Source organism: Bombyx mori, chromosome 19, assembly GCF_030269925.1.
Source record: "Bombyx mori chromosome 19, ASM3026992v2".
NCBI classification, from domain to species: Eukaryota; Metazoa; Arthropoda; class Insecta; order Lepidoptera; family Bombycidae; genus Bombyx; species Bombyx mori.
In genome coordinates this window covers 6,816,559-7,104,916 of record NC_085125.1, presented here as the reverse complement: position 1 = coordinate 7,104,916, position 288,358 = coordinate 6,816,559, and the positions used below count along the sequence as shown (strand labels likewise).

General features: G+C 36.4%; 11 protein-coding genes and 1 long non-coding RNA gene across 21 annotated transcripts in view; 6 read left to right on the top strand and 6 right to left on the bottom strand.

Annotated features, from left to right (window-relative positions):
- The window catches only part of LOC101742424 (thrombospondin type-1 domain-containing protein 4), a 90,009-nt gene extending 77 nt beyond the window's left edge, over positions 1 to 89,932 (bottom strand). The window contains exons 1-17 of one of the 2 annotated variants that reach the window (XM_012696559.4): positions 89,751 to 89,932; positions 80,779 to 81,034; positions 70,712 to 70,784; positions 70,199 to 70,317; positions 58,613 to 58,733; positions 56,272 to 56,374; positions 55,531 to 55,661; positions 8,446 to 8,629; positions 7,569 to 7,729; positions 6,865 to 7,185; positions 6,195 to 6,419; positions 5,576 to 5,824; positions 4,614 to 4,764; positions 3,892 to 4,067; positions 1,900 to 2,077; positions 1,243 to 1,305; positions 1 to 505 (exon numbers count right to left, since the gene is read on the bottom strand). The exon at positions 1 to 505 is cut by the window's left edge and continues 77 nt beyond it. In XM_012696559.4, coding sequence (XP_012552013.1) covers positions 402 to 505; positions 1,243 to 1,305; positions 1,900 to 2,077; positions 3,892 to 4,067; positions 4,614 to 4,764; positions 5,576 to 5,824; positions 6,195 to 6,419; positions 6,865 to 7,185; positions 7,569 to 7,729; positions 8,446 to 8,629; positions 55,531 to 55,661; positions 56,272 to 56,374; positions 58,613 to 58,733; positions 70,199 to 70,317; positions 70,712 to 70,784; positions 80,779 to 80,813 — 2,394 coding nt within the window. In that variant the 5' untranslated portion in view covers positions 80,814 to 81,034; positions 89,751 to 89,932 and the 3' untranslated portion in view covers positions 1 to 401. Of the gene's footprint in view, positions 506 to 1,242; positions 1,306 to 1,899; positions 2,078 to 3,891; positions 4,068 to 4,613; positions 4,765 to 5,575; positions 5,825 to 6,194; positions 6,420 to 6,864; positions 7,186 to 7,568; positions 7,730 to 8,445; positions 8,630 to 55,530; positions 55,662 to 56,271; positions 56,375 to 58,612; positions 58,734 to 70,186; positions 70,318 to 70,711; positions 70,785 to 80,778; positions 81,035 to 89,750 lie in introns of both variants that reach the window. The other variant, XM_004933331.5, reaches the window with a different exon arrangement.
- A 39,160-nt stretch (positions 89,933 to 129,092) lies between these two features.
- On the top strand, positions 129,093 to 133,836 carry LOC101742664 (uncharacterized). Its single transcript, XM_004933333.5, has 3 exons — positions 129,093 to 129,573; positions 131,210 to 131,402; positions 132,601 to 133,836. The coding sequence occupies exons 1-3, from the start codon at positions 129,274 to 129,276 to the stop codon at positions 132,897 to 132,899; spliced, it is 792 nt and encodes a 263-aa protein (XP_004933390.1). The 5' UTR covers positions 129,093 to 129,273; the 3' UTR covers positions 132,900 to 133,836.
- A 2,704-nt stretch (positions 133,837 to 136,540) lies between these two features.
- Positions 136,541 to 139,792, top strand: LOC105842587 (proteasome subunit alpha type-4). The gene is made up of 6 exons (XM_038017622.2): positions 136,541 to 136,772; positions 136,881 to 136,923; positions 136,996 to 137,325; positions 137,757 to 137,887; positions 138,886 to 139,009; positions 139,605 to 139,792. The coding sequence occupies exons 1-6, from the start codon at positions 136,770 to 136,772 to the stop codon at positions 139,745 to 139,747; spliced, it is 774 nt and encodes a 257-aa protein (XP_037873550.1). The 5' UTR covers positions 136,541 to 136,769; the 3' UTR covers positions 139,748 to 139,792.
- A 759-nt stretch (positions 139,793 to 140,551) lies between these two features.
- LOC732892 (embryonic development factor) lies at positions 140,552 to 144,443 on the top strand (the record flags this gene model as incomplete). Its single annotated transcript, NM_001046893.1, is given in 6 exon segments — positions 140,552 to 140,881; positions 141,735 to 141,831; positions 142,078 to 142,201; positions 142,762 to 142,967; positions 143,700 to 143,841; positions 144,275 to 144,443. Coding segments are annotated over 6 exon segments (810 nt in total). The 3' UTR covers positions 144,325 to 144,443.
- LOC134200672 (uncharacterized) lies at positions 143,952 to 144,996 on the bottom strand. Its single transcript, XR_009975684.1, has 2 exons — positions 144,484 to 144,996; positions 143,952 to 144,041 (listed from the first exon to the last, which is right to left on the bottom strand). It is a non-coding gene; the product is annotated as an uncharacterized LOC134200672 (long non-coding RNA).
- An 840-nt stretch (positions 144,997 to 145,836) lies between these two features.
- On the bottom strand, positions 145,837 to 148,749 carry LOC101742958 (peptidyl-alpha-hydroxyglycine alpha-amidating lyase 2). Its single transcript, XM_004933335.5, has 5 exons — positions 148,496 to 148,749; positions 148,270 to 148,415; positions 147,982 to 148,180; positions 146,882 to 147,397; positions 145,837 to 146,727 (listed from the first exon to the last, which is right to left on the bottom strand). Exons 1-5 carry the CDS (start codon positions 148,625 to 148,627, stop codon positions 146,608 to 146,610), a joined length of 1,113 nt encoding a protein of 370 aa, XP_004933392.1. The 5' UTR covers positions 148,628 to 148,749; the 3' UTR covers positions 145,837 to 146,607.
- A 1,023-nt stretch (positions 148,750 to 149,772) lies between these two features.
- Positions 149,773 to 174,590, bottom strand: LOC101743244 (uncharacterized). 5 transcript variants are annotated; one of them, XM_038017621.2, is made up of 7 exons: positions 172,298 to 172,389; positions 167,049 to 167,187; positions 154,020 to 154,285; positions 153,294 to 153,507; positions 151,674 to 151,820; positions 150,816 to 150,953; positions 149,773 to 150,321 (listed from the first exon to the last, which is right to left on the bottom strand). In XM_038017621.2, exons 3-7 carry the CDS (start codon positions 154,276 to 154,278, stop codon positions 150,240 to 150,242), a joined length of 840 nt encoding a protein of 279 aa, XP_037873549.1. In that variant the 5' UTR covers positions 154,279 to 154,285; positions 167,049 to 167,187; positions 172,298 to 172,389; the 3' UTR covers positions 149,773 to 150,239. The 5 variants fall into 5 exon arrangements, with proteins under 5 accessions (XP_037873549.1, XP_062529987.1, XP_062529988.1 ...); XM_062674003.1 differs by lacking the exon at positions 172,298 to 172,389 and adding an exon at positions 170,372 to 170,592; XM_062674004.1 differs by lacking the exons at positions 167,049 to 167,187; positions 172,298 to 172,389 and adding an exon at positions 173,886 to 174,590.
- Positions 154,576 to 158,063, top strand: LOC110386456 (uncharacterized). Its single transcript, XM_062674001.1, has 2 exons — positions 154,576 to 155,587; positions 155,682 to 158,063. Exons 1-2 carry the CDS (start codon positions 154,682 to 154,684, stop codon positions 155,718 to 155,720), a joined length of 945 nt encoding a protein of 314 aa, XP_062529985.1. The 5' UTR covers positions 154,576 to 154,681; the 3' UTR covers positions 155,721 to 158,063.
- Positions 168,384 to 177,314, top strand: LOC101743568 (RING finger protein nhl-1). Its single transcript, XM_004933340.5, has 9 exons — positions 168,384 to 169,086; positions 170,633 to 170,757; positions 171,711 to 171,985; positions 172,071 to 172,190; positions 172,364 to 172,585; positions 172,993 to 173,207; positions 174,588 to 174,814; positions 174,897 to 175,063; positions 175,959 to 177,314. Exons 1-9 carry the CDS (start codon positions 168,884 to 168,886, stop codon positions 176,433 to 176,435), a joined length of 2,031 nt encoding a protein of 676 aa, XP_004933397.1. The 5' UTR covers positions 168,384 to 168,883; the 3' UTR covers positions 176,436 to 177,314.
- A 1,912-nt stretch (positions 177,315 to 179,226) lies between these two features.
- Positions 179,227 to 186,162, bottom strand: LOC101743709 (ras-related protein Rab-43). The gene is made up of 4 exons (XM_004933341.5): positions 184,484 to 186,162; positions 184,325 to 184,409; positions 183,974 to 184,230; positions 179,227 to 183,276 (listed from the first exon to the last, which is right to left on the bottom strand). The coding sequence occupies exons 1-4, from the start codon at positions 184,691 to 184,693 to the stop codon at positions 183,175 to 183,177; spliced, it is 654 nt and encodes a 217-aa protein (XP_004933398.1). The 5' UTR covers positions 184,694 to 186,162; the 3' UTR covers positions 179,227 to 183,174.
- Positions 186,163 to 186,362: 200 nt separating this feature from the next.
- LOC733045 (phosphatidylinositol glycan) lies at positions 186,363 to 190,020 on the top strand (the record flags this gene model as incomplete). The annotated part of the gene is given in 7 exon segments (NM_001047037.1): positions 186,363 to 186,495; positions 186,562 to 186,840; positions 187,742 to 187,950; positions 188,263 to 188,380; positions 188,978 to 189,088; positions 189,301 to 189,476; positions 189,905 to 190,020. Coding segments are annotated over 7 exon segments (1,038 nt in total). The 3' UTR covers positions 189,978 to 190,020.
- Positions 190,021 to 191,059: 1,039 nt separating this feature from the next.
- LOC101743861 (carbohydrate sulfotransferase 11) lies at positions 191,060 to 276,623 on the bottom strand. Of its 5 annotated transcripts, none has more exons than XM_062673997.1 (8): positions 276,237 to 276,623; positions 257,732 to 258,001; positions 255,916 to 255,993; positions 210,369 to 210,556; positions 209,877 to 210,174; positions 203,854 to 204,030; positions 196,493 to 196,650; positions 191,060 to 195,102 (listed from the first exon to the last, which is right to left on the bottom strand). In XM_062673997.1, the coding sequence occupies exons 2-8, from the start codon at positions 257,888 to 257,890 to the stop codon at positions 195,027 to 195,029; spliced, it is 1,134 nt and encodes a 377-aa protein (XP_062529981.1). In that variant the 5' UTR covers positions 257,891 to 258,001; positions 276,237 to 276,623; the 3' UTR covers positions 191,060 to 195,026. The 5 variants fall into 5 exon arrangements, with proteins under 5 accessions (XP_062529981.1, XP_021208472.1, XP_004933399.1 ...); XM_021352797.3 differs by having other exon boundaries at positions 276,252 to 276,623; XM_004933342.5 differs by having other exon boundaries at positions 276,259 to 276,623.
- Positions 276,624 to 288,358: the final 11,735 nt, after the last annotated feature.

Below are 288,358 nucleotides of genomic sequence, written 5' to 3'. Positions count from 1 at the left end.
AATTCTAGTTTTTTTTTTCTATAATTAAGAATACTGTAATATCTGAAAGTCATAATAAATCTGAATATAATCACATTTATATAAGATATCGGGATTTCGAAAATAATACACATACTAATACTAAATTTATTTTATTAAAATAACGGATAAAAATCACGGTCGAGTCAATTTATATTATCAAATTAAATTTTCTACACTACAAAATATTTATGAAACATAATATTCAATCGCGTTATATTCTAAAAATGATTATGAAACTACTGATGAACGACGAATACCTTATTATGACAGGTAATGCTATGAAGTGCAGGAACAGTACGACGCTGCCCGCTTTTATTCTGAAATTCATTCATAAAGTTGTGGTACCGTTCATTTACTTCATCGTAGAATGAAAGATACTTTCACAGTCCTTTGCAGGAATTACAGCAGTTCTGCACGTAGAAGTTATAATGACAAAGGCGAGCTTGAACCGCCAGGAAACAGTTGTTCAGTTTATCTTCGCATTCTAGAACAAAACAAAAAAAAACGGAATATCAACTGATCAACCGAAATAAAGTCCTTTAATCAAGCCTATGTGTTGCTATTTTAGAGATTTAGGGTAGGTTTTCGAAAGTCGTTTCATTAAACCGCTATTATAAGATATTATATAAATATTGGTTACACTAAAACTAGATAAGAAGTTGTCTGTGAGTATATAAATATCAGATGACAACCAAATTTTTACAAATAAATCCAATATACGATAGTCAATTTAATGGAAGATATTTAACCAACATTATAATGAGAAAATAAAATTAGTATCTGAATGTTCTCGGAGCCAATTATTTATGCATCATTAAAGATAACTCAAAAAACTATTGGTCTGAGAATGACACAAATGATATGGGACCACACGAGAATTATGAAAATCTGTTCACCTAGATTTTTTTAGGAACCACAGATAATAAGTACTATTGAATTTACAATCACCTCCTTTCCTTGAAGACTGTTTGTTAAAAATACATTTGAATATGATCTCAGGGGATATTATCTCACGTAAATATTGACAATCGTGATAATAAGCCACGATATAGTTCCATATCGTAGTATGTCTCGAGGGATTCATGTTGTGGTGTGGACCTGGATCTGCTTAAATATACGCTTAATATCTGGCGAGCCACCAAAGAAATAGAGGCGATATGCGAGATCACCAAAGAAATAGAGTTATAGAATTGTGAGTGATATAGTTCAAACAAAACCTACCTCTAGGTCCGGTTTCTCTAATAATGGGAGGCCGATTACTCGAAGTAACGACTTTTTGAGATTCTGAAAGATGTGTTATAACTATAAATATTTATGAATATATTAATGTAAAAGCTGCATATTTCACTGTCATTCTAGCAATCAGATTCTTATGACTATGACTCTTAAAATTAATACTCGGATAATAGATATAAGTCCGAATTTGAGTTTGTTTCTTCTTACTCTACCGATCGCACCGGTACTATAGTAGAGGTATACAGAATACGTACTTTAGGTACTTTTTATATATAAATATATAAAAGGTACCTTTGTATGCATCTTGATTTCCGAAGGTTTTTTGTGCACAGCTGCTTGGAAAAAGTAAGTAGCATATAAAATGAAAGTAGAATTATCATTTATTCTGAATTCATTACTCGACTTTAAAGGTATGTGTTTATTTTAAGATTTTTTTACCTAATTATTAGTTGTAAAGGTTATTCTGTAACACAACAATCTATGGGCTATTTTTAGAAAAATAAATAATCTTCAAAAAGAATCAGACTTTGATTCTTCCCAATGGACCATTTATTTTCTTGGGAATTATCTAGAAAACTGAAAAATTGCTAAATGCTATTATGAAAGAAAACAACATGATTACATGCTATGGTATGTACTAACCGATAGTCAAATCTGGCGGTAGAGTAGAAATGGTAGGACAGCGCATTTCGCAAGATTTCTGCTCATGAGGTCTCGCAGTCTTGCAATCAGCTTCACCGCCCGTGCCGTTGGTTTCAGGGTGAGCACAGATTACTGATCTCGTTTGTAAACCTACTTCAGATGTACAGTTCCCTGTGCACTGCAAAATTAATATGATTTCACCATCATCATCATTATTCATCATCATTATCCTGTCCTTCTCCCAGTCACCTGGGGTCGGCGCAACATGTTTTCTCCTTCCATACTTCTTCTATCATATACCATTTCTTCGCTCACTCCCCTCTTATCCATATCGTCTTTCACGCAATCCATCCATTTCTTCTTAATTTTACCTCTTCCTCTATATCCTTCCACATTCATAGTTAACATTCTCTTACCAATCTCATTTTCATTTCGTCTCATCACATGTCCATACCATTCCAAACGCGCACTTCTCAGCTTCTCTGTCACATCATGATTTCACCATCGTTTATTAAATATACCTTGACAGACGGAGCAGCTGACACAGTTACATTTTTATGAATGAATGAATTAAAAAAAATATTCTAACGATGTGAAAAATAAACAATGTTAACATTCTACCTCGTATCAAGCTGAATTTAATTGGATATTAAAAAAATCAATTTCTGCTCTGTACTTCTAATCAAATGAGCTATAAAAAAATTACGTCCCAAATACTCCTAAAGAACTTATGTGGATCTTGTCCAACATCCTTGAAGGAGTCCAAGCAGTAGACGGTTGGATGTAGGTATAAGCTAATTAGAATATTATTTCCATACCATTCCTACAATTGAATACCTTGTACCCGTTTAGTAGCATCAATTAGATCTGAAGTAATCAACTAAGATATTCAACACTGAGAGCTGGAAGAACGATTTTAGCCTTGCTATAGGTAGCCTTGTCAATGAAATCCGAGAACTTCATTGGTTTCAGTGTCACGTTATATCTAACAAGCTTTACAGAGTAATTATACACTCTATCACGAAACGTCGCGTTCAATTAGTTAATAGCGTTTATATAGCGCCATTAAACTAGCACAGGTGTCATTTTACATTTTATTTTATTGAGAACACGATGGCATGACCTATAATTTACGAGTTCATATTTTTTTATATACTGTCTTTGAACTAGACAAACCACTTTTCTCGGTAAGTCTCGCTCTAAGAAAGATTTGCAAGGAAGTCCACTTTAAAGAGTTTGATTTCAACTTCCAAAGACACTCAGATTTATTAATTACTGAAAGAAGATATTTTAACAATAACATTCACAGATGTTTAATAAATTGGGCTAGTTGACATTTAAGCTAAAACCGTTAACGACTTTCATGTTTCTACAAATTTATTTATTTCATTTTAAAATACATTTGAGTTATGGCCAGACAAGCTAATATGAGAAGTGAGACATAAAGTATGGGCTTCGATTTCCATTTGTGTATTATATTATGAAAGTATCAGCTACGTACGAGCTGGGGCAAAACCCGAATGTAGTCTAGAGTATTTTTTTGTATCCATTTCAATAGTACTCACACAAGATAACGATACCAAACATATTTGATATTCTTGGACAGCATGCAAACATTCATTTTTGTTGATATATACGGCCATGTAATATACCTAATATATATTAATATGGGGTACATATTTTATGTATAAAATTAGGTATATTTGTATTCATTAGGTTATTAATTTAATATAAGTTGACAAATTGAATCTTTTACATTTATTTTCATAATTTTACAATTCGTCAACTTGCGAAACAGAAAATTTATTGGTAGAGTAAGTATGTGTTAAATAAACTACACATTTCATTTTTTGATAATTTTTCGTAAATCATGTAAATAATAAACACTTTGATGACAAGTAAATCGTCGTATTCTGTAAACAATATCCGAGGTACTCAAAGCGTCGGAAATTGTAAAATGGGTAATAACTAACCCAAGTATTTCAGACTAACCTTGCCCCAATCGCTGAAGTACCAAGTGGGAGGGCAGTCGGCGCCGCATTCCCTTACGTGATCAGGCTTAGGGTCCTTGCATGCCGAATCACGAAGATGCCTACCGGTGCCACCGATGCACAGAACACCGCGAATCTGTCGTCCTTTGCACTTTGAAGTGCAACGCGACCAGTCACCTTGGAAAGACCGAAGGACATTTAAGAAATAAACAAGGTATCGCCGCTATTAAACCAATATCCGCTATGCGATAAAAGTATAACTATTTATTTCTTATTACACAAAAATTTGAGTAGTAAACTATAATAGTTACAATGTCAAACTAACAAGTCCACATGCATAGTTATACTCCTAAATCATATTTAGTTTTGAATTTGCTATTGAGACAAACAATTTACTGGTGGTAGTACTTCTTGTGAGTCCGCACGGATAGGTACCACCCCACCTATTTCTGCCGTGAAGCAGTAATGCGTTTCGGTTTGAAGGGTAGGGCAGCCGTTGTAACTATACTGAGACCTTAGAACTTATATCTCAAGATGGATGGCGCATTTACAGATGTTTATGGGCTCCAGTAACCATTTACTACCAGGTGGGCTGTGAGCTCGTCCACCCATCTAAGCAACAAAAAAAATAACAACATATTCAAAACATTATGTCTTAATAATTCTAAATTTAAAAAAACATTGCTATTAAAATAAAATAAAACACACAATATTACTTCTCACCAGTAAACCATTGCCCCTCCGAAGACTCGCATGACAGGGCAGGCGAGCAGCTTCTGCTTGTTTGAGGTTCCTTTCTTGGAGCACATCCTGAAGGATCAGTACAACGCACACCTCTTGTTTGCACGCCACCACCGACACACCACCCGATACACTACGAGAAAGAAAAATATTTTAATCCTATGAAAAAAATTTGATGCTATAAATGTGAAAATAACCTATAAATTAAATCGAAAATTACAAATTACAAAAATAAAACATTTCGATAATTTAAAATTTAATTATAAACATGAAGATAAAAATTAATAATTTGGCGAGTGTGTAGATACAATAGATCATTATGGTAATTGGGCGATAAGTTTTTTTTTTAGTGAAATAAACATAATAAAGAACTTGAGAATATAATTAAATATCAAGGAAACTTTGAATGGGTTAGTAATATATTTTTGGGATTAAAGATTAGATCGGGATGGAAATGGGAAAACCTATTTTATTCCTGCAAAGCGATTAGTATACGGCGAACTTGAAGCTAAACATTATAATTCAATGTAATGCTTCTCTCGAAGCTGAAATCAAAGCAGTTGGTTTCGGAACAGATTAATTTTATCTCTATCTCTTATTTAAAGTCAGCTTTTTAGGCAACACAAATACCGCCACCTGTCTTATGAGCCATACTCGTGGTACATAACGAAAGAAAGAAGCAAACAAACCCACAGATATTATTTATCCATTAGATTATTCACCTACATTAATCCAGTTTCAGTGTAATAAAACACACAAACAATAAAATCTCAAACATCACTGATAGCTACAATTTCGCAAGGAGACCTTAAAATAACAATATACTTATTTTCATTTTCGTCACTTTCAATAAATCATAGGTGGTTTTTGTGTAACAGTTTCGTCAATTATTACGAAACGCCATAAAGGTGATGTATACCGACAAAAGCATTAATGTGACCTACCTCCGACCATTCGGTGTAAAGCCAGCCAGCTGCCGCATTAAAACTATATTCTGGGCCGATTTCGGATTCAGTAGTATTGATGGATACGGTATAAACGGGGCCTTCGCGGAATGTGTCGGTGAGTTCCTTGTTTCGAGTTCTCTTTGATTCAATGCGTCTTACCGGGCCCAAACTTAGGTCATCGCAGTTCGGGATGTTACACATTTCTGTTGTGGGTGGCTTTGGAGGTGGACATTTGTGGTCACTTATCTATAAATAATAAATAAATATTTACTAACAATCACGCCATGTTAACTGGTCCCGTTGCTAGGTTCGTAAAGAACTTGTATGGCAAGTACCAGATAACGGAAATAAATGTAAGACTTTTATTATACACATAAATATATGTAATAAACATTCATTACCCTGGAAAATACATTTTATATTTATCATACAAATATCTTCGCTTGGCGGGATTCGAACCCGCGACCCCCTTGTGTAGTGACCATGTCACTTACCACTACACTAGATGGCCGTTCTGTGAGAATAAATCATTTATCACGGCCAGTTCTATATGAAAGAATATATTTCTGTTGATCTAAAAATGGTCTCTAATGAACATTTGACATAAGTTATTTACCTTGGTAATTCCTTTAGAGTGATCCTGTACACATCCTACTATCCTTGTCCGAGTAGCAGGTCCACATCGGGGACAAGGAGACCAGGAGGCTGCCCTCCATCTTGGTGGACAGGGCACATTACCACATCGTCGTCTCCGCCCGATCGGAGGTGAACCAGTACAATGGACCGATGATACCTCTCGATCTCCAGAGCTTGTTGATTCTACACACCTATACTTTCCTAACTAGAAAAATAAAGTAAATTATTAATCTAAACATATAAATAAAATTGAAGTGTCTGTTTGTAATATTGAAATAACCGCTTTTTACTACATGCATTTGAATATATATGCGGTACATACACTAAAATAACATTTTTTACAATTTTTGTCTCTGTCTGTCTGTCTGTTTGTTCCGGCTAATCTCAGGAACGGCTGGACCGATTTTGACGGGACTTTCACTGATAGGTAGCTGATGATATAAGGAGTAACTTAAGACTATTTTTTTTAGATTAACTTTGCCCTGCGGCGTCACCCGCGGTACGACAATAGCCGCGGGTAACATCGCGGGACTCAACTATTAATAATAAAATTTAATGTTTCCAAAGCGAAGCGAGGGCAGGCCGCTAGTTGTACAATATAGTTTGAATATGTATGCATTGAGTGTTTATTTACATTTGACATTTATTACCTGAATTCCGCCACCACAGCTTCTTGTGCATTGGGTGAATGACAAAATTCTCCACATGAATTTTCTGTTGCCAATTACATTTGCATCGATGCCAGTTTCAACACTCGTCTGTTCATTGGAAGTGCTCGGATGATCTAAATGTCTAGGTATATTCCCTGTTGCCCTGGGATAAGCATCAAAACTGTGATGTCTCCTTGTATGTTTAGTAATAATAGCTGGTACGACATCTGGTATTTCTGGCCTAGCTTCATCACCTTCATCAATCGGAGAGTCCGTAAAGTATTCATATTTAATGTTCGGTTTTGGTTGAGTATAAAGAATCTGAAAAAGAAATTGATATTTATAATGGTATACCAAAGATGACCACAATAACTTTATTACATTCGATACTTGAGTGATATCTTCTATGTTTCCTGACAGCTATGAATTATCTTTCTTTAATCATGCCTCCAGCATTACCATTTTTTTAATTGCTTAGATGGGTGGACGAGCTCACAGCCCACCCTTCAAACCGAAACGCATTACTGCTTCACGGCAGAAATAGGCACGGTGGTGGTACCCACCCGCGCGGACTCACAAAAGGTCCTACCACCAGTAATTATGCAAATAAATCTAATATCTATGAGCGACGGTAATTATTTATTAGTTAGATGATCCGTAAGCTGTTCTGTCTTCTAGAGCTAAATATACATAAATGTACTGACCATAATATCAATAGGATGATATATGGGTCCATTTGCATGCACATTGTCCAGTCCAGCGGTACGGGTATAAAGAAATCTGGCTCCAGCCGCCTCATACATTCCTGGAGCACTCACGGCAAACTCTCCATTTAATATATACGAGCTATTCGACAGCCTCAGGGCTGAAAATAAAAATTATTCATCAGACTAAACACTTTTAATATAAATGTATTCCATTTCATTTTTTTGTTTTCGTAACAAATGTATTTTGCTTATTTATTATGTAATTTGACGGCGTGTATACTCGTACACCTGTCAGTCCAAATTGATTCAGCCTAAAGCATAATAGTCAAGGTGAATACTGTATTCGTCATCGCCGAACAAAGTGGGCGTTTCTGTTGTGGTGAATCGCGAGTGATTTACAGTACTAGTAGTACACAGCTGATTGATAAGTGGCCAACCTCATATTTGTGGGCCATTTGCTTTCATCAATGGACTGTTAAACTCATTGTGTACCATTGAACTGATTACTGATAGGATGACAATATGATTATTAGTTATGGATTTGGATTTTATAGAGCGTCTTCTAAATTTTGATACTTGAACATTGAATGAAAATGCTTTTGAACTAAAGAAAAGAGTATTTATGATAAAATTTTTAGATAAGAATTTATTAGAGTATATTGTCTAACTAAAACACAGATGTAATTTTATACGGATGATTAAAGACCACTATATGACATTAGATGGTAAATGCTCCAAGACCAAGATCAAGATCAAGTTATGAGCACCTTTACTCCCTTTCTGTCTAAAACAACAAGTCCAGCAGTGTTTTTAGCACACCCTAAAACCATTAAAGTCAGTTCACATTTGAATAAATTTTTGTTACTAAGCTTACCGATATAATTTTCGCTTGAAGCTAATTCTGTCACATTAATCCGGCATGCTCCCCTTGGGACGGTCGCTACAAAAGTGTAGCCCAGTGGCAGTCGAGGTTTCGAGAACAATCCTGAAACGAGCCTTCTTCCACATCTCAGCTCCCGAGAATTGCTGCCTGCTAATACAGACTCCCGTCCGATTACCTGACAAAATAATTGATCGGATTACTATCCATGCATTTGGGTTTTCCTTATAGTTTTATGTATAAGTGCTTGACAAATGCCTTCACAGACAGTCAGTCCTAGATGGAAACTAGGCCGAAATTTCCGTTGAGAGAGCCACTTTTTTCCCCTACTTATTCGATGGTATGAGTCTATTCCATCTACGCTCTGATGGGTAGGTAAGCTCACGGGCTTGACCTGAGAGAATTTTCTAACACTAGCCTCAGCAAGAGCAGTGCTTCGCAGAATCTACCATCGGTTCGGAATCGCGACCCACTGGGAAGATCCAGCGAGGAAGAAACTAGTGGAAGAGCGCCACCATCATGGGTGAAATTGTGCTAAGAACCTGTCAGATAGTATTTTTATTAAGAAAATTGCGAAAGCTTAAACAGTTGAGAACATGAAATTTTCAATAGAATTAAATTTTAAAACAAGATTATTAATTAACTATAAACTTTTTAATATTATTATTTTACGTGAGTAACTTGATTAATTGTCAACGTAGATTAATAATGTATAAAATTTATAAAGCCTAATAACTGATAGTAGGGGCTTGTGAGTCCATACGAGTAGGTAACACCACCGTGCCTATTTCTGACGTGAAGCAGCAATACTTTCTGGTTTGAGTGGTGGACAACCATTGCACTTTACAATTGAGAATTCGACGAAATTGAGACGAGACTCATGTCTGGAGGTGGGCCGCGGTATTTACATAGTGAGGTCCATGGGCTCTTGTAGCCTTAGGATCGCGTTATTGATTAGCTCATTCATCCATCTAAGCGATAAAAAAACACTCTTCCGTTTAAGGTAAAACTGGCATTCCAAAAATAAATATCAAATAGATACAAGCCACTTTCTATGCTGCCGATGCAACAACAAAATGGCAGTAAATATTGGTAGCGTTGACCTTAAAGGTCATGTCAGCCGTCAATAACATCAATAAACTTTCAGATTATTCTCAAACAAAGATAAATGTCGGCGCGATTCACATCCCATTGCATTGACGAGCATTAATTGCGTTGCACCCAATGTCAAACAACAATGCTCTCTACGCACAATAGGTTGTTTCCACAGCACATTGTCCAAGATACCGCATTATCTCGGCCAGTCTAGGGTAACAAAGTGAAGGCGATTTACGACGCTGATTGAGTTGGAATGAGACAATTGGAATATCAAATTGAGAGAAAGGCGTGCTAGTCTCAATGCGTGTTTATCTTGTAAGTGATGTTCACTTATAAATAAAGAAGATAGGATGTTTGCTGCCAACAAAAACCGATAAAGATAAAAATAAAAAGGTACATTTATGTTTCTTAGGTGATAAAAGCATAAAGAGCTTAAAGACACGTCGATATAAATGCCGCCGATCTTGAGAGGTTGTGTAGAGTCCCCGTTCCCTGTGATGCTTCTCAAACGAAGTACACCACTCGCCAACTCCATCAACTAAAAAAACCTATATACATGGTAGCAGAAATATACTGCATCATAAATCCCCCTATACTCATAAACCTATATATACTATTAAAATCAATCACTTTGTTTTCCTATTCCAATCGGCAATCTACTGTGCACCAGTCGCTATTTGTGATTCACTTTGATAAACCAGCACGACATGATAATCCTCTCATCGTGGCCACCGGGAACTACACACTCGATCCTGCGGACCAAATGGGGTAAACAGTCGATGTCGCCCAAAACACGTTATTTCGGATCCTCCCGATCCACTAACGGTACTTTTAGGCACCCCAAGCACCGATCACCGTCCTTGTCGAACCCGTCGCTTGCGACGAAGGGCTCGGCGAGTAAATTAACTCACACACACAGACACAGCCCACTGAGATTTGCGCCAGATTTTCTGAGTGGGTCGCGTTTCCGTTCCAGTGGTAGATTCTGCGAAGCACGGCTCTTGCTAGGGTTCGTGTTAGCAACATCGTCAGGTTTGATCCCCATGAGCTCACCTACCAGTTAAGGTCTCTCTAGACCATCAGCTTAGGTATGAAAAAAAAGCTATTTGTGACAACACTATTTTTCCTAAGTCTCTTACGTTTTTCATTATCTGCCCTTATTAAAAATTATCGCTTTATAAAGTCTTGTTATGTTATATTTAATCAAGAATAGAATGCCGGCCTAACAACATGAGCTAAAATATTATACCCATAGACCATAGATTTAAAAAATAATCTAGTATTATTTACACTTAAGCTTACACTTGAAAGCGGGTTTTGTCGTTTTCATTACGACGCCTTGAGATATGTAGTCTCATTTATATACTAAAATAGTTCAAAGGTATGCATGATTAATTTGCGGCAAAAGTAGAAAGGTTGAAACTACCATTGTAGCCTCTAAATATCAGCTACCAGTAATTACGTTGTAATTTTTAGGTTAGGTTTTTAACGCGGTTAAGATAGTACGTTCGTGAATACGGGTTAACTACGTATTAACTAAAGAATATACATATATATAAAAGCATTTAAGTTCCGGGATGGTTGCATAACTCGATACGAGTACACCCATCGTCATATTCATTAGGCCACTCACATCACTACCAGTTTCATGCATCTTTATGACCGGATAAGCCGTCAACAGCTTGCACGAAAGAATCAAGATTTTTACCACCCAGTTGAATGAACTCTCAAAGATTCTCTTGTTTATTATTCGTTGTTATTATGTACTTTAAATTCGCTATAATAAAAAACTTTTAGATGTCTTTATTGACATGCATATAATTACAAATTACCGTTATACCATAGTCTTGAGTACTAAGGTATTCAATTTTAGATCTCTTATATTCTCAGTGCTGTTGAGTTTGTAATAAATAATTTATTAATACTTCACGCTTTATGACTTTTAGTTATTCTCAAAGAGAGTTGATCCAAGGCAGGCCGGCGGGTCGTAAAACTCATGCCAAATCCCTACGAAGGATAATAAGATAAAGGACGACACGCTGCGCCAATCCTACATTTTCTATTCTATCAGCCCATGGACGTCCACTGCTGGACATAGGCCTCCCCCAAGCCTCGCCACAAAGACCGGTCCTGCGCTGCCTGCATCCAGCGGATCCCCGCGAACCTCAATAGGTCGTCGGCCCACCTTGTGGGAGGCCTACCCATGCTACGTCTCCCAGTACGCGGTCGCCACTCAAGAACCTTCTGGCCCCAACGGCCATCTGTTCCGCGAGCAATGTGTCCTGCCCACTGCCACTTCAGTGTCGCAATCCTACATAACATGAGGTAATGGCAAAAAAAAGAAGATTTCATGGCTTCCGTTACTTAACGTTTTACACTAAGCAGTTGCAAATTAATTTGACTTCAACGAATTGAAACAAAATACACACACGCAATGAAAGTAGACGGCTTTAAGTATCCCACGACGCCAGCGTTATCTCAAATGCGAAAAAAAACCATTACATTTGCATTTTATCATATGAAGGTATAATTTAAGAAACATTGTCCTTGTTTGCTATTATTTAAATCGTGTGATATCAATATACATATATTCGGATTGAAAACTTCATTATGCTAATGTCTTTCTGCATTCCAAAGAGATGTTTAGTTCGAAGATTGGATGTGCTAAATAAAAGATAAAATTAACCACATTAGTCGATTTTCTGTTAGAATGCTTTCTGTTTTAGATAAAAGGACTTTTGAAATAAATTTGTCGATTAGATCTTATGCAGGATTTTTAATATGTCTTTAATCTGTCTTGAAGTCGTCGTGGCCTAAAGGATAAGATATGGTTTGAAGGGTGGGACAGCCGTTGTAACTATACTGACACCTTAGAACTTATATCTCAAGGTGTTTGGCGCATTTACGTTGTAGATGTCTATGGGCTCCAATAACCACTTAGCACCAGGTGGGATATGAGCTCGTCCTCACATCTAAGCAATAAAAAAATAAAATAAAAAAAATTAGGAAATTAATCACATTTTCGATGATTCTTCCTTAATTTAGTTAGTGAATTCTTCCACCTAAATACAATTTGTGTGTTATACAGTCAGATAATCATCATCATCATCATCATCATCATCAGCCTTTATCTGCCCACTGCTGGACATAGGCCTTCCCCAATGCCTTCAGATAATATCGCAGCCCAATTGTTAACGGATTGAAACCCATAAACACTACCTTGAGACTTTCTATTAAATAAAATTAGTCAAATGGTTATGCCTATCCGTGCAATAATGCACCCTAATACTATTAGTATTTCAGTTTTGCTTGGTTTGTAGAGAGTTGTCCATGCTTACACTTAAACAGTAGGTACCGACTTTCGTATATGCGTGCGTACATGCGTACTTCGTGTTAGATACGGCTATTTAATACGTAGATGCAAAATAAGAATTATCTACCGCGAAGTACTCGTCTGTATTTCCTGATGGCTCCTTAAAAATCTAGCTTGATACGGTTTGAAATGTATTATGCACATGCTGACCAATCTTAAAATAAAGTTGTAAATCGCATTTCATATGCTACTCCTGAGTTAATATCTCTTTAAGACATTTATTGAATTAATCGAAGTAAATATATCAAATAGCTGATGGTTGCTTTAAGTATAAGTAGTTTAACATAAGGGTACGAAAAAAAATTATTTTTCACTGAAAAGTCGGAACGCCGTATTTTATAAGAAGAGTTGATTGTTTTAAGGGATTTTATGACCTGGTAACTAAGTAAGACCTTTAGGTCAAGTCTTTAATTTATATTCTTATTTTTATGAAAAATGATAATATGAAGTGAAATGAAATAATATGAGATGATATGGTATGAAATATAATCTCAGTAAAAATTAAATTAAATACCTTATAAATAATATATATTTAATATATAATATAAATTAAATAAAATTATTTTGATTTAACTTTTTGTTAATAAACGATTTTTCATTAAAAAAAAGTACCATAATCATATTGTAAATAAAAAAAAAAACTCAGTAAAATGAGAGTGATAAGTTACACGACTACCCTCACTTGAGGTTGAAAGCTTACGTCAACTTACCGAAACATCTTCCTTGTATATTCCTTAACGATTTTACGTTCTCTAGTCTTAAAAGTCAATAAAAAATACCACACATAGCGTTAACCAAATAAATCGTTTATATTTAAAACGATCCAAACATAAATATTGAAATCATGTGTGATAATTTCAGTGCACTTTACATTAAAAGTGAAATAACAATGACTTTTATTGCTTGTAAGTCTTTGTCTCAGATAAGCTGACAATACGTGCATTTGTTGAGATCTCACTCAAGGATACCAGTTGAGAGCCTTGATCTTGTTTTTATTAACCATTAATGTCTTTACACGTATGTTAATGTACTAAGATTGAATTTACGACTTCGTTTCGCGAGAAAACGAGCTGTTTTATAAAGCATGGAGAATAAATTCAGACATTTGGATTTGTGAGGTTGAAATTGAATTTTGCAAAAAAAAATTTGATGTTTGTGCCGTTGAGCTTTGCTCGGTTTTTTTTTTTTATAACGCCCTCTTGTTGTGTCTTTAAAGCGGTTAGTTGCCCTCAATTAAGAAAAATAGTATTATTATTCGCCAATAGATGTCGGGAAGAGTTGATTATTGAAAACACGAATAACGTAGCTCAATTTATCGCCCCCGAAATCCCCTGTATACTAAATTTTATGAAAATCGTTGGAGCCGTTTCCGAGATTCAGATTATATATATATGTATATACAAGAATTGCTCGTTTAAAGGTATAAGATAACGGTAGTCTCAGTAAGATGATTTCAAAACTTGAAAAGCGTGCATTAATTAACTTGAAATTAGTTCTTAAGCTACATAATAATGAATTATTTATTTCAAAATATCTTAGGAAATTATTCTTTAAGAAGACAAATTGACACATCCAATAGGCCGTGCCCAAAAGTAACTTTAATATATATTAAAAATCGATTTCATGCAATTTATAAACAGATTACAATAAACATAAATCAATACACACTTAATGCCTGACGATAAATCAAACGATAATTGAATATGAAGACTAATATGCTATTAATTAGGATTAGTCGGTACTGAGAGCTATCTACCAGTTTCTATTGAACCGCATTTATTTAGAAATATATTCATGTAAATAACAATGGATAGAAGTGGGTACTGTGCAATTCGGTGCAAATTGTGCAAACTAGATTCTAATGTTTTTTTTTATTGCCTTTGTAGGCAGACAAGCATACGGCCCTCATGATGGTAAGTGGTCACCGTCGCTCACGGAAATCAGCAATGCCAGGGGCAGAGCCAAGCCGCTGCCTACCATAAAAAAATTATACTCGTATTTCGAATTTAAAATATTGTGTAAGTAGCCACAAGTAATATTTAATTTATGCAGTACCTAGATATCCGGGTTAGTAACACGTAAGCACATTTCGATGCCTCCAATGAACACTACTCTAACTCAAAATTTTGAAAGTTTCGTATTTCACGCAAATCGCTTCACTATGTTAAAAGTATGTATTACAATTAATCATTATTGATGGGGTTAGAAGCATGAGTAAATCAGCTAGTTACACAAAAAAAAACAAATATATCTGCAATACTAAAGATTTTATCAACTTTTTTTTCGTTTAAACGCTCCTCCTGTAAATCTACGAATTTGGAGTTAGCGTAGTGTTCATTGGAGGCATCGATTTTCACTAAATTTAATTTTAAATGTTTTGCATACGTATTTATTTTAAATTATTCATTGACGCTCTAAAAACTATAATGATCGACATTTCTAGACCATTATACAATTATCATCAAATTAACAATTGAGAACTTTTTTCTCAAAAGGTTTTGAATATGTTAAATCCGATTTTTTAAAGATTTTCAATTCATACTGGTTTCACTTTGTACACAGTTCTTAATGCAAAATATCAAATGTAGAACGTCATATAGGGTGAAGTGCAAGAGGAATTTGAAAATTGTAGAAAAATAATATGTGGCTTATATTAATAATTATATAATTTTAATATTAAGTGACTTATATTATTTTATTATAAGTCATTTGTTAATCGCCGAAGCTCTGCCTCTTCTTGTATTCTTATGCAAAAGAGACCTTCATTAACATCTGGTACAAGAAAATTTATTTACGTATATATTGACACCCTTTTAGTTTCTTGGCTATAAATAACTACGAATATTTTTCATGTCTATGAAAAGTATCAGAAGTGAAGTGGTTTAATTCTTTTTTGTGGACAATATTACATGTTTTGCCCCAAGAGAACTATTTTTTATCATCATCATCATCATCATCATCATCATCATCATCATCAGCCTTTATCTGCCCACTGCTGGACATAAGCCTTCCCCAATGCCTTCCACATAATGCGGTCCTCCGCCTTCCGCATCCAACAACTACCCGCCGTGCGCACTAAGTCGTCATTTTTTATAATGACATAAAAATCTAAACGCTTTCTTTCATTATGAAAACGCATGGTGATAAATTTGCTTGATACTATCACATAATGTTAACAAATATAGTAAAAAAAAGGTTAAGACATATCTAATCATAAAAACTAAGCCAGGAAGACAAACATAACTATTACGTGCTTTCTCCGTATTCCAAATTACCTTCCGCCAACACCATATTGCATTCTAGGGTGGACGCAATTTCGAAGCAACGGGTAACATAACCAATTAATATTTCTAAATTTATTCATGAACAAAAACATTTGGATTAAATTTACTACTTACTTAGTTGCGCGTGCGTTTCGTGCTAACGCTTTAAAATTATTCCGGAGTCATTCATAAAACGGTGTAAAAGGTTTTAAAATAATTCATTTGACACTTACGGTTAATTAATTACGCCTACTCGCATGTTCGAACACTATACATCACCCCAAAAACGCGTGGGTGTGTTTAAACAAATGACACACAACGTTGAAAACTTCACCTGGTTTTTTACTCGACAATTTAACGTTCAAACCGGTCCTTATTAAATTGCTATTTATTAACAAAACCTTAATTGGTATTAATGCTTTTGTATGTATCAATTAAAACTGATTTCTTTGGAAACTCTTTTGACAATTGCCAGTTTAATAGATACCTACTAGTGGTCCTGCAGTAGTCAAAATTCGACTTTAATAAATTGAATTTTTTTTTTTTACATTATTATGGTTCTACTGTCAAACACTAACTATAATACTTCTATAATATAATCACAGATTTCGCAAAAATACACTATATAGATAAATAATATTAAAGATAAACAATATTAACCTATTCTCAATTTGCATACAAACTTTAAACAATAACAAAAGTTTGACAATTGACAATAAACAAAGAGTAGGTATATTTATTTATATGTATGCGTTGTGACAAATACATGGTAGTGTGTGTAATGTTTTTTTTATTGATTTAATGTATATTTTATGCATAATTAAACAAAAATATTAGCATTCTGCGCTCCTTATCTATATTCTCTATAAGTGTGGGAAATTTCATACTCCTCCGTCCGCGCAATTTTCGTAAAAAGGGGTACAAAGTTTTTGCTTCACGAGTTAATATATAGATTAACTAAATGAAGTTTTATAAAAATTGTAACTTGCTTACAGAATTAATTTTACATACTAACTGAGGTCTAATTACAATTATTAAAAGTAATTAAAGTAAAAAATTATACTCACCTTATTTGATACCTAACCCACCCCATAGCTCAGATACGGTGATTTGTGAACTTGAGACGACGAACTACTAAATATTTCCTACGCATGTTTGCCGCCATAAAATAAATAGATTTTATTTAGATTTCAGTGTTATTTTTAATAGATTATTAGAATGTAGTGTTTCCTTATACTCCAACAAGAAAACTCCAATTTATATTTGTTCCAGTGGTATTTTTTTTAAATAATAAATAAATAAATAATAAATAAATATTTACTAACAATCACGCCACGTTAACTGGTCCCGTGCTAAGTTCGTAAAGAACTTGTGTTACAGGTACCAAATAACGGATATAAATGTAAGGTTTTTATTATACACATACATATATTTAATATTTAATATACATCCATAGCCCTGGAAAAGACAGTTATATTTATCATACAAATATCTTCCCTTGGCGGGATTCGAACCCGCGACCCCCTTGTGTAGTGACCATGTCACTTACCACTACACCAGACGGCCGTTAAAAGACACTATAATATAATATAATACTATAATATAATGGTACATTTTGATAATCTCCATCCACCCATCTAATCGCAAAATTCAATCTCAGAACGTAAACAAATTGCGTTACCATAAATTATGTTTGAAGTTATAGATAGGGATGTTTGTATTGTCATTTTAGTCGGTAAAACGTAATTAGGTTAAGTTTGTATACTTACGAAAAACAAGACGATATAAAGTAGAACGGATGCGGACGCCATCCTCAGAGCTGTCGTTTCGATTTTATAGATTAGCCTTTAGATTTCACTTCTGTAAACGTAGCGGTATGACTAGCCGAACAAAATTAATTAAAAAAAAAAAAAAAAAAAAAATTTTAAGTTATTCTATTTTTGACATATCGCGTCAATGAAATTTAATCGTGTATTTCGATTTGTTGTAAACTCGTATCGATCTTTTTGGCGCCTACTTATACGTTTTAGGGGTCATCAATAAACACGTCATTTGCAGATATATGTGATCTTTAATTATCGTACAGCATTCAAAACCTTGAAATCTTCACTGGAACCTGATATACAATAACGCTTGTGGAGCTAGTGACTTGAATTAAAAAAAATTACAAGTTTTTTGTTACGATAATTCTGTTTATTCATTTGGAAAACATTCACATAATATTTTAAACAAAAATACATTAAAAACCAAACTATTTGTTTAAGTAAAGAACGTATGTATATTGGCGGTAAGGCGTATGGTGAGTCCGCACGGGTAGGTACCGCAAAACAGTGAGTCTTACAGTTTTTTATTGCTTAGATGGAGAAAGAGCCTGGCCCTAAGTGCTTACAGGAGAGCCAATGGACATCAACAACGTAAATAACGCTACTGCCCTTAAGAAATGCGTTCTAAGTCTCAGTTTTTACATTAAAACGGCCGCCCCAATCTTCAAACCGAAAAACATTTCTGATTCACAGCAGAAATAGGATAAATCCATGCGTACTCCTAGCCGTATGAAATAATATCTACCATAATATATATTCTATACTAACATTATGTGAATCTTCCAAATCATAAGAACTTACAGTAAACAAGTATTGTACTTGATAAGTAACAAACACAGAAAATATGTTTTTGTTCTGTATTATTGTGTTACTTAATTGAACGTGTCACTGTTATTCAGAACGACGCAAGATAAAAGCTTTGGACCATTAATACAAACATTACGTATTACATTACATACGGGAGGGCTGCGAAGCGGCGTTAATTAAGTACAAATGTTCAAAGTAATACATTATCTTAATGATGCTGAACAATCAAGGTTCAACGAATATTCCACACTTAGTACTTAGACTTAGTAGTAATTGCGTCGAGAATGATTACTTTTGTGATTTTTTTAATTATTATTAAATAGCCGAAGAATTGTTCGCCCGATCGTAAATCGAGTATAATTACTGATATCTTATTTAGATTCATTTTATGTACAAATAAATATCTATTAGAACAAAATTGGCAATCAAATAAAAGGTAATTTTATGAATTTATATTACTGTATTTTGGATATTAGTACAGAAAGAACAGGTCATTAAAACTTTGGAAACAATTGAAGATTATTTTTCAATCTTCCCCTGCGTTCAAAACGTGTACAGTCTTTGTGTAACGTTATTTTCTGATTGGTGTAACAGTAAAAGTCGAAAACATTTCAATGGACACTCAAAGGTTGATGCAAGCCAACCTAATGTTTAACTACACCGACTACTCCATGCTCTCAGTAATGTTCATTTAATTGTCAATAAGGAATGGTTGCCAAGTGCAAGACTTTGATCTCAGAGAATTGAATTCGAAATTAATATTGGCCGAATAATTTTGGATGAAGTCGGCTCTGTTTTCTGTAAATGATCAGAAGTCATGTTTATGATATATTTACCGTGCTAGTTTACTTTACGGTTGACTCATATTTTTAATATCATATTTCTAATACTCATATTTTTAATTTCATATCATATTTTTAAATGTCTACTCAGACTATATCAGCGTCGCCCTAGCGTGTAGGTGAGCTCTCGGCGCTCAAACCGGAAGTTTTGCCAGCACTGGCCCTAGCAATAGCAATGCTTCGTATAATCCACCACCGGATCGGAATCGCGACCCACTGAGAAAATCCGGCGAGAAACTCAGTGAGCGAATGCTGGTGAGTTGTAGACCTACCGAACAATGACCATGAATTTTTAGGGGTAAGTTTTCGCTTGAGGCATTGCCTAGGCATCCATTCAGGGTCTAACCAACATGATGACCGTTTACGTATATCAAAAAGAACTAATTTTTCATCGTAAGTAACAATGCGGTTCCAAACTTTTTCGTTTCTGCGTCTGTTAATACTCACAGAGGACCGTTAAGAACGTAGCCAAGTTACAGGTCAAAGCTTATCATAATACCCAAAAAGGATTTATTTCAGACAAACATCCAATCATAAAATTGAAGCACATACAAAACTATTAAATTCATAGACCCTGAGGCCGGCATATTTTGCATTTCAAAGCTGCATTGTTTTGATGACGTACAGAATTTTCAAATAACTACAACTATCAATTAAAATTCGTAAATGAAATATTATTACAAAAAGTATCTTGGTTAAATACAAAATTCTATATAGTATTTCAATTAGACATATCTAAATGAATTTATTAGTAACTAGCTTTTGCTCGCGACTTCGTCCGCGTGGAATAGTTCACAAATAATGCTTTATTTCAGAACAAATTTGTTTAACATAAAAAACGTTATAGTGAGTCAAGCTTAATATTTAGACATATGCTGCTGTCGCGGAATTTTTTTTGGATCTTTTATAGGGGAATATTTTTTTTTTAAGACTCTGCCTACCGCCTAATACTCTCCACAAGCCTCGTTTGAATAAGGACATGACATAGCGCTCGGGAAACACCGTGGAGGGGAGCTCATTCCATAGCCGGATGGTACGTGGCAAAAAAGATCTCTGGAAACGCACTGTGGATGACCGCAGTGGCTCCAGGTAGTATGGATGAACTCTACTCCAGTGGCGGGCGGTGCGATGGTAAAAACGAGATGCCGGTATCATCTCGAATAATTCCTCAGAGCACTCCCCATGGAACATACGGTACAAAATACAGAGGGAACCGTCCTCCGCAGACCCAGAGGTTCCAAACGATCCGTGAGAATGGGATTATCGACAATCCGAACGGCCCTCCTCTGTAGGGAGTCAAATGGAAGGAGCTGGTAATTTTCTCATACATTACTTTAGCGAAACTTTAACCGATTCCGCAGCGCACGTAGTGCAAGCTCTCAAATGGGAAAACGTGATGTTATATAGCCTATAGCCTTTCTCGATAAATGGGCTATCTAACACTGAAATAATTTTTCAAATCGGACCAGTACGTCCTGAGATTAGCGGGTTCAAACAAACAAACTCTTCAGCTTTATAATATTAGTATAGATTGCATGAACGTATGCGTGTTCTAATCGAAAATCGATCTCTAATTTCCGATTTTCTAACAATGAACTAGGTCTCTATTGATGTTCATGTATTCTATAACGAAACTAGTTTACTTCAAAGCACTATGTGATGTATGGAAGTGAATTCATTAGTACTCATAAAACAGCTCGTGGCTAGGAGCCAAACCGCACGCGGACGACAAAGAGACGCTTGAAGCATTTATATATACAACTAAAGCAAGTTACACTCTTGGTAGACTTTATTCGTTTAGGTTCGAAAGAAATCAACAACCTTTCTTTGTTTTAAGTTGCGGCTTTTAACAGAATCACTTGCCGTTCATAAACAGAATCGTAATGAGAAGGAAGTTCGGAACTCTTTTTTTTTTAACCACCGGTTTGGTGGAAATGCTTCTTATTAAATGAATACGCAATAAATTCATAATTAACGATCGCATTTAAAAATATATGTAATTAATAATTCATATTAAAAAATGAAGTAATTTAAAAACAAAAAAAAATACATACATCCTTTAATAATAAATAAAACTCAAAACTATTATGATTATTGTTTTGTCATCGGTCCTTTATACGTGTGAAGTTTTCGAGTTAACTGGACGTCTGCAATTCGATAAACATTACAGAGAAAGATTTCATTATATATTTTATGAACAGGTGAATATAATGAAAGCGTATTTAAATTTCCTATTTTTAGTTTGTTTTGTTTGTTTATTTTGATTTGCTTCCGTAAGAAAATTACATTTAAAACAATAATAAACCTTTGATTAAATATTGCGTATATTGTGAGGTCCGCATGGCAAACTGCCTATCTATTTTTGCGTGAAAACAATCGGGAGTTCCGATAGGAAGAATGGAACAAACGACAATTGAAAATTCAACCTTAAATCCCATCCCTTAAGTCCATTTTAACGGGGCCTGGATTAGTAGGATGGTCGGCTCGTATTCTTATCAAGCCCAAACATACAAGAATCTGTTACGCATTAAATTATTTTGTCGAATATCTTCAAGTACAAATACTATGTTAACCATACATGTAAATGTTAACAAACTTACGACGTAAGCAGGCATGTATTTGCATAAAACAACTGCTCACTATGCGTAGAGTTAAGCCGTGAAGTTACGGGTGTAACTATCCAAATATTGCTATAAGTCACGTAATAATTGTGTCGAGTAGCACTTGAATTTAATTTACTTCATCTCATGAATTTATAAGATATAAATAAAGATTAATTCCCGGTCACGCTCAGATGTGATTATTGCTAAACATTAATTTTGAATAAAATACTGGCGCCGCCTTTACTAATACGCACCGTTCTGGTATTACATAATGTTAAAATTATAACTCCAGCATAATTAAGTAGTTAAGAACGAGGCTGTTCTTAAGCTTAAGTTCAATCAAGTGATGAAGAATTAGACTGTTAGGCAGAACAGTATAGCTCTTAATTCCTTCCTTATTCCTTATTTTTTAAGCACTTAACTCCTTTCAATAACAATTACGCGATGAAGAAACAACTTCATAATTATTACTTTTTATTGCTTATATGGATGGACGAGCTCACAGCCCACATGGTGTTAAGTGGTTACTGGAGCCCATAGACATCTACAACGTAAATGCGCCACCCACCTCGAGATATAAGTTCTAAGGTCTCAGTATAGTTACAACGGCTACCCCACCCTTCGAACCAAAACGCATTACTGCTTCACGGCGGAAATAGGCGGGGTGGCGGACTCCCGAGAGATCCAACCACCAGTGATTACGCAAATTATAATTTTTGCAGGTTTTGATTTTTATTACACGATGTTATTCCTTCACTGTGGAAGTCAATCGTGAACATTTGTTGAGTACGTATTTCATTAGAAAAATTGGTACCCGCCTGCGGGATTCGAACACCGGTGCATCGCTACGCACTTGACGTCTTACTTATCCTTTAGGCCACGACGATTTCTAAAATATCAACGCGTAAAATTTGTAAATTTGCATAATTACGATATGGTATCATAACGACTAGTGAAATAAATAAATTTCGTGAAGAGCTGGTTACTTTATGCAGAACTCTTTTACCATCTTCCAGAGTATCAGACCAAATCGATGTTTCCATATAATGGCATTATATTATGATTATAAATACAGATTCATTGGTAGGGCGAGCCAGCATGAGTAGATTCCACCACTCTGCCTATTTCTGCTGTGAAGCAGTAACGTGTTTCGATTTGAAGAGTGCGGCGGCCGTTGTTCCGTAGAACTGCGACTTAGAACTCATGTCTCAAGATGGTAGCATTTTCATCTATGGGCTTCGGTAACCACTTAATCCAGATAAATCGTGAGTTTCTCTACCCATCTAAACAATAACAATGCTAGATTCCGTGCTACTAAATCAACTTATTTATTTATTAGGCTCACAATACACATCACAAGCTAAAAAAACACAAGTAAAAAGAAACAAGATCTGGCTTGCAACATAAGCTATGTGCGCACGACAAAATAAGACATAGTTGCTGGATTTGTACAATAACGTTCCTTACAATTACGACAAAACAACACGATAACGAAAACTAATCTAACTTATAATGTAAGGAAAAACAATATATTCACAATACATTAAACAATTACGTTAACCTACCTATTACTAACGTGGAGGATGCCCTTGAACATAGTTGTTAACTAAAAGTTGAATGGAAATTCAATTGAAACACTTCATTACATTTATAAGATCCTTACAGAGTAAATTCTATAAAAGTCATCAAACAACAATAGTGTGTACTACAATAATTTAATACGACACGTGTTTCAAAACGATAACTTTGTGTTCACGTCTCAAATCCACATTGCCCGTGAAACGATCGATCACATAAATAAAATCAGTTCCCTTACAAAACATTTTAACCAAATACTAATTCTGTCCGTGAGTAAGAAACTGACCTCATCGATGCAGACGAAAATTCGTAAAAAGTTTACCGTAGTGAGTCACTTTCTATCTTGTTTGTGAGATTGTAGGTTCAGGAGTGAGTTATAATAACATCATCGTTGAAGATAAATGTAAACGGATGAGCTCACAACTAATCAAATTGTTAGTCTTATCAAAACCAGATACTCAAACCAGCGATCCTTTTCGAAGAAACACAAATCACGGTATCTCTGTCGACTTCAAATATATCCTACCACCTTTACGAAGTTATCCCTTAAGTTTGATCCTTAAATGAGATTTAGATTTTTGGTCTAACGAAAAAAAACCTGCGAACGAATTGTTCAATGTGCTCTGACATTTCCATAAATGTCAATCATTCAACACGGTTGTTAATATTTTTGTGTCTCAAGCTGACCTACATAGAGTAAAGCTCTGGAAAAAAAAATATTGGAAAAATTACCGTATATTTCTTTAATAAAAATGATCCGTATAAACAATGAATATCTTAAGAAGAACACATTTCTAACGCTTGTAAAAATAGATGGATTTTTTTGCACTAGATGATTAAACGTAGCCACGGCTTTCCTTGTGTTCAATGGTCAACCGACTCCGTGGACATCATAACGTGAATGGACACTCACCTTGGGATATGAAAAAGATATGACAATTTTATAATTTTACAGTGACGACTTTTTTTTTTGAACAGCAAAGAAAACAACACATTTTTAAAAGCCACAACTTTTACTATAAGTATTAGTCTACACGTAAAAATCTTCATCAATAATATTAAACTAGTAATTTTATCCCCGTCTTCACACATTCAATTTTATCGCATCAAGTTTACAAGAATAATAACGACGTGCATAGCCGTACTACGTTCCATCGTTTTGCGAATCAAAGATCTACGCAATTAGAAGATTACATTTAATGGTTCGTTCGTAATAGGCTACGTGAGCGTTTAGCAAAAGGGAAAAGAGGTTTGTAAAATAAAATTCGATTGCTTTATGCATAGAACAAAATGTTTATTTCGAATGCGAATGAAGATTGAATAAAAAACAAAACAATATCTATACTTCTATACTAATATTATAAAGAGGAAAGATTTGTTTGTTTGTTTGTATATAATAAGGCTCCGAAACTACTGAACCGATTTGAAAAATTCTTTCACTGTGGAGGCTACACTATTCCTGAGTGACATAGGTTATAATCTTTTTTAAAAAAAATTAGGGATCCTTACTAAAACTCCATGTAACCAAAGGTGTAAAAAAATTACCTAAAATATTCTTTACATCGCGTGCCCTGCGAAAACTATTGATGATAGAATAAAATAATGTACTACGACTTTGTAGAACACATTATTATTTACAAAAAGTGTCACGACAGCATATGTCTAACTATTATAGCTATGCCGCAACAAGTGTTCTTTTATTTAAAAAAATAAAACAACGTCAAATATCGTTGAAATTTTTTTGGAAGACCCAAGCGGAGCCGGAGCGGTCCGCTTGTTATAGAGTAAAATTCCTAAGTTTAAAAAAAAATATGTAAATTTGACATTACAAGTTGACTGTAAAAGAAAAATTTCCAATATCTACATTAATGAGTCACTTAAAGTCCTTAAAATAAACTAATTTGAATTTTTGATTGCCTTCGACATTTTAAAATCTGTCAAATCAAAACTTTTTAAATTCACATTTGACATGTTCCGTGACGTTTTGATTTCATAAAAATAGCATTTCATTTTTTGAAAAATGTTGGATTGTAATCGCTATTTTTAGGTAAACAATTTATAAGAAATTGTAATTCAAATAAACAAAGGCAGGCTTTATACAAACATTTTAGTATGTATCAAAACATTGGATACCTCACTTACTCTTTTGTCTATGATAAATTATGTAAATATTTTCGAGGTTCTATTTCCCGATATGTTTTGATAGGACTACACCTGTTGGTTGGTATCGAGTAATACTCCAGGCAAGTATCAAATTATTGGTGGTAGGACCTCTTGTGAGTCCGCACGGGTAGCTACCACCACCCTGCCTATTTCTGCAATGAAGCAGTAATGCGTTTCGGTTTGAAGGGTGGGGTAGCCGTTGTAACTATACTTAAGACCTTAGAAATTATATCTCGAGGTGGGTGGCGCATTTACGTTGTAGATGTTTATGGGCTCCAGTAACCATTTAACATCAGGTGAGCTGTAAGCTCGTCTTACACATCTGAGCAAAAAATATATTAAAAAAAAATATTTCGGCCCCAGGAAGGAAACGATAAAAACATAAAAGCGTGGAATAAAAATCAACCCGAAAAAATATCAATGTTCCTAATTACAGGCGGGCACTCCTCGTCTCTGACGTGAGGTGGTCATATGTTAATGCTTAATAGAAAAACTATCGTAACAATTATATTAATATTTCGACCTGAGATCTCAAGCTGTTAGTGTTTATAGGCTCAGGCATCCACATAACATTAATTGAACCATAATATCATCCATCCCCTTGAAAAATATAAATAGTTCAATAAAACATAACAAAAACTGAACCCTCACAGTCCGAACAAAAGTGAATAAGCTTGATATAATACCATCATAGATTCTTATAAATTGTAACCGACCACAATAACAAATGCTCTTTATACATTGACGTCAATACATTTTTATGGGAACCATAAATCTTATGAAAGCGTGTCCCTATTTAACCTTAATTCGTTCGCGTGTCACCACCGAATATTTCAATTATTCTTATTATGATATTTCACGGTCTGATTCCGAAGTCGATTAGACGATTTACGACCTAACTTTAATGACTTTTAAACGGATTTAAAGCGTTCGAAAAAAATTACATAAATAGGAGAAGATGGTTCCTTCGAGAACAATCTTATATCCATTACAAGTCGAGATCTCATCGAATAATATAGATAATTGTATTTATTAAAACAGTATTAAGCAACGGCTTTATTCGTAGCTTATTTAAAGCCTGTTTTTACTGGTGGTAGGACCTCTTGTGAGTCCGCGCGGGTAGGTACCAGCACCCCGCCTATTTCTGCCGTGAAGCAGTAATGCGTTTCGGTTAGAAGGGTGGGGCAGCCGTTGTAACTACATATACTGAGACCTTAGAACTTATATCTCAAGGTGTGTGGCGCATTTACGTTGTAGATGTCTATGGGTTCCAGTAACCACTTGACACCAGGTGGGCTGTGAGCTCGTCCACACATCTAGGCAATAAAAAATAAAAAAGCCTTTGGTTCTATTTTCGCTCAGAACAACTAGTTGAATCAGTTAAACATTTTTTCGTATTGATAGTCGTGCTCACGAGTGACTTGATAAAATAAGGTAATGTTGTGTAAATTATAATTGAAAGACGAAAACTAACCAACTTTCTATCTTATGAATGAAACACACTGTAGACGCAGGAACGGAGGATATCCAAAAGAGAATTCGTTTTACTGTATAATTTCGTATATTTTCGATTTTACAAAAAAGGTGTATAATTTCGTATACCCTCGATTTTACAAAAAAGGCTGTTAGTTCGTAACGTTCGAAAGTTATGAATAATATGAAGTGACACAAATGACATAGAATGACGTTTTTGCTGTCAATGTGGTTTGACGTATGACGTTTATTGAATTTGTAGATGGCGCTTTCGTCGATGGCAACCATCATTAGCCAAAGGTGTTTTATCCAGAACCACAATATGTATTGTTTCTGAATACACACGAAGCGAAGATAAAAATAATTATAAATTAATATGTAATGCTAGCACTAGATCAAAGTATCATTCCTAAATTTACATTTCCAAGTGGGTATATTTAAACAATGTCAGTTCATTCGGTATTATACTGTCACTCAAAGGAATACCTTTGTGTGCCGTAAAAGGATTTAAGTGCAAATATGATTTAACGAGCGGCTTTAATGGTAGAATCGATTACTAAAATCAATTGGCAGATAAACAAGATAAGATGTAATTCAAAATCGACTGTTTGATATGTGATTTAAAATTCATTGCGTTGACAGTGTAATAGCAGTACTAAATATAAATATTTACATCGATAGCCAATTAGAGTATAATGGGTAATGAAACTGTGTAACTTCAAATCAATACTTCAGTTGGAAACAGTAAAAATTCAATAAAGTTTCAGATGAAGTAATTGGAATTTAAACGACTCGTGGTTATAGTTTTACGCCTGTATTTTTCAATCAATATTATTTAATTCTAAAATGTCATAAAAGTGTTAACGTTAAACTATAAAGTAGCTTTAATTATATCTACGATTAGCGAAATCAACAGGATTCTTTTAATTCATATTCGACTGTGATGTCTACATCTTTCGTTAAAGGCCAAACATTAGATCGAAATGAGTTCGTTCACCTACGAGTAAAAAAGTACTCGAGAACTTAAGTAGGGTGATATCTGCAATATTATTTTAATATAATAATAAATCACTTAGCAACATATTATCAACTAGACTTCCAGTCTTGCATTAATATCGTATGTAATTAATCGTTAGAAAGACAGGTTGGGGAGCACTAGATATTATCTTGTTAAGCGTTCCATGTCTAGTTACGTGTCCAATGTCAAGGCGTTGTGTCTAAATACAAATGATATTTAATATTAATCGAGCAGTTATCTTTGAAGGTGACCGAGAGGAATTTTGCGGTCGCGACCAGAAGATCGCCAGCCGGTGCCAAATCTGACTTTATAAGATTATCACGTATTCTATCATTTCACTTTTTTGTTTGGATTTAGAGACGATCCTTGTTCGTATTTAGAGTTATCAAAGCCCCGAAATATCAGAAAGACAGTGGCCCAACGAACTCAACCTGAGAGAATTTGCTAACACTAGACCTAGCACGAGCAGTGCTTCGCAGAATTTTCCACCGAATCGGAATCGCGATCCACTGAGAAAAAACCGACGAGAAACTCAGTGAGCTGTGTCAATGGGTTAGTTCGCTCGTTGAACTCTTCGTCGTAATCGACGTGTTCGACGAGGAGGGTGACCGTTGCTTGAGGGTTCTAAAAGCACCGAGAGTGAATCCAGGGAGACATGTTTCGGGAGACGGTAGCTTTGCGTTTCCCCATCATGGTCGTAAGACACTCACTACAGGCGACTAGGAAACTCAGTTTTCCAACCACCCTCATCTCATTCCTAATCGCCTACGTTGACTATTTATATACTATATAAAAAAATCTTACGTTACGGACGTTTTTTCCCGGTTAGGGTACCTCTCCGCATCGTCCCATAAGGAAATTCGTTCCAAAAAAATTTAAATAAGTTCACAGAGAGAAAACAAACAATTAATGCTGTAAAAAGGTAATATCAAAATTTTATTGTTTTATTAACATGTGAAAACTAACGCTTCTCTATAACTATGTTTTCGTAGAAAATATACTCATATACCTGTCGTATGTTAATGATACCAAGCCAGATGTATCCATATGTGACAAATAACGGCTCCTTAGCAGTTCAAGCTTTTTTCAGCAATAGATTTATATACAACTAATGCACGCAGAAGCAAGGAAAGCCACATCTTTTCAAGTATAATACACTAAAGTATCAGATTAGTTAAACTCAATCTGCAGATCTGTGATTCCACTTTGATCTGATCGCTGCCAAACTACACAGGATCAATCTCTAAGCGAAACTGAAGATTTCTAAACGTTCACCGAAATCGGTAGAGCCGTTTCAGAGTCTATAGGAAGTTTATAGACACATAGGTCTATCGCTATCTCTCTATCTATTTAACTCTGCCAATGCCGGTCCCAAGCCCGACTGAGAAAAGAGAAGGGTTGAGTTGGAGCTCAAACTTTCCACCGTAAAACAGTAAACGCCGAATGTCTCGCGGCGGTTAATTATCTGGACCCAAATAAGGCTTCAGCGACCTCGAAGAACTAAATCTGCCAAAAGCACTGCCATGGAAGGACGTGGGAACGGACCATGTGTATTTTCCGAAGAAAACCTCATGAGGCCAGCCATAACCCTAAGCATTGAGAATTAACGACCCAAGGATCTCTCCTATCGACTTTTATATAAATAGATTACGTGTCAAAATCTCACACAAAACGAAACGCTTTTTATAGCTGTCATTTTTCATAGTTTTTAAACAAACACGAACGCGTAATGACAAATTGAACAATGACATAGTGTACATTCGGACAACATTACAAATTTCAGCGCATGACAATTATGATGAATGGTCATATCCCGACTAAGATGTCCGTGTAAGTAGAGCATTTACACAACGTTATAGTATAGTGATAATTACACGACTATCTAGGGTTGAGCAATAAATAATAGCAAATTATTAAAACTTAAATTAAATACAGAATTTCTGTAAATTAAACGGTTATCTGGAAGAGATCGCTTTTAGCGATAAGACCGCTAATTGTACAAATTGTACAAAATGCCTATTGCCTGTAAATGCCTATTGTACAAAACAAATCTTTTTTTTCTGCTTTTTGAATGTAAATTGGGTTTTGGTGTGCAATAAAGTGTATTCTCTATCTCTCTAAATTAAATTTTTTTTTACTAATCATAGAAAAATCTTCAATTAAGGCACGTGTCAAGAAACCAGTCTTGACACAAAATTCGTTATTAAAGTGTTGAGTGCTTTTTTATTGCTGTTGTAAGTGGACGAACGAGAATATAGCCCACCCAATGGTGAATGGCTACCGTCGCTAATCATAATAGTAATCAGCAATACCATAGGCACAGCCGAGCCGCTTCGCATTCACGCTTCTGAAGTAGGCCTGAGAAGCGTGAATTCACGGACCGTAAGTTGAATTAACAAGACATTCTAACATTACGAATGTACCAGCTTATTCTGTATTATGTTGCCGCTTGTGTGTTTACGTATTTTATTTAAAAACTAGCTGACCCGGCAGACTTCGTAGTGCCTCACTCGATAAATAAAAGACCTAAATTTTTGTATAAAATAAACTTAAATTTTGTTTTATGTAATTCCGAGTTTTTCTTATTTTTTAAACCTTCTATGGTCTTCCACGAATAATTCAAGACCAAAATTAGATAAATCGGTCCAGCCTTTCTCGTGTTTTAGCGAGACTAACGAACAGCAATTCATTTTTATATATATAGATGAATACACATATATAAAAAAATACATTAACATTTTTCTGCATCGCAATTACATCTGTAAGATGAGAAGACGTCGTAAAAGATAAAACTTTTGCTGTTTTCTCTGTATTATAATAATAAAGTACACAGATGTGTAGATACGGCCGTATAATGTAAGAAGATAAGTCGTAATGTAATGTGTTAACAGACACCTTGTAATCGGCAGTTATCGAAGGACACATTTATTAGTGGTCGGACCTTTGTAACCTTCGCATGGATAGCATCATCCATCATGCATTACAGGTTGAAAACTGGAACAGTTGTTACGTAGATTAGACTTTGATCTCATGTCCGAAATATATATTTTTTCTTTTTTATTGCCTAGATGGGTGGACGAGCTCACAGCCCACCTGGTGTTAAGTGGTTACTGGAGCCCATAGACATCCACAACGTAAATGCGCCACCCATCTTGAGATTTAAGTTCTAAGGTCTCAGTATAGTTACAACTGCTACCCCACCCTTCAAACCGAAACGCATTACTGCTTCACGGCAGAAATAAGCAGGGAGGTGGTACCCACCCGCGCGGACAAGAGGTCCTACCACCAGTAGTTAATATAATATATATATAAAATAGTTCAAATGCACACTGTATGTAACCATTTAATAAAAAATCGGTGGTAAAACAATTTACATATCTAATTGGGGAAAAATGCCAAAGCGAGACCTCTACTGAATGATAAAGTTCTAAGCTTATCACTAGAAAAAACAAAAAAAAAAAAAAACTTTGTAGTTAATAGGGTCTTATGCTAGGATTTATAACAGCGAGTAAACAAATTTAAAGGAATCATTGACCCGTTGTTCATCTGGTAGGACGTCCTGTGAGTCCGCATGGGTAGGTACCACCACCCTGCCTATTTCTGCCGTGAAGCAGCAATGCGTTTTGGTTTGAAGGGTGAGGCAGCCGTTGTAACTATACTGAGACCTTAGAACTCATATCTCAAGGTGGGTGGCGCATTTACGTTGTAGATGTCTATGGGCTCCAGTGACCACTTAACACCAGGTGGGTTGTGAGCTCGTCCACCCATTTAAGCAATAAAAAAAAACTAATTATGCCCGTTTATGACCTTATCTGTATTACCAAAACGAACAAGATTTGATACTTCATTTGCTAACAGATAATAAATGAGTTCAAATTATAAAATTTTAGAATCATACAAGGTTTTCATTTTTAGTATACCTACTTCCTCGAACACGTCTAAGAATTGATATATACAAATTAGATTTAATGGTACGATAAAAGATTTGGTATACGTACGGACAACAAAAACACACATTAAACAGACTAATAAAACATAATTAATACCCGAAGCAGCAGCCAAAGAATGCTTTGTTGAAATTACAAATTGCCCGCTACGCACATATCAAATTTTCCCTTTGTTGTCCTTACAAATTGTCTGTCCGCATTGATGTTCGTATCTCGACAGCCCTGATGTTAATCGACCTTTCGGTAACCCCAATTTCTTGATCGCTATTTGTGACGGTTTTATGGCGGTCTTTTAATAATCTCTTAACTAAAAACTAACACTCGGTGACGCCCGTGACGCAGCGGTTTCGTTAGGCGAGATCGATTGCGGAATTAAAACGTCTGGTTCACGCTGTATTTGGAGAGGTCTTTCTAAGAATCTTTCTAGAGTTTGGTAGATAGCTCCGTCACTGTCAATTATTGATTTTAATACATGTTTAATATTTTAAATTTTTTTATTTCCCTTGTAGGCAGACGAGCATACGGCCCATCTGATGGTAAGTGGTTACAGTCGCCCATGGACTTCAGCAATGCCAGGAGCTGAACCAGGCCGCTGCCTACCTATATATACTACATTCATTCTTTCATAATAATCTTTTAATAAAGTTTAAAGCATAATTAATTGTGTCACGCTCTTAGTTCTGCTAGTTAGAGCTTCGAAAGCTTTTCACTATTTGAATTATGTATGTATATATGTTAAGGTAATATTAAAAAATATACTAGACACATTGAATTTAAACGCTTTTGTCAAATTTTTTTAAGAAAAAAATCTGTATGCTTACTTTATATTTACAAGATATTATAAGAATTATCAGTAGATCATTTTCATCAGATATATATCATAATTATTCCGAAATACCTGAGGACATTACTGTGCTACTTAACAAGTTTTTGCAGTTAACTTTTTCAGTGATTTCCTAATGAAAATTTCAACACTGAAACCACCAAAATTAACATCAATTTTCGTTTGAAACGCTACACGTAAAACAGGAAGACTTGTGCAAATAGCAACCAAATGGAAAGATACAAGGCGTTAAGACAAGTCTCGAATTACAAACGGTCACCTACAAATGAGTCGACTATTATCAAAGCCGGCAATGTGACTTTTCGACAATTATTGGTAAATCAGAAAAACGAATTATTGACTTTGTATTCCATTGGCAGTCACAAAACTCTTCTGAACGACATCTTGCAGGTGTCAAACGCAGGTTTTGAACCGTATTCTTTGAAGGAGACAATTATATTCAAATCAATCTGTATTGACATATCAATAACATTTTTTTGTCCAAATGCACAGATTGCCACCTTTGATAATAGACGACTCAAATGTACATACGGCATGAACAACAAAAATTAACTCGCATACGTCAAGGACTAGTTGCGTAAACATAAAAAAAAACTTTTGTACGTGTTTTAATGTGAGAAAATTAATGTTACGTTAAACCAAAATGATGCTGTACGTAATTAAGAACACATGTGAAGTTGATAAGAAGACACCACTCGAACCGGGATTATGAGTGAAGAGCGATTAAATGGACATCGGATTGTCGTTCGCTTACGAACGTCGGTAATTGCGGACGATAAGAGACTTTTAACGTAAATTCAATTGATCGTACGAATGCACTTATGCGCGAGCTTCGATGACGTTTTCAATGGTTTGTGATTAATGATTCGAGTATCTCGGATATTATTTTTTAATAATACACTAGCGACCCGCCCTCGCTTCGCTTCGGAAACTGTAATTTATTATTGATTTCTTCACTATTTAATGGATGTTATTATACGTATAAACCTTCCTCTTCGATCACTCTATGTATTAAAAAAAACCGCATCAAAATCCGTTGGGCGGTTTTAAAGATTTAAGCATATATAGGGACAGACAGATATAGGGACAGAAAAAGCGACTTTGTTTTTATACTATGTAGTGATTACACACGTTATATTAAGCACTCTGTTATTTCGTTAGTTTTATAATTTCGATTTATTTAGACGCTGTTTTTTTTTAATTTCGATTTCATTTCAAATTTCGTTTTCGTATTTTCGATAAAGTTTTTTATTGGAAGTTTTCCCGAGTATGCGCTGCGTAGGTCGCGCGCCGCGGTGTTGTACTGCACTGGCTTGAGCCCGTCTCCCGCGCATTGATATGTTGGAAAATCGACAAACTAACTGGATGTTCTGATGGTGTACCGGGAGGACAATACGTGGGCTCGGAATTCAAGATTTACGGCCATTAAACTTTAAGTCAAGTGTGCAGTTAACCCTTTATTAAGTCATAAAATATTGTCAAGAGATTCCCGTTTAAATTGTATATATATTACTATCAGGGCCCAAATGAAATAAATTCTAATAACGTTATGGTCCCCAAATGGACTGTTTTATTTATTCGAATTTATTATTAATTTACTTTCCAATCTAAGTAATTGGATTCGACGTAATGCAATAAATATTACGATTTTATGTTTTCAATTTAAAAAAAAAAACATAAATTCTATCTCCGATTGTACCGCCATCCTAAATTTAATGCATTGAACGTCATAGTGAGTTTCAGTTAAAGCTCACCGTTATTTATGTCTAACGATGATCTTGCTTTTAATTATATTAACTAATCGCATCATCCTTCATATTAGAATGAGATCATAGAATCAAATCGTGAAATCATCAATTCAAATGGCATTAGGTTTCAATAGTACATTCAACTTTTCGGATCAAACGATTCACACAAAAGTCTTTTATGGATAACTAGACTCGTCCAGTGATTTCGACGATTGTAATTTTAAAATGAAACACGTGTCATTGAGGGATGAATGTATCACATGTCTTTTTTTTTATTTAGAGCAACGTTTGGGCTATACGATACAAAAGATTCAGCTGCTGCATAGGAAATTTTACTATTTGATCTAGGCCACTGAGGTCAAAGTCCACTGAACGCACGCGATATCTTCTGTCCTTCACCTTCGTGACACAAGTGACAGGATAGCAGTTACAACCCACTGACTCACAACACTCCCTATTGTCGACACTGAAATTATGAAAGGCTGAAGAAAGCTTGTTAACAAGCATGAAAAAAATAGAAACTATTCGTTTATTACTATGGACACAGATACGTTATAATTGAGATAATAATGTAAATTATTTAATATATCCTCATTTACGTCAGTGCTGTGACAATTTCATCTAGAGCCACAATTTTGAAGTATGGGAGTAGTGTTAAATTCTCAGCAATGATTTAAGCTCGGAAAAGACATTTGAGTCTCGCATTTCGAAACTAATTAAACTAGGAAGCCTTATTCTAGTTAACTAGACGGAAAACTCTATAGCTAAATCTAAATCTGTCATGGGCATATTTCACTTTAATCTCACGTCACAGTAAGTTATTTTACGCTCATAATGATATCGATTCGCTAACATATATAATGTGAATTCCTATTTATGTGTCTGTCTGTCGCCGCTATATTTCGTTCCAATTTAGTACCTTTCTGCTGTCACATAAAGTCCACATAAAGGTTTTACTTATTGAAATACCGTTTATTGCGAAACAAATATCATTTATAATTGGGCATTATAATTATGTAACTAAATAAAATTGAGAAAAATGCAAATAATTTTATTCGTTTTGAAAGAAGCCATAAAATCGCAAGATTGAAGATATTTGTGAAATATTGTTACAATCTATATATTAATACGTGAAGCAAAAACTTTGTATCCCTTTTTACGAAAATTGCGCCGACGCAGGAGTATGAAATTTTCCACACTTATAGAGAATATAGAGAAGAAGTGCACAATGCTAATATTTTTTTTAAATAATGCATAAAATATACATTAAATCAATAAAGAAAACATTACACACACTACATACCATGTATTTGACGCATACACGCATGCATACTATTTATTGTCAAACTGTTGTTCTTGACGTCTGTGGTCAAATTGAGAATAGATTAAATATTGTTGGTCTTTATTAATATTTTTTTATAGTGTAGCCTCGGCGAAATTTGTGATTATAGAAGTATAAAATACAATCATAATAGTGTACAAACTTACAATTCCAATAATTATAGTCGAATTTCGACTACTGCGGGACCTCTAGTTAATTTAAATAAATACGTACACATAAAAGCTCGAGTTTCTAAATGAGCATTTAAAACATAAATTCCGTCCGTATAAAACTAAACAATTTCAAGAGACCTTGCCCAATACGAACCTTCGATAGTGGCACTGTACTACTACGAACAGAATACTATATTTATTATTTATGGTCAGCCGTAAAATAGCTAATCTAGTCATTGACACACATTCGGCACAAACATCGGGTGAATACAAAATATTATTGTTGCACTGCGCTCACTGTAGGACCGTACTTTGTAAATGCATTAAGAGTAGTTAAATATTATACGGAGAAAGTTTTTTTACAAATGTCTTATAATAAATAAATAAATAATAAATAAATATTTACTAACAATTACACCACGTTAACTGGTCCCGTGATAAGTTCGTAAAGAACTTGTGTTACAGGTACCAGATAACGGAAATAAATGTAAGATTTTTATTATGCACATACATATATTTAATATACATCCATAACCCTGGAAAAGACATTTATATTTATCATACAAATATCTTCCCTTGCCGGCAAGCGAACCCGCGACCCTCTTGTGTAGTGACGATGTCACTTACCACTACACCAGAGGGGCGTTAATGAAAAAAGCCTGAGTGAGAAAAAAAAATTATTACTCCGAATCCAAAAAAATTTAAACTAATTGCACTAACAATAAATGGTTAATTTTCTGAGAGAGTTCTATTATCAATTTTTCTAATACGTAACTTTTTACTTAACAAAAAATGCATTCATATCAATACTTACTAACGTTTATGGTTTCTATAATTTATAATAATTAATGTTAAATGCTTTATAACGTGTCTAAAATGGTTTCCGCTTTCAACGTAATCTATAAGTACCATTAAAAACTTTAACTATCCCTTTTAATGTGAAGAGGAGACAATCATTTTCTTTATCATACTTTCAAACTAGAAACGTGACCTTGTATTTAATTAAATTTAGGAAACTATTTCCTTATAGCTTGAGGATTTTAATGTTATCGTTTCCATTCTCAGAAAGCTTATTAAATTTAGAAAATATAATTACAATGAATGTATTAAAAATCGTGTATCTTATGACCACCGTCGCCAAGCAGTGATGCGTTCTGATTTCAAGAGTGGGTTAACCATTGTACCATAGAACTGAGACTTACAACTCATGTCTTAAAGTGGGTAGCGGCATTTACTTTGTCGATGTCTATATGCTCAGATAGAAACTTAACATCAGGGGCAACACAGGTCTAAGGTCTAAGGAACAAAGAAGAACAAATAATTCGGTATGCATTCCATCGATGCATTACACTATCTTTATTAAATTTCATATTATTTTAACGATAGCTTCAGTGGCCTGTGCCAAGTATTCACTAGCCAAATATACAAGATAAATCACTCCGCTATTGGAATATTTTGTATTGAAAGAATCGAAATCGCAGAGATTAACACCAATACATACGTACTTTCTCTAAGAAACTGTTGCTACTTTACTGGTGGTAGGACCTCTTGTGAGTCCGCGCGGGTAGGTACCACAGCCTTACCTATTTCTGCCGTGAAGCAGTATTGCGTTTCGGTTTGAAGGGTAGGGCAGCCGTTGTAACTATACTGAGACCTTAGAACTTATATCTCAAGGTGAGTGGCGTATTTATGTTGTAGATGTCTATGGGCTCCAGTAACAACTTAACACCAGGTGGGCTGAGAGCTCGTCCACCCATCTAAGCAATAAAAAATAAATAAAAAACCGAACATACTGAGCATACCGAAACAAAAACTACCTAAGGAATAAATTAAGTCTATAATTTACTTGAGGTTATCTCGGGGCACCATGTCCAGGTGAGTGACAGCGAAACTAGCGCCAGCTCGTAATTAAATACATGTTCTTTAGAATTGCTAGTGTTTACCATTTAGTATGTGTCACAGAGATGCCTCTTTGAATTAATTACCTTGCACCGATGTGACTGCATACACTGAAGGGCGCTGTATCATCAGTTCACGGTTTTGATTCTATGTTTTTTTTTTAATATATTTAATCGATTTATTGTTTTAAATCGCTTTATGTTTAATATTTATAAGTCCCGTAAATGTTTGAAGCTCGATATTATTATTATTATTATTATGTATCTTCATTTCAGTAAATACACCATAACATTCTGTTAGTAAGTATTACTTATAATCTATGTTAGTAACTTAAAAACCTAGCACATAGCTATTTGACTACTAATTACATTTTTTTTTAAATGTTTTATTAAGTAAAGACAAAACTGTTGCTACATTCCTTTTTAAGCGATTTTATTTTATTTGGTCATTCCAAAATCTAAATTGTCAGTTTTTTTTAAATGTCAAAATAAAAGGGAAAATTAATACTTAAAAATACTGTAGTGTCAATGATTGCGGTCAAATCCACGAACTTACTTTTTTCATAGATTTTTTACTTCTACCATTTTCTCTGTTAACGGAAACGTTGATTCTAAAAAATTAAAAATTTTACAAGTAGCTAACTTACCAAAGTGGCATTAAAATGTAAAAATTATGACTTTTGCTGAAAAAACAACAGACAAATTATAAAAATAATACTTAAAGTCAACAACCCTAATCTAAGATGTTCGTCTGTGTTATCGGAGCCGGTCATACAAGCACAACAACAAACAACAATTATAACTATCCCAAATGCCAAGCATCCAATCATACGACTGTTTAGTGAAAAAGTTATATTTCAAAAAGCTGATTATTAATAATGTGAAAGCTTTTGAAGAAAACAAAACAAGAAGTCAACATCAGAGAGAAGTTAATATCAGAAGTCAGATAAAAAAAAACATAATGCTTGTGGAATACGAGCAATGAAAATTTAATCAAGACAAAATGTGATAGTTTTGACAAAAATGGTTAGTCATTAATTTTACTAACAATAAAATGTACGTTTTAACAATGTAAATCGTGAACTTACTCCTGAGTTTACTTCATGTTAAAACGGTCGTGAACTTCGTAGTGCTTATAAAATTGTTTGAGCACTATTCTAGTCTGTTTATGTTTCGGAAGCTTTATGAAATTCAAACCCTTAACAAACCTTTCTAGTCTTTTTATGGATTAGTGCACGTTCACAGTAACGTCTGTATAGGCATACCTTCTTCAGTGGTATACCGAGATGACGTAAAGAAGAAATGATACTTGACTATGTGCTATTTGTTCCTTTCGGGTGCGTCAATCAATTCGAAAAAACTTAGGGGTAGGTACACACGAAAATCTAGTAACTACCATTAAAAACAACAAGTCTTTTCTTTAGGTTTTTTTTTTTTTTTTGTCAGGAGGAAATCGCCGGACTTCCGCCCTTCACTGGGGATGGAGGGCGGGGCATGTCGGAGTCGAACCGACTAAAACCTCCTGTCTCTCAACAACCAACGTCCAAACCTCGCATGAGACAAAACTCATGAAAAGGCAAAGGGGGGAAAGTGAAGCGTTTAGTGCGGAGCACATCTCTCCCATCACCCTCCCCCTCGGGACGCCGAACTGGCGGTCGTCGGCGCCACGACCACCAGCCCTCTCGGTCGGCAGGCTATCCGAAGCCCGCCTAGATGGCGCCGTTTAGAATGGTCTATCCTACGGAATACCCCGCTGGGTCAGAACCAGCGTGGGTCGAGGATAGCCGGCCTTCCATCACCCGGATGCTCTTGCGTAAAACGCGTGCAGAGCAGCTTGCACGTCGTCTTCTTAGGCCCCCTTCGCCGGGCCCCAGACCGACATATGAGGGGGACCCGAAACACTTAGAGGGCCAGGGCTAGGGCGAGATCCGCCTCCCTGGCCCCCGCTCGACGGCGGCGGGCCTGTGCGTCTCTCACGCGCCCCGCCGCCTCCTTCTGCGAGATGGTGCACTCGCAGAAGTCGAGCATCGCCTTCCACGACTCGTCGTCACCGAGCATCGATGCCACAACACTCGGCAACGACAAGTCGTTTCCTATTTTTGCGACGAGGACACGGCGCCACCCCTCCCATGCGGGGCAGGCGACGAGCGTGTGCTCCGCCGTGTCCAAGTCGCAACCACAATGGTGGCACTCTGCCGTCGGCTCGGCTCCGATCCGGTGCAGGAACTCACCGAAGCAACCATGTGCAGTGAGCACCTGCGTGAGCCGGAAAGTGAGGCGTCCTCTGTCACGATTCACCCAGTTCACAAGAACCGGGCGAATCGCCTCGACGGTCCTACGACCAGCCGAAGGATCGGCCAACCGTCTAGACCATGACTCCAGCACGGACCGCCGAGATTGGGCCCTCCGCGCTCTGACCACACTGGGGCTGGGACGCGCCACGCCCCGGACACGAAGGTCAGCCCGCCACTGATAGTCAGCAGCGAGCGCCTCCGCCTCCAGGACCCAAGGCGGCGTCCCAGCCAGTACACATGCCGCCTCGAAAGAGATGGTGCGATAACCACGGATGACCCTGACCGCGATGGTGCGTTGCGGCCGTTGCAGCAGCTTCGCTACTCCCACGGCCAGGGACTGGCCCCACACGGGCGCCCCGTATAGGGCCATTGATCGCACCACCCCTGTATAGAGACGGCGCGTCACCTGGTCAGGCCCCCCAACATTGGGAAGGAGCCGGCTTAACGCGCCGGCCACCCCCAACAAACGAGGGACCAGATTCTGAAAGTGAGCACGGAAAGGTAGGAAATGAATTATGTTTGCAATATAATTTCTAATGAAAAATATCAGAAACGTTGAACGCTCAGCTATAGATAGATGATGAATTAATAGATGATGATAAATTATTTGTGGCAAAAAATTTACAGAACCCGTGCGGAAGCCGTACCACCACTAATTGTGAATCTTCAATTAAGGTGTTACTATTTTATTGTTTATATCACCTAACATCAATTACCTTAACACAATTCGTATCAACACTGTAAGTATTTTTAATATTAAACAGTCTTTTCGTGCACTGATGATAGGTTACCAAGTAATTGAAGTTTTAACAGAAATAGTATTATTCAGATCATGACAGATTCTCAGAAATCTTTAATAGGACCCCCGAAAAGAATGTTGGATTTCCCATGAATTTAAAGTGGAGTGCTGCCAGCTGATATATTCAATTTTGTTAAGTTTTCGGACTGTGTGGGCGTTTTAGTGTCTATTGAGTATCGTAAAATACCTAAATTGGTAAGTTTTTATTAATAGATACATAAAACTTTACGTAGAAACGTGATCTTTAATTGTGTATTTTGTTCGTAAGTTTAATTTTATAGCTGCTTTAATTTCGTTTGAATAGATAATAGAATGTTAAACAAGTTACGTAAACCGATTAATACGCATTTCATATTGTTCATCAGCTACTTTAAGCTAATTAATTAAATGAGGAGACTGTGTGAAAGTATCATTATATAACAGAACGTTTATCTTTTTGAGTTTTAAAACTAATCTCGTTTTTAAGATATTGCATAGCTTTTATCGTGGGCCTCGAGCGCGGCGACCGAGTCATGAAATTCCGTAACGAAAAAGACCTAACACCCCTCACTCCGCCAACCATGTAGCTCGCGTTCAACACATTCACACGTTGCGCTTGTGTAGTGTTTGTGAATAAGCGCGTGGCGTGACGTCACATTGCATGCGCATCATGAAAAGTCTGCCCATCTCTCTCTCGCGCGGTCTAGCTTATGAGTTTGAACGGGACAGTTAATGTCGTATTTCACTTCAAACATTTCAATTCGCATAAATGTTTATCGTAGACTGAAAAAAATCAAAACACTATTCGTAAAGGACAATTCCTTCACATCACTTACAATCAAACTACAAAATTGTAAGTTCCCAGACCATAAGTTCATATTTTGCGCAAAGAAAGTAAAGTTCTATTTTTTATTTATTAAACTACATATTTGGAACAGCACCAACAGCATTAACCAAGAATTAGATAGACAATTATAAAATTTATATTTAAAATAAATATATATTTTTTGCTAGCACAAGAGGGTGGTCGAGCTCACGGCCAACCTGCTGTTAAGTGGTTACCGAAGCCCACAGGCATCAATAAAGTAAATGTCGCCACCCACCTTGAGACATAAGTTCTAAGTCTCCGTTTTATAGTATTTTAAAGTTGTATAATATTTATATTAAAGTGTAAATTCTATAACTACCCTATTAAACGTCTTGCAAATAAATAATAAGTAGGAATTTTATCGAGTTCTATTAATTGTTTAATTAATTTTGTTGACTGTTTGTCTAACTAACTATAAAGACAAATTAAATAGTCAAACATTGAACAGTTTCATTCAGAATAACACCGTTCGTCTAAGTAGTTAGGTGGCGATAATCTTTGATCTTATACGCATACCTGATTTAACTGGCGCCACTAACTGTTAATCATTGTCGGTTCGATCAATTACTTACAGCAAAATGTTTTCTAATAAATTAAACATTAAATCTTATAATTTCGTTCTAATGGGAAAGGAACTCCATTATACTATATTAGGAATGTTTTCTATAAATTAAATTTGAGTTTTATATTTATTACGGCATTAAGGGGTCAATGATTTCAAGGCTCACTTGGTGTTAAGTGGATGACGAAGCTCATGAGGTCGAAGCATGAGGTCGAGGCGTCAATTGTGTAGTACTATTTATTTTTATTGCTTAGATGGGTGAACGAGCTCACAGCCCACCTGATGTTAAGTGGTTACTGGAGCCCATAGACATCTACATCGTAAATACGCCACGCATCTTGAGATATAAGTTCTAAGATCTCAGTATAGTTACAACGGCTGCCCCACCCTTCAAACCGAAACGCATTACTGCTTCACGGTAGAAATAAGCAGAGCAGTGGTACCTACCCGCGCGGACTCACAAGAGGTCCTACCACCTACTACTCTACTACTCTTCTTGGTCGTGTTCATCATGATTGTTGATCTTGGCTGGCGGTCATCAATTTAGCTCATTCGTACATTCTGTCCAGCGAGAGTTCCCATCCAATTCCTCACAATTACATAGATTTTTGGATGCTTTTTCGCTTTTATAAAACTACTGGATTTCCAACCACGACTGACCTCTCAAAGCTGTCGTCGCCCCTTCTCACAATATGGCTAAAATAACTCATAAGAGGCTCTACGTAGATTGTAGACAATCGTACGTTTGTAGAATGTTGTCAATTATGTCCTAAATATGAAAGTCACAACGACTTTGCGGCCCAAATTAGAAGTATGGTACGGTCTACCCGTACAGAGTCACAATTCGAACGGCGACTGTGAGCAATTAAGTTTTTCTTTCAATATACGAGTCTTCGCCAAGATGAAGTACGACAATTCTTAACTTTTTCTGCCTATCTAACTGCTAATAGCTTCGAGTGACTATTCTGGCTTCACTTTGATTGATGGACGGGATCACAGGGCTCAAACCTTAGAAAACAACAGTAAAGAACTTAATTATAAAGTCCTCTTAACCATATTTTTCCTAGGAAATATAGTTTTCCACACAAGTAAGAAAACTACTTATCTTTGCATTAGAAATAAATATTTATGTATTTATTGTTTCACAGAAAAAAGAGATAGCACGGAATGAAAATAAAACATTAAAAAAATTATCAGCCTTTAAACCTTTGTTTACTGGTATCTATTCATAAATGTGTTCATGAAATATACGGTGTAAGCCTTCGGGAGGAAGGCATGTATGTATATGTATTTTATGTATCTGACGATAATTTCGCTTCGGCTCCTATTAACGACTGTTGTAATAAAAGGGTTATTTAGCTCTATAATGTATTCGCATAACAAGATATTTCAGCAATCAATCGACGTTTAAAACAATTATTAATGCAGCGTATAAATTGGTCAAAACAAACATTATCCGGTAATCAAAATAATGACCAAAACAATTTGTGTAACTTGAAATTTAAAACCACGAAAACGGGGTAAATGCAAATTATTCTTCATAAATAATGTAAGAGTGATTATTATGGTGATAAATATCAAAGAGCACGAGTGATTTGTCCGTGCAATTTGATCCAAGTACTTCAACAGAATCTATAGTCATTACCACAAAAGAGGGAAGCGTTGATTTTTTTTGTACAAACAACTAAGAAACACAGTATACTCGTAATTGTCAACGTTATTCTCATAATATGATAGTAGAATGTTGTATTCACCGATTGGTGTTTACTCATCTGTAATGCGGAGTGTGGGTCTATGCAAATAAGTGCCACTATCTTTGGATGATATTGTGATATCTACAGACTATTAGCGAATAAAAACTTTTTTTTAATATCCATATTATCAGTTACATTTAACATAAAATTCTGACTATAGATCTATGAATCAAATTACTCAAAGTAAATTGTTCCAACCTTACAAGCCGTGAACGATAATTTCGAAAATGCTTGTACCGGACAAAAGCAATGACTCACATTATAATACTAATAATACGAATGTCTTTAATGTCCTTATCGATCGCCTTCCAGGCTTAGTCTTAACGTAATTCAAACATCACCAAATAAATTCGTAGTAGTTCTTCTTCTTCTTCTTCTTCTTTGTCGTTTCCTCATTACTGAGGGTCGTGACCACCTTGGTCCAGTTTTTGCACCAGCTTCCTCCAATGCTGCCTGGATTCGGCCTGCTTAATGGCGCCCGGGACGCTGGTGTTTGTGGCCTCCTTGATAATGTCCGTCCACCTGGTTGGCAATCTTCCTCGACTTCTCTTTCCTTCCACGTGACCTAGAACTATTAATTTTTCCAAGTTCTCTGGATTTTGTCGGGCCAAGTGTCCGAAGTACTTGAGGAGACGCTGCATACAGATTGTGGATAGACGGTTCTTGACGTTTAACTCCTCGAGAATTGACACATTTGTTCGGCGCTCCGTCCATGATACGCCCAACATTTTGCGTTATTATTCGTTGAAAAAATCGCCAAGAGAAACAAATATATCTGTCCTCGAGCAACTTCGTATAGGAACGAGACTGTCGATGATTTGCTACCAGAAGGTTCTTGGTTACTTTGGTCACATTGCTCGGCGGCCACCAGACAACCTTGAAAGATTGATTGTGGTGGGCAAGGTAGAAGGGAAAAGGCCCGCCGGCCGGCCACCAAACCGTCGGTCGGATCAGATAACTGCGGTCACTGGACTCTCTGTTGCGAACGCCCTGAGAGAAGCCGAAAACTAAAGCAAATGGAAGCTGATGGTACAGAGAGCCACGAAGGGCTTTCAGAAACACGACCTTCAGCAATGAAATATTCGACTAAGAAGAGAGAGACAAAACCGCTAAACATTATTTAATTATTAAAATTATTCTTAATCATAAATTCCTTTGATTGTTATCAAATGCAATTATGTGATACAGTACGTAACACATATCAATATTTTTATAATATACCAATAATATATTTTTAATCATAATATTTATGTGCGTGAAAACAAGCAATAAATCATAATTGTATTTATAACTAGTAGTAATATTTTTGAAAGACAAACACAAAATTCATTGAAATGCTTAATGCAGTATTAAACCTATTCAAATAGTCATAGTAAAATAGGGAGATAGGGTCCACTTAATTCCCACTAAAATTAATTTATATTAAAATTCAATTAAAATTAAAACTACCTCAAACTACAGTATTTTCAGTCATACTCCGCGATGCTGTATGTAAGGGCGATATAAAAGTTAGAGTTTTGACACAAATAAAATCCCTCAGCGGCTATGAAAAGAGTTACTCTTCGGTTTTTATAAAATGTAAAACTCGAACGTAAGACCGAAATGTAAAAATATTTTAATCATCTCTATAAATAGCGAAAATCTTGGAAAAAAAAAAAAAAAAATGCCTGCTTTATTTTTAAATATTCGCTCGCAGGTTAGCTAAGTTAAAAAGTTAATAATCTTAACACCTCATTAGTATAACAATCACGAAGAAAACGATACATTCATAAAAAAACGACGAGTAGGTATACATTAATTGAACTTAGAGTACGGCATTAAAAGGTGACGAAGCAATGTCAAATTTACTACTATACAAAGTTGGTATTGCCTAACTACCTAAACATACATATCTCATATACATATGATCACAATTGTTATTTTGAAAACAATTTAAGTTTTGAAAAAATTCTAAATAATTTTTATTGTTAACTACCTGACCCGGCAGACTTCGTAGTGCCTCAATCGATAAATAAAAGACCTAAACTTTTGTATAAAATAAACTTCAAACAAACAAAAGAAATACGTCCGACGGTGATCACATCAATTTTGTTTTTTATTGTTATTTTATTAAATTCCGAGCATTTTCATATTTATCTACCTTTTAAACCTTCTCTGGACTTCCACAAATAATTCAAGATCAAAATTATCCAAATCGGTCCAGCCGTTCTCGAGTTTTAGCGAAACCAACGAACAGCAATTCATTTTTATATATATAGACGAACAGCAATTCATATATATATATATAGATAGATTAACTCCTCAACAGTGTTCATTTTACTGGTTCCTATTTACATAGCTCCACCGTTACGAATTTTATTTTCATTGACGCTCTAAGGATAATCGTTTTCGGATACGATGGTACAGTAGTAAGTAGCGGCATTAATTACTGGTGGGTAGATCGCGATTTAAATCTAAAAGGGTAGAAGTTAATTCTACCGCGTAATGAATTCCAGTTTGAAGAGTGGGTGCCACACATGTCGTGATGCTTATGAGCTCAGATAATCACTCACAGCTATTTGAGCATTGAGCTTATCCAATAGTCCAACACGATAAAAACAGTAGGAAGGATTAAGTTACTGATAAGAATTGCTAGGACAAAACTTTTTTTTTTTTTTTATTGCTTAGATGAGTGGACGAGCAAACAGCCCACCTGGTGTTAAGTGGTTACTGGAGCCCATGGACATCTACAACGTAAATGCGCCACCCACCTTGAGATATAAGTTCTAAGGTCTCAGTATAGTTACAACGGCTGCCCCACCCTTCAATCCGAAACGCATTACTGCTTCACGGCTGAAATGCTTGTTTGTATCGTAAAGGGTTCGATTAATAGATTTATACATTTACAAACCATGAAAGCGTATATTTATAGACGATTAAAAACAATGTATGTCTACCCAAAAGTACTGCCGATGTTCAGAGACAAAGAAAACTGCCTTTTTCATTGGGTTGATGAGTGAACGAACTCACGGACCCCCTTGAGTTGAGGTTACCGGAGACGTCATCACAACGTGCATGCCGCCAACCTTGAGACATGAGGTAGAAGTCACGACTATTTTATGAAACGGCTTTCTGACCTTTCCATGTCTATCAATCAATAATGTGGCCAGAACCTGGTCTGCACTACAGGCTTCCGGTAAAAGTATATTTTATCTAGAAAATTTGAATGCCGCTGAATTCGAATGACCGAAACAGTATTCCGCGACCATGACGGGACTCATTGTTCATTCATTCATGCCTCGCAAAAGCTCAGAACATGCATGATAATATATACATGGTACTTATAGTATACACAGTACAACGTAACATGCATTTTTGTTTCACCAATCTCAGAGGTCGATGCTCTATACGTGAAGAGTGCGAAAATCACTCGCAATGTTAATTGAAAACTGCTAACTGTGTACGAAGTGCGAAAATGGAAGCAATTTTTAAATATGTACTATACGGTTATTTTTAAGCAAACATAGACAGCGCTACTCTTTTTATCTTGTTTGATTTTTTATGTAACCGCCCCAAAAGATGGATAAAGGTTTCTAGCGTAAAGTGTAAAGCCCATTCTTGAAACTGAAACAGGATTAAAGTATTAAGGTAAATATTTTGAAATTCTCAGGATCTAAGGTATAAGATGCGAAAAGTCCACGCCGATCTTTTTTTCTGGCCAGGGCTTAAGGGGGCGCGCGGGGCATGTGGGACTTGACGATCTGCTGATGTTGAGAGCAGACCGCGGTCCAAGGAGTTTTAGGGCCCTACCGCACTAAGCGACTCCGCTGCACTCTTACACCCGACGTCCGGTCTCCGTCCGGGATCATAACCCGGTCAAAGTAGAGGGGTTCCCGCGGTCAACACTACGGTCAGACTCGCGACGCCACCCCGAGGACGCCCAACCGACGGGTCGTCGAAGCGATAATCGACGACCAATGACGCCGGTCTCCGCGGTATGGCAGCCCTACTAGGCCGCCCGGGCGATGCCGCTGGTATTCCAGGATTCCCTGCTGGGTCTGAATTAGCCTGCCGGGTCGGAACGCGATACACCGCCGACCGGGTTACTCTTCCACAGAATGTTTTGCGACGACAACGACACGGACCGCATCGCAGACCGCAGGTCCCAGGCAGGTCCAGAACCCAGGGAGGCGACCCGGCGAGTACGCACGCCGCCTCGAACGAGACGGTGCGGTACCCGCGAACCGCCCTGACCGCAATCGCGCGCTGCGGATGTCGCAAAGCGGCGCCGCGACGTTGTCGCGGGTCAGGGCGTGGCACCATACGGGAGCCCCGTACAGTGCCATTGACCGCACCACCCCCGTGTAGAGGCGGCGCACCACCATGTCAGGTCCCCCGACGTTCAAGAACAGTTGACTCAGCGAGCCGGTTGAAGCCATCCATCGGGGATCCAATTTTCGAAGTGAGCACGGAAGCTCCAACGACCGTCCAATATGAGTGAGATACCGCAACCCAGTCGCATCGTTCTCGACGCGGACGCCTCCGATCACGAGGTGGGCCCCCTGAAGCGGCACTCTCCGGGGAGTACCATGAAACAATAGGGCCTGGCAATTATCGAGCGCCACCTCCATAGTCTTCGGATACTGCCGATGAAGAAGATATCTACGTCGTACCCTAAGTCCTGCAGATAAATGAGATACTTTTGATGTAAACACCTACTAAGTAACATTAAACATTATTTCTAGGGTCGGCAGACTAAAGCACATAAGTCAAAATTTTCAATTTATTTTTTATTACATCATCGGTTTACATTTTGCTCAACACACAATCTGACTAAAGCACATAAATGAAACTCAAGTATTTCATGGTGTATTCAAGCGGCGTTCTGTATCAACCTTATCAAATCCTAATATAATCAAACGAACTAAAAAACATAACTGGACTTATGTTCTAAGGAACCCCACAAGTACAAAGTTATTAACGTAAGAAGTCTGACTTATGTTATAAAGAACATCAAAATCTAACATTTCTTTAGAGAAAGTGGTTACTTAAAAATATTTATAACGTAAACAATACTTCGGTAAGTGGTTTTAATTTACTAATGTTGTCGATTGTGCACAGTTTGTTGGTTAGTTGTGTGTGAGTGCTTGAGTATTTTAATTATTTAAGATGAATATTCAAAGAGGCAAGAAATTAGTTGAAATGGCGTTATCCACTCATCTGGAAAGCAATGAAGGTATATTTTCACATATCTTCAAAATTATGATTTGCAAATTACGTAATCATATCAATATTATATCATTATAAATAGATAATTGTCTTGTCCTTTTTTAGAAAATGTAAATCAACAATCGATTTTTGAACACAGAGAACCTAGTAGTAGACGATCCTATACAGTCAACATCATCAGGTCAAGTCAGTAGTTTAACATACTATTCTGTACTTGACTTCTCTAGTGATGATTCTGTAAGAGATCCATGTTATGAATTACCGAGACTTCCAATCAAATCAAGTTCAAGTACTTGTGATGAAATTTCAATGAATCCTAATGTGTCTCCAAAAAAGAGTATACGTACTATAAAAAGAGAAAAAAAAAACGTAACTTAGGACAGGCATACAAAACTTTAAAAAGAAAATGTATATCAGATCGCACTATGAAAAAAAAAATTGTTGAGAAAAAACAAAAAAAAAAGCCCGCTGAGTTTGTTTCGCCGGTTCTTCTCAGGACTGTGGCTTTTTTTGGAACCGGTGGTAGAGATAACATTGTTATTTATATTTTGACATTCAACAAGTGTGTTATACTGACATCTAAGTTGAAATAAATGATTTTGAATTTGAAAGAGTTAGGGGAGGGCGGAAGTCCGGCGATTTCCTCCTGACCAAAAAAGAACGTATACCATTAACCATGCCATATTTACAGAATATTGGCAAATGGGATCATATGCAAAAATATCTGCATACTTGGCGTCTTTAATGGAAATTCAAGATAAATCTAAGCAAAGAATACGAGCTATTGAACCTGAAAAGCAAAAGCTTAGAATGAAGACATCAAAATACTTTTTTACTGTGCATGGTAAACGTGAACCTGTCTGCCGAGGATGTTTAATGAAACCGTTAGATGAAAGTGACAATTTTATAAAGACAGTTGCTATGATAATCCATAGGGGGTTCTCAAACTGATGATATAATATCTATACAGCCATTACCCATATCCATCGAGAAAAAAAATGATTTAATTTCGCTGCTCCCTTTATTACTAGATATTTTCCATGAATTTTACATAAGTCTTCCCACGTTGGAAACTTTACGAAATACTGATCCAGATATTTTAGAACTCGATGAAGAAGAAGAATTTTAATTAAACATTGAGTTGTTATTTATATTTATGACTTATATTATTATAATATATATTTTAATTGTTGAACTTTTTCACTTAACTCATACTATTATTGTGTTCCTTATAACTTAAGTCATCTAATTATTAAATAATCACATTTACTTTAAAATATTTAATTTTAATAATAAGTTAGTGTTATAGACTTATATAATTCAAATAAACATTATTTTGTTAATTTGTTAATAAGATTCTAAATAGTTTTTTTTAATTCCTGTAAAGTACAGTTTTTTGACTTATGTGCTTTAGTCTGCTGACCCTAGATTTATTTACTCAAAAATATAATAGTAAAAAAAAAAATTAATCACTACGATTTTTAAATTCCAGACGTTAGATGCAAGACGTTAATAAAATGACGAGATGAATAATTAAATGTTATCAAATCTAAATTACTATTACTATAAAGACAAGAAGGTTCTAGGTTCAGGACACATAATATTTAATAAAATTTCACTTGAATTTGTATTCCTCCGTGCGTCGTGTTCCTCAGTGCTGAGGATCGTGACCTTTACGGAATACATACGTAAAGGTTTTCTTGAAAAAATTGCTAGTGGTGGGCTCGTGCGTCCTTCCACAGCAGAATTTCAGAGGCGATTTAGTTCCTCTGGGCTACTAAAGAAATTGCATTACTAGTTGTAATAATACTAGGAGATGTCATGTTCTGAGCACGAACTATAGAAACCCACAATCCAATGCGTTCTTGTTCAATGGTGAGACGGTCGTTCCGCTAACTCATACATAGATGGGTAATCAGCTCATCTGCCCAAGCACGACTATAAAAATAGGCAACGTGTTAAAAATAAATAATAATTAGTGGCTAAAACTGTTACACTGTAACATAGGTAATGCTTGCCTTTTTTTTTTTTTTTTCGGGGGAAAATCCTCGTGGACTACCTCCGCCTGGGGAAAGGCGGAGGGGCGTGCCGGACTCCTACCGGCTAAAACCACCCCGGTGTCCACCCACACGTGCGCGCAGGGCCGCGGGAATCCAAATTCTTCCGCAGCAGGTAATGTTCGCCCTAAGTCAACTAATCAATCTTGTTGTAAACTCATTTAAAATAATCCAATAATATTGGCTCGATCAACGTTACGACAGTTGCTTCATCGAATAAACCATTCATTTAACTATTACAATTGAAATTTAAACTTTACAACGTTACGAAAGACGAAACAGAAACGTTTGAATTCACAGGGCAAAGTACAAACAATCAGGGAGTACCATTGGACACGTGATGTTTAATGAAAGTAGACAATTTACGATTACAACGAACGCGTCCTTGCTACAGCAAAGATTGAGTGCTTTATAGAGCAACGTCACAGGTCCAATAGGCAATTCAGCTTAATTTGCAGATGCAAATCGTGTCAAGAGTAAACTAGTAGAGCACAGCTTAGATTCAATTTAATATCGTTATGGTTGTTGTTTTTATGACGGTGTTGTCCTTCATGACATTTATGCCGATGCACAAATCACAGCCAATGTTTGTGATGTGATTTTTGTGATTTGTACGAATCTACGTGGCCAATACATCAAATTTGGTCTTAAAATTCAGCAAACCAGTTTTTTGTGTGACTAGAAATGTAGTTGTACTCTTTATTACATATAATTAAGCTTATAATTTTTAAAGCATCACATTTCGCTGAATTCATTGATAATTTATAATAGATATAATATTTTGAAAGCATGAAAAATTACCATTTAGCGTATTTTTTTATTTTATAAGTTCTGATTTTATAATACAATGTGGTGCAACTTTTATCAGTTATCACTTCATTCCCTTTTCGAATACTGTAGGTAGAGTATGGCAAAACAAAAAAAATCACTCGGTAGATCCCGCTATATTTCTCATAGTTGCTAAAAAGTAAATAATCTGTGCCCATAGGAGTTAACTCAAGATAGTCGTCATTTCAATATGTTGATGTCGACAATTTGTTTGTCGAAAGATTTTTTCAGTAACCTCTCAATTTTAAGTACGAATGTCTTGACTGGCTATTACAGTTCATACGTTAGGTATATAGAAACTTCTAAAAATGTCATCGATTTTTAAATTAGAACAGTGGTAAAGTGTTTTTTTTTTTTTAAATCAGAAACTATGTTATGGCATGCGGGAAATGCATTGAATCCCAACGGGTTACGGCCCAACCGATAATTTTCTAGTTACCATTCTATGTTGAGTAAATATGTGTAATGATGTTTGTACCCTTTGATGGTCGGATTGGCTTTTGAGAGCCTGAGTGGAAAACCAAACTATATAAATAATTTGCATAAGCATTAAAATCGAAAATTGTACAATCTAAGTTTATAATCGTCGAGGACTATATTTTTTTTTATTTATTTCCAATTCTCTAACGATTTCGCTTCTGATGAACTTCGTGAAGTCCTAAAGAATAAGACGGCCGGTGCATTCGTATCTACCGATGCAACGGTGTTCGAATCCAGCAGGCGGGTACCAATTTTTCTAATGAAATACTTACTTAACCAATGTTCACGATTGACTTCTACGGTGAAGGAATAACATCGTGTAATAAAAATCAAACCCGCAAAATTATAGTTTGCGTAACTATTGGTGATAGGACCTCTTGTGAGTCCGCACGGGTAGGTACCACCACCCTGCCTATTTCTGCCGTGAAGCAGTAATGCGTTTCGGTTTGAAGGGTGGGGCAGCCGTTGTAACTATACTGAGACCTTAGAACATATATCTCAAGGTGGGTGGCGCATTTACCTTGGAGATGTCTATAGGCTCCGGTAGCCACTTAACACCAGGTGGGCTGTGAGCTATTCCAACCATATAAGCGACAAAAATAAAATAAAAAAGAACTTCAGAAGTTCTAAAATAATAATAAACAAAACTGACATAATCGTTCACAAAGCTAAACGCCTCCTCTAGTCTAGAACAAATCGATGTGCAATGGACAATGCACAATTTCTGAGAAGGTAGTTGAGATTCAATTGAGGCGCGGATAATTTGCAGCGGTTGCCCATAAGGCTATTGTGATTGTAGAATAATTGGGCCAATTCGTTCACCGCAAACATTGATGTGCGTTGATGCCCAGATGTCAACAATCAGGACTCATCGACCTTGCAAGACCTATTCAATTGAACATATGTACAGTACAAATGGTTCGTTTCGTATTGAGAAGATGGAACCATCATTTTATAAAGAGAATTTGGATTATCATCATTGATTCCTGATATGCTTATCGAAATTGTCGATAGAAAATTTTCTAATTTGAGATGAATTAGTATAAATTTATCTCTTTAAACGTGGTTAACTACTGATCTGACTAAAGTTACCACTTCGCATACACCTTCAAAACTCTAGTCTAAGCATGATTTTATAATTCTTGTTTAAAATAGGCTTCGAACTAGTTTTAAAATTGCCTTGATTCTTACCAAAAGAAAACGGTGTGATAGTTCATTGTTCCATAACAGGATCTACGCTTACTATTCATCGCAAATTTAAAGCATGCTAATCATCTAACTTAAATCTAGTTACACCATATACATTAAGGTCAAAACGCCTTTTTCCCGGCATGAGTCATAACGTCATTGTATGGTGTTGATTACAAAATTTTGGGTGCCTTAGTAATTTTTGGTCATATCCGGTTAGTAACTTCTTAAATGTATCACAGCGTATCAACAAATTCTATGTATAAGGAATAACGATTATTATATTATATGAGTACCAGCAACTTACGATCGTCAACCGATATTTGCTAGTTGAAGAATAATAATTACAATACAAAATAATTAAAATACATATTATGTATTATTATTATTAGTTAGAACGGGTGTACCAACCAATCTGCTTATTTATACTAATGCGTTCTGGTTTGATGAGTGAGACAGACATCGTACTACATAATAAAGACCTCTTATCTCAAAGTGGGTGACGGCATTCACGTTGCGATCTCCAGTAATCAGCGGCAGTCTCCAGTAATCAATTAAATAACAAATGCTAGTCGGTTTGTCTAAAAATAAATACTTATTCGCGCTAGATATCATAGAGCATAAACTGAATGGTGTATATAAAATTTTGGAATGTTTTGCTTATCTATATATTAATACGTGAAGCAAAAACTTTGTATCCCTTTTTACGAAAATTGCGCGGACGGAGGAGTATGAAATTTTCCACACTTATAGAGAATATAGAGAAGAAGTGCACAATGCTAATATTTTTTAAAAATAATGCATAAAAGATACATTAAATCAATAAAGAAAACATTACACACACTACATACCATGTATTTGGCGCACACACGCATGCATACTATAGGTATTTATTGTCAAACTTTTGTTCTTGACGTCGTTGTCAAATTGAGAATAGATTAAATATTGTTTGTCTTTTTTAATATTTTTTATAGTGTAGTCTTGGCGAAATTTGTATAAAATACAATCATAATAGTGTACAAATTTACAATTCCAATTAATTATAGTCGAATTTCGACTACTACGGGACCCCTAGTATAATTAAACTCACCTTACAAGTACCCTGCACACAAATAGCAGGGAGTCCGTCTTGAGTACAAGGGGTGCCGTCGTCAACTATGGACAGAGTCGCGTAGAATTGTTGACCCATAGGCCTACAATTCAAAGCACATGGCGCATTACCTGAAATAAACCAAGAAAAATTAAGATGGGTCAATTTTTTTTTATTGCTTAGATGGCTAAACGAGCTCAAGGCCCAGCTGGTGTTAAATGGTTAACGGAGATATCTACAATCATAGATATCTACAATGTAAGTGGCGCCACCCATCTCAGGATGTGAGTTCTAAAGTCGATGTTCTTACAGTACTACACTCTTTACTATTATAGATGTGGGTGTTTTGAACTTATATTCGTACCAACTCACTAAATTCTGGTCCAAAGTAATTTTACATTTAATTTTAAAAACATACTTGATTTATGTCTGCATCAATAGGTATATATCATATAATACAAAAAAAAAAAAAAAAAACATGTCCGCTGAGTTTCTTGTCAATTCTTCTCAGGACGGAGGCTAGTTTCTATGAATTAGCGGTAGTTCTTTTGACGTTCAACAAGTATGTACTTTCATTTATGTTGAATAAAAAAAAATTGATTTGATTTTATTTGATTTGATTTGATACACCGTGATGTATATAGTCGTACCTAGCTTACCGTGAAATAATTTAGCAATGTTAGTAAAATCAAATAAACAAAAAACAACCAATCTCGCTTCCTTGTAACTCTTCAAACATACCGTCAACATATGGAATCCATGTGTAAAACCTTCCTCTAAATGGTCTTCTATCAAAGGAACTACATTGTTCTGCGCGCGTATTCAGAACGCCTCCTGCACAAGGCTGTAACAAAACATAAAAAAAATTTGAGAACTGTAGTACAATTTTTTTTTTTTATTGCTTAGATGTGTGGACGAGCTCACAGCCCACCTGGTGTTAAGTGGTTACTGGAGCCCATAGACATCTACAACGTAAATGCGCCACACACCTTGAGATATAGTTCTAAGGTCTCAGTATAGTCAGTATATGGTGGAGTAACGACCAGTTAAAGGTCGCAGGTTGGTTATTGGCAGTTCCGGTATGGTTATTATGGCGAACCTTACGAGATGATCAATGTCTAGTAGAGGACGTCAGTAGAATGATGATAGTTAAAGTTATTGGTCTATCAGTCCATACAAGAAGGATTAAACGAATACCGATATTTCCGTAAATCGGTTTCATTTAGCATAGGTCTCACAGATATTTTTTTTTAATGCCCTTGTAGGCAGACGAGCATACGACCCACCTGATGGTGAGTGGTTACAGTCACCCATGGACTTCAGCAATGCCAGAGGCAGAGCCAAGCCGTTGCCTACCGCTTAATATTCTCCACAAGCCTCTTTTAAAGAAGGACATGTCATAGCGCTCAGGAAACACCGTGAAGGGGATCTCATTCCATAGCCGGATGGTACGTGGCAATGATAGTTTAGATGTCAGAACTTAGAAAAAACTACATTAAAAGATTTCCTTATGATATATGTATTAAAGATATAGCAAAATGCGTGTCTATTTGTAAAATTGCAAAGGCAAAGTAAATAAACCTACTTTAGAATTTGTCGAATGCTATTTCACTTTCAAAGTGTTACTACAAAATACATAACAAAAGCGTGACATTATTAACTGGCAAACACATTTTCTGTGTCAGGAGTATTTAACACCATACAGTCGTTAAACAATGGAAATGCAAATTTTACTTCTGTTTATTATCATCACTAAATCAAAATCTACATAAATAAATGCGTACAAGAGATTTTAGTACAAAATATTCATTCCCTACTAACCCTAACCTACTAAAATATATATTATGTATACGTCTTTGCCATCTAAATATAAGATAGCAGGTACATATTAACAGAGCGAAACGAAATGAGTTATTAATTGAAAAAATGCACATTGTCTATAACTATAGCATGATATTGTTGCTATAACAAAATTATTTTCTTGTAGAAAATTATTTATTTATTTATTACACATGAATTTTCCAGCTCATATACGAACGTAAATCTTTCGTTTCTTAAAAATTTATCAAATTTCGTTTTTTTTTTAAGTAATTTGAATTAAATTAAGTAGATCAGAGGTAAAGGAAGATCATGGAAATCGTCTGAGTGACGCGGCTAAATTATTGACAACAGAATCATGCTTTGAACATCTCGCTCGTAAATAATCGTCCTACATAGAGCACAGAGGTTTTTTTCTAATCGGATATCCATAGAGCAACAACGGATATTAACGTGGATACAACGAACTGTCACTGTGGGATCTTTACTGCCTATTTCTACTGCAAAGCAATTATGTGTTCCATTTTGTATGGTAGGATAGCCAATAATCAAATTCATTATGACACATTGTTATTTCTAAGGGCTTCGGTATTTACTTAACACCAGGTAAATCGTAAAATCTTATTTCCTCAGCAAATAAAAGAAGTTATTCAAACCACACCAAAAACTTTAGTCGTTTGTTATTAGTCTTGTATATCTGATGTCTTGATTTATCTAAGGTTATTATTAAATACATTATCGTATACAATAAAGCTTCATAAAATTTACCTAAATTTAGGTATACAATATTTAATTTTTTTTAAACTATTGCATAACTTTTATAGCGGGCTTTGAGCGTGGCGACCGAATCAAGAAATTATGTAACGAAAATAAAACCTAGCACCCCCCACTCCGCCTACCATGTAGCTCGCGTTCAACACATTCACAAGTTGCGCTTGTGTAGTGTTTATGAATAAGCACGTGGCGTGACGTCGCACTGCATGCGCATCATGAAAAGTCTGCCCATCTCTCTCTCGCGCGGTCTAGGTTATGAGTGTGAAGGGGACAGTTAATGTTTTACTTTTGTTAATGTTTATAAATATAGCGTGGTCTTATTTTATTACTGATTTAATATTAAATGATTATTGTCTAATTATAATTGCATATTTTGATAAAAAATGCTATGCAATAGCTTTACCGCGGCAGTCTCAGAGTTTCACAGGTGTTTTTTTAAATAAGAACCTATTCTAAAGTAACAACCAAAGTTATCAAAGCATTGTTTCACCTGTGTGTTGCACTCGTGGTATCTTCTGTCGACCCCAAGGCATCCTTTGTTGATTTGTCTTGTAACTCGAACTGTTAGGACAGGTGTCGTTTCGTTACTGTTCACTTGAAGATTACGAGGTCTGTAACAAATAAGGAAACAAACATAAAATTTAATAATAACTTTCAAAAAGAATAGGATTTTTAGAATTAATTATTAAAGTCCTTAATTCAAGCCTTTTTTTTTAGGTCAGGAGGAAGTCGCCGGACTCCCACCCTCCACTAGGGATGGCGGGCGGGGTATGTCGGAGTCGAACCGACTTAAACCTCCTGTCGCTCAACAACCCACGTCCGAGCCTCGCATGAAGCAGAACTCATGAAAAGGCAAAGAGGGGAAAGTAAAACGTTTAGTGCGGAGCACATCTTTCCCATCACCCTCCCCCAATGCTTATGTTATGTTAAACGTAGGCAGATGGATTAATAAAACACATATTATACTTAAAATCAAACATTTTTCTTTTTGAAAACTTGTGTTTTTATTGGACAAAATGGTTGTATAAATATTGGTGTACTAAGATAATCATGTATTGCTAACTATTTATAAATTTACGCGTAGGCAGAACAACGAGATCTCTTTCAGCCCAGTGTTGGATCTAGCCTAGATTGCACAAGGATCGTCACAACGGGTATTGCGCTGCCTGCATCCAGTAGGTTCTCGAGATCTTAGGCTTACTTTGTGGGAGGTCTACCGACGCTACGTCTTCCTCTACACCGCTGTCATCCGAAAAAATTTTTCTCAGTGTACATTTATTCTACGAATAATGTACCCCGTCTAATGGCACTTCAATTTTAAATACTTCACATAAGCTTTTAAATAGTTCACTTAATACTTCACTTAAATTTGTTGTCAAATTATTATTGTCCACCTGATGGTTGTCTGGAAGATATCGCTCTTAGCGATAAGACTGCCAATTGTACTTTTTTTGTATTTAATGTTTTGCTTTTTTTTTTGGTATGCAATAAAGAATAACCTCTCTCTCTCAATCTCGCAATCCTTTGAGCTCTGACGGTCATCATGATTCTACTGCAAATCTCCTGATTCAACCTGTCCTGTCTCGTAGACAATTTCCAAGCACAGCCCCCTCTCTATCGCTCTTTGGGTAACCTTGAAACTTCTAAGCCTATGAATTCATTCTCAATCATCATTTTCTAGTAGTAAAGCCTGTTGTCAATTAGCAGGAATTTACACTATCCGTCCTGAAGCGAAGCTGTCTCTCATTTCGGTCTGGTGAACTATAGAACCGAAATCTCAATTACATTGAGATTCAAAAGTGCGTGACGGAATTTAAGGCGTTTTTTAATTTAATTTATTTGATTCTAAACTAACATTAATCAAATACACATTCAATCGTATCGCCAATAGTATACAAGGTATTGGCGACAACTAACTCAGAGTCTGATTACCCGCAAGCCATATAGAGGTGAACGCCCCTAATTGCGTTGAATAATGAAAGCTTTAGGAAACAGACATTTGAGTCCTCTATTATCAAAGGTGGCAATCTGTGCATTTGAACAAAAAAATGTTATTGATATGTCAATACAGATTGATTTGAATATAATCGTCTCCTTCAAAGAATACGGTTCAAAACCTGCATTAAATAAAGGTTAATACTTAACCTGTTATTTATCTAAGATGTCGTTCAGAAGAGTTTTGTGGCTGCCAATGGAATACAAAGTCAATAATTCGTTTTTCTGATTTACCAATAATTGTCCAAAAGTCACATTGCCGGCTTTGATACTAGTCTACTCATTTACTAGTTGCACAAATCAGACGTAAATTAACAACGAATAATAAATTTTCGAGCATCGCTCTTAAATACTATTGTTTCTTGCCGTAAACACGGATAGACTCTTACAATTCGAGAAGGCGGCACGACATGAAAACCCTCTTGTCGTGGCCGCTGGAAACTACATACCCGATCCTGTAGACCGAATGGTAAACAGTCGAAATCGCCCAAAGCACGTCATTACGGATCCTCCCGATCCATTAACGGTGCTTTTAGGCACAGGTCACCGTCCTCGTCGAACCCGTCGCTTGCGACGAAGGGCTCAACGAGCGAATTAACCCATAGACACAGCCCACTGAGTTTCTCGCCGGATCTTCTCAGTGGGTCGCGTTTCTGATCCGGTGGCAGATTCTGCGAAGCACTACTCTTGCTAGGGTCAGTGTTAGCAAATTTCCGATTTGAGCCCCGTGAGCTCACCTACACACGTTAGGGTGAAGCTGAAATAGCCTCTCAAGGCTATCAGCATAGGTAGGAATAAAAAAAATTGAAAAAGCAGTAGCATTAAAATATCTGAAACTCATTAAAATTAAATAAGTGATAAAAAACCCATTAAATAGTATTATTCATAATGCAGTGATAGCAAAAGTAAAAACGTTTCCTTTCTTTTTAGATAATATTTATATTGTTTTTACTTCGAATAAATTTACCCTGACTATGTCATCTATGTATTTATGGTCTTCGTCAAACATGTAATCCTTACCTTTGTTTGATAGATATTGATTTTTTACAATTATTATATTTTACTAAAACCCCTATGCTTATTTCTTAATTTATTTTTGCTGTATCGTATAATTATTAGCAATCCACAATAAAAATATGTCGTAAAATAAATTCATTCACAAGACTGGTGGTAGGACCTCTTGTGAGTCCGCGCGGGTAGGTACCACCGCCCTTCTTATTTCTGCCGTGACGCAGTATGCGTTTCGGTTTGAAGAGTGGGGCAGCCGTTGTAACTATACTTGAGACCTTAGAACTTGTATCTTGGGGTGGATGGCGCATTTACGTTGTAGATGTCTATAGGCTCCAGTAACCACTTAACACCAGATGGGCTGTGAGCTCGTCCAACCATCTAAGCAATAAACAAAAAAAACAAAAAAAAACTTTATTACATTGGTTCGTAATAAAAAGGATAAATTAATAACATTTGACGATGAGCTTATAATTGTGTATTCTTTTAATATTAATTATAGAGTACAATTTGATTTGCGTTTAACTGGATTTTATTTCAATTTGGCCGTTTTCACAAATCAAATTGATATCGCATCAATATACTGGTATATGTGTACTTTATAGCTATCTCCAAACAACTTTAAGAAACGTACTGTGCTTGTAAGAGGGTCACATGTTTTAATTTTATGTAAGCCGCTTTGAATATTCATGTCCGGAGAGTAAAGGATTAGTTCCATCTGAACCGTTTATCAAGTACAAGTTAAAAAGATAAGTATAACTGGATCTTTAAGTTTCTTGGCGCCATTCAGAGATTAAGACTAGGAGGCAAATTAAATTGTAAGTCCTAAGCAAAACTTTCATTTCCAGTAGCCGAGGTTTTATGCATTCAATTATGTTGGATTTAGTTAGGGTAGAAATAAAAGAACTTACGTCAAATCTTATTTACCAAAGCTTATAATTTTTTTAACACGTTGACTGCCATGTAGGTCGCCAGAACCCTGCGTGGCGCACTGAAGTCATTATGTCGATTTCTGTTACTAAGCGTCTGCATGGCCTAACTGTAACTTCTTTTGTTGGTTTTAATGTATGTTCTAGTATTTTAGGTTTCTTAGAAATAGATTCACTCTCGGCATCTTCAAATTTCTCTTTTCTAGAGCCTACTAGATATTCCGGCACCTTAGTAAGAAGATCGAAGAGAGAAATCGACATAATTACTTCAGTGCGCCACGTAGGGAACCGATGACCTACATGGCAGTCAACGTGTTAAATGGACAGACGAAACAAGGGCCTTTTGTCAATTGAATACTATAATATATGAAATGGTGGTGCGTGAACATACAACTACGCAATTTTTTTTAATTTAAAACGCACCATAGTCGCATCCTTTCATATATATTTTTATTGCCTATTTGGCTGGACGAGATCACAGTCCACTCGGATGATTGAGCCTATAGACATCATCAACGTAAATGTCGGCACCCATCCAAGAATTTACCAGCGGTCTTGGCGTTTAGAACATAATGAGTTGAATATTTAATTTGTGAGTATTTAAACGATTATAAATTTTCGAACTTGCAATAATAATTAATTTAATAAATAATATAATTTTCTCTAACATACATCTCTAACTTATCCGTATCTTTAAAAACCTATTAACTCAATTTCTCAATTTATCGTCTTCCTTGTTGATAAAGCATTATTTAGAAATAGAAGAACACGACAAGTCAAATTTACCAGCTGTATGCAAACGCCCCGGGATCAAAAATAAAAAGATCGAAGATCTAATACAAAATAAAATAATAAAGAATATACACGGTCAGTACACGGCAATATTTCATGACAACGTTATTGCCTTGGTAATGAAACATGCGTCCCGCGTGAAAGCCGCATGACAAATGACGTCCCTACCAATTTGTCGAGGATGTTATAGGTGCTATCAGCAGGATACTCTTACTACGCATGTTTAATAATAATTAAAGATGTTACATGTGAGCGTGGCCATGTGTCATTTATGCCTCATTTGATCGCTCTACAGATGAAGTTTAGCTCACAAAATGTTCACACAGTGTTTTTGTGAGTGCTAAAGGTAGTTTCTTTTTGGTGAGAATGGGTTATTTTCTGGTTCAATTACAGTGATCTCCTTTGTTTTCTCATAATCCGTATTCCCGACACAAAACAATAACTTTATGGATCGAAATTAAAATAAATTGTACTCTTCTTAGTGTAAAAGTAGTTAATATCCTGTCTATAGTCGTCGTCGCCAAAAAGAAAAGACGCGCGAGATGCCTGTATCGCGCGATGCGACTATGCCCATGTTCAATTGCGGAGGTTTTTTTATACCGGAGAAAATCACCGGTTCCCCACCCGCGCGGTGACTGGGGTTTGTGGGAGTTGAACCTCACTAATAACTCCTGAGGCTCACAGCCGGCGCCCGACCCCGGACTGGGCCGGAACCTTGTCGGGATAACTGAGACGGCGGGACAAGGTTGACGCAAAGCACACTCACGAGCATCCATCACGTCGTACCCCAGATGCCAGGCCGACAGCTGCCGGCGACACGATCACCAGCTCTCTCGGTGTACTCGATGGTGCCGCACTTCAACTTCCTCCAGAGCTTTCCGGGGAACGCGGTCTACCTTCACTCGGCTTTTCATTACGGTAGTTAGTTTTTGCTCCACGTGTTAATATACAGATAATTAACGTAATTACTGATGATAGAGATTCTTAAATAAGCACCTTCAATCACCTTCAGAATCTAAGCTCAGAAAATGGGATAGCCGTTATAATTTACAATTTTAATCTTCAATTTTTAACGACTTAGCACCATTTGGGCCGTGAACTCGTCTACCAACCTGGTGCAATCAAAAATATGTTCATTCTTTTTATTGAAAAAAGTAGTCAAGAGTTTCTACCATTCATTTCAGTGTATTAGTAACGATAACGAATGTATTGATTTTAGATAAGGGGCTTAAATTAATGTTACCGGTCAAGTTCCGAGCATACATGTTAAGAAACAGATCACGTATTTAAATTAACCTATATTTCTGACTGACCAAGAGACCCGTTAAGGAGAGCGCCGCCGGCACCCGAACTAATTAAGAGTGACGGTATTTTGATTAGCTATTTATCCATCTAACAGGACTCTGTAACTGACCGTATTAATCCTTCGTCCTAACGTCGTTTTAATTAACCCGACCCGTGTTATCTAGTTTTAATACACTCAGTTGCTTAATAATGTTTCTCATTGTTTGAATAATGGAATGAATATTTGTTTAGTTTTGTTTCTTTAGGCTGTAATGTTTATTCATAATCTATGATCGTCTGCCAAACATCCGAGATGTATTAAGCTCTCAACCTGTTTGAAGTGGCTTGGGTTGAAAGGATATGAAGCCTATACTATACTTTTCGCATCAGAGTCAGGCTCTCAACAATCTGTTACCAGAGGATCCTCAGCTACTTCGGTCATATTGCCCGCCGACAGTCAGATAACTTGGACAAAGTGATTGTCACGGGCAAAGTAGAAGGAAAGAGACCCCGCGGCCGATTACCTAGCCGTTGGTGTCATCAAGAAACCGCTCTAACTGGGTTGCCAGTCGCAACCGCCATTCGAGCAGCTGAGGACCGGACGAGATGGAAAGAGCTCACGAGACAGGCAACGGTCAAGTTTCAGGGACACGACCTTCAGCAATGAAGAAAGCGACGAAGAAGAAGAAGAAGAAGAACTATACTTTCATCGAGCGATGCAACTATGTCTAAGTTCAAAACTGGAGGAAATGATTTTTGTAAGGAAATTCACTTTACTTAAAACGTGTTGACAAATGACAAACGAGACGAGGCAATCGATCATACTCATAAAGCCTATTATGAATTTACATGATCACATAGCGTAGGTACGTTTCCGTCAGTGGGAAATAAAGTACCTGACTCAAGTCTCGATTACTTTATTTAGTCATAAAAAAGAAAGAAACTAAAGATACGTAAGTAGAGATGGTGTTTTTTTTTTTGATATTTTGTTGATAACCTACAATATTAATACCGTAGATACAATAATGCAAAACTTAAGTTAGTTAAACAAACAAATTTTTATTACCTTGGATGATGGTTATTTATTAAAACAAAATATATCTCTATCGCAAACTTTCCCTTTCTAAAAAAGGCTATCTCCTAAAATATACATAATAATAATAATAATAATAAAGCCTGTTTATTTCCAATCCATAATGATAATATATTACATGCGATTTAATATCTAAATATACTAGGGTAGAATTTCTTTAATTTTCTTTTATTCGCTAACGTTGCTTTCTCCTGTATCAATGATCGGAACCCCTTCTCGGGTAAAGGCCTCCTCCAGCTTCTTCCAAATTACTTTGTCCATGGCTTTCCTTATCGCTTCCTGCTATCGCTTTTATATCGTCTATCCATCTTTTTCTAGGGCGCCCTCTTCTTCTTTTTCCTCTTGGTCCTTTCCACATAGTTGTCTGTAATGTCCATCTTTTGTCTGTGCGTCTTGCTATATGTCCTGCCCACTGCCATTTCTGTTTTAAAGCATATTGTAAGGCATCTATAACTTTAGTTTTTTGTCTAATTTTTTCGCTTTTTACTTTTTGTATTTTTCTTATTTTTAGTACGCTTCTTTCCATTGCTTTTTGACATGTTATTAGTTTATTTTTTGTTTTGGTGCTGAATGTCCACGTTTGGCATCCGTATGTAAGAGTAGGTAGGACACAGGTATCCAACACAATTTTCTTTAGGTAAAGGGGGAATTCCCCTTTCAAGATTTCCTTCAGGGACCAAAACTTTTTCCAACTCATGTTGATACGCCGCTCCACCTCTAGTTCTTCATTATTGTCATCGAATGATAGTTGTTTTCCCAGGTATATGTAATTGCTCACATATTCAAGGGGCTTTCCGTTCAAGTATATGGCGTTAATGTAATCATTAGTAACTATTTTTGTTTTATTTTCGTTCATTTTGAGGCCCACCTTTTCGCTTTCTTCATTTAAACTTGTTATCATTCTTTCTAATCCTTTGCTTGTTTCAGAAAATAAGACAATATCGTCTGCGAATCTGAGGTGTGTAAGCCGATCTTTGTTAATTCTAATCCCTTCCGCCGGCCAGTTAAGATTATCATATCAAAATATACATAGATTAAGTAAAAATTCCAAATAATGTAGCAAAAAAGTTACTAATAACACGGCATGAATAACTTCCACCTACTTGGGAACGAAGTAGGGAAATAATTTCAAATATACCATTTTAATTAATCTAATATGCACATACTATCTTGTAGGTATCTATGCAAGATAGAACTTATATTATGAATCGCACGAACGTGTGCGAGTGCCTTTCGCACAGTAAATCACTGGTAAACTGGTGCTAGGACCTCTTGTGAGTCCGCACGGGTAGGTACTACCACCCTGCCTATTTCTGCCGTGAAGCAGTAATGCGTTTCGGTTCGAAGAGTGGGGCAGCAGTTGTAACTATACTGAGACCTTAGATGTCTATGGGCTCCAGTAATCACTTAACACCAGGTGGGCTGTGAGCTCGTCCACCCATGTAAGCAAAAAAAAAAGATTTACGTCTCATGTCTCATTGCAATAGAAACAAAAGGTGGTTGTGATGTCTGTGTAAGTAGCAACTTAACACTAAATGGGTCGTGTGATCATTCACCCATTTAGTCCAATACAAAATATACATAATTCATAACGTAAAATAAAAGATACATCTAACTGAAATCATCATTACCTATCTCTTTGTAATTTAAAGCAGATTTTGAAAACCATCACCATTAGGTTACTTACTGAGAAGACTCGACAAACCATATCTTTAAAACTAATTTTAAAATAAATAGCAATGTCTTTTAATTCGCCTCGAAGCTAATGGTGTCACTGAGTGACTTTGTTATATCAATTATTTTCCCTTCAGAACAGAATCACTCATGAGTAGCTGGCGAATGTCAATAAAAAACAACATATCTCCTCCTTATAAAATTGATAGTAATCGCGGGCTCATTACAAAACTTTACCGCTTGATTGACAAGCCTCAAGGATCGAATAAAGATGCATTCATGCGTAACATCACTTCGATACTACTGCCTGAAACAAATTATCTATATATTAATACGTGAAGCAAAAACTTTGTATCCGTTTTTACGAAAATTGCGCGGACGGAGGAGTATGAAATTTTCCGCACTTATAGAGAATATTGAGAAGAAGTGCACAATGCTAATTTTTTTTTTAAATATTGCTTAAAAGATACATTAAATCAATAAAGAAAACATTGTACACCTACCATGTATTTGACACACACACACACACATATACTCTTTGTTTATTGCACTGAAGTATTGTCAAACTTTTGTTATTGCTTAAAGTCTGTAGTCAAATTGAAAATAGGTTAGTATTGTTTATCTTTAATATTACGAGTATTTATCTATAGTGTAGTCTTGGCGAAAACTGTAACAATAGGACCATAATAATGTTGAAACTTATAATTTCATTTATTTATAGTCGAATTTCGACTACTGCGGGACCACTTGTTTAAGTAAAATGCCAATTGTTCTATATCGAGTAACGAAAATGAATACATACTACGTAATCGTATTTTTATTGCAACTAAAAAACCTCTTAAGTCACAAGCTACGTAGCTTTGATTAGGCCGAGAAAACTCATCACGGTGTCATAAAGCAAACTCCCATCAGAGGAAGTTAACGAGGTTCGATTTAATAAAACTATTTTATTAAATTACATGTCTGTAGCACCGTTCAGTGTGAAGCAAGCCGACAATCAATGGGCTACAACGAGAGCTTGTTACAGCCCGACGCTGCGGGGTTTCCATTAACTTAATTTCGAAGATAAAAACCTTGCACTTGCCAAGCCATGTTTAACCTTTGAACCGATTGTAATAATGGTTGGCGAATAACTTCAATTAACTGGTTTTTTTTATTCAATACAAACGGCCCGCTCCGGCTCCGCTCGAGCCTTTAACAAAAATTTCAACGATATTTAACGTTGTTTTATTTTTTTAAATAAAAGAACACTTATTGCGGCATAGTTAATATAATATAATAGTTAGACATATGCTGTCGCGATTCTTTTTGTAAATAATAATGTGTTCTACAAAGTCGTGGTACATTATTTTATTATATCATCAATAGTTTTCGTAGGGCACGCGATGTAAAGAATATTTTAAGTCATTTTTTTACACCTTGGGTTGCTTTATTGGAGTTTTAGTAAGAATCCCTATTTTTTTTTCAAACAAGATTATAGCCTATGTCACTCGGGAATAGTGTAGCTTCCAAACAGTGAAAGAATTTTTCAAATAGGTTCATTAGTTTCGGAGCCTATTCAATACAAACAAACAAGCAAATCTTTCCTCTTTATAATATTTTAGTATAGATAATTTAAAAGCCCTATCGCATTTTGTAGTGCGATTCACGTACGCCTCTAAATTACTAAGGTCAAACACGGATCGATCTCTCAATTACATGTGGCAACAACGAAACGAACTCAATAACATTAAATCAAACGTGACAATTGACAGCACTATCACATTCCTCTAGATTACGGGCACAAAACGATAGTTATCTATTGCTTGCTAGTCTTCAACATTTTTTTCGACATAACCGAAATACACATTGACACCATCGGCGCACCTACTTTGAGGTGCGTTGCGGTAGTGTGTTACGGACTTTAGAGTCAGCAACACAATTAAAATAGATTGTAATAGAGAGGTAAGTAGTCTAAGAAAAACACGTACTCTTATTTTGATATGCAAAACAGCATAGCTAGCATGCTAACGTTTTATCGCCGACATAAAGCTTTCAACCCTTTCCGGCATATATGCAAGTGCGAGCGATACGGCAACATATGAAGCGACGATAAAATTTAGCATGCTAGAAATGGGCAGATGGCACTGTACTACGCCATATGTCAAACGACGTATTGTCAAACGACAACTTTACAAAATCAGTGTAGCAACTTTTAAAAATCGTCATATCGTTTACTTGACAAATTTGAAGCACGAACTTGTCTTAGATTTCACACATCTAAATCACATCATCTTTGCACATAAAAATATACTTACTTTCTATTAAAGTATAAATTCTACAAATAATTACATAATACTCAACAATAATTAAAATAAAATTAACCAAGAGCGTTTCTCGATAAAACCTAATAACATTAAAATCTTCTGGGCAGCACCAAAACCGTCATGTTTAGCGGCCAGATGACATCACAATGGCACGCATTTTTTGTTGACGTTTCATTTCCACGGGTTTCATACTTCAGTGATTGACACTGAACATTTGTGAATTCTACAACGAAGACCACCCAAACCGCGAAACATTGTTATTGAGTTGAGTTGAAACGCTTTACGATCGACGAATCACAAGTGTCAATGGTTAGATAGAGGCAAACGGGTCGCTAATCAAATGTGACAGCTAACTGCCACCGACATGTCATTGACGCTGATACAACTTGATACGGTTTAATTAAGATCAGCGAACATCGTGAATTAATTGAACTGGTTTTGATTTCGTGTTATTCGATAATACGTGTATAGCTTCGGTATTGCAGATCCCAGTTTTTGATTTGTAAGAGTATTTGTAAACGAAACCCTATTGAAATCTAGCATAGGCCTTATTCTGCATATCCTATTTATTAAAATACTAGCGACCCGCCCTCGCTTCGCTTCGTACATATTAAATTTTATTATTGACTAGCTGACCCGGCAGACTTCGTAGTGCCTCAATCAATAAATAAAAGACCTAAACTTTTGTATAAAATAAACTTAAATCAAACAAAAGGAATCCGTCCGACGGAGGACACATCAAAGGTAAAACAAAATTGCTATTTTTATTAAATTCCGATCATTTTCATATTTATCTACCTTTTAAACTTTCCCTGGACTTCCACAAATAATTCAAGATCAAAATTAGCCAAACCGGTCCAGCCGTTCTCGAGTCTTAGCGAGACTAACGAACAGCAATTCATTTTTATATATATCGATAGATTATTATAATCATAAAATACATTAGGATTCAACGGCTGGAGATGTAGCATAAAAATACTAACGCTGTCAATAACCTTGGCAGGCACTGTCGCTCTTGTACTGACACACCACCGCCGCAGGTCCTAGAGCAAGGACTCCATCGACCCCAAACGCTCCACGCGTAACCTGAACTTGAAGGTTCCGCTGTTGTCATCTGTAATTTAACAATTAGATACATCAGCTTCTAAAATCGAACCCCCTATAAATTAGTTTTCAACTGAATACGGAAAATACTTTTTAACTTGTGCTAAGGAAAGATTCAGAAGTATTTTGATTTTGACTGTCAAATCATCAATATAACTACATATTTCAATACAACTTAAAAAATAAATAAAAAATATTTAAACTGAAAGCTGCAACCTCTATGAGCTTTCGTAGATAAGTTCTACAGCCTTATTTATATCTGCCGCAAAGCAATCATGTTCCGGTTTGAATGGGGAAGCTCATAATCTAATTAAATCAAGAATTCAACTTTATGCTCCAGTGACTGCACCCAATAACAAGCGTAAACTAATCAGCTACCCAAATAAAAACGAACATTTTCTTACCTGTGTCGGCGCCATAGTTGTTGTGTTATTTGTTGTTGAATCTGTCATAACGATTTGCAATAGAGCAGCTATCCTGAAAATTAAAAATGAAAGTGCATTAAAAAGCTGACTTGTGAATCTTAAAACTTAGGTGCCTCGTTGGCATAGTAGCTAAAGAGCCTCACTATTGTACCACAATTTCCGAGACTATCGGCGTTAGTGTCTTTACAAAAGGTTACATCCGAGGTCTGTGTGTACTGGTCCTAGATGTGTCTCACAGAATAAATACAACAGGACGTGACTGTCGAATTACAAATAGTCAGACACTTGTAGCCTAAGTAAAATGAAGACCAGACCTCACTCAATATCCGAAAAATTAATGTGACGACGATCTCCTCCAGTACTACGTCTACTTTCATCAGTTATTTTATTAAGTGAATAGATAGTATAATGTTAGTCAGGGTTCAAAATCAAGTTTTAAGACAGGTGCTACTACGTTTTAATTTGAAATTTTCTTGCGCAGATACGGTAGGCAGCAAGTTGGCTCTGCCCCTCTAATTACTGACGTCCATGGGCAACAGTAACCACTCAGCTGGGCCGTATGCTCATTTGCCTACAAGGGCAATAAAATAAAAAAGAGACGTAATTATGTACCGCATTTGCTTTCGTGAAAACTTAATCGTAGAGCCAATCTGATTTTTTTCATACGTTATTGAACAAAACAACGAAATCTCGGAAAAACCGGCATGCGTTAAAAGCCACCACTTCAAAACTTATTGACATGCTATTTGTCAATCATAAGCAAGGAAGAGCCGTGCTCTATGTAATACGTGAAGTAGTTCAGTAGATATGGCATAAAATTGCTATTTTGATTACGATTAGAGTTCAAAGCTTGAGAAGTGAATTTTTTTTTGCCCTGGCAAGCATACGATCATACGGCCCACCTGATGGTAAGTGGTTACTGTCGCACATGGACGTCAGCAATGGCAGAGTCAATCCACTGCTTACCGATTTCAACTCTAGACTAGTTGAAATGGTCTCCTCCACTTAGTAGTACTAAAACTAAAAAAAATCACCCTTAAAGACGGTTCACGAGACACACAATTATGTGTTTTTATTGTGTGAATTGCAGTAATATCGATGGGAACCGATCGATGTTGTTTGATTACTCATCTCTACTAACAACTCCATAAATGTGACATTTGAACTCAGTATAACTTGTTGTACCAACACATTATTATCTCCCTAACTCTGTTGTGACTGGCAACATTCTCAGAACATTATTGTCTGGAGATAAACAGACAAATGTTCAAGCTTAAACCTAACGGATAGACGCGTGGGTGATTCTGACACTGATTCACTTTGTTTTTCAAATTGCTTTCCCAATTTGGAGTATTCGTTTTTTAGGGCTGATAAGGTTAGCACTACTATTATATTTAGATATAATGAAAAGAAAATGTAATTGAAAAGATGTTTCAAAAATATTTCGGTAAATGTTCACCTAAAATTTACAATTGAAATCCTTATACAACGAAAAGTAGAATTCGTTGAACAAAAGTATTATAAAAATGAAGAATTATAATTATAAAAATGAAAAAGAATTATAAAAATGTCTCATCGATGGATAATGGTCGCATTAAATATAACGATAGACTTTGTGTTTGAGTCGAATACTCGCTGGCATGAAAAGTACTTAGTTATTTGGTTCGACCTAGAATATCTCGTCGGTCTGTAAGACCTGACTAAAGTTCAAGAGAAAATGGGTAGTAGTGTTCTTTACGTGCTTCGATCGAAAAAAGGCACTTACTGCTATTAGGGCATATTGAATGCCCGCACAGTTAAGTAGCGCCATATTGCCTATTTTTACCGCAAAGCCCATTTTAGTTTGAACGGAACAACTATAATTAAAACAGCTGATACTTTAAACTCATATCTTATTATAACACGCTGGCATTCATGGTTTGGCCTACGGTAACAATTTTACGCTAGAAACTCGTTAACCCATATCAATAGTGCATTAAATAATTTATAAAAAGCAGAAGTTAATAAGGTTGTTAGTAGCTACTAATAGAAGAATAATAATACGAAATAGCGAATATTTATAATTGGTCAAACATTTTAATTCTTGGACGATGTTTGTTAAATAAAAACTCGGAAATCTGGTTCGAAATGTAAATAAAAATGCGAGGCAATGTAAGATATTAAAGCACCTTAATAAACAAATCAAGCGAAAGACTCCACTCCACTCCAATAAAATAAATCATAAGTCAAACGACAGTGACATAAATATTTTCAGTAATAATATATCATAAGCATAAATTTTATCTCATATAATATCTAATTGTTATTTATTATTTTATGGTTGTAATTGTGTCTTGTCGCGCTTTAACGAAGCTATGCAATAAATCAATGATAACTGAGATAATTTCTGCTATATCACGTTAATTACCGCTCTATTTTAGGTTTAAATTTGTATTCAAAACGGTAAGCCAAGTTCAACTGAATTACTTTATTTTAGAAAAAGATTTTGATTCAGTTTTTAGGTGCGGATATTTGTACCTTCGACTTTCATGGTGAAACTTACTACAAAATGCAACGGTAATATTGCTGTTGTGTTAAATAAAACCTTTTTGTTTTTGTTTTTAACTAGCAACCCTGTAAAACTGCGCCCACGCAGTTCTCACCGCATTGCGCAATCTGACATCTCTATTAGACGTCCATAGGCCATATTCCATTGGAGAGCTACACTCCACATTAAAACGATCGAACGACTCTGTAAAATCCCTAATGAATGTCTTAAGTGGTTTATTAAGTGCTGATCGCCGTTATTTTTATGATAAAATCGTTCCGTCTCCGAATGTCGTGCTATGAGAATGGAACGAGCATCAGTAATACGAGGTTTTTGGCTGCCTTTGTTGCGACTTTTCCCACGCAGGAATCGATTAGTAAATTTAATCAATACTAATTCAATATTAACTTCGAATCGATAAATAATTTCGCTTCTCAATCAAGATCTATATATTGCGGATCTAAATAAATTTCCAATACTTTAGTGGAAAATTTTACTGGTGGTAGGGCCTCTTGAGTCCGCACGGGTAGGTACCACCGCTCTGCCTATTTCTGCCGTGAAGCATTAAAGCGTTCCGGTTTAAAGGGTAGGACCTTAGAACTTATATCTCAAGGTGGGTAGCACGTTTACGTTGTAGATGTCTATGGGCTCCAGTAACCACTTAACACCAGGTGGGCTGCAAGCTCGTCCACCCATCTAAGCAATAAAAAATAAATAAATAAATCACTAAAAGAAAAAGTTTTTTTTTTAAGTATACCGTATTAGTACTTATTAAAAGAGAAGTAAGTTCTTACAAATTTACAACAGTGGACAAAGCATCTACAAGGTATCTGCTTTACAAGGATGATTAAAACAAGCTTATCTTCCAATAAAACAAGCTTATCTTTTGGAATTTAATTTAAATGACACAAATAAGCAGTGCGATCAGAAACAAGGGAACTGTTACAGCTTACACTGACGTCATAATAATTTTGTTGTTAGCTTTTACAAGACATTGACAACAATACTGGCCAATCTTTTTCTTCTTTCTGCCCATAATCCACTTTAGGTGGGTTCAGTGCGGGTGGGTCATGTCCTCTTATCATGCTGCATAGGGATTTGTCATGAATTTGTTAGCATATTTTCGGCACGGTTTATTTTCATGACGTGACATTGGCCAATATAATACTAACATTTTCATGAAATAAGACTCACTGAAATAAAACTATAATTAGACATCGCAAGATTCATTCATTGTTATCTGCGCATTCTCTATCTCGTGCAATATAAATCAAAATAAACAAGGGTCATTAATCTACAGTAAAGTTAAGATAAACATGTCAATATTACTAATTGGATTTATAGAGACCGCGCCGCCGCCGCCACTACCACACAAATATAATTACTCCATGTCTCCTGTAACACAGTGACACATTAGCGATGCAATTTTAGAAATGTGAAAAATCTATTCTTTTTGTTGCTCTAAGTGTTTGCACAAGACTCTAATTTTCAAAATGCAAATGGCGTTATGGATCTTGAGACGTAAATCGGAACGCATGACTGCATTCCGGTAGAAATAGGTAAATAGTATTATTACCTACCGCTGAGTGCTAAATAACAAACACTCCTTATCCTCAGTAAATAGGTACAATTGTTATTTGTAATTCTGACAAGATAGTCGAATTTCCGGTACTTTGAGTAACTTACAAAAGTTATTAATAAGTACAAGACAAGATTTATTGTTGAATATATTATTCTCTAGCATATTTTGTGATTCCTTGACTCTTTCACTCTTTCTCTTTCTTTCTTTCTTTTCTTTTCTTTTCTTTGCCTCATGCAACTATACTCTATAACAATTACGAAGTCCCATGAGCTACTTCGATAAGGCTATGCGTCATGATAATCGCCTTATCGTTGCCGCCGCTGACTACTCCCCGAATCCTGATCATGCAGGAGCCAGTCACCGTCGACGCCCTAGACACGTCCTTACGGATCCATCAGATCCAATAACCTTTGCACTAGACGCCTTCAGCTCTAGGAGCAGGCTTAGGGACCTCGGTAACCGTACTCGTCGAACTCGACAAAGAGTTCGCCGTGCAACCTAACCCATGAATCAGCTCGCTGAGTTTCTCGCCGGATCTTCTCAGCGGGTCGCGATTCCGATCCGGTAGTAGATTCATTCGCGAAGCAGCTACTCTTGAGCTGTTAGGTCTCCTTCGGAGGCGCTCGGGTAGCTGTTAGCAAATCCCACCCCTCCTGGCTGAGCCTTTGCTCGCCCACCTGTCCTGGTGAAACTGGAAAGGCCTCCGGGCCACCAGTAATCCTCCAATCATAAAAAAAAAAGTCCCATGAGACAGATGTTATTATTATGTTATTGTGTGTGTCAATTAATTGTATAATGATTTAGATTGATTGTGTAGTTTTTAAATAATGTTGACGACCATGAACAAAAAAAGCGAAACGTGAAGAGTTAGGTTCTAAGAAGTGTCAAAAGGGACTTCGTATTTGGAATAGAGAATAGAGAGTTCTTACCCATTAAACACCTTAAAAAGGCCCTTTTGGTCTATGAAGCGATGTGGTGACAAATTATTCTATAATATACCGAATATACAGAACTACTTAATTTCAAAGAATAACACTTCTAATTCTAAAAACACTTTCTAATTAATTTAAATCGACTTTTAAAATAACAATTATATAATTAATTATTTATACATATGTTTACATCCTGCATAAGCATATTTCGATTAAAAATATCATTTACAAATAAAACATTAAAAATTAAAACGGTGATACGAACTCGCCTAATGAAAATTACGAGTTACAGACATTTATATTCGCAAGAGAACAATATTTAATGTACCTAAAATTTTAAACGGATAGATATTGAACGACATCTTAATACGCACAATGGTTATTTTGCAAAGCTAGTTTTGTCGATGCGTAAAATCGTTATCGTCTATCAGCTATCACTGAATAATAGCAACGATTCATGTTATGAATTGTAACGATTTAACACTGCTATATACAGTTACGACTTGTTATCGAGCCGGCTTCGAGCTGTCGCTTGTTAGCGCTTGACATGACAGCAGTGAAATTGCCCACTTTGCAAGAATTCTTACAATGTAAGCGTGTATTTAATAATGCAATCCCTTCCTCGTGAGACTTTATAACACAATGATAAACGAACCTTCTCTTTTATTGCTTTTATAGGCGGATGAGCACACGACCCGTCTAATCGTAGATAATCACTATCATCGATATCAGCTATGCTAGAAGCGCAGTCAAGATTCTGCCAATTGCAAATAAATTTTTATGTTGCATTTTTAAGCTATTGCATAGCTTTTATCGCGGGCCTTGTGCGCGGCGGAATCATGAAATTCCGTAACAAAAAAAACCTTACACCCCTCACTCCGCCTACCGTGTAGCTCGCGTTCAACACATTCACACGTTGCGCTTGTGTAGTGTTTGTGGATAAGCACGTGGCGTGACGTTACACTGCATGCGCATTATGAAAAGTCTGCCCATCTCTCTCTCGCGCGGTCTAGCTTATGAGTGTGAAGGGAACAGTTAAGGTTTTGCTTTTATTAATGTTTAATATAGCGTGGTCTTGTTTTATTATTAAATTATTATTGTCTTATTATAATTGCGTAAGTTGATAAAAAATGCTATGCAATAGCTTTACCGCAGTTCCCGAGTGCCACACGTTTTTTTTTTCTTTTTAAGTTTCGAATATTGCTTTTTATTCTTGTTGGCTCACTGAATATTGGACGCTTTGCTGTATCAATCGTGCTTTATACACAAGATTTATCAGTTATAGTGACAAGACCAGCTTAATGTATCAATGTCATTAAGAAATCAATTTATGTCCCAAAGCCACAGGATGGAGTACACCCTGCCTTTTTCTGTCGTGAAGCAGTCTATCGTTTTAAGGGTAGAACAGCCGTTAAACAATTGAGGCTTGACCATGAGGCTTAGATCATGTTTCAAGCATGATTGGCAGGATTCACGTTGATACCTATGAACCCTGGGAACCACTCAATAGCCCGTGAACCCGATTACCTATCTACGCAATAAACAAACAATTCATAATTAGACTTCCAGCAAAATAAGAAAATCATTAATTTTATTATCTAAGATATCAACTACAAGTATCGTCATACCACGTTTTATAATCCACTGACATTTAAATAACCGTAAAATTTACGAGCTCCCAAAGTTTCTTTATTTTTTATTTTTTTTTCATTTTTTCCATTGTGACTCAGCGCGTGCTCCCGTGAATACCATGTGATTTCCATTATTTACATTTCGAAGGACCATCGAATACCGTACAATAGGTTACCGTTCGACACAGTACAATAATATTTGTAAAGGACGAACAATGTCGGCGTAATTAGTATATTGTTCGGTTTTCTTGGAGAGAAATGGAAATTTTATATGCATTGAAAATATACTTACCTATCCCGTTACGTGGAAGAGTATTTAAATCTATGAAATATGTGTACGCGTATGTACCTAAATAATGTGTAAATCAATTTACTTATTTATATATAATTAAGGTATTCAGTAAACGACTGCAAAACTAAGATCTTCAAATCATCAACAAATGTTGTTCGGAATTTGAATGTTTTCATTTTTTTTAAATCATTAAATTATCATCGTTAGCGTGACTTATTCTTTTTGCACAGATATACATTATTAACGCTATCCAAGTACTAATGTCACTACGCTTTGAATTCATAAGTAATAACTTTTAGCATTGTATAATTTAGTAGTGACAAAAATACTTTTAAATGGCACTTTTATAATATACTTTTTTGCCGATGCTAAGGTCTTTTTCTGAACTTTCACAGGTTGGTACCACCGCCCTGCGTATTTCTACCGCGAAGCAGTAACATGTTCCGGTTTTAAGAGTGAGGCAGCCTTATTCCTATAAAACTGAGGCTATCTATAGCGACTATAACTCATATCTCAAGGCGGTCGGCATTAGCATTGTCGATGTCTATGGGCTTAGATAATAACTTGACTCCAGGTGGGTTGTGAGCTCGTTCACACGTCTGAGAAATAAAAAAATAATACGTACATAAGCTTAGAATGTATTGAAATAAAAAAAAAACTACACTCTCCTACTAGAATTACAAAATTTTAGTTATAATTTAAATAAAAGCAGGTGCTATCGTTAAAACAAAGCAGGCACAGCATTAACTCCAAATAGCCCATCGTATTAATCTCTAATATTGCATTCTTAAAACCATACAATTCGATTTTATTAATGAACGAACAGGCGCGTGCATAAATAGAAAATTTCACCGTTATACCCACTTCCACGGACTAGAATGTTATTTAATAAATTTTAACTAAAACCAGATCACCGAGCGTTAACCCTAACAATTCGATATCGTTGCGCACGTACGCATCCTCGTAAAATTTACCATTCACTCAAATTTATTGGGTATCGACTTTATTGTGCAGTTTTTAAACCAACGTAAACAAGCTAAAAGCGTTCAAAAAGTAAATTCCTTTTTAGTTTCCTTCGCACAGACCAACACACAGTTTAAAAAAACATCCTTAACCATCGATAATGCTATTAAAACGTCACATGCTCCGCTAATCAGCTGTCAACCTTGATATCTTATTTGGCTTTTTTTTCTTGCCACGCACTTGCAATCATTTTGGAAATAAGCTAGGATTATCGATGATGCTATTAAAAATGTTACTCCATTTCATTTTATTTTTCAAATTAGACTATGTTATGAACTGTCTATTATTTTTACCTGTGTCTATAGACGCTACAACAATAATGTGAATACCGTCAACTATCCTCAAACGCAATGTAGATTTATTTGTGTTTGTTTAGTGACAGAAACAGGCGGAATTGCGCTACCAGTCCATACGGGATAACGACCTGCGCTCTCTCGAGACGTGTCATATGATTTGTTACATTACAAATAAAGGCATAGATAAAAACAACCAACACGTCAATTGTATGGCACTATTATCTGTGGTCTTCGGGAATGGTTCCCACACACCCTGTATACATGTAATGTTGCTATATTTGTGATAAAATAAACATGTCGGTCCGTGATTTGTGCGGTGCGTTGAAGTGTATTAGTTTTGATTAATAACAAACAACGGTGCTTACAGCCGGATTCTCAGATAGCACACGAGCAATTTTTTTTTTTATTACTTAGATGGGTGGACGAGCTCACAACCCACCTGGTGTTAAGTGGTTACTGGAGCCCATAGGTATCTACAACGTAAATGCGCCACCCATCCTCAGATATAAGTTCTAAGGTCTCAGTATACTTACAACGGCTGGCCTGCCCTTCACGGCAGAAATAGGCAGGGTGATGGTACCTACCCGTGCGGACTCACAAGAGGTCTTTCTTACCACCAGTAAAGTTTTTGGGTATATAAGCTACATTAACTTAGCCCCTGCTTGTGACTGATATAGGTGGCCTGGCCCATGTCAGTGAAATTGATGGTATATGACGGTAGTGATCAGTACCATCAAATGGGCCATGCATGCGCGAATGGTTTCGATAACAACAACAAAATATTAGAATTTGAATGCAATCGTACAAAATTATAACGAAAAAGTAAACTAGCTTCATCGAAGTAAATTGAGAATATCAACAGTGTAATAGAAGAATTAAATATGCCTTGTTAAGGATAATTCAAATATTACTGGTCATAAATAATATTTAAATGGGAAGCTGCTAAATTTGTAATGAAAAAGAATCATCAAAATTGGTTAGCGTTGTAATTCCGTTTAACACATGAAAAAAGTACATTAAAATTGAGAACCTCCTCTTTTTTGAGGTCATTACTTCTACTTCTATATCGTTCCCTTACTACTGAGGATCGCGACCACATATGACGTTCTTCCACTGTGTTCGATCATGGGTGGCATGGACCGCATGGTACAGACTACCACCAAGTGCTTCTCTTACTAGATCTGACCATCTGGCTGGTGTTCTACCTACGGCGCGCTTGCCCTCTATGACGCCTTCAGCTCTAACACTAGGAGCAGGCATAGGGACTCTGGTAACCGTACTCGTCGAACTCGACAAAGAGTTCGACGTGCAACCTAACCCATGCATCAGCTCGCTGAATTTCTCGCCGGATCTTCTCAGCGGGTCGCGATTTCGATCCGATCTTGAGTTGTTAGGTCTCCGTCGGAGGCGCTCGGGCAGCTGTTGGCAAACCCGCCCCTCCTGGCTGAGCCTTTGCTCGCCCACCTGTCCTGGTCAAACTGGAAAGGCCTCAGGGACACCAGTAATCCTTCAATCATAATTTAAAAAAAAGGCTTGCCCTCTATGCGACCCGTAATTATGAGCTTCTCTAATTCATGTCTGGGAGACCGCATGATATGTCCAAAGAAGCTCATAACACGTTCCCGGCAGATGGAAGAGAGCCTTTTTCGGATGTTTAGCTGCCTTAGAATGGACTCGTTTGTTCTCATGGCCTCTGTCATGAGGTCATTAACAAATTACTAAAATCTGACGAACAGAATATAAATATCGCATAATTTACATACCAAAACAAATCCCACAGAAACTGCCCGTTCTCCATTTTAATACACTATAAACTTTTACTGACATTAAATTTGAACTTGTCTCTAATCATTTTAATATACGTTAAATAAAAATGTTTATAGTTTCTGAAACGTCGTGTTTTAAAAATATGCCACTTTTTATGTCCATAGTTTATGGCGTCACGTTACACCTTGGCTGATAATTTTCACCATATCGTTGAGAACGATAATTTTTCATGTTTCCTTAATTAACGTGTGCCTGAAACAATAAAAAAATATATATTTTTAGTCTATATTTACCATCCACCGTAACTAAACGTTAGCACACCATTTTTATAACAATTTAGAAGAATTACAAATAATCGAAAATTTAGGAATTTTATCAACAAAATAATTATTCCCTAGCTTTCACTACTGCAAATTATGCCGCGGTTGATTCAATGATTGTGGAGATTAGTGTGCATAAGCGCTCAAATAAATATATAAAGGTGTTTATATGTTTTTTGTACAATCATATTATATATTGATTTGACTGGAAAACTGCGATCAATATATCAATTCATTGATTTAAGACACAGACGTACTTATAGATAAGACAATGGCTATCTGTTTTGTCTTCCGGCTTGCGTTGCTGAGGATATATTAGTCACAAGACACACTTTATTTAAAAAAAAAGCCACCATTGTTATTTGCCTTTAAATCTCCAAAAATCGCTTGCTTGAGGCTTGCGAGGATGGTGCAAATCATATACCGCCATGACCGAAGATCTAAATTATTTTTTTTACTAGGCTTAATCATACATTCACAAATATAATATAGATGTTTAATTGTTACTATTTTTCCTTTTTTTTTCTTTCTTTTTTTCTACCTAAGCTGATGATAGCCTTGAGAGGCTATATCAGCTTCACCCTAACGTTTGTAGGTGAGCACACAGGGCTCAAACCGTAGATATGCTAACACTGACCCTAGCAAGAGCAGTGCTTCGCAGAATCTACCACCGGATCGGAAACGCGACCCACTGTGAAGATCCGGCGAGAAACTCAGTAGACTGTGTCTGAGGGTTAATTTACTCGTCGAGCCCTTTGTCGCAAGCGGCGGGTTCGACGAGAACGATGACCAGATATTTTTCCAGCACGCGTTGAATTATATTGTTTTTTTTTTATTTTTTTATTGCTTAGATGTGTGGACGAGCTCACAGCCCACCTGGTGTTAAGTGGTTACTGGAGCCCATAGACATCTACAACGTAAATGCGCCACACACCTTGAGATATAGTTCTAAGGTCTCAGTATTGTCACAACGGCTACCCCACCCTTCAAACCGAAACGCATTACTACTTCACGGCAGAAATAGACGGGGCGGTGGTACCTACCCGTTCGGACTCACAAGAGGTCCTACCACCAGTAATTACGCAAATTATAATTTTGCAGGTTAAATTTTTATTACACGATGTTATTCCTTCACCGTGGAAGTCAATCGTGAACATTTGTTAAGTACGTATTTCATTAGAAAAATTGGTACCCGCCTGCGGGATTCGAATACCGTTGCATCGCTCAATACGAATGCACCGGACGTCTTATCCTTTAGGCCACGACGACTTCAGACAAACATTCATGACTGTTATGACAAACATTCGATAAATTATTAATTACTATGTCATTCTTTACGAACAGCTCTAACATTTTCTTTGATTTTTCGAAAATCAGCCACAACGATTCTATATTTAACATTTTAATTTAATTACATTACATAGCATTGGATTCAAAAGAAAAATGAAATTTACATTAGTCGTATAATAAAATCAAACATGCAATTAAATCAGTTTTAGGGAATGTTGTGTCAGCTTCATCGTTTTTTTCTGTCGCGAATCAACCTTAGCTTGACCGTACGTTTTGGTAACTGTTTTCATGCTATTCAAATTTCTACCTTACGTCTCAAGGTTTTGGCGACATTCCTAGATATCAGCGAGCTCTTAGCAACTGAATACCCGAAAGACAGTGAACTAATGTGTCCACCTACCACATCAAACCACAAAAATCACATTAATGAAAATTCGAAATAAAAATAATCATTCGATATCGCGTTTTTATCTCGTCATAATACTATTTCAGAAGTTTTCGTGTCATTTCGCAATGACAGTGATCACGAGTACTGTAATGTATTGGAAACGTCGGAATTAATAATAATATAATGAAAACGTCTACGATTTGTAAAAAATCGATAAAAGAAAATAAATACAATCATTTCCTTATCCCGATGATTCTAGTCATGATAATAAACGGATGTTATAAAATTTTTGTCTTTCAAACTAATGATAGTATATATTAACTAAGAAACAACATTAAGCGTTATTTTTATACTGCTATACAATTAATTAGGCATGAGTATTTTAACAGCTACATACAAAATGTACTTAAGTACTTCGCAGTCTGTGGATACTTCCAATTATGTGTATAAATTAATGAGTTCCCATTCTTGTAGTGAACGGAAGTACTAAGATAGATGCAAACAACGGCGTTCGTAACACTGAGTCATTTCATGCTAAAGCTATCTATTCACTGAACCCTTTCTACCTTTTTGGTATTAAAGCCAATTTCGTCTTCTTCGGCCAATCTCAAAGATCTTATTATATGTTTATGGGAGACTTATTAAACTAGCTTTCTGTGTGTATCACCTTTAAATAATATCTATTATCGGATAATTTGGTACAAATCACGCAAAATAAACTCGATTACGTGAATGACTGCAACAATCTTCATAATAATGTACTTGTCGGTTATACGAAAATAATTACAAATTGCTTGTCACCCATATTTTGATATTTATAAAATTGATATGACATAAAATCCAGAAAAAAGCACCGATAGATGCTACCTTTTGAGTCACGTGAAGCTTATGATGTAACAACAATCCAATATAATAAATTAGAAAAGATATTTGCCTATAATTAATACACAACTCATAAGATTGTAACGTGCAAGCCTTAAGTTTTATGCGAGGCGTTTTTCTGTTTCCTGAGCCTATTTTTTAGTTAAATCAAATATCCTATTGAGACGAGAAGTCATTGTCGGATTACCGTTGGCTATCAATGGGATTAATCCAATCTCAATGTCTATCAACCCATCAATATCAAAAATGCTTTATTGATAGATGTGGCTTCATTTTTCTCGCAAGCTTATGGCTTATCAGATTTCAAACGTTTACTGTTGCTCATAGATAGTAAGTTTTAATACCGACAGCGAACACAAAACACAAGGAATCGCCTCCGCTAAAACACTAAGAGGTAGTTCACTAAATACTCAATAAAAATTTAAATAAAAACAAGCTGCGATTCCAAAAGAACCCGATAACCACTTTACACCCTGTAGGCCAAGAGCTCGTACGCCCGACTACCCAAAATCTTAAAGATAAACTATTGATGCATAATTTAAACACAAAATAAACACTTCACTTTCCAAGTTTAATTTTTTTTTGTGGTTCTGCAAAAATGATCGCAAAGCAGACGTCTCTACTATGAAAGCATATTAGCGAAGCACGCCTATAATGTCTCAGCCTATTAATTTATAATATAATTATGCTCTGCCTGTAAAATGTTCAGAGAAATTTATTAGTGATATTTCATTCGAGATACCCAAGAGGACGATGTTGTAAAATATTGAGTTCCTTAACCCGATTTCGTAGTTCTAAAACAAATTGTGTTTTACATGATAATAAAGGTATTCTTTATTCTCAAAAGAATTACATAAATTGACCTAAATGAGAACATTAAAATAGTTATAATTAATTCAGATCGTGCAGTACATATGACAATAATTTATAGTAACAACATGCTATGACAATTATTTACCAAAAACTATAAAGATTATTTTCTTAAAATGTATAAACATAATAACAATAATAACGATTTCATTTACGATATATAGCATTATAATATTAAAACTTCCATAACTCATTGGAGCGATCTTATCACATTCTTTTAACAATGACACCATACGCCACCAAAGCAATGTTCATATTAACTTGGAACGCTGAATACATATGACCATAACAGGTTTCCGGATTTCGATTTTACCACGTCTGCTCTAGTAGACAAAAGAAGAAGTTACACTTCAAAAGTAATCGAATTAATCTATAACATCTACTAATTTCATGGTAAGAACTTCATACATTTAATGCGTTTCTTCAAATCATACAGTTATTTTTTGTGTGTGTTTTTAAAAAAAGTTTTATCTTCATTAATACTTAACGAAATTTCGATGAATAAATAGACATGCTTTAACAAAAACCGACTTCAAATAGAAAAAAAAGATATTCCAAAACAAAGGAATATACACTAAAAACAATAATCATCGAAATCGGTTGGCGTGATATTGAGTTATTCATCATATTTAGATTTATATGGTTTTCTCACGGATACCACTATCAGAACTGGATTAAATTGTAAATAGGAACACACGGAAAGCGTCAGTTTTCTAATAAAAAAAGAATCATCAAAATCGATTCACCCAGTCAAAAGTTATGAGGTAACAAACATAAAAAAAACATACAGTCGGATTGAGAACCCCCTCTTTTTTTGAAGTCGGTTAAAAATCGATTAAAATTACTTTAATTGATTCCACTACTTTTTGAAGTCACAATCGTCATGTGTATATTAGCGGCTTCGCTTCGTAAGAACTGAAAATCACGTGAATACGTCAAAATTGTACTTTAATTAAAACTTGATAAACGAAAGAAAATGCGAATCGCTTCACATGGCCGCGACATTATCTCGCTCTGAGTCAATAAACGAGACAAATATTGTGCGACGAGTATTACCAAACTATTACGACATGTAACCTGCACTGTGTCAGTGTGCTAAAGCGGATAACCTGTTATCAATTTGTAAACATAACGTTACATTTCTCGCCCGCTTCGTTAGCTCGCAACTTCACATCCATTTTCCTGGATACGATAATTTTTATGAAAACCTCTAAGGTCATCGATTTTAATAAGCTTTAAAAAAAGTTTAAAAAAACTTATTTATTTTTCTACTTATTTATTTTACAATTTTTAGTTGAATTTTAATTTTTTCAATTTTTTTTTTTTTAATAGTGAATTGTCATCGGTCCTTATTAAGTATACCAAATTTCAAGTTAATCCGATGTTTTGAAGGCGGCAAAAATCATGTTCAAATATTCCGTTACAAACATACATACATACATACGTCTGAAGCTAATAAAAGCGTATTAAAAATCTAAATCACATAATTAATTCCTATTTTACGAGTTAAATCTCGCGTTTACTATTTCGGACGTTTCTAATACTGCTGTTTTCGTTGTGACGGACAATGACGTCATCTGTCGACATTTGAATATTGTGCTAAGCTAAAAACTATCTTTTTTTTATTTAATTATTTGCACTCAGAAAGGGCACTTACATACGCATCATCTTCACAGGATCTTCAATAGAAACGAATGAGATGAAAATAATTTACGAATCGCGAATATCGTACAAAATACTGCGCTGTATGTGTATATTGAAAAATATGTAAAATCAGCTTACGACTTGCATGATTTTTATGCGACTCGCCTAATTTTACCATACTATAAAAATATTTTCCAAAAGTTCCACATTTGGAACACGCTTATTCTCTAACAAACAAACAAATCGAATTATAGACGTTTTAAACTAGTAACTAAACGTATGGTAAATTCAGAAGTAAAAAACAGGCCATTTACCAAATCAAAATCTTAATTAACGTGATTCATGAACTAAGCTATTCGTTTGATAAATGAAGATGTTTCTAATATCATGAGTGACAAATACACGAGACGATGTAGCGTTGATGTCTTTAATATCATAACGACTCCAATTAAAGGTAGTGGAATTCTTCGGGGGCCTTTAAACGGTTTATGCGTTATTTATTTTAAGGTATGCGTAATGAAAGCATTTTGGACGGAGCGCCGAACAAATATGTCAATTCTCGAGGAGCTAAACGTCAAGACCCGTCTATCTACAATCTGCATGCAGCGTCTCCTCAAGTACTTCGGACACGTGGCCCGACAAAATCCCGAGAACTTGGAAAAATTAATAGTTGTAGGTCACGTGGAAGGAAAGAGAAGTCGAGGAAGATTGCCAACCAGGTGGACGGACATTATCAAGGAGGCCACAAACACCAGCGTCCCGGGCGCCATTAAGCAGGCCGAATGCAGGCAGCATTGGAGGAAGCTGGTGCAAAAACTGGACCAAGGTGGTCACGACCCTCAGCAATGAGGAAACGACAGAGAAGAAGAAGAATGAAAGCATTCAATTGACTATGTATTAGATCCATGTACTAGATAGAACCTGATATTAGATGAGACTAAACAAATTTTTAGGACTAATTTTAGTTTGGTTTTTTTTTTCAGAACTCACACCGATTTACTACAATTAATATTACGTGATTAATTTAGATTGTTAAGTATTTAGCAATCTTAAATTTAAATTCTTCAAATGAGATGAATTATCTTAATCATTCTTATTCAAAATTATTACTGGCTTATTCAATATATTTACAGAGGGAAGGAAACGCATAAAACTGAGATCTTAGAACTTATATCTCAAGGTGGGTGGCGCATTTACGTTGTAGATGTCTATGGGCTCCAGCAACCACTTAACACCAGGTGGGCTGTGAGCTCATCCAACCAACTAAGCAATAAAAAAAATAAAAAAAGTACTGCTGACTTCTACTTGCTTCTTCTATGCTACTTCGAGAAGAACAATTCGTTTAATTTCATTAGATAAGTGATCGAACTCACAGCGAACCTGATGCTAAGAGGTCATCGGAGCTTCCAGACAGGAATGCCGAGAGCTACTTTCAAAAATCAAACTTATAGCGAGACGCCCTGTTTTTTATTGTTATTACAAGCTCGCATGTACTTCTTTCAATTGATAAGTAATCACTGTTGCTCATGGACATAAGCAATGCATAGCCAAACCGGTGTCCACTGAACATGATCACCGGAACTGAAGATACAGATTTTACAAGATCAAATGCTCTGCGACCAATAATCGACTTTTTTTTTTCGGGGGAAATCCTCATAGACTACCTCCGCCTGAGGAAAGGTGGAGGGGAGTGCCGGACTCATACCGGCTAAAACTAACCCGGTTTCTTCTCATACGTGCGCGTGAGGCCGCGGGAATCGAAATTTTTCCGCAGCCCCACACTAGTGCTGGCCCGGTCTGTCCAGGCCTCGTCTCCTGCATGGGGTAGTGACACGTTCAGTTTTTTAATTTTTTTTTAATCTCCTCTAATGCGACCCAGGCCCTCTATGACTTACAATTTGGTTACCATGCAATTATGAGACTACAGGTTCACGTTTAGTGGGAAGTGGTATTGAAGTTTTGCTGTTCATAGACACAGCTCCATAAAGGCTAATGAACTTCCTTTTGGCTAGCAGCGATGACGATATTAACCTTAATTTATTTAAGATATTCCGAGAGCCGTAACTCGTAAACACGTCAATACGCGATATAGCATCAGCGGTTGCAATAAACGTTCAAACGAAGATAGAGTTTACGCACGACTAGTTTTTAAAAGCATTGCAATCCCTATCGTTAAACCTTGCGTTTCTCTTGCAGTCTCGCCGGCGTGACCTGAATAAAGGCTGCACTTATCATTGCCTACATTGCTAAGGTAAATAAAACAGAAAACAAATTGGGTCGTCGGATCATAGTAACCGCTTTCTTGGGCGCGTGTACGCATGGTGTGGTAATTAATCGAGAGAAGTTTCGTGAAATAATTAACGTTCGAAGCACGCTGGAGATTTTTGGAGATTTGTTTTCAATTATGCTAGTTGTAGTAATCATTACTTTGCGAGTGGAAGAGCTAAGCGTCCACCTAGCTCTAAGCAGTAGCCGGAGTCTTTAACACACTAATTAAAAGCTATCACGCAACTGAGGCTAATATGCAGTAAACATAATTATTTTGGTATTCTAGGCCCCTAGCAGTAGTAAGTACCACCATCTTGACTATTTCATGCGCAAAGTAGTCATGCGGCTTAGTCTGTCCGAAACTCTGAATACAATTGAACCTTCGACTTCACGTCTGATGGTGGGTAGTAGCATACACGCTGTGATATCTGGACCTCTTTAACCACTTTACGCCAGTGCCCACATATACGAAATATATATCATAAACAAAGAAGTTGGTCACTGAAATGTGAACAGAATTATAATTTCATAAGTGCTTTATGATAACCCTAGACAAACGCGCACTAGCCAGTAGCGATGAAGAAAGAAGCTCGAGTATCCGGAAAGTGACAAAGCAAACAACTTCATTTATTAAAAAATACATTTAATATTTAAAGATAAGGACTTCATAAAGCCCAAATAAATATTTTTTTTTTTTTTAAATACATTTTACATTAAATGATATTATTTTAAATTATATAATTGATATTAAACAAAACATAATGTATCGGAAGCTTCTGTTTATTAAATACGATACAACAAAATAATTAAACAACATAAAAAAAATTAAAAAAAAATCGATTTGATTCTTGGATAGAGATGAGGTGTATAAATGATAGCTACTTGTATATAATATAATAATATAACAAAATCGGATGCTATCTTTGGAATTTCGAAAACCGAAACATCATAGGTGATGTAATCACAAAATTATCAATTACAATAATCGAAAATCATACTCATTACCATAGAATATACCGGATGATAGATACGAGAAGGTTATTGTTGGACACTGCGCCTTCATAAACCAACGCGAAATCAATTACGACCCAGGAAATGAGTACACATGGAGTAATAAACATAAACAATCGTAACTATTGAATTTCAACAACTGCACAGCTTCCTGCAATAGTGAATACGAGCAGCAGCATTAAAATACAATAAAATGTTTAGTATCGTAACCATAATTCGGTATAGATGTGATTCCGTGAATTCAATTAAACGAAAAAAAAAACAATTCTGTTTGAATATCAATCGAAAAACTTACCTATTAACGAGAGGTGTTTTACGATATTTTGAATACACTCGATTTGCATATCATAAATTGTCTATGCTTTATTAAAATTACAGGTGAACGTCAAAATTTAAATACGCGCGCTTTAGCGTAAGGGCGGGAAACACGCCTGCGCGTAGACCGTACGTCCGTGCGTGTTGCTTTTAACCGACTGGACATTAAACGAAGCCATGACTTCCAAAGCCGAATGGATGCAGAGTACTTTACTGTAAATACCAGGAAATCAGTCCTGGCAAAGGGACACTTGGCAGTACATAAAATAGGAGAACAAATGGCCAGCAATAACCCACCACATTCCAAATTCAAACTTGTAGTCGCATTCAGTTAAACGTGAACTATTTTTTTTTACATAGGAGGCATTATAAGGAATTTTAATATGTAAATTATTCATGGCGTACGGCGTAGATAAAATATGTTTGATTGGTAATAAAAAAAATTGTAACAACGAATCGTGAGGTCAATTATTGAGTGGTCGGTTGTGTTGCAAAATGTCGTCTATCATTCAATTGTGCAGGGGATATTAACGTCGATATCAATCACATATCGTTGTATCGTTAAATCTACCTTGGCAGAGACATGTGTTTTTGATTATTGGCACATGATCGAGATAGAATAATATCAGTAACATTAACATTACTATTATAAGTAACATTTATCTAAAGAACTCTGTGGGAATTAGAAAATTTGATTACAAAACACTTTTTTGTTTGTTCTTATTTTATATATTTATGGTAAACAAAAATAGTCATAGTTAAAAACAAATTACGTAAGAGTTAATTATGGGCAAACCTAACATGCGTTTTTAATTTCAGATTGATTCTTTTGTTAATTTGTGTATAGATTTCTCTTTCATACAAACTACATATATCGTTGTAACGAGGCTTGGAGAAGCCTATGTCCAGCAGTGGACTTTTGTGGTCTAAAAAATAGAAGATAGATAGATAGATATATCAACGTCTCCAAATAATAATATCAAAGTACAAAATTAACTATATCACGCATTCAAATCATTGCACAGAAATAAAATCGAATTATAGCTTCGTAACTATCTCTGTCGTATTATAATATTTTACAACTCATACGTTTGTTTCATTACAAACATCAAATTCAGTTCACGTTTACGAAACTGTTCAGATTTATGGATTAATAAACAAACGGTGTATGGTTTTTGTATTATTCGTGCTAATAAAAGGACGGAAATATTTCTGGAAACGTCAAATTATCTATCTATATATTAATACGTGAAGCAAAAACTTTGTATCCCTTTTTACGAAAATTGCGTGCACGGAGGAGTATTAAATTTTCCACACTTATAGAGAATATAGAGAAGAAGTGCACAATGCTAATATTTTTTTAATATAATGCATAAAAGATACATTAAATCTATTAAGAAAACATTACACACACTACATACCGTGTATTTGACGCACACATGCATGCATACTATTTATTGTCAAACTTTTGTTCTTGAGGTTGTGGTCAAATTGAGAATAGATTAAATATTGTTTGTCTTTATTAATATTTTTTATAGTGTAGCCTTGGCGAATTTTGTGATTTTAGAAGTATAAAATACAATCATAATAGTGTACAAACTTACAATTCCAATTAATTACAATCGAATTTCGACTACTGCGGGACCTCTAGTATCTATTAAATAGCAACAAAATAGTAGATTTATATTAGAGACTAGCTTTTGCCCGCGACTCCGTACGCGTGGAATAGTTATTTTGGCATAACGCTAAATTTTACCCCGACTTCATTTACGTAGAAAGTGAAAATATTTTTGAATTATAGAATGTTAAGGAGCTACTTAAACCCCTATTGAAACACTATTTATTGGTGCTCCACTTATATTGGCCTTACCGTGATGTTATATATATAGTCTTATAGCCTTCCTCAATAAATGGGTTATATAACACTAAATGAATTTTTCAAATCGGACCTGTAGTTCCTGAGATTAGTGCGTTCAAACAAACAAACTCTTCAGCTTTATTATATTAGTGTAGATATTACAAAACAATACGAAACGCTATTTAGGGTTTTAATAAATTTAAGTTTTATTAATTTTTTTATTTTAAGTACATTCACACTCACATTTAAATGCATTTATGTTTTAATACAACCTGTTTCTGGCTTTAAACAATCTCGAGGTCCAAATTGAAAATCTCATCAAATCGATCCAGTGGTTTTAACACCTGATCTTAAAATCTCAAAGTATTGGAGTAACGTATGTCCTATCATATAAACCGAAACGCATCTTTGCTTTATATCTCGTCCCGTTACCAGAATAGTAAACTAGTAAAATCTGGTATCAGCTCGTATATTCAGTCTCTAAAAGGGGTCCTCTGAGTTTGAGCACTCCACGGTGGTCTGCGACAGCGATTCTCAAACTTTAACATACTCATGCTAACCGTAATAAATTGACGTTTGATCGTGATTTTATTTCCTAGATCACTACATAAACAATCCAAGTAAGCACATTATTCAAATGTTAACGAATAATACCTAAGACGTTTTCGTGAACACGAACAATGTATTCCAATGTATTCGAAATAAAAAACGCGAAATAAAACCGTAAAAGTAGTTCTAATTATATGACACGCGAAAACTGAAGAAAATACAAACTGAATTTAATATTTAAATTGTTTTTTTTTTAAACCTTTTATTCACCATTAGCTCATGGCATACCTGATCTGAAGATTCATACCGGAGCGCTCATGAATATATATATATGCAAGATGGTGGTTTTTACCTGTACCAGTTGATAATATGAACTACCTACCGTTAATAAGAAATAAGATCAGTTCTCTACATAAATTTGCAGGAAAAAACAAGTCCCCTTGTATTTAATTCATAGGTACACCGAGAAATATCCTCCCTTAATTAATGGATTTTTGAAGTAGATTTTCATCGTCAAATCAGACGTCGAAGATGTTAAATTAGTACGTGAGACCGAAGTTTGAGAAGCCCTGGTCTACTGCGAACAGACAATTCAAGGTTCATTGATAAATTTTATTGTCAAACTCGCATTATATCGAAGCTTATACCACTTTGACCCCACTTATGTAAATACTTTAATTTGACAGCGGTTTTTAATGCTCATAGTATTATCGAGGACTTTCACTAAAATTGCCTTTCCACGTAGTAGTTAGTACTCACCAATTAAATCAAGAGAAAATTTGCGTGAGCTTGGCATTCAATACCTAAATAGTTTATCAATGTATTATTAAGCCTTTTGTATTTTTATAACATTTGACATTGTGTATCTTTAGGTTAGTGCTCTTTCCAATTGTTTGCCACAAGAAAATACATGTTAGTAGTTAAATTATAAATTATTGTCATTAAGTAAAGCAAAATTACCTCACGAATGAACTATATCATAGGCACAGTACAAACAGTTTCCTTCGGCAGATTCAGTTTTAACATTATAACGTAAGAACAATTAAAAATTTTATTGGTAAATAATTAAAGTAAACCTTATTACCGAAACATTAAAATGTATATCAAAATAATTGAACATACATTTCAAAGAGAAAGCTGTCCTTGGATCTGATTAGAAACGTCAAGCCCTTATAAGGTGTTTGTTGTCATAATTAAAGTAAGTGTATACTTAAAGTTAAGTATGACAGTTAAATAGCACTTGTGTGCATTAAGTACATGTGAGTTCAGTCCTTTAGAGGCACCAAGGGTATGACGATCAAGTTATTCCTTCGAGAAGACATTAAGCACATTTAAATTGCTATGCACAGTAAATAATTGATTTCTATTTAATTCTGCCATCTCTGTCGAGTCCTAATCCACAAAAATTGTAGTGGTTTGAATTTCTGTAACCAAAAACATGCGATATACAAAATAGACAATACAACCATTAAAATTAACAATTAAAACTAAAGTACTTACTACTAAGCTAACCTAAAATAAGTATTAAAGTCAATGAACTCACGTAAAATAAACGTTTTCCTTCGAAATAATTTTAATATTATATAACTGGTATAAATTCAAAACGTATTGTTTCCCTTAGAGAAGCTGTGTCATCTTGATCAAACTACACGATAACGATCTAGTCGACCGCAAACTCAGCCCTAGAAATTGTCTGTTTGTCCAAGACGGGTCAACGCACGCAAACTTCCTACACATTAGCTATTAAGCACAAAATTACTGCACATATTTTTTTAAAGATGCAGTAGCTACTTTCCTTCACCGTGCACTATTCAAACGAAAGAACTTTTGAGCACTAATTACCGACGCCACCCTACCTGATACGTATTATGATCATTCGGGCGTACAAACATATCAATATGAATGCCGATATAAGCCGATACAGCTATACTGGGTTTCAATGCAGCAGATATAGGCAGAAAGTGACGCCTATCCGTACGGGGACAGAAACTCTCTATGGTTTTATTTAGTATTCAATGTTAATAAACCTTCACCGTCAATCTTCAAGTCATTCTCGTGAACGCGAACACGACCATACATATCTTAGATATGTGTAAGTTAAATAATGAATTAATTACTTAAGTATCTAATTACTGGATTTGAAGGCCGGTATAGTGAGGTAATTCATTATAACGCCTGGTATACACGCATCTTGTTGATTAAGGCACAATGATTTAATTTAATCTAGTTAGATCAAGTCGCGGCTTACGGTTTTATTCAAGTCTCGGAGTTATACAATTACTAAACAAAAGCCACGCTCGTTCTCTAGATCTTAAATAAATGGTTTATTTTACATACAAAACGTTATTTCATGACGAAGTAACGTCAAACAACAAACAAGCATCGGCGGAGAGTACCGCTCGCACTCCTATTAAAACAGCATATCGCATACAAGTTGATAAACCTAATGCCACACGTTCGCATTTCAAGCGTCTTCAGCCGAAACTGCAAGCTTCATTATTTTTTTTCCTGCCTATTCTAGTAACCTCGGAGGGTTATTCTAGATTCACCGAACTAGTAGGTGAACTCACCGGGCTCAAACCAGGAGTATTGCTAACACTGGCCCTAGCAAGAGCAGTGCTTCGCAGAATCTACCACCGGATCGGAAACGCGACCCACTGAGAAGATCCAGCGAGAAACTCAGTGGGCTGATTTTATATCCAAATCAAAGGTTCTTACAGCAATTCTGATCAAAATGAATACTGCTTTTAATAAAAACTAAGTTAAAATTTTATCAGGCTTAATTATTGCCAATTAATGATGAAATGAAGTTTTAAATCAGTCAATAAAAATAAAAATACACATGTAAAGAACATAAGAAATCAATAAATTTGTATTTCTAGTAGGTCATGACACGAAACCAAAGCGATCCTTCGAAAGTAGAATCACTATTACTGTTATCTTTTATTTTATGACTAAACAATTTTACGACAATTTTAATGATCATAATGTTTTCTTTATAAATCAAAGGATACCCAAGAAATAATGAACTGACTTTTATTAGGATGTTTATTTGTTTTTAATGTTAACTTTAAGTTTTATTGTCAATGCTTGGCTTGTAAAGGTCAATGGATACAAAATGATAAACAAATTTTAATTTAACTACATAAAGAATATCCGATATAACAATGTGAGTACTTAATTGTACAATTAAGTACATATAATAAATCCTCAAAAAGAGAGCTTTAAGTTACTTAGAGAGCTATATTACTTTGCGAAGAGTGAATTTAAAGAAAGCTTAGAAATACAAATTTATGGAAATTTTCTGTACTAGAATGTGTTCTATGCTTTAAGTCTGCAGTCCTGCTTCACGGACGCCATTTACAATCTGAAGCTATAATCGAGAATGTTATTAGCATAAGGTATTTGGATTATCTGTAGCTAAGACTGCAAATAAAAGCTTTAGCTTTAGTTGTCTATTTGAAAAATTTTATGAGGCGAAACACGCAGACCCCATGCCTCAACATAAGTGACGACAACTTTGAATTTCTATGGGTTCGGATAACCAATTTTTTGAAGTTATACTTCTTTAGGCGCGTTATAAAAAATTTATGAGAGTGATATTTTACGATGCGCGCGCACCGTGACACAAAATTAACAGAAATGAAGTTGCCCACTAAATCGCTCATTACAGTGCGACCGACGTAACTTGGCGAGTCTGAATATAGCCGCAGGTAAACTTTCGCGCTTGTACACTCGTAAAAAAAGTGTTATTAGCATTCATTTTTTAGGAATATAAATGATAAAATTATTATTTAATATAATTCATACTGAATATTATTAAATTATTAACGTTAAATATTTATTTTTATTTATTTAATATAAAAAAAAGAAATAAATTTAATAAAAATAAATTATAACTTCTTACGCGCGTACATAAGTAAACGCACTCTTTTTTTATTATTGTTTCGATGGGTGGACTAGCTCACAGCCCACCTAGTGTTAAGTGGTTACTGGAACCCATAGACATCTACAACGTAAATGTGCCACCCACCAGATATAAGTTCTAAGGTCTCAAGTATAGTTACAACGGCTGCCCTACCCTTCAAACCGAAACGCATTACTGCTTCACGGTAGAAATAGGCAGGGTGGTGGTACCCACCCGCGCGGACTCACAAGCGGTCCTACCCCCAGTAAAAAAACCAATTGATTCCTCAACAGAAACTAAACCATAAATAAATACAGCAACACCCATCGACCCATAACATTAAAGTCTAAAAAGGCTTAGTACAATCGCTATTCTGTCAGCCACTAACTCCCGAGATTTTAATTGCATAGCCATGATCCACACAAAAGAATTGAACGATTAGGTTCAGGTTAACCGAAAGCTAGCTATAATGTCCGAGTAAACCACAACGAACTGCATCGGATGACAGTAGAAGAGGAAGGATATTATGTTTCAAGTTTCTTCACTGCAAAATCATAGGCATAAAGAGTTGGAAAGTCGCTTACATGAATCAGACAGGGACAGTCGACCAAATACACCAAACAGACCACGGACCATGAATATAGAGTGATATTAACTTGGTGAGACGTAATATTAACAACTACTTCTCTTTCGAACGGGAATATTTTTACAGTAATAAAGATATGCTAGTATAGATGAAAAAGGAGGAGGGTTAAGTTGGAGTTCGGCCTTTCCACCGTAAAACAGTCAACCCCTTTTTTTTATTACTTAGATGGGTGGACGATCTCACAGCCCACCTGATTTTAAGTGGTTACTGGAGCCCATAGACATCTACAACTTAAATACGCCACCCACCTTGAGATATAAGTTCTAAGGTCTCAGTATAGTTAGGACGGCTGCCCCGCCCTATGTCGCCCAAATGTCGGGCGGCGGTAAATTAGTCGGACCCAAATAAGGTTTCAGCGGCCTCGAAGAACTAAATCTCATCCAAAAGTACTGCCGTGGAACGTGGACGCGGGGCTTTACCATGTGTATTTTCTCAAGAAAGCCTCATGAGGCCACGACCCTCAGCATTGAGGATTATCGAAGCAAGGAAGCATGCCTCATAACAGGCACTCGAAATGGGAATTAGCGACTTAAATAGAAAATACAATAAAAAGTCATGAAAATACTACTACTTCGAACAGATTTTAGGGAAGAAGAGCTTCGTAGTAGCAGCTTAAAGAAACTAGTATTGCGTACCCTAGTCTACTGATTTACACCCCAGTATTATTACACAGTATTATCGTTAAACATTCTTATTACAAATTTATAAAGTCGTCATTCGAATTCCGGGACTCATCTGTGTAGTTCCATATTCGAACTTTTATGTCTACAAGACAGTACTCACACCATGTATGAACCAACATTTCCTTAATTTGAAAGGACGAAAACATAACTTCATAATTCTTCAAAAACAAGTGACAACAATCAATATTAACCGTTTTTTACGACAACTGAATTATTCAAGGACAAAAAACATTAGAATAATTGAAGTGCTCCATAATAAATAGATATGAAGAAGCTACTTGTCCGAATCGTGGGGTCAACTAGGAACAACGAACTGTATACAATAAACTTTTGGTATCTATATACAAAAACGTAATTGACGTCTTAGTTTCAAGCTTTGACAGTAATAATATATAGAAGATCAATGAATAACCTCAGGAATTATAATATTATTAGATACTTATTACCCAAATAATTTGTTGCAATTGAGGTAATACCCATTTTGCGCAATTTTGGCTTGTTCAAATAATGATGATGGATATCATGTTGATTTCCTCAAACGGCGACTTGTTTCTTCTGATGGCTAATTGATTACTGATATTTTCTCACTGAGCTGATATACCCGATTTTAGCTATACTTATATATCGATACTAATATATAAATCTACAGTGGTTTTTACGGATGTTCCGGTATAACTACTGAACCGTGCATCCGATTGACTTGAAACTTGGTATCCATGTAGAAAATATATGTAATTAATGGATAGGCTAATATTTATACGAGTGTTGGACTCCCTTATAATAATGACAATAAATAATAATGTTAATTTTAAATGCCCAGCGAAGTGGGCGAGTACGGCTAGTATTTTATAAAACTACGGATACTTCGTATAGGTTGAAAGCATAGTGTTTCAACGCACAACGCGTAAAGTGCAAAGAGCTTGGACAAATTTTGCGATAGATTATGGCTAAGTTTAATAAATTTCATCATAAATATAAGCGATGTCGAAGGCAACACTTAAGAGCGTAACAAAAAGCTAGGACACCCGTGATTTCAGCGGGTCAATGACTCCCACACAGAGACGCACTAATTTTAACAGATAGTCTAGATGTAATAGAATGACTGGAACACAATGGTGAATGACACTTGTAATGGCATTGTATTTTGTTTCATGATTGATTTGAATCTAGCTTGTTTTATAGTCAATTTTTTTGTTATTGTATCCATAGATCCCGTTTCAACAAAGTACGTATATCGTTTTAGCTCACCACCATTGATACTATAATCGCTTTTAATAAATCTGGACAATACTTACAGCGTGTTCGTGCCGTTATTATTTATACCAAAGACATAATGCGGTACAACATGGGTGGGTACAACAGAGCTGAAACGAACCACAATTTATGAGACTTTTATGTAAACCTTGAAAAACTTCTACTTTAACATTAATATTTATTTCATTATTAAATTAATAAAAATGAACATATTTAAATTAAAAATTATTCTAGTATTCTTATCTGAGCTCGAAATTTATAATTTTTGCTTGGATTTTGCAAGACATCGATAACACAAATCCATTAGTAGTTCCGACAGGCCTTCTGTTCGAATTGTATTGATTAATCAAGACGATTAAATCTATTAATTTATTCACAATCATGTATAAAATTTATAAAATTAATTTTAAATGTAATATGAATAATTTAATAATTTATATTTAATTTTTATTTTAATTAATTTCTAAATATGTCCTATTTATTTTATTTTTTAGGAAGACAAACAGTAAACTTAAACTATATAAACTCTAACTTTACAACTAAACACCATTTAAATGTCTCCGCATTTATGGAAGTTTTGTCCCCACACAAAAAAGTAAATTCAATAGTGAGTAGTAAATGTAGTGTATATAATTTATTTATTTAAAGTAAATATTAATGTGTGTAAATTTATCCAGTTATGTGTGAACCTAATAAAAAATATACCGAGTTCTATTTAATTTTACCAAAAATAAAATTATACTGAATTATTTTGCGACTTTGTGGATGTCCCGCTTACACTAACTTAACTAACTTATTATAACTACCCTTTAACGCAAGTCAAAATCATATATAACTTTTACATAAACAATTACATCGTAAACGAGTCCAATTATTAACAAAAGCCACACCAACACATCTTATTCTTTCTTAAATAATATGTAGAAATTAAACTTAGAACATTCTGTATTAATGAAAACAAATCACGTAAAACAAATCAAGCTAATTCATTTCACGTGTCAAATTATTTTAAAACGACATCCACTTCAGTTTACTCGATAATTTTGTTCAAAAGTTACGTAATAACATTAACAGCGTGTAACACGTGTGCCGCTAAATATTTAACTAACTTTTAAGTTTTGTTTACTTTCACCTGAATCTTGATGTTCGAAGGGTCGTAAAATAAAATTTTCACTGATATTATTTTCGTTTGGTGGGAAGCTCGTAGCAAAACCTTTTTTTAGGAGGGACAGTGGCAGTCTCGCGTGAATGGACACCATAAACGACTTTTTTATCTTTCTTATACTTTTAAACGAGCAATTCTTGTATATATATATAATCTGTATCTCGGAAACGGCTCCAACGATTTTCGTAAAATTTAGTATACAGGGGATTTCGGGGGCGATAAATCGATCTAGCTACGATTTATTTTCAGAAAATGTTGTTTTATTCGTGTTTTCAATAATCAACTCTTCCCGACATCTATTGGCGAAAAATAATACTATTTTTCTTAATTGAGGGCAACTAACCGCTTTAAAGACTCAACAAGATGGCGTTATCAAAAAAAAAAACGAGCAAAGCTCAGTCATCATCTTTAACACGACATCTTTAAACTGATGAAACAGCTTACGGCTGTAAGTCAGTGGCCACGGACATCTGAATAGGATTTCCTCCTTCCACTTGAAGGCGTGAAGTATATATCTGAAACGTATGGAAGAATGGTTTTCGCAACCCTTCAAACTGAAACGGATGCTAACTTCGCGCAATCGGCAAAGAAGTAATACTTACTCGTGCAACTCACTATAAGCCCACGGCACAAGTAATCCCATCACAGAACTCATTTGATGATGCAGCACATACTTATTTACAAAAAAAGGTACCAGCCTGCCAGGTATGAGCACCTTTATAATCGTATCGCTCGATACGAGTATCAAGGGTCCACAATCACCAGATTATTCGTGCATAATTATTATATCTATCCATATATCTTTCGGCCCACAGATGCCCACTGCTGGACATAGGGCTACTCCGACCCTCGCCACAAAGACGGGTCTTACGCTATCTGTACCCAGCGGATTCCCGTAATCAGGTCGTCCATCGGCCCACCTTGTGGGAATCCTACCCACGCTACGCTACAATTATCATACACGAGACTAAAATTAATTAGGTGATTTATCCTGACCGCCCTTTCAAAATGCAAATCTATTTCAGGGTTCGTTGAACACCCAAATTAAAAACTTCGGAAATTCTGAATTGATCACGTATGACAATGTAAATTACATCCGGCTAGTTTATTACTACTAGTGATTTTTATTTGTGTAGATGTTTTTATTCGTACTAGTGTCCCCGCAGTAGTCGAGATTCGACTATAATTCATTGAAATTATAAGTTTAAACATTATTATGGTTCTATTGTCAAACACTATTATATTTCGATAATATAATTACAGTATTCGCCAAAACTGCACTATAGATCATTAATATTAAAGACAAACAATATTAATCTATTTTAAATTCGACCACAGACTTTAAACAATAACAAAAGTTTCCCAATTGACAGTAAACAAAGAGTATATTTTTATGTATGTGTTGTGTCAAATACATTGTAGTGTGTGTAATGTTTTTTTTATTGATTTAAAGTAACTTTTATGCATTATTTAAAAAAAATATTAGCATTGTGCACTCCTTCTCTATATTCTCTATAAGTGTGAGAAATTTCAGACTCCTCCGTCCGCGCAATTTTCGTAAAAAGATATACAAAGTTTTTGCTTCACGTATTAGTATGTATATAGATTAGCCGTACCCGCAATTTCGTTCGTGTCGACATGTTTCTATGCGACACTACACGAAGCTTCAATACGCAGTACCTAACTTTAACACAATATACTGTAGTTGTACAGCGCCAATTAGTATCAACTATAATTAAAAATAACAGAATTAAAGTTATATTATAACAGCAATAATACGTTAACCAGAGAAAGTCATGGGTAAATTATTTTATGGAAATCGTTAAAGTATAACTTTTAGAATGTATCTAAAAGGTGTTATTAATACTAAAGTCACAAATGGCTTTATAATATAATAATGGCCATAGACCTGATGATTGCTTTCTAAAGCCAGCCTTTTCTTTACTTCCGAATATAATAACTATAATAACAGATTAATAACAATTTGAAACATTTATATGTATATCAAATAAAACCTTTCAAATGAATTCCTAAATTGGTTGTCTGCTGTGTACCTTCACACTAAAGTAATAAAAGTATTGAATGCAACTTATTAACTCGATCCTTCAAAAAAAAAACTATGACAAAAATTCGTAACGCCATTCAGAAATTGGACGTGAAACCACGTGATGCTTGTACTGCTAAAACTGAGACCTTGAACTCTTGTTTCAGAGTGGGTGGCGGCATTTGCGTTGTAGATGTCTATGGGCTCCGGTAACCGTTTGACACCAGGTCGCTCGGTAAGCTCGTTCACCCATCTTAGTAAAAAAAAAGCTACATAAAGCATTGAAGCCCTTAGTAATTCCGACATCCAATTGCAGCATCAATTTTAAATCAGATAAAAATTAAGTGAAGTGATTTAAAAAAAAAAGTCCAAAATTAAAATATCAAAATACCCAACGCAAATAAAACTATAGCACAAAAAACGCTATCCACTCGTATAACTAGAGACTAAATCAATACATTCGAATTTCACAGGGCTTCATATTATCTACATACCTACGTCATTGTAAAAGCGGCTCTCATTGTAAAATATATTAGCCTCCAGATTACGCAGCTGATGTTATCAACCCTCAAGTGACACCTGCGGTACAGGAGGCCTCAGCCATTTGTTTATCTTACCCTGCTTATTTTTTTTTTCTCGATCCTATCTCACCGACAAAGCCGGCTAGTTATTCTATAACTTATAATTGTAAGTTCATCTTTATGATTAATATTGGAATCATCTATATATTAATACGTGAAGCAAAAACTTTGTATCCCTTTTTACGAAAATTGCGCGGACGGAGGAGTATGAAATTTCCCACACTAATAGAGAATATAGAGAAGAAGTGCACAATGCTAATATTTTTTTAATATAATGCATAAAAAATTCATTAAATCAATAAAGAAAACATTACACACACTACATACCATGTATTTTACGCACACACGCATGCATACTATTTATTGTCAAACTTTTGTTCTTGACGTCTGTTGTCAAATTGAGATTAAATATTGCTTGTCTTTGTTAATATTTTTTATAGTGTAGTCTTGGCGAAATTTGTGATTATAGAAGTATAAAAAACAATCATAATAGTGTACAAACTTACAATTCCAATTAATTATAGTCGAATTTCGACTACTGTGGGACCTCTAGTCAATCCAAAATCACAAATATAATGTTGTAATGCTTATCAATCTGAATCAAATATAAGTATTTACCGAAATTCGTTTTCATTAAATAAGGCTAACAAATTTAATGACCTATAAGTTTCTCTGTTGTAACTCATTCATAAATTTACCGTTGACCGAAAAAATATAAAAGGCAACAAAAACCATGTTTACAAATGTTAAGAGCTTAAACCCAAAGTACCTTGAAAGCGCGGAGTCAAACGGGCCGCTTTCTTGTTTACAAAGCTTAAATACTGTTCATTCATCGTTGTAGATGCTTTCAAATCGTAAAAAGTTTATGTAACCCAAAATTACACTTGTCAAGTCATTTCCTTTTTATATTATTTAAATGAAAGAAACTTAATCGGTTTTTTTATCATTTTAAATAATTAAATTATCAACTGACATCGAAACTGAATGTATCTAGTACATCCGTAACAAGTGAAGTTGGATGTTAGCCGACGACGACTCAGGATCACTCAGCTATCGTATCAATATGTAAATAAATTTATTTAACAGCTCGTCCGCCTTAATCTATTGATATTACCGGTAAACTTCGCTCAGATAGTCGTAAAGCTTTCTTGTTCCCTGTACGAGTCATGAGTAGTCGATTTGTTTATTAGTGACGTGCTTTTACGTTGACCTCAAAATAATTCGTTGATCTATTAAGGTTAATCTATCATTTTCGTTCGTTTTTAAAATGCATAAAAACGTCGTATTGTGTTTAAATATTCGATGCTGTTTGTTAGAAAATTATTAAAGGTACCTGAACTGGAAAGGAGAAAACTTTAATAATACATAGAAGTTAAAATCAGGTTTATACCTGATATGTATGTATGCGGGTTATTGGCGACATCGGCACAGATGATTGCACAGCCACTATGCGGTAGAGAATTACGAATTGGCTTTAAACATTTTTATTAGGGTAAAAAAATAAACTTGTTCTTTTTTTTTTATGGCCCTTGTTCCACTGATACATGGTTTTTAAGGTCTTTAAAATATTTTTCGTAATGTTCTTTAGAACTATAAATTTTGTATAGTATTTAACGGACATCTCCAAGCTGTTTTTTTTTGTAATTGTCTTAATGTTATTCGTGAAAAAACTAAGAAAAAAAAAACATTTCAAAAAATATATCGAGATTAAGTACATAATATCTTGATGATTAAAGAACATAGTAAATGAAAAAATATAGGAACTAATGTTTCTCTAGTTCTTCACAGAGCCCTTGACAATGAGTAGTTAACTACGAGTATCTACTATTGTTATTAATTTTAAAATCCAATATAATGTGATATAATCTCCAGTGTGTAATCCAATGGCAACTTAATATTTAATTTTATAAACTTAATCAATATACCATTATTTTATGATAAGTAAAAATTTCATAATATAAATGAATCTACAATTAGAATAATTCAAGTCTTTTAACTGGCAGTCAGTAGTCTCAAATTCTTAATTTTGGTATAGAATGTAGAAAGCACACACTTTTTTTCCCTACCTATTCTAGTAACCTCGAAGGGTTATTCTAGATTCGCCGAGCCAGTAGGTGAGCTCACGGGGTTCAAATCTGATAACGTTGCTAACACGAACCTTAGCAAGAGCCGTGCTTTGCAGAATCTACCACCGGATCGGAAACGCGACCCACTGAGAAGATCCGCCGGGGAACTCAGTGGGCTGTGTCTGTGGGTTAATTTACTCGCCGAGTCCTTCGTCGCAAGCGACGGGTTCGACGAGAACGATGACCGGTGCTTGAGGTACCAAAAAGCACCGTTAGTGGATCGGGAGGATCCGAAGTGACGTGAAAAAGCGCGCACGAGAGCGTATCTAACACATGCCCGCCTATTTCTGCTGAGATCTTATGTTTCAGCCTAAAAATTAGAACAACTGTTGTACCAAAACAAGCTCAGCAGTGGTATTCGTTCTAGTAGGCATATACGCGGATCTAGAAACCTCAAACGACCATCAAAATGGACAAGGTATTTATTAATAACAGCCATTTCTGATCTACTTTTAAACATGGCAACCATATATAAATATGATCTTGAACATTTTTTTTCGAGTTATTTTATAGCTCCGTTTCTGAAACTCATCGGTCGCGTCGCCATGACGCGGTTCACATTACGTCAATGCTTACAAGAAAAACATGTTTCACGCAATATCAGCAATGAAACCGTACAGGGTTAAGGTTGTTAAAATACATTAGGAACAGTCTCAAGATTCTGACTGTGGCTTGACTATAATAATATAAAATCAAAAAATAAACATCTATGCTTATATTTATTTATTCATAATCAAAGAGGATATTCGGAATGGCAGCATGTCATACTTCAACCAGAATACGTTCAAAAAACACAATTTACTCATATCAGAGACGGTTTCAAGTTGGTTTCAACTAATACAGGTTTTTAGACAATATTTTGCGGTAGTCAACTTTAACAGTGCTTCACTAATACTAGGGAATGTGGATCTCCATGATGATCTAGAGCTTGACTCAGTCAATATTTACAGTCGGCATCATTGCGCCACTTTGAGAAGGCGCCACGACATGAAAACCCTCTTGTCGTGGCCGCTGGAAATTACATACCCGATCCGGTGGACCGAATGGTAAACAGTCGACGTCGCCCTAAACAATAACATAAAAAACTGCCCTGCGAATTTATTCTTATTCTAACCATCCGGCTTTGGCGTTAACTCCCCTACAGTGTTTCCTTAGCACTATCATAATGGTATTCTCCAGACGAAGATTAATAAAATTCTTAGCGGCAGATAACAGTTTGCCTGTGGCAGCGAACGCGTCTACTGATAAAGGCATTGGGGTTAATAAAAAAAAATTAATCCAAATTATTCTAATTGTAAATTATAATCAAAACTTGTCACAGACAAGTATCTTGATTTTTGTTAATTGATGTGTAATATTCAGATCAAATGACTGTTACATTAATAAGAATATAATTAGTAACACCGATACCGTATAGCGTATAACTAAAAGCGTATTATTTATATAGTATGTATTATAAATAGTAGATATGGCGTGTGCATAGTGGAAAATTGTAAATATAATTGCCTTTTTTACTTTGTAAGCATATGAGCATACGGCCCATCTAATGGTGAGTATCCACCGCCGCTCATGGCCATCAATAATACTAGGGTTACAGCCAAGCCACTGTCTAGTTTTATGATCATAAGGAATACGTAAATGAATATCCGACTGGCCGAAGTATAATAAGATAACAATAAAATCGGTGAGATTAAGCCTTTAAAATAATTTTAATTATTTGCATTTTTATTAGACCAAAATAATTATTTCGTCTATAAATTCGGCTATTACTGCCGTTATAAAAAAAATAGAAAATGCTAGACGCAAATGAAATACTTATTACTTAAATGATAAATAATTGAACTTACATTCAAAGAATGAAAAGGTGGAACAATGTACCCACAGCCCTGTAAGACTATGATTTTTTTGGCAACTACCGTGTTTATTCAAAGTTTTCAGCTTACATTTAAAATTATATCGACGCAATCGGAAAATGTTTTAAAATTAAACTATCTATTAATACTACCAGTTTCTATAACAGATTGGATTAATGCCTATATTTAAACTATTCCTTTAAATATGAATGTTTATATGTCGTTACACGTCGAATCACGCAAAAATTCCAGAACAGATTTGAATATCAGTTCTCATAAATCTCTTTTATCATAAAACATATAATATTATAAATAACATAAGTCGATTCTCAACGGTTATATTTTCTGTGGTTCCAGCATTGTGTTCACTGGTTCATGACTTTGCGTTACAAAGGATCTAATTCTAATCAACCGGTGGTAAGGTTACCAGAGAGTGACATATTATGAAATTATTTTTCCAGAAAAATTGACGTTTTTGCTTCACTTGACCAAAGCGGAATATAACAATTTGATTGGCTACTAATAAGTACTTATCGTGTTGAGTTACGGATTTATGAACCCGCAATGAAGAACGTATGCAACTGGCCGCCACCACGATTGACAACGCAGTGGTTGACATTACAACTTTGAGTACCGGTATCAGGAGATTTTTGATTGTGACCGTATTCAGTACAAGCATTTTTTTTTTATTCTTACATGTTGTCGTATCACCGGCACTGTATGTTGTTCTCTGTCGAATAATCTATGCATATAAATAAAATTGGAGTGTCTGTTGGTAATATTGAAACAACCGCTTTTTACTACATGCATATCAATTATACAGCAAATGCTACATACACCAAAACAATTTTTTTTACAATTTTTGACTGTCTGTCTGTCTGTTTGTTCCGACTTATCTCTGGAACGCCTGGACCAATTTTGATGGGACTTTCACTGATAGGTAGCTGATGATATAAGGAGTAACTTTTTTTTTGACTAACTTCGCACTGTGGCGTCACCCGATGGTGCCGATGTTACCCGCGGTACGACAATAACCGCGGGTAACATCGCGGGACTCAGCTATCAATAATAAAATTTTGTGTGGCGGTTCGCTAGTATTTGACATATTAATAACCTAACTATCGATTTTTCTTTCCAATAAACTATTATAAACATTTACGTCACTTTAAACGCATCTCAACGCAATAACGTGATTGGATAGTTTCTTTTTTAGCGTCCGTAACACTAAAAATAAAAGAAATCATTGCCGTTGTAACCTGATGACTAAAATTAGCGGACGTCATATCCGTAAGAAGTTACGAGCGTGCTATTAGAGCGGTATCGAGTTCGCTTCCTGGACAAGGAACATGCATTAGAGTATCACAATATAACTGAATACAAAATCAGAAGTCGAGTAGAGATGAACGTAAACAAAATAATTTTAATTTTTCGAACAACAACTTATTATTGGGTAGTTTGAATTCTGTAGTTTTTTTTCTATCTCTAACGTCATTGGGTCGTTGACCTTATTGATATAAAATTCACAGCGTGTAAAAGCTAGACGCAAGCCACGCGTTATTGTCATAATAAAAATAAAAATAATTTCTATACAATTTGACAACAAAAAACGCAGGATTAACCCGTAAAAAGTTTTAATCACCTCTGTAACTCGTGAAAACCTCGAGTAACTATTATAACGATGAAACTGTCACATGTGTATCATAACTTAAAATTTACTAAATACGGAACGAGTATGTTATTATCGATGTTGAAGATCAACCACCTCGTAGTGTGTTGAAGTTTTTATTATTCCGTATTCGTGTTAAATGGTTTCCGGAGTCCATACACACTAACAGCCTAAATGCCGCCCTTATCCTTGAGACATGAGTTCCAAGTCTCAGTTTTATAGTACAACGGCTGCCCTACCCTTGAAACTGAAACGCATCACTGCTTCACGGCAGAAACAGGTAGGGTGGACCTATCCACAACAAGAATAACGACAGCAACAAAAATCCCAAATGTACTAACAAAGAATGATGTAAGGATCATCTTTGTCAATTATTAATTATTTTTAAATCAATTATTATTATATTAGCTATGTCAATGTTGTCCTAATTTACTGGAAGCCACACACAACGCTGATGTAACTACTAATATGTATAAGGCGTCAAGTAATCAGCAACATCTAATTTTACAATTTACTTTAAATTAATTAAGAGAGACGCTATGCCCTGTCGGCGAGATTATCTTGTGTCACTTGCAGGTGCGTACAGACATCTGAATCAAGAGGGTGCGGTCTTAGTGTGAATTAATAAATACTAGAAGTCCCGCAGTAGTCGAAATTCGACTATAATTAATTGGAATTGTAAGTTTGTACACTATTATGATTGTATTTTATACTTCTATAATCACAAATTTCGCCAAGACTACACTATAAAAAATATTAATAAAGACAAACAATATTTAATCTACTCTCAATTTGACAACAGACGTCAAGAACAAAAGTTTGACAATAAATAGTATGCATGCGTGTGTGCGTCAAATACATGGTATGTAGTGTGTGTAATGTTTTCTTTATTGATTTAATGTATCTTTTATGCATTATTTTAAAAAAAATATTAGCATTGTGCACTTCTTCTCTATATTCTCTATAAGTGTGGAAAATTTCATACTCCTCCGTCCGCGCAATTTTCGTAAAAAGGGATACAAAGTTTTGCTTCACGTATTAATATATAGATAAATATTATAGTCAGATAAATTGCCATTTTAGCTTAAGTATTTTATAAAATTGTTTCTCTGTTACATAATAATACGTAATCATACAAATAGGCAAATTTAATAATAACAAATAATTTAATGCACTATCTTCTGTTTATCTTTCAGCTCCCACATCCACTGCTGGACATGGCCTCCACCAAGCCTCGCTACAACGACCGATCTTACGCTGCCTGCATGCAGCGGATTCCCGCGAACTTCAATAGGTCATCGGTCAACCTTGTGGGTAGCCAAGCTACGTCTTCCGGTACGCGGCCGCCACTCGATAGCTTTTTAGCCCCAGCAGCCATTTGTCCTACAATCAATGAGCTCTACCCACTGCCACTGAAAGTCATAATCCTTTAGGCTATGTCGGTAGCTCCAAGCATAGCTGTCTCCATTGATTGCTCTTTGGTTAACCTCAAGCCGTCTGATAAAGCCCATTGTGAGCTTCCACATCTAATCGCCATAAATCTTCACTGGTAACACACGCTGGTCAAAGGCTTTCATCTTGAGACACTGTTATTACCATTCATTAAAGTATTATATTGCCTCCTATTGTCTTACTCATATTATACTATGTGTCTTTAGGTATGTATTGTATATTGTACTAGTAGTGGTATGTTGTGAAAATATTTTAAATCGATTTTACTGAATTCGCTCCGACCATCACTATAAACGAAGTGCTAGGCCGAATAACCTGTTATCGTGCACGTGGCGCATCGGAGTGCAAACAAGCGCCTCGGGCCGAACTATATGCTTGGCACTGCAAATATCTCAACGGGACTATTTACATAAAACGGAGAGAATAGTGGTATGACAATTTATAATCAACATTAAGATAGTAATTTATAATAAGTGGTTTTATCGGGCTTAGCTTAGAGACAATGTTATACTACTATAATAAAAATCAAAATTAATTAAGTAGCTTTACAAATTGATATTTTTCATTTTTTTTAATCGTATGAAAACAATGTACTTGTGGGAAAAATACATTCTACGTACTTTATAATTTTGCGAAGATGATCGCATGGCTAATGTGATTGTTAAGCCGATTATTAGAGCTTATAGACATTTCACTTTAAACGGAGCAATTCCAAATTGCTATAAATATCCTAAAGCTTTCAAACTGCATCGATTAAAACTTCATTGCACGTTATGGTATATCAGAATTCATGCGTGGATTTTTCAATGAAACTTCGAGACTTCATAGCCTTTGGAAAATTACTGAGGACATTACCACTACCGAACGTTGATGGGGCAACAGTAATAATAATTCGAACTAAAGATAGTGTTTCCAGACGAATTTTTTTGGTTACAAAACACTTATTCGTGTATTAAAATTAAAATTATCCCGATCAATTTGCGTGACTCAATAGAATAATAATAATTATGAAATATTTGCAAATTTCGACTCTTTTTCATTTCGACTTTATATAGGTACACTTTAATTCTAAAGTTCCCGTTCCATGTTTTTTTTTTTAATTAATTTATTTTGTATCAACAATGACAGCAATGGAACATCAAAACATGCCACCATTACTCAGTATCAATCACATTTAAATTCTGAAGTGTCGTTTAAAAAAAAAGATAAATTGCTCTCATATCCACACCGTTTTATATAAAAAACATTTTTTGTGTAAATCTAAACCTTACCTTAATTAAAAACATTAAAACAGCACTTCGAAATTTAAAAAAGGTTTATAAGTAAATGAATTAATATACTGTTTTTTTTTCACTAAAACTCGGAATGCACGAACACGTGACAACGCTTACTCATAAAGACTGCTTGAAAAAGGGACAAGAACTACGTGTGGAAAGTAAATGTTACGAGTAAAAGCACAAGCAAGCAATTATGTGATTACGCTAAACGGTTTGATAGGTTAACGGCGCGGCGGCTTGAGTTGATTTTGGTTACGAAAATGAAAAAGTGGCCTAACTTGACAATAAATTTACATGCACTTAGAAAAATACGGGAAAGTGTTATTTAATAACAAATTTTGTAAGGCCTTTTTAATGACTTCGGTAAACTTAGGTTAGTATTATTATTGTTTATTGCTTAGAAGGGTGGATGAGCTCACAGCCCACCTGGTGTTAAGTGGTTACTGGAGCCCATAGACATCTAAGATGTAAATGGGCCGCCCACCTTAAGATAGAAGTTCTAAGGTCTTAAGTATAGTTAGAGTTACAACGACTACCCCACTCTTCAAGCCGAAACGCAATTACTGCTTCACGGCAGAAGTACGCAGCGTGGTGGTACCTAACCGCGCGGACTCACAAGAAGTCCTACCACCAGTAATTACGCAAATTATAATTTTGCGGGTTTGCTTTTTATTACAAGATGACACCATGGTATTCCTTCACCGTGGAAGTCAATCTTGAAAAATTGTTGACTACGTATTTCATTAAAAAAATTGGTACCCGCCTGGGATTCGAACACCTGTCCATCGCTCAACACGAATGCACCGGGCTTATTCTTTAGGCCACGACGACTTTTGGTGTGAACTTGTATAAATGGATACGACAATGTCTGTTTTTGCCTCCAAATAAATCTCAGACCACGATTATGAGGTAACCAAATCGGCTCATAGACTTCACTTGAAACATTTATATATCTATATAGGATTGGTAAGAACGGAACGTATGAAAAGAGTGTGGAACGGAGCGTTAAGATGTGAGTGAGAGAAAACGGAAAGAAAGAGAGAAGAGAATGACAGATAGAATGAGAGAGAATTGGAAGATGGCGAAGACGGTTGAAAAATGAGTAAGACATAATAAAATTAGTGTTAATTATTAATTACTATTATAATAGAAGATTTTGGAATAGTGTAACTTTTATTTTATGCGCTGCGATCCCTATTCTACATCTATGTAGAATTAGGATTGTGGCACATATTAATAAAACAAAATTATTCTACTGTTGCACTTTTACTCTTCTTTTCCAAAATCTTCAATAATGTAATAATGAAAAATTAATTGACACCTTTTTTACACCTTGCTCATTTTTAACCGTCTTCGCCATCTTGATTTTCTCTGTCATTCACTTTTCCCTTTCTCTCACTCACATCTTAACGGTCCGTTCTACACTCTTTTCATACATTCCGTTCTTACCAACCCAACATATTATTATATAACTGATCCATTAATTTTTTTACCATATCAACTTTTGTAGACGTAAAATACAACAGCTTTCTTCTGCTTTGTTCATTTTTATTTTTATTACTGAATTGGATGGACGAACGCACGAACCACCTGATCTTAAAGTGGTAACAGGAGCCTATAGACATTAATCACGTTAATACAGCCACCCACCTCAAGACATGAGTTCTAAATCTTAGTTTTTACAGTATAACGGCTGTCCTGTCAAACCGGAACATTTTACTGCTTCACAGCAGAAATAAGAGGGCGGTGGTACCTACCAGTGCGGCCTCACAAAAAGCCCTACCAGCAATTTCATTCATCGGATTCTGATTTATATCAAAATAATGTTTCATTTTTATGAAGAGGCCATTTTTAAATCAGCTACAAGATTTGAGGCGGACAAATATTTGTTTAAAACAAACTAATTTAAACCTTAAAATAGTATGACAGTAAAAATATAAATTAAAAATTTCTCAACCAAACCTGACAGATTAAGGCACGAGCATAGTAAATAATGTCAAGGGTGAATTAACCTTTCTCCCATTTCACGTAATCACGGTGCATACTTACTTACCTATTTGTAGTACTCTGTAATTGATGCAATCATATTTGATTTATTACAGGTGAAACACGAGGAATAGTAATTCCCAACAAGCATTATTTTCTATCCTTATTGATTCCTCGATAGCGTTCACTCTTTCATCACGAAAAAGTCCTTAGGGAAATACTAGAAGATTTATTATGTTCCTTGGCATGTTCTTCTTTTTTGAATGTAAATACCAAAAGTTTCAATTAAAATCCTCTTATTATGATAATAATAAAATCATTTATTGCTTTTCATACCGATTTAGATCGTTAGAGGTAAATAAATAAATTAAAAAAAAGTAAATAGGGGTCAACCCCGTTCCCCTTTGGTTTGTTACGGGATTTAAGGCTAGGTACGTGTGTACAGACTTCGAATGTGGACAAAAATTAAATTATGAGTCTCGTATGTTCTTGAGCTACTGCATCATTTGCTCTGTTATCGTCTGCCTACAAGGGCGATAAAAAAATTATAAAAAAAACTATACATAACCGAAACCATAATACATAGTGCCAAATCTTTCACCTAACTCTCTATTTCGAAACTCTCTTAATTCTAAGCGATGGTGACAGGGCAGTTAATAGTCTCACTGGTGTTGTGATTAGTGAAACTGACTGCACCACAGGGTCTAGGATGATTGTGGAACTGGCTCGAAATCTTTTTTTTTTTACGTATCACCTAGATGAACTATCTTGTGAACTTTCTGGTGTTAAGTTTTTTTTTAAATTTATTGCTTAGATGGGTTGAACGAGCTCACAGCCCACCTGGTGTTAAGTGGTTACTGGAACCCATAGACATCTACGACGTAAATGCGCCACCCACCTTGAGATATAATCAAGTATAGTTACAACGGCTGCCCCACCCTTCAAACCGAAACGCATTACTGCTTCACGACAGAAATAGGCAGGGTGGTGGCACCTACACACGCGGACTTACAAGAGGTCCTACCACCAGTAAATCCATAGGATGTGTGGTCAAAATCGGAATAATATCGTACAGCCGCCTTCTCACGCTTCAAATCAATACATTAGTGTTTCGCGGCAGAAATAGTCAGAATGACGATTCGTACCCGTGCGGTCTTATAATGAATCTTATCACCAGTAATTACGTTTTATAAATAATATCTTCTAAGGCTTAAATAATATTATGTTATAGGAAATCTGAAAGTGGCACCTGTGACAGAGAAGCTGAGAAGTGCGCGTTTGGGATGGTATGGACATGTGATGAGACGAAATGGAAATGAGGTTGGTAAGAGAATGTTAACTATGAATGTGGAACGATATGGAGGAAGAGGTAGACCTAAGAAGAAATGGACGGATTGCGTGAAAGACGATATGGGTAAGAGGGGAGTGAGCGAAGAAATGGTATATGATAGAAGAGTATGGAAGGAGAAAACATGTTGCGCCGACCCCAGGTGACTGGGAGACGGGCAGGATAGTGATGATGAAAGCTTAAAATCAAAAACACATTTACAAAGTGATAAGAGACAGAGAACAAAGCATTTTATAATGGTTTCTATACCGTTCAGAAAAGAGGCTCTTAATAGAAAAACTCACCATGTACATAATTCAGAACAAGCTCTTTACTATACATACGATACATAATTTATAATATTATTATAATATTGTAACTGAAACCCATTGAATGATTGCCTCGCTCGAACTGCTCTCTCTAACGTCTATCTATAATAACATAAATGACCTGCGAAACGGTCTGAGCAATATTATTGTATACAAAGCACATAATTCCGATCCGCGTACAATATTTTATCTTTAGCTTTAATCCCCTTACCGCGGACAGGACCACACAGCTACTGACGGCGCTCAATGGATAACGACTAGTTCCTATTGCATTATTATTAAGAGATTAACTTCAGATTGCGAATGTATTGCACGGTTTTCTTTAGAACTAAAACAGGATCGAAGCTGTTTTTTTTTCATGCTGTACGTCGACAGATGTTCTATCATCTATTTAGTGAAAGGATATATTATATTTATTGTTTTTATACTGTGGTGGGTAGCCATGAGACAATACAAGAAATTTGAGAGATGCCTGAATATATACAAGCTCCGTGTAGTAGATTCATTAGCGAAGCAACTACTCTTGAGTTGTTAGGTCTCCTTCGGAGACGCTCGGGCAGCTGTTAGCAAATCCCATCCCTCCTGGCTGAGCCTTTGGTCACCTACCTGTCCTGGTAAAACTGGAAACGCCTCAGGGCCACCAGTAATCCTACAATCATAAAAAAAAAATTAGCTCCAACAACAACATTCGGACCGTCGGTCTACCGAGCAAGATCACTCGCACGGTGGAAGATCTTCCTTTCGTCGTATCCCCACAATTCTTTCACTTGCATGGATGAACGCAAGTCCGCCCCTCTATTGTTAAGTAGTTACCGGAGCATATATAGTTATAACTATTTTTTTATTTATTTCTTAGATGGGTGGTCGAGCTCACAGCCCACCTGGTGGTGGTTACTGGAGCCCATAGACATCTACAACGTAAATGTGCCACCCACCTTGAGATATAAGTTCGAATGTCTCAAGTACAGTTTACAGCAAAACGGGTTCCCTGTCTTCGAACTGAAACGCATTACTGCTTCACGGCAGAAATAGGCAGAATACTACTACTGCTCATACCTACCCGTGCAAGCTCACAAGATGCCTTACTACCAGTAAATTAATTAAGTTCTTATAATATAATTATAAATATCTAATCGACCTACGGGCGCTACAATGTTCCTGTCCTTGAGTCATGAGGTCGGGACTATCTATCAGCAACTGGCAGCTAGTAAATAATCATCACTTTATTGTTTGAACGAATACAGCCGAACGTTTTGTGATAACTGATATCAATAATTTTCAAGTGTTATTGCACTTAAAGTATGAATGCACCTTTGATGTCGTAATACTCGAATATGGTGAACCAAATCACGAAGCCTTTATATTTTATAAAGAACTATGTATTAAAAACAAAATAACATATTTTTTTTTTTAAATCATTTCACTAAATTTGATATTTCGAGCACATTGTCAAATACAAAGTTAAAAGCCACTGATATGATTAGTTCAGATATTGATTGAATACGACCGAAAGGAACCACAGTACCAACTTTGTTTAGAGATAACATTATAAATTATACACCAATAAACAAAATATTTGTGTATTATATATCATGTGTATATATTATAAATATGTGTAAATTATATTTATTTTGTATGTCAATGAAATTTCAAGTACCTGCTCAACAAAAATCAATTTAACTTTTAGATTAAACATGGCACAATAACTATCATCATTCGTGGCCAATGCTATAAATGTCTAATGCACTCTTCTAATAAAGCGAATATCGTCTCTCGGTGATTCACGCACTCGGAGTCCGCATCTGAGACTTTGAACCACAGTATAATCGACTTTTAGTAGATCGATTTCATTCGATATTAAAATTTTATAGGATAGCCGGCTTTTAGTAGATCGATAGACAAATTTATACAATAGTACTAGTATTAAATATGAATATAATTAAAACTTGAAAATACAATACTATGTATTTAAAAATGATTAGATTATTATTTTTCTTAAAGTATCATCTACTAAAGTCAGGGAACATTACAGCGACTGCAAACTTATTTAGAACAACTACTTTAAATAAAACCTATTTTCGTTAAGCCTAAGTTTTTCAGTCACATTTTCCTTCTTTCTACACTCCCTTTTCCTCGTAGCTTGCCTTGGATTATGGTAACTTGAGCAGGTCGCATTTAAGCAAATAACAATATTGTTGCGGCTTATTTTTTGAAGTCGTCGTGGCATAAAGGACCTAATACACTGGCAACGCCCGCTATATTCGCATCGAGCCATCCGACTGGGCCGGTATTCGAATCCCGTAGGCAGGCACCCATTTTTTTAATAAACTACGTACTTAACAGATGTTCACGAATGACTTCCAAGGTGAAGGAATAGCATCGCATAATAAAAATCAAACACGCAAGAATGATCATTTGCGTAGTTATTGGTAGTAGGGCGTGCTGTGAGCTCGCACGGGTAGGTACCACCACCCTGCTCATTTTCTGCCGTGAAGCAGTAATGCGTTTCTGTTCGAAGAGCAGCCCTTGTACTGTAAAAACCGTGACCTTGAATTCATGTCTCAAGATGGGTAGAGACATTTACGTTGTTGATGATAAAACCTTAACAATAAAAAAGGTCAACTTTGGACTATTTACGGTACCGCGACGAGGATGACACAGCGGAACACATACTGGCGCGTTACATTAATAACACGGGTCAACATCAAATTTGACTTTGATTGCAAAGCATAAAATGTCGATATTTTAGATTGTAATTAGACGGAAAAAAAAATACATGGCATGAAACAGTTTGCTTTTGAACTTTAATAAATTGACCACATATGAAACAAAATGCATCAGCATCGTATTTACACTTTCGTGACATTTTATGTTTTTCTGGGCTTGTACAAAACATTTGATCGTTGTTTATGACTCGGGTGCCATCTAGTGGCATTGTGTAAACGTAAACACCCCACTCTCATAGCGCGGTTTTTTTTAAAGTGTTAACATTAATTAAAATTTATAATAAAATTGAAAAATTAGTATTATTACTATAACTATCACAAAAGCAAACTTTATACCAATAAAAGGTATTTTATTTTCGTTTTTGTGAATAATTAACCGGAAAAACCTAGTATAAGCGTTTGGACAAAGAACAAATTTTTTTTTGTAGAGTTGTGTAACCGATTGCTTCTTTTGTTTGTTTTGTTCGTTTGTTTTGATTTCGAAACTATCACAAAATTCATTGAAACCACAATGTTAGATTTTTTTTAGCAAGACGGCAGTAGTGTTAGTAATACAATATTATTAAATCACTAAGCTCTATAATTGTGCTTCTTAAACATCAGAACACCGACTTTTTCCTTATAAATTGATAATATACTAAACACGCTCACTAATTGTCGCTATTGAAAGTTATTTTTGCTATGAATGCACCGCCGGCCGTCGGTCGTTCATAACGATAAATCTAACGATAATAATCGAATGCAGCCGCGGCCGGCATCGATTTATAATAATTAACAGCCATGGGAATGACGCGGTACCTAACGTGATTTACCATCAGCCACGATGATGCTTTACACGAAAACCGTAAATCACGAGCACTATTACGCGTGATAAGGCAGGTCGACTTCTAAATACATGATTGGTCTGGGTGGTCGAATAACTGTACGACTTTAATTTAGACTGATGATTTAGTAATTTTCGGACGCTAAAGCTAACTGACTGGGTCTCGAATTTTCAACTTATATTCGACTCGAATGTGCTTTGAATATCTCATCTCAGCCTGTCCATTGTCCACTGCTGAACATAGGCCTCTCCAAGTGATCTCCAGTGCGGCCGGTCCGTTGCCACCTGCATCCAACGTGACCCAGCGGTTCTTACCAGGTCGTCGGTCCATCTCGTAGGTGGCCGTCCCACACTGCGCTTGCCAGTACGTGGTCTCCACTCGAGGATCTTTCCGCCCCATCGGCCGTCCGATCTTCGCGCTATGTGGCCTGCCCACTGCCACTTCAGCGTGCTAATCCTACGGGCTATGTCAGTAACTTTGGTTCTTCTACGGATCTCCTCATTTCTGATTCGGTCCCGTAGAGAAATACCAAGCATAGCCCTCTCCATAGCTCGCTGCGCGACACTGAGCTTCCTAAAAAGATCCCTTGTGAAGCACCACGTCTCGGAACCGTAAGTCATCACTGGTAGCACACATTGGTTGTATACCTTTGTCTTAAGGCACTGAGGGATTTTGGACGAGAACACATTTTTTAATTTACCGAACGCTGCCCAGCCGAGTTGGATCCGCCTACTGACCTCTCTCTCGAAGTTGGACTTACCTAATCGGACTGCCTGTCCCAGGTATATATATTCGTCTACAACTTCAAGAGTAGAGTTCCCAACAGTTACTGGGGTGGGCTTAACATGGACATTGAACATGATTTTTGTTTTATCCATATTCATTTTAAGGCCCACTTGTTGGGAAACTCTATTGAGGTCACCGAGCATCTGCCCCAAATCTTCCAGCGACTCAGCCATGACTACTATATCGTCAGCAAATCGAAGGTGTGTGATGTATTCGCCGTTTATATTGATGCCAAGTCCTTTCCATTCCAGGAGCTTGAAGGAATCCTCTAAGGCAGCGGTAAACAGTTTCGGAGATATAACATCTCCCTGTCTTACTCCTCTCTTTAACGTGATTTCCTTCGTGCAATGCTCCTGTACTCGGACTGACATGGTGGCGTTGTTAAACAAGTACTTCAACACCTCGACATACCGATAGTCAATACGGCACCGCTGGAGAGATCTAAGGACCGCCCAAGTTTCGATGGAATCAAAGGCCTTTTCATAGTCCACAAACGCCAGGCATAGTGGCCGATTATACTCTTCGGTCTTTTGTATAATCTGCCGCAGCGTATGTATGTGGTCTATGGTGCTAAAGCCTTTTCGGAAACCGGCTTGTTCGGTAGGCTGAAAGTCATCAAGCCTGCGTTCGAGACGGTTCGTGATGACCCTCGAGAACAGCTTATAGACATGGCTCAGCAGTGTTATGGGCCTGTAGTTCTTCAATAAGGTTTTGTCGCCTTTTTTGAAAAACAAAACCACAACACCCCTGTTCCATGCCTCTGGCGTTTTTCCTTTGAGCAAGGAGGAATTAAATAGCTTCTGAAGGACTTTCAGTACCGGCGTCCCGCCCGCTTTCAGAAGCTCTGTGGTGATTCCATCCTCGCCCGGTGCCTTGTTGTTCTTGAGCTGTTTGAGGGCCATCCTAATCTCGTACAGGCTGATGTCGGGGATATCTTCGGTATAATGTCGGGTTAGCTTGGCTCTAGGGTCTGCCACCAAGCTTGCAGGCTCATTGGACATCGAGGTATACAACTGTTCATAGAACCTCTCTATCTCCCGTAGCACCTCTGCCTTATTCGACGTTACACGTCCATCTTCAGTTTTCAACTTTGTCAAGTGGCTCTGCCCAATAGACGCGTCTCTTGCAAACACTTTGGAGCCTTGGTTCCGCTCAATAGTCTCCTTAATACGTTGTGTATTAAAGGAGCGTATGTCGTGTCGCATGGACTTCATGATTTGTCTATTTAGCTGCCTATATGACTCAGCGTCCTCAGAAGTTTGGAGTGTCATAGAACGTCGGCTAGCCATGAGGTTCCGGGTGTGGTCTGATAGTTTTTGAGGTCTATTTTTGTGGTGAGTTTTAAAATACTTAGACCCTACCGTGTGGACAGTTTCCACCAGCCTGCTGTTGATATAATCCACAGACGCTTTGCTGTCTAGCCCTTCAAAGCGATTTGACAATTCGAGTTGAAAGCCCTCGCGGTTATGAATATGTGCATTCGGCGGCCGGAGCGTGGATTTCATCAGACGCGATCTTTCCAATTTGACATTGATACTCAATATGCCCCTGACAATTCGGTGATCACTTCCGGTTTTAACCCTATGAATCACAGAGACATCATTGAATATCTGTCTACTGGTGCTCATGATGAAATCGATCTCATTTTTTGTTACACCATCGGGACTCATCCAGGTCCATTTCCTGTGGGGCGGCTTCTGGAAGAAAGAATTCATCATATAAAGTCCTTCTTTCTCCAGAAAGTCGACTAGCCTCTGTCCCCTGGAGTTCCGCTGCCCATATCCAAATTGCCCTACTTTCAACTCATCATTGCTTCTACAGCCCAGCTTCGCATTGAAGTCTCCCATAACAACAGTGAAGTGTGTTTTGGAGCTATGTATGGCCCTACTAACGTCCTCATACAAAGCCTCCACCTCATCGTCTGGGTGTGTTTGAGTGGGAGCGTAAACCTGTATGACCTTCAGCGAATATCGTTTAGATATTCTGAGTATAAGGCACGCTACCCTATTCGACACACTCCCGACGGACACAATGTTGTTCACGAGAGACTTGTGGATGATAAACCCAACACCACCTTGGGACTTCTGCTCTCCCTCTCGGTAGAAGAACAAGTGGCCGGACTGCAAAGTTATCGTATCCTCTCCCTGTCTTCGGATTTCTGATAAACCAATAACGTCCCAGCGCAGCTTGTCCATCTCTTCTTCCAGCTCGAATAGCTTCTCGTCTAGCCTCAGAGTGCGCACGTTGTGTGTTACCAGGGCCAGTGGTCGTCGTTTTGGGGGGTGGTAGCCGTGTCTCTGCCGGGGATTCTTAGCACCCCCTGCCCCACCGTTACCGTGACCGCTACCGTAGCCAGGAATAGCGGGGCCGCCGGGGACTAGGGGCCTGGTCTCTCTGTTACTTTCCATGGAGGTATTTAGCCTACTGTACCACGCTGGCTAGACGGGTTGGTACAGGGTTTAATTTCGAGTTTTCCTTCTCTTACACTGATGTCTTGTGCATATTCCCTTAGTCGGTTCTTACGACTCCCTGGGATTGTATAGGGGTGGCGACACATTGTATTCTTACTCCGTCACCACACGGACATGAATATCTATGAAGCCATATTTACTAAAAGATTCGTTTAGATATAACCGAATAAAAAATAGAGAGGGGTTACTCAGATAGAAAACAAACAAAACACGTATACGTATTCTGAGAGGTACTCTGAGAGAGCCGATTCTCTAATGAATAGCTTAGTCGCATTTTACAAAGTCTTGGAATAATATATAATAGTGTGATCCTATCCTAGACACCACCCAGCCTAAATTGTATAATGATACAATATGATATAAAAAAATAATAGGTGAACATTTCACATCCAAAAGGAATGTTTTAGATAGGTTAGTTACATTCAGTAGTGGAAAAAAATGTTCATTCCATTTCCACACAAAAAACATGACGATTCGATCATCGTCAAATTGAGTTAAAGCTATAAATATTTTTAATGTCTTACTGTCACGTTCTCACACTGTTTCCTTAATTTTAATACAGTCCGCGTGGCAGTTGCATTTTGAAACCGATTTTATAACCTCGTTTTATATTTAAGTATGTTTGTTTGTCCCCATTCTCGACTCGAATACGCGTTACGGCTATATTAAGGAAGACATCTCATTCAGAGTGCAAACGCTAATTTAATATTTTAACATTGCCTATTGTACAAAAATTTTCTTACCTATGTATTATTTATTCGTTTTACGGATATTTCAACTTAACGGTGGTAGAGCCGATTATGGGACACGCAGGTACCACCGTTTTCTCTATTTCTGATGGCTTAGAATATCTGTTTTACAATATAATGATGACTTCGAGATCTGATGCGAGCTCAATGCGAGCAGTGCCATCCACGTTGAAATATCTGTGGATACCGGTAACCACTAAGCACTGAGCTCACCCATTAATCCAATATAATAAGAACTATAAAATCATTTTTTATTTTATTTTATTGCTTAGGTGGGTGGACGAGCTCACAGCTTACCTAGTTTTAAGTAGTTACAGGAGCCCATAGACATCTACAACGTAAATGCGCCACCCACCTTGAGATATAAGTTCTAAGGTCTCAGTATAGTTACAATGGTTGCCCCGCCCTTCAAACTGAAACGCATTACTGCTTCACGGCAAAATAGGCAGGGTGGTGGTACCTACCCGTGCGTCAGGACCTCAGGCAGGACGTGCGTGGTGGGACCTCTTGTGAGTCATCACAAGAGGTCCTACCACCAGTAATTACGCAAATTATAATTTTGCGAGTTTAATTTTTATTACACGATATTATTGCTTCATCGTGGAACTCAACCGTGAACATTTTTTAAGTACACATTTCATTAGAAAAATAGGTACCCGCCTGCGAGATTTGAACACCGTTGCATCGCTAGATACGAATGCACCGGACGTCTTAGCCTTTAGGTCACGACGACTTCTAAATACTTCTAATACTTCGACGAAGACTTCTAATACTAGAAAAATACAATCATAGCTTTCTTAGACATACTTAATTAAAACTACTTGTATGATTTAACATCTTGTTTTTATATTGCCCTCGTGTTATTTCCAATGCTTCGTACACTTTAAAGTTTCGCTTAGTAGTGTCGTAGTTTCGTCCGTTTAGAAACAATGCGTAAATATCATAAGGTAGCGTCAGAACGCTTCTTCGAGAAAGCGGCGCACCACGATCATCGTCTTATCTTGACCGCCGCTAGTTATTTATCTAACCCAGGCGACGAAACAAAGCAAAGCCGCCGTCGCCCGAAACATGTTTTGTCCGGATGCACTTTCAGTACTTTAGGCCCCTAAAGCACCGGTCACCATCCTCGTCGAGCTCGTCGATTACGACGAAGAACTTCGACGTGCGAACTAACCCCACACAGCCCACTAAGTTTCTCGCTGGATCTTCTCAATGGGTCGCTATTCCGGTCCGGTAGAAGATTGTGCGAAAGACCGCTCTTGCTAGGGCCAGTTTTATCAAATTCTTTCAACTTGAGCCCGTGTGCTCATAGATAGATAAAAAGAAGGTCGTCAGTACTTTAAAAAATATTCATAACGTCGAAAACAATTCAATCTGAATGAAAAAACTCAAGATTAAGCCGTAACTAACTAGATTTAAATATATTATATTATGATGTTTTTCAGTAATTTTATTGATGTTTAAGAAATTGATAAGTACGTACTTCCATAATGAACATGTAAGATTCAATAAACGATAAATGCTGTGCTCCAGAGAATCGATATTTAATCGCTGCATCTCGGAAAGTATAATATTATCTGGATTAGACGAGTACTGAAACGCCCTAAGGTAATATGCGTGCAGCTATTTTAAAGTAAAGACTTAATTGTGGAGAAAATTTTCTTGATACACTGATGTTATTTTAAGTACTTTTAAAATTTTAAGAAAAATGATGAATATAACTGAATATGCAATTTCGAAAAGGGCACATCTCCGAAAATGTAAAATGTTCAGGAAATGAAAAAAAAAAGATTATTTTCTAAAGCAGTGTAATATTTAAAATATTAACTTTTGAGATATACTTTAGTGTTAATTAGCAATTGAAAATTACTGGAATTATTATAAAATGGGTGTAGGTAAGCCTTAAAACTACATGTATATGAAAAAACGTATTTGACAAAATATGCGACATGTGCCCTTTTCGGAATTGCATATTCAATTGTTCAGTTGACTATTTATCTTTGAAAATAATAAACCCTTATAATAAATCCTTAATAAAGCAAATAAGCTCTTGGACGTTCATAATCGAAACGCGGGTCAACGAACAAAAGGTAAATGTTAAATTTATGTTTAGATAGAAAGCAAAAAAAGACTGAAGTCTGGTGTACTAGTATCGAGTGCCAGTGTCCGAACTATACCGGTACAGGCAATCACTACTTATTTTTATGAAAAAATTATTGAACACATGTTGACGAATACTTTCGTGATCAAGAAATAGCATCGTTTAATAAAATGAAAGCCCGCAAAAGTCATAATTCAGCTGGTTGGTAGTCCTGTAAAGCCACGCGGGTAGAGTACCACTACTCCACCTATTTCTGCCGCAATTCCTTCCGGTGTAAGATATGCGGCAGCCGCTATACAACTGAGATTGTAATGTACAACTGAGATAACTACATGTCTCGTGATTACGCCTATTTTTTATTTTTTTTAGAATGGAATAATTACTAGATAGGAGTACTAGATAGGAGCCTTGCGAGACTCCGGTGGTGAGGGGTCGCGGGAGTTTCGTCTATGGGTTCGGTAAATACTTTACACCGGGTGGGCCGTGAGCTCGTCTACCAAAGGCCAAGCGATTACCGAAACCTATCGAAACTTATTGGAAAAAAGAACAGCTCAACTCACATTTGCACCAAAACCTTTTTTCTGAACAACGTTTCACTTTCAATCTATGGCACACGATGGCTTATTTGCTTTCAACTTATTGAGAAAATGATTATGTTTTAGAAATCATATTTTTCTTAGGACGATTCTGCTATTCCATATTAAAATTCAACAACAACAACTATTAAAATTCAACAAAACTATGATCAAGTGCTTGATAAAGATAAAAAAAAAAAAGAAATAAGAATTATTGTATCTATACCCCTTGCGTTTGAACTCTCATTATCTCGTGTTATGTTGACAAATGGGTCACGCCTGCACGTGTCCTACCATCGGACCCTCAGGTACGGAATTCATTAGAGCCTTTATTAATTGGGAGGCGTATACAAGTTTCCTCTCTAATTGTAAGCGGCTAGCTACAAAAGATTTGTCTCTGATCTTATTAATAGGTTAGTGCGGCAGCCCCGGGACAATCCGTTTCGGTTTTTTCCTCGAAATAGTTACATTTCGAGTCAGTAATGACTTATATACACATAATGTAATTTGTTAGCAATGTGTTGTAACAATACTCTAAATAACAGCTCCTGGTATTGAGTGTTTCACAAATGAGATAATGTTGATTTGAAATATACCTAATAGTATTGCCCGGTGGTTAGCCCCGCGCCCGGCCGCAGCGCACAGAGCGCAGTGCGGGGCGGCCGCGCAGGACGCCGCTTTATGGCCCGGCTGGCCGCAGCGGAAACACAGACCGCTGCGGTCAACCGAGCTAGTGCACCTGGCGAGACCGTGTCCGGTGCTAAAGCACCGGAGGCATCGCCAGGCGCGTGGTTCAAGCAGGCGCACGTGGGCCGCTATCCAGCCCACGCGCAGCCTGCCTGGATTCCCCGACGATCCCCCGGGCGGAGGAGCAGCCAGGGAGGCAGCCGTCTCCAACGGGCAACGCACCCACACTGAGCTGGCCCCGTTATAACCACGGCGCAGCTCACCCACGGTTACATTCTCCGGTGCACAGTTGCCCTGGGTAGCGACGGCCGCTCTCACCTCATCCCTGGTGGTGCAGTCGTCCAGGCCGGTCACTCTTAATTCCGCCATTTTTACCGGCCTGTGCACCCGCACCTCCTCCTCAGGCAAGACCATACGGAGCTTCGCCGCCAGACGCTCCGCGATGCCGGGACTATCGGCACCGGGACACTCTAACAGCTTGGCCCCATTGGCCGTCTGCCTGCTGCGGAGGCCCTCCTCCGCCCCAATCTCGTCCAGGTTGACTGCTTCACGCGCCCGGGCCATCACATCATTATATGTGATGCCCTTGGCCTCAGCGGCAGGCAGTAAAGTTAGAACCACTGCCGCTGATCGCGGCGCCCGCGACGACTTCTTCCCTTTTTTTGTTTTTTTGTTTTTCTTGGCGGCTACAGGTGCTCGACCCTGTTGGGGTGCAGCCTGAACCGCCATGGCCACTGGCGCTCTACCCATTTGGGGAGCTGCCAGTGAGGCCTTTTTGGCACCCCGCCGGGCCACCACGTTCCACCCCTCGTCCATGTCTGACGGGGGCGGAGGCAGCGGACGGGACTGGGGTGCTTGTGATGGAGGCTTCGCGTTAGCGCCGCCCCCTCGCTTAGTTCGATCCCGTCCCGGGCCCGACCTGGTGGCCAGAGCCCGTACGGGAGCGGAACGGGTGGCCAAAGCACCCGTCACCGCCGGTTGCCTAACGTCGGCCGAAACAGTCACTCTCGCCTCGAGAGCCGCTAGCCTCCCGCCCAGCTTTTCTACTACAGCCTGGACGGTGCGGTTGATGACCTCGTCCAGGCTGAAGGTCTTCGGTTCTGGCGGAGCCAGCATCCGTGGCCCCGCGAGTGCTTGCTGCCGCGCGGCGGCGGTCGTCTCTCTAGAGCGCGGTGACGGGAGACGCGGACGCTCCTGTGCCGCACGCGGTGGTGGCAGCACAGGCCACTGATCACCAGTCAGCGCCGGGAGACGGGAGCTCCGAGGGGCTCCAGCGACCCAGGACGTCGCTGCTCCATCATCGGGCCGTTGCCGAGCTTGGAGCTGTGCTCGAAGTCTCAAATTCTCCGCCATCAGCTGTACCACCTGGTCATTGGCAGAAGCAACTGATGGCAGAACTTTCGAGACCTGCGAGACCACTTCTCGCAGTTTACGACCAGCGGCTTTGGTCTTGGTGCCATTGGCCGCGTATGATTTCACGGTCTTCATGGCCCTGTCTATGACCATGGCAGGATCCTGAAGGCCGCTCTCTTCTTCTTCTATCGTCTGCCCATCCAACGAGGCGACAGACATTGACAATGATGATGGCGCCGGTGACGGCGCGCCTCTTTTCCGGGCGGGCCTCCCTCTAGGGGGCGGCATCTCCTCCGCAGCAGAGGCCGCATCGGAGACTACCAACACCTTTTCCGGCGGGGCATCTGCGCCAGAGGATGACGCTGGCTCCCCTACCCCCTCACGAGAGGAAGCTCGCCAAGACTTCCTCTTCCGCCTAATCTTCTTGGCGGTTGTCCCTTTCGGACCAGCCGCCTCGCCTTCGCTGACGAGCGCAGAGCGCGTCGAGCCAGCGCTGTCACACCTCGGTTCGACGGGTTTTCCGCTGCCCGTCGCACAGCCCCCTTCATCGTGGCATGCTTTGCCCCCCCCAGAATACGCGGGGCAGCATGCTCCCACCGAGGTGGAAGCACGGAGGGATTCTCCACCTAGGGTGGTACCCTCCTGGGGTAATTTTATTTTTAAGTTTGCCATCATTTTTTGGTCCTTTGTTATTTAACCAGGGGTCGGTCCCCTGGGACGGCCCTTACGACTGGACTCCCTCCAGCCACTCATCTCATCACCGGGCACGTCACAAGCTTAAGATTAGGGCATTTTTTATAGGGGTACACATCCTCGCGGCCCCTGCTAGGCAGCGGCCCCCGTCCCCTACTCGGTAGGGATTACGGTATGCTTCTACGAAGCCACGCCGGTAAACCGGTACCCCCCTCTGGAGGGCCTTCCCCTGTAGCCGCCAAGAGGCAGCCGATGACATGGCAACCAGCGACCGGAAGGGAGTGCCCTCCGGTTCACTTCTCATCCACGTGGGGTCTACCATTACTGACAGACCCACACGTCTGACCACGACGTGGCCACGCCGGCGTACCGGTACCCTCCTCTGGAGGGCCTTCCCCTTTAGCAGTCAAAGAGCTGCCGGGGACATGGCCTAGCCTCCAAAAGGTCTCCAGAAGGGAGCCTTCTCCCGCTTCACGCACCCTTTGTCCAGCAAAGGTGGGAAAAGGGAACACCGTGTGCAGTCTTCTTAGTTCGCGGCACCCCTCTGCAGACAATGCTGCTCCACGGTATCGGGGTGCACACTTAAGCCCCACCGCCGCGACAAGGCGAGACCACGTTGTGTGGGGACTTTAGCACTATATGTTCTTTTTTATGTTTGGGTTTGCTAACAGCTACCCGAGCGCCTCCAGAACGATATGTATGAAATACTAACGATTTATATTATAATTTAAGTAACTAAATAAACTCTACGAATTATTTTTTATCTGTGGTTTTGGTATTTTTGATCCGTTGGCACACGCAACGTATAGTCCAGGGCTGAACGTAGATATGAACAAAAAAAACCGTGATATGAGTTTTGACCCTAAATGAAATAACACGCGTGAAATTGCTTTCATTTATGAAGATATCTAGTTGAACAATCGAATATTTTTCTTTTACAGTCTTATCCTTAAAAAATCTAAGGGTAGAACAGATTTTACGACGTACGAATAGCTATGCATGTCAAAATTAAAAATATCCGACTATTTTATTATAATAGTTTAAAGTTTTGGTGGAGAACAACGAATGCGATAATGACCTCAAAGTACGCCCAGTTCTTTCTGTATGCAAAGAATAGTAAGCTCTGATATATTTTTTTAAATATGATGTATACAGTTATTATTATTATTTTTTAAATTAATGTGATTTCTCCAAATTTACGTAACGTCGAAGTTGTCTGATGAAAATATTAAGCCTGAGATCAAATCGGGGTTAACGAAAATTTATGGGATGCCGCTTTTAACTATTAAGTTACAATAATCCTAAAACAGTGTGTAATTCTCAATCGTTTTATTCAATTTTAAGCGGCCAAGTAATCACAGAGCATTACTGGCATTAAGTGGTTGATGAAGAAATCCATGGCCACCATTTTTCCGACTCAGATATGAATTATCAATATCTGAGAATTTATAGATATTTCGACAAATATAAAATGCATTCCGATCTTATGACAAACACGCTGCTGTACTTTCAGTGGTCGTAAAATATTTCGAAATACCGCAAAAGAGCTCTGGTTAAGATAACATTTATAAACCGAACACTACACCATCCCGCGTTATCAAACTTACGCAAGATTCATCCTAATCTAAAAACTGTCAATTCGATGACGATAGGTGAACAAACGATCGAATTCTCTCATCTTATCTTAAACAAGAGTACCTACCGCTATCTCGGCCAAATACTACAATTTTTTAGTGCTGAAATCGACATTAATCCATGTGATCGCGTATTGACTTCCCTCTGAGAAAGTCGGTGTGTTTTTCGTAACGGTTTGTGCAGGCCTATTGAGTTCTAAAATGGATAGACCAAGCACAAGCCAACAGTCAGTGGAGAAGGTGGAAATGTTCGAGGTTAGGGAACATGTTCCGTATCAAGCGGAGATAACCAGGGCCCCGGCAGCATACGACGAGGAGAGCGGAGATTTGTATAACTCCTCCTGGGATTCAGCTTGGAGATCTATTTGTCAGCTCTTCAATTTGCTCCAACACATGCAAGTGGCCATTGTTGTGTTCTCCCTGTGGCATTTCGCGCTAACTTCAGCACCAAGCGGGGCGATCAGTAATTTACAACTTCATATTATATTCGCGGGAACTGGTGTACGTATATAAAAAAAATAATGTTTTTGCAAATCAGATCCGAATTTATAAAATAAATTCAGAAAGCTACACTCAGTTTCTTCGTTCTTACAATTAATTTAAAACTTTAGCAGTATAAAGATTAAGGTGTTTTCGTGAAAACCGTAATTACTACCGATGCACCGGTGTTCGAATCCCGCAGGCGGGTACCAATGTTTCTAATGAAATACGTACTTAACAAATGTTCACGACTGACTTCCACGGTGAAGGAATAACATCGTATAATAAAAATCAAACCCGCAAAATTATAATTTGCATAATTACTGGTGGTAGGACCTCTTTGTGAGTCCGCACGGGTAGGTACCACCACCCTGCCTATTTCTGCTGTGAAGCAGTAATGCGTTTCGGTTTGAAGGCCGGGGCAGCCGTTGTAACTATACTGAGACCTTAGAACTTATATCTCAAGGCGGGTGTCGCATTTACGTTGTAGATGTCTATGGGCTCCAGTAACCACTTAACACCAGGTGGGCTGTGAGCTCGTCCACCCATCTAAGCAATAAAATAAAATAAAAAACTCAACACCGGTATTCTGGTTTATCCAAATAAAATAAAAATATCAAAGAATATTTCGAAAATTAAGCTGTAGCAGCTGGACCTTACTCTGGCTATTCAACATCTTGCGAACAATTACCTAGAGATGGCACTACCTCAAGTAATCATTTTAAATTATTTTTAAACTGCTTAAAATATTAGAAACTCAACGCTCGCTAAAATCGCAAGACTGGACTAGCTTTTACTTATTTTATTAGTATTCCAGACGAACAAGATTTAAAAGTATCTGACAAAGGGATTATTATCTGCTAATTTTTGTTTAATTTAACATATTTACACATATTTTTATCCCTTCGAATTAAAATGCTTTTAGTGCAAAAATACGAATAACAGTATTTGAAAGAGACTTTTCCACGTCTTATCTTTCGATGTTGCTACCTGTTTTACTATCGCCACTCTCTCTCAAACAGCCTGGCATCAATAGTCGAAGCGAGTCTTGGTTCGGGAAATAGGGGAGGAATCGTAAAGAGTTTTTTTGTGGGTGAGAAGGAAATCGCGGAACTTCTATCTAGACGTTGAGCCTGATAGTCGAGATAAAATATAGATATAGAAATATATATTATAATATGTAATATAGAACACCGTAAAACTATCATTACGGAGTAGTAAAATGTACTAGAACTTAAATGTAACAGGACGTACTATGTATAAGCCTACATGAATAGGTACCAACATCCTCCTTATATCTGCGAAGAAATGGAAACGTTCCTCTTCAAAAATAGGACAGAAGCATCAAAACATGACAATTGAAAGTTCGTACCCATGTCTAAAGGCACACAGCATTAACGTTATCGAAGTCCATCTAGGTACATCACTTCGATAACTACACGGCTCCAGATGGACATTAAGTTTGAAGAATTGCCCATTTACAATTAATTTAAATTAATTTAAAATTTAATCTTGATCATATCATCCGATTAACAAATCACGATTTTACCGATTCCAGAATGTTCAACTACTAATTGCACATGAGTACCTACATCAAATACGTACGTACAAACTTCATTAGCTAATTCAGGCCATCATTAATTTTCCTTCATTACAGTACCAACTGTTCCTGGTAGAAGCTATAATGACGTTGCACCGACACAACTCATGGTCCTCGCAGCTATCAAAAGACAGTAAACGAATCATACACGGCTGTCTGCAGCTAATAGGAGCTCTGTTTGTCCTAGCCGGAACTTTTCTGGCCCTGGCAGAAGTGAACATGCAAATCAATACTGCCCACGGAATCTGCGGTAAGTTTTACCTAAGGCGTTTTTTTTCTTATTTCAAAAGCTCGTTTATAGGAATTTTTTTTCTTGCTTATATTGGTGGACGAGCTCACACCCCACCTTGTGTTAAGTGGTTACTGGAGCCCATAGACATCTACATCGTAAATGCGCCACCCATCTTGAGATATAAGTTCTAAGGTCTCAAGTATAGTTACAACGGCTGCCCCACCCATCAAACCGAAACGCACTACTGCTTCACGGCAAAAATAGGCAGGGTGGTGATACCTACCCATGTGGACTCACAAGAGGTCCTGCCACCAGTAAAAAAGTGTTCACACTAAAAAGCGTAAACTCAATAGTGTAGCCATTTTTTATATTCAAGTTAAGCGTTAATGTGTGTAGATTTTATCCTTGTGTAAACCGAACAAATAAAAATACAATGGCAACGTCCTAAGTAATTGATGATTAAAAATGTATATTTGTGGTGCGTCTATAACCTCTTTAACCAAAGCCTCCTTGACAAGGATTTAGAAATGTATGAATTTTATTATCAATTGCGTTATGGCTTCGGTAAGCATTTATTCAAATTTGAAATTGAATTTTAGTTTTCATTTGAACTCGTTATCAAGTTCCGTTAAAAGTTTTAATATATCTATAAAACTATTCGAACTATTAAACTTATTTTTAATAGAATATTTCTATTTGGCCTGTTTACAGAAACGATAAAATAAGATAAGCGTGACAGTATCATTTCATAACCGCTTGACAGATATAGAAAAACCTTGTTAGATCTTACTAAAGCAAACGAAAATCTTTACTATAGTTTCATCTGTTTGTTTGCGTTGTTCATTCAATTGCAATGCCCAAACCCAGCCCACTCTGTCAGCCGATCTTTGATGTGACTTTGATACGATCGCTACTAAGCAGTATCACCCGTTACGTCAATTATAACTTTTCTTCAATAATTCATCGAAATCGGTCCAACAATTTCGGGAGTATCATTTTTTCTCATTTTTTTCAAACCAACAGCTCTTTTTGTAGCCTAAAAGGCTATTCCAAATACGCGTGGTCTGATAGGTTAGCTCATGAGGCTCAACATCAACTTTTACTATAAATTAATTGTGTAAAAACGTCAAGAAAAATAGTTATTGCGAATTTCATCAAGTAAACGCAGCTGTCAAATTTATAAAATAATAACAATATGTTTTTTTTTCAATTACAGGTGTTATAGCATTAGCATTTACTCTAGTCAGTTTCATCAGCGGCATAATAGCGTTATTTTCTTCTAAAGTAAGGTTAATGGTTAAAAGCGGACCTGTGAAAATTTTACATCTTGCGGTAGGTATGTTTGCAGTTTCAATGGGCCTTATAACCATCACGATAGGGTTGAACATGGACTTCTTCACCGCTTCGCAAGGAGGACTGTCAACAGCGCTAATAGCTTTTGTAGTGTTAACGTTGTTTTATGTTATAATACAGCCTATAGTAGACTTAGTGTCTACAACTCGAAATGTTATGTGACTAGTCGAAGTCCCGGGTTCTACAGATGGTGACAGTGTCGCGTAGGTTGAATTTAAAATAGTAAGTCGTAATAAAATAATAAACGATCGTGTAGGAACTATAGACGAAAAATTAACCGAATGTAATGTCCGTTCGATTTATAATTTAAACCTTTTTCATAGCTTTATTTTTAAGGTTAAGTACCTACTTTCAAGTATTGCATCTTTTAATTATATATTGTTTATAAATGAAATTAAATCCTTAATGTAATAATAATTTCTTAGAGTGTTGTTGATTAGAAAATTTTTATACGTGTAATTCAGTTTTACGCGTATAAATAACAGTTGACTGGAATTTAGGCTCACTTTTTCTAACTAACCTGACAACGTTTACTACATTATGCTTATAAACAGTTTTGCGGTTTGGTCTCTTTGTTAGTTAAATTATTTCGTGGTCTCAGAAGATTAGTACTTTTTTTTTAAAATGCACAAAATTCATAAGGGAAAACTGTTTTTTGTTTTTCACTATTTCTGAATGTAAGTAACTCAAGCCTTAAGTTGACAAGGAAAAACTATTTTTAACGCGTTTTTATTTGCTTGGTCGTAGCTTTCAACGTATTTTTTACCATCTCTAAACCAAAGTTCTGTAACAGGAAGATACTACGATTTGCTCATGTTGCTCTTTTTGTCATAAAAAAAAAACGAGCAATTTTAATGGTGTTTCACAAATTATTCTGTTTAATTAACTGTATATCAAATTTAGAACACTTTTAATTTAAAAAAACAAAATATTTAATTTAATTTTAAGGATTTCCAAAAAAACGCTGTTTTTTTGTCTGTTTATTAGCCTTTCTTATATTACTGTAATAGTTACTTGTATTGTTATTAGTTAATAATAATATTAAGTTCGTACAAGTGACCTAAATGTTTGAGTGTCGAATAAATGTTAATTTATACAAGCTGATGCTTTATTTTCTTTTACTTTCCAAATTCGATCGCATTTGAAATGAAGACATTTTTTTTATATTAACTGTTATTACTACCACTACGGTAATGATTAGTGGATAATCTTTTCCAAATCGAGCTTATTAAGTAGATGCAATCGAGTGGCCCAAAATTGGGTCGCGTGGCGTGCCTTGGGAGAGGACTCTAGCCAACAGTGGACTAAAATAGGCTGTTAATAATATTTTTTCGAAACAAAGGTCTAAGCTATATTTATATATTATGTCTGTTGGGTTTAATAAAATTATGCAATTAAGTTGTTGCCTTTACATAAATAGTATGAAGCTTTAAATGACAAATGCGGTATTGTTTTTTAAATTAGGAACTACTAAAAATTTAGAAACACATTCAAAATATACCTAAAAAGATAAAGCCAAAGTTTTTATTATTATTATTAATTTCATTTACATGAAAATAGGAAGGTTTTATTATTGTTACTACGGAAGCATTGTAGCTAATTAATATAAAAACCATCTACCGAGTTGTAGGGAAAGCCATCTGTCGTCGAATAGATGTACTTATAGTGATTAGCGCAGATGTCATCTAGTCAGAATCGAATATTATGAGTAGCGATATAAAGAACATTCAGGAAGAACCCCGCGCTCGTTAACATCGAAACATCAGTATGCCGAATCTCACTGACGGGACACGCGCCGATCGTTATAGTATCCGTTTATCTTCCACCTGATAAGATCATTTTAAGCAGTGATATCGAGGCGCTGCTCGACGTGGTAGGCTCTGTCATTCTGGCGGGCGATCTAAATTGTAAGCACATCAGGGCGAACTCTCATACCACAACCCCCAATGGCAGACATATCGACGCGTTAGTCGATGATCTCGCTTTCGATATCGTCGCTCCGCTAACCCCGACGCACTATCCGTTAAATATTGCGCATCGCCCGGATATACTCGACATAGCATTACTAAAAAATGTAGCTGCGCTTACGTTCGATCGAAGTAGTTTCAGAGTTAGACTCAGACCATAATCTCGTCGTTATAAAGCTCGGTTACGCTCCCAATTCGGTTCCCGTCACGAAAACTGTAGTGGATTGGGACACGCTGAGCATCAGCCTAGCTGAATCTGATCCACCATCGCTACCGTTCAGCCCGGACTCTACCCCGTCCCCTCAGGATACCGCTGAAGCCATAGACATCGTAACGTCACATATTCCCTCGACATTAGATAGGTCATCCAAGCAAGTTGTAGCGGTCAAAGTCTGGCACAACGGTTTAATTTACAAACTATTCAACATAGGCGTGCCGGACAGTCTCGTGCTCATCAGACGGGACTGCTTGTCAAACCGCTCTTTTCGATATCAAATAGAGGGAACCCACTCCTCCCCACGACCACTCACGGCTGGAGTCCCGCAAGACTCGTTTCTCTCTCCGCTCCTATTTGGTTTATATATTAACGACATTCCCGGTCGTCGCCGATACAGTTAGCCTTATTCGCTGACGACACAGCCGCTTATTACTCGGTTAGAAACAAGTCCCTTAAAGTGAGTAAGCTCCAGAGCGCAGCTGTGACCCTCGGGCAGTGGTTCCGAAAATGGCGCATAGACATCAAACCAGTGAAAAGTACAGCGTTGCTATTTTAAAGGAGAAAGTCTACCTACACGAATTTCCTCCCGCACTAGGAGAAGAAATCTCACACCCCCAATCACCCTCTTTGGCCAACCTATTCCCTGGGCCAGGAAGGTCAAATACCCGGGAGTCACCCTGAATGCATCTATGTCATTCCGCCCGCATATTAAAACAGTCTGCGATCGTGCCGCGTTTATTCTCGGCCGACTTTACCCCAAGGTGACACTTTACAAAACTTGCATAAGGCCCGTCATGACTTACACGAGTGTGGTGTTTGCTCACGCGGCCCGCACACACATAGACACCCTCCAATCTCTATAATCCCGCTTTTGCAGGCTAACCGTCGAGGCTCCGTGGTTCGTGAGGAACATCGACCTACACGACGACCTGGACCGCGAATCGATCCGCAAACACATGAAGTCGGTGTCGGAACATTACTTCGATAAGGCTATGCGTCATGATAATCGCCTTATCGTTACCGCCGTTGATTACTCTCCGAATCCTGATCACGCAGGAGCAAGTCACCGTCGTCGCCCTAGACACGTCCTTACGGGTCCATCAGATCCAATAACTCTTGCATTAGATACCATCAGCTCTAACACTAGGAACAGGCTTAGGGATCCCGATAACCGTACTCGTCGAACTCGGCAAAGAGTTCGACGTGCAACCTAACCCATGTATCAACCCGCTGAGTTTCTCGCCGGATCTTCTCAGCGGGTCGCAATTCCGATCCGGTAATAGATTCATTCGCGAAGCAGCTACTCTTGAGTTGTTAGTTCTTCTTCGGAGGCGCTCTAAGCATACACTACGAAAAAATAGAAGTTAGTACTTAGATACTGCGCTCTAATATTTCAGTATGAGTGTGTTTGGTGATTTCTAATTTTTCACTGTAAGAACTGTAAAAAATGTGTCTTGTGAATAAAACCAGGCGCATTTTCTGGAAAACCAACTTTCAAAAAGCAACAATAAAAGAATGGCAGTACACATTACAGCCTAATTTTTCATAATTATGAAATATTCCTACACAAAATTCACACCGCATATGATAAATAGGGCATGCATGGCAAGTAAATTTGAGCAGCTAGGTAGGCAAAAAAGCAATGTAGCACTTCTAAAAATAAACTTGTATTTATGGGCGAATTTCCTTTGCCAGCAAAAGAAAGAAAAATAAAAAACATATCAAATGTCAAATTGTTCCGGTAAGCGACATTTCAAGTGATTAGACATTATTTTGGAATATAATTTCAACAAAAGTTACTATTAATTTGGTCATATCAATCACAAATAATATATATTTGTAGAGAAAATGGTAAGATACTTTAAGCTTCGGTGAACTACCTTTATCAGTTAAACATTCGTAGGTTAGAACTTTATTGCTTGGTCATTCAATATAAAAACAACATTTATAATTTTTCAGGCACGACGTTATGATACCCGTACAACCATATTCTCGCCGGAAGGTACAGTAACAGTAAAAAAAATGACATTTAATAAAATAAACTACATTTATTAAAAAAAATGTTTTCTTGTAGGTCGTCTGTATCAAGTCGAATATGCTATGGAAGCTATAAGTCATGCGGGAACATCGCTGGGTATTTTAGCAACGGATGGTATTCTTTTGGCTGCAGAACGCAGGAACACCAATAAACTTCTAGATGAAGTTTTCTTTTCTGAAAAAATCTACAAGCTCAATGATGACATGGTCTGTTCAGTCGCTGGTATAACATCGGATGCTAACGTTTTGACAAACGAATTAAGACTGATCGCTCAAAGATACCTGCTGCAATATGGCGAATCTATCCCTTGTGAGCAATTAGTCTCCTGGCTTTGTGATGTGAAACAAGCTTACACACAATATGGAGGTAATATTTAATATTGTATTCTTCTCACTTAAACAATTTGAAAAATTAGACGAAAAAAAAGGAGTTTGTTGTAAAGTATAAATAAGTAGTTAAATTGAAAGAAAAATATGCATACAATTATGATCAGTCATCAAATGGTAGTAATATTTTGCAGCACACAAAAGATCACAAAGTTTTTTGCTCATTATGACTCAATAGCCAAGAAACTGACTTCAGAGGCAGCTGTTTCTGCCCCTCTACATTACAATGGTTTATTCGCTTAATGCCCATAGATGCCTTAACAAAAAACAGTTGATTGACCAAATTATCTGAAATTAGGAAATCTGAAAGCTCATTGTATCTTTGACATATTTTCCTCAGGGCTCTGCATATTTATTATTGTAGTTTTGTAATTATTATCTCCAAATCTTATAGTAAAATTCAAATTACAGGTAAAAGGCCCTTTGGAGTCTCAATTCTGTATATGGGCTGGGATAAGCACTATGGTTATCAGCTCTACCAGTCTGATCCCAGTGGAAACTATGGGGGGTGGAAAGCAACATGCATCGGTAACAATAGTGCTGTAAGTAATTCATAGATGAAATAACTATTGTACCAATATCCTCTTGCTTGTTCTGGTTTAACACTTGTTTGTCCCCTTATTATCTTTATATTCCACAAGAATATGAAGAAATTTATATAGAGCTAGTGCTTCCTGAGCTCTGACATGTTTTCCTTCAAATGAGGCTTGTCGAGAGTACTTAACAATAGACTGCAGCTTAACTCTGTCTCTGGTATTGCTGACGTCCATGGGTGATGGTAACCCCTCATCAGCAGGTGGGCCGCATGCTGCCTACAAGACCCATTAAAAAAAAGGCACAACAAAATATTAAATCTCAATTTATGAAAGAAAGCTGGCTAGCTAAAAATTAATCAATAGGTATTGGTGAATAGGCACTTGCAATAGACAAGCTGATTAATAGGCTAGCAGTCCATAAAGTGTTAAATATATAATATCAACACAATATTGATTCATGTGGAAATCTGTCAAGAATGCACGATGCAATAAATAGGCCATTCTTGGCAAATATTATATCTGAATTCTACATATTTAAATGATGTACAATAGTATGACAAACGTAATGCTTGGTCAATTAAGATAGTTTAGACCTATATCTAGTTGGTCTGTACGTCCATATGTACACAAGGAAGTTATATAATATCTTTAGGTTTTGAAGGTTTCTAGATTTCATAAATTACAATTATTTTGTTTAATAAATAAGTGAATATAATGTAAATTATTGTGTATGTAGATTATTATTTATTTATGTTAACTCAAATCTGCTAAGCATATTCAGCCATTCTTTTGATTGATAATACATAAATAATTCAGAACAAACCACACCTGATCATGACAATATGTATTTTCCTAATCTAAGAATCAAAGCTGCAACCCTTGATCCAATAGTCAGAGGTGCTAGTGACTGTGCCACTGAGTCAGTCATTAATGCAGTGAACAAAATATATCAGTCAAAACCCAAATTTCATTATTTTTTTACGATTTTATTATTTACAATACAGGCAGCAGTTTCAAGTTTAAAACAGGAGTACAAGGAAAATGAGACAACTCTGGCAGAAGCACAGGCCCTGGCAATCAAAGTACTTAGCAAGACTCTGGATATGACTAAACTGACTCCAGAAAAAGGTGAATATTTAATCCAGATTTTTATTTCTTTAATTTGAAATTATATAGTTTACATCTCAACATTATTAAAATTTGTTGGTTTTTGTATTGGCTGCGTGTTAATTTTTTTTAAGGGATTTTATGACCTGGTAACTAAGACCTATAGGTCATTTCTTATTTTATTTTATAGTCTTAATTCTATGAAAAACGATAAAATGGAGTGAAATTAAATGAAATGAAATGAAGATGATTAATTTGAGATATTAATCAACTGGGATGAAATGAAATGAAATGAGATGAGATGATAGGGGATGAAATACAATCTCAGTAAAATGGTGGTCATTTTTTGAGAGGACTTTTTGGAGGATTCCGAGAAACTACGTTCAGCGGCTTTGTTTCATTTTCCCACATTTGTGCACTATCACAGATACGAAACAGTTAATAAACCACCGTGTTTACACAATTAAACCTGCAGAAACACTAAATAGACAAAATAAAACAAATCACACAACTTCACTCCTCGCTTTCCCGCCAAAAGTCCGCTACATGTTAAATTTTAATGTTGCAACAGAGTACCTATATGGAAACAACAAATAATCTTATATGTTCCTTACAGTCGAAATGGCAACATTAACTCGTAAGGACAACAAGACTATCATCAGGATTCTAACGAATACAGAAGTTGAGAAACTCATTGCCGAATTCGAAAAGACCGAAGCTGAAGCTGAAGCTGCCAAGAAACAGCCTGCTAAATCTTAATAATATTTAATTAAGTATTCTATAAACAAAATAAAGTCTTTTACAATGTTTTTTTATTTTATTTATTGGGTTTTACAACATTGTCGGTCATCAGAGTCGAGATCGTCTTTTCTTTATTCCCCAGTCTGTATCCGTGGGTAAACTGAAAAATTCAGTCTAGTTTGTGAACAAAAAAATCACCCCGTCAGCATTCACTACAATATCAAGACTGCCACTTTTCATGTGGTTCAATAACATGGTCGTCTTTCATACTGGCGATTCAAGCCTATATAAGGATAATATTCGATTGATACTATCGTTATTATCCAACATTAGTTTGAGACTAATATTAAATGTATTATTGCAGGAACGCGAGGAGCTAAATTATGTGAATTGTTTCATTTTGTTGATTGAGCTTTTCTTCAGATATAAATGTGTGTAAATAATAGTGGATCATTGATATTGGTATAACATCTGTGACAGTGCACAAATATGGGAAAATGCACAAAGCCGCTGGACTTTATTTTATTCCATCCCATCTCATTTCATTAATTAATTTCATCCCGATTTATCAGTCTTAAATTAACGAAATTTATCATATTCCCTTCATATCACTTTTTACATCGCCACAGAATAGAAAAGAGATTTAGCTCAAAGGTCTCGTTATCAAGCGGTAAAATCTTAAAAAATATATTGTCTATGAACACTAGTTGTTATTGATGTTTTAATTTTTTTTTAATTTATTGAAAGCATTGGCAACACGGCCATCAGCAATAAACTAATTTTACAAATTGTCAATGTTGTCAATTGTTGTCATTGTCACATATTCAAAATTCCTGCTGATCTACTAGAAAATCAATAAAATTTTGTTTTATTTGTAAACGTACCTCAAAAACTAAAGTTGGAATTGCATAATTAATTGAAGAAGACTGCTACAACTTGTAAATTTCTTATTTCAAGCAATATGGCAATAGAGAAACCCAAATTGTCCACAGTTCCTGTACCAAAGAAATCTCGCTTAGAAATGAATGTCAGACAGCTCCTAAGTAAATGTGAACTTATAGCCAAAGAGGAATCAATAGACGGGAACTGGCGTCTAAAAAAATATGTGGAATCTTTAAGCAGTATGATTACGGAACTAAAAACTGGACCTGAGTAAGAATCTCATAGTAAATACAAATAGTTTAGACATGATCAACCAGGGCTTTATTGTGACAGTTCTGCGTAAACATTTTGAGTTGGCTTTAGTTTAATCAAACGGATGGTTGTTAATCAAATTTCAAAATTCATAGACTAAATTCAACCTATGGTGCCATCTTCAATCTGTTTACAGTTACTCTTTATTTAGGGCGGCGAATTCTAATTAGAAATGCCTAAAGGATAAGGTACTTGGTGTACTCATATCAAGTGATGCAATTCATCTAATCCAACAATCAGAGACCTGTTTTATAAGGACATATGTACTGATCCAGTTCGTAAATAGATACAGCAATAAAGAGATAACATGTAACAAAAATGAAACTCTCAATATTTATAAAAATGCCCTAAATACTATTCGTAGGCCATATAGAGTAGGTCTGCATGAGTAGGTACTGTCATTTTCACATTTTTTCATTAGGATGGTTCAAACAACAATCGAACAATAAAATAGAATTGAAACTTCAATCTTAGATGTCAAGCTTTGGCACCATTCAGATAATTGTTAATGTCTTAAACATCAGATGACTTAAGTTTTGACTACTCATTTGAGTGTGATTACCTGTTTAAGAAATAAAAAGTAACTATGAAATTGAAGCCTAATTAAAAAAGTACATAATATTATAACATTAACAATATCCTACTTTAGACATTGTATAGACAGTAGTATCTTGTATCTCGAATGTCAAGGGGAATGCAAAAAACTTCAACTTATTCAAGTCAAGTTCAAGTCTTCATGTTAGCAAAAAGTTCCAGATATGAATATATACCCAATAATAACAGATCTTATATATCAATCTTATGTTTTCAGTAAACCATCAAAAGATATACTGTCTGAGTATTCAAAAAGAGCGGCTTTCTTAAAAGGTGTTGTTCAAACTGCTACACTGAGCACTCCTATTGAGAAGGTAAAATTTATTTGTTTTAATTTAAAAAGGCCACCAGAAATATCAATACTTTTCTATCTCCCAATCTTTAGCTTTTGCTTTCTGTTTGTAATGTAAAAAATCTATTGTTTTGATTAGTACCTTTCCATTCCTTGTTTGTTGGATCTCATTTTGTGATTTTATTTCGAAAGACACATTAATCAAAAATATTGGAAACCAAAAAGAAAAACATTTTTTTTCATTAATTTGTGAATAATTTCTACACAGCTTGAAGCAGTTCAACAACTATCGCACGGTGCAGCTACAATGTCAGTTGATGCAACACAAGAAATACATCAAAAGACTGTTGCTAAGTATGGAGTAGAATTAAGATCTGAACTGTTTGGGTTGGGTTAGTATATATATCTATAACACACTCGTATATTTTGGATTGCCTAAAATAGTTTAATGTATCATATGATAAATAGAAATTTAAACATAAAATAGAATTGAAAACAATGATCAACTGCAAAAAAGTAATATACCAATATTTTTTTTAATAATGTTTTTTTTCTTAGATGGTTGGACGAGCTCACAGCCCACCTGGTGTTAAGTGGTTACTGGATCCTATAGACATCCACAACGTAAATGCGCCACCCACCTTGAGATATAAGTTCTAAGGTCTCAAGTAACTTACAATGGCTGCCCCACCCTTCAAACCGAAACGCATTACTGCTTCACGGCAGAAATAGGCAGGGTGGTGGTACCCACCCGCGCGGTCTCACAAGAGGTCCTACCACCAGTAATTATATATTATCTAATTTTCTAGTTAACTGAATATGATTATTCTGTACACAGCTTACTTTTGGTTAAGTGGGTTTCTATTTATTTTAAGTCAGAACTCTCAACATCCCAGTTTCTTGTTAATTTAGTACAAACTAATATAGCCCCAAATAAAGGTTTTTGCTGCAGATGATAATGATGACTCTCTCCGTAAAAGGAACATTATTAAAACACCAAATTTCACAAGCAACACTACCAGTCAGGAAGACATTGATTCAATTCTGAAATACCATCAGAACATGCAGGAGAAAGTCGCTGAGAACATGGTGATGCTTACAAAGAACTTGAAGGAGCAGTCACAGATTGCTAGTACAATTATTAAGGCAGATACAGAGGTGGGAAATTACTTAGTTAAAATAAAGCAGATGTTTTTTTCCTCATGGTCGTCTTTTTAATTAATATTAGCTATATATTACGTGGAATTTATGAACTTCAGTGCCAAAATTTATCCAAGAGACTTTAGACACTCGAGATAAGAATAGAAAAATTTGAAGTACTTGCCCATGCTTGGTATGATTAGATACAGGATAGAGGTAGGGCTAATAGTAAAACTTTTAACTTTCTGAAAGTTATATGTATGTAAATAATATGTACGTAACTGCACATATAAGTATGTAATAAATACGTTTACATAGATATGGATATTAGTAACTACTAGTGATCCCCCAGTAATCGAAATTCGACTATAATTATTTGAAATTATAAGTTTGTACATTATTATGATTCTATTGTCAAAGGCTATTTATTATAATTCTATAATCACATATTTCACCAAGACTACATTTTAGACAACATTTTAAATACAAAGTTTTTGCTTCATGTATTAATATATAGATTCACTTGTTTGAGTATAGCAGAAGCAGAGTAGTCTGCAGATACTTCACTTGGTTTTTAGCAGGTAAAAATGCGTTTTGAGTGACTACATCAGAATAGCACCACCACCCTGCTTATTTTGTAAAAAAAGCAGCTCTGCAGATATCAGAGGCCAGATTATCGCTTTCAAAAATAATTACTCGGAATGCCCAATAATAATAGTCTTTGATTTTGAACCTGTCTCATACTTTCAGGCATTAAAAAAATCATCAGACTTGACCGACCGTAACTTGTCATCACTGAAAGTGGAATCGGAGAGATTGCAGGAACACAGTCGAAGTGCCTGGAAATGTTGGCTCTGGATCATGTTAGCTGTGGTCATGGTTATATTTATTAGTAAGTGTAGTGCTTACTTGGATTTTTTTGCCATACACAACATGGCCTGATAATACCAAAATCGTAATAGTTACGCCTCGTAGTTACATACGTTAGTAAAAAAGTAGTGATTGTTGTACTTTGTGTTATATAATTTACAAGCAATGATGGATAGAGGCGAGGCTTGGGGGATGCCTATGTTCAGCAGTAGATTTCTGTGGCTGAAAAGAAGATGTATAGAGGCATCGACAACTGTTTTTATATTAACTGGAGTTCATAGACACTACAATCTAAATGTCAATCTTGAAACTTAATTTTAAGTTTCATTTATATCGCTGTAATAATGTAAAGCTCGGCCTTACAGTATTATCCACCGATTTCTTAATTCAATCAAAATCACACGTGGACAAGAGAAAAAAAACCTTGTTATTAAAATTGTCAAATTAATTTTCAGATATGGTCCTGTTTATGAAGGTTATGAAGAAAAGAAAATACGAACTTTAAATGCTTAGGTACGTGAATATATTGTTAAACTATATTATGAAAGTCTAATGACAATTACTTTATCCAATGACAATGTGGATATAATTTATGATGAATAATAAATATATATAGCAGTAATACGAAATTGTTTTTATGAATTAATATATTATTATTTATTACCTTTAGTAGTAGTAAGTTGGATAATACTGTCAGTTTTCCTTGTATCATTCAATAAATGATACATTTTAAATGGGTTTCATAGGCTGGCTATATAAAATTAAGCTTGATTTTTGTCCATATATAATATAAAGATATGTTCAAGTATTTGCTTAATACCTACGATCACCACAGATAATCATTTGCTAACTAACCTCAAATCCTCCATTAGAAAAATATAAAAAAAAGACTAAGATAAAAGTGACCTGTTTTTTCTCGTCTGATTGTCAACCGTTTTCCTTTTAACAATTGGGCTTTTGAATGTTGAAAAACCATTTTTGATCTCCCATCATTACAGAAAAAAATGTAAATAACGACACCTGGTAGGACCTCTTGTGAGTCCGCATGGGTAGGTACCACCACCCTACCTGTTTCTGCCGTGAAGCAGTAATGCGTTTCGGTTTGAAGGGTGGGGTAGCCGTTGTAACTATACTGAGACCTTACAACTTATATCTCAAGGTGGGTGGCGCATTTACGTTGTAGATGTCTATGGGCTCCAGTAGCCACTTAACATCAGGTGGGCTGTGAGCTCGTCCATCCATCGAAGCAATAAAAAAAAAAAAAAAAAATACACCGATGGAATGCACGTCACGCTAATTTTTTGCTTAAATGACATTTGACATTCAATGAGGCGCGTAATGTGTAAAGTCCGCTGAGGAACACTTGGGGTGGTAATGAGATTTGCCATGAAACTGGGGAATAGATAAATGGGTGGATGAAGTCGCGGCCCGCCTGGCGTTAATTTGTTATCGGGACCCAACGACATCAACGTAAATACCGCACTCACCTTAAAACATGAGCTAGAAATCTCAATTGTATAGTTATTCGAACGGCTGTCTCACTCCCCAAACTGGAATGCATTTTTTTTTTTTATTGCTTAGATGTGTGGACGAGCTCACACCCCACCTGGTGTTAAGTGGTTACTGGAGCCCATAGACACCTACAACGTAAATATCTGCTTCACGCAGAAAGCGATAGGTTACTGATCCGATTGATCAATGTTTATTAAAATAATACATTGGCATGTACTAACCTGTACAATACCAAACTAATTACGAAACTGTTTATACAAAATTAAAATTTTAAAAAAATGTATGTAAACTTGCCACTAAAAAAAAGAAAGTATCCCGCAAAATTACAAATTAATAATTTAATTTAATAATTTCAAATTAAATAAAAAACACTGTTGATCAAATAGCATTAGGTAATATTTTAACAGAAAAACTTCACGCATGCTTTAAACTTCAATATTACTGGTAGAAATAAATTGAATAAGCAATACTTATTAATAAAGGACTGAAAAGAAAAGACAGTTGATATCTAGATATATTTTTAATAGATTAATAATTAAATTCAAAGGTGATTATTATATTTTGACATACAATAATTCATCAAACACCATTCGATTAATCTTCGATTGTTTTGTGCGTGATTGCACTGGACCTTTGGTATCGATATCAATGCGTAAATACTTTTCAAGCGATATAACCTACTTCAACAGCAGTTACTATAATACTTTTTTAATATATTTATTTAATACCTAACTCTCAATTCTAAACGAAAGCAAAATCGTAACATGTGATACATAGTTCTAGAGTGAGTTTGATAACGAGAACTCGTAGTGTCACCTAATATACTAGGTATTCTATTAGCTTTGCAATGTGCTTCATGAATTTCAAATGTTGGCTCAGGCTTTTTAGTAGGCGTATGTTACGGACAATACAATCACAATAAAAATACTAATTTCGGTTACAATACCGTTGAATCTGACATTTTGTTATTCACGAACTTCAGGTCATAGTTTAGTTTGTGACATATCGATATATTACCACGATGGTAATATATCGATGTTGTGACACGTTAATCTGTTTCAAAAAACGTCTAGTAATTCATATATAAAACATTTTAATGAACCTTAAGTTAAATTTGAGATACACACTAGTTGAAATCCATATAAAATTGGTTCATGGACATCAACGGATTAGACGAATAATTTCGTCGAATAAACGCAGCGATGTGCGAATTATATTCGCTTCCTACAGCCAATATCTCGAGTGATAGCTCTACATTTGACTACCAAAAAACCGTCTATTTCTTATCGTATACGTCGGTCAATTCAAACTTCCAGATTTTGTTCGGTCCAATTTCAGAAACGTAGAGATGTGATCCGTTCCTTGTAACCGCCAGCGAGTGTGGGTTCGTGAATCCCTATAAAGTGAAATAAAATTTGAGAACTCTCCAAACTTGAATTTTTTCAATCGTATTCGATTCTTTTGTTAAATTTCATTCAAATTAAATCTAGAAATATAAAAAATATGAATATTTTGCTATAATAAGTTTTGGTTTGTGAAAATAAACTTACAGTGGTCGGTTCCCAAGTATCCAAAATGTTTCCGTAAACAGCGTTAACAGTAAAGCCTCGGACAGCAATATTCTGTGACGTGGGACCGTTCACAGCGTAAATAGTATCACCATGAGAAGTCACTGCAAACACCCTGCCCAAAGTGGGATCTTCAATTATCGTAGGTGGCTCTAACGGATCCGCGTAACTTTTCAATCCAGCCTTCGGGCACACGATCCTCATATTTTCTCTATCGGCCACGCAAACCAGATCCAAATGTTCAAGCAAAGTGACACTGTGAGGCAAATTCAATGACCAGGTGTCGGAATAAGCTGGAATCGTCAGCAATAGAGTCCCAGCGGCATTGAATTTTACTATTTGATTATTACAGTATCCGTCAGCTACGAAAATTTCTCCGGTGCTAGCAATTGCTACTGATGTAGGCATGCAAAATAAAACACGATGCCTGAATGGGAGACCAGCTGTGAAGGGTTCGCCAATAGTCAGGGTCGGATATCTGTGGTTACTTGGCGTATACTGTAAATATAAATAGAGAAATATTTAAATGAGTACCTAAATCTAATACCGAAACAGGCCAGATAATATAGGTAATATGTATAAACTGTCGTAAAAATAATTAGATTTTTTTTTTATTGCTTAGATAGGTGGATGAGCTCACAGCCCACCTGGCGTTAAGTGGTAACTGGAGCCCATAGACATCTACAACGTAAATGCGCCACCCACATTGAGATATAAGTTCTAAGCCCTAAGGTCTCAGTATAGTTACAACGGCTGCCCCGCCCTTCAAACCGAAACGCATTACTGCTTCACGGCCGATATAGGCATGGTGGTGGTGGTACCTACCCGTGCGGACTCACAAGAGGTCCTACCACCAGTAATTACGCAAATTATAATTTAGCGGGTTTGATTTTTATTACACTATGTTATTCCTTCACCGTGGAAGTCAATCGTGAACATTTGTTAATTACATATTTCATTAGAAAAATTGGTATCCGCCTGCGGGATTCGAACACCGTTGCATCACTAGATACGATTGCACCGAACGTCTTACCCTTTAGGCCACGAAGACTTCAAGTTATTCAAGCAATTGCCATAGTTACCTTATATACTTGATGTTTTGCGACGTCAGTTACCCACACGTTATCATGATGATCGAGGGTAAGGCCATGAGGCATATAAAAAATATAAGCTCCCCAGCTATGTAGGACGGAGCCGCTACCAGGGTCAAGAACAAGAATTGTATCTTCAACTATAGGTCCCTTGTCGAAGTTTTGATAAGCATTGGATTCGTTGAAAGTACTAAAACACATTTGGAATACGTATTAAAATTGTGTACATAATAAATATGCGTCACATCATAATGTAACTGTTTTACAACCGGTACTCACTTTTCGTCCCATACTCGATCTGCCCTGTGAAATATCACGGGCTGTCCCAAAGAATTAATGGATACTGCTGTTATTTGTCCGACATTCAAAGATTGCTGTGGCCAGTCTTTGACCTCTTGAGGTCTCAAGACCACTTCATCTTTCGACTGAAAATTCCCGTTCAATTCGATTACAAATAAGGCTGCCATGTACTTACTACGTATTTGGGGATTTTATGTCGACTTACCAATTGAGATTCTAAGTTTTTCAAAACATCATCGTTCGCGCCATAGTTGAAGTAGTCAAAGTTATCCCTAACCGCTTCCGGCTCGCAATTGATGCCATTAAGAATTACGGCGTACAGTAAAACGAACAACATTTTCGAACTGTTTGTTGTGGTCTATTGTTGGAACAGGACTGTCGAGTGCTTAAGACGTTATTGATTTCTGGTCTTTCAGTACTTATTATACGCATGCGCGAAATATACAATCACACCATAGCCATACCTTCAAGGTCACGTTTAGATATAGATGGAAAATAAAAGCCAAATTTATCGAGTACATATAAATCTATTATTCATTGGATAGCACATTTTACACGCGTAATGGTTGGAAGAAGAACTTACCTTTTATAACTCAGAATTATGCTAAAACAAGACAAGGAAATAAGGTACACGATAATAAAATATCCTTATTTTTTATAAATAATCAGTCTTAAATTAGAATTTAATCGGACAAAGTATAAAGGGGATGTGTGCCGATTGGTGCATTATTTGTTTTATAATATCTCATTGCCCTCTCCATTCAGAATTTGGTTGATCCCATATATAACCAGTCTCTGTCATAGAACACACAGCATTGTAGTATTTCCCAGGGCTTCTACAGTACGACCATGCTGGGCATTTACAACGGAATAGTATCTGAAATTCTTCTTTACAAACTTCATTCCACCAACAAGTTCTCTAAAATGTAAAAACGATGGAGATATATTAGTCTGAAATCTAACAAAAAATAATAATAACATAAACGATTTTTATTGTACCTCCGTGACATAACCTTTCACTGATTGATCCGAATAGCTCCGTTTTGAAACCGCCGTGCTTTCCAATAGCATACACACGACAAGTATTAACACGTACATTTCATTCTGCGCTTGTAATGCAGCACAGCAATCACACATAAATATTGAACGCACACACAAGTAAGTTTTGATTCAACCTTACCTTAGGCAGAGCGAATCATTAAAATGAACTCGGGTGAATATTGTGTAGCGCGTCTTTGGTTTCACGCCCCCTGTCGGAGCTTTTGAACATTCACTGGTTGATAAAGTGAAGTTCAGACACACCATATTGACAATTCCATTATTGATTCACGGAGGTCAACTAAGTTCGGAATAAAAATGCAAAGGTATATTGCGACATTGACACAGTTAAATGGTGTGATGTGCACGCAACACTAGTTGGATTGGGTTAATTATTTTTCTACGAACATAAGTTACCTAATTGTAAATTTTAATTAAACTGCATTTCACTTAGCCAGTATTTATTACCACTTTAAAATAATTAAATTTGTATTCACTATGTTATTTATTTAGGACGATCGCTTTGAAAATATACAAAATTTAACGATTAAAAATATAAATATAGGAAAAGCAACATTAAGTAAGCTATAATAAGACACAATTAAAATATAAGACTTCACAACTTTGTATATACTTGCAATATTACATATACATAGATAAAGTATTTCTTTTATAGAATGGCACTTAGTTATAAATAAACTCTTAATCATAAAACATTTTCAAATGCATGTAATTACGTTAAAATAAATTTATTTTGGGAAAATTCCACTAGTATAATAAATAAATGAAAATAAAGATCAAACACTAATTTATATAGAGCTTTGGTCGAAAACTACCACTATCTTTTGGATCATTTTAGCTTTGTAGAACTTTTCTGTCGGCGTATTTCGTTTGTGAATCTGTATCATATGTTACATTGCTTGAATTTCTTCTATTTTATTTTCTTCAATATTGTCGTGTTCTTGTCGTTTGTGAATGTTTTCAGCTTCTTGCCTATAAATATGCGTAAGTTAGTTAGTGCAAAGGAATATAATAAATACAATATAATTTGCTTCTAAGGACTCGCTCTACAATAAGCTATGACACTCATTAAAAATAATTAGCTAATTTAATGCAAAAGACTTATTTTCATAGATATGTTCACCTGGGATCATAAAATCTGGTGATATCAAAAAAAAAGTTCATCTCGCTGAGTTTTGTTTCACTGCTTCTTCTCAGAACTGTGGCTTTTTTGGAACCGATGGTAGAGATAACATGTATTTTTTTTATTATAAATTGAATTTAAAAAATTAATGCTGTAGATGTACGACAAGGACACTCACTTGAAAATCAAATAATCTGTAGTGTGTACAAAAGAAAGTGGTAAACTGGTAATTACTAAATGTTTAAAATTTTGGTTATGCATCAGCACTTTGAAATTAAATTCTTGGGTAAGTGTCCATTTAACCAGTCATTGCTGATCTTTGCTAGTACAATAATAAACTTACGTGTACTTATTCGTCGAAGATTGGAAAATACTCTTGGGACACAGCCTGTAGTAGGGCCAACATTCGCCGCCGGATTCTCCGGCCTTTTGCGCTTCTAAATATTCGGGCAGGAGATCAGAGTATGGAGATTTGCTGGGCCTATAAAATTTAGAAAAACGTTTATTCTTCACTTAAACAATTTCATGAAATCGTCATGTCAACTGGACCAAGGGGCTTTAATCACAGTATTATATTAATATAATTTTTTATCTATCATTTTAACTTTCATACAATTTAATAGATAACTGATTTAATTACATGACAGTAAATCCACTTCTAACTTTATACATATAACGCTTTAATTTTTTTTATTTTTTTATTGCCCTTGTAGGCAGACGAGCATACGGCCCACCTGATGTTGAGTGGTTACCGTCGCCCATGGACTTCAGCAATGCCAGGGGCAGAGCCAAGCCGCTGCCTACCGCTTAATACTCTCCACAAGCCTCGTTTGAAGAAGGACATGTCATAGCGCTCGGGAAACACCGTGGAGGGGAGCTCATTCCATAGCCGGATGGTACGTGGCAAAAAAGATCTCTGGAAACGCACTGTGGATGACCGCAGTGGCTCCAGGTAGTATGGATGAACTCTACTCCGGTGGCGGGCGGTGCGATGGTAAAAACGAGATGCCGGTATCATCTCGAACAATTCCTCAGAGCACTCCCCATGGAACATACGGTACAGAATACAGAGGGAACCAAAGTCCCTCCGCAGACCCAGAGGCTCCAAAAAAACGCTTAATTGTTGATGTCGTTATTATATAATCTATTACTGTAATAATAATGTTCTAAGTCATATTATTTGGTAAATAAGGATACTCACGTGAAGAACAGCTTCATTATTTCCCCAAGGAAACCGAAATTTGTAAGGGGATGTGATTGTATCTCACAAATGGCACGAAGCAAGCATTCCTTCCCCGAGAGTCCGAAATTGGATAACATGTCTTCTGCTATACCGTACATTATGGCTCTAGAATATATACAATTATATGAGCTGATTTAGAATCTAAAGTGCTTTTGAGTTTCACGTCCATATTTACATAAAAGACCCAACAGTGTGCTTAGTGCGAGTTTTTTAACGTTCTCGATAGCGTAAAAGTTAGCCCAATTTTGTATGCAGTTGGAACAGCGCCCCTAGCGGCAAACGTAGGCAAACGATCCCTTTGCCTTCGTTTGCCGCTAGGGGCGCTGGGGACGAACGAAAAAACTCGCACTAAGCTCACTGAGCAATACTAATATTAAGTAACGTAAATGATTCTGTTGAATAAAAATTGCACGAAAGTGAACGTATATTACTGGTGGTAGGACCTCTTGTGAGTCTGCACGGGTAGGTACCACCACCCCGCCTATTTCCGCCGTGAAGCAGTAATGCGTTTCGGTTTGAAGGGTGGGGCAGCCGTTGTAACTATACTGAGACCTTAGAACTTATATCTCAAGGTGGGTGGCGGCATTTACGTTGTAGATGTCTATGGGCTCCGGTAACCACTTAACACCAGGTAGGCTGTGAGATTGTCCACCTATCTAAGCAATAAAAACAGAAAAATATATATATAGAATTTTTGAACAAATTATCTCGTTGTACGTAAATTAGATAATGAATAAAGTACTAGACATAGATTATACACTTAATAGTACTAGATGAACAGAAGACGTTGCGTAACTTCGTTTTTGTTTTGCGTCGATTTTCGAATCACATATAGCATTCGAAGCGGCCGCTCGTTAAACTTCCTGCCAAGAAGTTCCGTGAAGAGAATTCCCGATGTGCTTTATCGGAATGAAGGTGAAAGTAACCGCCAATAAGTCAACGCACACCAGGTCTGTCCGGTGACTGAAATACGTGACAATAGCTACTGTGTGTGGTCCCCAGAGCTAAGATTGTTTGACCTCGTTAAAGAAGCCTCGTATTGGCTAGAATTGTTTGCGGGTAAATTATTTACGTAAAAATTATTAAACCCTCAAAGACTAAACGGCTTCGTGTAAGCTTGTTTTTGTTTTTATCCTAACGACTAATATTGGGATGTATTATTAAAATAAATCTTAAACTATATACTTGAAAATTATCTCGTAATATTGTTTCACAATTACATTTTAAAAGGGTCAGTTAAAAGCGTACATAAGTGAAAAATAATTACATAGATAATACACTTAATATTTCTAATTATTAATCTTATTTTAAATGATAATCCGTCACTTGTGTCACTAACGATTAAATTCTAAAAAGAGGGTTTTTTTTGGGTTTTTTTATTGCCTTTGTAGGCAGACGGGCATACGGCCCACCTGATGGTGAGTGATTACCGTCGCCCATGGACTTCAGCAATTCCAGGGGCAGAGCCAAGCCGCTGCCTACCGCTTCATACTCTCCACAAGCCTCGTTTGAAGAAGGACATGTCATATGTATTTCACAATATGTATTTCACAACTGAAAAAGAAGAACTCCATTTACCTTTCACCGCCATGCAGTCGATCCAAAACTGCTCTTTCGATCTCAGGCGTAACAGAATCATGAACCGATCGTTTTCCCCTCCTTCTTTCTAAGTATCGAGTAACATAATCTGTCACCATGTTTAAAGCGGCCCCACTCATAGAGCGGGCCAATATTGGAGGAAAATCGCCGTAAGGATTCTCATTGTCGGTCAATCCTAGCTTGTCGAAGTCGACTGAAAGGACAGAAACTCATTAAATTTTGTTGTAAATTAATAAAATTCGTATAACATTAATTCGGATACCAAAGTTTATACTTATAAAGCTTTTTTACACAAAATAAAACCAAATGTATTGTCGGAACACGGGTTCAGTTTTCAATATTAGGAAAAGAAACGAAAGTTAAATAGAATACAGATTTTATATGAGTTTAGAAACCCTTCCAAAGTTCACGTAAAATAATCGATAATCTGTTATTTAGTACTACGAAGAAAATACGTCTGACAATAATTATATCAGAACAGACTATGATAAAATTACAACGAGATGTTGCTAACAATTCAATCTAGCTACATTAACTACCGACTACTACTATGAGCTCTCTAAATACAAACTTTGTAAATCCAGTTGACATATCAGGATACCTGTAAATTATTTGATTTTTACTAAATTCTCAGACCCTACATGAAAGTATATGCTAGTAATGTTCACAAATCTTACAAATTCAATAAAATATTATGTATCTTACTTGAGAATGGGAAGCTGATGGTCATATTTGAAAGGAATCCTTTTGGTGGGTGTCGGACAAATGGCATCGAGAGTGATGGTGTGATCGCCATTGTTGTTCCTGGTGGTAAAGCCAGACGTCCATCATTCGTTATCCAAAGTATCCTTTTTTGTCTTGAATGTGGTATGTTCTCTTTTGCCAATTCGTCTTTTGGTGATGCAATTGGCAACAGAGCTGCTAATGCTATGCCTAATATCACGCGAGGTATTGATGTATCCATCTTAAACCTGTTGAGATATAATACACAGTAAGAATACTGTAATCTAATAGCGTGTATTACATTAGATTACATTTTGATTAATGATAAATGTCCACCAATATGCCGATATGCTAAATTTATGAAATACACTTTGGTACTTTTTTAAATTGTAAGAAACAATTCAAGTTTCAATCGCCGGAGACTTTTCCTGAAGTACTAACAGAAACTATGAAAGTTTCAACTCAATCGGATAAAAGGACCTACGATACATTTCATGAACTTTTTTGTTAAGCAGGCTAAAATTGCTATAATGTTTTGACAAAACTGTCATATTTGAATGAACCTGTCTTGAATTTGTATACACGTGCTTTTATAATAATGTTTAACTAATTAATATTTATTTTAATAATAATAAGGATTATAAATGGACAGGTATAATTGCTGGCATCTAAGAATCCGAGGAAATAAAGACTATGATGAAAATTTAAAAAAATACGTAGAGAACATTGAAAATCTATACAAAAAACAAATAAGAGCACTACCTCAATGGAATCAGTTGAAGCAGAAAATAGATTGTAGAACTTCTACTTGCAAAAACAAGGTTTTCGAAGCTAAGAAAAGAAAAGCTTACATAATAAATAAAATATACGTACAATGGACCAGACCTACTCCATTTGAATTAACAGATTGTCTATTCAGAACATCAGACAAATGGCAAGCCCATGTATATAAGAAACCTAAATATCCTTCAATAGAAAACATAGAAAAAGAATCCAGCATTGTTGAAACAGAACAAAATACATCTGAGCTTAGTGACGTAGCACACCCGAATACTGAAACAGTAGCTTCCCTTGATATAATAGAACCTAAATTTAGAAACGTTAACACTGACGAACCTGTTTCAGAATTGACTTCTCCTGTACATCGACCCATATATATAGAAACAAATCAGCACAAGTTAATATCCCCATTGACTTCAAAAGACAATTTTGTTTGTATCGAGAGTAAATTTAATCGGGAAAAAAAATTGCCGGACAAACCTGAGTGCCCTGAATTGAAACTTACAACTTTAATAAAATGCTCACCTAGAAAAATATGCATACGCTGCAGAACTTTGGAGGAACAGACGGCATCGTTTTCATTAATAAATTGTGGTTCAGAAACCACCATGATCAGGTTTCACTCTATTACTAATCGATGTTGGTTTAAGAAGATCATAATAGAACCTCAGATTCCAATGCGACTCTATCCTGGAATAGCTGTTAAATATAAATTGATGTTTAAACTGTTGCAAATAGACCAAGATTTCGACACGAATTTGAATTTTCGGGTGAATAATAATGATTATGTGAAGCCACAAATTGAAGCACTTAATATCCGAATTGTAAGCGCTTTCAAACAAAAATCTCGCATTTCTGTTACAGAAATCGTTCAAATACAACCTGTTTATTTGTGGCAAATAAAGTTTGGTTATCCAAAATCATTTCTCCATGTTAGAATTGAAGATTGCAATAAATACATTCTTCGTATTACTAAACGCACAGTGAATTTTGTCAAAGATCTTAATGGACTGTCGACATCTTTGGAAGGTATCCCTCCTAATACAGAAAGTTTGAATAATATTGAAGATCTTCAAGAATTTTCTAAAAACGAATGCTTAGAAGACCCACTTGAGGAGACAAATCGAGATATTGTAGATGACATCTTAAATCTAGTCATTGATCAAGCTTTAGACATTTTTGTTTTCGATAGAACTTTTATAACTCTCGATCCAAAATCTAACCAAACTATTCCTATTTATTTTACTAAAGCAGAACATATTGGAAAACATCAATGCTATTACGATTTACATTTCTATGATCAACAGGAAGAAGTCATATTCCTAACCAAAACTATCAAAATTTTTGGTGAAGTTTTGCGGCATCCTCTACACATATATCCGACATTGTTAGATATGACTCAATCCCACCAGATGCATGGATTTTACGAGGATAAAATTGTAGTAGCAAATACCCACACAGTTTACCCGGTTCTGGTAAAAATCAAGTTAACAGATATCATGAAAAATATGATTCAAATAAGACCTATGTCGACTCTAATACCGACCACCTCCAATGTTACCTTACGCGTGAGACTATGCTCAAAAGATCTGTGTACTTCAGAAGGATATGATGATTTTGTTCATTTTACGATCAAGATAATTATAACCGGCGACAAGTCAATCTATGACAAAGTACCACCGATATTTTACGAAATAATTGCGCCATGTGCTTCTTATTTCGAAAAGATTAACAATCGGAAATATTTAAACGAGGAGCAATTTAAGTCAACAGTGGAAGGCTAAAAACAAAACTCATGCTAATGATTAAAGCGACAGCATTTCTCATTTTATTTAGCCTTTAAACTTATCATTCACAAGAAAAGTAAACACGATAAAAAGTCAAGTTTTCCAAAGAATGTAGTCCGGACAAGAGACGGAAAGGATCAAACCTGTTGAAATGACCGACTTTCCATATGTATTACGGGTCAAGTGACTTGATTGCCTGAACCCGCATAATATTCCAGACCAGATGTACAGGTCGTATCGGAACCGGTTCGATAGGACAATCGTCAATAAATCAGTGATAACTTTGATAGGCTCTTGTGGTATTCGTTGTGATTTAACGATCGTTATTGTAGATTGGCAAGATATTGATGTCGTAAAATTTACCGTACCATGATTTGTCGTTTTATATTCATGATTTCATAAAATACTCATTCGAAATATTTTATGGAACGAGTGATAGTCCTCTGAATATTGTTCAATTTTGGTTAAATGTTGTATGAGTAATTTTTTGGGACGCCAACAAAAGGTTTTGAAATATAATCATTATTGAACTAGAACTATATAAAAGTATGTAAAGAAATTTAAGTACAAATTTTCTAGCCATACCCTTCCTTGTCCCCAAGTCCTTAACATGCACGGATCGTATTAATTTGTATGTTTCCTAGTATCGCATCGCAACGGTACAAGTCATTCTAAATAAGCTCCGAAACAAAATCGATTATGTATCGATTATATTCGAATAAATTTAAAATTCCTATCGTGTTCGACTTTCACAAAGTTCATGACGATTTCATCATAATCCAAATTAAAATAAGGAATAGGAGTCATCACGGATAAGTTCCTAACCTACTTTGCGACTATAGTTCCTCCTTCAGTAATATATCCTGATTTTTCTTCGCAAGAAAACAAAATGTTGTCTTTTTTATTTGCCTGTTTCGACAGAGGAACTTACGGCTCACCTGATGGTGAATGGTTAACGTCGCTCATGGACAACAGCAATCCAAAGCCAAGCTAAGTCTTAAACCATAGAAAAAATTCAGTGTAAGAAGAAAGATGAGATGTCTTAAATACTTACATATAGTCCAATTCTGACCTTAATATTTAGGATAGAAAAATGTACATTTTATTCACGTGTGTCTCGAGAAACACGTGATTATACCGCCAGTGTTCAAGGAAGTAAGAAAATAAAATGTGAACACGAAGACTTCGGCGGAGTGATAGTAAATCCAAGAAGTTAGTCGCATTCATTTGACTGACTTACATAGATAATGAATGTTATTTCTTTATTAATGTTTTTGGATGTTATGTATTGTATGTTATTATTTGTATGTTTCCTTTGAGATTGGGTTTTTTTTTCGACTTAACAAATTCAATGTAACTTAAATAAAATGTATTTCTACTTAATACATACATTGTGACAAACGTAATCTAAAATATATATTTGCCACGTAATATGAGCATATATTAAATTTTCATTAAACTGCTGCTTTTGATTTCAAAGTGAATTCGATTTTATATCCTTAAATACATATTTAATGATTCGTTTAACCTTACTTAATGTAAGTATACAAATAATATACTTACATTACGAGCATGTCGCTTACGCTTGCACAGTTAGCGTGATTATCTAAGTACTCATTTATAATGACATTGATATCATCAACATATTAATTTACTGTTAGATTGTTTACGGTACGTGCGAGTAATGCTTTAACGTAAATAGCATTATTTCTGTAACAGAATATACAGTCTTTACAGATCGATTTAGAGAATGCAGTAGAAAAAAATAATAGTAATACAGTAAGTAATCTCCCCTATAACTCGGCACTCTTATAACGCGTTTTCATATTACGCGATTTCAATCCCCCGTATAACACGGGCATTCCCAATATAACGCGGAGATTTCCCACATTTTTTATTATTGATTAGATGAGATGACGAGCTCACAGCCCACCGTTAAGTGGTGTTAAGTGGTTACTGGAGCCCATAGACATCTACAACGTATATGCGCCACCCACCTTGAGATAAAAGTTCTAAGGTCTCAGTATGGCTGCCCCACCCTTCAAACTGAAACGCATTACTGCTTCACGGCAGAAATATCCAGGGTGGTGGTACCTACCCGTACGGACTCACAAGAGGTCCTACCACTAGTCGAAACATACACCATATACAGTAATATACAGAAATACACATACAGTAATCCCCCCCTATAACGCAGTAGATTGGTTTCGCGTATTCTTCTTTCTGTAACGTTATGTTGGATATTATACCTATAAATAAAAACCTTATTAAGTGATTCAAAATAAGCAATAGTATCCATTGGAATATTTTTAGGTCATTAAATAATTTGTGTCAAAAAGTCTGTAATAACAAAAAAGTGGATAATTTTCGAAATTTCCTTTTAGAATGACATATGTAAATTAATGATTTTTACGAATGAAATTTCATATTATGGTGTTCAGATAACATCACCAGTGTTTGGAATATGTCATGTCCCAGTTTGTTTTTGTTCATTCTTTTTTTTATGAATAAAGAATTACTGGTGGCTCGAAGGCCTTTGCCAGTTTCACCAGGATAGATGGGCGAGCAAAGGCTCAGCCAGGAAGCGTGGGATTCGCTAACAGTTGCCCGAGCGTCTCCGAAAGAGTCCTAACAGCTCAAGGACAGCTGCTTCGCGAATGCATCTGCTACCGGGTCGGAAGTGCGACCCCCTGAGAAGATCCGGCGAGAAACTCAGCGGCCTGATGTATGGATTAGGTTGCACGTCAAATTCTTTGCCGAGTTCGACAAATACGGTTACCAGAGTCCCTAAGCCTGCTCCTAGTGTTAGAGCTGAAGGCGTCTTGTTCATTCTAGCATCACTTTGAAATTACTGAAAACATGTACCTACGTGAAACTTATAGGTTTACCATTAAACTTACAACCGGATATATAATAATATGCTTAATATAATTATTATTCGGTCAACATCTATATCGGCCACGAACTATTCTATCTGATTTGAAAGGATAGTTAGTATTTGTTACAACACAACTTGTACTTAGGCGGGCGGGTTGTCATTTCTATTGGCTCCCATAATCTTAAATAATACACATAAATTAATTAGAGATAAGCACTCAACAAAAATGTTTACGGGCGTTGGCCACTAGATGGCCTCGCTTCGATTAGTTTCTCATTGCTCCTATCCTATACAATTTTACTTTTAATGAAGAATTTTGTAAATTTTCAAAAACCACAAATTGACAAAATTCAATCAATTTGTCTATAACAAATGAAGACTTGTTGATGTTTTTTCTGTGTTTAGTTGTACAATAATTAAATGCCTTAACTTTAACAGCTTAAATGTTTAGGGGCATCTGAAACTAGATGTCGCTAGTTTCCATACAGAAAAAAATTGTCTTAAAGCATTGCAGTTTCAGGGTCCTGGCCATAATCACTTTGGTAACACGGACGGGCGGTGGGCTAGTCTGACCGTCTATGGTATTATAATCAAAAATGATAATGTATGTGTAGTAAAACAAATACTACCACCATAAGTACAAGAGTCAGGAACAATGGAAATCGCATTTCAGAAAGATAAAACAAATTGGACATCCAACTTGTTATTCCAAATCACAATATCGCTTCAAACACTCGCATTGTTTTACGTAGCTTTATAACCTCAAGATTATTCTTAATAGTATTGTGTTGACCTTATTACTATTGTGGTTTCATGTAAATAAACTTTGTAATTCGTTCCACGTCTGACACAGAATCAATGGGATTTTCATGCACGAACTTCGATTTACCTCAAAGACATTTCATGTAACAATCGTGTGTAAGTACAGTTGTAAACCGACTATAGTGTGATCTTTATTTAGGCGTCGCAATGACACAGAGGCGAAAAAAAACACAAAATGCACCTTTATCGGCAAATTATGTCTACAGTTTACGACGTTTTAAAACCGATGACTCATCGAACCAATGTTTTGAGAATTCCACTAAAATCGTTCAATTTGAATATTATTCAATCTGTTCGAAATTGGGCTTTGAAGAATTACAAATTGTTTGTTTAGAATTTAAATACTTTCAAACTTTACGATGTTCAAAAATATCACATGCTACTTTGAATGATATTAGTTCTTGTAATATAAATTACCTAATTAATATAAAGTACCTACAATGATGGGTCGCTTGTCTTGTGCATTGTCTTAGTAAACATAGTTTGTGGTTTTTTTTTTTTTTCAAGATTTTATTTAATTACATCTTTACATATTTATTTTTAAGCACACTTCGGTATATGACCTTTTTGTGCACCTAATATTTATATCAACCAGAACCACAATTAGGTACTTACAATAAGTTATGTTTTGCATCGACAATATTTAATTTTTTACGTGAATTATGCTTCAACGTCGAAAGTCAGGGAACTTATATGAAGTTAAAACATAATTTTGGTGGTAATTAAACCTTAGCCAAATAAGTAATTTGCTTTAAATAAGAAAATGTAATTAAAATGAATTGGCTTACCTCAATGTTTATCACAACTTCTAGGAATTATCATTCGAACACACAAAGCAGTGTCCTTATTAATATACCGAACACTATCACGTATGTCCTTTGCGAGCGATCGTCTGAAGATGCACAGATCGGTACCTGCTGATAGCGGGTGGACAACACGACACTTGTTTTTTTTTTTTGTTCAGTTGCCAAAATTTCGCGAAATTCCGATAAACGTGGTGCATAACAAACTGTATTCCACTAAACGCGTCCTCGTATCATCCGCGTTAAAATTTCTTTTCGAGGATCGACACTGAAGAGTTACGTACGTACGAGGCGACGTCACGTTTGTCCTCGGCTCATTCGACGTCTATGATTTCTTCGACCGGAACAATATACGATGACTTTGTATTCACGTGTCGCCGAAACTCTCTTCGCTGATTAGGATGCGCGTCGTGTCCTGCGCTTTCCGCATTGTAAAATAATGAAGCGCGGCACTACGGGGCGATGGGCGGCGGGACCTCATCGCTCACGCGTCATGAGGTCGGTCGTTAATGGCCGTACGCAGTAATGAGAGTCAGTTAACTATCTGTTTGCGAGTGGTGGCGCGCCGATACCGGTACGGAATGGAGGTTGAGTCGGGTGTAATCGTTCGAAGTCGTCTCGGCAGTTGGCCACTGGGTTAGCGGTGTTCCTTTTCCTGTTTTCCGTCTTTAATGGGTGACGTAAATAAATTAATACAGCCTACATGTGGCAATATAAGGATGCATATGTTTTATTATACAGAAACTGCATTTAAATTTAAATTGTCTTTTGAGGAATTAAATTTGTTAATGTGAAAAAACAAAAATGATATTCTGAATAAACACGAATGCACTTTATTAAGTTAACTATCGCACGATATAGAAATTTGGGTATCTTGACCACTAAGTTACTCAATCGACGTAACAATAACTGCAATTATAGATAAATAATCGATATTACTGTTTAATTATAACACTGTAAGGGATTTACATATAATAGTAAACTTTATATTATGTGGTATGGATCGAACATATCTGTTAATATTAAATCCGATAAATTAAACTTTATGGCGTCGTAGGAAGCATCTCAATTGAAATTGTTCACGGAAATCTCAACCAAAGATATTATAAGATTTATATTTTTTTATGATATCATTTATATCATAAGCCGTTAACAATATGCAAACATATGTTGCAGGATCTATTGTCATTCTAACTATAACAACACTAGTTCATCACGTTGTAGCTATGTTGATTATCATTAATTATTTCTTTCTAAAGTAATAAATATAAAAAACTTGGTTTTTAATTAAAATATATTGGCATTTCTCATCGAACTGTGATTATTTTGTATGGAGCAATGATTTAATGAAAATCAATATCATTTGATTGTGTATCTTAAATATAGTGATAAATAGTTTTAGATATGATAAATGCTTAAATTCATTAATTTCTAGTTCACATTTAAATTTTTTACAGTTTGAAATACTAATACATACAGTAAATACTGGTACAGTAAAAATATACTATAAATTGCTTAAATTTATTTTGAGTACCTACAATTATTTTTTTATATTTTGAAGTGCTTCCTGGATGTTCAACAAAAAATACATTGTAATTTACGTACTCGAGTCGCATAGTGAAACGTCTTTAATTCACCCTATCGAATAAATAATACATTTAGAAGGCACATTGTTATGGTAATTAATTTGGCACACACGCGCGTCCCAGGGTGAAAACGCACGACGCCAGATTTGCATGCGTGGTAACCAAAGCTTCTAATTGTATATGACATAGTTTTGCTCAGACATCCTTTCCTTCCGTCGTACAATGACAAGAGAGACATCGTCACTGACTTACTGTGTATTGTTTCACGAAACTCATTAATGAATATACACAAAGATTTATTGTATATGCAAAAATGCTCAGAGTGAAAATTTTGTGGTTACTGAATTGAACATTTTGTACTGAAACGACGATAACAGTTATTATATTCAATTGTGAGAGGCATTTGACAAGGCTGCGAAATGATAAGCAATATTCGTCGAATAGAAACAGGCTGCGATTCATGGAACTTGCACCTATAGAAACATACTTACTGGCTAAAAAAAAGGGTGCGTGTAGTTATGTACGCGCGTAAGAAGTTAGGTATACTTTATTTTTATTAAATTCATTTCTTTTTTTCATTTAAATTTTAATCAATTTGAAAAAAAATCGATTAAACAACATCCTCAAACACGCTTATTGGACATCCCTTTTCTTGACATCATATAAATTCGGTAATAATTCTCGGTAAGGTTCGGAAAGTTCACCTGCGGCTATATTCAGACTCGCCAAGTTACGTCGGTCGTATTGTAATGAGCGATTTAGTGGGCAACTTCATTTCTGTTAATTTTGTGTCACGGTGCGCGCGCATCGTAAAATTTCACTCTCATAAATTTTTCATAACGCGCCTAAAGAAGTATAACTTCAAAAATTAAATTGCCTTCTGGCTGACATTGTCTCAATCTGTTTATTCGGATAACCGATATACGACGAATATCCAGGCTACATTGTAAAATCGAATGAACAACAGCATTGGAATTTTATCTGGAACTTGCAACTATAGAAATATACTTACTAGCTAAAAAAATAAATTGGCTTCTCACTGACAGGGTAGTCCCGGTCTCGATCTGTTTATTCTGATAACCAAATACGAAGATTCTACAGGCTACATTGTAAAATCGAATGTACAACAGCATTGGAATTTTGTATATTAAAAAAACTACTAGGTATATTTAATTCTAGTAGATTTATCACTGCTGTTTTATAATTAACACCGAAAAAATCTCGTATTAGATTAAAAAAGAAAGAATAGTATTAAAATTGCTATTTGTATTCAATGTTACATATCGGAGATACAATTCCTCCTGATTGGTAAAGAATTTACAGCTTAATACAACGTTATCTCAGTGGGCTTCTTTGAAAATACTTTGGAGTGGGTCCGAGATTCCTTGGTTGTGTACACAATAAGATTGGGTGCTTACAGAGTTTATAGCTTGAGTGATAATAGAGGTTGAGACGAGAGTTATTTAGAATCTTAACTGAAAACTTCTTTGAATAATAATAATAAAAAAAAGACAGCAAAACTAAACAGCATTTATATTATTTATATATTACCATTTGTGTTATTTCGTGAACAAATAAGCTTTATTTTCGTAATACGTTTTGTTTTTCGCGTAATGTTCAGTCGTCTCACGTTTTATTCGCAAACATAATGGAGATGAAACTTGTAGATTTGCTTAACCGCCAATTTGATGCGTACAAGCGTTGTTTATGTATCGCCGGGATAAACTGAATACATAGTACACGCTTATTGTACTGTTTGCTTTTCCTTAAAATATTTTATACTAACTGACCCGGCAGACTTCGTAGTGCCTCAATGATAAACGAAAGACCTAAACTTTTATATAGAATAATCTTAAAACAAACAAAAGGAATCCGTCCGACGGGGGACACATCAAAGGAGAAACAAAATTGTTATTTTTATTTAATTCCGAGCATTTTCATATTTATATATAGGTATTCAATAATACAAATAATTCAAGACCAAAATTAACCAAATCGGTCCAGCCGTTCTCGAGTTTTAGAGAGACTAACGAACAGCAATTCATTTTTATATACCTATATAGATAGATAGGTTGGTTATGAGCAACTAATATTTCCCAAAATGAAGTCATATCTCTTGTTCCGAACGAATGCTTCACTTTAAGCCTGCATACGTAACCGCTTCTTAGGAGGAACTTGATATAATATTACCTTTTAGTACAGGGTCACACTTGCTCTATGACTTGCAAAATTGTAGCTTAAACTGTTTCATATTGAAAGGCATTCATAAACGTAAATACCTATTTGGTATTTAAATTATTAGGAACTATAATTGCCACCCCTGTGCCTAGGTACCTTCATCAAAATAAGCGTTTATTTTGTACTATCTGCCCAAAGTAACGAACCTATGTTAATGTAAACCACCCTAAAAATCCAAATTGAATAAAATACTTGCTACAAGCAATATTTGTCAATTAAAGAATTATTACCAAAAGAAATAAATGAATTTCTTACTCAATATAAAAAAAAAACTTACTGAAGTCACTCAGGACAACGATAATCAAATGAAAGCTCTTTAGTCCGCACGAATGAACACATAAAAATATTCTAGATCGTTTAAAGGAATTTTGGTTAATTGCTATCGGCTGAGATCAAACTTTTTTTTTTCGTAATTTTATGTAGCTTTACTGTGTCCAGCAGTGGACGTCCATGGGCTGATAGAATAGAAAAAAAATTACTTAATCTTAAATATTTTCCGAATTTTTTTAATGTGGTAATTTTTCGAATGTGAAATTAATATAACCGACCGATGCCGATGCGATGCTTCGTGGCTTCGCGATTTCATGCAAGAGCTCGTTGATTGAAACCATGAAACCATAACAAAGTATCTGCAAGTCGTACGCGACCATTCATTTACATTATTAATAAGATGGATAACAATATAGCTAAATTGTTACTTATCACACAGCGGCTATTTAATTTAAAATGCCTTTAGACACTCAATACCTGTTGAGTTAGTATTGGTGGTAGTAGGACCTCTTGTGAGTCCGCGCGGGTAGGTACCACCACCTTGCCTATTTCTACCGTGAAGCAGTAATGCGCTTCGGTTTGAAGGGTGGGGCAGCCGTTTTAACTATACTTGAGACCTTAGAACTTATATCTCAAGGTGGGTTAGGCGCATTTACGACATAGATGTCTATGGGCTCCGGTAACCATTTAACACCATGTGGGCTGTAAGTTCGTTCACCCACCTAAGGGAATCGATTCAGAAAAAAAAAATCCAAACACAGACTTATTCCGGAGGTAAGATAGGTAGGTACATAAATTCATGTGTGTAATGAGGTAATAGTAATATTGTGTGACAAGCCATTTAAAATTATTCATTGTTGACCCACAGTCATCTACAGTCTATGTACATCCTAGATACTATCTCATTAATATTCAGGTACCTAACAAATAAACAACTATTTCTTATTTAAAAACTAACGGCTTTTGAGCGCCATGTCCGCGTCAATTTGTTTAAAACTATTGAGCATTTACATATTTGTTATGATTCGTCCTTTAGTCTCGATGTTGCCTACATCCCGCTGATAAACCATATTATACACTTTCTAAATACAAATCCTTATATGTAGGTAAGTAATAACTAGCTCGAGACACTCTAGAGCCAGTTTTATAAAAGGCCACATTGACTTCGATTAAAGACCCAGTAAATACAAAGTATTTAAAAGAAGCTCATTAAATTATTTAATAAAATCCCGTCGTTCAGATAACGCAAATTCCATTCTGTTTAAACGAAAATTGAATCCGAAAAAATATTTACACAACTTTTAATGAATTGCTAAGTATCTCTCAACAAAACCATTCGTTTCATCCACTTTTTTTCATCTGATAGCAATCAACTATTCAAATTATATTTTATTGCCCTTGTAGGCATCGCCCATAGACTTCAGCAATGCCAGGGGCAGAGCAAAGCCGCTGCTAACCGAAAGACCGCTTTGAGTATTTATTATTATTAAATAAAAATATGTAATTTGATTTAGAGAGAGATAGAGAGAGAGAGGGAGAGAGAGAGAGAGAGAGAAAGGGAGAAAGAGAGTATACTTTATTGCGCACCAAAACAACAAAAAAAACCAGTCAATCTTATCGCTAAAAACGATCTCTTCCAGAGAACCGATTTATTTACCCAAATTCTGAAAAGATAAGATCATACCTACATACAATAAATAGATATATACCGTTTAAATATAAATATTTTTTTATTGCTTAGATCTAATTTAGTACTTCTTCTAAAAGTTTCCTTAAACTAAAACGAAAATCTTTCTAGAAAGTGCATCATAGTTGTGAGAACGAGAAATGCAATGAACTTGACGTACAATTTAATTGGCAGCGCGAAGTCGCTCACCCTGCTCTGCCGGATAGACTTTTGCGTAACACGGTCAGCACTTCGAATACGTATGTTTAAAAGATTACTTTTCTCATTGAATTCCAGACAAACTAAAAAAATGCACGTATCTGAAACAAATTTATAACTATGAAGTTTATAAACGAGAAACTAGTAGTTCTTTCTTCAAAAAGTTCAATTTAAATAGCATAAACACATATATATTAATGTAATTGTTGTATTCATTAGAGACCTTAAAACTCAACATTGATTTTATTTTAAATTTTAATTCGCCGACAGCAATGATTTCTTAGAAAATTTTACTCAATAAACACGTAATTTAATATGTTTAAAAATACTTATGCTCTAATGACCAATAATTTAGTATGTATGTATGTTTATTTTCATTTATTTTACATTTTTTTCACTTTTATATTGTACTAGCTGACCCGGCAGACTTCGTAGTGCCTCAATCGACAAATAAAAGACCTAAACTTTTGTATAAAATAAACTCAAAACAAATAAAAGGAATCCGTCCGACGGGGGACACAGCAAAGGAAAAATAAAATTGTTGTTTTTTTATAATTCCGAGCATTTTTATATTTATCTACCTTTTAAACCTTCTCTGGACTTCTATAAATAATTCAAGACCAAAATTAGCCAAATCGGTCCAGCCGTTCTCGAGTTTTAGCGAGACTAACGAACAGCAATTCATTTTTATATATAGAGATAGATAGATGTATAAATAGAAAGAGGCAAAAATTCTTTTTAAGCTGTAAAGCTTTGTCTTAAAATACTTTATTTTCTTTAGATTTTCGGATTCACGAAATCGTTTCTTATTATCATTCTCGTTTGTTTGCCTCATCTTTTTATCAGAAGTATTCGTTTTTCTTGTTTCTCGATTACGCAAATGTGTAAAGTATTTTTTTATTAAATAAGGCTTACTATAGTATCTCAGAATATTTAGACGATAACTTTAGATAATTTAGATAATAAAGTAGAATAGAGTTAAATAATTATAATTTAAGTTTTTTTTTATGTACATTATACTTACACCTAATATTTGTACGTTTTACTAGCAGGACATAGTGATACATTTATTAATATTAACTTATTAATCTTTGTTAACCTATGACCACAAATAATAATAAAAAAAATAAGACACAAACCGCACCAGCTTTTCATTCATTTAAATTAGTTGTATGTATGTATCGATTAAGACCATTTGATCTGGTCATACCATATGCGTAGTCGTAATCTTAGCGCTTGAGTTAAACGTATTAACTGACTCGTTTATATAAGGTATGCGGTCCATTAGCCGTAAGCAGCAGTTCAACCGGTTGTCGATACTGAGAAATAGTAACGCGAAACATTAACAGTACAATAAAATAGTAAACAATTTCGTACGCCGATAAGGAGATCAGGTTTGCTTTTAATGTGCCGAATTCGACAGAAGAGCCTTGGACACAGGCGAAAGCGTTTTTTTTTTAGCTTCACTCGTTTTTACCGTTACACTGCATCGACCCCTAAATTATAGCAGCCTCGAAGCCTACAAAATTTTGATAACTTTCTCAAAAACGTGTAAGACTTAAATAAATGTCCTCGGAGGGGATCAGTAAAATTTATGTTACGCTTATTGCGCATACAGAAATGATATTTTACCACGACGATGACGCCAAGCTGTTTGGCCAACGCTTCGTAATTTTAGCGATTCATAATTAATTTTTTTTATCAATATGAAAACGTTATCGGATAAACGCGATTTATCTATTATTGAGCAATTGATAATTTACACTTAGTTTTTCGTGAAATGTTGAGGTGTTAAGAATGGCAGATAAAGTGAAAAAGAAACCGTTTTTTACGCTTAAGCGTTGGAATAGTCAAAAGCAAAGCGACTACGTTTTGGGAACGATCAGTCCAATAACACCGTCGCCGCGGGGACAGTCTCAGGATAACACAGAGTTGTGCAGGTCACACAACTCACTAGCGACTCGGACGATGAATTCCGTTTCAGATTCTAAGCCTAGAAAGTGAGTACTAAATATCCAGCTATGATGAGGCTACGTCATTCGCTAAACAACCGATTTAGTTAATTAAAGTTTACTACTGTAGATCGTTACGATTTGAAGTTTGCCGATACAAAACATTACGAAACAAATCGATTACTTGATATAGTGTTGTGGTATAATAGAATACTCGCCTTGGTAGCCTTCTGATTCTACCAAGATTCAAAACTAGAATCGGTACAATTAAAAAAAAAACTTGGTATTTGATAATAAACTACTGCCGCGATTGAGGAATTAAATCCTGAAAAATGAACCTTGCAAAATTTGCACATATTATATTATATAGTTACCAACTACTCTTTGTGTGTATTTTATGAGATCGAATACAGCATGTATTCTCGTTTGAAGGGCGCGATGTCTATTATTTTTATACTATTAAGGCTAACACCTAATGATATAATATTGGCGAGAGTCCTATCCTAAAACGACCTATAAAAAGAAGCCTTTTAATTCACAACTACATTTCTGAAAGACGACCTTTAGAAATTATAAATTAATTCGTCGTTCGTTCGTTTTCTCCATGACCAAATCGGTACGTGATTCTTGGAAGGATGCGAATAACAAGCATATGCAATCGATTTACGTATTACGACTTTGTGGATGTAGGAAATAACTAGAATAACTATAAAGTATAAGGTAAATTTCAATGGCACTCATCGGAGTATATACAATTACTAGTTCATTTATAACGCAAGGAAACTTTTAATGACACACAATAAAACTATGAATTTGCAAACAAAAAATACTAAAAAGTTTTTGCCTCGCACGCTTTCTATAAATCAAATTACCAGCTGAACAATGATTCGCGTTCACTGACTACCTTGCCATTAGACAGCGGTTCGCGAAATATTAACTTACAATGATATGTACTAAACTTAGCAAATGTACATGTTTCTGCTTTGGTGTAGTTTGGGACGTAATTGCGTTAGTATCAATAATTCGATTCAATTAATTAAATACACGAATTCGAATTACCAACTTAAAAAATGGTACTATAATAGATTAGCTGTAGTACCGTTTGATGATGATTTGTCTTCGATTTGTATCTATACTAATATTATAAAGAGGAAAGATTTTGTTTGTTTGTTTGTATTGAATAGACTCCGAAACTCCTGAACCGATTTGAAAAATTATTTCACTGTTTGGAAGCTATATTATTCCCGAGTGACATAGGCTATAAGCTTTTTTGAAAAAATTAAGTATCCTTACTAAAAATCCAATAATGTAAGCCAAGGTGTAAAAAAATTACCTAAAATATTCTTTACATCGCGTGCCCTGTGAAAACTATTGATGATAGAATGTACTACGACTTTGTAGAACACATTATTATTATCACTTATTGCGACACTTTTTGTAAGTGTTATTTTATTTTTAAAAATAAAACAATGTCAAATATCGTTGAAATTTTTTTTTAAGTCCCGAGTGGAGCCGGAGCGGGCCGTTAGTATTAGATATATCTAAATACCCGCCAAATGAGCTATGATTTCATTAACGTGTTATTTTTATTAAGGTTATCTGCGGGCGGTATCAAGGAATTGGTTCAGTGTCCGCTATGTCTTGACGTACTTCACAATCCGAAGATGCTACCATGTCAGCACACATTCTGCATGACCTGTCTCAATTCTTATATTGGCGGTTCGTATATTTTTGTGTCAAAACTTTTCCTTGCCACTCGAAAGCAGTAGGTGTTCCATTGTTTTCTTGTTACATCCATATTTGAGTAGAAACTTTTTTAATTGCAATTCGAAAGTGAACATGATCATCTTCTTGGGTACTTTTTCTTATTTAAATTACGGTTTATGTTGTCGTGTTCATGACTTATTACATACATACTCCTACCGTTCATTTTCATGTTTTAAAATTATTGCTTGAGTCAACAACTAAAATATTCGACAGCGTTCGAAACTGGTATTTTCATGTCCAAGAATCGCAAAAAAAAAGAACAGTAGGTATCTTAGATAAATACTTTTATCAAATATGTTTTAATGATGAGATTGCTCGATTTATAAAGACTAAGAGTAACAATTTAAATTATGAATATAAAATTGGTTCAATTGAGTCTATTTATTAAACGGGTAGATGACCTCACGATCCACCGGCAACCAACATATAACTTCGACGAAAATACTGCAGTTCAATTTGAGATATAAGGGCAAAATATCCTTTGTTAGATTAATATAGCATTTTTCCTCCCCATATAATCGAAAAGAATGCTGTGCGATAGTAATGAGTAGCATTGTAGTATAGGTACCACCACATTTTTCCTCTTCCTTTCCTTAGCACGGGTAGGTACCACCACCCTGTCTATTTCTGCCGTGAAGCAGTAATACGTTTCGATTGGAAGGGTGGGGCAGCCGTTTTAACTATACTGAGACCATAGAACTTATACCTCAAGGTGTGTGGCGAATTTACGTTGTAGATGTCTATGGGCTCCAGTAACCACTTAACACCAGCTCGTCCACAGATCTAAGCAATAAAAAAAAAACTTTCCTTTTTCCATTCATGTTTGATTCCTTACATGCTTTCAACAACGTCATTATTAAATTAGTTTTGGTAATAAATAAAAAGTTAATCATCTTCTCTTTTAGATAAACCTATATTTGAATGTCCAATATGCAAAACGAAAATACAAGTACAAGGACCGAATTTCATAAGAGATTTGCCTTCGAATCTATACATAGATTCGTTATTGAATATAGTGGGTATTCATAATAAGCCCCAGAAGAATCCAGAAACACCTCCAGCGACTCCAACTACACCTGGCACTCAAAGCGTGGATCTCTTCGCTGTTGGGCTCCGATGTTCGAATTGCAAAAGCCATTGTGACAATACAAATATTACTTCATGCGAACATTGTAGATTGGTAAATTATTATTTGATTTTAAAACTAATAAACTATTTATTAGTGACAATGATATATGTATATAGATATTTTATAATTTATTTAGAAATTCTGCGGTGTCTGCTGGTCCCAACATTTAGACGATATGAGAACTCAAATAGGATCAATATTGAAACAGCTCGATTCTGCTACCAATCGACTCAATCACAAAATAGAACATTTTAAGGTTAGTGATTTATTATTTGAAGGAAACATTTCATATTCAAATTGAAAACATGTAAAATTTTAGCACAAAATTCGAAAATTCTGAATAGTAACATAAATAATAAATACCTTTAATATTGAAATGCAAAATAAAAAAACACAATTATATCGATAAAATAAATCCGATTTTCACAGGATCGTTGCGAACGTATTACTGAACAGATAAACAAAACGGCTGAAGATAAGATCAACGCTATAATCGATTCCAAAAACAATATGCTGATTGAAGCGGTGAGCTTGCAGAAATCTGGCGATATGTCTGCTTTGGCGCTAAAGACTTCGTTGGAGGAAGCCAAAACAGTCGCTTCGAAGGCTATGACAGTATCGGATGGCGTTAACATAGATGGCGAGCAACAAGTTGGTATCTTAAGTAGTTTGTCGTGTTAGACTTCTAACACGGTGAACGATATGTATTTATCAATAAGCGTAATTCTGTGCTTCCACGAATATTATACGTCATAATATAATGTTTACTTAAAATATTTCTTATCAAACTAAGCCTAAGTTGCCAGTTTTATCATAGTAATTAAATCTCGACAAAACTTCGAAGTACTGATTGGTAAAATACGTATTCAATCATAAATAAAGAGATAAAATACAAAGGGAACATCGAATTTATTTACAATCTATGTAATTGTGGAATTATGAGTAGTACACTTGAACACAGAACACTGAAATGATTGTTTTTAAATGCGTGTAAAGCTTCAGACTTGACTCAAAAACGATTAACCAATAATAGTAATATTAATAATAAATACTTGAAGGTAACAACATTCATGAATCTTCATCAAAATGCAATACAATTACTAACGGACGTAATAAAATGGGACACGGAAGGATTCGTTTTCGATAAAGAGAACTTCACGTTGGAAGTTGATTCAACTACACCAGTTGACGCTGAATCGGAAGACCCAGTGTCTGAAGGATCTAAACATAACGATCCGTTGGAAAGCGAGGAGAGTCTAGTCACTTATTACAGGTAAGGTACAGTCATGATGTTTAGATAACGATTGATTTTGGTATCGATCGAAATGAATACCTACGTAATAGTACCACGTACAGCATGGTTTTCAAACCATCATACAAATACATTCTCGTGGAAATTTATATGTATACTAGCTGCACCCGTCCGCTTCACTGGGCATTTAAAATTGACATTATTATTTCTCACCCCCACAAAAACTCTCATCATTAACGCCCCCGCAACTGGTGTAGAGAGTCCAACACTCATATAAATATTAGCCTATCCATTAAGTACATGTATTTTCTATATGGATACCAAGTTTCAAGTCAATCGGATGCATGGTTCAGTAGTTATTACGGAACATCCGTAAAAACCACTTTAGATTTATATATTAGTATAGACGGATGCATGGTTCAGTAGTTATAACGGAACATCCGTAAAAACCACTGTAGGTTTATATATTAGTATAGATTTTTGTCAGAGAAACTGTCATACGGCTGTGCCAAAAAATGTTCATTAAAAAAGAACTAAATTGAACATTGCTAGCATTACTATTAGCCGTTGTTAATAACAAGATTTATTCTTATAATTTAGTTGCCTTGCTGATTCGTCTTGTTGCGTGCTATCAAATATAAACGTACCAATCAATAGTTCGACATTACATTTCATAAAAAGAAAATTTTAATTACTTACTTGAGTTCCAAAAACCTTCAGCCACCTTACGTTTAGTTTAGTTGTAGACTATTATACTAATACCTATAGTGAAACACGTAAAATGATCAAGAATATTAACAACTATTTGCTTCTGTATAAAACTCGCGTGTTACTCGGTACGCGCGCACGTTTCAAACAATTTTTCTCAATTAATAAGCAGATGAAAAGTGAAATACTTATTATTCATTACTAAATTGGATATGTTTGTACCAATTAGGCGCTAATTTTACACGTGCTTTCTGTTCTGTGTGCTGGTCTGCCTATAAACTTGACATAAACAACTCCACTGATCCACAGTCGACTCGATGTCGAGTTTATTTCGATCGGGTGGTAGACTCTGCGAAGTACTGCTCTTGCTAGGGCTGGCCTTAGCAAAGTCTCTCAAATTGAACCCGTGAACATAAGATACCAGCGAAAAATTTGTGAAAAAATGTGCTGAGCATTCACGCGAGTCCACAGATATCATTAAGTAAGGAGAGGTATCGCTTATTTTGAGTTATGAGAACGAAATCTCAAATTTATTGCATTAGCCGCAGTCCTATATTGCTAGTTACCAACAAGGCCTACCGCAATCGTAGATCGCAAAAGTTGTTTTATTTTATATAATTATGTTTAAATGAACATAGTTAAACACCACGAGAATAAAACCTACCTATCTATATACCACATAAATATTTTTAGATCCCGTAATTTCATACCACACTATGTGTGGCGTAAAACCTCGCGACCGAGCGGTGTCGGTCTGAGTCCGTGGGACAGTCATCTTTACGTCTGCGGAATGGACAGTCATAGCGTGATGGTGGTAGAACGTGCGCAGGCGAAGATCGTGACGCGTCTGACGTGCGATGAGATGTTATGTCCTGTCCAGATCGCGTTTATGAAGAGTCAGGGCGAAATTTATGTCACCGGTAAGTCGGAGATTACTTTCAGTGACCTGAAGCCACGTCAGGATTATGTGAAATTCAGTTTGGCGATTTTTTTCATTTCTAGACAAATGGAAACACTGCATCCATGTTTTCTCCAAAGACGGTCTGTACTTAAGGTCCATCGGTCATAAAGGCAGCAGAGTCGGCATGTTTCGCTCTCCCGAGGGTATTGCCACAGACAACGCTAATAATCTTATTTATGTTGCTGATACTGGAAACGATAGGGTACAGGTAAGATCATCGTTCTAATAATAATCAACATGTTCTTGTACGTACAGGGTGTAATTTTTCTGAAAATCGAATATTGCAATTTTGGGGATAATAACAAAGGCAATATCTTCCGAGTGGGTGAAATTGCTCGGTACACTTATGGTCCAAATCAGATGTTGTATATAATTTACAAACTCATCTTGAAAATTTGGCTAGTGTCTTTCAGACATCTGTCATATATCTTGTGTTCTATGACGGCTACCACCACACAATTTTACTTGTCAACATTGGTTCAGGATTTTCGTAACTTTTTATAGTTTTTGTTTTAGTGCTGTAAGCCCCTTTGAAATATTCACAACGATATTTATAAATGTATACTAACAAATATTGTATACGTATGTAAAAACCTATCACCTATCCAACAGTAAAATTGATACTATGATTAAAAAAATATATATTAATTGCATTTCTGATACAAATTCATCCTCTTCCCCCTGTGTTGAATCCTCTAACTGGAGACAATCATCTATCATTATTATATACCTACAATATATTTCGTATATTATATTAGATAGGTAATATCGTATATTAAGTGGCTAAATTGGCTTATAGTTTTACGACCTGAGAAAATGGTAAACCTTGGTTTGGCAAACCAGAAAATTGATTTTAATTGTGAGAGTTAAAAAATGACGCGTCGAGAAAGTTGTAGTTGCAACTCAATGTGATCAGGCGGATTTTCTGATAATAGTTGGACAAGCTTTGTCTTATAAACCTTATATTATTCATAACACAAACTTTAAATTAGGATATTTGTTAACTAACTTTTAAAGTTTATAAAATAGTTAATGTAGTATATGTAATATAATTTTTATTATAGATTATATTAAAGCCTAAAAGCGGTATTATACTTCTACAGATTATACAACCTGATGGAAAATTCGTTGACCAAATAGGAGTTTATAACAAACTGAAACCAACGGGTAATACCACATTGTGGGAAACCAAAGAAGTAATCTGCACGGAACTAAACACACCCACTGCGGTCGCCCTGACCGCCGATCGAATAATCATACTGGACAGCGGAAACCGACGCGTCAAAGTGTACAATAAAAATGATAAAGGAAAAATTCTCGAATTCGGCTCTACGGGTCAGAGAAAAGGCCAGTTCAGACAACCAGAAGTTTTGGCTGTAGATCCTATGGGCTACATATTAGTTGGAGACTCTGGGAATTGCAGAGTCCAGGTGTTCAAGCCGACAGGACAGCTGGTCAGAGTATTCGGAGGCTTCGGCACTCAACCCGGCAAATTCGGGTGGATATCCGGAATACACGTCACAAAGCATTTAGATATTATAATTTGCGATACCAAAAACCACACCGTGAATTTTCTGTAAATCTCCATGAAAAACAATTCTATGCTATTAATATGTTTTTGTGATACGTCTGTTGGGTACATAGTAATATATTTAAAATTCTATTGTATGTGCGTATGTCACTGAACTCCCCCTAAACGGCTGGACCGATTTGAATGAATTTTTTTGTATGCGTTTTAGTGTCGCCCTGGATAGTTTAGATTCATAAATCAGCCCGGCAGATGGCATTGCAGTCTTTATCTAGGTTATTTATCTATATTGCAATTAAACGGCTGGATCGACTTGAATGAATTTTTGTGTATGCATTCACAGGACAACGTCTGTCGGGTCCGCTAGTAAGTAATATAAAGTTAGTTGTTTCACCAAATGAGTTAATACAGATTACGATTTTGAAAATAGACCGGTATAATATGAATATTTTTTTTATTTTTTTTAAGTGATTTTATGACCTGGTATCTAAGACCTTTAAGTCATGTCTTATTTTAATTTATATTCTTATATTTATGAAAAATGATAATATGGAGTGAAATGAAATGAAAATGATTAATTTGAGACATTAATCAACTGGGATGAAATTCAATGAAATGAGATTATATGGGATGAAATATAATCTTAGTAAAATGGTAGTCATTTACTAAGATTTTTCAGTGGACTTTTTGGAGGATCCCGAGAAGTTGCGTCCAGCGACTTTGTTTCATTTTCCCACATTTGTGCACTTTCACAGATATTAAACATTTAATAAACCACGATTATTACACATTTAAATCCGAAGAAACACTAAATAGACAAAACAAAACAAATCACACCACTTCACTCCTCGCGTTCCCGCCAAAAAGTCGTATGAATATTTAAATTCGTTCACAACATAGATTACTTGAAATATATACGATAAACGACGTATTTATTGTTGCTTTATTTTCATCACCTAAATCCTATAGTATTAATTCTTAAATAATAATTGCTTAGTTTTATAATGAGTCCAAACGGAATGGGGACACCGTGTCTATCTCTATCGAGAAGTCATTAAAAAATAACGATCCTGTTTGAAGGGCGCAGAGCCGTTATTCTATTAACCGCGACTGCGACATTCAGCCTTGAGGTAGGCCGGTATCACATTATGGTATTTATCGTAATATCCATTAAACTCGCACAATATTAATTTTAATACGCATTAACCACTGGTTATTTATTTTATTACACCATAAAATAAGTATTTCACATACTAGTATAGTATATCGTATACTAGGTAAATAGGTATACTAGGTATATACATATTAAATTTTTCATGTAAACTTTTTAGATTTCCACATTTTGACTTTTATGGTTAGTTAGTTAGCCACATTTTCATATAAAAAGAAAAAAAAAACTAGTTACATTTTTTGCATGTAGAAGATATCGGTTTGACAGAGACGTTAAATAAAATTATAGTCCATCAATAAAAATATGTAATAATCTTATCTCAAATACGGAAGTCATAAAATCTTTAGTTTTAAGCTAGACAGAACGGTTAAAAAGAAAGTAAAGAGTTTTTATTTTATTGTTTAAAAGGTTGAACGCTTCGAGGCTCATCTGGTTCTGAATAATTACCGAAGCGTATAGACTCGCATAGACTTACTGGTGGTAGGACCTATTGTGAGTCCGCGCGGGTATGTACCACCGCCCTGCCTATTTCTGCCGTAAAGCAGTAATACGTTTTGGTTTGAAGGGTGGGGCAGCCGTTGTAACTATACTTGAGACCTTAGAACTTTTATCTCAAGGTGGGTGGCGCGTTTACGTCGTAGATGTCTATGGGCTCCAGTAACCACTTAACACCAGGTGGGCTGTGAGCTCGTCCACTCATCTAGCAATAAAAAAAAAACGTGAATGCGGCAAGCAGCCTTGAGACATCAGATAGAAGTCTCAATTATATAGGTACTATATAATGTATAATTGTATAAACACCACAACCTAGCGAAGTGATACTTCAAACCTGGACAAGATTTTTCCTTTACAAATAGCAAGTCTGGCCTCGCGTGGAGTACTACTCTCATCCCTGGGCCAGGGCTCCTATATACCAGCGGATTCGGAACCTCTGGTTCTATGTTGAGATTTCGGTCCTCTGTGTTTTGTACTGTAGGTATGTTCCATTGGGAGTGCTCTGAGGAATTGCTGGAAATGATTTCTCCACCTCCTTTTTACCATCGCAACGCTCACCGCTGGGGTAGAGCTAATCCGTACTTCCTAAAACCTGTGCGTTTCCAGAGATCTTTTCTGGCACGTACCATTCAGCTTTGGAATAAACTCCCCTACACGGTGTTTTATAGGTTAAGCTCTATGACATGTCATTCTACAAACGAAGTTTGCGGAGCACTCTGCGGCTTGGCTGTGACGCTGGCATTACTTTCGTCGGTGTGGGACGGAATCCACTCAGCATCAGGGCCATGTGTCCGTTCGCCTGCCTGCTAAGACAACAAAAAAATTATAACGTAACTACCCTCTAAACCGAAACGCAAGATTAGTTCCGGGGCAGAAATAGATAGTATTATGATACTTATCCGTGCAAGTTTAAAATACGATTTTTATTACATCCTGCACTAACACCTATTTTGCCATAAAGGGAAAAGTAACCCCCTCTGAAAACCCAACTATATCATTAAAGGCTTTATCTGCCGATTAAAAGTATTTCTTCTAACCACATATTTTATTAGCTAATAACTTTAATACTAATTCTTAATCGATACGAAAACTACCATAAATTATATGAGACTACCGATAAATAAATAGCAATGATCGCAACGAAGTGACTTTAGTGTCTAAATATAAAAATGGCGCATTTTATTTCAAAACAATATTTATTTTTTGAAATGAATGAATTATTATACAAATAAAAATTTTACATGTCTTACGATTATAAAAATTAACAATATATTGCATACCACTCTAGTAAGCTTATATTAAGTAGTCATAGTTATAGATCTCATTCTATTTTAACAACTCTCAAAATGAGATTCTAGGTTTTTTTTAAAATGGCAACAAGGTTCAACATCTCAATAAGAGAGATATAACGTTATATTTGTTCAGATTTTGAAATTGAGATTTTTCAAATTGTAATGAGTTCTTACCTAATAAAGAGTTCTGTGTGACTGTTTTAAAGCAAAAAATCTTTAAAGTTTTAAACAAGATCGAGATGGTAAGATAAAGGTTACAAACGAAAGACATTTTTGCAAGAAAATAGATGTAACGTTGGAGTTTTGGCGTCGGTCAAAATGCTATCAATTCTTTTTAAAACGCTTTTTTTCATCGGAGGTCATCACAGTAAACGCATTCTTCAATGTACTTTAATATTTAGAGCCGCTAAAATTGTTACAAAGTTGTCTCACAAGATGCCGGCATATTAGTCTCGATTTTAGCCAGTGTTTGGATCCTTGTCGCTCTATTTTACAATGACGGATCACGTTAGCCTCTAAAATCGGTGAATATAAATAATCTATTTTTTTATTCAACATATACGTTTCCATTTAACTAGGTATTACATTAGGTACTCTTTATATAAACATGTCTAGTAAACAATACAATTATTATGAAGGTGTTAAAGCTCATATGAACCAACTGCATATTATTTGATCGGGCAACACTTAAATCTACATTATATGAAGTTATTTTTTAATCACTACACTATGATAATGATAAGTCGCAAATTGCCTACAGAACGGAACATTTAAAGTGCTTCTCAAATCATTGCAATTTAAGTTAAAATTATTTGTTACTACTCTCGAATGACGATTAGCGGACGTGCTATTTGATCGTGAGTGGTCACTGCAGCTTGGCAACACCTAGGGGCACGACAAGCATTATTTACGTTAAGCTACTCATCTAAAAACTCGTTTGAAAAATTAAACGGATTCTATGATCTTTATTCTATTACGGGCAGAATTTCGTTTCAAGGCTTTGTACGCGGAACAAATTATCTCTGAAAACTTAATGTTAGCAAAATATGATTCCCGCTTTCAAATTACATAAAGGGCTTACCAATAAAAGTTTGGAGACTAGCACTGATAATTATAACTTACTGTTTGACAACTGATAATATTTAGATTTTTAATTCAAAATTCAGCCATTGTTAAATTAAGAATCTAATTAAAAGGTCATTGAATTCGCTTCAGTCCACTTTTAAAGAATTTTAATTTAAATTTATTTTAGATTACATTACCTATAACATTTTCCCCGTGTTGTACATAATGTCAATTCAAAATCAGTGAAAAGATTAATTCCCCTAATTGCAATTGTTTTGAACGAGAGGAACGCGTAGGGCCGCAAATCACAAAATACCCGCAAATATATTGAAATAATTAAATTAACTTCTTGTGTCTGTTAATTTTGTCCATAAGCTTGCAGATTCAGATATTTCATAGAATGCTTTAAGGGTGCAAAAACTAAGCTATACATACACATTTTATACATCTTGTTTTTAAGTAGGTATTAATTTCTATACCATAATCATTGAGTTCTAATATACATTTAAATATTTTAACGTAGTTACAAGTTATCATTTTATGTATATTTTTATCTTAAATTTACCTAATGCAGGCATTGCAATATTAATAAGAATGCTGAGCTTTCCTGTAATGTAGGGATTACACACACTAAGAACAATTTATTATTCATTTAATAACATTTTTATAATGATGTATTTCAAACTTTATAACTTACTATTATCTTTATTATACTTAGAAATAAATGAATAGAGTTAACCCATTTAAATATTTTTTTCTTGAAATATTTATGATCCTTACTTTTTTCTCATAAATTAGTGCATGAAAAGTCATAACTTTCCTAACCGCAATCAGTTCTTGTTGAAAATAAAAACCATATTGAACAAATCTAAAAGATCAATCTTTCCACCATAACTAAAATTGTATAATCTATTAAAGTATTCACCTACATAGTTTTATTTGCTTAAACACTATGCACCAAAATTTCTATAGGACAGTATAACTTTTAAATAAATATAAATCCTACACCAAAAGTACATACTAAAGTATGGCTTAAATCAGTCCCGATTAGGTGGTCATATAGATTTACATCTACAATTTATTTACATACATTCTCGAAACTTATTAAAAAATCAATTGAAAAATAAAATAAAATATTATTCATCATTTCCTTAAAATTAAGACTTAAAGCCACAGTATATAAATCACTAAAATATTTAAGAGAACATTCGTTTATTTAAATTATGCAGGATATAAATTTAATTTGCTCTTTAAGTTATAATATCAGATAATCATATTAATATATATTCGACATAACCATAACATAGCCAACTATTTATTCATTTTCATAATGATGATAACGGTAATGATGAATAAAACAATGAAAATTACTTAATCCGATTTGTACAAATTAAGCTGGATGAAAATGAAGGCAAATGACATTCGGTATGAGGGATTGCTTTAAGTTCTTAATAACAATTGTTTACAGAAATTTAAGCATTTTATATCAAAGAAAATTTTAATTCACAGAATAAATTTAAGATATTGTATTAAAACAAAACATTCTGACATTAGGTATTCACTAGCCTTCATTTTGCTCTCTACAATTAAAGATTTCAGTAGGTACAAATTCAACAAAATGGGCAACCGGACAACAATGAAACACATTAAGAAAATCATAATGAATCTTAATTAAATTAAGATCAATATTAAATTACTATTTTAGTGTAATATTAATGAAACATGTTATGATATATTAAAGAAAATCACACAAGGCACATATGGTTAAACGACTTTTAGACCCAATGATATGATCTCACACTTAATGATGAACGGAGTGTTCCGCAAAGCTTTTAAAAGTTTGCGTGACAATTGTGAAAAGTATGAGTTGTCCGTTTCCCTATTATATAAATATCATAGTAGTACAATTAACAATAATTAATAGAGATTCATTAAGTAAAGCTGGATCATATTATAGATGCATATATCAGCTGTTATTTGTGTTAATTACACGATTAGATGAAAAGACAACAAAAACATAGATTTAGAAATATGCATAACACCGTTTGCGTGTGTCCTAAATATGCAAATATAATATTTAGTTGTGACTTTGTATGAAATACTTAATACACATTACATATTGTATCATATTCTTTGTGACCATTACACAACATGCACGATTAAACATTAAGTTATTAAGGTTATAATAGCAATGTGTGAATTTCATAAGCATTTATACATACTAATATTTTGTCTAATATATTGGTTGCATATGCATAATTATCATTTATCACACCATTTGATAAATAGATAAATAAATTAAGTATTGTGAGATTATTGTCAGTTATTAAAATTGAATGACTTTAGCTTGATGGGAATGCTAATGATAAAAAATCAATGGATGGAATAGTGAATTCAGTGCACTCTGTAGGTAGCAGACATGCTATGCTCCTGGTATTACTGAGCTATACGAGCGACAGTGACTGCTCACCATCTCGAGGGCTATACTATGCTCGTCTTGTTCATCTACTTACCAAGGTAAAAAATAAAAATACTTCATGAATCTCAATAATGAGTTAAATTTCTGAACTTTCAACTATTGAAAGTATACATTTCAAAATTATAGATAACTGTGGGACTTTTAAATATTTGTGAACTTAATTTTCTAATTTTTTTTTTTGTAATAATCATATTATGATAGTAATTGTCAAAGGTAGATAAACACAAAATGCACATGAACCTATACAAGATAGGTCTTGTTAGTCAAATAATTAACTATGAGCAGAAATTTAGGAGGAGCGGCAAGGTTGACATCTGGAAATTGAATGGCTTTCTCCAAGTACTACTGAGTCCGATTCGGCTGGTGGGCCTTCACTGTTGTCATGTTGTCTCTGAAAATTTTCATAAATTCACAAGAGACTAAAAATAAACATGTAATTAATACAATTTATTACCATCATAATTTTAATGGTTTTAACAAAAAGTGTAATTATGTTTGTTTTGAGAAAATAAAAAAATTGTAATCTAAGTGTTTTTATTTGATTTAGATATTTACTAGTTAGAGTAATAAAAAAAGATGTATCTCGAAATTTTCTAGACCACTGTGTAAGTACAAAATAAAGCACAACGGTTAATTAAAATTTAGAAATTTATGATTTCTGTAGTTAACCGTTTTCACTATACAATTCTACAAGGTGTTTCACAACATTGTCATTGTGCATTGGAGTATTAAGGATGCTTGCTGTAGCAACATCAAATTTCAATTTAATTTGGCAACCACTGTGTGACTAATAGTTGCTAAACATATTATGAAGATAATTTTGTAGAGCTTAAGGGAGCTATTTCTAAAGACAGAACAGCAATTTGTTGCATAACTAAGCATAAACTCTCATTTATTTGGTATCTTTACAGTTTGTCAACATGCAGTAAGAGAGAGTGTAGATTTTTAATTTATCAATACAGCATAAAACTCTGTTTCCTTATTTGTTCGATGATATTTATTCTCCACATTTTTCATTTTGTTATTTTAATAAAGTTATTCAATTCAATGAAACTATAAAAACATTTAAAGATAATTTTAAACTCTACCTTCAGCTCTGTAGCCAGACTTCGGAATGTATCTTCAACATTGGTATTGTCTTTGGCTGATGTTTCCATTACAAACATTATCTCCGGGACATATCGACAAAAAGATTTTGGTTCATCTGATTCAACTTCCCTTTGCTCTGTTAGATCACATTTGTTTCCAATTAGAGATACTATAACATTGGAGGACGTATACCTACGCACTTCCTCAATCCATTTTTGCAGGGACAAAAATGTTGAACGTTTTGTGATATCATAAACTGAAAAGCAGGATTCAATTACAATATTTATTATAATTGTTAATATTCATGATTCATTATAAAATACTTTGTCCAGTGGGAGGTTCTGACGTACCGATAATGACTCCATTTGCAGACCGATAGTAGCTCTGAGTGATAGTCCTGAAACGTTCTTGGCCTGCTGTATCCCAAATTTGCAGCTAATAAAAAAGCATGTGCCATTAGACGTAATAGAATCAACGCAGTATTAACCTATTTATATAATGCAACTAACCTTGACTTTCTTTCCGTCGACTAATAATGTTTTCATAGAAAAGTCTACGCCTATAGTATTTCCGTGTCTTTCGATGAAATTTCCTGATTTAAGACGCTGCACTATACATGTTTTACCGGTACCGCAGTCTCCTATGAGAACTATTTTGAATAAATAATCAAACTGGTCATCAGGCACGCTCATTAGCGTGTTGGGGTTACGGCTGCTCATAGTTAATTTTAAAACAATTTTACAAACTACGATCTATGTTTACGTTATTTTTTGACATTTAAGGTTAGGCTGACATTCTCTACTTTTTTTATTTGTCATTCGACAGGCTTAAGAACATAGAACATACAATTCTTTGACAATAAATTTCAAAGTAACCGTTTAAAAATTTAAACGATTTAAATGGAATTAAGTGAGCTAAAATTAAGCATGACCGTAATAGTCCAAGATCCCAGGGCCCCCAGACGTCACGTATTTTCTGACGAACGAAATGTGGCCGATTGCGTAGTGTTAGTATGTACTAAGAACGTATATTTTAGGCAATATCCTTAAAAATAAGTCGCCAATACTCCCAGACACTTTCCGTCGGCCGAATTGTTTTGCAGACGCTTTAAAGCGCCCAAAATAATGACCTAGCTTAACGTAAATTCTGAAAGCTGATTTTTATATATGTCCACCAGACAGCTATTTTAAAACCTCTTACAAAAAGACAGACCAATCCAAGGGGCCAATCATCCCCTAAATTCAATTTAATACCTCTGCGGGTAAGAGCGCGAGGGCATTATCCACGCACATGAGACTGAGTGAGACATGTATTAGAATATTTTGACTTCTCTGTCTCTCTGTCTCTCTATCTCTCTCTTGCGGTTAACTCATATCAATTAATTATTAATATTAAAAGAAAATCAGTTAAAAATTAAATAATCAAGATCTTATTCTATAAGTGTTAGATGAAATAAAATGAAATAGCCCGTTAGTGAAATTTGGTGAATTTACAAACAGTTCAAAGTACTTTTATAGAGCCCGGGAAGTCGTGTTCAGTCAGTTAAGTTTCATTTCCATCACTTGTGCACTTTGACACATATCTATGAATCACACAGTTATGGATGAATAAACATTAATTTCATAAAAAGGAACAAATCATCCAAATTCATACACCACATGCTCACAAAAAAATATACAAATTTATCTTCATATTGATCGTAATTTTTTTTTTTTGCGCTTGTAGGTAGACAAGCATAAGACCCACCCGATGTTTACCGTCGGCTATGGCTTTCAGCAATGCCAGTTTTTTTTTATGAGATTTTATGACCTGGTAACTGAGACCTTTAAGTCATATCTTATTATAATGTATATTCTTAATTTTATGAAAAATGATATCATGGAGTGAAATTAAATGAAAATGATTAATTTGAGACATTAATCAACTGGGATGAAATTAAATGAGATGATAAGAGATGAAATCTAATCTCAGTAAAATGGTGGACATTTGCTAAGATTTTTTCAATGGACTTTTTGGAGGATCCCGAGAAGTTACGTCCAGCGGCTTTGTTTCATTTTCCCACATTTGTGCACTTTCACAGATATTAAACGGTTAATAAACCACCATTATTACACATTTAAACCCGAAGAAACACTAAATAGACAAAATAAAACAAATCACACAACTTCACTCCTCGCGTTTCCGCCAAAAAGTCAGCAATGCCAGAGGCAGAGCCAAAACCATAGATTATACACTTAATATTAGCCAAAACCGCTAAATACTCAAACATTCGCATAGTAATAATAGGTTTGTTCTCAAAAATTAGTACGTATGGGCTAGGTATCCTATGCTTATCCAATGATAAAGCATAACATAAAAAAAAACAAAGCAAAAGAATTTGAAACATCTGAAAATGTTTCACTGATAACTTGGATATTTTTAATAAAATAAAAAAGGAAAGAAGAGGAGAATGGCTTTTACAAATCTTATGCTAGTATTCATATTTAATTTATTATATTTATCATTATCATCAGGAATCGAGGTATGATGAAGAATGAAGTATGAAATTTTATTGCAATATTCGATACTGAAAAATTGAATCTTTCAGATACCAGAAGAATTTCAGAAGTCGAATCACACGAATAACTGGGCTGTGCTAGTGGACACTTCACGATTTTGGTTTAACTATCGTCACGTTGCGAATGTTTTATCGATTTATCGGAGTGTGAAACGATTAGGAATACCTGACAGTCAGATTATTCTAATGATTTCTGACGATATGGCATGTAACCCAAGGAATCCCCGACCAGCAACTATTTTTAATAGTGCCCATGAGCAGATCAACGTGTATGGAGATGATGTCGAAGTAGATTATAGAGGTTATGAGGTATTAAATATTTTCAGTCAGAATATTTCAGTCATAAGATGATAAAGGAATGATACTTTCTCTGTATTTTGTACCATGGGGGCTCTGAGGAATTGTTTGACATGCTATCATCGTTTTTACCATTGCACTGCCTGCTACCAGGGAGAGTTAATCCATACTGCCTAGAACCGCTTTGTTCATATACAGTGCGTTTCCAGAGATCTTTTTTGCCATGTACCATCCATCCATATTTCCCGAGCGCTACGACGTGTGCTTCTGTAGGCAAATTAAAAAAACCTTACCAACCACTTTAATTTTAAGCAGATGATAGGTCCTGTAGTAGGTTGGTGCTATTATCAATTAAGCATTACTTTTTGTATTTTGCTTTTCTTTTTATTGCTTAGATGGGTGGACATGCTCACAGCCCACTGATGTTAGGTGGTTACTGGAACCCATAGACATCTACTACATAATGCGCTACCCACTTTGAGATATAAGTTCTAAGGTCTCAGTATGGTTATAACGGCTGCCCCACCCTCCAAACCGAACTGCAGTACTGCTTCCTGGCAGAAATAGGCATGGTAGTGGTACCTACCCGTGCGGACTCACAAGAGGTCCCACCACCAGTAAAAGTTGTTCAGTACTAATTCTATATTTATAAACACCAACAATTCACCAATATTATCCTTCTCTTATAAAGCCCAACTATGCCCATAATAATATGTATAGTGAGTTTTACTGTGAGCTGGTTTAGATGGTTTGTTTGTTCTTGTAAATATTGGACCAAGATTTTTGGTTTTATTTAAATGTAAATGAACAATTGAGTCATAGATTAAATGACTGAATTCAATTTATCTATTTCAGTTAAAATAATAAATAAAAATGTATAATTTCATAAATTAGCCATTGTTCTGCTACACAGGTGTCAGTTGAAAATTTTATCCGTCTGCTAACTGGCAGAGTACCACCTGACACACCTCGCTCCAAGCAATTACTGACTGATGAAGGTAGTAACATACTAATCTACCTAACAGGCCATGGTGGTGACGGCTTCCTCAAGTTTCAGGACTCAGAAGAAGTGACCAGCCAAGAGCTTGCTGATGCTTTGGAACAAATGTGGCAGAAAAAAAGGTAACAAAATTAATTAATGCCTCTCGTAAGACTGTGGGAGAAATTTTTCTTTCTTTTGAACATTTGCCCTTGTCATGTATTTTCACAATAACTGGCGAAGTGATTCTATAACCTTTTTAAAACAGGTATTAATTGATACAGATTGCTTGTACAAAAAAATTTGCCACCTGTGAAATACTTCTTAAAGCTATTTATCTATAATTTATTCATTACTTCATTAGGCAAGTGGCTATTTACTAAATACTATACCACAGGTCTGGGTTAAACTCTACACTAATCAGGAAATAATTATATTATTAAAACAATTTTCAGATATAATGAAATTTTTTTCATAATAGACACATGTCAAGCTTCATCAATGTATGAGAAGTTTTATTCACCAAATATATTAGCAACCGCAAGTAGTTTAGTCGGTGAAGATTCACTTTCTGTGAGTAATTTTTTGCATTTTTATTTTAACATATTTAGGAAATGTGATGAGTAGATATGATGCTTATCTACAAGCAACTTGAAGAATGCCACAGTACTTTTAGTTTTAACAGGATTTTATGTGCTTAAATGCACAGACTGAAAATTTTCAATTACTATTTTGTTTACTAAGAACTTTGATTATGAAACAATTACAACCAAATAAAAATATATTTTTTTAAAAGAAAAGTAATAGAAATCAAACTTGCAAAAAACTAGCCTAATTACCAGTGTTACGTATTGGAAGCTTTCGCCAGTAGCCCGCTATACTCTTTATCTCTGTTGCCAAGCATTAATATGTTCTGCTTCAATCACCCAGCTGAGAATAGAATTAAATTATAGACCTTATGCCTTGAAAGTGCTTGATGCCATTCACATTATAAAATTTTGAGAACCACTTTGCATCAAATGAGTGCTGCTCATATAATAATAATAATAATAATAATAATAATATATATATTAATAATTAATAAAAAAATAAAACCTCACTGTAGTGCTTTAAAACTCATAAATATTCTAATTGACATAAAATGATGTAAGTTTTCTTTGTTTATTTCAGCATCATGTTGATTCAGCTATTGGTGTATACATCATTGATAGATACACATACTATGTGCTGGAGTTTTTGGAAAATGTTCACCCTAACAGCAAAAGGACTATGTCGGAATTTGTATGTATTTGATTAGTTCTAAACTGTCTGCGTCCTTAATTAATTCCAAATTATCTGATTCAAGTATTATATTTTAGGCAGTATTTGATGATGAAAATACCTAATAATCTCAAAGGAAAGTAAAATAAAATAATTAAAACTTAACATTTTACATCTTTATTTTTGCGTGATCAAAATATTGGCTGTCATTTAAAAAAAAAATTAAATTTCAGTTGGCTGTATGTCCGAAAAGTGCTTGCTTATCGACAGTGGGAGTACGAAAAGATTTATTCAATAGAGATCCTAGTAAAGTGCCTATCACCGACTTCTTTGGTTCAGTTAGACCAGTGATCCTGACAACAGATCCTATAAATATTGTAGAGACACCAAAAAGAAAGAAAAAGACTGAGTAAGTATTAATACATTCTAAACTAACGCTAAAAGAAAAAAAAAATTTAAAAAAAAACAGACTTTTTTTTTCTTTTTTTTATTGTACCAGATGGACAACGAACTAACGAACGCATCTGGTATTGAGTAGTTACGTATTTGACGAATAATGATCCCTGACTCTAGCTAAGTCACATCCATTAATACTAGTAAAGAGTTCACCTTTCCTCCTGGACCCCTATCACTTTAAAGTCCAATATTTAAATAAAATAACCGAAAAAATGATAGTATGTTTAAAATAGGGAATATATTTTTGAAACTAAGATAAAATGAAATTATTGACTATTAAATATATCATATTTGAACGATCATTACGACTAGTACAGTTTTCGTAGTCCTTTTCACACTTTTACTTTCTTTCTGACATTAACTAATTTTGTTTATTCACAGGAATAAAACCAAGATACAAGTGAAACGGGACTATGTGCCACAGTTTCCGATGCATCTAGTCCAAGTTACATAAGGAAAAAGTATTGTTTTTTTACATATGATAAATTAAAATATTTAAAAAAATTCTATAACTTTAATTCTATATAATTCTAATAGATTTTCCTGGTGTGAACTGATGATTCTTAGGAATTTTGTTTAGTTTCTGCCTCATTTAGAATTTATTTAGAAGGCAATAATATTAATCATCAATCGGATAATAAGAAATCGAATTTAACCAATTTGAACACTACTATTTTAAATGCAAATGAGATAGGTAGGTTAATTTTATCCCCCCCGGTAAAGGTCAAGGGGCGACCTGAGGCGGTAGAGGCCCTGTGGCGCGCTACCAGCACTCTAGGGCCCTGCCAAAGAGAGCAACCGGTTGGCGGTGTATCGCGTCCCGACCCGGCAGGCTCGTTCTGGTCCAGCGGGGCAGACACCAGCAGCAGCACCGTCTGGGCGGCCTGACAGGCTGCCGTACCGAGACGGCCGACGTTTCAGAGCCTTCGACTAGCCTCGAAAGCTCCGTCGGCCGGGTGTCCTTGGGGTGAGCTGCGCCGTCTGGTTGTAGTGCTCACCGCGGTAAACCCCTTACCTCATCCGGATTCTGACCTCGGAGGAGATCGGACGCTTGGGCGAAGAGTGCAGAGGAGTCGTTTAGTGGGTAGGGCCCTGAAAACATCCTTGGGACCGCGGTCTCACAGTCGCGGACCAGTCCCACATATCCCGCGCGCCTCTTAGGTGCGGCGACCTCGTAGGAGGTTCGGCCCCCGGCCAGAAAAAAAAGGTTGATTTTATCGATTAGTAAGATGTTGAATTTTTAATACAGGCACTATAATAACAATAAATCTGTGAACCTACTACAACAGTACCTACTACTACACTGCTCTTTGTTGTCTAGCTAACTAGTAGAGACTGTATTAGTCTATATATTATCTATGGGCTGATACCATAACGTTCACTATACTCTTGTGCATAAAGTTAAATAAATAAATAATGAAATTATCACAGTAGGCAGTTTTAAAAAAATGGTCTAACAAAGGTAAAATAATAATGTTAGTAGGTGTCAATATTGTAACAATAAAGCAGACGAGGTGCAATTAATAAAACAATACATTTATGAAATAATTAATTTATTCATCTATAAGTACTAATTAAAATTTGTTTTACATTATCAACAGACAACCGCCTATTGGTGGTATAACTCAATACATATTAAGCAACAATTCATTCACCTCATACTGATGTGAGATCAATTACTATAGGACTATAGCACCATTACAATTACAATCATAGGCCATGTCTTTTTTGGTCTAAAATCATTCCGTATTCTAAATTATGTGGTTTGTCATTGAGGTTTGACATATTAGCGTTTTATTCTTTTAAATTCAAGGCCTTGGGTAACCGTGGACCACAAAATTTACGATGGGTTGTTATAAGTTGAAAAGCTTAAGTTAATTCAGCTCATATTTAATTTACTACAGAAATTACAGGTCTAAATTTTTATACTTATTCAAAATATTAAACATTAGAAAAAGTGTTTCTATTTGAATGGCTTGCAAGTACTGAGAATAATAGGTGTATTTATTATCTATGGTACTGAGTGCGATATTTCTATTTAATCCTTCAAGAGACCCCTACTGTTAAAATTATATTTTTCGGTGCATTACAAACCTCAATGTGCAGTATGCGTAATTTATATTTAATCTATGCACATAGAGCGATAGGTATGGCACAAGGATTTTAATGATTTTCATGGAAATTTATTTGAATTTGATCTAATAGTACTCCACGTCGTTTATTTATACTCATCGCATTTTCCAAGAACAATAATTACTTAAAATTTTCGGCAAATATGGATGTGAGGACCTCGATCATACTTGCTGGTTATCACAATGAAGCAATTTCGAAAATCTCCCTTTTTTTTAATTGACCGGTAGTAGAATGTTTCGGAGGACACTTATTAGAAAAAAAAAATTTCAGAACTAGGTATGTGGATTCCTAGATCTTTTTTTCTTTTAATGTGGGAACTATATGTGATATTCAATACAACGGTACTGTCAGTATGTATGGGATGAATGCGTGAGCTTTTATTCTGGTCGGTTAAAACTGTTGGTGCCTTCTGGCACCTTGATTAATATGCTAACACCAACATGATCGCTCCATGTGCATCGAGCTTAACAACTACTGACATCCTATAAAATTTATAATTTCTAACAATATGTAATGTGCTCTTTTTGTACTTACATGATAAATGCAAAGAATATTTTGCTAAGATCACTTTACAGTATGTACTCACTAAGACTAGTCGAAAATATTCTTATTTTACTCAAACTCAATTGATCCATATACGTGCAAAACATTTTCTATATTTTTACGTGTTTTTTTTTGCTTCAACTTCATCAGATCTCTTAATTATTGAAAGTGAATAACAAATTGACTGCAAAAGAAAATCAATTGTGAATAAACAGAACATGACAATTTGCTTAGATTATCTCCGGTTTTTAGCGATAAGTGTGCGAAACCTGGCTTCCTCTAGCTACTTCATAATCATTCGTCCGTAACTAATTTTCTCAAGTTATTTTCTTTCCTAAATTCCCCTACTTCTAGTTCACACACAGTTCTCACCACATTCCCATCTCTACTGTTCGTGGAGGAGCATTGCGTACTTGCATTGATTGGGACGAGTGTACTGCCTCTTTATACGGTTTGAAAGGTGGTATCGCCGTCATTCCAAAGCGAGTTATATAGTTTATGGGCTCTGTGTGCTTAGTACGAGTTTGTTAAAGTTCGCGATAGCGTAAAAATTAACTCAAATTTGTATGGAGTTGGAACGCCTACGTTTGCCGCTAGGGGCGCTGTTTTTACGCTATCGCGAACTTTAACAAACTTGCATTAAGCACACAGATAACCTCTTAAATACCAGCTAGGCAGTGGACAGGTAACAATCAAACTAATAATTAACTTCTAAAATTGTTTTCTAAAATGTTACATATCGATAAAGTATATTCTAGTAGGTTGGTCGATGGTTTCAATTAATTCTGTATAAACAAACTGCATCCATACAAACATATTTAAAACATTGAAATTAGCCTAAGCACTTAATCTCGAATACACCATAAATTAGAACGTTCTTAATTCTGGAATTATAAAATACAATAAAACATCTCTTTGCAATAACGATTACAAAATAATTGAAATTTTGTAAAATAAAATAGGTATGGGTAAATACCAATTTATGGAATTATTTATTATAACAACTTATTTCTATTCAAAGAGGAGCGCTAGAAACAGTAAAGCACTCTTAATTCGCCTATTTAAAAACAAAATACTACAGATATTTCAGATTACGTACGTATAACTTTAAAGTATGACGGAATATGACAATAACGTAATGTCGTTTCGTTGTACACAGAAAAGTAAGGTACACATACTTTAAATTTTTTACTTATCCAATACTTAGTACATTACGTTCATATTTGTTTTTATTTTATTTATGTGATTTAGGCTGAATTTGAGGCACGATTGTCAACGTTTTTTTTTACAATTACTCTAATAATTTCCTTATAAAATTATCTTCATTATGGAAGCACTCTAAAATTTGTTTCTTTGCTTTTATAACGAACTATAATTTAAAAATATTTACAAATTTGATTCGTTCCTGAAAAGATATAAACGATGTCCCTATATTGTGTCTTTGGTCTTACCAAGATATTCAAAATTCATTGGATAAATCACGTTGTTATTGTGATTTTAATTATTACATTATTGTTATTATCAATGGCAAAGGCAGCAAATTAATTTTGTTGCCAGGCAACAATATAACGGATATTCAAAGTTTTTTGTTTATTTAATACGTATTCGATAAAACTGCTGGTTGATAACATAGTATTGCATATTGAACTTGAATAAACTTGATCTGAACATCTGCATATTTTTATTATAATGACACCGTTTGACAAGTACTGATCTAAGTTTTCATTATTACCTACTTTACAACTATGTATACTTACTATATTTTATATTAAATCTCAACAGCATCTATACTTAGGTCGTTTATTTTCTCAACAATCCTAATTTATTAATTTTGATTCTATTCCATATCGCAATAAACTTTATCGAGTTCGTTGCCTTTACGTCTATGTACTACTTTTTAAACGTTTTTCACATTTAATCTGATTCCTAATGATTTTGGACGATTGTTTTAAAATACCTTTGATTCTCTGAGCTTAAAAAAATTGTATTCCAGGCTTCATTCGATTGCTGTAAGATTGGTCTTTTATTCGTAAATAACCACTACCCAGTGTCATGTTAATTGTCATATAAAGACACAAAATTCACCTCAATTAATATTCGTTTTAGTGAATACACACGCCTATACTGATTGAATTATTGAAAGCCTGACAGAAAATATGGCCATCCATTTTTTCTTTCTTGAAAATGTAGTATGGCTTTCTATTAAAATTTAACGGCATAATACAACTACTTACATATATAGATGTGTCTGTATTTTAGTTTCTCACTTTTAGTTAAAATTCGATTAAAATGTCTATGAGAACCTACAATGAAACATGGATGGAATCTATTATCAAAAAACGATACATTAAACAAACTAAAGTTTCAAAACATCAGTTACATGAACATTAAGAACAACAACAGTACAATGAATTAATCACTTTTAAAGATGCTAGAAATAACTATATTACTTAATTCTAAGCTATTTTTAACGTTAAATGATACTGTCAAATATCAATTCTTACTCGTAAGCATTAAAATATGTATTGAAAAACAACTATATCACCAACAAACCAGTCATAGACATTAAAAATACGACACTAGACCTAGAATCTTAAACTAGAAAAATGTAATCTAAACTAAAATTGTTCTAAAAAGGTCAGGCGACAAAACACAGAAATCCCCGGAAAAAAAAAACCAGTAACGATATTTTATGAATTAAACGTAACGCTTAGCTAGTTACAATGATCAATAAAAAGTCAATCAATCGGCTATGGCGTCCGATGAATTACTTCGTCAGGCTTTCGTCTGAACCTCGAATGAATTCGCAGTACCATCCTGAGCCCATTCATCCGTGCTTCGTGTCACCTTGAACTATCTCGTAATAACTATCTATAGTATAGTTGAAGAGCTGGAAATCGTATCTGGAAAGGATGGATCGCATCTTAAATAACATGTCACTTTAATTTTAGTTTTCCTCACGGCCTCCTGGTTTTGTGGGCTTGCCAAAGCTCATAGGTATTGTGACGTTTATACCGTGTGCCACGTTTAGATGGTAGATCGAGATCTCAGGATTCTATTTATTTATTTTGCTTAGATGAGTGAACGAGCTCACAGTCCACCGGATGCTAAGTAGTTACCAGACATTACAAAGTAAATGCCGCCACCCACCATGAGACATTAGTTGTAAGGTCTCACTTTTAATAAATCGGCTGCCCGCCCTTCAAACCGAAACGCATTACTTGCTTCACGGCAGAAATAGGCAAGGTGGTGGTACCTACCCGTGTGGACTCACAAGACCTGCTACCACCAGTAATTACGCAAATTATAATTTTGCGGGTTTGGTTTTTATTACACGATGTTATTCCTTCATCGTGGAAGTAAATCGTGAATATTTGTTAAGTACGTATTTCATTTGAAAAATTGGTAACTGCCGGCGGGATTCGAACACCGACACATCGCTACATACGAATGCACCGGACGTCTTATCCTTTAGGCCACGGCGGCTTCAATCAATGTGTCATTTGTGCATTTTATTGTTTCAAACAGAACCCGTGATTGCTTTTCGAAAGGAATAGCACAGTGATTGATACCTCCTTACTATTAAGTAGTTACTATTATCACCAGACAATGAAACAAAATTTTAATAAAAAATTCAATCAGAATTTCAACGATATAAAATTACTGTATCATTAATGTAGTAAAAATCAATTAAGTGTACATTATTGAGGATAATTGAAAAACTCCAGGTCAGTTCTTGATAAAATTAAACTCATTTTAATAACCAAATAAGTGGCATCAGTTTTCGAATAAAAAAAGAATCATCAAAATCGGTTTAAAATCGGTAGAAAAACAGTTCTAAGAAATAAATAATAAAAAAAAACATTCGAATTGAGAACTTCCTCCTTTTGAACTTATATTCATTTAATAAATTAGGGATAAGTTTACACAGTAGCTCTACCTGTTTGGGATTGTATATTTTGTAACTTACTGAATAATAGCTTACAATTATGGCACTGTCAATTAGCTTAGACAGGCAGGTAAGCTCATGATTCCATAGGCTAATTAGTCAAAAATCGACCTTAAGACACGAGGACGAAGTCTCAGGGTGCATTAAAATGATAATTATTGACTATAATAAAATTTTAAATCGGAACACAGGATTGCTTCATGGCAGAAATAGGCAGTTCAGTATTACGAACCCATTGGACTGCGAGTTCGTTTTTACCATTTCGCATCGTCGTGGGCAAACGTATAGCTTTTTTTTATATCACAACTAATAGTTTTTAGTAGAATTTTATAATACAGACTTACTTATATAACTTATAAAGTCCATCAAGTTGAGACCTTTTGAGTCTGGAATAAAGGTGGTTGATGTTATGTAAAGTATTCGTCCCTTTCCCGCTGTTACGCCACTCTGGCTTCACTACGTCTTGGAGACGGGCCAGCTGGATCAAGTACCTTTGATCTTCCTGAAAGAGTTAAATAAAAATTAATATATAACACAATACTGTAAAATCGTACTCGCCATGATGGTAAAACTTGCACGGGTACCACCATTCATCTATTACTAGTTTGAAGAGTAGGACAGACATTTTACATTATTAGGACTTCGACCTCATCTCTTGAAGTTAGTGGCTGAATGTTGTGAATTCCTTGGGCAGTATTCATGTAATGATAAGTAAGCTCTGAGCTCTACTGTAATAAAAAACACAAAAATGTAGTCTATTCTTGAACTATACAAGTGTCACCGACCGAGCACATCCGTTTTTGGTTAGCTTACAACATACAGGGTGTAAATGAGCATGTCCAAATTCGAAAAAGGAATAAAATACAACTCTAGAACAACCAAAAATATTGTTTTATTTTTTATGATTAAATACTTTTTTGGTAAGTATATTTTTAATGAGCCACAGGAAGGCAGTTTGCAATAAAGACTTAATAAATATTTTTGCAAAGAAAAATATTAAATTATTATTAACATGATAGTAATCACCAGTACTTTAACTGGGATTTTTTGTGGGGTGTGGAGAATATCTCTAACCTGTAACACCCTGTATAATAATAATAATAATAATAAATAAAAGGAAAAATCACGTACGGTCACCCCAAATTAGGATACCCTGTATTATAAATATCAGAGACTGACATACATACTTAAATGTATACATATATATTATTATAGATAATAAACACCCAGACAACGAGCAAACAAACCTGTTCATCACACGAATGTATGTCTAACACGGAAATCGAACCCACGACCCTCGGCGCAATAGACGGGAGCGCTAACTACTACACCATCGAGTCAGTCATTTATTTTCGGAATGGGAACAACACATTTAACGGCTCTAACACACCCTGTATATATTTTCTGAATAGGAACACCAATTTGTCTTCGGGACGACCGTAACGCTCCACCGGAATGGTTTTACAATAAAAACAAACGTCCCTGCTTCGGTTCAGTGTTTAACAATATCGCTCTTGTCCACGAATTGCGGTCAAATCGCTGTGGTTGAACGCTTCCGATAATTCCGCTTTTTGATTAGTCGATATGTTGTTGTTGGCAATAAGTGATAGTTATTGCCAACAATAGTAATAGTTGTCGGTGTGTCATCGAAATTTATTGATTTTACTAAACGGGACACAGCGATTGTCTCAAATTGTACCAAAAAAATTATTTATCACTAAAGTCAGAGTTGATTTTAATATTGGTTATTAAATAAAGCTGTAAATAATGGAACGCATTTAAAAATATATTCTTATAGGTTATGTTGAAATAATAATATATCGAGGGGTATGAAAAGCTATTTGGCTTACGACAACATTTCGCGACATTTATCTTTGGAATTAATTAAAACTTTTTGGCGGGAACGCGAGGAGTGATGTTGTGTGATTTATTTTATTTTGTCTATTTATTTATTTATTTTATTTATTTATTCAACTTAATGCACATAAGTACAATGGCGGACTTAATGCCTGAGGCATTCTCTACCAGTCAACCAAGGGTGGTGTAGAGAATCCTGTGGTAGGTGCATAACTTAATGTGAAACAACCAAACTACATTATACAATATACAAACACATACAGGATATATATATATATATATAATCACACAAACAACGTACACAATTTTATATCATGATAATAATATAAAATTTACACATATATCTATATATAATCTCTATCATATACTCACATACATATTCATATACACACTTAAACAAAAATATAACAAAGAAATAGAACCACACATACATACATATATCGTACAAGAAAATAGTATATTGCACAGAACACAAATTGCAGGTCAAATTGTTAAGTTTTTAAGTTTTTAAGTTTCTCCAGAAAAAGTTGGCGTACCTTTATTTTGAAAGTTAGGCGATCAGTGATCATCCTAACATTAAGAGGAAGTGAATTCCAAAGTTGAACAGATTGAACTACGAAAGACGAACGGACCAAACTAGAGTGGTGCGTGGGACAGTGAAGGAGTAAATTATTAGAGGAACGCAAGTCCTTATCGTGCGAAGAATGTAAATATTTAAAGTACTGAGTCAGATAGGAGGGAGGAGTTGGGCATGTTAGTATAGAATGAAGCGCAGTAAGAGCATGTAGATTGCGGCGCTCGCGTATAGGAAGTAAATTTATTTCGGAGCGGTAAGTAGACACGTGGTCATACTTGCGAAGATTAAAAATGAAACGAATGCAGTTGTTGAGAAGGCGGTCGAGTTTGTTCAAAAGGTCTGCATTCAGGTCAAGATAGCATACATCGCCATAGTCCATTATGGGCAGGATTAAAGCTTGAACAAGCATCAACTTTATCTTGAAAGGGAGAAAGTTCTTGAAGCGATAAAGGGCACGCAGAGATCCAGTAACCTTTCGACTAACATTCAACACCTGTACCGCCCAGTCAAGTCTAGAATCCATATACAGTCCAAGGTTTTTGACTGATGGGCTCAGAGGTATAATTGCTCCATTATAAGTTACGGGTGGGAGTGAGCTAAAATCTAATCGTCCCAACAAACGGGGACTACCAATAATAATCGCCTGACATTTGGTTGGATTGACCGTCAAACCAAACCTACCAGACCAATCGCATATAGCCTCTAGATCCCCATTCACTCTGCGAACCGCTTCAGACACACAGTCCACAGTAGCCTGCGAGTACAGCTGTAGGTCGTCAGCGTACAGGTGATACGAACACTGAAGGGACTGAGTTATGAGATTGATAAAGAGAGAGAAAAGCAAAGGGGAAAGAATTCCGCCTTGAGGGACACCAGTATCTAGATCACGCCATGAAGACGAAGACTCATCAATGCGGACCGATTGCTGGCGCCCTCGAAGATATGATGTAAACCATTTCAGCACCTCAGGCGAAATCATAAGATAGGACAGGATAGATAAAAGGATTTCGTGACTGACGGTATTAAAGGCATTAGAGAAGTCGACCAAAGCCAACAATGTGACTTTAGTATCCTCCATTCCAGCCCTAATATCGCCTGTCACTTTGAGGAGAGCGGAGACGGTGCTGTGGCCCGGTCTGAAGCCAGACTGTAGGGAGTTTATTAAACCATTCTTATGAACAAACTGGGACAGTTGGTTATGTACACAGGCCTCCAACACCTTGGACAGAAAAGGGAGAATCGATATGGGACGGAAATGAGTAGGAAGAGTCGGATTAGAGACTTTGGGTAAGGGAATCACAAATGCTTTGCGCCACTGTACGGGAAAAGTACCAGAGGACAAAGATGAATTGATTAAATGTTGTAACGATGGAAGAAGACAATCGAGAATCAGAACTATCATCTGGCGGCTCACTCCGTCGTGACCCACAGCATTGGATCTTATAGAGAGGATTATCTTTTTGATCTCACCCATAGATACCGTGGAAAATTTAAAGGGGTCGATATTTGGAGGGGATAGTCCTTCCAGAAACTCCACAGTACGGCGCGTTGACTGGTAATCCAACGGGATACTTGTAGTAAAGTGCGCATTGATATCATCCAGTCCAATTGCCGACTGAAAGCTGTATTGACGTTGTTTGCCAATACCTAGAGTTCCGAGGAACTTCCAGATATTAGCAACTGAAGAAGACGATATATTATGTAGAAAGTAGCGGCGTTTAGCATTTCGTATCACCTGGTTACACCGGTTTCTCGCAATTTTATAAGAAGCCCAATTGTCATCGCATCGGTCCCTCCGGAATTTACGAAAAGCTCTATCTCTACGCCGCATATACATACGCACACCTCTCGTTATCCATGGAGCTGGAGGACGCTTCATCTTCACCTTCCTAACAGGCGCATGGATATCATACAAGTTAAGGATAGTTTCATTAAAAATACGCACTTTATCATCTATAGAAGGTGTAGCCATGAAATCATCCCATTTTAATTCTGACGCATCCTTTTGCAACTGATCTAAATTTAAGCGTTTGAAACTACGTATGCTCATAAGCCTAGGTTGGGACTTCGGAGGACTTAAGGAGTAAGAGAGGAAAATGAGGTCATGATGAGAGAAGCCAGGTGCGGGATATTGACCATGAGATGATACAAGGGTGGGAGAGGAAGTAAGAATTAGATCAAGCCAGGTATCTTTCCCATCACTGTTCGAATGAGTGGCTTGTAGAGGCAGGACTTGAAGATTAGCAGATTCGACGATAGCCAAGAGTTTACAGGATCGAGGTGAATGAACTGCAAGGTCGGTGTTGAAATCTCCCATAATTTATTTATTTATTTATTTATTTATTTTATACTCAACCGTGACGTGATGTGAATATTTTGAGCCTAAGGATTCCAGAATTGGTTCGAGACTGGAGAAGTAATCTACAGTGGGAGGACAATAAACAACACCCAGCACTAATTTAACTCCCTTAACGGAAACTTCCAAAAAAAGAAACTCAGCAGAGGTTGAACAGTTTGGTGGAGAACATTCGAGGATTTTATAAGAAAAAACACTGCGAAGGTAGATAGCAACGCCGCCGCCTCTCCTATCAACACGATCATTCCGAATCAAATCGAAACCAGGAAGAGGATAACTAGTGGAAAGAAGATGAGGCTTTAGCCAGCTCTCGGATATCAGCACAGCATGAACGTCAGTATTATCAAAACTTTCCAGAATTTCACTATAATGACTGGGCACACTTTGCGCATTAATGTGACATAAATTTAGTAGGCCCGAATTTTTGCTAAAACATCGTCGTACACAGTCACCAAGAGTACCAGTTACTGAACAAAAACTATCCTCATTTAACGAAGAAACAGGAGAAAGAGATTCATTGGCAGAAAGATAAAGGTCGTCACATGAATTACTCATAAATTAATCAATGCAATACAAATACAATGCACAATTTAAATATATATACTATTATCCTATATAGAAAACAAATTTTATAAAAGTTATTGATAACTTAAAGTAAATGCAATGAGTTCAAAAACAAAAAAACAAAAAGCTGATTTCTCTGCACCACCCGCCAGCCAACACACACCGTATACATAATAAAAATAACAATACAGATTATTTTCAGCACACAAAATCAAAACAAAAAATTATAACAAATTATAACAACAATGATATGTACAAAATAAAGCAAGAAAATATTAGACTAAAAAAAAAAAAAAACAAAAGAAAACTTAGAAGTTTGAGTAAAATGGAATGCAAATTAAGTTACATTAATATTTACTCTGTGATTCACTAAGCCGCATCAATGTCAATTTGACAGACTAGGTGTCAGACGCCAATCTGACGTCAGTGCTTAGCTATGCATTATTACAAAAATGATGTTGTTATTAAAAATAGTAGTTTATATGTAATATTAATAACAATAACAATAATGATGATTATAAATTAAAACACTAAGTACACAACCAATGCACCGTAAATCAGTGATTACATTAATTATTACTTTGCATATGATTGAAAACCAAAAACAACCTGTATGGTGGGTAAGGCAAAAATTGAAGGAAGAAGCAATAAAAATAATAATTACAAATTAAAATAAATGCAATTTAAATTTCGATCGTTACGAAATAATGGCATTACAATAACTGACCAACACATTAAGAAAATAACAATGTATGTAGGTACAGTGGGATAGACACTTTCACACATACTATAACAAATACACTAATGCTTTCGAAGCCTTGTGGTTGTGCTCTTTGTTTTCACTGTATCACTCACAATGTTTTTAGCTGCCGAAGGTTCTTTTATAATTTTGGGGTATCTGGAAATTAGGTGATTCAAGTCGTCCATCGTAGTAAGTTTCTGCCTACTTCCATCGGGTAACTTGATTATGATTTTAGCATCTTGAGTCCAGCAAGCATGCATTCCAAAATGCTGCCGACCTTTGCTAAAAACGACCTGCCTGGTTTTGGTCAAAAACTCCTTGACTGAGATGGGTGAACCTTTTAATTTAGATTTAGCCCTCCACACATCTATCTTGGTATCTAAACTGGAAAACCTTACCAGGATTGGACGATGATGATCTTTATTTTGTGAGCCGATCCTATGACATACATTTATATCTGAAGCAGAAATACCTTTCAGTTCCAACTGCTTATGTGTAATATCTAGAACAATTTTATTACAGTCTTCTCTTTCGACTTCTGGAATGCCCATAAAGATGATAGCTTTTCTTCTGTGTCTGGTCTCAATAATATCTACCATTTGGGAACATTCATTGATTTGTTGCCGGAGTAGATGAAGCATTGAGAAAACTAGCTCTCTGAATGCCCTAAATTCTTCAGAAATTTTTGAAATAGTTTCCTTTGCAGGGGCAGTATTGTTGAGTTGTGCTTCAAGGTCAGCCATTCTTCTTGAGAAACATTCTTCGAGAGTAGCTTGTGCTGCTTCTATTGTAGCCAGCTGTGACATGTTGCTTAATCCTTCAATTCCAACCCCAGAACTTATGAGTGTGCAGAAACTGGCAGGTAGCTAATTATTAAAACTTAGCTTCCATAAAAACTGTCACAAACATTTGTGTGGTCTTCTTATGTTTAGTTTTAAAGAATTGTTAACAAAAAATGTCAAAAATATTATTAAAATGAATAAAAATCACTTTTCGACTTGAGAACGCTTGTATAATTTAGTGTGTAATATTTAGTGATTCTTCAGGTTTAAATATGTAATAACGGTGGTTTATTAACCGTTTAGTATCTGTGAAAGTGCACAAATGTGGGAAAATCAAACAAAGCCGCTGGACGCAAATTCTCGGGATCCTCCAAAAAGTCCACTGAAAAAATCTTAGTAAATGACCACCATTTTACTGAGATTATAATAATTCATCCCATATCATCTCATCTCATTTCATTTTATTTCACTTAATTTCATGCCATGTTTCATATTAATCAAATTCATTTCATTTCTCTTTATATTATCAGTTTTCATAAAAATAAGAATATAAATTAAATATCTTAGATATAAGGTCATAAAATCCCTTAAAATTGTTTTTGGTATTAAAGGTGCGTTTTATTTGTTATTAGCATCAATAGTTCGATGTTTTTAATTGAAATTCTATTAAGTTTATTCCATTCAAATAGCGCTAAAGTATTTTTTGTTATTATATAATTTTCCAAATTTTAAACTTTAAATGACTCTCCTGCAAAGTTGCAAAAATATCGCTTAAACCAATCACCCCTCGATATATTTTATATTCGGTTTTCAACTGAACAACTCACGTCTAAGGTCTCGAACTTCAATATTACATCGAAGGCGAATCTGCAGGGTGTGCAGAAATCTGTGTACGGCGTCCAGTGCATGTCAAGGGATCGCCTAGCTCTTGTCTCGTCTAGTACATACGATACGAACTCTTCGAACACCGGATATCGTTCCGTTGGTACGGGCTTGTTCTGTGACTGTAATAATTAAATTGTAAAAGAAAAATAAATAAATGACGAATTACAAAATTTCATAAATTACATTTTCAATTTAAGATTCTATTTTTCATCCTAACATAACAAGCTTCTTGTACAAAATGCGTATGTTATTTGGAGGTTTCTAAATTCATTACATTTTTTTTTTTTTTTTTTTTTTTTTTTTTTTTTTTTTTTTTATGATTGAAAGTTTACTGGTGGCCCGAAGGCCTTTCCAGTTTCACCAGGACAGGTGGGCGAGCAAAGGCTCAGCCAAGAGGGGTGGGATTTGCTAACAACTGCCCGAGCGCCTCCGAAGGAGACCTAACAACTCAAGAGCAATTGTTTCGCGAATGAATCTACTACCGGATCGGAATCGCGACCCGCTGAGAAGATCCGGCGAGAAACTCAGCGGGCTGATGCATGGGTTAGGTTGCACGTCGACCTCTTTGTCGAGTTCGACGAGTACGGTTACCGGGGTCCCTAAGCCTGCCCCTAGTATTAGAGCTGAAGGCATCTAATGCAAAGGTTATTGGATCTGATGGATCCGTAAGGACGTGTCTAGGGCGTCGACGGTGACTGGCTCCTGCATGATCAGGATTCGGGGAGTAATCAGCGGCGGCAACGATAAGGCGATTATCATGACGCATAGCCTTATCGAAGTATCGTTCCGACGCTGACTTCATGTATTTCCGAATTGATTCGAGGCCCAGGTCGTCGTGTAGGTCAACGTTCCTCACGAACCACGGAGCCCCGACAGCTAACCTGCAAAAGCGGGATTGTAGGGATTGGAGGGTGTCTATGTGTGTGCGGGCCGCGTGAGCGAACACCACACTCGCGTAAGTCATGACGGGCCTTATGCAAGTTTTGTAAAGTGTCACCTTGTTCCGAAGGGACATTTTACTCCGCTTACAGATCATGGGGTAGAGTCTACCGAGAATAAACGCGGCACGGTCACGGACTGATTTTATATGCGGGCGGAATGTCATCGATGCATCCAGGGTAACGCCCAGGTACTTGACCTTCCTGGCCCAGGGTATGGGTTGTCTAAAGAGAGTAATCGGGGGTGTGAGATTCCTCCTCCTAATCCGGGAGGAAATCCGTGTGGAGCTTCCCCTCTGAAATAGCACCGCAGTACTTTTCGCTGGGTTGATGCCATGCTGGGTCTATGCGCCATTTTCGGAACCACTGTCCTAGTGCTAGGGCTGCGCTCTGAAGCTTCTTCGCGATTAGGGACTTATTTCTACTAGAATAGTAAACAGTCGTGTCGTCGGCGAATAAAGCTAAATGGGTCGGCGGCGACCGGGGAATATCGTTGACGAATAAGCTAAATAGGAGGGGTGAGAGGACAGAGCCTTGCGGGACTCCAGCTGTGAGAGGTCGTGGGGAGGAGCGGGTTCCCTCGACTCGATATCGAAAAGAGCGGTTCGACAAGAAGTCCCGTATGATGAGCACGAGACTATCCGGCACGCCCATGTTGAATAGTTTGAAAATCAAACCATTGTGCCAGACTTTGTCGAACGCTTTTGCGACGTCGAAGAAGAGAGCTCCCGTGTATAACGGTTTTGGTCGATTAAGCCCCACAAGAATGTGCTCCGTGAGGCGGTGCACCTGTTGAACGCATGAGTGATTTGTACGGAATCCGAATTGTTCATCGATAAGAATGCCCTTGGATGAGACGAAGTCTCTGAGGCGTTTGTAGAGCAGACGCTCATACAGTTTGCCTAGAGACATGAGGAGGCTAATCGGGCGGTAGCTCGTCGGATGATTTTTTGGTTTACCGGGTTTATGTATGCCGATAACGTCCGCTTCTTTCCACACCGCGGGAAAGATACAGTTCGCCATAGCGGCATTGAAAATAGATGCCAACATCACGATGAGTTGGACGGGTAGAAGTTTAATAACGCGGTTGGATATACCGTCGGAACCGGGAGCCTTGCGAGGACGTAGGTCTTTGATCAAGTCTTTAACTTCCATCGGGGTGACGGGTGGTAACGCATCAGAGGGTGGCAAGGAGGCTCTGCGTTCTACCTCACTGTCTACTAATTCTACATGAACAAGGTCCACGGATTGAGTGCTGGGCGTGCACTGGGTTTGCAATGTATCGGCCAGCAGCTCTGCTTTTTCGTCATCATCGAACGCCGCGAGTCGGCCTGAGGGGCCTACGAGGGGGGGCATAGTTACTACCGTATCCGATTTGAGAGTACGAGCTAAGCGGTAGTAAGACCTTTGGGAGGGCGCGAGTCCTTCTAAGAAATCAGACCATCTGGCATCTCGGACTTCGGCGATGCGAGACTTTACGTCGCGTTGTAGGGCACGCATTCGAATACGATTTTCCGCGGTAGGATACCTGTCGTAGGCGCGTATCGAGGCGTTCTTAGCTCTAAGGAGTTCCCTAATATCGTCGGACAATTTGAAGCGGTGAAGGAAGTCCTCCGCTACAACTTGTTTCGATGACCTATCTAATGTCGAGGTGATGTGTGACGTTAAGATGTCTATGGCTTCAGCGGTATCCTGAGGAGACGGGATAGAGTCCGGGTTAAACGGGAGCGATGGTGGATCAGATTCAGTCAGGCTGATGCCCAGCGTGTGCCAATCCACCACAGTCCTCGTGACGGGAACGGAATCGGGAGCGCGACCGAGCTTCATAACGACGGGACGGTGGTCTGAATCTAACTCTGAAACTACTTCGATCGAGTGTAAGCGCAGAGTTACGTTTTTTAATAACGCTATGTCGAGTATATCCGGGCGATGCGCGATATTTAGCGGGTAGTGAGTCGGGGTTAGCGGAGCGACGATATCGAAGGCGAGATCATCGACTAACGCGTCAAGCCGCCTGCCATTCGGGGTTGTGGTGTGTGAGTTCCACCTGATGTGTTTACAATTTAGGTCGCCCGCCAGAATGACAGAGCTCCCCATACCGAGCAGCGCCTCGATATCACTGCTTAGAACGATCTTATCCGGTGGAAGATAAACGGACGCGATAACGATCGGCGCGTGTCCCGTCAGTGAGATTCGGCACACTGATGCTTCGATATTAGCGAGCGCGGGAGGATCGAGCGGGACGCAATGCAGGGCTCTTCTATAGTAAATGACGGTACCACCACCACGGGCAGAGAGCCTGTCGTTCCTGACCATGTTATAGTTCGCGATTTTAGGGTCACGGCGCGCGGGCTTAAGTAGGGTCTCCTGCACTAAGAAGATATCAATTTGGTGGTCACGCAAAAAGTCAGAAACCTGATCACGTTGATTTGCGAGACCGTAAGCGTTAAAAAATCCTATCGTTACGGATAGGGGCTTTATTCTACTTATATACGCCATTGATTACCGGCGGAGTGAGGGGAGGACGTACGTATTTAATGACGCGTATACGTCGGCGTATTCCTGCACAACGGCGATAAAGTGTTGTGCAGTGGAGGCAGCGCGAATGGCGTCGCCCAAAGCGTTAACGCGCTCAAAGTTGATCGACTGAAAGAAGTCGATCGCTAAAGCGAGATTGTCGGACGCGGTCAGAGGGCAAGTCGCGGGAGAGGGACGAGTCGCGGGGGCGGGACGAATCGCGGAGGAGGGAGTTGTAGCCGTGTTCGTGTACGGCAGCGGTTTTGCCCAGGCCGAGACACTGGGCACCGCCGCCGGAACGAACGCTGGCTTAGCCTGCGACGCAGAGGGTGCCGAGGCTTTGATGTCTGGGCCGGAAGCTCGGAGGCGGTTTTGGCGGGCGACGCGGCGATTTATTTTAGGGGCTCGGGGGCAACCACGGTAATTCGCAGGGTGACCCTGTGTTCGACACAGGACGCAGCTAGGCGGTTCCGTCGCGGTTTTTTGGTCGCGAGCGCAGAGGGCCGTGGCGTGATCGCCCAAACACTTAACACATCGGGGGCGCGCGTGACAGTTACGGGAAGAGTGCCCGTACAATTGACAGTTATGGCACTGGCTAGGAGTGCCTTTTTTATGGGGGGCTTCGACAGCGATACCAGAGAGCCTACAGACGGTCTGTGTGTTAAAGATTTTCTTACCCTCGGGGGTAGGCTGGAGAGCGACTAGAACCATATTATATGGCTCCCTACCGCGACCGGTGTGCATACGGTGCACAGAATTCACTGGTAGGCCTTGTTCTAACAGGTCGGCTTTTACGAGCTCTACATCTAACTCTTTAGGGATTCCGCGTATTACAACGCGGAGTTCGCGCTCCTCCTGGAGCGTATACGTATGGAAACTTATACGCTCCTTACGGAGGTAAGAAGAGAGGGCCCTATGGTCGTCGGGTGTTTGAACCTTAATTTGAATGCCGTTCGCGAGGTTACGGGCATTCGTGAAATTTATATTTTTGGCCTTAAGGGCCAGGCAAACTCGATCCCAAGCTGCCTTCTCCTGAAGGATAACCGGGGGAGGGGTCTGGGTTTTATTTTGTGCCACCGGACGCGGCGACGGAGTGGCACGGGCTGGGGGCGCAACGGGAGTCTGAGGGCGGGGGCGCGACGCGTTCACGGCTTTGCTAATTTTAGCGGCCGCGGGAGCTCGAGACTCCGCGGCACGCTTCTTACCCTTCTGTACCAGGGTGAATCCATCCGTCGATGAGGCGGGGGCGAGGTCGACCTCCATGTCCGAGTCAGAGTCGGAGCACGAGGAGGCGGGTGCAGGCGACCTACGAGCAAGTGTAGGTGTTTTAGAGGGCGCGACGGAGGCCGCGGATGATCGCTCAGCTGAAACGATGGTCACGGCGGACGACGCAGCAGCTTTTCTCGCCAGTATAGGCGACACGGGAGCGGCAGGCACGACAGAGGCTGCGGTGCTCAATGCAGAAGCTCTGCACGCAGGTACAGGCGACGCAGGAGCAGCGAGCGCGGCGGAGTCCTCGAGAGGGCTCGCAGTGTGATTGGCCTTGAAGGCCAAAAACTCCGAGGCGAGCTGTGGGTGGCGAAGTCGGAGGAATTCCGCGAATACAGCGTCCATGATCGCTGAGTACCCAGGTGGGGCGGCCCCGGGTCTTGAAAACACTCGCCTTGCGGCGAGGCCCCAACTTCTCGGACCTGAGCGGTTCTATTGAACACAGGTGGCAATGCGGCGCGATTACTACAGGACAAAGAAAAAGCACAACAAAACAGAAATTACGAAAAGAAACAAAACAAATAAATACTTGCAGGAAACCACTTTGTCGGCAGATGTACCACGAACACAGAAACAACAAAAGGAAACAAAACAAATAAAAACTTCCAGAAAGAGCACTTAGTCGGCAGATGTACCACAAACACAGGCCGCGCGAACAATGGCCGGGCTAACAAAAGCCGGGCGAACAAAGACCGGGCGATCGAGTGGACGATGAGCACGTCCGCACGTGACGGGTGCCTCTATCGGAATAAAATTCATTACAGCAAAACATCTTACAGCAAAATTAAATGATACCCAAAATAAAATTAGTTATAAGTAATACTATTAAATGAACACTTATTAAGAAGTTTAACCCGGCGACGCTGAAATGGTCTCTCTAGACCATCAGCTTAGGTAGGAAAAAAATGGTTTTCCCAGCGTTAAAAAAAAGGTAGGAAAAAAATTAAGATTATATCACTTATTAAAAAGCATTAAGAAGAACACATTGAAGTGGCAGTGGGCAGGACACATTGCTCGTAGAACGGATGGCCGTTGGGGCCAGAAAGTTCTTGAGTGTTGACCGCGTACCGGAAGACGTAGCGTGGGTAGGCCTTCCACAAGATGGACCGACGATCTATCGCGGTTCGCGGGGATCCGCTGGTTGCAGCCAGCGCAGGATCGGTCGTTGTGGCGAGGCTTGGGGGAGGCCTATGTCCAACAGTGGACGTCTGTGGGCTGATAAGAAGAAGAAGAACACTTACTTTTCTATACTTCTTGATAATCATGCGACCCATTTTATCGTGAAACGATTTAGGCCAAGCGTGTACAATTTTGTCATTGTACGCCGAAGCTAACCTTTCTAATGGGTGTCTAACTATTAGGAATGTTATCGAATCAGGTTGTGCTTTCTTTATCATTTCTATTGTAGGCCTTGCGTATTTCCTTCTCGCTAATACCAGGGGGACTTCTTTGGTTTTGTCAAGGAAGGCAGCGGAATAATTTGCCATCAAATTGAAGTTGTACATCCACGAAGTTGAAGCTGCTTTAAATATATTACACCTGAAAGGATTGTTTTTATTTGATATTATTGTAATAATATAGTGAATAAAGTAATGAATTGAAAATACTGTTTTTAAATTTAGTTATTGGCTTGTTACTGTTGTATTAACCAAAACATTTCATTTTGTTTTACTTTGAAATTTTGATGAACAACTTAATGATATTTTTTGGTGCAACATATTTGCACGTCTTACCATATAACGTGGTATTGTCTGTTTATCAGATACTCCCAAGCATTAGCTTTTTGTCCACGGCTATCGAGACCGAATCTTGAGCACCCGCTTCTAAGGAACTCACGTCTCGCTTCCATCCTTTCGTGAACCTCCATGAACTTTTCTCTGGTTAGGAGACCATCGTCATGAGTGCCGTTGTCAAATATTAACTGTAACAAAACAATGTGGAATTTAATATAGGCAGCTATAATTTTCAAGAGCTCTTTATGGACTGGTCCTTTAGTGATGTGATTATAGTTTTTAGGATTTTAGGATAGACGATCATTAAATACGTTGCTACAGTTTGGAAATCATTATGTAATTAGTATTTGGAATATATCGAAAACTGACTTGATTGAATTTGGATTTTACTGGGACAGATTTGGTAGATTATACATAGGTAGTTTTATAACCAAAAATAGTAGCCAAAAAGTGTAAGAATGATCAGCAACCCAAAAAATGCCATTAAAGTTATGAAATGATACATACAATGTATTTAGTGACACTAACGTAAGATAGACTTATAGTGATATTAACACTAATTGCTATGGTATACTATATGAAGATATTTATAGCACGGATTCTCTTTTCTTGAATTTTGAAAACTCTTAAGTGCCTAAGCTATTAACAAGATCTTTCCTTGATGTAGTTTATATCTGTGCTGGTGTTTTTTGAAATGATATTTACAGTATTGTTAAATTGATAGATTTTGTGTGATTCAAAAGATTTACCTCCGTAAAGAATTTTGTTATAAGATATAAAGTATCTAATTCCGAATCTAATTCCAGTTAGCTATTATGAGAGAAAAAAAATCTAATTTATGATTTTCATAACAAAGCGTGTACCTACTGTATTATAAAATAATATTATTATCTTTTCTAAACATATATTATATATGGATGAGCTTATAGGTGGGCAGCTTGTAATTGCAAAGATTAAACAAATATTTTTGTATAGGTACATACGGAAAAAACCATAACATTTTACTACATACTATTTCGTTTTAATTAGTTTAATTATGTAGTGTTGCGTGAATAATGTAATAATATTAAAACTGTTAATTAATTAACATGATATCATTGCTGTCATGAAATGTTTGATATGGGTACTGTAAGTGAGTCGACTATTATCAAAGCCGGCAATGTGACTTTTGGACAATTATTGGTAAATCAGAAAAACGAATTATTGACTTTGTATTCCATTGGCAGTCACAAAACTCTTCTGAACGACATCTTAGATAAATAACAGGTTAAGTATTAACCTTTATTTAATGCAGGTTGTGAACCGTATTCTTTGAAGGAGACGATTATATTCAAATCAATCTGTATTGACATATCAATAACATTTTTTTGTCCAAATGCACAGATTGCCACCTTTGATAATAGACGACTCAAGTATAGAGTTTCATTAGCTATCACAACCTAAATCGTTGTTGTTTTGGCGGCCTGTTTTTGTTTAATGTACCTAGTACGCAATTATTATCTGAGCACATTGTATTTGAAAAATAATTATTTAAATACAGAGTTCATTGGTGTTAATCTATGTAGCCATCCGTGATGTGCTTACTTTTTGTATTTTTGTACTTTAAAAATATTTGCAAAGCTAATACGAATTGCAATGATATCTCGGCTCTTTAGTGAATTTTCTGCAAAATTGTATGCGTAAGCAATCCCTGCGTAGGTATGTAACGTAGGTCGGTTCTGATTAAGTCACTTTCACTTGCATTTTCCCGGCGAGATGCACTCTCCCTTATGTTCGCGATAGGCCCTAGATGATAAATGTCATCATAATATGTACTAGTAACAATATTAGTTACGTACAAAATCATACGCGAGAAAAAATAAATAAAAAAAAACAAAACCAATATTGTATTCATTCAATCTGTTTACGCATTCGTACGTACGTCACCTTAAATTTTTAAGCAGATACAGCGTCTCGCAAATTGAGATTAAATTTTTGGTAACCCTACACATGGTATCTTTTGATCTTTAATCAAATTTAAAAATAGTCTAGTCATTGATTAGAACCTCAAAAATGACGCAACTCTTTTGTATTGTACACTATGTATTATAATTGAAAATAGTGTTTCGCCTGAGGTAGTTTTAAATTGCAGGCGATTTTTATTTATTATAAGCCTCAAAGTACACGAGCTCGCTTTTGTTTTCGGAAGAGTTAAATCTGCTATGAATACGTACGAAAATCTTCACGTCTAAAAAAGAAACAAATCTTGAAGTGACAATTAGGAACGTACATAACGAAAAAAAAACGGTCTCATGGATCCCGTTGTCCATTGATACTTTTTTAAATACGTGGTGATTTTTTTTTATTTGTATATTTATTTACATTTATTCAACTGTCGATTTATTTTATTTGACAAAAAATAAAAGTATCTGTATATTAATACGTGACGCAAAAACGTTGTATTGTAATGTTTTTACGAAAATTACGCAGACAGAGGAATTTGAAATTTCCCACACTTATAAAGAATATAGAGGAGTGCAGAATGTTAATATTTGATTAAAATTATGCATAAAATACATTAAATGAAATAAAAAAAAACATTACACACACTATCGTTAATTTGATACACACGCATGCATACTATTTGTTTATTGTCAAACTTTTCTTACTGCATATAGTCTGTTTTCAAATTGAGAATAGATTAAATATTGTTTGTCTTTATTAATATTTGTCTAAAGTGTAGTCTTGGCGAAATCTCTGATTATCGAAGTCTTTGACAATAGAATCATAATAGTGTACAAACTTATAATTTCAATTGATTATAGTCGACTATAGAATCGATTATAGTCGAGAATTTCGACCACTAGTCTCAATTAAAAGGGATGAAAGAAAAATGTATTTTTTGAAAAAGAAAATTGTGTAAAAAATATTAATTTACATAAACAAATCGTGAATAATTGTAGTTTTCGTTTTTTGATCTCGTCAAACTGCAGCCGAACGAGAAAGGAGGTAGCAGACGCTCCTCTGGTGTAACGGAATCTTTCAACGTAATCTTCACCAACGTTCAAGACATCCGATTAACTTTAAAATTCGCTCACGTATATCCTTAGGGGCCATCCATAAAGTACGTCACACGAATTTTAGGACTTTTGAACCCCTCCCCCCTCCTTGTCACAGGTTGTCACATTTTTATAACCCCCCCTCCTGATGTGACGTCACACATTTTTTAAATTTATGTATGTATTTAAAAATAATCGAGAGAAAACAGCTATTTTCATTTTTTACTTATTTTTATTAAATAATAATCTAATAAAATCAACATAAAGTCCAACATTTCATAAAACCGAAAAAACAAACGACTAGTTAGAAAATAATAAACGATTAATTATATTAATTAAAGATAAAAAACTTAATTATCGAGTGTCCATGGACTTTGGATCCACTCTTTTATATCAGCTATTACTGGTAAATCAGGCACTTCATTTTCGTTCTGAATTTGAACGTCAGGAACATCCTAATTTGAGTGTCTCACTTGCATTACAACGCCGCTCTAGAAGTTAAATGACGTTGCATGAGAGATTATCGCATAGCGAGAATGCTAAATTATTAATAAATATAGATCAAGTTTGTAAATTTTTAAAATTTTTAAATCACATACAAACTTTGCGTTTTAGTATTTTAAATTTTAACATGTGACGTCACAAAAGTATTGACCCCCCATGCCCCTTGTCACACGATGTCACACTTCGGTGATACCCCCCCTCCCCATTAACGTGTGACGTACTTTATGGATGGCCCCTTATTAGGATCACCGAATAAAACAAATACTATAATTTTTAATACAGCTTCTATCTCAAGCGTAATTTTTTTCAATTTTAAACTCTATGCACTTTTATTTATTTATTGTTTACATGGGTGGACGAGCTCACGGCCCGCCTGGTGTTAAGTGGTTACCTGAGCCCATAGACACCTACGATGTAAATGCCGCCACTTACCTCGGGACCTTATTTTGAATTGCGTGTGAAGATATAAGTAAAATATAATTTTACGGATCATCATTCATTATCATTCTCCTGCCCTTCTTCCAGTCACCTGGGGTTGACGCAACATGTTTTCTCCTTCCAAACTCCTCTATCACATACCATTTCTTCACTCACTCCCCTCTTACACATATCGACTTTAACGTAATCCATCCATTTTTTCTTAGGTTTGCCTCTTCCTCTAAATACAATTTTATCAATGTGATCTTTTTTATCATCGTCTTTGGTTTTTAGTAACATAATATGTTAATTTTTTATTATTAAAGCTATTCTTATAACTAAACTAGCCAGTTAATTATTCACGCTCGTGACATGCCTCTTATGGGAGGGGCGGAGCCGCGTCATCGCCGCACAAATCGGTACTTTCCTGGGTTACGAGCATCATGTCAGCTATACTTAGTAGTGACAATTAATGTGATACTCGACTTCTACAAGAGCGCTTTTTGCTTTCCGAATAAATCTGTCACCGCGGGCCTAGGATAGGGATCCCGCACAAAACCTGCCCCCTCGTGGTCTCTTCTGAATGTCGATTTGGGGACCGGTGAGGAAGACCCATGAAGATGACATGTAAGGAAGATAGAGTAAACATGATTAGGTCTAACCTACGCTGGTTCTAACAAACGATGATGAAGACCGTCTGTTGCGTCCCCTGTGGTCAGGATGGCGGGCAGACCTTTGCTCAACGCGTCACTTTGGCCCCAATCTGCCTCCGGCGAGTTATGGTTTATTGCCGGCTAAGATAGATGGTTTTAGTCGATCCTGACAAAAAGCTCACGGTCACTGAAGGTCAGTAAAGTCGTGATCTTGAAACCGAAGAACACTTATCCTATCTTACGAGGGGCAAAAACAACCAAGAAAGTTGTGCGGACATTTGTGTTTTGCCTTTTACATAATTTTATATTTTTTAATTAGCAAAAATCCAAAAGTCATTATCAAAGTTAACGAAGAGTGTTATTATACTAATTATACTAATGTCGTCGTCGTGGCCTAAAGGATAAAACGTCCGGTGCATTCGTATCTAGCAATGCACCAATGTTCGCATCTGCTGGAAAGTATTAATTTTTCTAATGAAATACGTACTTAACAAAATGTTCACGGTACTTTCTTTCACGGTTCTTCTTTTGCGGTTTTTTCTTAAAAACTGAGGTCTTAAAACTCATGTCTCGAAGTGGATGGCGGCATTTACGTCGTAGATGTCTATAGCCTCCCGTAACCACTCAACACCAGGTGGGCCGTGAGCTCGTCCATCCACTTAAGAAAAAAAAGGCTAATTCGCTTCTTAGCAGATTAATCACGTACTATCAGCATAATTGGTGAGGATATAACAATTACCTACCCATAGTTGCATTTTAATTATTACGGAGTGTATCTTAGATTACAATGGTGCAGATCTCAATAGCCAGAATACCATGTTATATAGATAAAAAAATATATCATTAACTGCTAGCTGACTTCGGAAAAGTTAATGTTTTTATTATTAAAGGTTAATTACAATTTTTTACTACAATATCAGCAAATATTGTTTTATATTTGTATACGTATTCATTAATAGTGGTCTGTAATGTTAATTATCTCGTTTCCTTCGCCCACGCAAGTCGATGCACTGCCGAAGTGAAAGTAAACACACACATACATACATGAATACGTTCGCTTTTTTTCGGTTTTTATATTTAATTTATGCAGCAGCGAAAGTGTATTTGTTTAATATTTTTCCAAGCAAAACACTTTTAGTTTTGTTGTTTATAGGTAAGTATTGTAATTACATTAAACATTACATTACTGGTGGTAGGACCTCTTGTGAGTCCGCACGGGTAGGTACCACCGCCCCGCCTATTTCTGCCGTGAAGCAGTAATGCGTTTCGGCTTGAAGGGCGGGGCAGCCGTTGTAACTACACTGAGACCTTAGAACTTATATCTCAAGGTGTGTGGCGCATTTACGTTGTAGATGTATATTGGTTCCAGTAACCACTTAACACCAGGTGGGCTGTGAGCTCGTCCACACATCTAGGCAATAAAAAAAAAAAACATAACATTGGTTTGAATGTAGATTTGTGTACATTTATTATAAAGTACGTAAAATGCTATTTGTGGTTCACTGCAATTGTCTATAACAAGCTTAATTTTCTAAACGACAGTCAACGGCTCTGCTAAATTATTAACACTTAAGCAAGATCGTTACGATAAGTGTCCCCCTTACATAACTCCACCAGTTAATCGGCTCGTATTTGAAGAACAATCAGACTCATTGGATCGTGTATATACCATAATTTTCCCACCACGCGCGGCCACATACCTATCTGGATTTTTGGCTCCGGTATATCGTTAATGACTCAACTGCGTTACACCTCAATATAATGATCGGTAGCGCGGTTGACCAAATAAGTGATTCATCGTTGCCATTGTGGATCGGGTTTTGGATCAAGTAATACTTGACGGTTTACGGGCCTTTGCGAGTATCACTGATCCATGTCCCATCGTCATACATACACATACACACACGCACACACACACACCCACACACGCACACACCCACACACTCACACACACACAACACATACACACAAACACACGTACGTACTACATTCTTACAGATCGCTCTTCCTGGTTAACTTACTTTACCTGGTGATCTAGCACTGAACCACTGACTTTTATAACACAGGTTTTCCTAGCATAAAAGTCAGGGAATATTATTATTGTGTACCTCATAAAAAAGCCATCTAAACTATAATACTAGTGTTATAAATTCTTGTACGTGTTTGTATTTTAAGAGGCTTGAATAAAATATTATTATTATTATGTCTTTGGATGTTTTCCCTATATGTGGGTCGCAGTAGCCGTAGGTGAACAACTTGCTCGGCTTAAAGTATCCCGTTACTGTTTCCGCGGGGATCGGACGCTTGGCCACCGAGCGTCAATTGAGTTATTTGCTTATATTTCAACTCTCATCTAGACAAACAATCACATAACAAAATATGGGCATGATATTGACCGAAACACATGCCTACAAAAGATAATTGATTAATGTGATTAATCTAATCGAAGTTATGTTCGCTTAATTAAAACAGGCGGAAGTGTTTTACGGTATAACGATCCAATTTAGCGGCTTTACTCAATGCAGTTCAATACAATCCGAGCAATTTTCAGAATTCAGACCGTTCTCCACTAGATGTTATCTGCCGCGAAATGAATTAAAATGAATAGTGTATTCAAATACACAGCTATTCTAAAATGGCAAATGCTTCATAGAGTAATGTAGTTTTTAGTGCACGATTTTGTTTAAAACTCTACAAGAAAGTTTACTTTTAATATTGCAGCTAAGAAAGGTATTTTGATTATCAGGCCACATTCGTGGTATTTAAAAAACAGTTAGAAGTATATTGACTAATCTCAGTGGTGAACATATTGTCTACCACAATATAATATTTCCATTCGTTCTTGACGACAGAAATATCCACTAAAATCGATGACGAAAAACACTTAGAGTATTTACTTTGTAAGTTAATATGAAAAGAATGAAAACAATTCTTTCATTCGTTGAAAGAATCTAAAATGGGATTGCGGCTCATTGTGCTCATTGTGCTCATTGGATCGAATCGTGTGCCCCGAGACGATGGGTTCAAATCAAATAAGTTTTCCGTCAAAACTTGCTTAGTAACATTTCGAATGCACTCACGAACACGGAAGGGCTATGTTAAGCTTCTGTTGTTCAATCCCTTTTGTATTCCTTAATTGAGTTTAAACACGAATATGTTTACTAACGTATTTTATGGGTGAATAGTACAACAGTTATGAAAAATTCAAAACGCTTTTTTTTTCCTACCTATGCTGATAGACTTGAGAGGCTATTTCAGCTTCGCCCTAACGTGTAGGTGAGCTCACGGGGCTCAAACCGGAGTGGTGCTCACACGGGCCCTAGTAAGAGCAGTGCTTCGCAGAATCTACCACCGGATCAGAAACGCGACCCACTGAGAAGATCCGGCGAGAAACTCAGTGGGCTGTGTCTGTGGGTACCTTCATATAATCCATACAAAAATACGTGCGATAATAAAAATAAAGTGTACGACAAAAATAAATAACATTTTCCTTAATAAGTTTAATCCGACCGTTCCGTTAAATTCGGAATCTAAAAATACAAAATGTTACATTCTATCGTTGATACTTCCAAAATTGAATACAAGTTCGTCTCCGCATTGAATACGAAATTCGATTTCTTTCCTGTCTACTTAACCGAAATGCGGTTTGAATAAAAACCTAACACGAACACACGCGACCTATTTTCATCCACAACTTGGAATTTTACGAGGTTGTTAGGAGTGGCATAATGAGCGAAGATTGAACATAGGTTGGGTAATGTATTGATTGGCAATCCTCAGTAAATTATGTACAGTTAATGCATCGTATAGAGCAAAATCTGAGATATAAAATATTTTAGATTACATTATCATTTTTTTAACCGACTTCAAAAAAGGAGGAGGTTTTCAGTTCGACCATATGTTTTTTTTTTATGTTTGTTACCTCATAACTTTTGACTGGATGATTTTGATGATTCTTTGTTTATTAGAAAGCTGACGCTTCCCGTGTGGTCCCTTTTCAATTTAGTCCAGTTCTGATATTTTAATGGTATCCATGAGAAAACCATATAAATCTTAAATTTGCATTACGTACATACGTGCGGCGCGACAAATAGATGAATAGCTCAATAACTCAATATCAGGCCAACCGACTTCGATGATTATTGTTTTTAGTGTATATTAACTTGTTTTGGAATATCTTTTTTTTCTATTTGAAGTCAGTTTTTGTTAAAGCATGTCTATTTACAATTACTAGAGGTCCCGCAGTAGTCGAAATTCGACTATAATTAATTGGAATTGTAAGTTTATACACTATTATGATTGTATTTTATACTTCTATAATCACAAATTTCGCCAAGAAGATTCTATAAAAAAATATTAATAAAGACAAACAATATTAAATCTATTCTCAATTTGACCACAGACGTCAAGAACAAAAGTTTGACAATAAATAGTATGAATGCGTGTGTACGTCAAATACATGGTATGTAGTGTGTGTAATGTTTTCTTTATTGATTTAATGTATCTTTTATGCATTATTTCAAAAAAATATTAACATTGTGCACTTCTTCTCTATGTTCTCTATAAGTGTAGAAAATTTCATACTCCTCCGTCCGCGCAATTTTCCTAAAAAGGGATACAAAGTTTTTGCTTCACGTATTAATATATAGATTTTATATATTATTTTAATAAACGATGTTGTCATTGGACGTTGTTTCTACGTATTTAAAGTCATTCTTATTGCAAACTTGTCGTTGTTACTTTAAACCTTAAAACGAAACGTGTTCTCAATGTTATCTTCTTCTGAGTCGGTCTCTTCATTACTGAAGGTCGTGTCTAATCTAAAATGTGGACCACTCGATGCACAATGCTTCCCCACGTCTTCCTGTCCTCGGTGGTCTTTATAGCCTCGGTTATTGGCAGGCCGGTGAGCGTCTTAACCAGATTAGACCAGCGGATAGGTGGGCGTCCGCGTGATCTTCTCCCGTCAACCTGACCAACTACCATCAGCTTCTCCAAGTTATCGGGGCCTCTACGAGCGATGTGGCCGAAGTACGCGAGAATACGTTGGAAGCAGATAGCGGACAGCCTTGTGGCAATGTTATAGTGCGTTTTTATTCTGCTACGAACGTTAATTACGTCCGCAGTCAGGTCAGGACAGCAAACTTCAAACTACAATAACGCTCAACATATCCGCAGGGCGCAAACAACGTGAGCTCACGCGATTCAATCCGTAGGGTAGGGTAAATAAAACAAAGAACTTTTGTTTTTATTGTTTACGCGCTTTGTTTGATTATCAACGGTAGACTAGATACAAATGAGTCGTCTATTATCAAAGGTGGCAATCTGTGCATTTGGACAAAAAAATGTTATTGATATGTCAATACAGATTGATTTGAATATAATCGTCTCCTTCAAAGAATACGGTTCAAAACCTGCATTAAATGAAGGTTAATACTTAACCTGTTATTTATCTAAGATGTCGTTCAGAAGAGTTTAGTGACTGCCAATGGAATACAAAGTCAATAACTCGTTTTTCTGATTTACCAATAATTTTCCAAAAGTCACATTGCCGGCTTTGATAATAGTCGACTCAAATCTCAGTACTGGATGAAACAAGAATGGAGGGATATTCCTGACTGATAACTTGAGATGTAAAGTCGATGTCTCATATGTCAATGACTCATACGAACCCTGTTCTTTTTAGATTGGAATACGTGACTGATTTGCAACAAAAACAGGAATAATAATGGTGCCTGCGTGTATAAAGCAATCCTCATTAGTAACCAAAAAATAATGCGCTTTCAATTCCATTTTTTTCGCTTAGTAAAACTCTAAAACAATAAATTATTATGAAGCTTACTACTAACTTATTGCATTAACTCTTTTTTTCACTTTCGAATTACAATAACAGTTTAATTAAAAATGTAAGAAATTAACCTATATTTTTACGAACATTTTTCTATAATAACAGTATTGAAATGACACGCCATTTTTAATTAAAGCGTTGACGGCGACCGATATGATGTGGTACATGGGATGGTCTTTTACAGTAGGTGTGCAGCTTAATCACAATCTGGTATTCAGACCCAGACCATGAGACATGAGATACACGGCCCAAATAATGTATTACTTACTGATGGTAGGATCTCTTGTTACTGGTGCTAGGACCTCTTGTGAGTCCGCACGGGTAGGTACCACCACCCTGCCTATTTCTGCCATGAAGCAGTAATTCCTTTCGGTTTGAAGGGTGGGGCAGCCGTTGTAACTATACGGCTATACGAGACCTTAGAACTTATATCTCAAAGTAGGTGGCGGTATTTACGTTGTAGATGTCTATGGGCTCCGGTAACCCGGTCCACTCACCCAAGCAATAAATAAAAAACCTATCGGCGCAATACGTAAGTCAAAATACATACACTAAGTAATTACGTATTTTTTTCTTCCGAATTCTGTTTTTAGTGCACGATGTTGTTTCTATTACATAGGACCTGTTAGGTATATATTGTTTAATTAGTCAAATGGACGGTGATAATTGAAAATGCTCGAATCACATCACAAATGTCACAAAGTGGATTACAAAGTCAGCATAGTTTAAAAAATTTTCTACGACTCATCAAAGTTACCGGAAGTTTGACAGATCTTCGATTATTTTTAGCAATCCCATTATAGAGAGATAAAAAAATTGTCGAACGGACACTATGCGTTCGAGTTCATCGGAGCGTTCGCTTGCCATAGTAAAAAAATCATCACGACGAAAGACTAAAATTACTTTAGTTAAACCGGTCCACTTGGTAGATGTCAAATCTAAAGTGCCCATTTATTTACGTTTCAAATTATTTTTGGCTCTTTTGCAACGAAAACAGCGATTTCTTGAGTAAATGTTTGTAAAACTGATGTCTTTTAATGCACACAATTCGTACATACAAATGCTATGTTTGAATAAAGTTTTATTTGTATATTATCCACCTTTTATTGTTTTGAAATAAATTGCTAGGAAGTATTTAGAATGTGTCCGCTGAAAGATTTAATCACGCTTGAAGTTCACTTAGACGGCGTTGTAGGACAACTTTGATACTCGTAGGTAGTGGATACAAATAAGTGTAAACTTAATTATGTTTTGACCGAATAATACGAAGGTAATTAGTTACACGTAAAGTGTAAAACAAAAAGTTAAGTTTAATACTAGAAATATATTGTTTTACAGAAAAAAGGAAGTCGAATAGAATAATTCCTTTGTGAAGGGATCGTTCTCTGAATATGAAACAACTGTACTACGATTCACCAGTTACTGCTGTATTTATTGTGAGCCCAACGAGTACCGGTAGGCAGCGGCTTGACTCTGTCCCTGGCATTGCTGAAGTCCATGGGCGACGGTGACCACTCACCATCAGGTGGGCCGTATGCTCACCGGTTTACAAGGACAAAAAAAAAAAAAAGAGTGCCATCACCCAACTGATTATGCCGCGAAGGAATCATGCGTTCGGGTCTCCAGAGGGGACAGCTCCTTTATACAGTACAATAGAGACCAAAATGTGTTTCTACAATTATCTCTAATATCAACATTATAAGCGATCTGGCTTAAGAGGATGAAATATGTTAAAAAGGAATATCACTTTTGAATTATTACAAACTTTTCGGTTCTATTTGATTTCGAGGAAGAAAACTACAATTGAAAATTTAGTAAAACCTTATTTTTTACATCATCGGCACCCGCGTTTCAAAATAAATGCCGTTATAACATTCGATATAATGATATACTAATTTTTTAGAAGTTTTGATTATTAGAGTACTCTGAATATATGTTATAACCATTAATGGATCGAGTATGGGTCACTGTATCGCATTAATGACGGACCAAATGCATAACGGTGTTTTTTTACTTGATATTACAGTCATTATTGAAGTTCGTCTAATTGAGTAAGAAGTTAGAAGTTGCCAACGTTTGAATTCGGATTAAAAAGTATAGTTGCTGTTCTAAAGAAATTGTGCCGGAAATATCGCTACAGGTTGGGTGGTAGGTTTCTTAATCGGTAGTAATGGTGGTAGTAATGGTATTAATCGGTTACTGGATCCAATAGCAAACACGACGTTGATCCCGCCATCTACCTTGAGGTATGAGGTCTAACCGTCAATTGGATAGTATAAAAGCTGTCCTATCCTTCAAACCGAAACGCATTACTGCTTCGGGAAAGGAATAGAGTGGTTACCTACCCGTGTGGGCTCTCAAAAGACGTCCTACCAATAATAACTGGTACTGAAAACGATCTTTCTTTATCGTCGTTAGGAGGCTCCTTACTCAAGAGCCCTACCCGCTGGTCACTTGGACTATAGACGCCGCCAAAAACGACAATCTATATTTGGACAACGATCAATAGATATCCGGTGAAATAATCACAAGCAGATTCTATATTTGCTCTTACATTTGGTCTATAGGCGAGAAAAAGAAACGAAATCATGAAAACGAATTAGTTTTAAATGAAAACTGTTTTTTTTTCTGACGATAGCTTTTCCGTACAATAATTACCAGAAATTATCCATGGTCGTCTTGAGTAGACAACTTTAAAAACCATTGTTGTTATTCGTGTTACGAATTCGACGCGCTTTGAGCTCTCAAGCTGATCATTGAGTACTATGGTTCAAAAAAAAAAAAGATTTTGACACAAAGAGCACACAGCACAAAGAATAATGTGCATGAAATATTCACTGAATACACATTTGACACTCTGACGAACCCAATTTACATACATAATTCCTACATTAAAGTTAATGCGTTTCACCAGTTTTTTTTTTTTATTTTCATTAACATATTATGGAGCTTTAAAACCTAACTAAATATCGTCACCGTAAAATGACACAAGAAAACGTTTTTTAAAATTTAAGGTTACATAAATTAATTTCCCGAACTTTGGATGCTCGTTTGAATACAGAAGGAGAAAAAGCTTAAGGCACAGAGAGGGAGAAAGAACAGAAACAGTCAAACAAAACAGAGACAGACAACATAGTAATAAGAACAACACGAATGGGAAAGAGCCAGTACCTATAAGTGTAATATTCTCCTTTTCATTTTTTTCATTTAGTAGTTTCATCTAGTAGTAGTTAGTCATGATCTATACTTTACCTACGTCTGCATTAACAGCGCACAGACTTCGCAATAATTTAAATAAATATGTATCCTTATAGCATTATAGCATACTAGTAGTTACTACAATTGCGCACAAGAGGATCAAATCTAAATTCCCTAATTACGTCACACAATTTTTTATTTTCATACATAAACAGGCAAGCTAAATGTTTCGAAACGACAAACAGTCACCAGTGTACATGTATATCTGAACAGCTAAGTTCTAAGAATTGAGTTCTCAGAAGCTCTCGCAGCCCGACGATATCATTTAAAATGATCTCAAGCGCTCGAGATTGGGCACGAATTTAATTATTTTACTGTAATCTACTCTTAATTACAAATAAATAAGCATTCAAACACAAAAATCGGATACAGCGGTTTTAATTTTCTGGAATTTATTGCCACCGAAAAGTAATTATGAGATCACAGATTATATAAGTTTTTAGATAAAGATCCCGGAGCGAAGTTCTGTTACTGGTTCTAATTTTTTTTTTTTAATTATTCATTCCCAAAACAAATTATAACCATAGAAATTATAAGTTTAAATGTATAACATAACAATCTGGATTGCAATTCAAAACCGGTGCGTACAGAAAAAATAATTAACAACTGAACCGATGCCTAAATACACACATACGCTCTCACACATATGTAAGTTACTATCTGATTAAATGAAATCTAATGTATCATTAACTGGACAATATTAATTATTTGAGAATATGTCTAACTAATTTACAATAAGTTATAAATTAGACATATTATAATTGAGTCGTCTATTATCAAAGGTGGCAATCTGTGCATTTGGACAAAAAAAATTTATTGATATGTCAATACAGATTGATTTGAATATAATCGTCTCCTTCAAAGAATACGGTTCAAAACCTGCATTAAATAAAGGTTAATAGTTAACCTGTTATTTATCTAAGATGTCGTTCCGAAGAGTTTTGTGACTGCCAATGGAATACAAAGTCAATAATTCGTTTTTCTGATTTACCAATCATTGTCCAAAAGTCAGATTGCCGGCTTTGATAATAGTCGACTCAATTATGCATATTGGATCTGTTAGCCTGTTGGTCTTCCACAATAATTAGATTCGAAAAAAGAGTAATAGTCTTCAAAAGTACATACTGGAAATTGAGATTGAAATATTGCTATAGCGCACAAAAGCAGTAAAGCATTTTGAGTCGTTCCTTCTAATCCGCTAAGCACTCGTGTGCAAAGGTAATTTGGAATTATTTTTATGGCATATAACTACCATACTGTCTCTTTATGAAGGCGGCTTAGCATTTTACGAGACTAATATAGCTTGAATTACGAGTTTATGCTGCTCCTCTTAGAATAAACCTACGTTATATTTCTCAGGTGATATTATTAATTTTGATGGGTTTTAATTATTTCTTTTTAAGATTTTTTCATTTATTTTATAAGTTTCCAGTTTGCTGAAAAATATGAGTGAACAGTTCTTGAATAAGTAGAGAGGGAAAGAGATAGTAAATACTTTATTATAATTAAAACTATATAATATACTAATTAATAAGAGATAATTAAACATAAATAAAACATAATTAAAACTGAAAATAAGTCATCAGGTAGGATATAATTTGTACAATGTACAAGCGGTCTCATCGCTAAAAGCGGTCTCTTCAAGAAAACCGTTGTCATCTAGGGATATTCTGAAAAAGACACGGCAGGCATGTAGAGTGTAATATTATTAACAATAGCTTTACATTATCAACACAACAAGATTATACATTACATTACAAGATATTTACGTTATCCAGAGATATTTATTAGATACTAGCTGCAGACTTCGTAGTGCCTCAATCGATAAATAAAAAACCTAAGCTTTTGTATAAAATAAACTTAAAACAAAAAAAAGGAATCCGTCCGACAGGGAACACATCAAAGGAAAAACAAAATTGTTATTTTTATTTAATTCCGAGCATTTTCATATTTACTTACCTTTTAAACCTTCTCTGGACTTCCACAAATAATTCAAGACCAAAATTAGCCAAATCGGTCCAGCCGTTCTCGAGTTTTAGCGAGACTAACGAACAGCAATTCATTTTTATATATTTAAGATTGTTTAAATCGATTGTTAACACGCGCTAAACCTTAATACGGCTCTGAAGTTTGCGCAACTATCGGTACGGAAGACGATTTATGTATTTTTATAATGATTCATTTAAACTAAACTTTAGATTTAGGCTATTATGAAAACAGATGTATTGTGTTTACATTTTTTTATTTCAGAAATAGATTCGATCAAGAGCACCTGTACGATATTTCGCCATTATATTTACACGTAGCGTAACTTTACTGGCGTTTACTGGTGGTAGGACCTCTTGTGAGTCCGCACGGGTAGGTATCACCACTCCGCCTATTTCTGGCTTAGAAATTATGTCTCTAGGTGGGCGGGTGGGCGCATTTACGTTGTAGATGTCTATGTGCCCCAGTAACCACTTAACACCAGGTGGGCTGTGAGCTCGTTCACCTATCTAAGCAATAAAAAAAGCGTATCGCATTTAGGTTTTCAGCATACTGAGAAAACGTTTCCTGAATTGAAGACAAACACTAATGATTCATCAATATTTCGGTTTGTTCACACAAAACACGAAACATCTTGAAGATTTTTATGTTTTACTGTAGTTTTTGTTTTGTACACCCTTCAACGTGGTTTGCACACGCCACTATTTACCACGATTCGGTTTTTACCACGATTTTCACATTAAACAGATTTCGGAAATTTCGATGAGCCGTATCGACACTGAGTTCCAGTGGTAGCACCAAAAAATTAATAAATACAAAAAAGTAGATCTCTCTACTCCTAGCATCATAGTCTTCGGTTACTCCGTGGTCATGGCGCCAACAACATGCTGTAGTATTATAGTGTATGAAACGTAAATAGCCAGGAAAATTAAAAAAAAATCGTAACATCAGTTGACTGCGCTAGGTCAATAATAGCTCCCTGGGTTGCTTAAGAGCTCCATGACCTCTTAACCATACAACATATGGCATCGTTTATCTCAATAAGTAATATAATAATAATAATGATATCATTCATTTTGTGAGGTTGGTCTGAGATGTCGACCTAGAATACCCCATCTCTTCCTATGCGTCTCGTAAAAGATGGCTAATTCACCGGAGAATGAACACCAAGGCTCTCTGAGTATTAAGCCAGTGCACTACGATCACTGGTATTTTCTAAGTGTAGGGGGTATTATAAGGCCGGTTACATACTGGCACTATACTGCCTATTTCTCATCATCATCATCATCAACTCAAGCTGTCTACTGTCCACTGCTGAACATAAGGCTCTCTAACTAATGTCCAGTGCGGCCGGTCCTTTGCCATCTGTATCCAGCATGACCCAGCGATTTTCACCAGGTCGTCAGTCTATCTGGTAGGTGGCTGTCCCACACTGCGCTTGCCAGTACACGGTCTCCACTCGAGGATCTTTCTGTCCCATCATCGGCCGTCTGATTTTCGCGCTATGTGATCTGCCCACTGCCTCTTCAGCTTAATAATCTTACGGATTATGTCAGCAACTTTTGTTCTTCTACGGATCTGCTCATTTCTGATTCGATCTCGTAGAGAAATCCGAAGCATAGCCCTCGCCACAGCTCGCTGCGCGACACTAAGCTTCCTAAAAAAACTTTTGTGAAGCACCACGTCTCGGAACTGTAAGTCATCACTGGTAACACACATTGGTTGTACACCTTTGCCTTATTTTATTCTTGCCTATTTCTACCGCGAACCAATCATACGTTCCCGATTGAAGGGTAGGAGAGCTGTTATATAATGTAATAATAGGTGGGTGGCAACATTTTAATTTCTATAGGTTTCGGTAATCACTCAACATCAAGGTAAGCTGCGACCTCGTTCACCTTTACAAGAAATAAAAAAGTTTGAAGTCGTCGTGGCCTAAAGGATAAGACTTCCGGTGCATTCGTATATAGCGATGGACCGGTGTTCGAATCCCGCAGGCGGGTACCAATTTTTCTAATGAAATACGTACTCAACAAATGTTCACGATTGACTTCCACGGTGAAGGAATAACATCATGTAATAAAAACCAAACCCGCAAAATTATAATTTGCATAATCACTGGTGGTAGGACCTCTTGGGAGTCCGCACGGATAGGTACCACCACCCCGCCTATTTCCGCCGTGAAGCAGTAATGCGTTTCGGTTCGAAGGATGGGGTAGCCGTTGTAACTATACTGAGACCTTAGAACTTATATCTCGAGGTGGGTGGCGCATTTACGTTGTAGATGTCTATGGGCTCCAGTAACCACTTAGCACCAGGTGGGCTGTGAGCTCGTCCATCCATCTAAGCAATTAAAAATAAATAAAAATATAAAAAAAACATAAAAGAAAATATATATGAGTGAGATATCGGATACTTTTTGGTTAATTCACACTGGCACACTAGTTTTATTTTAAAAGAAGAAAATAAAAATGACAGATATAAGATTGTCATAACGATGTTACGAATGGTATTTAAAAAAAAAAAAAGATTTGTTGTTAAACTAAATATGTCCACTAAAGTTCGCCATACCATCCCACATATATATAAACATACCAAATCCAGGAAATCATATCTTAATAGAAATAATTATATAGTTACTTCGTTGAAATCTTTTGCATGAAAAGAGATACTAATTAGGTATTTACTTTAAATTGAATTAATTAGTTTACTACAATAAAACTTTGCTCCCAAAATGAATATACAATTACTCTGTTTACTATATTTTCATTAAGTTTACTACGTCTCTGAGAGAAATTGAAAGCGTAGAAATAAATACTGTCCATATTGATGAAATAATAATTTCCATCTGTTTTTATTTAACTAAGCTATTATTTGTGGTGAAGTTTATTGTGAGCACGCTCTATAAACAAATCGTGACTTCGACGACAGTCATCGTTAGCTCATCCACAATAGTAGAATAGAGATTCAAGGCCCATGGTATTAAGCGCTTACTAGGGCTTAATAATGCCAAATGAATGCTGCTAGACACCTTGAGACATGAAGTCGAAGACTCAATTGTGTTATATATTGGCTGTCTCAACTTACACACCGAGTTTCTTGCATCCGAAATAGGCAGGATAGTGATACCTTACTCTGGTTCGCTCATAACACAAATTAGCCTACTTCTCAGTGGGTCGCGATTCCGATTTGGTGATAGATTCTGGGGAGCTCTTGCTGGGGCTACCGTTCTTTTTTTTATTGCTTAGATGGGTGGACGAGCTCACAGCCCACCTGGTGTTAAGTGGTTACTGGAGCCCATGGACATCTACAATGTAAATGCGCCACCCACCTTGAGATATAAATTCTAAGGTCTCAAGCATAGGTACAGCATTCTCGCTCACGACTCGGTCGTGCGCGGACGTGCTTTCCGATCCGTGGCCCGCTTGCGAGCCGCGTCTCTGAACTCACAGTTGTGCTCGACAGTGTAGTGACCGTGAATACATCGTGCGTACAATTCGGTAGTGCGGACGTGCCGATCCGTTGGTCGCTTGCGATCTGCGTATCGAGGTCCATTTTTGTGCGCTAAAGTTTTGTAACCGCGAACCCACCCTTACCAACTGCCTTTTTCAAGGCAAAACCAATCGCTACGTTCAGCTTCCTGTGGCACTCACAGGCTAGCGATTTCCTAACCCTTCCCAAAAACAACAGTCTTTTTCAAGACTAGACCCCCGCTCGCGATTCTGCCTGCTGTAGCACTATACAGCCCGAGCGGGTTCCTTTCCTTTTCCCCGCCGATTGCCGTTTTCACGGCATAGGCATTCCCCCCCCTGCTCCTTGCTGTCCTGCAGCACAGGGGGGTTACAAATCCTATCCGGGGCCTCGCCTTTCGGCGAGTTCAACAAAAGTCCCGGGGCCGCCCCCCCCGGGCAAGAAGACAGCAAGATGAGTGAAGATTGTGTCAGTGAAAGTGCTAGTGACATTGTCGGGTTCCTCCGGGATAGGTACCCGTCAATTAGGGCCGAGTACTTAGCGTATAGGGCCTCCCGTGGCAATCCCTCCCCCCCCGCGTCCGTCGCCGCGTATTTCAACCGTGCCTCGGAGGCACGCCGCGCGCCCCCCGCCGCCGCGTTAAGTTCGAGCGCACGTTCCAACGATGCGACTCACGAAGCGCCTAGCGCTACCCCCACCCCCGCGCCCGCGTCGGTTACGTCATCACGCGCTACGTCCGCCGCGACCTCGATCATTTCAAGTTCAGGCTCCGATACCGAATCGGAGATGGATTTCGAATCCGCGTCAAGCCCTCAGCCTGGAACTTCGGATGGGTTCCAAACCGTAACGCGCGGTAAAAAGCGTACTCGCGCCGTGGAGTCCCGGAACTCCACGACAAAACAAACGAAATCCGCGTCCGCCTCTCGACCAAAAGTAGTAGTAACACCGGAGTCGGACTCCGCGCGCCGCGTAACCCCACCGCCGCGTCCCAAGCCCGCGCCCGCTCCCAAAGTAGCTGCCCCGCCCCCGCTGATACTTCAAGAGAAGACAGCGTGGAATCGCGTGTCCCAGGCCCTTCAGGCAAATAAAATTAACTACACCCATGCGCGTAACGTCGCGCATGGGATTCAGATCAAGGTCGCAACGCCGGGCGACCATAGGGCCCTCTCAGCATACCTCCGAAAGGAGAACATAGGTTTCCACACCTATGCTCTTCAGGAGGACCGCGAGCTCCGCGTAGTAATACGCGGAGTCCCTAAGGAGCTAGAAATAGACTACATTAAGGAGGATCTGACCGCTCAGGCCCTCCCGATAGTTAGTGTGCACCGGATGCACAGCGGGCGGGGCAAACAGCCCTATAATATGATACTCGTGGCGTTAGAACCCACCCCGGAGGCCAAAAAGAAGATCGCATGTCTCACGACAATTTGCGGCCTATCCGGGATATCGATCGAAGCCCCCCATAAGCGTGGCACTCCCGGGCAGTGCTACAGGTGCCAACTCTATGGCCACTCGGCGCGTAATTGCCACGCGCGCCCCCGCTGCGTGAAATGCCTCGGCGATCACGCTACGTTAGATTGCGTTAGAGATAGGGAAACCGCGACCGAACCTCCCAGCTGTGTCCTATGCCTTAAGCAAGGGCACCCCGCGAACTACCGTGGATGTCCCAGGGCTCCGCGAAAACGCCCAACCCACCCAGCTCCGCGAACCGTCGGCCCAAAGACTTCGGCACCCTCAGTGCCGAATCCTGCCTTCGTGCCGGCTGCAGTTCCCACGGTTTCAGCGTGGAAAAAGCCGCTGCCGTATACGAAGGCGGGAACGCAAACCGCACCCCCGCCCCCGCTCGCGACACGCCCCGCGCCTCAGCCCCTGCTCGCACCTCGCCCCGCGCCCGCGTTCCGTCCCCCGCAACCCTCTGCCGCCAACGACTTCGCGCTCGTGCGCGACTTCGTCAACGCGGTGAACTTCGACCGTCTGCGATCGTTCGCTGACGCTATCCGTAGGTCGACAACCCCCGAACAGCGGCTCGCGGCCGCGTTCGATCACATGGACGTTTATGAGTCCGTGTCGCGTACGTTATAAAATCTTTACCGGTAATCAATGGCGCAAAAAGGTAGAGAAAAACCGTATTCCCTTACGTTAGCATTCTACAATGCTAACGGACTCGCGCGGCAACGCGATCAAATTTTTGAATTCCTCCGCGACAATCTTGTAGATATTCTATTAGTGCAGGAAACCTGTCTGAAGCCCTCGCGTCGTGACCCGAAAGTCGCGAATTACGTCATGGTTAGGAATGACAGACTCACCGCCTCCAAAGGCGGGACTGCCATTTACTATAGGCGGGCCCTGCACGTTGTCCCTCTCGATACTCCCTCGCTCTCACATATCGAGGCGTCAGTGTGCCGTATCTCGCTGACGGGACACCAGCCGATCGTCATCGCATCCGTTTATCTCCCCCCGGACAAGCCCCTCCTGAGCAGTGACATCGAGTCACTGCTCGGCATGGGAGACTCTGTCATCCTGGCAGGCGATTTAAATTGCCACCACACTAGGTGGAACTGCCATAGTACAAACGTTAACGGTAGGCGTCTCGACGCGTTTATAGACGACCTCACCTTCGAAATAGTCGGTCCCCCAACTCCAACATGTTATCCGTATAACATCGCGCTCCGTCCGAGCACTATAGACCTGGCATTGCTTAGGAACGTAACTCTGCGCTTGCGTTCCATCGAAGCAATGTCAGAGCTCGACTCAGACCACCGACCTGTCGTTATGCAGCTCGGTCGCCCTCACAACCCAGTCACTGTTACGAGGACCATGGTGGATTGGAATAAGCTGGGCACGTGCCTAGCCGACGCCGCTCCGCCAATCCTCCCTTACGGCCCGGATTCGAATCCATCCCCCGAGGACACCGTCGAATCCATAAACATCATTACCGATCACATCTCTTCCGCGATCATTAGATCTTCTAAAGAAGTCGATGTGGAGGACAGCTTCCACCGCATCAGACTGTCCCCCGATCTTAGGAATCTCTTAAGAGTTAGGAACGCGGCAATCCGGGCCTACGATCGTCTTCCCACGCATTCAAACCGGATTCAGATGCGTCGTCTACAACGCGAAGTCCACTCCCGCTTAAGCGACGCGCGTAACGATAATTGGCATAGTTATTTAGAACAACTCGCGCCCTCCCACCAAGCATACTGGCGACTAGCTAGGACTCTCAAATCCGAAACTACCGCTACTATGCCTCCCCTCTTACGCCCTTCAGGCCAACCACCGGCATTCGACGACGATGACAAGGCTGAGCTGCTGGCCGATGCACTGCAAGAGCAATGCACCACCAGCACTCAACACGCGGACCCCGAACACACCGAGTTAGTCGACAGGGAGGTCGAGCGCAGAGCCTCCCTGCCGCCCTCGGACGCGTTACCCCCCATTACCACGGACGAAGTTAGAGACGCGATCCACAACCTCCAACCTAGGAAGGCACCAGGCTCCGACGGCATCCACAACCGCGCGCTAAAATTTTTGCCAGTCCAACTGATAGCAATGTTGGCTACAATTTTAAATGCCGCTATGACGCACTGCATCTTTCCCGCGGTGTGGAAAGAAGCGGACGTTATCGGTATACATAAGCCGGGCAAACCGACAAACGAAACTTCTAGTTACCGTCCGATTAGTCTCCTCTCGACGATAGGAAAAATCTACGAACGGCTCCTTAGGAAACGCCTCTGGGATTTTGTTACCGCGAACAAAATTCTCATAGACGAACAATTCGGATTCCGCTCTAAACACTCGTGCGTACAACAAGTGCACCGCCTCACGGAGCACATTCTGATAGGACTAAATAGGCGTAAACAAATCCCGACCGGCGCCCTCTTCTTCGACATCGCGAAGGCGTTCGACAAAGTCTGGCACAACGGTTTAATTTATAAACTGTACAACATGGGAGTGCCAGACAGACTCGTGCTCATCATACGAGACTTCTTGTCGAACCGTTCGTTTCGATATCGAGTAGAGGGAACTCGTTCTCGTCCCCGTCAACTGACCGCCGGAGTCCCGCAAGGCTCCGCGCTCTCCCCGTTATTATTTAGTTTGTATATCAATGATATACCCCGGTCTCCGGAGACCCATCTAGCGCTCTTCGCCGATGACACGGCTATCTACTACTCGTGTAGGAAGATGTCGCTGCTTCATCGGCGACTCCAGATCGCAGTAGCCACCATGGGACAGTGGTTCCGGAAGTGGCGAATAGACATCAACCCCACGAAAAGCGCAGCGGTGCTCTTCAAAAGGGGTCGCCCTCCGAACATCACTTCGAGCATCCCACTCCGTAGTAGGCGCGCAAACACCTCCGCCGTTAGTCCCATCACTCTCTTTGGCCAGCCCATACCGTGGGTCTCGAAGGTCAAATATCTAGGCGTCACCCTCGACAGAGGGATGACATTCCGTCCCCATATAAAAACGGTACGCGACCGCGCCGCGTTTATTCTAGGACGACTCTATCCAATGCTTTGTTGTCGAAGCAAGCTGTCCCTCCGTAATAAGGTAACTCTCTACAAAACTTGTATACGCCCCGTCATGACGTATGCAAGCGTAGTGTTCGCTCACGCAGCCCGCACCAACTTGAAATCCCTTCAGGTTATTCAATCACGATTCTGCAGGATAGCCGTCGGAGCGCCTTGGTTCCTTAGGAATGTGGATCTCCACGACGACCTGGAGCTCGACTCTGTTAGTAAGTATCTACAGTCGGCATCGCTGCGCCATTTTGAGAAGGCGGCACGACATGAGAACCCTCTCATCGTAGCCGCTGGAAATTACATACCCGACCCAGTAGACCGAATGGTAAACCGTCGACGTCGCCCAAAGCACGTCATTACGGATCCTCCTGATCCATTAACGGTGCTTTTAGGCACCACAAGCACCGGTCACCGTCCTCGTCGAACCCGTCGCTTGCGACGAAGGGCTCGACGAGCGAACTAACCCATAGACACAGCCCACTGAGTTTCTCGCCGGATCTTCTCAGTGGGTCGCGTTTCCGATCCGGTGGTAGATTCTGCGAAGCACTGCTCTTGCTAGGGTCAGTGTTAGCAACTCTCCGGTTGAGCCCCGCGAGCTCACCTACTAACGTTAGGGTGAAGCTGAAATAGCCTCTCAAGGCTATCAGCATAGGTAGGAAAAAAAAAAAAAAAAAAAAAAAAAAAAAAAAAAATAGGTACAGCGACTGCCCCACGACTGCCCCACCCTTCAAACCGAAACGCATTACTGCTTCACTGCAGAAATAGACAGGGCGGTGGTAAAAGCAAAAACTCTCAGGTTGAGCCCGTGAGCTCACCTACCCCCGTCCACGCGTAGCTGGAATAGCCTCTTAGGCTACTAGCGTATAGGTAGGAAAAAAAACACAACTTCTATACTAGTGAAAAATTTTCAACAATACCTATATAGTGATTGTTTTTCTGTTTTTGAGAGTTGTAGATTTGATTAAAATTACTTATACGGTTTAATTTCATTTTTCATTGTCATTCTATTGTTTCAGACATTTTGAATACTTTACATCTTTCGTGGTCATGGACGATTAAGGTCGACATTTGAATATTGTGCCAACTACCGACTATTTTTCTCGAACTAACGGTATCGTGAGGTCTGGCAGTTTTACTTGGGTTTATCTATTTGTCTTCACGATAAGAGAATCGTGGATGTTAAATACTATTTTGAAGATTGAAATCTGGAATCCTTAAAGTCGGAATCTTATCTGAAATCTCTGTGCTTATTACGATAAATATATCGGAAAAAAAACATTATATGACCTCACTGAATTTATAATCTCATAATAAATAAATGATACATGTATGTACATATTCGAAAATCAAAATCGGTCTCAGACCAGCCGTATCGAAACGGACGCGGCGCCCGGATTCCGGAACCGCATCCGGTCTTTTGTTGTTCAAACGGGACTAAATGACATAAACCTCGAGTCGCCGATCTTTACCGATCCTTAACGACAACTCTTATATAAGAACTCACATTCACCTGTAAATAAGTACTTATATATATACACAATAAATTGTGAAGTTTAAAAAAATAGTACTGAGCTCACTTCAAATTAGCGTTGCGGTAAAATACGTGTAATTAACTTTGTCTTACCAAACTGTTGTATCAATTTCGAGGAGTTAAAATTATGACGATTTCACATTAATTTTATGTAGCAGGCCTCAATCAAGTAACAGGTTTGTGGATAATTAGGAGTTTCTGTGATTAACTATGTAGTTTTTATTAGGGGTTTAATAGAGGTTATTAGGGGTATAAGGGTACAGTGGAACATTTGATGAACTAAGGCCATAGATATTTAAGTCACTCTCTACCAGTCAAGCAATTATGGTATAGAGTTATAGAAAGTGCTTTGGTAGGAGCGTTGCTCTATTGAAAAAAAATTATAGATTGATTGTGAGTTTTTTTATGTTTGTTTCAAAAGGGTTTATAACTTTTTAGTCACTTTTATTTAAATTGTAAAGAATGCGCTGCTCTAATGAAAAAAAATTATAGATCGATTGTGAGTTTTTTTATGTTTGTTTCAAAAGGGTTTATAGCTTTTTATTCACTTTTATTTAAATTGTAAAGAAATTCGAAAACTTAATAGTAATGTTAAACGTTCAGCACCCGTGACGTCATCCGGCAACAATGCCGTCAGTTTCCGGTCGTTTTTTTGTCGACGAATCCGACGAGACTCGAATCACAACATCTAAAGTGGTTTTCAAAGTGAATTTTACTTTGTGATTTGGATAAACAAAACACTAAAATAAGACGTTTCTCGAAGTTTTATAGTACATTAAAATTTAATGAAGATTATAAAGTCGTATTTCGAGCTTATCTTTGGAATAGACATTCGTAGAAATTATAGAGGTTACATCGCATATCACACAAACATTTTCCGGATGTAAGAATCGAACCTACAACCTTGGTCTAGCACTCAGAGGCGCTAGCTGCTACACAACCAAAGCATTCCTTACTTTTAAAATATAACAATATTCGAAATTCTTATTTAGGTTATCGTAGGTAAGTAGTTCAAAGAAAAAAACAAAAAATACAAATATGACAGTTATCCTGACTAAAATATAATAATAAAATATTCATCAAACTGCTCTCTACTTTCCTGTTTGTATTGAAACATACCACTACAGTAGAAGATATTGGGTAAATTGTCATAAAGTTGATTTCCAATACTCAGTTTTTGCGATGTAGATCTATATATTAATACGTGAAGCAAAAACTTTGTATCCCTTTTTACGAAAATTGGGCGGATGGAGGAGTATGAAATTTTCCACACTTATAGAGAATATAGAGAAGAAGTGCACAATACTAATATTTTTTTTAAATAATACATAAAAGATACATTATATCAATAAAGAAAACATTACACACACTACATACCATGTATTTGACGTACACACGCATGTATACTATTTATTGTCAAACTTTTGTTCTTGACATCTGTTATCAAATTGAGAATAGAATATGGTTTGTCTTTGTTATTATTTTTTATAGTGTAGTCTTGACGAAATTTGTGATTATAGAAGTATACATACAATCATAACAGTGTACAAGCTTACAATTCCAATTAATTATAGTCGAATTTCGACTACTGCGGGGCCTCTAGTTTTCAGAAATGCGTACGCCAATTTATTGGAAAGGTAGGCCTGGTTCTTAGCTGTCAATGTAAAAGCGTCATTACTTTAAACGCCAGTTTCACCATGAATCGTGTTTATAACGGAATACCGTATACAAGCAACATTTGTTCTACTTAAATTAGCATGACATTTGCGTAGTGATGGGCAGTGTAATGTAATTAGTGCCAGTCACGTAATTCTAGATTATTCTCTTTTAGAATCTATATATTAATACGTGAAGCAAAAACTTTGTATCCCTTTTTACGAAAATTGCGCGGATGGAGGAGTATGAAATTTTCCACACTTATAGACAATATAGAGAAGAAGTGCACAATGCTAACATTTTTGTAACATAATGCATAAAATATACATTAAATCAATAAAGAAAACATTACACACACTACATACCATGTATTTGACGCACACGCATACTATTTATTGTCAAACTTTTGTTCTTTTTTATTTTTTATTGCCGTATAGGCAGACTAGCATAAGGCCCACCTGATGGAGAGTGGTTACCGTCGCTCATGGACGTCAGCAATGCCAGGGGCAGAGCCAAGCCGCTGCCTACCGAAAACGTCTTGACGTCTGTTGTCAAATTGAGAATAGATTAAATATTGTTTGTCTTTGAGATGAAATATTTTTTATAGTGTAGTCTTGGCGAAGTTTGTGATTATCTTATATATAAAATTCTCGTGTCACAATGTTAGTTACCATACTCCTCTGAAACGGTTTGACCGATTTTTATGAAATTTTATATGCATATTCAGTAGGTCTGAGAATCGGCTACTATCTATTTTTCATACCCCTAAGTGATAAATAAAGGTTGTCCACCCCTAACATTTATTTTTTATTTTTTGGACATATTGTTTTTGTTATAATGAGGCATTATGTGATTGAATGAGGTTTTTTTTTTCTACACTAGAAATTTCCTAGAAATCTTATATATGGCAAAACAACGTTTGCCGGGTCAGCTAGTAGAAGTATAAAATACAATCATAAGTGTACAAACTTACAATTCCAATTGATTATAGTCGAATTTCGACTACTGCGGGACCTCTAGTTTTTTTAATTACTCGGGTATAGTTAACAACTTAGAAGACGATCGACATCAAATCTTACAGCGTATTTTATTATTAGTATTATATATTTTCAGTTCTTAAAAATACACTTTACACCCAGCTGTATAGACATTTGTCTGATGTTAACTTAATCAATATACACTTGAATTAGGGAAATTTCGAACTAAAAAAAATCTAACGTAAATCTTTTCAAGTTATAGATGAAGTTGCGGTTTGCGTGACACCGATTACAAACAACGAGATCAAGGCCATACGAAACGTAGTTAAAATAATTTAATTTTAAGCAAAACAAATCAGTGGAAGCACGTGCTTTATTTTATTATTACATCATTACATTGTTGCAAGGTCGGTGCCAATTCATTTGCGTTGATTGATTCTTTATTGTTTTGTATATGATATTCGAAGATACGTGCTGCGTTTTCACTTTTTTTTTAAATCTGAATAAATTACTTGCAGCACTTGAAATAGCAGCTCACCTTATGTTGGTTGCTCGCGGCTGTAAATTGACATGGTTTTGTTGTTACATTCACGGTGTCAACTTAGCGAAAATATGTAAATTTAAGGAACCTAACAGTAGGTAATAAAAATAAAAAATAAAGATTTTATTCAAAGAAAAAGTTGTAATTAATAAAATTATTAAAAAACAATCGTTTATTAAAAAAACCTTCACTAAATTAGTGCTCAAAATAACAACAACGTGATTACTGATTTGAGACCAAAAACATGGTTAAAAAGTTTGATCTACATGGGCAGATGAGCTGCCCATCTTGTATCAAACGATTACTGGAGCCCATTGGCGATGCGTTTGGTCTATCACAGTTCAATTTCACCCGCAACCATCATGGTGAGAAAGTCTGGCAGCATTTAGCTCTGCAGCCCCAAGGTTACATTTAGAAGTAAGTCGATGGTAGATCGATAAGTGCAATACAGAAAAACCTTCATGGGAATATTGTAAAATTAATAATAAAGACACTAAATAATTTTGGCATTTCAAATACAGTATGAGAAAAACTTGATCGTCAATTGAAAACAAAAGCTCATATTCACTTACAATTCTCAGAAACATGTGAGTGGCGAAATAGGAAACACGTATAGATATCTATATGTTTTTGGCGGCAAGAAAAAACAGCTAGTTAGTAAGCTGATATTTCACACAGCCAACGTAAATCAATCCTCCAAGAAACTAATTTGAATAAATGTATTTACAAAAGGTAAATTGAAAATCGTTTCGTTTTTGTTTATCGAATAAGTTATTCCAAGTTACTCACTCTATAGTTCGTACTGATTGATTTCTGATCAAAATTTCCAATATATATTTTGCTCGAAGTGAACGGAGGGGTCACGAAAGGGTCAATTTCAAGCTCCACCTCATGCTCCACCACTGCATATTTCGCATATTCTGCACGTTTTCGTCTATCCTATGTCATCACAGTCAATCGTAGTTTAAATATGGAACTTATAATCTAAATGTCATTATTCTGAGAATGACATAAACATAAACGATTTATGAAACCTATGTTGTTGTTATAATTCTCACTGTGTAATATTAGCTGATGCGGTGTTATGCAACAATGAAACAGTACATGCTTTGTACCCTACCGCATCGTGTGTGTAAGCGTGATATGCAATAAGTAAACAATCACAGATATAAATCTTGAACAGCCTACCGGAAAATAGGTTATTTGAAAAGCTGAGTGGTTTGTTGGCACTTTTAATGTTCTTTTAAAGTTTTACTGGTGTCATGGTATTTTTGTAATCTGAAGTGTGTTTTAGAGATGCTTTGGCAGTCATGTTCACCATTCACCATTAATGATGGCAAGTATTGATATTGGTTTAAATTGCTTTGGGCTTCTATTTTCATGTTATATTACTACCTGTCAAGCCGGCTTGATATTTAACAAGTACTTTGACCCACAAGGTACTTTTATGCGACCCTAAAACTCTGCTCTTGTCGGCCTTAGACGCCGCTTTATCTGATGATTATTTTTATTTTTGACTACTTCAGCAGTTAGTCCACCAGCTCAACTCACCGATCGTATTGGTAAACCGATAAGAAAAGCATGAACTATTTACCAGAATTATTATTAATAAGTCACTACAAAAAATATTTTCAATTAAATTCATAATTGCTATAAACACTATATTATCATACTTTTTAACCAACTTCAACTTAAAATGACGAGTCCTCAATGCGAGGTATCTTTTATACGAGTACCACACATTTCTAAATTATGGCAATCACTCCTACGCGCATTGCGACAAACAAGACGATGATAGCGAAAAAAGACCTAATATTTAGTCCCGCCCATAAATAGCCTTGTTTTTATGGATCATTATTAAGCTGCTTTTGTGTCGCTATTCATTATATGGTCGAAGACATTAGCTGTAACAGTTTGCCCCAAAAGATTTAGTGTATTCTAAGAATTATGTTTTATTAAAATTTCTGTGTCAAGAATGCGCTCAAGAAAGCTAATCAAGGAGTGGTATCACAACCGGAATGTTGGTCAAAAGGCAACGATATGATTTCTTAATGGGTTCCACTTCCACATAACTATTCCTGTAACTCAACACTACTAAACAGTTAATCAAACTAAAAGAAACTAACGTATCTTGTTGCAGCGACCAAACTGAATCTTGGTCTGTGATATCAAGTGACGCTATTTTTTGCGGTCCTGCGCTATATCCTGCTACCGCCAAACTCCTCAGCCAAAACAATAATAAAGAAGTGTCATGGGGCAGTGGTCGTATTGCACCAGTATTTGGCCTTAAGATCAACCCACGCTCATTTCACCGCGGTAAATGAAGCTCATACTTGATCGCAATATCTGTACACGATAATTCATTGTCAGAATAATATGCCATATCTTGTACGAGATGTTTGTACATATTCGCAATGTTATTGGTATTGAATCTTGGAAATGGGACCAAAATCTTTCGTTTTTCCAGAGAATAACGCTGTGAAGATAGATTAATGTTTTGTCCGACAAAAAGTAACCAGTTTTATACGATGTTGTTTACTTCTTGTGCAATTGTAATTGAATTATGCAATTCAAGTTTTCAAATTACGACTATTAGGATGTTGTAAATTTTATAGACAAGAATAATAATTACCAGTCAATTGAATTAATACATTATTGCGGTAAAATCGCAACGAAGTAATACACTCTAATTAAAATACACAAAAATCATTTAGAAAATGTTTCTTATTTTATTTCTTCTAGCGGAACATTTTGTTAGCTGATAATTAGTTTAGAAACGATACACGTAATTCTAGCCCCTGCAGCTATTCATTCGGACCGAGTTAAGTTTTTGCACACTCATGCTTGATTAACAACGCTGGATCAGGGCAATAGTAACAAAAAATATACACAATCACATCTTATAAAAGTTCGACAGCTTTAGAATCATTTTGCACCCAAAATATGAAGAAAACAAAGCGAGCGGTTTTTTTACCGTTTATGCCTATTCTTGGCTACGGAACTCATAGACATTACAAAATCATCCCGTGGCTTGAAACACGAAGGTCGAACTTTCGACCGTATTAGAATAAATACCAACCTTTGAATTCCGGTACATTGATTGCTTTACGGCAGAAATTGTATTTTTTTTATATTTGAGATTTTACTGGTGGCCTGGAGGCCTTTCCAGTTTCACAAGGACAAGTGGGCGAGCAAGGGCTCAGCTAGAAGGGGCGGAATTTGCTAACGGCCACCCGAGCGCCTCCAAGGAACTCCTAACAACTCAAGAGTAGCTGCTTCGCGAATGAATCTTCTACCGGATCGGAATCGCGACCCACTGAGAAGATCCGGTGACAAACTCAACGCTTAGTGCTTAGGTTAGGTTGTACGTCGTTCGACGAGTACGGTTACCGGGGTCTCTACTCCTACTGTTAGAGCGGAAAGCGTCTAATGCAAGGGATATTGGATCTGATGGATCCGTAAGGACGTGGGCAGAAATTGTTATCACGCGCGCGATTACGACCACGTGGTTCAGTAAGATATTGTCAATTGAAGATTATGGTCGACGTAGGTAAGTAGCTTCAAAGTAGATAGTTAAGAAAATACAATATTTTAAACTTATAACGTAGATATACGTATATAGATTAGCCGAAACGATACAAAAAAGTAAACAAAAAAAGGTTTTTGCTATCTCCTTGTTTTACTACGCGCGTTCAACCAACAACCAAAAATAATGAAATTTGTATTTTTTTTTAAAAGTTCATTTTACGTAGTTGTTCATTACATGATATAAATATTCATTCATAGATTGTGAAAACTTTGGGAGAGAAATAATTCCGAAGACCGATTTCGAATGGCTCGCATACAAAATATTAAAAGTACAAATATAGTTCCAAAATACTAAGCTATAAAGCGTTTAAATTATGTATATATGTATAAGAGTTTGTATGAGAATCAGTGTGTATATGCGTAAATTGCTGATATTATAATATGTAGGCATTGTATGTATGCGTATGTATAAATACTGTGTATGTGTTGATAAATGTAAATAACATATTTATTTATTTTCTCAAAAAAGAATGCTCTTATAACAGGACTACACCGCACATACAGTTGAAGAAATAAATAACTAGCGTAACAATCAAAATGAAATGGGATAAGGGATATAGAGTATACTATTATAAATAAATAAAAATAATTATAAGATATATAGAATAGTCACAAAAATTGCATAAGCACATTAATGCAATTCAAAATATTCGTTTTTATCTTCTCAAGTAAAATTTCATGCAAATTTAAAATGCGAGTTTATAATAATGTTTATTTTCTAAGTTTGTGAGTCTAGTAATTGTAATCTATCATCTGTAAATCTATATATTAATACGTGAAGCAAAAACTTTGTATCCCTTTTTACGAAAATTGCGCGGACAGAGGAGTATGAAATTTTCCACACTTAGAGAGAATATAGGGAAGAAGTGCACAATGCTAATATTTTTCTTAAAATAATAGATAAAAGATACATTAAATCAATAAAGAAAACATTACACACACTACCTACCATGTATTTGACACACACACGCATGCATACAATTTATTGTCAAACTTTTGTTCTTGACGTCTGTTGTCAAATTGAGATTAAATATTGTTTGTCTTTGTTAATATTTTTTATAGTGTAGTCTTGGCGAAATTTGTGATTATAGAAGTATAAAATATAATCATAATAGTGTACAAACTTAAATTCCAATTAATTAGGTATAGTCGAATTTCGACTACTGCGGGACCTCTAGTACAAATAATTCTGCGTCGTTCCTATTTGCCTAAATCAGAGAAGTTCCGGAACAGCACCCTAACACTGTTTATAAGTCAAACAAACACTATTATTATCTCTGATATCGTTATTCTAAGAATTTTATCTCAATGTATATGTTGTGACATGGTAAAACGGGCTATTGAGAGATAGATAAGCGAGTGGATCAGATTTGATTTTGTTGACATTATCCGCGGAAATTTTGTTCTTAATTAAGAAATTATGTCTTTTTGAATGAGGAATTTCGAAAATTTCATATCAATTCTAGGAATATCTCAAGAATTTCGTGTACATTGAACTAACATGTGACTCAAATGAAGGTTAGTCGAAAAAAAAAACCATTGAAAGATTAACACATAAAACAAACCATTAGTGTCATTAGTCATAGCGTTTACACAACTATAGGGGTCCTTGACCTGAACGTGAGAAAGCTCGGTACATATTATCGGAGCTGTGATAAAAATGCATTATCTTGTTCCAACAATTGTTCACACATCTGCATATACATGCATGTCAGCTAACCGTGTCAATGTTGGGAATTTTTTGCATTGACTTGCTAAGAGGTCTAAGCAGACTATATATTAATATATAGGTATATAGACTAGTGACTTAAAAAAATAATGACACTTGTATTTTATGACACTACTGTTTTTTTTTTCGTTGTTTACAAGACAGACACAAAGTGAATGCCGCGTAGTGATTTGCGGTCTCATTATTAGATAGCAAATAGGTATGCAGGATTACTTCGTGGATCGCATACATGCGGGCCCATATTATGGCGTATCCGCAAGGTAATGGAGCGTTTTTCATATTGACGGGTTTTTTAATATAACCTCGTCTCATTAAAATACGTCATTCATAAAATTAAATGTATATTTTTGTAATTTCTGTTCGTCCTAAATTTAAATTAATTTCATTTCACTTTTGTATGTTAAAGTCACAATTGGTTGTTTTATTTATTCGCTATCTGTGCGTTTGCTCTAGTACCTACTAACACTAGCAATAGCTAAACCACAAGTCACCGTACTCGCCGAAGAGTTCGACGTGACACTTAGCCCATAACATCAGCACGCTGTGTTTCTCGGCGCATCTTGTCAGCGGGTAGCGAGTAATTTCGATTCTACGGTAGAAACGAAAAATAATGCGAGTTTTAGTCGATCGAGTTCAAACGCTGTTAAGTTATTGGCAATTCAGGCAATGTTTTCGTGATGATATCACAACATGCATGTATTTAAATATGCATATACGCATGTACATATTTATTAAGCTATTGCATAGCTTTTATCGCGGGCTTTGAGCGCTGCGACTGAATTAAGAAATTCCGTAACGAAAATAAAACCTAACACCCCTACTCCGCCTACGATGTAGCTCGCGTTCAGCATATTCACACCTTGCGCTTGTGTAGTGTTTGTGGATAAGCGCGCGGCGTGATGTCGCACTGCATGTGCATCATGAAAAGTCTGCCCATCTCTCTCTCGCGCGGTCTAGCTTATGAGTGTGAAGGGGACAGTTAATGTTTTGCTTTTATTAATGTTTATAAATATAGCGTGGTCTTATTTTATTATTGTTTTAATATTAAATTATTATTGTCGAATTATAATTGCATAAGTTGATAAAAAATGCTATGCAATAGCTTTACCGCGGTAGTCCCCGAATGCCACACGTGTTTGTTTATTTGTGTTTGTTTATTACGTTCACACAGTACTAATTTTAAGTAATCTATATATATAAAAATGAAACCCGTTTTCCGTTGTCACGACATAACATGAAAACGGCTTGACCGATTTGGCTAATTTTGGTCTTGAATTATTTGTGGAAGTCCAGAGAAGGTTTAAAAGGTATAAAAATATGAAAATTCTCGGAATTAAATAAAAATAACAATTTGGTTTTCCCTTTGACGTGTCCCCTCGTCGGACGGATTCCTTTTGTTTGTTTTAAGTTTATTCTATATAAAAGTTTAGGTCTTTTCTTTATCGATTGAGACACTACGAAGTCTGCCGGGTCAGCTAGTTTAATATATTTTTTGTAAAAACTAGTACAGTTCTCATAATATAATTCCTTCCCTAATTGCATGAATGAGATTGCTCAAAATGATTAGGCCGTATATTGTTACACAATCTTATAGTGGTTTTAAGCCTTTATTATTTTTAATAAATAATTACCTCAATTGTTCTATCCAGAATTTGCTGAGACTATGACTGTCATGGATTTTGGCTTATACTATAATACATAAAAACCTAATCTACTTTACTTATTGTAAATCAAGATTACTCATGTAAGTATTCATTAAAAGCACATTTTATATGTATATGTACATATATGTAACTGCGGGCTCCCAGTTAGCTCTACAATACACTAACGATATTTTTATTACCTTGGGACCGTTGTTAGAGTTATTTTGATTACCTTGGGATTATTGGGGTTATTGTTCGTGTTATTTATTATCATCAATCAATGAAATGTTTTATTGTAATAATAGCTAACAGTACGCATTTACAACAAAAACATAAGCGTCAATAAAAATGCCTACAATAAACATTAAATAATGAAAAGCATACTCGTATTTTGGCGGTGATTTGATGGATTATTGTACTCAACCGTTTTTATTTATTTATTTTGTAGATAAGATGTTCAATTAGTATCATACGATTTATACTTTAAGCATGAATATTGGATTGAAGTATTCAAAAGCTTATAATAAACTAGACCTTAGTCTGCATGTTGCTATAGATTAAGATACCTTGTTGGAATTTAGCATTAAAGCATAATCGAGCGATACAAGTCAGCAGAGAAAATATAATTTCTTTTAAGGTTATAATAGTCTTCAAATCCATTTAATTTATATCAACAAAATACAGAATTAATTTGAATCGGCTATCTCGAACCAAATTTTAGTTTCCGTGACCTTTTTATGTTTCTGAGTCTTAACAAATAATTAGTTATTGATGTATAACACTGCTAACCATTGACGAATGTTATACATATTTGAAAACAATATTTGAATAGTGACTTATATTTATTGAATGCAAACATGAAAAGAATGTTTTATGTGTGTGCTCCTAACCATTGAGGAGTTTGTGAGTATCTGGGGCCAATTCTGGAGGTCGATAAGGTCATAACTTCCCATAAAAATCCACGGTCATCGAAACTGAACTAACATGTAACCAAACAATTCCGTATACATACATTCAGCTTTTTCATATAGATGACTAAATATACATACAAAGGTTTACAATTATCAAAGCACATTAAATGTATAAAATGGAAAAAAATCGCATTAAGCGTTTTGTCATAAACATGTGGAAATATTTTGGAAAGTGTTTAAATATATTTATTCACAGAGCTCATTAAAAATCTCTACGTACACATGAAAACATTTCAAATGGGTCTCAAATGAATTCACACGACGCTAATTTCGTCTGCACTCTAGTTTGAAAATATGCCAATTACTCGTAGTAGTTAAAACACGACCGTTGTTTTAAGCGGTTGGAATTTCAATACGGGGCAATTTCTATAAATCATTTTCACCTTTTTCGTCAACTTAATTGTGCTACCATCGATCTTGTTTATTACTTTTGCTATAAAGCATTGAGAATTCCTTTCATGAAATTGGCCATTATTCTAATGTGTAAATTGCGTTTGAGTCTCGAACTTATAAAATGTTACTTAAGTATATTGCATTGAAATATTAATTCTATAGCTAACCCGCACAATTAAACAAAAAGCGTGCAATTCGTTCACAAGTGAAACCTTCAGAGGTATAACTCATTCTCTTTCAGGCTAGATGCTATCCATAATTAAGAAAAGTAACTGTCTGTAAAGTTTTCACGCCCAAACCACTGAAACCAGCTTAACGACATTCGGTATACATAGTCTGAACCACGGGAAAGATTATACCTGCCATCCACTGCTGACTCTGACCACGGATCTATGCGCACGCGATAAGACTTCTAGTTCACAAAGACGAGGCGGGCTGAAATCTAATACATATTGTTGTCTCTTTTTCGTTTCATCGAGTTCCCACATCAGTGAATTTTTCACTTCAGCAGAATACTATTGAATTTAAGACGTCATCTGTTTATGGTTCGTATTAACTCCGGTACTTACAACATCAATAGGATTATTAGATATTCTAACCATTATTGTAATAAATAAAATAGGAAAAAAATGATATAGAAAATTTAAATGCGATAAAATATCACATTTTTTGATGAATACGGGCGTGATTCGACGTTGCAATAATTGAAAGAAACGTGTAGACTTTTTTTTATGATTGAGGGTTCACTGGTGGCCCGGAGGCCTTTTCAGTTTCACAAGGACAGGTGAGCGAGCAAAGGCTAGCCAGGAGGGGTGGGATTTGCTAACAACTGCCCGAGCGCCTCCGAAGGAGACCTAACAACTCAGAGCAATTGCTTCGCGAATGAATCTACCACCGGATCGGAATCGCGACCCACTGAGAAGATCCGGCGAGAAACTCAGCGGGCTGATGCATGGGTTAGGTTGTACGTCGAACTCTTTGCCGAGCTCGACGAGTACAGTTACCCGGGTCCCTACTCCTAGTGTTAGAGCTGAAGGCGTCTAATGCAAGGGTTATTGGATCTGATGGATCCGCAAGGACGTGAAATAGACTTCACGTCACAAGTCCTTTCACGATACTTGTTTGTCCGGCTATTTTTCAGAGCACACGGGTATGTGACGACGGCTTCTCTCTCTCCTAGCTTCTATTGCTGCTTCTGTAATGTCTCCATCATCAGTTTCAAGTCATTGCGTATACTTTCTATCTATTATTTTTCTATCTAATTTCCACAAGCCTTTCACCATATCATCTTGAACACTATGATCCCGCTGTGAACACAAACGTGTAAGTTTCTCTTCCAAGTATTTTACTACGATGCTCCGGTCTGCACTTTGAGAAATCCATTAAGCTAATGTAACTGCAACTTTGACTTTATGTATGACCTATGGATGGAGTTATTTACTTAATGAGCTCCCGTAATCATATACCAATCTGGACTATCTATAGGTATATATGAAAATGAATTGCTGTTCGTTAGTCTCGCTAAATCTCGAGAACGGCTGAACCGATTTGGCTAATTTTGGTCTTTAATTATTTGTGGAAGTCCAGAGAAGGTTTAAAAGGTAGATAACTTCGATCAACAATTGTAACTATGTATGTACTATTGTTGATCGAAGTTAGATAAATATGAAAATGTTCGGAATTAAATAAAAATTACAATTTCGTTTTTCCTTTGAGGTCTTTTATTTCTCGATTGAGGCACTACGAAGTCTGCCGGGTCAGCTAGTTAAAAATAAATCTCATGTCATTAACTTTTTCTCTAGCACTCCTGGCCAATCAAAGCGAAGGCGACTGCGATTGTTTTCACAGATGTCAAACGTTAAAATTAGCACTCAAACAATAAACTGCCTTTCAAATCGTAAAATCTAATGGATGCTCAATAAAATATTTCTATAACAATCAACGTGTGCTACTTTTGTTGAAGGTTTTCGCTTTGTTCTTCTTTGTAGTTTTAGAAAACAAATTTTTCATTCGTCATTGTTGCAGTCTTAACTAGATTGATTAATTCTTTACATAATAATTTTAAGAAGAGGTCGTCAGCAAATTACAATACCTAAATGCTCGAGTTCTGTGTTCTGTACCAACTGCTGCGAAACTACTTTTTAAAAAAGAATGTTTATTGGCTCTTAATAACCTTAATAACCGAACTTAAAAAAAATACCAACGACACATTTGGTATTTTTTATATATTGCTTAGGTGGGTGGACGAGCTCACAACCCACCTGGTCTTAAGTGGTTACCGGAGCTCATAGACATCTACAACGTAAATGTAACCTACCTGAAGATATGAATTCTAAGGTCTCAGTTTTTACAGTACAACGGCTGCCCCACCCTTCAAACCGGATCGCATTACTGCTTTACGGCAGAAAACCCGTGCGGACTCACAAGATATCCTACCACCAGTAATTACGCAAATTATAATTTTTTGGGCTTAGTTTTTATTATACGATGTTATTCCTTCACCGTGGAAGTCAATCGTGAACATTTGTTATGTAGACATTTCATTAGAAAAATTTGTACTTGCCTGCGGGATTCGAACACCGGTGCATCGCAAGATACGAATGCACTGGACGTCTTATCCTTTAGGCCACGGCGACGACAAAAAATATGAGTTGATCTATCTATAACAATCCTTTTTCGATTCACCCGTTTTGTAAATTGACAATTGTAATTAGGTTCTTTTAATTGTTAAGCCATTTTGAAATCAGTCTAAATTCTTAGGTGAATGTTTGCAATATGGCTTAGAACGTTTGTGATCTTCACAATGGCGTGAGAGACAGAACAAAAAAATCGAACTCACAATTAATCACTTTATTTCAACCGCTTACAGTAATATGTGTTATTTAGTTACAATCGTCATTAACATGCCTTTGAGATGGTAGCCGTATTGAATTTCCATGCTGAAGATGATTGATTTATGAGCAAGAATACGACGACCAGGTCAACCGGTTATGCAAATAAGCTAAATTACGAAACCTCTATCGAGGAAACTAGCATTATTTCAAATTACATTGCAAGTTTTTGCGACGCCAATCCTGAGTCGGTCTTTTCGCTGTTTATCTGTATATTAATACGTGAAGCAAAAATTTTGTATCCCTTTTTACGAAAATTGCGCGGACGGAGGAGTATGAAATTTTCCACACTTATAGAGAATATAGAGAAGAAGTGCACAATGCTATTTTTTTTTAAAATAATACAAAAAAGATACATTAAATCAATAAAGAAAACATTACACACAGTACATACCATGTATTTGACGCACACACGCATGCACACTATTTATTGTCAAACTTTTGTTCTTGACGTCTGTGGTCAAATTGAGAATAGATTAAATATTGTCTTTGTTAATATTTTTATAGTGTAGTCTTGGCGAAATTTGTGATTATAAATAGAAGTATAAAATAAAATCATAATAGTGTACAAACTTATAATTCCAATTAATTATAGTCGAATTTCGACAACTGTGGGACCTCTAGTTTATATAAATTCATTTCATTAAACAAATTTATTAAAATATAATGTACGATTAATTAATGCTTTTAAATTTTTTATTAAATAAATGTCGCCGTTGACAGAGCGTCATTAGTATTAGAGACTTGAACGGACTTTTTGACGGGAGCGCGAGGAGGGAAGTTGTGTTTTTTTTTTGTCTATTTACTGTTTCTTCAGGTTTAAATAAGTAATAGCTGTGGTTTATTAACTGTTTAATATCTGTGAAAGTGCACAAATGTGGGAAAATGAAACAAAGCTGGAAATAACTTCTCAGGATCTTCCAAATAGTCCACTGAAAAAATCTCAGTAAATGACCACCATTTTACTAAGATTATATTTCATCCCATATCATCCCATCTCATTTCATTTCATTTCATCCTAGTTGATTAATGTCTCAAATTAATCATCTTCATTTCATTTCAAAGGTCTTAGTTACCAGGTCATAAAATCTTATAAAAAAAAGAGAGACTTGAACGTCAAGAAATTGTAGAATCCGAACTTGTGACCCGTCTGTTATCAGGTACAGAGATAATAAATACTGCTCGGTCAGGACTGATTCAAAGATGCAATTAATATAAATGTCACGAATACAACATGAAGCGAGCTTCTGTTTAATTTTATTGAAAAAAACATTTAGTTGTTTGCAAAATTGTTAGAGAAACTTATTCGAAGTAAATTTGTTATACGCTTTGCTTACAATGTTACGATTTGTTAAATTTATATTAGGATATACTCTGTATTTTATAGAATCATTTATACATCACGATCTTTTAGTTAGAAGATGTGTTATGACAAACGATCACAGACCTTAAAGCAGGCTCAATACAAGGCATATTTACATCGTGTGTTCGTACTTAAGCTCTCAATCGGAGGACATTTTAAGATCATGAGCGATCTGTGTGTGTAGAGCAATTGCGCTTTCTCTGAGTAATACAAAGAACTTTTTTTTTTTAAATTAGGTTATTTAGTCCAGAGGAGGTTTAAAATGTAGATAAATATGAGAATGCTCGGAATTAAATAAAAATAACAATTTTGTTTTCCTTTGATGTGTCCCCCGTCGGACGGATTCTTTTTGTTTGTTTTAAGTTTATTTTATACAAAAGTTTAGGACTTTTATTTGTCGATTGAGGCACTACGAAGTCTGCCGGGTCATCTAGTATTAAATAGATATTTGGTATTCCGGCCTGACTGCAGATATTAATTTTTGTTTTCCTATACTGAAAACACATGAGAGAGAGAGAGGGAGTGATCAATTGAAAAAAATATTTATTGTACAAACGGGTGAAGGCACTGACGGTCTGGTGGTTAATGTTTACCGGAACCCATGAATCCATGAGCCTTTAAGTCTATTCTCTCAATTGTACGGTAATTTCGCAAATTAGAATTTTGGTCGGTTTGATTTTTATTACACGATATTATTCCTTCATTGTGGTAAGCATTCAGGAGCGTGAATCAAGTACATATTTGTTTAGAAAATTTTGTCTCGGGGGTTTGAGCATCGGTATAATCATATCACTCAATATCTCCAGTACGACGGCCGTATTATCCTTTAGGGCGTGTAGCTTTTGCTCATATACGCGGTTCTAAGCTATTCAACTGACCGGTCACTGTCCTCGCCGAACCCGCCCATAGACACAGCCCACTGAGTTTCTCGCCGGATCTTCTCAGTGGGTCGCGTTTCCGATCCGTTGGTAGATTCTGCGAAGCACTGCTCTTGTTAGGGTCAGTGTTAGCAGCAATTCCGGTTTGAACCCTGTGAGCTCACCTACACGTTAAGGCGAAACTGTAATAGCCTCTCAAGGTTTGGGATACTTAACGACGGAGGGAAACTGGGGGTCACCAATTTGTAGGTATACCTACGACAAAGGGTAGATCTTCCACCGAGCGGGCGATATTTGCTCGGTAAACCGGCGGTCCGAATGTTGTTGTTCGGAACTTGTATATATGCAAGCTTATCTTGAAAATGTCGTAAGCGAGATTAAGGCATCTGTCAAATATCTTGCGTTGTATGATGGCAACCGCCACAAAGGCTATCAGCATAGGTAGGAAAAAATAATTACAACAGAATGTCATGAAAATTTGCATAGTTTTTGTACCGTAAACGCACGATCAATAAATCGATGTTTTACACATAATTAGCGATATCAACAGCGGTATTGTCGCACTCGTGTGTACCAAATAAACAAATCAGGAATAACGGTGAATATTGATTTATTCCGGTGGCATTGTTTTGAGAATGCGCTTAAACTGTACTGTTAGAGTGCTTTAGTGTCACAACTTGCATACAAATGTACAAGGCGTTCGTTTTTCCATTCCTTATGTTCGGAATGAAAAGCTTTCAGTGCAAAGATGAAGTCCGGCAGGTTAGGAGTAGCCGTATTTTTAATACGCTTTTATTAGCTTCAGACATAATATGTATGTTTGTAACGGAATCTTTGAACATGATTTTGACCCCCTTCAAAACGAAATTTGATGTACCTACTTATTAAGAAGCAATGACAATTCAATATTAAAAAAATATATAAAAAAATTGAAATTCAAGTAAAAAATGAAAAATAAATAACAGTTTAAAAAAACTAACAAAATACGCTTTTATAGCAAATAAAATCGAAAAATGTAACGCTTCCGTTTTCTTACCACGGAAAAATTACAAATTTCAAACGCGTATGTACAAGCATTCTCGTTAATAATACGACTGCCTCCAGAACGTATCTCAAAGATAATCAAATTTATTAACACATAAAACAGATCGTCCACGACCAGGTTTGTTATGAAAGTTGATGTCTTGATCTATTTTCGGACGGCCCATGTAAATCAATTTCCCGGTTTACACATATATTTTGATTGAGTTCCGCTATACAAAAAACATTAATTAAATATTTTTTTAAACGTGAATTTTCAATACATATTCTCTTTCAAGAAAACAAACATAAGCACGGTTTTCTCGATAAAGTAACCTTACAATGTATATTATGTACAATATAGTAAATAAACAATTCTTGCAATCGATTGAACATTGCTTGTTTAATATTTAATGAGAAAAATGACAGTTGCTAATAATGTAAATTGTCATTTATAACTTATTTAATAGTCGTGTACTTAACCCATTGGTCCATAACAAGGAGTTTAAACTGAAATTAATACAAATAAACCCAAAAGACTGTGTAGGGGTTAGCTGAGATATTTGCTTGGAGTCTTGTACGATATTTTGGTATTAGCACCTATATACCCAAAATGAGATAGGCAGTGGTATTGCTATTGTACACTAACAACAGCAATACCAAAGTAATAAAAATACTTAAAATTATCATTTGTCGAGCCTGTAATGATTTAGATAACATAAAATAATACGTAGAATTCACTTAAACAAGAAACGGGTATACAAATAACAAAATTATATTTTTTATTATGAAAAATATATGATTTTCTTAGCTTGTTACATTTTAATATTATTCCGCTTTCGTTAGGTAAACAAATTAAAATTGTAAACCAACTAACAATGTGTATAAACAATATTTAGCACTAAACCATTATTTCGGCCATGATATAAAACTGTTTTGCAAGAGAACGTACATATAATCCAATAAGGAAAATAGTTTTAAAATATTTTTAATGTGTTCAGTTTACGAATGCAGTACATGTGCGAAATAAAATACGACATGCACCAATACTTATGTATTCAAAGTCACAATCCACATCACAGTGCCAAGTAACGTTGTGACGTAAAATACCCAAAAGGTAAAAAGTAGAATCGTGTCTAAAAATAAAAAAAAATCCACATAATCTCCACATCACATTTATTCTAATCTACAGTACATGTCCGTTTTGTACTTTTCGTGTTCTTTATTCAACCCACGTTCTTTTTTTTTTATCTCGCAACATCGCTTGCTTATAAGATTTCCCTTTGACCTCTAAGTACTTTTACAAATCACGTTCGTGTGTACAGAAATTTATTTGTAGGTTTACTTGGAAACGTGCTAATATTTAACCAAAGACGTTATGTAAACCTTCGTGGAGTTTTATTTTCATTTCTCGTCAGAAAGATATTCGATTTCGAAACATTTATTTTCTCAACACAAACTTAATATTCCACTTAAGTAATAATATCACTGTAGGTACCGATAACATGTTTTCACTTTATCCGTAATAACATTACTGGAAACAATCAAGTTTTTCGAGACGAAATCGTTCTAATTATTTTACACAGAGAATCTAATTAAACTGTTTTTTTTTTCGTTTCGCGCCAAAATACAATCAGGTTAAATTAAAGGCACACGTGAATACCTGATAGGACCAAAGAGGCTACTCATAAATGGCCAAGAACACTAGCTATGAGTTGTAATTCAAGTATAGTGGTACATGCCCGATTTCGACTCCCAAAAATTGACACGTATGGTACAAACGCGAAAGTTTTCTAATTCGTTAATACACATTTTACACTAAATAATACTTATATATAAGATAAGATAATTAAGAGTTCTGGATTCAAATTCACACATACGTACCCTACCATAGACATCTAGTTAATCGTTTGGGTTGAATAAAGATTAGTTTAACAAGTGCACAGCCGTCATTAGACCTTTATTAAGTATTTTTAGTAAAAATAGTAGTAAAGCGTTAGTGCAGTGTTAGCTTGAATTAGTGTCTCTTCTCACACGAACATAAGGGCTTTGTTGTTCCGTCTTGAATCTCGAATCCAGAAAATGGGAATGTCGCAGACTTGGAATAGTATTTCGAGCTCTTCACAAAGAACTACAGAGAGAGACAGACAAGTGTCTGTGAGATCTTCAGTATTCCTCAACAAAGTTCCGAGCGAGAAGAGCGTTTTCCCAATTAGCAGTTGGTGCGAAATTAACAAACTCATATTTTACTTTGCCGTTCGTTTTTTAAACCCATCGTTTGTTTTTTAATGTTAGCAACATTTAGTTTTTTCGTAACGGCCATCATGTGGGAGATTTACAAAATGGCCGCCAATGCTAAAACTTGCAAAATCAAGCGTGCGCAACGTTGATCAAAGTAAAAAAATGTTATTTGGAAATCTCATATATAGACATACAATTTCTATGCTTTGGGTATTGATCATATTTCCACGCTGCGTATTTGATAATCGCGACTGTGATTTACGCTTTTTTCAACAGCAAAAGCATTAAATACTGTAAATGTATGGAATTGTGTCGTTGTTTTAGAATCGTGGGAATAGATATCAATACCATAGCGTAAAAAGTATGCCGTTGCGTAATACGGGAAAACTGAAGACAACAATAACAATTATTATTGTGACATATCAGTTACCTGATTCCTTAACATAGAGGGTGTTGTTATTGTGTAACCGGACGCGTAATAAGTCCCGTTTATTTTATAGAAGTCGCTCTGGAAAAAAGAAAGAAATGTTTGCATTCACTATTACTCAATTGTAGTCTTTAATTTCTACCCACCACCGAGTAAGCACGCATCAAAATTGTGTTACACTAACTATTATAAACTTTTTAAACAACAGTTTTTTAGATGTTTTAGTTTTTTTTGTTTAAAGTTAAAAAAAATGGATTGATTATGTCCAAAAAAGTTTTTATTTATTTATCCAGTTTCCGGCCACAATATCAAAACTAATTGTTTCATTGAAAGCCTTCATCCTGTAATTTCATGATTTGAACAAAAGTTAATGTCAATATAGATAAAATAACACAAATTAAAATTGTCGTAAAAGGATGACAGCCCATCCATAAGTTATTACCTATATATTACACTGTTGTGTCATACAGATTTTATTGGCTTTTCAAACTGAATTCGTTTATGTCAAGTTACAGCTATATTTTCTACAATGTACATATATTGTGTTTTTTAAATGAAAAACAAAATGGATGATTTAACATACTTCTACTTTTTGGGAAATGAATTATGGACTTTTGAAAATTCCGTATGCATGTATTTAAATTTTTTTTTTAAATTTTCATTTTTATTCACACGTTACGAAGACTGTGAATTATTATTATGGATAAAAAAATGTGAAATGCTCAAATTTTTAAGTCAATGCATTTGACATAATGAAGTAAAATCAATGTTTATTTATTCTCATACTTCAGTGGTATCTACTTTATTTTACTGACATTTTGACAAATGACGGCTACTTGATGATAAGATTATGTCAGCGATACACAGGACCCTGTAATCTTGAGTGTGGTCGAGAAAAATCCCAGTGACTTTATCAAAACGTCAAATGGTAAAGATAATTTTTGACAAAATAACGAATGTTTCCAAAATCCGCTATAGGGCGTAGGAGAATCGCTGCTGGAGCCAAAGTCAAACCTCTGTTGGATATTTAACATTTTGAGGCTGAGGTTTTTCACAATGTAAAGTGTTAACACAAAGGCCGGCTGACAGCGCGGTGCCGGTGGATGCGCCAATTTTTTTTTTAATGCCTTTGATTAATAAATCTTAGTACAAGTTTGGTAAAATTAATTGTATTTAAACCAAATCACCGAACATATTTGTTAAATTAACAAATGTGTTCTTATATGGTTGACTGGCGAGCGTTGTACTCTTTACTCGTGAAATATTCTAATTTTAGCAACGGCTTTTTGTTTATAAGACGTCACAATATGACACGTCGGTGACTTTTTGGTGCATCCATAAACAATTGATTGGCAAATAATTTGATAGTCACGAGGAATTAATTGAACATTCCCTATGATCAGGACGACTATTTTTTTTTTTTTTATTGGAAGAAAAAGCACAGATAATATTTTCAGTTGTATTAAGGCGAATGTGACATAGAGTTTATCAACATATACTTATTAAAGGTATTTCTTGAAGCATTAACCTCCAAATGCTCATTGGGAATCGCCGTACCTATTACTTGCTAATTGTAAAATTACAAGAACTTTTCTAAATTTGATACAATTCATCAATCAATAAACATTATTATGATGTATAAAGCATAAGTAATTTGTTAATAATTGTGCCATTTGTAAATAATTATTAAGCAACGAGGGTTTATTGGCTTAAATAATTTCATTGAACATCCAATCCAGTTCTAATTTGATAAATGCTAAAGATAAAAATTTGATCAATCCATTGTAATTTGATATTTAATAAAATTACTATAACTCACCTCCTGATAAAATACCCTCTTCGAGTTGTATGTGAGGTTGTACTGTTGATCCGCCACCATCAGCAGAATGGTAAAGGGCAGTAAAAACGCTGCAGCAGCTAAGAACGCGACGCACCTTCCCAAACGCATCATGCTGACGTTACGACGACCCATGGTCATGATTAAAAAATAACAAAAATCACTTCACTTTTCTATTGTATCTGTGACTTTTTTTTTCATTGTATTTAATAAAAAATTATCACTGTTGCTCGAGAATCTTTATATTTTTTTCTGTAAATATTTTGAAAGTCACATTATTTGATATAAAGCACACAGACTAAGATTCGTTCGTAAGCGATCATCAAGAAGTACAAATATTAATTCACCTAGACAATTAGAAAAGACAATTATTTAATGAAGTTATAGTTAAACGAATGTGAGCGCGGAAGTTTGTACACGGTTTTAAAATTAGCATCTCATTTTGTTTCGCAACAAATTTGAATGGCACATCCTTAAAAGTTAGCTTACATTTTTAGCGATGCATTGAAAAAGTTCAATGCATTTTTAAAGTTGCAACAAAACTTTTTTTTTTTTATTGCTTAGTAGGTGGACGAGCTCACAGCCCACCTGGTGTTAAGTGGTTACTGGAGCCCATAGAGATCCACATCGTAAATGCGCCACCCACCTTGAGATATAAGTTCTAAGGTCTCGAGTATAGTTACAACGGCTGCCCCACCCTTCAAACCGAAACGCATTACTGCTTCACGGCAGAAACAGGCAGGGTGGTGGTACCCACCCGCGCGGACTCACAAGAGGTCCTACCACCAGTAATTACGCAAATCATAATTTTGCGGGTTTGATTTTTATTACACGATGTTATTCCTTCACCGTGGAAGTCAATCGTGAATCGTTTATCTATGAGTTGGAATTATTTAGCACAAACGCACGTTTAAAATTCGCCAATTTTGTTGTAAAACATATCAACGCTTGAAAGGCAAACGTGACTAAGCGACAATGCGAGAACTTTACAGTAGACTAATTTAAAGTTGAAATACCTGAAAACAAAATTTATTTTAACGAATCTAGTTGTAGTAGAATCTAGCTAGTAGCTGTAGGATTGAAATGATTTTAATAGAACTATAAATTATTATTTTTTGCGCATCGAATATGGTTATTTCCTATCATTTATGTACAAAGCAGTTATTGTCGCTTAGTCAGGTTTGCCTTTCAAGTGTCGATATAGTAACGTCGACAGACATTGTTTTTCTTGTAAATTTTGGTACTATTCTCGAAACACACTTGAAATTAAGCCACCCGCAAGCTAGCTAGGCGCTACGAGCTTTTTGTTATCATTCAATTGCCGACTTTTTTGATTGCCCACTTGAATCGTATTCGTGTTATATGCATTACGATTATCCGACGGTGATAACATGATTACTAACAAGATAAAAGTTTTATTAAGCGTTTTAATGAGAGTGATCGTTTCGTTAATACTGTTAATGAATACAACAATAACATAGATTAACGGATATTTCGATCAAAAAGTGCACATGTTTGCTTCGATCAATAATACTACTAATAGGCTATGATTGGACCATACTAATTTGAAATAAGACCACAAATTTATTCGTGGTCTTATTTTTCGGGCCGTTTTTGAAGCGCTTATCGGGTATCTAGTAGTATTATTGATGTTAGCATGTTTGAATGGGAAAATTGTCAAAATGAATTTTTGGACATCAAAAGCTTAAAGATTTTATCTTAACGAGAGTCTGGTATTTGTAGAGGTCTCCATTAGGTACTATTTATAGCAAGCAGTGCTTAAAGTTAATAAATCCCTTTACGATAAAAAATGAAGGACGTCTTGTTTATGGTACGTTTTTTGTGGTTCTACCTTACACTGAAGTGTTAATGTACTTAAAGAATCATTAGTGATAATCCAATGTCAGTCGATTAATATTATGGATACTTTTTAAAATGGTTGCTAAATTTTAAGATCTACTTGAACCGAGGGCGGCCACTTTTGTTAAATGATGTGAAACTTCCAATTTATTGATAGCTAACTTTTGCCCGCGACTTCGTCCGCGTGGAATAGTTACTTTGGCATAACGCTAAATTTTACCCGCCTGTTCATTTACGTAGAAAGTGAAAATATTTTTGAATAGTATAATGTTAAGGAGCTATTTGATTTACCCAAATCACGCTTTTTAGTCGTTCCTAAAAAGAGGAAGATATCAATTCAACCACAATTTTTTTATCTATGTATGTTCACCGATTTCTCGCGAATGCTTGAACCGATTCTGATAATTCCTTTTTCTTTTTTTTTTGCTCGAAAATATAGACTTCCCATATGGTCCTGTAATCATCAGGATCAAGATTTGATGGTGGGATCCTGGAGAAATCTAGAAAAATCTACTACCTAAACTAAACCGAGTCAAGAACTCGAGATAAAACTTAATACATAATATAATATGATGCCAAAATAGTGTATAGTGTAGATAATACTGAGCAAGAAGGTTTTTTGATAATAATAACAACAACAATAAATAATAATAGATTAACCAAAACATGCACCGTCTTATCTACGTAAACATTTATAGTCCAAACGCTTAAAAAAATCATGTAAGCGATGTTTATTGGCCAAGTATAGATTCTTATCAAGAATGATCAAAAGATCGTCAGGGGTCAAAGTTTTGGGCATTAATCTGACAAGGTTAAAAACTGTAAGATAAGAGTTCACACGGGTCGCGTTGCTACTACCGTGCTTAAAATGGTTGCAAAGCATTCGTTTGTTCCAGTTTAAAAATACGAAAGAAACCATTAATAATTCGATTCAGAACTTCGATATCATGGTTCTAGTGTGGAAGCAATTTAACACAACACAATCAGAAGTGAGCTCGGCACTTTTATCAAACAAACAAAAATCGGATATAAGACGATGAAGCAATTTGTTACATAGCATTCACCAATTTGATGATGTACCAACAAGCTTTATAGTTGTACCGATTTTAAAATATTACTTCACGCTATAATAATAACAACTAAATTCGTTTGAGTTCTAAAATTAGACAGCGGATGTCGACCGTTGACTGCGACAATTTTCATTAAGGTCCATCATCTAACATTACAGCTGTAAAAATTACCCATCAGCCTGTGGATAAATATACAGTACAACATTTAAATAATAGGTATGATCACATAATGATATAATTAATTTAATCATGGTCAATCATTTTTTGGCCCTTTTATTTATTTATGTACAAAGACAAATGTAACATTACATAACAACAAAGATTTTGCGAAAAAGATTTTTCAAGTTTGTATTTTTAAGAATTTAGCCGTGACTAGTAATTATAGCTGTAGCCATCATTATTAGAAGATATTTGTCAGAAACATGAATAGCGCTAACGAATTATTCGAGAGAAGCTAGCATAATAAACAACTTCGGAACAACGATATTCAGATCGTCGGTCTACCAAGGGATAAACTCTGAATCATTCCCCAAAACTTAAGTGTCAGCAATAAGATAGGGGTTTATGTCAAATTATGAAAAAGTTACAGAATTATTTTGCTGTCAAAATTGTCAATTGTATTGTTCTGTACCATGTCGCTCCTACCGTAGCCTTCTTTGACTATTTTCGCCACTTTTGGGGCACTAATACCGAATGTTGTTGTAACAAGATTTGTAAGTTACGTCACTAGTACTTACATATAAGAGATCCATCATTACGACTTTCCGACTTTCCGACATTACGACTTACGGAAAGTCGTGAAATGAAAGACAAGATTCCTTATTTGCTATATAAATAACGTGAATTGCGGAAGGTATGGTTCTTATGCTTACGGGCACTCCTGATGCTTGCTTCATCATAATATTTAACATAATACTTGCATGCATACATGCGTACTGGAAGCACCCGTGATCTCATGTACACCAAAGCTTAGGTGTGCATCTCTTGACCACTCGCCTTATACAACTTCTATTATTGTTAAGATAAAAGTTTGTTTACAAGTTCCCAAACAAATAGAGTTTCTTTCAAATCTGTCCAATAGTTTCTGTGCAATACCCGAACGAACAAATACACAGAAAAAGTCAGTTAGAATCAGATTAGACTTTAATACTACATCTATGGGATTTAATAATCATAATAATAATCATTTATTTCAGACCATACTTTTGCCCATATATTAAAATACAATTTGGAGAAATTTTGGAAATTTGGAGTTAGGAAATTTTTATACCTACATCTTTAATGTTACTGACTTTCCTGTTACAAACTAAAAGAGTGAGTTTTGTATTAAAGACTTTAGATTTTTTTTATCTATTTATAATCTCTCTAGGTTTATTTTAAAGTAACTGTTCTAGCAAATCCATACTTTTTTTATTCAATACTTCTTTTAAGTCGTATTCTTTTATCCACTAGAACCGAAAGTAAAGGTAAATTGATCTTTATTACGGCTCTTTCATTACGTCTTTCTCATTTTTTTTCAGACTACCGACTTGAGATCGATTCGTCTTTTTTCCTTTGCAAGATTTTAATGAACTGCAATGTTTTAGGCCACAACGATTCTAACCAATAACACGGACACAACCCTAAAAAGCTAAACAAGCATAGTGAATCAACTAAAATATAGTTAGAATATCATTATAAACAAAATCATAACATTTTTATTATTTAATATATATTATTACATAATTTACATCATATAAAATTGTAAACAAAATCGTTTCTTATGAATACAGTGCTCGATGACACCGAAGACCTTGTAACGTTTACAAGGTAATAAATAATAAGAACAGCAAAGCAGCTCTTAGATCCGGTAGGTATTTATTATGTCGTGTTGATGTTACTATAATAGCACTACCAAAATTATTATAATACACATAATAATTTTATAGTATTAACGTTTAGTATAGTGAAATAAATAGTATTTATATTTCTTTTTAGTGGTGAAAAAAATTAATATGAATAACAATGACATAGTTTAAATAAATTCGCTAAAAAATAGACTATTGTCAATTGAATGTAAGCTTGCCGCATTATTGTATTGCACAGATCAGTGAACGAGCTCACGGCCTACCTGGTTTAAAGTGGGTACATCACAACGTGAATGACGTCACCTATCTGGAGACATCAGATTGAAGTTTCAATTGTATGAAGTCTGCTCTAGACGTCAAACCAAAATGGATGATTGCTTCGCGGGAGGTATAGACAGGATGTTGTTACCTATTGATGCGGATATCAAAACGCCCTACTAAAAGTCATAAGTTGTTAATAATAATAATAATAAAATCACGCACAGTCATCCGACCCCAATTTGATTCCCTGTGTTATGGGTACGAGAAACTGGCAAACATACTTATATACGTTTAAATAAATTCATTTATAGATAATTAACATCCAGACAAGGAGCAAGCAAACCTGTCCATCACACAAATGTTTGCCCGATGTGGGATTCGAATCTACGACCCTCGGCACAACAATGACAGAGACAATAACTACTGCTCCGCCGAGTCAGTCAATATTTGGACTGAATTTAGAGTTAAGGTAATAATTTGCAGCCTTTCTTCTTTTTTAAGGGAAACTAAAAATGCTTTTCATTAATCGATTCAGAAGTTGAAAACGGAATTATTTAACCAAAAACAATATTCATTTACAAACTAATTATAGTATTTTCTTCGACTTTAACGAGTCGTAGGCATAATTAAAACTACTTTTATGGTTTAATCTCGCGTTTAACGAAGAAAAACTGAGTCGCGTCACCGGCAATTGAATGTAAATTATTCGAAACGAGTGATAATAACATGATTTTACTGGTGGTAGGACCTCTTGTGAATCCGCATGGGTAGATACCACCACCCCGCCTATTTCTGCCGTGAAGCAATAATGCGAGCACGATACTTGAGACCTTAGAACTTATATCTCAAGGTGGGTGGCGCATTTACGTTGTAGTAACAACTTAACACCAGGTGGGCTGTGAGCTCGTCCACTAATCTAAGCAATAAAAAAAAAGTTTTAATTAAAATTAATCATTTAACAAATGATTTCACAATTTAATGAGTTCACGTTTTCGTGGATTTGAAATCTAAAGAGTTCCCACGAGTTAATTGGGCCCGTTGACCTTGAGCGTCAGCTGCTTTAATCTGTGATACATTGCGTTCCACATATGCACTATTACAAAAGACATGATTCAGTTGAACCCCTTTAAAGTCTAGTATATTAATAGCTGTAAATAGTTTTATGACGAATAAAAACGATATCTATTTTGCTGTCCTCTTATAAAAAAAGTAACAAAATCAACTTTTTTAATATTCGTTTATGCTTGCTGAAATTTATATCGACTTAATACAACTTTCAGGAAAAATGTAATAAAAATCAAAGTTAGAAACTTTTAATGAGATTTTGCCATACAAGATAATCTTGCCTTTGTCTGACGTAATTGCACTCAAGGAATTTAACCTTTTTGGCATTGCATTCATAAAAAACTTGTTTTGTATTAAAAAAAAATTACAACGAAAATAACACGACGTTATCCTCTTAGTTAAGATACATAATTTCGATTAGAACAATATTCATAACCGTAGATAAAGCAAACCAATTTTTTAAAATTTCCCCTTTGTAAATCTATGACAATCAAGTAATTATACAGTTTACAGAAAAAAAGTTTTACTAGAAAAATCATTAATTTTTTTTCCCCCTACCTATGCTGATAGCCTTGAGAGGCTATTTCAGTTTCACCCTAACGTTTGTAGGTGAGCTCACGGGGCTCAAACCGGAGAGTTGCTAACACTGACCCTATCAGAGCAGTTCTTCGCAGAATCTACCACCGTATCGGAAACGCGACCCACTAAGAAGATCCGGCGAGAAACTCAGTGGGCTGTGCCTAAAAGCACCGCTAATGGATCAGGAGGATCCGTAATGACGTGCTTTGGGCGACGTCGACGGTTTACCATTTGGTCTACTGGGTCGGGTATGTAGTTTCCAGCAGCTACGATTAGTGGGTTCTCATGTCGTACCGCCTTCTCAAAATGGCACAGCGATGCCGACTGTAGATACTTACTGACGGGGTCGAGCTCCAGGTCATCGTGGAGGTCCACGTTCCTCTGGAACCATGGTGCTCCGACGGGTATCCTGCAGAATCGGGATTGTATAACCTGAAGGGGTTTCAAGTTGGTGCGGGCCGCGTGAGCGAACACTACGCTTGCATACGTCATGACGGGGCGTATGCAAGTTTTGTAGAGAGTTACCTTATTACGGAGGGACAGTTTGCTTCGACTACAAAGCATTGCGTAGAGTCATCCTAGTATAAACGCGGCACGGTCGCGTACCGTTTTAATGTGGGGACGGAATGTCATCCCTCTGTCGAGGGAGACGCCTAGGTATTTGACATTCGAGGCCCACGGTATGGGCTGGCCAAAGAGAGTGATGGGGCTAACGGCAGAGGTGTTTGCGCGCCTATTAAGGATTGGGATGCTCGAAGTGGTCTTCGGAGGGCGACCCCCCTTGGAAAGAGCACAGCTGTGCTTTTCGTGGGGTTGATGTCGATTCGCCACTTCCGGAACCACTGTCCCATGGTAGCTACTGCGATCTGGAGTCGCCGATTAAGCAACGACATCTTCCTACACGAGCGCTAGATGGGTCTCCGGAGACCGGGGTATATCATTGATATACAAACTAAATAATAACGGGGAGAGCGCGGAGCCTTGCGGGACTCCGGCAGTCAGTTGACGGGGACGAGAACGAGTTCCCTCTACTCGATATCGAAACGAACGGTTCGACAAGAAGTCTCGTATGATGAGCACGAGTCTGTCTGGCACTCCCATGTTGTACAGTTTGTAGATCAAACCGTTGTACCAGACTTTGTCGAACGCCTTCGCGATATCGAAGAAGAGGGCGCCGGTCGGGATTTGTTTACGCCTATTTAGCCCTATTAGGATGTGCTCCGTGAGGCGGTGCACTTGTTGTACGCATGAGTGTTTAGCGCGGAATCCGAACTGTTCGTCTCTGAGAATTTTATTCGCGGTAACGAAGTCCCAGAGGCGTTTCCGAAGGAAATCATTAATATACGGGGTACTGCTATTTATCTAAAATTTTCTAGAATATTAACTATATTGGCTTCCTTCCCTAACAGTTTCAATCTTACTTCGACTATCTTCTAATATACAAGATAACAGTTAACTATTAGATCATATTCAATTATAATTATTTTTTACCTTTTCGTCAAATTTATTTGATTCAACTTATAGTTTGAAGAGTTGTTAACATTTCTCGGAAGCGGACAGAAATAACGCTTTCATTATCTACAATTAACAGCAAAAGTATTTTCAGCGCCATTATTAATTGTCATACGATCGCTTCCAAGAATCTTAAACATACATGAAGTCTATATTTAGAGCTCAATTATGCCTGCAAAAGGGAATAACCATTCGTAGAATATTAAATTGAATAAGAGGCACACTGGAAAAAATTCAATTTAATTTTTAAGAGATTACCTAACATTTTGTTCTTGGGAAAATTGGTTTTGTGAAGAGTCTTATAGAGGATTGTTCGACCCCCTTGGCATTTCGAAGCTAATAACATCCAAATTGCAATTCGAAGATGATACTTTAACTTGTTTGTAATGCCACTAGTATTTTGTCTTTTATATTAGGAAATTCTGCTTTATATTATTTTATATATTATTATTTTATATTATTTATATTAGGAAAGCTTATAACCTAAGTTATTCTACACAGTTGTCGGAGTGTCGCGATGCGAGAGACACCTGGATGAGGTCTAAATTTCATTATAATGTATTATAAGAGCCCTGAAATTCGATAATAATTATTAAGATGGCACTTAAAGTAGATATCAGCACTAACTCCAATCAGTGTAATATAGTTTATAGTTTTTGAACCTATGTATAAATATTCACAAATGTTAAGGCTACTTCGACAACATATTTTCCACGGAGAAACAGGTTTCGAACGATCTTTTGTTCAAACCATTTATGCATGTGAATTGTTTACATACTATGTTGATTTACGTTTGTTGTATTTATTCTATAAATTATGCTATTTAAGTTTCATTTACTTCATTGTACTTAGACGAGTAATAGATTAGACCTTGAATTACGTGTTCGTAACTCATGCATTAATCATAATAATATAAAATTACATGACCGGTCGAAATGTATGAATAATAAAATGAAATGTGAAAATCGTTACAGCTTTGAACAAAAAACATATGTATGTATTTTAAACAGAAAAAACTTGCTTTAAAATGAATATTTAGCGTTAGGTGCCGCTCTATTACCTCAACGTTGTCTTTCAGTTTTGTTTTCGACGATATGAACGATTTCTTGCTGGCAAAGACCATCGAAAATATAGCCTGCCTGATGAAAAATGATTAACGTCACTTGTAGAGATGGACAATGACAGCCCGTTTTGCCTACCGTCAACTCTTTCAATGCTCGAATCATTCCACTCGAATCGTTCCACGCGAATTATCACTAGAAACGTGCCAGGGACGGACAAAGTGCTGTGTGCCTAGTATGAGTTTTTAAACGTTCTCGATAGCGTAAAAGTTAACTCAATTTGGTATGGATTTGAAACGTTTGCCTACGTTTGCCGCTGGGGGCGCTGTTGCAACTACATACAAATTTGAGTTAACTTTAACGTTATCGAGAACGTTAAAAAACTCGCACTAAGCGCACTTGTTACGAACGGTGCGTTGGTAATAATTGGATGACATGATCACCTAAACTAGAACACATAGTCTCTACTAATACTAAAAAACAAATTAAGAATTGAAAAAAAATTATAAACGTTAATATAGGTATATCTATGATTCTAATGTTGGCATTTATTGTTGTTATATCACATACATTCTACTTGCATAATTCAAGTCAGATATTTAACATGCGCACGATTTAACCACAGGAAACTAATAGTCTCGCCTGCACTTTACTATCTATCACTGCCTACTGCGATATATTATTTGCAGTAGGTAGCGGATTAGCTGTGCCCTTGGCATTGCTAACGTCCAATTATAACGGTAACTGCTTACCATTAGATGGGTCGTATGCTCGTTTTAGGTAGACGCAAGGGCAGTTACAGTAAAAGTTACAATGGGAACAGTTTTTAACTCAAATACATATATTTTTACTACTTTTTTTAATACTATATTATACTTCTATAATCACAGATTTCGCTAAGGCTACACTATAGACAAATAATATTAAAGAAATCAATATTAATGTAGCCTCAATTTGACCACAGACTTTAACAATAAACAAAATAGTATAAATGCGTATGTGTGTCAAATACATGTTAGCGTGTGTATTGTTTTCTTTATTGGTTTAATGTATTTTTTATGCATTATTTAAAAAAAATATTAGCATTGTGCACTCCTTCTCTATATTCTCTATAAGTGTGGGAAATTTCATACTCCTGCGTCCGCGTGATTTTCGTAAAAAGGGATACAAAGTTTTTGCTTCCCGTATTAATATATAGGTTCATGTGGTTCTTTGGCAGATCAGCTCATAGCTCTCCGGAAATCATACAGTTCGAAACAGAAGGTCGACGACTCGGCTATTCCATCTTTCAAACCAGAACGCATGAATTACGTACGGGCTCTAATAATATAATCAAACGATAAACGTAAAAAATTATGGTCACGTGAAAAGGAAGCCGCCTGACTACGTCGGAAATTTGGCGCTACTGCTCGACCTCCCCGGTCGAAGACGTAGAGGTAGACCCAAGACAAGGTGGGGGGACGTACTGCTGAAGGAGAAGAGGGAATGAAATGTTGCTAACGAAAAATAACCCTAGAAAATCGATAGGCTTTCAAACTTAATATTCAGTGGAATAAAATAGACATTTCATAAAACTGCTTTCGTTCTGAAATTGAAAAAAAGCCCATCCATTTATTTTCCTGAAACTCATTAAAAAGAAAAAATATATACAAGATTTTGTAAAACATTTTTAGTCAATATAAAAACGTTTGATGGCACATCAATACTGTGACAATGGTTTGTTGGAATAGTGAGATAATGCTCTGGCATCCGTCCAAGGTCACTCGACTTGTGTCCCACGATTGAACTATATGCTCACTCACCTATTTCTAATCCTATAAACTGTAATAAACCATTTGGAATATTACTTTATTCAATTTCTTTGTGATAAAGCCTTTCTAAATGTTATTAATAAAAATGTTTTAATCACTTGTAAGCATAGAATGGGGAGCACAGACACCACAGATAATATTTACCATCAACAAAATAAAACTTATTAAACTATATTTTAATTTTTTTTAGGAAATTTCCAGAAACTCTCCAAAAGTATCAGTACATTTTAAAATTCATTGTATTGTAACAGAATCTTGATTCGTTCTTGATCTTGATCCGTTCTGGCTGCTGTATATGGACATGTACAACGCAATGTATCTTATAACGCGTTTAATAAATACACAGTGTACGATGCGATACCCTTAAAGCCTTTTCTTGTCCGCAAAAATACGCAGGATGGTGGAAAAATAGGCAGGACTGACGCAAATCCATGCGCATCTAGAGCAATACAAAATTCGTGATGTAAGTTACGATTTGTTTCTCTAAGCATTTAAAATTTATCTTCATATGACATCGTAAGATTGAATAATTTTTTTTGTCATTCATTACCTAAATACTTTGAATGACTTTGTTCAATAGAATATCAGGTCTGACGTAAATCGATAGTTCTAGTACTAATGACAGCAGATAAATTTGACATAGGTTGACCAACAATCGATCAGTGAGCAATGGTAACACATAAAATAGTCAGCGGGCGAGATTAATAGATTCCGCTACATGTCAGCTACTGCTACAATTCTACGATAAATGAGTTAAGAGCGTGTGGGACGTAATAGCCGATTGGTCTATATCGGTAAATTGGTTTATATTGGACATATCAGCAATTGACTTCGTCTACTTCATATATTAGTATTTTTACAAGGGAATTGTTTACTACTAAATAGTTGATGTACCAATCCTTTGAGTTTTTTTTTATTGCCTATATGTGTGGACGAGCTCACAGCCCACCTGGTGTTAAGTGGTTACTGGAACCCATAGACATCTACAACGTAAATGCGCCACACACCTTGAGATATAAGTTCTAAGGTCTCAGTATAGTTACAACGGCTGTCCCACCCTTCAAACCGAAACGCATTACTGCTTCACGGCAGAAATAGGCGGGGCGGTGGTACCTACCCGTGCGGACTCACAAGAGGTCCTACCACCAGTAATGAGTGAGTATTTCTCATTTCTTTTTATTAAAAATATACGATTGCTGGATCGTATTGAAACATAAGATGTTCGTTAAAGGAATAAATTCTGCATCTGTACGACTACAAGGACCATTACTTTCAATAAAACTTACATTTATAGTTTTCATGTTCAAGACTATTTGAATTACGGAAGTAATTTTCAGTGGAATCGATCAGTTTTGACCTCACTTACAACGCCATTCTTAACTTTGAGAATTAAAATAGCCAATATAAATGTATTAATTTGTTTTTCAAATTTAGCAACAGAATGGAAATATCCTATGAAGAAGTTTTTTGTTATGATATTTATTCTAAACTAGCTGACCCGGCAGACTTCGTAGTGCCTCAGTCGATAAATAAAAGACCTAAACTTTGTATAAATAAACTTTAAACAAACAAAAGGAATCCGTCCGACGGGGGACACATCATAGGAAAAACAAAATTGTTGTTTTTATTTAATTCCAAGCATTTTCATATTCATCAACCTTTTAAACCTTCTCTGGACTTCTACGAATAATTCAAGACCAAAATTATCCAAATCGGTCCAGCCGTTCTCGAGTTTTAGCGAGACTAACGAACAGCAATTCATTTTTATATATATAGATTTTAAACTTTAAATGACTCTCCTGTAAAGTTGCAAAAATGTCGCTTAAGCCAAGTAGCCTTTCACCCTTCCATATTTATACTTTATAATTCTGTCTACCACTCAATTTATTAGAGGCCGTGTTAAACGAAAATAAATATAAACCACTAATTCAAACAGCTAAGCCACTTTTTATCATGTCTGTAAAATGATCATTACAATATGGCTTATATTAAAAAAAATTTAGAGAATGCATCAAATAATATGATGCTCTCCAAAAAAAAAAACAGGAATTATGTATTCCGAAATGAACGTTAATAAATTGCCAATAGTAACTTTCGATTCGTATTACGAATATTTATTATGTACAAACACACACGTCTCTTAATGTATTCGTTTGAATGATGTAAAAGCAATCAAAAAACCAAATCCGTAATTTTACATAACTAATAAATTTACAAAATGTTTCGTAAGATTATTGCGAAATTTACATAAATTATTCGCAATTTTTCTTTCAAATACCAAGTGTAAGTGAAGTATTACGGAGAAAGCGTAATTAGGATTAGCCTAATCTAATTATTTTCTTATAAGCTTACAGACATCGACTGCTGGACGTAGGAACATATTTAACTGTATTAAATTATTTAACGACCGTCTGGTGTAGTGGTAAGTGACATGGTCACTGCACAAGGGGGTCGCGGGTTCGAATCCCGCCAAGGGAAGATATTTGTATGATAAATATAAATGTCTTTTCCAGGGTTACGGATGTATATTAAATATATGTATGTGTATAATAAAAATCTAACATTTATTTCCGTTATCTGGTACCTGTAACACAAGTTCTTTACGAACTTATCATGGGACCAGTTAACATGGAGTGATTGTTAGTAAAAAAAAAAGAACATCAAAAGAACTTTAAACACAATTCTGGTTTAAACATACTAAATTGAGAGCTGGTTTGTTTTGAAGCCTTATAAATATATGCGTAACGTAAAGTGTATTAATTACCGTTCTCACTGTTTAATATAATATGTGACAACGGTGAAATTTCTTAACTTTTAATCTAAATCTAAATATAAAATACGATAATTGTAGGTTAAGTAGTTTAGCAGCACGAACTTTTACCAAGGAACTGGACAAAAAAGTTCGTAAGATAAAAATCTTAATATCAACATTAATTCAAGAAACAGTAGAAATGTAGGTTAAAGTAAAGAAATTTGTTATCAAACGAAATTATCGCCTCGTTGGTCTGGTGGTTAGAGATACCTGACTAGACTAAATTAAAACTACTTTTACGATTTAACCTCGCGTTTCTTATTGTTCATAATATTTCCGTAAAAATAATTTTAATTTTGCCCACGATTCAAATCAAAGAAGCAAATAAGAGCTAATTTATAGTCGTCGTATCCTAAAGGATAAGACGTCCGGTGCATTCGTGTTGAGCGATGCACCGGTGTTCGAATCTAAGGCGGGTACAATTTTTTCTAATAAAACACGTACTCAACAAATGTTCACGATTGACTGCCACGGTGAAGGAATAACATCGTGTAATAAAAATCAAACCCGCAAAATTATAATCTGCGTAATTACTGGTGATAGGACTTCTTTTGAGTCCGCACGGGTAGGTACCACCACCCTGCCTATTTCTGCCGTGAAGCAGTAATGCGTTTCGGTTTTGAAGGATGGGGCAACCGTTGTAACTATACTTGAGACCTTAGAACTTATATCTCAAGGTGGGTGGCGCATTCACGTTGTAGATGTCTATGGGCTCCAGTAACCACTTAACATCCATCTAAGCAATAAAAAAAAATGCACCTCAGATTCCGACAACGATTTCTATCCTTATTGAAGTTCTTAACTAAGCCGTTAAATTTGGGAGTTTTTTTTGTTTTGAACAACAACGTAATATTGTTCCATATAAAAAACCTTGACATGTTTTCACTTTTTGTCGAATCTTTCTTATCGATCATTCGATAATGTCAAAGAAATCTTTTATGTTTCATTGAAAGTTTTCGCGAGACGTTATGTAGCCGTAGTTACGTGTATTTTAATACTGTTAAAGAATTAGATCAAATTTCACGCGGACGAACATTATCTTGTTAATTTCTTTCATATGTTTTAGTATTCACGAATAGTGGACTAATTTAAAATCGTATTAATTTGAATACAGATATATGATATGATGATACTTTATTTTTTGTCTTAGATTACGATGCCTCACAGACATAAGAAAGCCAAAGGCACATCCACGTCGCTGCCAACGGTATTTTCATACCTCGTTTGAAGATGCACTTATTTATATGTGTTAGCTCCTCTATTAATAATCTCTTTTGTGGAATACAATTAATTTGTATAGACAGTTTTCATACTTTTGTAGACAGATAAACACGGCCATCTGATGCAAGCATCCAAGCATTCACTATCCTTCACGGACATAATTATTGCCAAGAGCACAGCCAAGCTGCTGCCCAGTGCTGTCTCAAACTTCGTTTAAAGAAAGACATGTCATAGGCCTGGGAAAACTCTGTGGAGTTCATTCTTTTTTTATTGCTTAGATCGAGGGTCAAGCTCATGGCCCACCTGATGTTAAATGGCTACCGGAGCCCATAGAAGTTTACAATGTAAACGCTGCCACCCACTTTGAGACAGAGTTCTAAGGTCTCACTTTTAACGGTAAAACGGCTGCCCGCCCTTGAAACCGAAACGCATTACTGCTTCACGACTGAAACAGGCAGGGTGGTGGTAGCTACCCGTGCGGACTCACAAGATGTCCTACCACCAGTAAAGCCAAGAGCCGATACGAGCGAAGAATCCCGGGAAACGCGCTGTCAATGAATGCAGCGATACCGGATAGTACAAAGTCGGCTCCGGTCGCGGTCAGATCCCGGACTTCAGACACAAGTTTCGATCGTCTGTCCCGAACCATGTTACGTGAAAATCTCTTATCGCCAATATATAGTTTATCCTATCATCCGCATAGGAATGCATGCGATCGATGAACACGTCAGTAGAGAGATACATTTAAAAATAATTGACATCGGCTCATTCCGATTCGCCTGGACTTAAAAAAAGATGACTACTATTTATAATTTTTGAATACAGGTTGACCTTGTTCAGAAAATGTGATTCATTCAACTCGAATTTTAGACTCGTCTACGTATATATTTACATTTGAAAAACTTTGTTTCTAATACGCGACTGTATGACTTATGTGCTTATAAATGACAGACGTTGTGTTTGCAAATAAATTATTTATGAAAGGTTTTGTATTGTTGCTATGTCAGTACATATGAGAAATATTTGTTTACATTGATATCTATTGTGTTTTAACGATTTTTCTTATATAATATACGTACCTACTGGTGGTTCAACTGCGTAATGAGTGTCTGTTACACAAGAGTTCGTAAGGTCTAGATTGGAATACTATCCTTTAATTGTCTGAAATACATTTTTAAGCAACCTGAAACGTGTTATCGATTCTTCATCGTTGGCAGCTTCTTCCGTTTTTAACTTTAGTAACAATGGCGGGCCGGAAAAAAAATTACTTAACAATAATAAACTTAAAAAAAACATGAGTCTTAAATAAAAACCCTTCGTAGAAGTTCTTAAATATTTCAAATTCAAAATGTATTAATATGGGTTGTCTATATTACTAAAATAGAAGTCTGTTGTTCACACAGATTTGTCGTTACACCCATTACGTAATAATATCTTAATTAATCTTTTTATGTTAGGACATATGTTTTCAATATAGCTCTATAATTTTTAATATCATTTCAATTGTTCAAACATAGGTTTTATATTTTCATATCTATTTATGTCTTACTATATTTTTTTGTAATTGAAGGGTGGTCCGAAGGCCTTTCCAGTTTCATCAGGACAGGTGAGCAAAGGCTCAGCCAGGAGGGGTGGGATTAGCTAATATCTACCCGAGCGCCTCCGAAGGAGACCTACCTACTCAAGAGCAGTTGCTTCGCGAATTAATCTACTATCGGATTGGAATCGCGACACGCTGAGAAGATCCAGCGAGAAACTCAACGGGCTGATACATGGGTTCGGTTGCAGGTCGAACTCTTTGCCGAGTTCAACGAGTACGGTTACCCGGGTCCCTAAACCTTTCCTAGCTTTAGAGCTGAAGGCCTCTAATGCAAGAGTTATTGGATCTGATGGATCCGTATCTTGCTATACTCACAGTATTAGTTCACTGTTGTTTTTGCCTTTCATTGTAATTTTATTTTGTAAGTTTACATGCAAAAATAGCGCTGTATTTTTTATATAAATCTCGTTACAACCATCTGAATTAATAAGGAATAGATGCCATATCCAAGACATCTGATTTTCTAAACAAGTTATTCTGTTAGTGCCTTCTTTGATTTCTCGATATGAACAGGTAGTTTCATAGCACGCACCAACTCTCCATGCGACATAAAGTCGATCGTATAATAAAATGGTTGTCCCACTCTTCAACCTGAACTTTGTCTACAGACATAACCCACTGAGTTTCTCGTCGGATCTTCAGCCAATTCTGACACGTTAGTAACTTCGATGAAGCACTGCCCTTGTCAGGGTAGATGTTGGCAAAAACTTTCTCGCTGATCCCAGTGAGGTCGACCACCAGCAACGATGAAGCCAGCATACTGGCGGTTAAGTAGGGGAAAAAAATCAATGGAAAAACAGTCACGTTTTTTGTGGCAAAAATAAACAGGATCTTGCTCGGATTCAATAAATCGCGTCGATCGGTTTAAGCGCGTGTGCAAAATGTCATTAGTGCCAATTTAGTTTCGGTATTGAGCAAGTACTACTGTTCTACTACTAGTGCACTACACACTGTCAATAGTACGAAAGAAAGTTGATTTTTAGCCGTTAAAATGTAAAGCAGCACAATGTAACAAAAATGAAACTAACCCACAAATTCCGTTAACATTTTGAGACACATTCGTGATCTGAATACATTTCTTTTACATTTTATTGTTACCATAGTTACCATTAATCTACAATTGGTTCTAAGGCTGCCGTCATTGAAATGGGTACTTCTACCAGGAACATCAGTTTCTTACCATACTGTGGAGGAACGCAATGGTTTCAGGTATAAAAGATGAACAGTCACAGATAATGACGGGGCTCTCTTTAAAAATTCAATAGTACCTACTCGGAGCATAAATAAATTAATTATATGCAAAACACATAGACCGATTGAAAAAACTTCAATATCTTTTATCATCCATAAAATTCAAGTTGGCGGTAGAAATGCATTTCAATAGCAACGTATGAATTCATTTATATTTAAAATTATATATAGAAGAAATAGTCTAACGATTTTATTGCTTAAACTAAAACTTACGGGTTTTATTTTACAGGTCTTTTAATATAATATAATTTATTCTATTAATTTAAAGCCAAACGAAAAGTATCCTTCTTTCTATGTCGTAAAATACATTTAATTTGATTACAAACTGCGCCATGAATATTAAAAGAAGTGAGGTTGGTCACTTGTGATTTTTTTACTATGAATTTAAAATCTGTAACGGATTATCTTTATGTCTTAAGCTCTCTGCAAATTCTATATTGAAATATTTGAGTTTCTCGAAAATCAAATATCGGTACGTAATTATCGCCTCCTGATGATCGCTTACTTGAACATTTATCAGTTACAATTCATAATTACGATTCTTTCGCTCACCACTTACAAAAGTCTTGTGCTTCATCAAATAAATGTGTTTGTTTTTAAATTTATATAATGTCTTCTGTCATCACCGACACTTTCACTTTAAAACAAATCGTAAGTTTCCTAAGAGCTAAGCTAACAGAAATTTCTTATGAATGAAAACCGCATTTATATTTGATTCAATTCACTTGCTTAGAATTTGTTTATAAATAAGATTGCGGTGTGGTTGCGCAGAGATACGTCAAGCGAACGGTAATCGGTACAGAGTTCACGGCATACGACCACACAGCAGAGGAGGCGCGGCGACACTGACTGCGTATCGACCTCCCGGCATGACAATGAATGGCCGGCACCGCAGTCTGCCGCTGCAAGCTCACTACTGCACTGCAGCTTTATTCTGGCACCCACCCCGACAAATGAAAACAATCATTTACCGAGCATCGTGCCAACGGCATAGGTGCGCGAGTTAGTGGCATCGCGAACCGCTGACCCGGTTACGAGAAGCTGGTCGAATCATTTTGGCATTCACGTCTCTCCGCGTGAATTGAATTATTAAATTTCCGAAGACAATTGAAGCGTAACGTCCGCGAGCACGCATGCGTGGCTTTTCATTCGTGGCTACATCAGCTGATTCTGTGACCTTGTTCCTGTTCTCCGCGCAATCCACTTGATTTATGACTCGCGACCTCTCTTGTAGGGAAATGATCGTTGTAGTTACGCAGTTCCGTTGCCAGCCCGGATTTAGACTTAAAATTTATGGCACATATCTACTATATCTTAGATTTTATTAGCTAAAAACGGAAGGTCTTACACGATGAACATTGTTTAGTTCAAATACTATATTTTGCTTCTAATCACTTCTGAGATTTAGTAATTGACCTTATCACATGTCAATATTTGTAGTGTTTTACGGTAGGAAGTGGCGCAGCAGTGTCCATGGGTACCAATCGTCAATTTCGGTGGTAGGACCTCTTGTCAGTCCGCGCGGGTAAGTACCACCACCCTGCCTATTTCTGCCATGAAGCAGTAATGCGTTTCGATTTGGGGCAGCCGTTGTAACTATACTTGAGACCTTAGAACTCTGTCTCAAAGTGGGTGGCAGCATTTACGTTGTAGATGTCTATGGGCTCCAGTAACCACTTAACACCAGGTGGGCTGTGAGCTCGTCCACTCATCAAAGCAATAAAATAAATAAAAAACTTTATTGCTTAGATTGATGGACTTGGTGTTAAGTGGTTCTCGGAGCCCATAGACATCAACAACGTAAATGCCGCCACCCACCTTGAGACATGAGTTCTAAGTCAATTTTTTATAGGATAAAGGCCGCCCCACTCTTCTAACCGAAACGCAATTACTGCTTCACGACAGAAATAGGTAGGGTAGTGGTACCGTACGAACTCGCAACACGCCCTACGATCTTACGCAAATTTTTGCGGTTTTAGTTTATATTACACGATGTTATTCCTACACCGTGGAAGTCATTCGTGAACATTTTGTTCACTATGTACGTCTGTCATTAGAAAAGTTTGTACCGCGCTCGATACGAATCCATCACGCGTCTTATCCTTTAGGCCACGAAGACTTCAACGTATTAATTTGACATTGCGGGAACATGTGAATATTAAATGAGTTTTATTTTTTATTGCTTAGAAGGGTGAACGAGCTCACAGCTCACCTGGTGTTGAGTGGTTACTGGAGCCCATAGACATCTACAACGTAAATGCGCCACCCACCTTGAGATATAAGTTCTAAGGTCTCAAATATAGTTACAACGGCTGCCCCACCTTTCAAACCGAAACGCATTACTGCTTCACGGCAGAAATAGGAAGGGCGGTGACACCTACCCGCGCCGACTTACTAGAGGTCCAACCACCAGTAATTACGCAAATTAAAATTTGCGGGTTTGAGATCATAAATACATTTTTGTTTTTTTTTATATTATTACTCAGCGTGCTGTAAAAAATTGTATTGAACTAAAATGTTATGTTTTGAAGTGATTTAAACGTAAATAAATGTAATATGCAAACAGATAAATGAGTCGTCTATTATCAAAGGTGGCAATCTGTGCATTTGGACAAAAAAATGTTATTGATATGTCAATACAGATTGATTTGAATATGATCGTCTCCTTCAAAGAATACGGTTCAAAGCCTGCATTAAATAAAGGTTAATACTTAACCTGTTATTTATCTAAGATGTCGTTCAGAAGAGTTTTGTGACTGCCAATGGAATACAAAGTCAATAATTCGTTTTTCTGATTTACCAATAATTGTCCAAAAGTCGCATTGCCGGCTTTGATAATAGTCGACTCAAACGTCCTATTATTCGGGACATATGTAATTTGGTCGATGTGACAACGCCGTGTGGAATTCTGTATATCCATTTTCACTAGACCTTCAGCTTGGCATCTGAATGAATAGGGTGTGTAGACTACAGCTGAGCCCAGAAAATCGGCTAAATCGCTGTAACAGTCACCGCAAGTGGCCTTGGAAGCGTGTGTGAGAATCGTTTGGGTGTTATATCGAAACTTAGTAAAGCGACTAAATCGCTATAGTTGTTTCGTGGTAGCTGGTGGGTGGAGACCGCGTTCACGCGAGAACGTTGACTCCGCGCATTAGCCGACTTATTTGTGTCACGTAAAAAAACAATATCAATTTGTCTTTCATATAATTTAATATGTCGAGGGAGCCCGCTCCTTAGCGCAACCGCTCACGGCTGGAGTCCCACAAGGCTCCGTCCTCTCTCCGCTCCTATACAGTTTATTTATTAATGACATTCCAAGGTCAGCGCTAGTCTTATTCAACACAAGCGTTTACTACTCGAGTAGAGACAAGTCCCTAATCGCGAGGAAACTCTAGAGCGCACACACCCTTAGGGCAGTGGTTCCGAAAATGGCGCATATACATCAACCCAGCGGAGGAATCTCACACCCCGATTACCCTCTTTGGCCAACAAATACCCTGGGCTAGGAAGGTCAAGCACCTGGGAGTCACCCTGGATGCATCGATGACATTCCGTCCGCATATAAAAATCAGTCGGCGACCACGCCACGTTTATCTTGAGTCATTAGGTCTCCTTTGAAGGCACTCGGGCAGCTGTTGGCAAATCCCACCCTTCCTGGCTGAGCCCTTGCTCGCCCACCTGTCCTGGTGAAACTGGAAAGGCCTCCGGGCCACCAGTAATCCCTAATTCATAAAAACCAAACCCAAAAATTTTAACGTTAATTTTTTATTCCGTTTCTGTATTTACAAATTAGGATTCCGAATTGAAAATTATCGCTGCAGGCTGTGAAGAGAATACTTAAATTAACAATAACAATTAACATCACTACTCCAACAAATGCGTATTAACACAGGTTCTTAGCGTCGGAACACATTACTGAAAACACAGAAATTTCAACAAACCAATTTATACAGAATATTCCTTTCATTAAATTGACACCCAATCATCAGAGAGTAGTTTGAGATGACAGCCCGTTTACAAAAATACACTTTCAATTAATTCGCGCTTTTTCAAAGAACTGGTGAATCCCTCTGGCTGTTATTAAGAATGAAATACGCCCTTCTCAACAGTAGCTGAATTGTCTTGAGTAGTGAAAAACCACAAGAGTGCGTACCTGCGTGTTAATACCGCGAGCTTAGAGAAAGCGAACTATGAAAGTTACTTCAAAAAATGACCTTAAATACTATTGATTTCGAGTGGTATTTTGAATTTAATTAATCTAACACCTACGTGTTGATTTACTGTGATCGAAAGGAAAAAGTTCTACATTATAATGATAAGTGGTAATAGTAATTTATGGACTATTACCACTCGTACCTATTACAAGTCGTCGTGGCCTAACGGATAAGACGTCCGATGTATTCGTGTTGAGCGATCCACCGGTGTTCGAATCTCAGGCGGGTACCAATTTTTCTAATGAAATACGTACTCAATAAATGTTCACGATTGACTTCCACGGTGAAGGAATAACATCGTGTAATAAAAATGAAACCCGCAAAATTATAATTTGCGTAATTACTGGTGGTAGGACCTCTTGTGAGTCGGCGCGGGTGGGTACAACCTATTTCTGCCGTGAAGCAGTAATTCGTTTCGGTTTGAAGGGTGGGACAGCCGTTGTAACTATACTTGAGACCTTAGAACTTATATCTCAAGGTGGGTGGAGCATTTACGTTGTGGATGTCTATGGGCTTCAGTAACCAGTTAACACCAGGTGGGCTGTGAGCTCGTCCACCCATCTAAGCAATAAAAAAAATGGACATCGACAATGCCAGTCAAATTTCGATATATCTTTCCTATAATACAAGTCAAATCTCATATGCCACATCCTTCTAAGCCCTTGCCTTATAAGAGTTTATTTATAAACTGTTATCCAACACGCGATGTTCTCCGTGTGGTACCAGCGACAATCAGCGTCGAGAACAGAGGAAGCGCGCTATTCAGATAATTTTCATACGTCACCACTCACGGTCGCCGCGTCTAAATGAACCACGAAGGTTTAAATTTAGAATTGACTAGACGGGTCCCGCGATTCGTACCATGTTATATATAATTAAAATTCCTTATTTACCTTTGAATCGCGCGTTTTTTAACTGTCATTATATTATATTAGTTTCGAAGTATCGAATACTTCACAGTATTCGTGGATATAGACGACTGTTTTAATTTTTATGTAAAACCAAAGAAGATACCACGGTATAAGCACGTGAAGCTCGACAGTATTTCGATATGTAATGCAAGAAAACGGAATAGTTTTATGCGTAAATGTAGTGATTTGAATATAAACTAACGAAGGGCATCCTCCCGATCCATTGACAGTGCTTTTAGGTACTTCAAGCACCGGTCACCGTCCTCGCCGAACCCGTCGCTGGCGACGAAGGCTCGACGGGTAAATTAATCCATAGACACAGTCCACTGAGTTTCTCGCCAGGTCTTCTCAGTGGGTCGCGTTTCGGTGTTAGATTCTGCGAAACACTGCTCTTGCTAGGGCCAGTGTTAGCAACACTTCCGGCTTGAACCCTGTGAGCTCATCTACACGTTAGGGTGAAGCTGAAATAGCCTCCCAAGGCTATCAGCATAGGTAGGGAAAAAAAGTATTGACGCCTTCAGAAACGAAAATACTAAAATGTCAATCGAGTTTCAATCGAGAAATCGTTTTTTTGTGTTTTCATAGATGGGCGAACGTAATTTTTATTATTGTTTTACGTTTTTATGTCCATACGGAATTTACTGGAACTCATAGACATCACAATGTGAATGCCGCACCCTACTTTGATGTCGAAGTCTTAAATGTATAAAATCTGTCCCACCCTGCAAACCAGAACATGTTGATGCTACATGGCCAAAAATAAATAGAAATACGCTTTAATACTAGTGAAGGAATATATTTGAAACTAGCTGAACCGGCAGACTTCGTAATGCCTCAATTGATAAATAAAATACCTAAACTTTTGTATAAAATTAACTTACAACAAAGAAAAGGAATCCGTTCGACGGGGGAGTTTAGCGAGACTAACGAACAGCAATACATTTTTATATATATAGAAAATATAAGAAGAAGATAGAAGATAAGTTACTGGATAATTACGATAATTTAGTTATTGAAAAAAACATTCAACATACAGACGCTTCTGTTAGAGTTCCACTATAATATTCGCATACAAAGTGTAGATTCAATCACGCCGATGACGAATACGAACTCTGATCGTTTCGAACAATCTACCCACTTAGTAATTTAATGTAAAATCAATACCACATTGTCTTCTACATAAACATACTCAAATGGACTATTGTTGAGTACGTAACATGACTTTTCAAATAAAAAGCATAATACATTTTGTATTATGCTTTTGTATTGTATTTATTGTTGGTAGGACGACTTATGATTCCGCACGGTTAGGTACCACCACCCCTGCTATTCGTGGTGTACAGCAGTAATGCGTTTCGGTTTGAATGGTGGGGGAGCCGTTGTACTGTAAAACAGCTTAGCTTAATCTATACAATAAACGACTGGAGTAGGGGAAGTCCGGCCAAAGTGGACGTTTGATGGGCTATGGGAAGAAAACCAATAGGCATATAAATAAAACAAATGTTCAATGAGAATCAACATTCATTAAAGTTTTTAATATAATCAACAAAAATTGCTTAATAGCAGTCCTTTAATTTTAATTGTCAATAATGTTGCAACATATGTCAGTATCCACTTTGCCCCATAGGTCGGGTAAAGTGGATAGGACGATAGGGCAAAGTGAACACAAATACTTAGCATAGTTTTAAACTAATCAGTGCAGATATCACAAAGAAATAAGCCTATTTCTTCATAAGCCGTGCATTTATCGTGACTCCTTTGCTTACATTTATCACATTGGATCCAATCATCAACTGTTTATTTATTTATTTCTATACAGTTCTCCTCACAATAATAGAATACACACAGTTCTTCCTCGTTTTCCTTACCACTATCCTTACTTTTATCTTTAACAATTATATTTATCGTCATTTTAGTATTTTTCTTTGTCGCAGTCTTTGGCATTTAAATCTGTATACAAAATTTTCATTCCTTTTAAATTTTTCTTTTTGTTCTCACTTCACTAGCGTACTTGTTTACACCTTAGACTTTTGAATCTTTCGTTTACGTGTACCCATCGGAACGAATGATCCAGAAGCGTTGCAGCAACTCACGACGGTCGTAGTTTGTCCACGTTCATTGCTGGAAATAACTACAACTTCCTTCTTAACTTTAACTGAAAGAACTATGGGTGGTTCATTTGTCGAGGTCCGAGTGCCAGTTTCATCTATGTTATAGATTCTGGTAATTTGTTCACTTAACGGTTTATAGAACCTTTCTACTTGAGGACGATTGAAGCCTTTAACTCTGCGAATTGTAGTTGTTTCTGGAATTCTTAGTGTAATTTGTGGATTTCTTCTCATAAATCCTGCTAACCAATCATCACCAGCTTATTTATTTTTGTCCCAACTAGGCGGACAAGTGACATTATTGCGTTTCGCGTAGGTATTCAAAAACTAATATTTTTTTATTCTTCTTGGGTTAACCCATAAAAACACTATCCATTACATACAAATACGTTCGAATGTCTTCCTCTTGTTCATCGTCTAAAACTTTACGAAGACGACCAAGCTGAGCAGTCGAATTACCTTTTTTTAATGCCTGTAAAGAGCGGCTTAAGGTATACCATACTTTTTTGCGGTCGTTTTCATAGGAATGACAGAATCTGCTATCAAAGCTATAGAAGCAATTTGCTATCGCAAACATCATACTGTTCTCACTCCAATGGGCTTGGTTGATATTTCTTCTTATATTTATATACCATTTAAAACAAAAACAAAAAATTGAATGCCCAGTAAAGTCATCGAGGGCAAATCGAATACCGTATCCACTTTGCCCGTGATCACTTTGCCTTACACCTATTCATTTCATTCAACTTAACCCAAAACCAAATGAGGTGACGACAAAGTAACAAAACTCTCAGAATTCATACTTGAAAACATGCAATTAAAGGAGATAATCGTACTAAGCAATATGGTTAACTTTTATATGAGTTATTAAAGTATTACGTACCTTGAAAAGTAATAAGAAAACTTCAATATTTAGTTTTTTCGATTTTTCTCTCGATCGCGACGCAAGCCTTCGCTTCGCAATGTAATGTCGCGAGGCGCGCGTGTTCCGATATGTTCTTGACGAAAAATAAAGCGTATTCACTTTGCCTGGCCCTATGCCCGGATTTCCCCGACGTCGAGACAAGAAGTCTCGCTTATTAACTTTTACATAGGTATATCAGTGTGCTTAGTGCGAGTTTTTAACGGGTATTGAAAATACTCTTAAGATGAACAGACGAATTCGGAGCTTCGAAATTCTGATGCTTAAGCCTTCAGATAGCGCAGCAGAAATCTGTTCGACGGCTTTATGGAATGTCTTTTCGATAAAAACAGCGCTCACGTCCCTTTGGTGTTATACGCTACTTATAGCCCGTAGACATCATAACGCGATCTATATCTCAATGACAACGGCGGTACAAGCCTCAAATTGAAAAGCACGACTTCGTGGCAGACATAGGCAGAATAGCCAATATCCCCTGGCCTACATAAGTAATTATACAACCCAATAACGCTTAGCGATAGTGAGTTGGATTTATCAAACGATGACGTTCTTACAATTTAGAAGTCGTTCGTGAGCACAGTGATGTTTTGTTAGATAAAAAAAATCCCTCCAATTTATTGAACATAAAAACTATGTCATTGTGATTCAATTTCGGATTTAATTAATCGTGAATAAAGAAAAAATAGACATATACAAATTTAACGAATTATTTTTCTAAGATACTATCCGAAATAAGTGATTCACGTAATAAATATTAATTTAGCTTGAACGTTACTAAGATATTCCTGCCCCACAAGAAAAGAACTATAACATAGTACTTGAGTGTAATTCAAACGTGCCCGTCATCAATATGTTTACATTTAGGTTTTAAATTATATTGACAGTAAACACATTACCTACTACTTTTCAGACCATAGATAATACACTTCATTGCGGACCTTAGTATTTCTAGTTTTTTTTTGGTATTGCTGTTCACGCGTTTTGCGTTTATCCCGTAGGTACATGCCAGGTACATGTTACGCAAAATGATTCTATAGACATCGTAAAATAAACGCCTAGAGACCCGTGAATCGAATCTCAACTGAATTGTGTATAGATTTAATTAGCGTGCATCATTAAATTGAACAACACCTCAAAGAACCTATTTGATCAGATAATTAACACAATCAAGAATTTGTGAATTCACATCGGTAAATTTAACCTTTTTTTTTAAATGCAAAAGTCCATCGTCTCGCCTAGAATGTAAATGTTAATGTCTGTATATTTGTAAATACATACATATAACATCTTAAACGTTACGTATAGAGCTTAAAAAAACATAAAACATTGTGGCACGTATCTTGGGCCGAACGCTGTGTCTCTGGTAGGAGAGTCACGAAGGAATAATGATAGCACGAACCAACAGCACGTTTTAATTTTTTTCATGTAGGTACGTTTTATGACCGTTTGCGTGATTTAAAAATCCGAAAGATTAAGCGGAATTTCAATAAAAAATGATACGTACTCAGAAGAATTATGTCTCAATTTCATTTCAGAGCTCGGGTTTTAATTGAATGTATCTGACATTCCAAATTTTAAAAAGTCGTCAATCTATAGAGTTTTGACCCTTTACTGTCTCTTTGTCGGCGTGTCTTGCATTATTAATTGTCTTAATTGACACACAACATTCCATGTGCAGGAAGGACCATCATTCTATTAAAGTTCGAAGGCCACATGACAAAAAACGGGACATCAATTCTCCTTAATCGCCTGTCTGTCAGAGAGAGATTATATACCTACTAGAAACAATGGTCCCCGATAGCCAAACCATTATTCGTGACTAGTTTTTTGCCCGCAGCTTCGCCTGCGTTGACTACAGGCTATACCCGCGGAGATTAGTGTTCATTGGGATCACATTGAGATTGAGTGATGGGTATAATATTCTTTCAAAACTCCTATTTTCTAGGCCAAATTTTATCACAATTTAGTAGTTTGTGTAGAAAATGTTACAAATAGTTTACAATTTACAATATTAGTATGCACACGAAATATAGCACCTAATAACTGAAAATGGTATGCTAATGGTCTAAAATACATATGTATAGCAAAACAGACACACATCTAATTTTTGTCAATCAAATCAATCAAAATTTTTATATATACTAAGAAGCCTAACAAAAAAATGTAAAATTTCGTAATAATTATGTTCCCAGTTCTTCAACAATTTATTTCTGAAAATAAAAAAAAAGAAACATGACACGTTTAAAAAAAACCGGAATGATTTTGTTTGGAAAAGATGCGACTCCTATTTCTTCCTAAGCTTACACTTGCCATGAATAGTAAATTTAAGCAACACGCCTATTACACGAGAATGCTTACCCGCTCTCCAGCTAATTATTTCTTCTCTGCAAAGGCATTGAGAGCAGCTCATAATCATTCCATAATTAATTTCCATTTCATAAAAAAAAACATGGCTTCAGTCTTCATAACGAAAGACAACCTTTTTCGTAGTCAAATTGTTCTTCTGCAATTGTTCTTCTGCTACTTTTCATAAGTATGGCAAAGTATCAAAGTCGTCGTGGCTTACAGGATAAGACGTCCGGTGCATTCGTATCTCTAGCGATGCAACGGTGTTCGAATCTCACAGACGGTTTCTTTTTTTTTGTCAGGAGGAAATCGCCGGACTTCTGCCCTCCACTGGGGATGGAGGGCGGGGCATGTCGGAGTTGAACCGACTAAAACCTCCTGTCGCTCAACAACCAGCATCCAAACCTCGCATGAGACAGAACTCATGAAAAGGCCAAGGGGGGAAGGGGAAGCGTTTAGTGCGGAGCACATCTCTCCCATCACCCTCTCCCTCGGGAGGCCGGACTGGCGGTCGTCGGTGCCACGACCACCAGTCCTCTCGGTCCACAGACGGGTACAATTTTTTTCAATGAAATACGTACTTACATAACAAATGTTCACGATTGACTTCCAGCGTGAAGGAATAACATCGTGTAATAAAAATCAAGCCCGCCAAATTATAATTTGCGTAATTACTGGTGGTAAGACCTCTTGTGAGTCCGTACGGGTAGGTATCACCACCCTGCTTATTTCTGCCGTGAAGCAGTAATGCGTTTCGGTTTGAAGAGTGGAGCAGCCGTTGTAACTATACTGAGACCTTGGAACTTATATCTCAAGGTGGGTTTCAATTACGTTGTAGATGGGCTACAGTAACCACTTAACACCAGGTGGGCTGTGAGCTCGTCCATCCATCTAAGCAATAAAAAAAAATCGTTGCATTTAATTTTATCACAATTGATTTTAGTCTCAAATAACTTAACATCATCTAATTTCATCCATATTATTTTTCACTACCATTTTTTTTTCTCAAAACAGATTTTATAAAGATTAGGATGTATGGTGTGATGCCTTCGCCTTTTCTTTTGGAAAATGTAACTACTGCTCATAGATAGGTAATAGACTATATAAGATAAGTGTTGCCAGCTCAGTAGAATTCCCACTAGATCAGGTGTCTTTTTAGCGGACAAAATTTGATTTTAGTGGCTAGTGGTTTTTTTAATGGCTTTCGCTGCTTCAGTCAATGGTGAGGTACGAAACTAAGCCATTAGCATAATTTACATATTAATTCAAAAATCTCGAACTCATTGTTAAGTAAACATATGACTGGTTCAGCCGTTCTTCGTCGAGGTAAGCTGCCTACATAGAAACACAGATCATTATATCATAGAACTATACAAACTTACCGATGATGACCATTATCCGTTAAAGATTGTAGAATCTGGTCAAACTAGACTCAGATTTTTATAGGCCACAGTTGCACGCATTTACTCATAATGGTTGGAGCTGAAATCACACGTCAATGTCGCCAAATTAAAAAAGAAATGTTACACAGTAGAATTGCTGCATGGAATGTCTTCAGATGACGTCAATTAATTATGCGTGACATTGCATTTATTTATTTATCCAATTCTTACTGATGTTATCAGAGTTAATAAATTATTTGAATCAAAAGAAACAGATCATTCAAAATTATATTATGAATCGACAAATTTTATTGATACGTTGTTTTTCTTCAAACGAGGCTTGTGGAGAGTATTAAGCGGTAGGCAGCGGCTTGGCTCTGCTCCTGGCATTGCTGAAGTCCATGGGTGAGGGTAACCACTCACCATCAGGTGAAACACAGAAACCGAATAAATTTTAATTTGCTATTTTCTATTCTTACTGTCCGTGCTGGCTTAAAACGCGAAGGAAAATGCTGCAATAACTACATACTATCAAATAGCGTAGTACCAAAAGTTGGAACCCAAGAAATTTATTCGTAGATTAATCCGATTCTTCCGAAGATGATTGTCTTTAATTTTTAGGAAATAAGTTGTCAACTGTCGTCGTTGCGGATTAAACTCAAACTGCAGTATAGGAAGCACTTATTTATTCCACACGCACCTTAAAATCGTATACATTAACAATCAATTGGTTTTTATCTTTCGAACCTTTTAAAAACGTAAAACACAAATTTTTA

Excerpts from the sequence above, each read along its gene's own strand:
- LOC101742664 (XM_004933333.5), top strand. The coding sequence starts at position 129,274 with ATGGATAGACCAAGCACAAGCCAACAGTCAGTGGAGAAGGTGGAAATG. Across the intron at positions 129,574-131,209 it reads TTATATTCGCGGGAACTGGT|TACCAACTGTTCCTGGTAGA; the intron begins GTACGTATATAA and ends CCTTCATTACAG. Across the intron at positions 131,403-132,600 it reads TACTGCCCACGGAATCTGCG|GTGTTATAGCATTAGCATTT; the intron begins GTAAGTTTTACC and ends TTTCAATTACAG.
- LOC105842587 (XM_038017622.2), top strand. Across the intron at positions 137,326-137,756 it reads AGCTTACACACAATATGGAG|GTAAAAGGCCCTTTGGAGTC; the intron begins GTAATATTTAAT and ends TTCAAATTACAG. Across the intron at positions 137,888-138,885 it reads GCATCGGTAACAATAGTGCT|GCAGCAGTTTCAAGTTTAAA; the intron begins GTAAGTAATTCA and ends TTTACAATACAG.
- LOC101742958 (XM_004933335.5), bottom strand. The coding sequence starts at position 148,627 with ATGTTGTTCGTTTTACTGTACGCCGTAATTCTTAATGGCATCAATTGC. Across the intron at positions 148,416-148,495 it reads AAAACTTAGAATCTCAATTG|TCGAAAGATGAAGTGGTCTT; the intron begins GTAAGTCGACAT and ends GGGAATTTTCAG. Across the intron at positions 146,728-146,881 it reads ATACTTGGGAACCGACCACT|GGATTCACGAACCCACACTC; the intron begins GTAAGTTTATTT and ends TTCACTTTATAG.
- LOC101743244 (XM_062674004.1), bottom strand. The coding sequence starts at position 154,278 with ATGGATACATCAATACCTCGCGTGATATTAGGCATAGCATTAGCAGCT. Across the intron at positions 153,508-154,019 it reads CATCAGCTTCCCATTCTCAA|TCGACTTCGACAAGCTAGGA; the intron begins GTAAGATACATA and ends CTGTCCTTTCAG. Across the intron at positions 150,954-151,673 it reads ATAATGAAGCTGTTCTTCAC|GCCCAGCAAATCTCCATACT; the intron begins GTGAGTATCCTT and ends TAAATTTTATAG.
- LOC110386456 (XM_062674001.1), top strand. The coding sequence starts at position 154,682 with ATGGACAGGTATAATTGCTGGCATCTAAGAATCCGAGGAAATAAAGAC. Across the intron at positions 155,588-155,681 it reads ACACGAATTTGAATTTTCGG|AAATCGTTCAAATACAACCT; the intron begins GTGAATAATAAT and ends TTTCTGTTACAG.
- LOC101743568 (XM_004933340.5), top strand. The coding sequence starts at position 168,884 with ATGGCAGATAAAGTGAAAAAGAAACCGTTTTTTACGCTTAAGCGTTGG. Across the intron at positions 172,586-172,992 it reads ACATAGATGGCGAGCAACAA|GTAACAACATTCATGAATCT; the intron begins GTTGGTATCTTA and ends AAATACTTGAAG. Across the intron at positions 175,064-175,958 it reads CTGGAAACGATAGGGTACAG|ATTATACAACCTGATGGAAA; the intron begins GTAAGATCATCG and ends ATACTTCTACAG.
- LOC101743709 (XM_004933341.5), bottom strand. The coding sequence starts at position 184,693 with ATGAGCAGCCGTAACCCCAACACGCTAATGAGCGTGCCTGATGACCAG. Across the intron at positions 184,231-184,324 it reads TGCAAATGGAGTCATTATCG|TTTATGATATCACAAAACGT; the intron begins GTACGTCAGAAC and ends CCTGCTTTTCAG. Across the intron at positions 183,277-183,973 it reads GTCTGGCTACAGAGCTGAAG|AGACAACATGACAACAGTGA; the intron begins GTAGAGTTTAAA and ends GAAAATTTTCAG.
- LOC101743861 (XM_062673997.1), bottom strand. The coding sequence starts at position 257,890 with ATGACCATGGGTCGTCGTAACGTCAGCATGATGCGTTTGGGAAGGTGC. Across the intron at positions 255,994-257,731 it reads AGAGGGTATTTTATCAGGAG|AGCGACTTCTATAAAATAAA; the intron begins GTGAGTTATAGT and ends TCTTTTTTCCAG. Across the intron at positions 196,651-203,853 it reads TGAAGTTCGAGACCTTAGAC|GAAGATCAAAGGTACTTGAT; the intron begins GTGAGTTGTTCA and ends TAACTCTTTCAG.